This window comes from Bos mutus, chromosome 1 (genome assembly GCF_027580195.1).
Source record: "Bos mutus isolate GX-2022 chromosome 1, NWIPB_WYAK_1.1, whole genome shotgun sequence".
In the NCBI taxonomy this organism is placed as follows: Eukaryota; Metazoa; Chordata; class Mammalia; order Artiodactyla; family Bovidae; genus Bos; species Bos mutus.
The window spans coordinates 21,769,323-22,057,680 of record NC_091617.1 but is presented as its reverse complement, the minus strand read 5'-3'; the positions used below and the strand labels follow the sequence as shown (position 1 = coordinate 22,057,680).

Here is a 288,358-nt window from a genome sequence, read left to right as displayed (position 1 = left end):
GGCTACAGCCACTGCTAAGTTATACATTTACAATGAGAAAACCATGAAATTGATTTGTTTCCATTTGTACCAGCAAAAAACTAAATAGGGAGAGTGCAAAAGGGTGAATTTATTTTATTTCCATAGTACGTCCTTCTGCTGCCATCATGCAGTAGCATTCCTTTCTCTAATTTGGAGTGTTCCATGATCTTAATTTTCTAACTTCTAATCACCTTCCTTGAAGAACAACAAAATAAAATGGATCACATATACTTAAAACAAATTCATTTATATCATGATTAAATTTTGTTTTTATGTATACTACCACCCAGAACACCTGGTTTTCTGCTCAGCTTTCTCATAGAACATTAGCTCTGCATTATTCTTCATAATGTTTGCAAAATACTAGGCAAAAAACATCAAATATGGTCCTTTTATAGTTTTTCTCAGAGCTTTACTATCCACAGCAAATGAGGAAATTCAAAGCAAACTTAAAGTGCACAATTTCCCCTAAATTTATATAGTTTGCTTAGAAAACTGTGCTTGGGCTGAGGAGAGAGGACATACATTAGCTTCAGTTTGGGAACTTTTCTGCTAAGGCAAGTTTGAGGAGAAAGTGGTGGAGAAGCATACCATGAAGCGTGTCCCTTGGCCTTAGTATCTCAAATGAGGGTAAATCATGAATCCAGTTTAGTCCTCTAAGTGGCAGGAATTGAAAGGATGGGTGATTTATGATTAAAGAAGAGACACGCTGCCTGCTCAGTCTTATGTCTCTGCTCTGTATCCTAGAAAATGAAGATACAAGCACTGTCTTATCCATATCAGGGATACAGTACAGATCTAGCTTCAAGACTGTACCAAGCAGTGTTGCCAAAATCTTGGCTCCCTGTCTAATAATGACAAAAATATTGGAGACAGAGTTTGGAGGAAATAGAAAAAGAGTAGCTTTATTATTTTTGCCAGGCAAAAAGGAAACACAGCAGGCTAGTTTCTCAAGAACTGTGATTCCCTTTCTAGGGAATAGGGAGAGCTTTTATATACTCTTGAAGGTCTTGCATTTTTTTTCTCTTGCAAAGTTTCAAAACGGCCACAGCTGGCATCAGACAACTTCTCTATGTCTTGTGCCTCTGAAGTTGTCAGCCCATGACCTTCTTTCTGAAATGTAGAATGTTACAAGAGAGTGTAGGGAGAGAAGTATGCCAGGTGTAGAGTATAATCTACATGGAATCAGAGAGTAATTAGCTTTGTGAAGGACAACCCAAATACAAATGTTTGTTAGTAGTAACAACTAGAGAATAACCAAGATAATTTGACTCTTGTAGGCCTGTTTGGATGGTATGTGCCAAAGGCTGTTCACTCATTTCTGTTTTTGCTGCAACAAAACAGCTGAGAGTGGCAGGGCTGGGAGGCCTGAGCAGCAGAAAACTTATATGCCTCAAATGGAAAGGCTGCAGAAGGAAGTTCAGACATGGGAGATCCACTTATCACCTTTCCCCTCTACCTAGAAGGTACATGGCACATGCTTTCCTCTTGACATGCTTCCTTTATGCTGACTACATGGACAGAAAGGGTGTGAAGTACGTGGGGGAGACAAGTGTATCACAAATTACTTGAGATTAACAAGTCCATGTCAGCAATACAGAAACCATACTAGAGAAACAGCAAAGGAGAAACAAAAATAATAAAAGATACACTTTGCTGAACAAAATATACTACAAAAAAGATTTCTCATCTTTGGTTAATTACACTTTCGTTTAATGACAGTAATGTAAATCAGACTCGAGGTGATTTGCTAACTTTTACAAGGCATTTCATTGCAAAAATAATGACTACATGCCTTGCTTATACTTTTCAGTAATCTGTTCTTGAACTGAAAATAAAAAACAAATAGAATCATAATCTGAGTCATATTTGTTTCTTTTTTTTCATTTTTTAATCTTGTTTGGATGTGAGAGCTTTTAGACTCTATGACTGTTTCAAGGACTCCTGTGTAGTGTTTGCATATTAAGTTATCTGAAATGGTAGAAAGCTTTCTACATTTCTGGGCTTAGAATCTTTCAAAGAAGTAATTGACGTTACACTGAGAGTAAAAAAAAAAGAAGTTCTGCAGAAGAATGATGGAGCACAGGATTTTTAGGGCAGTGAAACAATTACTCGGTACGAAACGATAATGGTGAGTGCATTTGCATACATTTCTCAAATCTATAGAAAGTAAAACACAAACGGTGATCCCTAATGTAAACTATGGACTGTGGTTACTAATAGTGTATCAATATGGGTCACTTGCAATAAAAATCTCACACCAATGCAACAACAACACAGTAAAAATAGGAGAAACTGGGCTGGGAGTACAGGGAAATGGGAACTCTATACTTTTCATTCAGTGCTTTTCTGTCAACCTGAAACTGCTTAAGAAATAGTCTATGAAACAAGTAGAGCAGATTTTTCCACCTAGTCATACAAAATCTGACACAAGTTTGGAAAGTGCCTGACAAGTGTACTTACACTGCTTTTCTAGATTCTTTTTCTTTCAACAATATAATTCATTCTTTATGTTGCAAAAGCATATCTCCAGAGAAATTTATTTCAATAATCATAGTAAAAACATTTTCACCTCCAGCGTCAGAATTTGCTCTTGAGACCCAAATAGCTCATTGTATAGTTGACTTAAATACTGTTTGATACAAAGAGAGACACACTAGGGGCACATTAACTTCACTTTCTCCACAAAACCCCATGTTATGATAGTCTCGTGAGGCACTGCAATTTTGGTTTAAGACCTATTTCTGGGACATGATGGACTTAATGAATCAGATCTTTAAGTATAAGATATTAAAGTCTACCCTTTAATATGCTGTCCTCTGCATATTATTTATTTATCAAAAGATAAATATTTATCTTTTATCATTTATCAAAAGATTGGTTTTTTTTTTTTTTTTTATTTAAAATTTTATTTTATGTTTAAACTTTACAAAATTGTATTAGTTTTGCCAAATATCAAGATGAATCCGCCACAGGTATACATGTGTTCCCCATTCTGAACCCTCCTCCCTCCTCCCTCCCCATACCATCCCTCTAATAATACCTTGCACTTCAACTTAATATGAATATTATCTAACGTTCTTATTTCACTTTGCTTGAAAAAACACAATGCTGAGATTGTACCATTATATTTACTTAAAAAAGTAGCAGCAAAATGTACATAAGGCATGGTAGATATAAAATTGTTTAGGAAAAAAGATTTGGAACTTCTCATTGCATGAAGGTTCAAATTGAAAAGGCCATTGGTGCACCATACATGAGTAGATGCACTAAAAACTTAAGAAAAGTCCTTTAAAGAAGTAGCTTTCAGTAAACAAATGGGACCTAATTAACCGTAAAAGCTTCTGCACATCAAAGGAAACTATGAGCAAGGTGAAAAGACAGCCTTCAGAATGGGAGAAAATAATAGCAAATGAAGCAACTGACAAACAACTAATCTCAAAAATATACAAGCAACTCCTACAGCTCAACTCCAGAAAAATAAATGACCCAATCAAAAAATGGGCCAAAGAACTAAATAGACATTTCTCCAAAGAAGACATACAGATGGCTAACAAACACATGAAAAGATGCTCAACATCACTCATTATCAGAGAAATGCAAATCAAAACCACTATAAGGTACCATTTCACACCAGTCAGAATGGCTGCGATCCAAAAGTCTACAAATAATAAATGCTGGAGAGGGTGTGGAGAAAAGGGAACCCTCTTACACTGTTGGTGGAATGCAAACTAGTACAGCCACTATGGAGAACAGTGTGGAGATTCCTTAAAAAACTGGAAATAGAACTGCCTTATGATCCAGCAATCCCACTGCTGGGCATACACACTGAGGAAACCAGAAGGGAAAGAGACACGTGTACCCCAATGTTCATCGCAGCACTGTTTATAATAGCCAGGACATGGAAGCCAACCTAGATGTCCATCAGCAGGTGAATGGATAAGAAAGCTGTGGTACATATACACAATGGAGTATTACTCAGCCATTAAAAAGAATACATTGAATCAGTTCTAATGAGGTGGATGAAACTGGAGCCTATTATACAGAGTGAAGTAAGCCAGAAGGAAAAACATCAATACAGTATACTAACGCATATATATGGAATTTAGAAAGATGGTAACAATAACCCGGTGTACGAGACAGCAAAAGAGACACTGATGTATAGAACAGTCTTATGGACTCTGTGGGAGAGGGAGAGGGTGGGAAGATTTGGGAGAATGACATTGAAACATGTAAAATATCATGCAAGAAACGAGTTGCCAGTCCAGGTTCGATGCACGATACTGGATGCTTGGGGCTAGTGCACTGGGATGACCCAGAGGGATGGTATGGGGAGGGAGGAGGGTTCAGGATGGGGAACACATGTATACCTGTGGTGGATTCATTTTGATATTTGGCAAAACTAATACAATTATGTAAAGTTTAAAAATAAAATAAAATTGAAAAAAAAAAAGAAGTAGCTTTCATGTATTTCTAGTCTAAGAATGAATGCATAGTGTGTAACTTTTTTCAAAGCAGAGATTTGCTGCCATGGCATTTCTACTGCACTGAAGCTCAAAGCTCACCTAGGCTAATTTGTCTCCGCTATAAGCACCGCTGACTGTAAACATAGTACATTTAAAAAGAAAACAGCACTCTGAAGATGTAAAGGGATCTACAAACTCTGGGCCCACAGACCACAATAAACAATGGTCCATGCTTTACTTTCTATGCCTGAGAGCTAAGAACGGTTTTCAGTTTTACAAAGTTGTGAGAATGAAGAAGAGGAAGATAAGGAAAGAGAGAAAGACTAAATATGGTCAGAAAGCCTAAAATATTACTAATTGTCTAGTCCTTTACAGAAAGAATGTGCCAATCCTAATGAAAACATGTCTTACCAGAGAAGGACTACTCATTTCCAATCATTTCAAAATTAAAAGACATACGTACATTTTCCTCTATTCTGTATGATGTGTCTCCTAATAAGATTTCCCTGAAATATGTTCTTAGTCTACCCACAAAACACATTGGAATAGAACTATATCATAAATAGAATTTAGTTTACATGTATATCTATCTTTCACATAATTAAGATATAATCTCAAACATGTAATACTACATTTTTTTTTCAGCACAGTGAACATGTTCTCTTATGATACGTGCTCTAAATGTACAAACTATATATTAACATGTGGGTATGTGGGGAGTGTGGAAAGAAAAAGAAAGGGATTGGACAGCCTGCAAGAGAAATCTGACCTCTAATTTTTTTTTTAATGAGTTTACTGTTTTGTTTTTTATTTGGCTTTTCTTTGTACAAAGGTAATTATCAATTTTAGGATGAAAGTTTAAATTTGGGGGACAACTCTGAATTCAGTGCCACTATGATTTAGAGACTGTACATCAATTTTGTCAATTTTTTTGTGATGCAGCTACTGGCACTGAATTCTAGCTGACATTTAATGTAACTTTAGCATTAAAATTCTTTCTCAAGGACAAGCCATTTGTTAATAAATGATTTAGCATACAAAAATGATTCATCATAAGAACTAATGCAGTATGCATAAAGTTCAGATTACAAACAAATTAAAGTTAAACACAACTGTAATTTATAATAAATTCAAATAGCTTTCAGAAGAGTCATCTCTGGAGTATGAACAACAAGAAGAATTTATTTTTTCTCTTGATTTGTCTAGCAATGTTTCCTAGCCCAGTGAATGAGTGTTCATATAATACTCTATGTATTCAACATTGACATACAAAGTTGACTGAGAAACCAGCTTTATTCAGAAAGGGACTATTTTCCAAAACACAAAAATTAAATGTTTCTGAATATTTTTAAGATGATGTAAGGCTAAAGGGGAAAAAAGTACAAACTTTCCACTAGCCCATACTTAATGAATATTTCAAACTATGTCAAAGCAAAGTTAGCAGACATCATGTCCTTGAAGCTTTATATTAGGTGATGTGTTAAAGCAGTATTCTTAAAGAGATCTCTGAGGACTTATGGGTAAAGGTACTATGGAATGCTTCTGAGATAAATTCTCAAGCACATCAGAAAGAATATCTATTTATTTGCAAGGAAAGTAAAAATTATTAGAAACCAATAGAACTTCCAAAATGGAAGAATCCTCAGAGTTAAAGCATACCAAAGAAAGATATCTAAGAAATGGATGTTGGGGGCGGGGGTGGTGGTGGTGTACAGAGATAGTGAATGGCACATAAACATATTAAGAAATAAAAGGAGAAGGGGACAACAGAGGATGAGATGGCTGGATGGCATCACTGACTCGATGACCGTGAGTTTGAGCGAACTCCAGGAGTTGGTGATGGACAGGGAGGCCTGGCGTGCTGCGATTCATGGGGTCGAAAAGAGTCGGACACGACTGAGCAACTGAACTGAACTGAACTGAAAGCCCTAGGCTGTTCTTGAATAGTAAATCTGGGAGGAACTTGAGCTGGAAGGTGAATAAATCATGTACCCATTATGACCCCAAAAAAAAGAAAGAAAAGCATTCAAATATAGCATATAATTATTTCAACAAAAATAAGTAAATATGCTCAAACTGAAAAATATGATTTGAAACCAGTTCAGTAGTCAAGTAGAAACATAAACAGGTAACACTTGGCTTTTGCTTTTGATAAGTGGTCTTTTAGATACAAAAATATTATCTTTGTATAAGAATTATACATTTATCATTCTAATCGTCATGGTGCATTATTCCAAAATAAACATTAATCACTTTGAAAACAACAATAAAGGCTATAAATACTATATGGAAAGAAATAACTTTATAGATGTTGACTAGACTTTAACCTTTCGAATTCCCAGGTGGTGCTAGGAGTAAAAAATCCAGTTACCAATGCAGGTTCAATCCCTGGGTTAGAAAGATCCCTTGGAGAAGGGCATGGCAACCCACTCCAGTATCCTTGCCTGGAGAGTCCCATGGACAGAGGAACTTGATGGGCTACAGTCCATGAGGTCACAAAGAGTCGGTCATGACTGAAGTGACTTGGCACACAGACATTAATGTTTATTGTAAGGTTTAGATTTGAACGTGTTTGTAGGCTGCTAAAATCTGTTTCCATAACATAATTCACTCATGTGAAATAGTGGTGTCCAACTCAGTCAGTTGCTCAAAGTCATGTCCAACTCTTTGCAACCCATGGACTGTAGTCTGCCAAGCTCCTCTGTCCATGGAATCTTCCAGGCAAAAATACTTCAGTGGGTTGCCATTTCCTCCTCAGAGGATCTTCCCAATCCAGGGATTGAACTTTTATCCCCTGTGTCTCTTGCACTGGAGGTGGATTCTTCACCACTGAGCCATTGGGAAGCCCACATAACTCACTTGCTAAGCAGCATAATGGAAAAAGGGATATTCAAATTAGATGCTATGGTATATTCAAAAGAGAAGAATTTGCTTAATCAGTTGAGTATAAGTAGGATTACATCTCAGAGGAATAGTATGATTTCAGGACTCATGGAGAGGTTATTTTCAAGTGAGGGTAGTATGGACATTACTATACAATGTGATGATTCTGTTATGAGACTAGCACATCATCTTAGCACTACAGGGCAGATTTGAGCAGGGAGAGCTATACTCCATGAGAGGAACCATGGAAACTGCAGATGGAAGGACATATTTGAGCTGCACTAAATTTAAGCATTTGCATGGGGCTACGGCAAAACTTCCTGTATGTGCAAAAATAACGAAGGTGTAAAAAATATAAAGTGTCAGGAAGTATTTCAGTATCAATAGAGCCATGATTGGCAGTCTCTTCACTAAGAGAGTTTAGAAAAAAATTCTGGCCCTGCTATATACTTATTATATCACAATCTCCAGGGGTTAGATTTACAAATCTAAGTTTCAAAAACAACAACAGCAAGCCAAAAGCTCCTTATTTTGACCATATCTGTATCTTAATACAGTGAGAAGACTACAAAATTTCACTAAACATAATAACTAGGCCCTTATCCCATTCACTCTTAACTGTGCCGTATGGATTTTGTACCAAACCTCCCCTCGCTGAGGCTACCTGGGGTCTTTACTAATACCAATTGGCAATTTTAATTCCTCATCCATATTGACTTCCTTCCATTCTGGCTTCACATGCCGTCAGAGTGACCATCTCCCATCAGATATGATTAGATTTCCTCCCCTTCAGAGTGGGGAAGGGATCTTTCTCTAAAGATCACTCTAAAAAGCTTGAACTATTTTGTAACCCCCCTTCAATCTCCAGCCAGATCTAATGTCATCTTCCTGTGTGCTTTCTTTGTTCAAACCACATTAGCCTTCTCTCTTCTTCAAATGCTCGCTTCCTGCCTAGGCTCCTTGTAAGATAGAAAGAATAGTCTGATGGTGATATCCTTTTACTCCCCAAGTTTCAGTAATCATGTTGATAATTAAAGCATTGTTTTAAAGTTTTAATGTCTATTACTGCTGCTGCTTAGTCGCTTCAGTCGTGTCTGACTCTGTGCGACCCCATAGACGGCAGCCCACCAGGCTCCCCCGTCCCTGGGATTCTCCAGGCAAGAACACTGGAGTGGGTTGCCATTTCCTTCTCCAATGTCTATTACTACTAGGCTTTAATTCTCTACCTTGTACACTACAGTGGACATAATTTTAATTTACACGATTATGCTGCCATCTTCTTTGTCAGAAGAAAGAAGTAAACTATAAACCTCTTATAGTTTCATCTAAACCAAGGGTAAGCAAAATTTTTGGTGAAGAGCCAGACAGTAAATATTGTGAGCTTCATGGCCCAAGGCAAATTTGAGCAATTGTCCCTGTCAAGAGACAGATAAATGCTTTGAACATTTTACATTTTATACTTAAAATGTAAAGAATATACTTCTAGCTCATGGATCACATAAAATCAGGCAGTAGAACATATCTAACCTGATGGGCTATAGCTCACCAATGCCTGACCTAGACACAGTATTTAAATATGATATATAGCCTACGATTTTCAAACCTATACCTCTAGCCAAGTCAGCTTCTTGATGCCTACTTCATATTTCCACTTGAATTCTAACAGGTATCCCAACAGGAAAAAATAAGTTAAATCAACCAACTCAGGTACTTACCTATATCTCTGCCACTTGAGATCTATCCCATGTCATCAAACTTCCCCAATCCAATAAAATATGATAACCCCATGCCCCTAAATCCAAAATGCAATGCTTGATCAATAAATCCTATCAGCTCTACCTTCAAAACAATTTCCAGTCTCAACAAACTTTGTCCAACTTTATTGCTACAATCATAATCCCAACCACAGTCTTTCACCTGGATAGGTATAATCGTAAGCTAAAGGACCCCTCTTCAACCACTGTTTTATCCCTCCCCAATAATACAACCTCCATGTAGATATAAGGAACTGGGCAAGAATAAATCTAACCATATCACATCTATATATTAAACCTTTCAATAGATTTGTTTGGCATCTGAACACTGCCTACAAGATCCTAATTTTTCTGGTCTTTTGTGAGGTCCTATCTTCACATGTCGCCTGTGCCCTTTCTTTATTGCAGCCAAACTAGCCTTCTCAAGAAAATAGCAAGCTAATTTTTATTTCAGAATCTTTTTGTATGTTGTTATTTTTGCTTAGAACACCCTGTATCTTTGAAAGACCTGCCTCGTTCTCTTCATTCCAATCTAAACTGAAACACCATGTCTTCAGAGAGAGAATTTCTTGACCTCTCTATATCTAGCTATAGTGAATGGATATGAAGAGTTTACTACTAGGAAGAAGATTAGGTGTGATAATTTTTTTTTTCTTCCCTCTCTGTACTTATCTCCTTATCCCTCCTCTGGCTTTCTACTCACTTATAAAATGCATATTATTTCATGTCCTTAGAATTTCTTTTTCTAAATTGAGAGTTTAATTTCCCCAAAAACCTTTATTTGAGAGGAAAAGAGGCATAAGGTAAGACAAAATAGAGTAAATGTTTGCTTGGTATAAGGAGTCACGTTTATATGGAAGGATAATTCCACCAGGAAACAAACAAAAACACTGCTGGCAATTCTGAGTTCCCAGATTTGAAGCCAGTGAATTTTCCCATGTTCAAGCACCCTTGACCATAGAGATGAAAGGTGTACACTTAGGGCTATTAGCTCATTATGACTGTCTACAACTTAATATGGTGTTGATGGATGTGATAGTAATTCAAAAGAAGTTCTGTCAACATTTCCCAACAGAACAAATGCCTTTTCTAATTAGCAAATTCAATAAAACACCTAAAGCTGATGAAGAATTTGTTATACATTATGTTAAATTTGCACTGGCTTACCATTCTGGAAAGCTGTCAAATTAATTTATAAAGAGATATTCAGTAATAGAAAACAAATCATTTAAAATAAAATTTAACATTACATTGACATACTAGTTTGTAGTTGACTGCAAGAGCAGTAAAAAGATGTCATTGACTCCTAAGTAGTGACCATTGCGTAATTTGAAAACTCTAAGTGAATTACCAAAAGAGATCCCAACGTCCTTTTATAGTTTCCACTTCACTCCAACAAAAGTCAAACTCATTGCCACTGCAAGTAAGACTCTCACTGGTGTCCGTCCCTTCCTCAGATCAGTTCAGTCGCTCAGTCATGTTCAACTCTTGGCAACCCCATGGACTGCAGCACACCAGGCTTCCCTTATGCCATTTATTACCTCTTCTCCTAATTCCTCACCACATGCATTTTGCTCCAGCCACATTTTTTTTATTGTTGTTGTTCTTACATAACACCAGGCATGACCCTTTTACCCTTGCAAGGAATGTTCTTGCCCCAAATCTGTGTGCTCAGTCTCTCTCTGCCTTGCACTTTCAACTGCTATTTTCTCTGTGAGGTAATTTCTAACTACCCAATAAAAACAGCCTCTCAGAATTATCTGGTCTCCATCACAGCAATATTTTTCACCATCTAACTACCCATACTACTAAGTCACTTCAGTCGTGTCTGACTCGGTGCAACCCCATAGACGGCGGCCCACCAGGCTCCCCCGTCCCTGGGATTCTCCAGGCAAGAACACTGGAGTGGGTTGCCATTTCCTTCTCCAATGCATGACAGTAAAAAGTGAAAGTGAAGTCACCCAGTCATGTCCGACTCCTAGCGACCCCATGGACTGCAGCCTACCAGGCTCCTCCGCCCATGGGATTCTCCAGGCAAGAGTACTGGAGTGTGGTGCCATTGCCTTCTCCCTAACTACCCATACTTCACATATTTACATGGCTCATTGTCTGTCATCTGTCTGTCACATTAGAATTCAAGTTTCATGATTACAGGGCTTTTTGTCAGTTTTCTAAGCTGTTCAAAGTAAATATAAAGCTTTGTTGAGTAGATGAATATGCACTTTGAGATATCAAGGAACTTATACATAAATAAGGAAAGATGCAAATTAACAAGTATAGTGTATATTGAGAAATACTGATCTGCTTGTATATGGGGAGCTTGGTAAATTGCAGGAAGCTATGTCAAAATAATTGAAGAAGGCAATGGCACCCCACTCCAGTACTCTTGCCTGGAGAATCCCAGGGATGGGGGAGCCTGGTGAGCTGCCATTTATGGGGTCGCACAGAGTCGAACACAACTGAAGTGACTTAGCAGCATGTCAAAATAATAATGTAGACTCTGGGAAGAGGCAGAGGAGGTGACATCTGAGTTAAGGGATTTAAGGAAGAAAGACATAAGGAAAAAAGAAAGAAAGAAAGATCTTACAAACGAGCATCAGAAATGACCACAGGAAAAATAAGTAAAAGAAATATCATCATATAGAAAAGTGTAAGATATATTGCATCCCAATTATTATGTTATATACATTTACTATAAAAACTAAACACAGTTTATACTTTGATAAAGCTAAATTGATAAACAGGTCACACTGTGACATGACCAGATATAGATCTGCATTTCTAAATTTTCAGAAAAAGCCTTTTGCCAAGACACATGATGATTTAGGGAGGCAAACTCACTAACGGATGAGGCACATAACCCATAAAATAATACCGAGCTTGTGATCACTGTGTCCAGCCTTCATCATGGAAAGGTGCCAGATTAATTTTAAGTCTCTTGAAATCTAAGTTGGCAACTTTGAAGTTCATGTGTAATTCATGAGTTTTTTAAAGGACACCTCATAAGTGACAGAGAAGTGATTCTCTACACTGAGGTAGGTATGATATTATAGGTTGAAGAGGTAGAAAAAAACAAACAAAAAATTAGAATTAGCAGTATTTTCTGCCAAAGACTGAGATACCCAGTCTCACATACAAGACTATTTTGAATCTCTTGACTTCAATATCTAGGTTCTTTAGTCTGTTTATCCTTAATCAGTACATAAAGAATTTAAGTTGCTTTTAAAGCACAGTCTTAACACTTCATACCACAAGTTGTCTATGAGGATGACTACAAAATAAAGTGGACTAAAGTAAGTGCCTGCTTGGAGAAAGCCACTTTCCTCTGTCTTCTTCCAATTTAATTCCATTTTTTTGTGGCAAAAGTTCTACTTAAAAACTTCATATGCAAATTAGCTTAAGAATTTACATCATATTTTACTATTAATAGCATATGTTAGAATTACATATTTCTAGCTTACATATTTCTCACACCTGCTCCTATCACTTCTCCCTTTTTTCCTGTTTATACCACTTACTTCTACTCCTCTATCTCTTTAGCTATTTATGGTCTCTTTATTCCCAGTCTAAATTCTTTTTTCTCTCCATGGATGTGTCTGGAGAAAGCTAAAGCTAGCATATCACATAGAAGATAATGTCTTGTAAACTTATCTATTCTTCAAGTCAAATTCCATAACAAATTTCAAATGCAACAAAAAGTCAAATGAAATTTAAATTCTAAACCAGGTGCCCACTGTCTTTAAATGTGCAAAAATAAAACATTAAAGTTCCCCTATAAAAAATGCTAAAGGCTCATGGAAAAAATGTTTAAAATAATTTCTCCCTAAATAAATTTATTGTTTTAGAGTTGAAGGGAACCATCATAAAATGAGATTTACCTTGAATAATAAAATAATTAATGAGAATTAAAATATACTTTATTATGTTACACTGTAAAATACTTTTAAAATACTGGGAACAAATGCCATCTGAATGTTGGGTAATGTTTTATAATTTCAGTAAATAGAAGGGCATCAATTAGCATGTTCTTCCCCCATAAAAATGGAATATTTTGCAGCTAGCCTTTTTTGCCCACATGGCAATGACATTTATGATCAAAAGAAGGTAAGAACACTAAAAAAAAATGTACTGGTAAGATTATTCGTAGGATTTTAAATGTTGTTGAGGTGGGCATTTACAGGTTTTTTAATATTTGGATATATGCATTTATATTTTAAGTTTAAAACAAAACTAAAGTGGATATACGTAAGTCTGCATTCATTCATTCATTAGAGTCACTCAGTCGTGTCTGACTCTTTGCAACCCCATGGACTATATAGTCCAGGCAAGAATACTGAAGTGGGTAGCCTTTCCCTTCTTCAGGGGATCTTCCCAACCCAGGGACTGAACCCAGGTCTCCTGCATTACAGGAGGATTCTTTACCAGTTGAGCCAGAAGGGAAGCCCTAAGTCTGCATTGGACTAAATTAAATTCTGACATATGTATTTTTGTATGTATATATACATACACACACCTTAACTAGAACAATGGGAAATTCTTTACATTTGATAAAATAAGACTTCAATTCCATCACTACTTAGCTTAAACTAACTGTGGTGCTGGAAAAGACTCTTGAGAGTCCCTTGGACAGCAAGGAGATCAAACCAGTCAATTAAAAAGGAAATCAACCCTGAATATTCATTGGAAGGACAGATGCTAAAGCTCCAAAACTTTGGCCACATGAAGCTAAGAGCTGAATCATTGGAAAAGATTCTGATGGTGTAAAGACTGAGGGCAGGAGACTAGGGTGAAAGAGGATGAGGTGGTTGGATGGCATCATTGACTCTGTGGCCATGAGTTTAACAAGTTCTGGGAGATAGTGAAGGACAGGGAAACCTGGAGTACCGAAGTCCATCAGGTCACAAAAAGTAGAACACAACTGAGCGACTGAATAACAAATTAAGGTCAGATTTCCTGAGATACACAAATAAACATCTTGCAATGTTCACTGCCAAATGTCTGAGCTTACCTCTCTTAAACAACATCCAATTATAAGATGTAAATATTTTACCCACATAACCCTGAGGAACATAAACCTCAGTGGCATTAAGCTCCTTCAAGGTAATTATTCATCACCAGTAGAGACTCTAAGATGTTATTAAAACTCATGGATCACATCTCTGAGATATTCTAATTAAAAGCTATACTTATAAACCTCAACTCAAAGTTGAATATTACCCTCATTTACTGATAAAATTACATAATCATTGAAATTTATTGAATGAAAGAGAAAATGAGAGAAACAAAATAAACTTTGCACACACTGGGAAAAGATTTCAAGGGAAAAAGAGAAAGATACAAATATAGAGAGACTCTCTAGCTCTCTGTCCATCCATCCTCACAAAGTTTACTCTGATCATTCTAGAGAAAAATATGAACGTGTGATGAATGCAAAACACAAGTGATTAGCTTTGTATAAATATGATGATTCAAAAATAATATACTTTAACAACTTGTAAAATAGGACAGCCAAATAATTTTTTCAAAATAGTGCCTCTTAACTAAAATATTTCATGATGAAGATCATAAAACTAAAGATTATAAATGTTAAATATTTTCAGGTTTTATTTTTCAAGTGCTCAGTATATAACACAAAATCTGGTCATGAAAATGGAAGATAAAATAAATTGATTTGTCTTCAAAAGTAATATTGTTATATGAATGATCTCCACTTACCTCCTCAAAATTTCAAACTCTCTTGTATCTAGCTTTAGGGTGACTACTCGGAATTTTAACATGTATATTTTCATGGAAATCAAACTGATTAAAATTCTAGGTGTACTCAGGATCATATATTAAAAGTTATTACTGTATTTAAACCCTATTTTAGCTACAAAAATAAGAAAAGTAGTGCTAAATCTAAAACTCTTACAAATTTGTTTTTAGAGACAGACTATTTATTCTTCTTTCTATCATTCTTAAGATGTACCAGAAAAATAGCATGCCTTTATTATGTACCTGAATAAACAGAACTCCTTTACTGAAGCCATTAAAAGAGAAATACATTTTTATTATTTACCTAGCAATATTTTGAATGGCTTATTTGTTAAAAGTCAAATAATTTTTTTTTTAATTTTTAACAAGCATTCATATTGCCAAACTGCCTCACATTGCCTTTAAGCTCACTGGCATCTCAGTGACTATTTAAATAAATTACATATAAGTTACACTTTTACCTTTATACACACCTCATTATTATTTGAGCATATTTTTGGGGAAAGAAAGAAAATGTGCTTTTGAGTTTGGAAAAAATGTCTCAGTTCTGATTATAATAACTGTTGCCTACACTTCTTAAAATTCTCTTCCCAGTCAAAATTCCCACAAAATTCCCACCTGTTGAGTTTTGAAAGTACACCATTACATATCAGGTATTATTTAGTTTTATTTTGATTATCCTCAAAGTCAATGTGTAATTTAGTGTTTGGAAATATATATGTATACAAAAATCTTACAATAGTTCCTTTAAAGCCAAAAAATCTGAATGTTTATGTTACTTGCTTTTATTTGCATAGCAGACATATTTTCTTTAAAAATGATGTATATTCTACCTTAACTTAAGGATTGACTTAATTCTCACTTTTTATGCAGCCTGTAATGTGCTATCGCTTAAGCAGCATAGAAATGGGTAGAGTTTAAGTCCAAGAGTGTCAGTCTAAGGATCAGCAAATGTCATGGAAAGATGTCAATTGGATGCTTTTCTTGATAGATTAAAAAAAACTGACCAGGGACACCCACCTGATTCTCACCCACTCTCTCCATTCTCTTCTCCTTATTTGACCTTGATGCCCTGAAGGGGATCATTAGCCAACATTCTTATTTAGAATTCAGAATGCATTTTCTATAACATTCATTGTAAGTGGTGGTTGCATACAGTTGAATTAATATTATGATGTTTCATATACATTCTAGAGTAAGTGGATTTTTGTCTTCTGTCCTCAAACTTAATTACCATTCCTAAAGTGTTTTTTGGGGAAAGAATATCCAGGTTTTCCAATGACTTACAAATGATTAGAATAAAATCTACTAATAAATATGGAGCACTTGTATAAAAAATACAATTTAGCTTGCTTATTATCCCTAAGAAATTTAAATTTACATGAAAATAACTGTATTAATTTTACATGCACATTTGTTACAAAAAATCATACTTCATTGACACTTAACCCAAATTCCAGACTTTGGAGGTCCCAATAATTAAAGTTTAAGAGTGAGCTATAAACGTAACACAGAAGAAATTTTACTACAGATTTTTAATGTATTATTTTCGTATCAATAGTGAAGTACTGAGATTTCTATTTAAAAAGATAGCCAGATTAAAGTTTCAGTTTTAAAATTTTTATTTCAGAATCCTGCATATTTATATGTCCCAAAGTGAAAAAGAAAGTAATATTTGATGAGGCTTACTGATCTAAAGGGTAATATGCTGCTTGGGTTGTACTTCAAATTAAAATTTGCTTATCATGCTTGAGAAATCTGCTTCATTCATTCAAGCCACTGTAAAGGAAGCAAAATTCCCTTAACCATAATATTAAAGCATTCCATTATGCTTTCTATTAAGTTGCTTTGTTCTTTGAATCCTTGCTTATTTTGATTTATACTTTTAAAAGAAATTAAATTACTTACTTGCATTAACCATTAAGCTTCAATATAGCTGAGCATGGTATTGATTTGGGTGCATGGTTTTTACAAATGATGGTCACTATCAAAGGAAAGAATATCCAGGCAATCCATATTGAAGAAAGAATAAAAGAGTTTCAATAAATAAGAGAGATGATACGTATTATTTCTCAAATATTTGAAATATCCAATAAGCTATTAACCAGTGAGGATAAGCCATAATCCCTGGAAATAATGGCCACAGAAAGGTTTTGGTAATCTCTTGTAATACTGAATGCACTGTTGGATCACCACTGCAGAGAGACAGTTGTCCTGCTACATTTTAGTGATCCGACACATTGCCAGAGAAATAAACAACTCTCTTAGCCAACAGAAATGCTGCCTACAGATTCTTGTTTTAGACCTTTGATAAAAAATAAAAAAAAAAGTGTGTTAAGTATGATTTTCTTACACTATTTTTATCAAAAAAGAAAAGCAAAAATGAGAATGTAATTAGATGCTAATATAAACACTTAATGACATAAAAGAAAAAACAAAGTCTATTTCACTATTAAAATTTATATATACCAAATTGTATATAAGACACAAACTTTTTTATTTTTGAAAAACATCTTCCTATTTTATTTCAAAAATTAATGAAATTATATATTATAAGAAAACAATGCTATTTTTGAACAATCTTTTCAGAAGAGTTAATACTCTTACTTGAATATGCACAATATGTTATGGATATTTTGGAAACCACAGGACTAACAGAGGTCAACACCACTATGAACCACTATAAATTTTCAGTTTTATCTAGAGCAACACCCTCATGCATTTCCTGCTCACACATTTCAAGGCTTAACAAATGCAGAAGAAATGACAAAATGGAATCTCCTCCAAGACAAAACAAAATTCATAGGGGTCACTTCTTTTATCATACAAAAAATTCAATTGCTATGTGTATCTGAGTAGGCAACACATCTCCAAAAATAACGCCTATCACAAAACACATTTCATAGACACCAGCTTTGGCATAAACCACTCCATGGAACTATTCATAAAACTGGTATATTAAAAAACCATATTACAAAGTCTATGGTGTTTTTCAACTCTGCAAAGGATATGTTAGGACACAACAGACCTGAAGCTCCTCTCTACCATTAACCTCTTCCATATACACTTGGCAAGGCAATGAGGAATGCCAAATTTTCTACTTAATTTCTGAATAACATTATTCCCTTTAAAGACTAGATTCTTGAAATTTTAAACAATTAAAACATAAAAGTCACTCAAGGAAAGAAATCCAAAAGCTTCACTTCAAAAATATAATACCTTTAACTAATAGATTCTTGTGGAGTCACATAAACACGCACAAATATAGCTATATATATATATAGCATCTATTGTAACACAGCCGGTCTTGAAGCAATGACTTCAAATTTGATAACACCAGCTTACACCAAATTCTAGTTCAATTTAACTGTTTTCAGAACCATTACAGACCACTTTGACAAAAAAAAATTGGGGACAGATTACAAGAAGTCACTTAAAACATCAACCCAAGGTCCATGTAATCTCAATGTGAAACTCACATCCAGTGCTCAGAATATGAAAACATGCTCGCACCTACCTTGGCCTTGTCCATTCCCCTGCTGACTCCAAAAGATCACAGTCATTATCAGCAGTCCTGGAGTCCATGTCCACATTCTTCTAGTAACACTTCCCTGTCTTCTGGCCATTGCATTTTAAATTCTGCATATTGAGAGGCATGGGTAATTAAAAGTATAATAAATTACAGCCTTAGAGAAATGTATTATCATTCTCATTCCATATCTAATATTCACTGTGCATTTACAAATCATCCTGCTTACAAGGAGATAATTTGAAAATCATGCTTCTATTTTGTGTTCTCACTATAATGATTAATATGAAAGTTCATTCATCTTGAACCTCATATTCTCAACACTCACTTGAAAATTTTTCACTATCAGTTTGCAAAACAGGCCATTAAACCTATGAATGCTTAAAAAGGACTTCCAAAATAACTACTTGAGTACAGTCAAGCAAAAAATTATACTTGGACACTATTTATAAGTAGTTATTTAAGTAAATTGATGCATTATAACACTGTACCAGTTCTATGAACATATACAAATATGACTTTTCAATGCATTTATGTAAACATTGCATATATCATTTCTCTGAAGTTCAGAGTAAAATGATACTCTAGTTAGTCATCAACTTTAATGGCATAAAGAGATTCATCATGTACATAAAACTAATACTGCATGCTTAAAATTGAGAGTAAAATTAATTGTGGAAACCACAAAACATTTTCAATTCCAGTTCCGGATATACATACACATATACATATATATATATATATATGTATATACACATATACATATACATATGATGATAAAACACACTGGAGTGTTCATTTTGACACTGTTTTTAGTACTAAAAATGCTTAAATACTCAAAGGGATATTATATGTTCATATAGCTGAATCATATACAGTAGCTAAGAAGAATAGAGTTGTCACTTTTACCAAAATGGATCAATGTCAAAAATACAAATTTAAACAAAAATAGCAAGCTGTGAATTGATAGGTTCAATAATGTATCTTATATATATAAACATATATAAATACAATTTTAATGATTATACATGTTTACATGGTTACATAATAAGCCATAAGGATGATCAACACCTTCTAAAATTAAGAAATTTCAATTTTAAAAGTTATACAGTCCTCAAGAAGAATCTTAAGAGAAGACTATCGTTAAGTTCCAGTGTTTCCACAGTTAACACAATATGAAGTTAAGTGAACTTAATGATTTCCTGAATAAACTCTATATTCAAAATGCTACATAATCATAATTCTAGTAAACTTGGAAGGGAATCTAGGCATGAGGAGCTTTTTCTTCTTCCTTTTTTATACATTAAGAAAAAGGATTTAATTCCTCACTTTGTATTACTTTATTTTAAACTCATAGTGTCAAAGCTAGAGGGAAATTTAGAACCAACTAGTCCATCCTCCTCATTTGAAACAAACAGGCCAAGAAGGTTGGGATGACATTTCCAAATCCACGTGTAACAAGAGAATGATGATGGCGATAATAGTCTCAGTACTAAAACATATTTTTTTGCTGTCCCTAAAGTTAAAAAATAAAATTAAATTAAAAAAAGATAAAGCAATTAAAAAATATATTTTTGTTGTTTTTGTTTTCTTTTTTTTAATTTAAATTTATGTATTTTAGCTAGAGGCTAATTACTTTACAATATTGTATTGGTTTTGCCATACATCAACATGAATCCGCCACGGGTGTACACGTGTTCCCAACCCTGAACCCCCCTCCCACCTCCCTCCCCATACCATCCCTCTGGATCATCCCAGTGCACCAGCCCCAAGCATCCTGTATCACGCATTGAACCTGGACTGGCAATTTGTTTCTTACATGATATTATATATTTTTTGAAAATTTATTTTCCCAGATTTTATTAGTACTCTAATTGCCTCGCAACCTTAGTCCCTTTTCACTCTCGAATAAATTCTATGAAATAATAAATATTTCAATTGTCATTTCATATCTGAGAAAATGAAAGTTTAGAGAAAAGCTACACAATTCCCAAGTCATGTGATTAGTAGCTACTGTGACTTAAGCCACAATAGGATGACTTCCGAACCTATGCTCTCAACTAGTGATCACTATGCAGGAATTTACTTCTAGATCTCCCAACTAGGGTCCAATAATCATTCCAAAGAGGATGCTGAGAAGAAGAAAAGGAAATAGCTTACAAATATAACTTTGTGTACTTATCCCAAATATACACCTTCAAATTGGAAATTATTGAAACACAAGACAATTGAGCTATCACAGTTAAAGAAAAAAGCATCAGTCCTTTCCAGAGCAATGTGGGGTGCCCAGAGCAAATCTCAACACCTTCCCAATACACCTTAGCATTACTAGTAATTTTACACTGAAGAACGAGATGAATAATATTACAAAAGAGCAGTGGTGATGCCTGAGTATTTGTTTAGGAGGCAAGGGTCAGAGTAAGAGGTTTATCAAAAACCAATCTTAATGGTATCCATCTAGAATGCATCTCTCTCTCTCTCTCTCTCTATATATATATACACACACACACACATGTGCACATGTGCAAACACACAAAGACTTATAACCATCATTTGATAGTTCTTTGTCCACTTCTAATATCCTGTAATAATTTTTATCTGGTAGCAATAATGTCAAAATTCACAATTAAATCATCATTTATTCTACACAGAATTGAAGCAGCATGTGAAAAATCTTAAAATACTCCTCACGAAGGACTGGCATATAAAATACCAGTTCCATTATATATTTTAGTAAAATTTTCAAGAACAGATGGCTTTCAAATTGTTATTATAATCAAAAGAAAATGTAACCTTCCTCTCCAATTTGATGTTTATAGAAAACTAATATATCATAAATGCCAAGTTTCTATGATAGATTATCTATATGCTGTTCTTGTTCTATAAATACGAAAAATCATAACTTTCTAAGAAACTTTTATATTAATTAACAACTGTGCTCACATAGGATCAAACCAATCCATCTTTTTAATTCTTTTCAGAGAAAAACAAAGTAACTAGAAAAGAGGTATGCTTGATAAGCCAGAAAATAAAGCTATCATATACCATAAAACATGCAATGGACTTCTCAATCTGTTTTGGAACATCTTTCATGCCCGTGAATAATAACTAACTGAAAAATAGCTACTTTATTTTATGAACATTCCCTTGTAACTGTTACTCTTTAAGGATGTGAATAAGTCCGAAAACATGAATAGTTGTATCCATTATGCTTTTATGCTTTTATTAAATAAATGTGGGATTCAGTGAGCAGAAAAGCAGAGCTTAGGACTTCAGGTCGGTAATGACTATATAAATACACCTTCACTCAGTAGTTTTCATCTTGCTCTATTAACAGGGAAAGTCACCAAAGAAAAAAAAATAGATCTTAAGAATTTATAGTGTATTATATCCTGTCATACATAATAGCAAAATTACTAGGTTGGCCACAAAGTTCCATAAGATGTTATGGAAAAACCCACATGAACTTTGTGGCTAACCCAACAGTTTGGATATGCAAGGATTTGTAGCAAACAGCATTAGGAGACAGTGTCATGGAGTGCTATAGCTCCTTAGACTCTCTCCAGATTGTGCTGTGTCCGATGGAGCACACACTCATATCACCTGGTTTGAGGCTTGCTTTCAGATCTAGAGGTGCTCACTAGGAAGTAGGGACTTGAGTTAACAAGACTGTTCAGCTGTAGAACACCTAACATCAATGCAAGTGGAAGCATCTAGGCATTAGGGTCACTTTTGTTACCACTTTGGTTTATATCTGCATCTAACTACTAAATATTATTATTATATGTATGCCCTCTCCAGTCATTCTACTTCTCATGTGGATCTTTTGATATTTTCTTCTTCCCTAGCCAGCAGACCCAACCAACCAGTCTCGGTTTCATGCATACGTGTCTATTTCTGTAACCAGACAGGTAATGCCTTCAGATTCACTGCTTCATTATGATATATAGAGTGGTTCTAGTCTGCTTCTAGAATAATTTTTCACCAACTCCCTTAAAGAAAATTCTTTATTGGAAAAAGAAGTTTCCTTGAAAGCCCCCATCCTGGCAATAGATTTTTTTTTTTGAATTTTTAAAAATTTATTTATTTTAATTGGAGGCTAATTACTTTACAATATTGTATTGGTTTTCTTTATTGAAGCGATTCAATGAGCACTGAGATGAGCCAATGAGCCTACAGGCTGATTCTTTTTTGCTCAACTTCTCTATTAGAAAGCAACCTCTCTGGTTACCCTTTTAAAACTAAAGCCCAAAGAATCAAATGGGATCAGGAAGTGACCATGGCTCATAGGTCATCAGTTCTCAGCATATTATTGGAACACAATCTAAGCCAGAAAAACAGCAGAGCCCATTACAGATCTCAAGTTCCAGTTATTAACATTGATTTTGTTCAATGGGAAATTTTCATTAGAAGCCAGCACATGACTTACATTCAGTAATAACTTAGAGTAAGACATATATTGAAGCCTCACTTTGACATTGTCCTTGGTCTAAATGCCATGGAGTCATTTTTTAAAAGGGGTCTTTTTGACCTTAGTAAATTCTCAAAGTTAGAAGTTATCTCTGTCCAAACTATACCTAGCATTCAATAGTGGCAAAGTCTTCTATAAGCCCAATAAGTAGTACAATTTATATAAATTATATATATACAGATACAGTCCATGGATACATTTATATTTACTTTGTTTTCCAATAGGATAAAACTTGGGAGCTGAAAATGTTACTCTAGGTCACCATGCTTTAGAATAAAGAGTCCAGACAACGAAAAGACACTGGGTTCCTGACCCCCTTTAATATCTTTGACAAATTAATTAATCTCTTTAAGATTCAGTCTCCATGATATGTGACAAATAAAAATATTTCTAAAATTCCTGTATTCTATAAAGTATGAAAATTTTACTATGTCATTGGTTCAAGGGAAACAGATAAATCACTTGCCAATTGGCATTATAAAAAATCAGACGTATCAAAATGTAACATAGCATGCACTTCTGTGCTGTGGTTCATGAGCACTCTGCTTCAGAATAATCCAGGATGCTGCTAAAATGTGCTTGCATAGGCATCACTGTGGACATGCTGAATCAGAACCCGAGAGGTAAGCCCTCGGAATATGCACTGCAATAAATCTTCCAAGTGGTTATTTTTAATCATAAAATTGGGAATAACTAGTTTATACCATACCCCACTCCAGTACTCCTGCCTGGAAAATCCCATGGATGGAGGAGCCTGGAAGGCTACAGTCCATGGGGTCGCCGAGGGTCGGACACGACTGAGAGACTTCTCTTTCACTTTTCACTTTTACGCATTGGAGAAGGAAATGGCAACCCATTCCAGTGTTCTTGCCTGATGGGCTGCTGTCTATGGGGTCACACAGAGTTGGACACAACTAAAGTGACTTAGCAGCAGCAGCAGCAGCAGTTTATACCATGATACTTTAAAATTAGGGATAAATAGATTTCATAGAAATCTACAGTTTTTTTCTAATCTTAAAGACTGACTTTTCAGTGAAATATTGAATATGAGGAAAAGACCCAAAACAAGTTTAGCAGTAATCACCCTAACATTTGAGAGTCCAAGAGAGTCACATGTGTGCATGCTCAGTCTCTCAGTCATATCTGACTCTATGCAATCCCATGGACTGTAGACTGCCAGGTTCTTCTGTCCATGGGATTTCCTAGGCAAGAATACTGGAGTGGGTTGCCATTCCCTTCTCCAGAGGACCTTCCTGCCCCAGGGATCAAACCTGGGTCTCCTGCATTGTTGGCAGATTCTTTACTATCTGAGCCACTAGGGACATAAAATCTCTCGGATAGGAAGAATGATTCATCTTCCTAACCTCGGTGGAATTACTGAAGCAGAATAAAATCATTCCTGGGTGTCCTGATATCCTCTCAAGTGACTTAAAGAGGAATTATTCCTAGCCCAGATTTCCTGACCCGCATCTCTCATTAAGATAGGGTGAGAAGCCTTTCAGCTTTGGAAACTATAGGAAGCGGTAGGCTGTGGACCCCACTGGATCTAGCTATTCCACTCAACAAATATGTATCAGATATTATACAAGTTACTGAGCTACAATAGCAAACAAGAAAGCCAGGGTCTCTGGGATTTTAGGGCTTGAATTCTAGAGAGGAAGTCAGGGGCAGACATCAAATTAAGCAAAGAGAAAAATCATTGCCAGATATAGTCACATGAAAAATCAAAGAACTGAAAAGCCAACAAGGATGTTGGGGGAACATCAGATAGTTTATTTTAAACACTTCTGTCAGGTAACAATATTTAAGCTTAGACACGAAAATAAGAGCTAGCTTTGCATACAGTGGGAAAGTCTTTCAGGAAGAAAATAAAACAGAATATCTAAGTACCCCAATATGAGGAGAATCTTGATATGTAGAAGGAATGGGGTATATGAATCTTTTTTGATTGGAGTGAAGCCCAAAGAAAGATTGATGAGACATAACTAAAAGATATGATGTGAGATTAGAAAGGCTTTATTTTTAATCTCAGAGAATGTAGGCTTTAGTACAAATACACTGAAAATGTAGGGAGAGGTATGAACCGACAGACATTTTAAGAGATCACTCTGTTTTCTAAGTAGTAGAGGGAGTTAATGCGAAATTAAGTAGACTAATGGTAAGGCTAGGATAATGGAGTAGGTAAGAAAAGATCTGGGTTTCTCCAGTGGCTCAGCAGTAAAGAATCTGCCTGCAATGCAGGAGACACACGCTTGATGCCTGGTCAGGAAGATCCCCTGGAGAAGGAAATGGCAATCCTCCAGTAGTCTTGCCTGGGAAATTCCATGGACAGAGGAGCCTGATGGGCTACAGTCCATGGGGTCACAGAGAGTCAGAAACGACTTAGCTACTAAACAACAACAATAAAAATATCTGGATCTGGCTAGACTGGAAACAAATAAAGTGGAAAAATTCTAGATATATTTGGAACCAAGATATTTTTAATGAATGTTGGATTGAGTATTATAGGAATAAAGGAGGAGGACACAAATGTGACCCATAAGCTCATGGCTTAATTATCTGAATGGTTAGTGGTGACATTTACTAGGACATGTTTCTCTTGAATTATTCATGTGCAATTGTCAAGAGAGGCACATCCTCTCAGAGGAAAGGTCTGGGCCAGACTCAACAACCAGAAATCACTAGCTCTTTAGTATAGAAGTGGTGTGTAGTACTTAGGGAGGTTGTGTATGGAGAGAACAGAGTGATGAGGATGGAGTGAATTCATGTTGATATATGGCAAAACCAATACAATATTGTAAAGTTAAAAAATAAAATAAATAAAAGGAAAAATAAAAATAAACCAGAAAAAAAAAAAGGTTACACGGAGGGATAGAAACAAAAAATACTAGCCTGTCCTATTAATAGTGGGGAAGTTGAGTTCATGATATTTGCAAGAGCATATTGAAAAACAGAGACACTACTTTGCCAACAAAGGTCCATATAGTCAAGGCTATGGTTTTTCCTGTGGTCATGTATGGATGTGAGAGTTGGACTGTGAAGAAGGCTGAGTGCCGAAGAATTGATGCTTTTGAACTGTGGTGTTGGAGAAGACTCTTGAGAGTCCCTTGGACTGCAAGGAGATTCAACCAGTCCATTCTGAAGGAGATCAGCCCTGGGATTTCTTTGGAGGGAATGATGCTGAAGCTGAAACTCCAGTACTTTGGCCACCTCATGCGAAGAGTTGACTCATTGGAAAAGACTCTGATGCTGGGAGGGATTGGGGGCAGGAGGAGAAGCGAACGACAGAGGATGAGATGGCTGGATGGCATCACTGACTCAATGGACGTGAGTCTGAGTGAACTCCAGGAGTTGGTGATGGACAGGGAGGCCTGGCGTACTGCGATTCATGGGGTTGCAAAGAGTCGGACAGGACTGAGCAACTGAACTGAACTGAACTGATGAATCATAACGTCTAAAATTTTTTCCCCACAGTCTTCTTCCTCCAAATATTTTATTATTTTTTTCTTTTACTTTTATTTTTATTATTTTTAATATAAATTAATTTAATTGGAGGCTAATTACTTTACAATATTGTATTTTTAAATGTGGCAATGAAGACAGAGGAGTAGTGACAGATTAGGAGGGAATAGCAAAAGCTGTGGCCTAGGGTGAGTGTCAGTGCAGATAAAGAATTGTAGGAATGATGATAACTGAACAAATGAGTCAGAAGCAGAATGATGTCCAGAAGGTGGGCTACCTGCCATCAAGATCTTGGGGGTACAGTTACTGTTATAGGAATGATCTCAGGTTTGATCATGAGAGGGGTAACTGAAATGGAAATTTAAAAAAGCAATGAAGATAAGGACATCAAGAAACAGAGAAAATGGAGGATTTCAATGGTCCTTCCTTGCAGATGTTGAAGTCACTAAAAATGACAAGATGATTTGACTGAAGAAGATTTCAGTGAGGACCTAACGCCTTACATAAATGACAAGAGTGACCAAGAGGTCTGCTGATGTCAACGATACAAAAAGAGCATGACTTCTATTTCCGAAGCGTTTGCATTTCAAAGGAAGAGTGTGATTTGCAAGAGGCAGATAAAATAGAAATCTGCAAGTCATATTAGGGAGCAAGAATAACTTCTGGTTGAAAGGTATGTGGAGATGAGAAAAGGCTGAGTCTCAACGTATGGAGACTACAGAAAAGTCTTCCCTTGTGTCAATTTTAAGAAAATTAAAAAGGCAGTGTAGAACGTAACAACAGTCATTTTTACAGTTTTCAGGAGCTTAGTAAATACATACGATGTAAAATTTAGATTGAACACAAAGGTGTAGCAAAATCCAGTGGCACCAAATCTTTTTCAAAATCTCCCAAACCAGATACCTCGTTGTTCTTCTACATTTCTTCTTGTACTACAAAATTTACTTCGTCTTATTCAGTGAAAAGTACTAGTCCAGTGAAATGCACGTACACATACACATTCAAGTGTGCATGCAAGTCTTATCCATTTGTAGATCATTTTTGAAGCTATATTCAAAGTAAAGAAATCATTCCATAACCTGCAAGCATTGAGATTTTTGAAAAATTGGCACATATCTTTTATAAAAGAAGTTAGACTAAGTAGAGGACAAAAGATAAAGAGTTCAACTTTGGAGGCAGATTCAGCTGAGTCATACTTGCGCCATTGGTATGGCATCAAAAAGTAACCCAGGGCTGGCAGAGTCTTTTAAAGGTAGTGGGAGTCACCTTTCTGTGAAGCTCAATTCTAGATTTCCTGGCCAAGCCATAGCATCTGGATGAGAGTTCACTGACTCAAATAAAATTTTGTGAAGATGAAGTAGATACTTGTCAAAATAAGAGATCTATTTAGGGAGATACAGGCAGGCATAATTTTTGTACTATTGGATAGGTATATACTTAAATAGCTTGCTGTTTTTTCCTAGAAAGAGCTAACTTAAAAAGAAAAACACACAGAAAAGCTATGACATATATGGCATATATATTTATACATTTTCTATATCATGACTATATAATCATATGATATATATATCATATAACACACACACATATACATATGTCTATATGCACTTATGTGTGTGTGTGTTGGAATTGCTATCGATCTTCAGCCATTCCACTGTCTTAACGACAAACTCCAAACAAGACAAATACATAGTATTTTACTTCAGGGCAAGTTACAATGAGTGGAAAAATTAGGATATGTAAAATCAATGTAGTATGCCCCTTGCTTTCCATTATTTAGACTTTCTAGGGTTTAAAAGTCTTAAGTATTTGATTTCTCAAGTTATATGTAGCCATCATGGCATTTGAGAAACTCCACAAATCATTTTGTTCATGTGGATTTTAAAAAGGAAAGAGAAAACAATTCTTTGTTTTGCTTTGTATTCTACGTGAAACACATATTTTGTTCTTCCTGCTAGTGTTAGCTTGTAATTATCCACAACTGTTTGAGGAAGAGGCAGTTTGATGAACAATAGTATTAAAGTTAAGAAACCTGGTATGCTGAGTTATTAAATATGTAAATGACCTTGCAATAGTTACTTCAGTTCAGTTCAGTTCAGTCACTCAGTCATGTCCGACTCTTTGCGACCCCATGAATTGCAGCACGCCAGGCCTCCCTGTCCATCACCAACTCCCAGAGTTCACCCAAACTATGTGGATGTGAGAGTTGGACCATGAAGAAAGCTGAGTGCTGAAGAATTGATGCTTTTGAACTGTGGTGTTGGAGAAGACTCTTGAGAGTCCCTTGAACTGCAAGGAGATTCAACCAGTCCATTCTAAAGAAGATCGGTCCTGGGTGTTCTTTGGAAGGAATGGTGCTAAAGCTGAAACTCCAGTACTTTGGCTACCTCATGTGAAGAGTTGACTCATTGGAAAAGACTCTGATGCTGGGAGGGATTGGGGGCAGGAGGAGAAGGGGATGACAGAGGGTGAGATGGCTGGATGGCATCACCAACTTGATGGACGTGTAGTAGTTACTTAACCTAACATTAAATCTCTTTAGTGGTAAATCGAAGGAGATGAATTTACCCCACAGGTTACATTTATGTTGATTTTAATAGATTTATCCTACTAAACAATAAATTTAACAGCATAGAACTTTGTGTAAACTTCAGTATTTCACAAGACTCCTATTTTCTTTTTAAATCTCAAGAAATGCAGAGAAATAAAAATGGATGCCCTTCTAATGCAGGGGGAAATATATGAACTAATAAAGTTATTTATAATTCACTAAATTACAACTTATTATAATTTATACTTAATTTATTATAATTTATAAATTAAATTAGTTAATTAATTAAAATTAACACATCAAACCAAGCTGTTCATAAAGTTATAATCTAATTAGAAGGTCTTGATATGGAATGAGGAAGGAGGATGATCCTCTTTCCATTCTTATCTTCCAGCTGCTGCAATGCCTTAAAGTTTTATTTACACTCATAAATAGAATCTTGCTTTTGAAACTTAAATATAAATGAGAAATCAGGACTATTTCTCAATAAAAGTGCTAGAGAATAATAAATGCATTTCTGGTCAAGGCACTGGGATTCTGGAAACAATAATTTTCCTAGTGAGGCACAGGAATTGTTATTAGAAAAAACAGTGTATAATATTTGCCAAGTTCAATTCAGCTTCATTTTAAGGGCATTCTACTATTAGGGCCAAGTATAATGACTCAAATTAATGAACTTAAAAATTGTTTTACAATGTTTCATGGAGACCTTTCAAGCCATACTCTGAGATTTATCACTGAAATTGTTATTGAATCCAATTTACTGCCAAGATTTAATCAGACTAATTGACTACCTTAAACTGTGGAACATACCACTTCTTACAAACACCTTAAAAACTTTTAAATGCCTCAAACCTAGAAGATGAGCTTTTCATAATGTATTAGAGAAAATGAATTTTATTTAACATTTAGAGAAAATTTTAACAAAGACGACTTGGGAACTTAAGGAACACTTGTCAAAAAACTTTTCAGAGGGAATTAAATTACTGAAAAATAATTTCAATTTATGAACTTGACAGAATTGTCAAGAAAATTAGAAGTCATTATAAAACTTTATGGAATTTTTTTGTCATAAAGTTGTATTAATAATTTCAACCATATGCCTTGCCTATTATAGGGATATTATAAGAATTTTATTTCCTAGCTGTCACATCCTCTATTCTCTGGACGAACTCTCCACAGATTTAATGATCAACATACATCAGATTTGTTTTCTAGTTTCCTGTGAGCAGTCTACAAAATATTTTTTAACTCAAGCCCAAATGTACATTATATTTGAAAGTTTTCATCAAAAGAAACATTCTTTGAGTTGTAAGAAAATATGATTTATTTAGTAATCAATTATCCAGTTAGAGATCTTGAGTGAATTCAATCTTTCATATCCTTTAATCCTGCTGCTCTCTAGAACTGTCAGGTATCAACAGTTTTCAACGTTGCCCCTCACTAGAAGCTTCTCTACATGTCATATTTTTCATGTCTCCACCACTAAACTATGTCTGTATTATTTAACATGCTGCTGCTGCTGCTAAGTCACTTCAGTCGTGTCCGACTCTGTGCGTCCCCATAGACGGCAGCCCACCAGGCTCCCCCGTCCCTGGGATTCTCCAGGCAAGAACACTGGAGTGGGTTGCCATTTCCTTCTCCAATGCATGAAAGTGAAAAGTGAAAGTGAAGTCGCTCAGTCATGTCTGACTCTTAGCGACCCCATGGACTGCAGCCCACCAGGCTCCTCCGTCCATGGGATTTTCCAGGCAAGAGTACTGGAGTGGGGTGCCATTGCCAGAAACTACTCATTCTAGTAATAAATTCACCAACCATGTAATGCCCCATAAATAAATGGTTGGTGAATGTATTACTAGAATGAGTGGTTTCTAGTAATAGAAACTGGATTACCAATGGCTATTGCCTTATATCCTGATCTTCAATTCAAATAACTCAAATCTCTTTCACAACCCTAACCCTCTTTGTGAGTACTGGTCCAATGGTCCTGACTCATGGCACTATTAAATTAAAATTATTAATATAGTTCCAGAAAGACTATGGTTCTTCCACTACAACATTTGATGCACCATCTAAGCATTATATAATTGGAGAACACTTTATATTGGTCTTCAGATGACACCTCCTTTTTGGCTCACATGGTATTTACATATATTATCTTTCATAAATAGGATAGTTCATCTCTAAAATTCTCATTACTCTGGTATAAAGGATTTTCTCAAGAAAATTAATTCCTAGATATTTCTTGGAATGTCTAACTCAATTCAGTACACCATTTTGAGCAAAAAAAAAAAAAAAGAAATAAATAAAAAATAAGAAAACTGTGATTCCTAGTTCCTTATTCCTGCTGTAACCAAAAACTCGATGGCTTAAAATGACAACACAAATTTATTTTCTTAAAGTTCTGGTTGTCAGAAGTCCAAAATGGGTCTCACTGGGCTAAAATTAAATCATTCTCAGGACTTTGATTTTTGCTGTTGTTGTTTTTTTCTGGAGTTATTCTAAAGTCAGTTCATTTCTTGGATCCCAACTCCAGCCTCTGTATACAAAATGTATTGATCATTCCAACCTCTGCTTCAGATATTCCATCTCTTTCTCTCAGTCTTCATCTCATAGGACCCCTTGTTCTTACATTAGCTCACACAGATAATTCAGGATAATTGCTCCCATTTTAAAGTCAGATCATTAAATCTCTGTATCATACGGCTGAATCCCTTCACTGTTCACCTGAAACTATCACAACACTGTTAATCAGCTATACTCCAATACAAAATAAAAAGCTTAAAATAAAAAAAATTTTTAAAAAATTCCATGAATTCCATCTTCATTCCATTTCCATTAACTCCTCCTTGCCATGGAACAAGCATCACAGGCAGATTCTTTACCTGCTGAGCCACTGGGAAAGCCCAATATATTTACAGGTTCTAGATATTGGAAGGCTATTATTCTACTGAACATGCTAAGAAATAAGGGAAAGAAATATAAATGAATTCTGGCCATAAAATATAAGAATATATTTTATAAAGATCTCTACACAAGCTATTTTTAAATGTTTTATCTAGTAGATAATTGATTAAATTTGGTATATCAGAGAAGGCAATGGCACCCCACTCCAGTACTCTTGCCTGGAAAATCCATGGATGGAGGAGCCTGGTGGGCTGCAGTCCATGGGGTCGCTAAGAGTCAGACATGACTGAGCGACTTCACTTTCACTTTTCACTTTCATGCATTGGAGAAGGAAATGGCAACCCACTCCAGTGTTCTTGCCTGGAGAATCCCAGGGACGGGGGAGCCTGGTGGGCTGCCGTCTGTGGGGTCGCACAGAGTCGGACACGACTGAAGCGACTTAGCAGCAGCAGCAGAAAACCCAGCTGATAAATGTCTGTGTAGTCAAAGCTATGGTTCTTCCAGCAGTCATGTATGATGTGAGAACTGGACAATAAAGAAGACTGAGTGTCTAAGAATTAGTGCTTTCAAACTGTGGTGCTGGAGAAGACTCTTGAGAGTCCCTTGGACAGCAAGGAGATCAAACCACTCAATCCTAAAGGGAATCAACCCTGAATATTCATTGGAATGACCCATGCTGAGGCTGAAGCTCCAGTACTTTGGCCACCTGATGGAAAGAGCTGACTCACTGGTAAAGACCCTGATGTTCAGAAAGACTGAAGACAGGAGGAGAAGTGGGCAACAGAGGATGAGATGGTTGTATGGCATCTTTGGCTCAAAGGGCATGAGTTTGACCAAACTCAGGAGATAGTGAAGGACAGAGAAATCTGCTGTGCTGCAGTCCATGGGGTCGCAAAGGGGCAGACATGACTTAGTGACTGAACAACAAGAAAAAAATTTAATGTCCTTGATATTAACTCATCACACACAGTAGATGGTCTTTTTTAAATGAAAAGGAATATTCAAGGCTCCCTGGACAATAGAAATGAACTACAGTTACTATGTCTCAAGAGGCCTGATTGCCATAGGTTAGACCCCTGACAGTATGCACACACGCCAAATTCCTTTCCGTCCAGACTGTTTCCCCAAGCTTAGCCACTGCCTTCACTCTCATCACTGTTTGCATTGAGTCTTTTTCAGGTTTACCTTCATTAGTTTCTTTTCCCCAGCCTCTGAACTTGATTTTATTTCTTCTGTATTCCACATGTTCACACCCTTGATTTTACTTTGCTTTAAAACATTCTCTAGCTTTATACATACCATGTCCTCCGCACAGAAGCTGCTTTCTCTGCAGGACTTACCACCCTTAGTACACAATGTTAATATCACCAAATCAGGCTCTGTCTGCAGCCCAGAATTTAGTATTTTCCAATTGCTAGTCTAAATTAAATTTCATAATTAAGTAGAGCCCCCATTTGAGAGAATAGTAGGATTTCTGCCCCTAAAAGTCTGTAATGTGCAGAAACACATTTGGAAACTAATTGACTTTTATGTACTGAAGCCAGCTGCATTTCATGCCTATGTGTGCTTAGGGAAGCAAGTTCATCTCATATATCACAATAAGCATCTGTTCAACTACATCCCACTGCCGGATACTCATCACGCTTAGGCAACAAAATACTTAAGGAAATAAAAGCTCTTTCCAATAAAAAGGTACATCAAAAAGCTTTGTTTAAAAAGAAATCTTCCTTTATCAGTTAAGCCCTGAGTAGGAATTATTAAACACAATAACAAATTATTATTGAAATACAATTTCTGATAAGGAATTTTAGTTCTTATTCTCTATAGAACTTAAAGAAAATGATACGTGAGCTTTCAACAGCAAAGGGTGTGTTCTGAGGTTCGAATATACCTTTGAAAATACAGAAGTTTAAAAGAATAGAAAATAAACTACATGATATGAACCTACAAATAGTTTCACAGATACATATATGTATAACATGAATAAATTCAAACTATAATTTTGTTAAAATATTACATATATCTCTATATAAGTCTTTGTACTTTTTTTTTTACATTTTGTTTATGAACAACAGAGATTCTGATACATTTAGTGTTCCTTCAAACAAGGTTTTTGCTGCTTATTGCCAATACACCTTGCCTTGTTTTCTATTGCACTACTAATCTTTTTTATTGATTTCTTGAAACTATTTATATGTCAAATAAGTCAAATAAATTACAAATACTTTTTACTGATTTGACATTTGCTTTTTATAGCTACTCACAGTGTCTTTGGAGAAGGCAATGGCAACCCACTCCACTACTCTTGCCTGGAGAATCCCATGGACAGAAGAGCCTGGTGGGCTACAGTCCATGGGGTTGCAAAGAGTCAGACACAACTAAGCGACTTCACTTTCACTTTTCACTTTCATGCACTGGAGCAGGAAATGGTAACCCACTCCAGTATTATTCCCTGGTGAATCCCATGGATGGAGAAGCCTGGTGGGCTGCCGTCTTGGGGTCACACAGAGTCGGACATGACTGACATGACTTAGCATCAGCAGCAGCAGAAGCATAGTGTCTTTTGAAATATACAAATTTTCTATTTTGAAGTCCAACCCATCTGGCTGTTTCTGTCTTTGATCAGGGCTATACTTAGGAAACTAAAATTCCCCTTAATATTAGAAATGATATTTGCTTCCAGGGTTTTTTTATTTATATTTTGAGGAGTTTGATACTTACTCTGGAATTAATTTTTGTGAGCAGTGCATTATAAGTTTTTGCCACAAAAAAATACATATAGCTAATTACTTCAACATCATTTCATAATTTTTTAATAATTCTCCCACAGATATAATACACTTTTATCATATATCAGATTTTAAGTTTATTGAGTTAAGTTCAAGCATAACAGACTTAGTTCTCTGCCATTACTCCCCCAAGGATGGATGGAGGAATTGCTAGTTTAAGTGGGTGAATAACATAACATGGTTTAAATAACATCTAAACTGCACACAAACTTTAATTTCTGGTTCTGAACTGTGTTTAGCTTGCCAAATCTTTTGTCCTGCACATTTGCTTTCAAGGGTACAGACTTAATTTTTAATGGCTGTATTTTCACTACTTAAAATTGTATTCTGAGAAGGCAATGGCACCCCACTCCAGTACTCTTGCCTGGAAAACCCCATGGAACGGAGGAGCCTGGTAGGCTGCAGTCCATGGGGTCGCTGAGTCAGACACGACTGAGCGACTTCACTTTTCACTTTTCACTTTCATGCATTGGAGAAGGAAATGGCAACCCACTCCAGTGTTCTTGCCTGGAGAATGTCAGGGATGGGGGAGCCTGGTGGGCTGCCATCTCTGGGGTCACACAGAGTCGGACACGACTGAAGTGACTTAGTAGCAGCAGCAAAATTGTGTTGGGTACTGAACAGGTGCTCAAAAAATTTGGTTAATGGATATCTGATTTTTCATGGCACTGGTGCTACCACACAGTTAATCATTTTAACTGGCTTTTCTCCATCAAGGATAAAACATTCACACAGATTTGCACATGCACACTTTATAGTGGCATGCTGCCACCAAAACATCCAAAAGGATGATATGATATGTGAACCCTAGAGGTCTGATCACAAAGAAAACCATAAATTTGAGGCAGAAAGAGGCAAAATAAGAAAGATCAAACTACCAAATAAAATTTCTCTTTACTTTTAGTTCATTACTAAAAAATGAGAAAAGTAATAGAAATAAAAATGAAAGCTTTCTATATATGTATATACCACATGTACTCATTTTTACGATGAAGACATATATATAGATGAGTATGACTATATATGTTAAATTATACACCATTTTTGTATTTATAATTTACACATATATGTATATAAAAATGATTTGCATAATTTCATTTCTATTAATTTTATAAGCTAAAAATAAAAATTTTTTAACTCAATTATTCATTTGCAAGTGTTTTTAACCATTATTTACTATTTTATGCCCACTTTTTTGGCTTCTTATATTGCCATTGTGTGACTATTTTGCCAAAATTTACATATACTTGAAATAGTCACCTTAAATTCACCCTTTGGCTAAGATATCTAAAATTGACTTTGTGTGCAAACACATACTCAACAAAGAAAGGTCAATTGTAGAAATATATATACACACAACTAAAAGATTAAAAAGAAGTCTGAGTAAAATTAGCTGTATTCTTTTTCTGTCAATGAAACTGATACAGTAGATTTATTGGTAGTAAATATTTACTTTCTGCTTGTTTCCCTCTAAACTTCCACACTGGTATAATACATTGATAATCTGATACTTCACCACCATAAATATAGAATGACCCCCAAAATAAAAAATAAATAAATCAGTGAGTTATAAATTAAAGTTGTCAGTAAGGTACAGCAAGGTGAAAAAGGATGAAAACTTAAATTTTCAAGGCCAGTGAATAACAATACTGATGCTATATTCCATGCATCAATCACCATTACCACAGAGCTTTGATACCTACACTGCCAAATATTTCACAGACAGCCTTAATGGTGATGAATAGATGTGCCATAGCACTGAAACTGAAAGGAGACTCTGTAAACAAGTGATATTCAAAAGCAATTTAAAAACTTATTCTTTCTACATCTGGAAATACTGCTTATCAATATTCCCTAAGCAAATCTTGATTGATTTACCTAATATTTAGCCAATGCAGTTTTACTGAACAATTTTCAGATTTTCCAAATGTAGCATGTGAATAGCTGTGTGCTTATGAGAGATCGGCAACAAATCTGACTGTAAACATTTTCAAGCAATGGTAGCAAAAGTACATTGCAATGTTATCTCGCCCATAATCCTCAGCACTCATAACCACTCATTCTTCCCTTCAGAGACTTGATGTATAATCTCAGTCAAGCTCTGCACACGTACCTTCAGCAAATACCCTTCAGCCTCGTCGTCCTATGAGAATGCAGTAGAAGAGCCCCTGTATGTAGGAGTTTTAGGGCCACCACTGAAAAGTACACACTCGTTGCAGGTATTGAAAGGCCTCGCTTTGCAAATTCAGAACTCAAAATACTGAAAACAAATGAATCCAATGTTCAAAAGTTGTTTTATAGAACACTGTAAACTCTCTGAAATAAGTTACTCTTTGATTACATAACTCTTCATTCCAGCCTATCTGATCATGTTTTCTCATTTTTTCCCCCTCATAGCCAAAACTAAAAACAGATTCATGGCTAAATTTCAGGAATTGATTATTTCACAATAACTTCTCTCAGGATTTCTGATACCCCTGCTATCTTGGTTCTATAAAACTCAAACATTTGAATGAGTTAGTCTTTGAAAAGCACTGACTCTATTCTTGGAAAAGGCATCATTTCTTCTGAAGCTTTGCAATAGCAAATATCCATTAGGTCTGGTACTCAAACTAAAGAGAAAATTCATCATATTATTTTAATATCAATTAATACTATCATCATTTGCTATCCTCAAATCTAATGCTTTGGATAATAAATTTTCTACCCAGTGACAGTTGGTTGCACGAGCATCAAAAGGAAGACAAGCAGCAGTCTATACCCACACCAAGACACGTCCACACACACTTGCTGCCACAGCCAAAGTAATGCCATATGTCCTAAGTGATGTGGGTGGACAAAGTAACAGTTGGCCTGCTAAAGAGGGCCATATGTACAAGGAGCCTATCATGCCATCCTCTCGACTATGGCTGCTGAAGACTGAGTTTAAGTTCTTGCTCAGATGAATACATGGCTGGAGAAGATGCTTCTTCAATAGTAGAAAAAGATTATCGTACAACTACTATATCTCTAGGCGTAGAAACTAAAAATATGCCTGTGCCTTACTCTTCTTCTTAAGGCTTAAACATTAGCAGAGTTCCTTAGTTTAATCTCAACTTCCCTTAATAATGGATTTACATTTCCATTCTAAGGGTAGATGGGTAGCCCCTTATCAAAAATGACCATTCATGATCAACCTTGTGTAATTCCATGTTACATAAACTTGTTTTATTTTTACGTGGGTCTCTATAAAACTATATTGCTTGATATTAAAACTATTAAAGACAACCAGAAAAGCTTAAAAACTTTAGTGTATTTGAGGATGTCTTAGTGGTTCATTGGTTAAGAATCCAGCTGCCAATGCAGAGGACACAGGTTCGACCCCTGGTCTGGGAAGATGCCACATGCTGTAGAGTAACTAGGCCAGTGTTCCACAAGTACTGAAGCCCACACACCCTAGAGCCCATGCTCCACAACAAAAGAAGCCACCGCAAGGAGAAACCCATGCACCGCAACTAGAGAACAGCCCCACTCACCTCAAGTAGAGAAAGCCCATCCAGAGCAACGGGCAAAACACAGCCAAAAATAAATTATTCAATTAAATTTAAATTTAAAAAAGTATTGGAACTAGAGTTTCTGGAATGCAAGGACAGAGAGCGATAAGGCAACAGTACATTCCAGCTACATTACCTTTTACAAGGTAAAAGATCAACATGGATTTTGGATGATTGTAATAGCTAGTTTTGTATTTCAACAAGGGTTTTCTTTGGGATTTCCACAACTGCAAAGACCATTTAGCTATTATACTGATAATACAATTTATAGTTTTAAGGTCATTCTTAATACTGTGATCAGATAAGATAATTTACTTTTTGCTTAATGGCTTCTTTTTGACAAATGAGGGAGCTTTTAGGAAGGACAATGCTCCCTGCACAACAACCAGTAAAGCATGTCACATCCATTTACACATAATTTTAAGAAAAATGAAGGACAAACTTGTGAGGCAGCAGGAATTCATTTGCATTAAATTAATTTAAACAGGGCATTTCAAGTTCCCTTTGGCAACAATGGAATAGGGGGGAAAATGAATCCATCTCATGCAGTAATCCTCTTTCAAGTTATAGAAATATTTGAAAGCTGACATGACCATCATTAAATTTCTCTGAGAAGTCTACAATTAGTGTATATAGCTCATGAGACAAAATATTCACAATGCAAATTTATGAACAGCACCAATTTTTATGAAACCACTGTCTGACATCCCTGAAAATTACATCCTGAAAAGTTTTAAAAGAGAATCAAGCTTTCAGTGGTTTCTTTTGTGGATCTGGCTTTGTAAACAAGAGGTAAACTTCCTAAGAAAGAGCCATCATAGACTCTGCCCTATGTAATTTAAACCTAATTAATCCAGATGTTGTCCTTGATAGATTATGGATTTAATTAATAGCTTTAAACCTAGAAGTACAAATTACTAGAAGTTAGTAATTCCACGTATATTTTACGAATACTAGATTTAATAAATTAAAGGGTGTTTAATTGATTATCATCTTTGTTAGGAAGATTCTGTATCAATATCTCCTAACAGATCTGTTAAAAAATCTCAAATGCACATTGCTCTTCCCATGCGGGAAGCAAGCACATTATTTTCAGGGTCTTCCGCTTGGGTGTTCAGTCATTACAATCGTGTCCGACTCTTTGTGACCCCAGTGGACTGTAGCCCACCAGGCTCCTCTGTCCCTGAAATTCTCCAGGCAAGAATACTGGAATGGGTTCCCATGCCCTCCTCCAGGGGATCTTTCCAATTCAGGGATTGAACCCGTGTGTCCTGCATTGCAGGCAAATTCTTTACCGCTGAGCCACCAGGGAAGCCCTTTGGGGTCTCAGGGCACAAAAATGTCATTACCATTTGTGGTCAGCTGAATAAGAGACCCCAAGATGTCCTCCTAATCCCCAGGCCCTAAGAATGTATTATTTTACATAATCAAAGAGAATTTGTAGATTTGAGTTAAGGATATTGAGAAGAGAAAATTGCCCTGCATCATCAGGTGAACACAACATAATCACAAGAGTTCTTGCAAGTACGATGGAGAGAATTCAGAGCTGAGAGGAAGATGAACTGTAGAGGCAGAAACAAATATAGGGAAAACGTACTTTGAAAATGGAGGAAGGGGTCATAAACCAATGAATTCACTGGAATGAATGCCACTGGAAGCAGAAAAAGGCAAGAAAAGGAAATCTCCCTTCAGAGCCTCTAAAAGGAGCAAGCCCTGCGAACATCTTAACGTTAGTCCAGGGAAACTGATTTTGGATTCCGACCTCCCAACTCTAAGACAATAAATTTGTGTTGCTTTAAGTCATTATATTTGTGGTAATTTCTTAGATCAGCAGAAGGAAACTAACACACCAGTATGATAAGCAAATGAAAGAAAATGAAAGAATGATGAAATGGAGAGATCCTAGAAAAAAATGGGGTACTAAACTCAATAATAGGATTTATCTTGGCAACTTATTATATATTACTTGTCTATATGTTGAGCCACATTACTAACATCATTATCATGACCATCTAATCAATATTAATACACTAGTGTGTCTAATTTAGAGATGAATTTTTCTCCATTTCGGCCTTTCTATAATTCCATGCAGATAGGCCTTGAGCAACACTATATCTGATGATGCTAATAACAAGAATCTTCCTATTTAGCAGACAAGGAACATCTGAAAGTAAATTCTATGAGGCCAAACTAGGGATGATATCTAGAAAATTCAAACATTTTTCAAGAACACTACCTAGGAGTAAGTTTGTGATGCTCTTTGCCAACAAAATCAAAGTTAATTTGAAAGATTTTAGAAACAATATTAAAAATATTGTATCCATTTCTCCCCTTATTAAAAATAAATAATTACCCAAGTCTCCATTATATTTATGCTTACTGGATGAAGTCCAGACATGAACTATGCTACCACAAATAGAAAACCATTTAAATAGAAAAATCTCACTTATTGCTGACAGAATGACAGTACAAAACTGTCAAGGGTGTGAAGAATAAATGCTGTGTGGAATAAATATTTCCCTTTTCTTATCAAAATTGGTCCTGAGACCTAGCATGCTTCTCTTCAAAAGTTTAATCAAAGTAAAAATTATAAAAATGCCTTATTCTACATGTCTAGAGCTTAATGATTACATAACATTAGAAGAGAAGCAGGAGATGGGAATATCATGTGCAAGATGGACACGCAAGTTGAAAAGAAAAATATAAAACTGTAAAAGAATATGTAGAAATATATCCACAGCAATATGTGAGAGGGCAGGAAAATACTTATTGAACATCTACCTGGTGCTAAGTCTCTGACATAAATGATTTTATTCAATCTCTTTAATATACCAATGAAAACTCTACAAAACAGGCATTTCATTCAGTTTATAGATAAAGAAATCAGAATACAGAAAGGAAACTTGATCAGTGTCACACACAGTAAAAGTTAGAAGTATAGTAGGTATCATGACATTAATAAAAGTAGCAGCCTCACCCTTAAGTGGTCCTGAAACTTCACTAAAAAGTAAAACATGGACAAAAATCCTGTTAGTTAGGTACTGGTAATGTCCCATTTTAGAGAAGCAGCAACGGGAGGGAAGAGAGGCTACATTACTTTCAAGCTCACAGAGCTGGCAAGAGATGATTTCAAATCCAGGTGTGTAAGACATTTTATTACTCCAGTATCCTTACACATTATTTTCAGGATTAGCTGAGCTAATTCTTGCTAAGCTTGAGTGTTTGAAACTTCATAAGTGTGCAGAGTACATCATGAGAAACGCTGGGCTGGAAGAAGCACAAGCTGGAATCAAGAATGCCAGGAACAATATCAATAACCTCAGATATGCAGATGATACCACCCTTGTGGCAGAAAGTGAAAAGGAACTAAAAAGCCTCTTGATGAAAGTGAAAGAGTAGAGTGAAAAAGTTGGCTAAAAGCTCATCATTCAGAAAACTAAGATCATGGCATCTGGTCCCGTCACTTCATGGCAAATAGATGGGGAAACAGTGGAAACAGTGTCAGACTTTATTTTTCTGGGCTCCAAAATCATTGCAGATGGTGATTTCAGCCATGAAATTAAAAGACACTTACTCCTTGGAAGGAAAGTTATGACCAACCTAGATAGCATATTCAAAAGCAGAGACATTACTTTGCCAACAAAGGTCCGTCTAGTCAAGGCTATGGTTTTTCGAGTGGTCGTGTATGGATGTGAGAGTTGGACTGTGAAGAAAGCTGAGTGCCGAAGAATTGAAGCTTTTGAACTGTGGTGTTGGAGAAGACTCTTGAGAGTCCCTTGGACTGCAAGGAGATCCAACCAGTCCATGCTAAAAGATATCAGTCCTGGGTGTTATTTGGAAGGACTGATACCAAAGATGGAATTCCAATACTTTGGCCACCTCATACAAACAGTTCACGCATTGGAAAAGACTCTGATGCTGGGAGGGATTGGGGGCAGGAGTAGAAGGGGATGACAGAGGATGAGATAGCTGGATGGTATCACCCACTCGATGGACATGAGTTTGAGTAAACTCCGGGAGTTGGTAATGCACAGGGAGGCCTGGCATGCTGAAGTTCATGGGGTCGCAAAGAGCCAGACATGACTGAGTGACTGAACTGAACTGAAGTGTGCTATAATTTATCCTTATTATTATTTAGTATGAGAATTACTAAGTTAAATATATGAATCCCTTTTGATGGCAATTTTTTTTGGAGCTCAGGTAATACATAGCACATCACACTAAGCTGAGAGTTTAGTTTGGAATTTAAAAAAAGGAAATTCTTCACTCAGTAAAAAATAATTGGCTTGTCTATTCCTATACCTACAATACAGTTCATTAAGTATATATTTGCATAAAACAGCATAATTTTCTATAATTCTTCATATGCTTAAATAATACATTTAAAGATTTGGTTCAACAAATTAGAATAATCCATGAATTACACATGACAAAATTTTTGTTCAGTGACTTCTGCTTTTTCTTTCCTATAATGTCGCCCATTTTAAGAATTAAAAATGTGTGTTAAATTCAATATTCTAAGACCAATCTCTCTACCATCTCTTACCAAGTCATAAATAAAAGATATTTGTCCAAATTTACCTTGACATGTGAAATGATTGCATGAAAACTGTGGTTGCTAACTATGTCCACTGATCATATGTCTTTGTATTTTTCTGCCTTAAACCTCCCAAAATACTCATGCAATCAGTATCATCATAAAGGGGGATCAGAGATGAAGATCATAATGAATATATACACACTAAAATTTAAATTCTAACCATCTCCATAGTATCTCATGGAGATGGTTAAAAAAAACAGCCCCCTGAACTATTCATATTAAAATGAGCAACTAAGTGAACATTGGAGAAGAAAATGGCAACCCAGTCCAGTATTCTTGGCTGGGAACTCTCATGGACAGAGGAGTCTGGTGGGCTACAGTCCATGGGGTCACAAAAGAATCAGACATGACTTAGCAAATGAACAACAAAACAGGTGAACGTGCCCCTTTTAGGAAAGCAAAGTCCAAAAGGCAATTCACACTGTTACAAATTGTTATCCAATTTCTTGACCAAATGAGCATTACATATGTGAAATAAGCACTCACTTTCATCAATGCATGTTCATTATACTCTGATAGCAGAATTTGTGACTATTCTACACACACCTTCTCAGCACTCACTATTCTCATGCACACGGCTCAAACAATATCAGGGAGACAGCCTGTGCTTAAGGTTTTTCAGAAATTCTACAGCATTAATGTCTCCCATGAATGTGGGCAAACTCTGGGAGATAGTGAGGGACAGGAAGGCCTGGCATACTGCAGACCATGGTGTCACAAAGAGTCAGACATGACTTAGCAACTGAACAACAATGTTCCTCAACACTCTTTCTAGATCAGCTCTTAATAATGATTTATTGAAAAAACTGCCCCATTCCCTTGCCCTGTATACAGTCTGTATTGGCTCCCATTGTTCCCCAACAGAATTGAGTCCTATTATTCATCTTATTTCCAACTTCCTATATCGTTCAGAAATGACTAGAAATTGACTATTCTGCTAAAATGTGTATACAAATCTCTCTTGATCAAAAATGTTTGTCGATAACTATTTCTGAATAAGTATGTTCACTTGTACAATGCTCCTAATTTTTTCCTGAGGAATAAAGTTATGTGTGTATATATATATTCTCTTATTCTATCACCATCCTTCCTTGCTCAGCTGTCTATGTGAAATTATTGCAAAGGAAGAGAAATAAGGCGTTGGTTTATACTCTCAAGAGGACCTCTTCTCTCAGAAAGGTTAAAATGAAGAGAAGCCTCACACATACCCTGCTTGGGCTGCTCTATGGGTTCTGAGAGAAGAGGACATCTTGAGATTAAAAAAAAAAAATCATTTAAGCTATCCTTTTTGTGCCAGGACCTAAAGGGAATTGATCAGATGGTCAAGAGCCATAGAATTTATTATCCAGATACATTCAAGAACATCTGAGCAATGAGTGGGCTGGAATTCTGCAAGCAGATATAAAGTTGTGTACCACATCTTTAGTTCCCAAATTCAGCTACGACTGTTATGTGTGTGAAATGGAAAAACAGTTTCAAAGTATATGAGATTTCAAGAAATTTCCTGTAAAGTATTTACTGTTCCTGCTCACTTTCTTCTCATATTCCTTAACTGTCTGCTGAGTGTGCCTATACACACAAACACAACTCCTCCTCGGGGCAAAAAAACAACCCGTTTTGAAACTCAAATGGGCTCTTTAAGGGCCAATGTAGAGCAGATTTTTATCACTGAAGAGTGAAAAGGAAAAAGCTGAATCAAGATTATAGGTTTTTTCACTCCCACAAGTTATAATGAGCTTACTTTGAACTACATCATATCAGACACCAAAGCTCTCATGACATATATTGCACGGGAAACTTTTTATGAATGTGGCCACATATTAAAACATACAGCCATTCAGTTCCTAACCCTCCTCTTCTCATACATCCTACACTAGATATACAATATCTCCCAGTGTGCTCAAAGTATCTTAAAGACTGTTCAATATCAAGTCTGGCAGTTTACTCTGAAAGAAAGTTGTAGCTATAGATTCAAGGTGAGAACTTTGCCGTTTTAAGACGCATTTAAATGTAGACAGTCTTCTATCTTGCTTATAAGACATAAACTCTTCCCCAGAATATTCTTAGTATAATACTGAGATGGCCTTTCAATCCACTCTACTAAGGAGGACACAAAGTCAGCTGTTAGGAGTTTTCATAATTGCTTAAAGGTGAGACTATGAGCACAATTCTGCATGATTAAAGCATCCTTTACATAAAAAGTGAAACCAGTCTTAATAAATAAGAAGTAACAAGATATATTTTAAGATATTTTTACATAAGTAGTATTCATGTATCACTATTGCAATAGTCTCAACTAAAAGCAGCAGTACATTTTTTTTTCAAGAACTGAATTTTTAGTTGAATAGCTGAAGCTTAAATTCACGGTTTACAACACTATTATGTTATAATAATTAGAATAGTTCTATTTTATTCTATATACAATATAGAAATTGTAGAAATTTGGGAAAATCAATTCCACTATATCATGGTTTCTTTACCTGAAAAAATGGAACAAGCATTACTGTCCTATCTAAACTCTAGATGTTATTAGAAATGGAATACATATGAAAGAACCTGGCTTACAGTGGCAGACATCAAAAAGAATATGTTAATTCCAGGCTGATGTTAAGTTAAAACAAGAGCAAAGTAAAATATTATACTTTAATTACTAAAACTTGAGATGTATATGTCTCAATGTGAAAAACCAGTAAGTTCTCATTTAAGTATAAAATGACACTGGCCCTTTTAGAAAATTTAGTAAATATGGGAAGATATTTAAATTTCATCCCCAAACTTCAATTCTTATATTTATTTGCTAAATTTATAATTTGTATAATTCACTACTATCTAAATGCACAGTAGCCCACATGACTAGTTGTATGCATACCAACTCTACTAAAAAGTATCCAGCAAGGCCCATGGAGGAAGTATTGAATCAAAAAACAGAAATAGCTACCCCAACCACCCAAAAGCAAAATGTTTAGAACACTCTTGTGGCCATGGCAAATTATGATTATGCTCCTAGTAAGAATGGAGTAGGAACGGGCAACCCACTCCAGTAGCCTTGCCTGGGAAATCCCAATGGACAGAGGAACCTGGAGGGCTACAGCCCATAAAGTCGCAGAGAGTCAAACATGACTGAGCCTGTATCTAGTTATAAAGTAACTTCTACACCCAATAAACTTATAATACATTTTAGGAGATTTGCTGCTCACACACATACGCACACAAATTATACATATATATATTTTTTTAAGTGAAGCAAATGTGAAAAAAATTAAGTGAGTTCTGTGGGAAATTTTACTAACTTTGTCCCACAATTTCTTCATCACTCGCTTTCACCAAAGCTCCTCCTTGAAAACAAACTTGCTTTCCTCTCAATGTGAACTCATCACTTTCCCATGCATTTGCAGAATGAGAAACATATTACCTGTTCAGTCAGACACTTACAAGTTGTGATCTTAAAGAAATCCAAAGTGTGAATAATTTGCAAACAAAGGATGAAGAAGAGATGAATGAATCACCATGACTATTAAGCTAAATTACCATCAGACTTCAGAGCGCCTCTAGATAGCCTGAAGTTTCTAGCCTTTTAAGAGGCTTAGGGAGGACACGGAGCAAAAGAACCTCCAGTTATTCAGAGGGCTACCCTCTGGTAGATCAGGGAAAAAGAAATCCCACTTTCCACTTAGACGGCAAGGTTGCCCTGTCCCGTTGTGTACCCAGATCCCCTAAATCCACACCTTCCAAATCCTTTGACTTGGCTTGGCGAACAGATCTTGAGCCAAAAACGAGGAGGGTTAGAAGGACAAAATGGGCTGCCAGCAAAACAAATGCCTGTTGAGAAGGCTTACATATAACGTGTGCATTTGGAGACATTTTTAAAGCCCACTCACTTCAGTTGAATTCCTCTAAACCACCCCATCCTTGCCGGGAGGGTCACAACCCCCCACCCCATCCCACCCCTCTGCATTGCCCATCCTCAGCCTGTGCGGCCAACGCTAAGACCAGTCTGTTTGTGACTTTGTGAAATACTGCAAAGCCCCCAGCGCTTGAGAAGCGGCTAAGCCTCGACAATTCGAAACCTCTATTTCAGACCTTTCAGTAGATCTGCCTGCTTAACTCACCTGGAGTCAGGTCTAGACGGCAGCCTCCGCCCAGCGGGACTGGGAAACAACCCGGGGGAGCTCAGCAGCGTCTGCCTGAGTGAGGAAGGCAGTGGAGCTGAGCGTCTACCCCCGGACCTGCTGCTCAGGCTGCTCCCGGTTTTCTTCCACTCCCCACACTGGAGCAGCCGTCCCTCCTCTCCTCTCTGCTCTCCTCCCCCGTCTGCCGCTACTGCACTCCGTCTTCCTGGCGGTGGCGCAGAGCAGAGTCCCGCCGCCTCCCTCCTCCAGACACGCGAGCTGTCCGTGGTGCTAAACAGGAGGTTCCCCGCTCCTCCCTGGCAGATGGTGTGCGGTTAAGTCCCTCCTGCCTGACCCTGGGGTCCTAGGAGCCACAGAGATGTCTTCTGTGGCCACCAGAGAAATGGGCTCGAGGAGGAGACCAGCTGTACCCTCTGGCATCTAACCTTCACTTGTCGGTTTAAATGATCAATAGCCTCAGAATTCTTCCTAAACATATCCAGTAATTCACATGTGCCAAAAAGCAAATGAGTGGTTTGAGGACATATGTGCATTAATATTATTCTCTGTTCAGAGATGGTAAGCATGCCTAGATTCTGGGACTAAAAAGTCCAAAGAGTGGTTATTTTCACACAGGTGGGCTGTGATCGGGGGTTTCTAACCCAAACCAGCAATCCTACAGAGGCAACTAACAATTATTAAATATTGGGTTCTTTATTTAATAACCTCATTTCCATACAAGTTAATCTTTGCCACAATTCTGTGAAGCACTATACACAACTCTGTTTTGTATTTTAAGAATTAAGAGATTGAGTAATTTATCGGCTTAAGGAAGGTCACAGAGACACAGAGAATTCCCTGGTGGTCCAGTGGTTAGGGCCCAGGCCCCAGTTTAATCCACAAGTTGTGAGGCATGGCCAAAAAAGAAAGAATAAAGTCACAGAGATTCTCAGTTTCTGAGTCTAAAATAAAAACTGAAATTTTATTTCCCACAATCCACACCCTGTGTACAAGGTCTTGCAGCATCTTAGATGACATTGTGTGATTGAACCAATAAAGATAATAGAACTATTAATATCAACAAATACACACCAGGCATCTGATGATTTCCAGAATCATGGTGAGATTTGGGAGTAGTCAAGTACTCCAAGCAACAACAGTTTAGATGCATGCAAATCATGATGATTACTTATAAAAGGACACAGTCGGAATTAGGAAAGGGAAATGCTATTCAATATCACTAGAATCAATTTTCAGTCACCTGTGAGTTGAACTTCACATTCGGAAGAAAAAGGTCAGATTATTTGCTCTTCCAAGAAGCCTAAAATGGGTATCACCTTTTTACAATAAAAAGCCTAGTAAAACAGTCCATGGAGTCAGACCCAACTAAGCAATTGAGCACACACACACAAACCAATAACACACTTGTTTCCGATTAAAAGTATGCAATTATTCACTAATATTAAATTTTTAAAAAGCAGAAATCATTCAACTAATCTTATATGAAAAATTCACTATCTATTCAAGCTTCCAGACTATTAAATAGCATTGAAAACTAAATTTACTTTGATCTTCAGGTGGTGCAGTGACAAAGAATCCACCTGCCAATCAGGAGATGCAAGAGATTCAGGTTCAAACCCTGGGTCAGGAAGACAATCTGGAGAAAGAAATGGCAATTTGCTCCAGTATTATTGCCTGGAAAATTACATGGACAGAGAAGCCTGGTGGGCTAGAGTCCATGGGGTCACAAAGAGTTGGATACGTCTGAGCATACACACATACACACACATCAAATATATAATAATATATATTATCGGTGGAAAAAATATTAAGTAAATTAAGGAGAATCAGATTTTCTGTAACTAAATCCAACCTAATTATTCATTCTGTGTTCCACTGTAGAAATTATTCAGGGTGGTCTTTATTTCTCTTTATTTTCAAGACAATTCAGAAATAAAGGGAGATGTAATTGGTTCACAGGAGGTGAAAAATTTTAAAGCACGTACATCAATGCCAATCAGTAATCAACTAATTAAGAATAAATTATGCTTATAATCACAAAAGACTGATCAAGGTATGACTATCTGTATTCTATTTTATTCATATTAATATTACTTCTAATTAAAACAGAGATCAAATTGCCAACATCCACTGGATTATCAAAAAAGCAAGAGAGTTCCAGAAAAATATCTATTTGTGCTTTATTAACTATGCCAAAGCCTTTGATTGTGTGGATCATAATAAACTGTGGAAAATTCTGAAAGAGATGGGAATACCAGACCACCTGACCTGCCTCTTGAGAAACCTGTATGCAGGTAAGGAAGCAATAGTTAGAACTGGACATGGAACAACAGACTGGTTCCAAATAGGAAAATGAGTATTTCAAGGCTGTATATCACCACCCTGCTTATTTAACTTATATGCAGAGTACATCATGAGAAACACTGGGCTGGAGAAAGCACAAGCTGGAACCAAGATTGCCAGGAGAAATATTGATAACTTCAGATATGCAGATGACATCACCCTTATGGCAGAAAGTGAAGAAGAACTAAAAAGCCTCTTGATGAAAGTGAAAGAGTAGAGTGAAAAAGTTGGCTTAAAGCTCAGCGTTCAGAAAACTAAGACCATGGCATACAGTCCCATCACTTCATGGCAAATACATGGGGAAACAGTGGAAACAGTGGCTGACTTTATTTTGAGGGGCTCCAAAATCACTGCAGATTGTGACTACAGCCATGAAATTAAAAGATGCTTACTCCTTAGAAGGAAAGTTATGACCAACCTAGACAGTATATTAAAAAGCAGAGACATTACTTTGCCAACAAAGGTTCGTCTAGTCAAAGCTATGGTTTTTCCTGTAGTCATGTATGGATGTGAGAGTTGGACTATAAAGAAAGCTGAGTGCCAAAGAATTGATGCTTTTGAACTGTGGTATTGGAAAGGACTCTTGAGAGTCCCTCAGACTGAAAGGAGATCCAACTAGTCTATCCGAAAGGAAGTCAGTCCTGAATATTCATTGGAAGGACTGATGTAGAAGCTGATACTCCAATACTTTGGCCACCTGATGCAAAGAGCTGACTCATTGGAAAATACCCTGATGCTATGAAAAATTGAAGGCAGGAGGAGAAGGGGATGCCAGAGGATGAGATGGTTGGATGGCATCACCAACTCAATGGAGATGAGTTTGAGTAAACTCCGGGAGTTGGTGATGGACAGGGAGGTCTGGTGTGCTGCAGTCCATGGGGTCACAAACAGTCGGACACAACTGAGTGACTGAACTAAACTAAACTGAATTAAAACAAAAAGATAATATGTACACTTACATTTTTCTCCTATTTATTTTGGCATAATAATGTCATAACTATCCTTCAATACTCAGTGCACATGTACCCATAAATCTTTCTGATTTGTTTATCCAATATAAATATTTCCCTCCTTTGAATGTTAACAACACTCTATTTCTTCTTTGCAATGCTTATTCTCAACTTTTTATAGTTTATTTCACATATAAACTATTAACCAGCATTGTATAAATAATAGAACTTTTAATAAAATGGTTTAATAGACATAAGATTTAGGTTAAATATTCATATACACACAAAAGCCTAGTTATTCTTCCTCAAAATCTAATGTTCATATATTTAATGTTCAAGTAGACAAAAACTTCTGAAGGAGAGGGATTCTGTCCACAAATTTTGTTTTCCACATAGTATCAATCTAAAATCCTAGACCAGAGCTGAAAGCAAAGCATTTAAACTTAATCATTCTTTAATTTATTAAAAAAATACATATGTATGCTAATGTTGCCTAAACCCTGTGTAAGGTGTGGGGAGTTCAAACTTGATATGGTCTTTGATCTCATGGAATTTACAGTATAGTAACGAAAAGTAATGAACAAATAATAATAAATTTAAACATTCTTGCTGAATAAATGAAAAGTTTATCTGAACTTGTTGGCCAAGGCCATACATGAAAGTAAGAGAGCTGCCTGCCTCACAACACTAAAATCAACTCCCAAGAGGGACTCTCTGTTGAAAGAGTACATCTCTTTATGGAAATAATGAGAAAAATTAGTAAGTGTGCATATGATAGCACACACGCATCTTTGTGTTTCCTGACCTTTTAGCTTGCTCAAAGGAAAAGACCACAAACCTTTCAACACTGCGGGTGGTATTAATCTTAGCATAGAGTACAATTTTTTTTTCACATACCTTTTTCACATGCTTCATTTTGTTTTTCTCTAAAATGGTTTAACTTCAAGCTGAATCTAATGGATTTTCTAGTGAAAATATTTTGACACTGAACAAATGTCTATGAGCCATATTCCCACGTTTTAGCTCATTTCTCTGATGCCTCTCTGCTTACGATGATAAAATTCCTTTTCTGCTTTTATTGGTAACCATCACGTAGTAACACATTCATGCACTTTGGACTGGATAAGAGCTTGTGAGCCTTTACTTCTAAATCAGAAAAGGGATATCAGAGGGAACTAGGGGAAAGATGTTTGGAAGAATATCCAAGGGATTATCACATCATCTAAGGCCAGAATATTTTGTTGGTGGTAGTGTTTTGTTTTGTTTTATTGGGGTACATAATAGTTTCAGGTATACAATAATTCAATATTTATACTTATTGAATATATATATTTATATATATGTAAATGATCACAAAAATCTAGTTCACTTCCACCACCATACACATTTTTTCTTGCAGTGAAGAACTTTTAACATTTACTCTTAGCAACTTTTCAACTATACAATACACTATTACAAACTATGGGGCTTCCCTGGTGGCTCAGTGGTAAAGGACACACCTGCCAATGCAGGAGACACAGGTTCGATCCCTGGGTTGGGAAGATCCCCTGGAGAAGGAAATGGCAACCCACCCCAGTAATCTTGCCCAGGAAATCCCATGCTCAGAGCAGCCTGGCAGTCTACAGTCCATGGAAATGAACACAAGTGAATAAACAACAATAATTATAAACCATAGTCACCATGCTGTGCATTATATCTTTATGGCTTATTTATCTTATAACTGAAAGTTTGTAAATTTTGCCTCCCTTACCCATTTTGCTTTTTGATCTTATTGAAATTTTAAAGAAGGGATTGGCAGCCAGGACCTAGTATGGCTGAGGAATCTCAAACCTGTTATTTAATCTCACACTTCATTATTTATGACCAAAATTGTCTCCTAAAATGGCTTTAATTTTGAAAATATCTTTTCATTTGTGTATAGGTGTTCATAAAGTGGAGTTAAGGAAAGGAGTGTAAACTAGTGAGTAGTTGGGAGAAAAAAATGTTTCACAAAAATAAAAAATGTTCTGAAAGATGTAAAGACTATCTGTTCTGAATGAATTTTTAAAAGCTCATAATTCATAAGTCTATACATTGTCTATAGGCTTAAAGCACAACATAAAAATAAGGATAGCAAAAATAAGGATAAGCAAATCAAGGGTCTCTACTAGATATGATTCTTAGTTTTCCATATCTCTTTATTTTCAATAGAAGTGACATGCATTTGCATCTCAGAAAATAACATGCATTTTTGATAGAAGAAAGAGGAATATACTTCAGTACTATGAAAGTGAGCTATTAGAACATACCATAGTTAAACATCTGCTTCACTTATAGGGTAAAATTTTTATCACTGGAGTCATGCCTTTGAATATACTAAAATCAAATTTATTTGGCAGAAGAATAGATACTTCTTTAGGCTATTAAATAATTTGCTAAAACTTAGCATGCATTTATATACTTATCCATTTATTTTATATGACAAATATGTTTGAGGTCTGCTATCACAAGTTAATGTGGAATCATCTGTTAAAAAAGTTACTTGAAGAAATAAGAGGTAAGCTTTTGTGGGGAGGATGAATAGGGGAGAGCAAAGCAGGAGGGAACTTCTCAGAGAAGAGGCCAGGAGTATTACCATTTGAGAAGGGGTAAACAAGTCTGGATGGCACCCCACTCCAGTACTCTTGCCTGGAAAATCCCATGGATGGAGGAGCCTGGAAGGCTGCAGTCCATGGGGTCACGAAGAGTTGAACACAACTGAGCGACTTCACTTTCATTTTTCACTTTCATGCATTGGAGAAGGAAATGGCAACCCACTCCAGTGTTCTTGCCTGGAGAATCCCAGGGACGGGGGAGCCTGGTGGGCTGCCATCTATGGGGTCGCACAGAGTCGGACATGACTGAAGCGACTTAGCTTCAGCAGCAAACAAGTCTGGTGAGGGCTGAATTTTAGAAACTTGAGCTAATTTAATGACTCTGATTCTCCCTTTCCTCATCTGTGAAATGAGGAAGACAATATATGATTCCGTTATATATTATGTGAGGATTAATTCATCTCTACAAAAAACCCACACAGAATAGTTTGATACATAGTATACATCAAGTATTTGCTATTATATGAAAAAACTGAGAACTTCCAGAAATAGTAAAACACAAAACTTAAAGGCAAGATTCAGTTTGACAATGGCTGAGGGCTGCCTGGAAAAGACAGTCAAATTAATATTACAGGCAGATATTGTTTTAGGATCATTCCCCCCTACACTGACCTTTTCTAGCAGTTTGCTTTGGTGTTTTATTGTGCTTTTCAATATCTGTCTAGAATTATGGTTATTTATGTAAAATCTTCTATATTCCTATAAAAATAAGCTTGTAATGGGGTTCTTAAGGAGCTGTGTCAAAGCCCTCTTTCTATCACCTACAGCAAGTAACCCAGAGGTAGTAATCTAATGTTTACTGAATGAATAAAGAGATTATTTGAATTTTTTCTTTGTTGATTTTTTAGTCTGAATTATACCATTAACTGGGCTTCACTGATGGCTCAGACAGAAAAGAATCTGCCTGAAATGTGGGAGACCTGGCTTCAGTCCCTGGGTCGAGAAGATACCCTGGAAAAGGGAAGGCAACTCACTCCAGTATTCTTGCCTGGAGAATTCTCTGGACAGTGTAGCCTGGCGGGCTACAGTCCATGGGGTCACAAAGAGTCAGACATTACCGAGCAACTAACATTTTCACATACCGTTAAGGTGAGAGATAAATGCTAAATGGTGAAGATATATGGATTGGTATTTATATCCATGATGGTTTAGTTGCTAAGTCGTGTCTGACTCGTGTGACGCCATGGACCGTAGCCCACCAGGCTACTCTGTCCATGGGGATTCTCCAGGCAAGAATACTGAAGTGGGTTGCCATTTCATTCTCCAGGGGATCTTCCTGACCCAGGGATTGAACCCAGGTCTCCTGCACTGCAGGCAGATTCTTTACCAACTAAGCTACCAAGGAATTCCCTGTTTGTATCCATAATTTTGTTTTATGTGAGAAATTGACATGATTGTGACCTTCTATATATGGAGATTTGTTACTGCACAAAGTGTGGTCTGTCTGTGGACCAAAAATTTCAGCAACCCCTGGAGCTTCTCAGAAACAATACCTACTGAACTAAGATTTGCATTTTTGACGAGACCCAAATGATTCATATACACATTTAAACTTCAGAAGCACCGTTTTACAATTCCCTTCATTTTCAAATAGCATTGTCAAGGAAATAATATACCATAATTATGAAAATAATAATGATAATATTAACAGCATAAGTAACGTTTAGTAATCTTATAAATCTTAACAATCTTCTTCCAGACACTAAATGCAGTTTTTTATGTAATACTTGCTATAATTCTAAGAAGCTGCCATTAATAACACTCACTAGACTGATAGTCACAAATTTTAAGTAACTTCCCCAAGGTCACAGAGCTAGCAAATCATGCAAGGTTTTGAAAACTCAAGCTATGTCACTCCAAAACCAAAGCTCTGTTTACCTCATAGTTAATACATTTGCTTCCTCCTTCCATTTCCTGACTGTGGTTTCCCTTCTATTCATTAATTTTATTTATACATGACTGACTTTTTAAGCCTTTCCAATAATTTTTCAAACACCGTTTATAATAGATTAATAAGGGAAATACCAAATACCATCCCTGAGAAATTGTAATGAAGTAGCTCTAAAAATATTCAGGTACTAAAAGGAATCAGTGTAGGATTTTTTTTTCAGTACTTTTTCTCATAGTGTCCAGTTTAAAAGCAAGATAGTTTTTCCAAGTAGAATTTCCAACTTACATTTCTTATATGGAGTAAGATGATTAAAGTGACCAAAAAAAAAAAAAATCCATAAACAACCAAAAAGCTAAGAATGAGAATTGCTATATAAGAAAAAAATGAGCATGAATATGCCATATGAATGACATCTATAAGAATCATGGGAATCCTATTTGGTGTTTAGAGTTTAGTTCTATCCTGCAATGTGATCACAAAGAAGTGTCTGTACGATTTACGGTGCACTACAGGACGATAAGTCACTTCATTAGGCTTGCAGAAATGTAAAGATTTACAGTCTAGGAAAATCTACCAGATATTCTCACTTGTTTCTTAGAGACTGTACCTCCCCCAATATTCCTCATTTCCTACAGGCAGGTGCACACAAAAAGCACTGACTTTAAACCCAGCAATGAGTGGGACTTCTGTGTAGTCAGACATTTGAAAGGGCAGAAGGACTTCTAAAGAGTTAGAGTTGTGACCCTGGTCTCTTTGTTGGAGAGAAGTATACCCCAGCCACTCTGTATTTTTCCCAAAGCCCCCTTGCTTTTCTTTTATTGCTGGCTCATACCATTTGATCTCCTCACCCATTCTATCAGTCAATGTCTGAGGAAACTGCATAAAATCCCTAAAAGAGACTGAGAAAAACACAGAATATTAAAGCGGCATAAGTCCATGTAGCTCGTTAATGTTTTACTGTAAAATTCAATATGCAAATAAAGATACTGTCATTTACCACCCAGAAGAGACCTTTTGGAATCTTAAAAGTCAAAGGCATTAAAAGACCTAACAGCTGGGACTTGTAAAAACTTTCTTATTAGAGATGAAGGAGATGAGGTCAGGGCACACTAAGAAATCGCCTGAGGTCACATAGCTAGCTAGAGTGCAGAGGATTTTTTTGTTTTCTTTCTACAACGTGTATTATTTTTTAAAAATCGTCTCAATAATCTCAATATATTTCTAGTCCATAGTGGGGCTACAATCTCTAATTCAGAAGCCTAATTTTCTCTATGAATCCCTTTATACCTCCAGCTTATGAATACCTTTAGGAGTAGTACATGAAATAATGAGCAGCACCTGGATGAACTTTATGAGTTACACTTGGAAAAATTAAAGCAGTGATTCAGGAACCTCAGAAACTAACAAACACCATATAAGGTCAAATTATATTTAAACTTCCATGTGACATAAACAACCTAGTCTCATTTGTATAGCAGTACTTTTTACTTTTGAAAAAAGAATGTCTGAATACATAAAATGTAAATACATAAAGAGGAATGAAAAGTAGAGATAACCAGGTGGAAAAACAGCACAGCATCATCCTCAGATGATGATAAAAGGATTCTTACCCTGATTAAATAGGAGAGCTTGATCATGGGCAATGTCCTTACCAAGCTACACTGATAATGGTATATTTTAAAAAGGCTTTTAGAGGAGATGGAAATGTTGTATTATGTATTCAGTAAAGTGCTATGGTTGTGTTTCTTAACTATCAGCTATTTTCAAAATTCCCATAATCTTTCTCTAGATGACAAAGTTACATAAATATGGAGGAAGAGGATCAGCCTTACAAAGGTGATAATAGAATTCTGTTTTCAAGTGTGAGATATTTCTAAGCTCACATTTGCTAATCATGTTGATGTGTTTTTAACTTCTTTTTCACTACCCCTGTCAAAGGGGCTAAAGCAATCCTTCATAAGAAGATGGCAGTTTTTTCTTGCAGGCAAAGATTTTTTCACATAATACTCTAACATTTCCAGTTTCTTTTTGCATGAAAAATATATTTATCATATGTAGGGGCTTCCCTGGTGGCTCAGACAGTAAAGAATCTGCCTGCAATGCAGGAGACTGGAGTTTGATCCCTGGATTGGGAAGCCTCCCTGGAGAAGGGAATGGCAACCCACTCCAGTATTCTTGCCTGGAGAATTCCATGGACAGAGAAGTCTGGTGAGCTACAGCCCATGGGGTCACAACGAGTCAGGCATAACTGAGTGACCAACACTTTCACTTTCTCATACAATTACTGGCACTCTGGTTGCATATATAATTCAGTTCAGTTCAGCGGCTCAGTTATGTCTGACTCTTTGCAACCCTATTGACTACAGCACGCCAGGCTTCCCTGTCCATCACCAACTCCCGGAGCTTGCTCAAACTCATGTCCGTTGAGTCAGTGATGCCATCCAACAATTTCATCCTCTGTCATCCTCTTCTCCTCCTGCCTTCAATCTTGCCCAGCAACAGGGTCTTTTCTAATGAGTCAGTTTTTTTACATCAGGTGGCCAAAGGATTGGAGCTTCAACATCAGTCCTTCCAATGAATATTCAGGACTTATTTCCTTTATGATTGACTGGTTTGATTTCCTTGCAGTCCAAGGGACTCTCCAATACCACAGTTCAAAAGCATAAATTCGTCAACGCTCAGCTTTCTTTACGGTCCAGCTCTCGCTCTATGGTACAACTCACACATGACTACTGGAAACACCATAGCTTTGACTATATGAGTGTTTGTCAGCAAAGTAATGTCTCTGTTTTTTAATATGCTGTCTAGGTCCATCATAGCTTTTATTCCAAGGAGCAAGCATCTTTTAATTTTAAGCTGAAGTCACCATCTACAGTGATTTTGGAGTCCAAGAAAATAAAGTCTGTCACTGTTTCCATTGTTTCCATATGTATTTGCCATGAAGTGATGGGACTGGATGCCATGATCTTAGTATTTTGAATGTTGAGTTTTAAGCCAGCTTAAAATTCAGCATACTTAATTAAATGGACTTTATTTCAAATGACATCTATTTGTAAATAGTGTAAACTTTTGAACTTCCAATTAATATTATTTTCAGCATCAAAATTTTTTTCTGTATATTCAGTATTTGGAATACATAGCCTTCGTAAAAATTCAGTAGCTAAATTTATAATTTTTGAATTGGGTTTTACATGAAGTTATGGAAAGTAAGCAAAGTTAAAAATGGAAGCAAATATCTACAACTGTATGATCAAGAAAGTAAATAAAACATCTAAAATAACTGAAACTATTTAAATAAATAATGTATTACCTGGTAAGGAAAACATCCCTTTGGCTTTCTAGATGATTTAGACAGGTTCACAAGTTTATAGTTTCCGAGCTTCAGTCTGCTCATCTCTTTAATCCAACAGTTGGACTGGGTACTACTTTATGTTCTATTCAACTCTGTAAAACTATCTAACAAAATTGCAATTGCACTGTTCTTCTCCACCTTGCTCCATATAAGTGGCCCTGTTTCTGCAGTTCCTGTGCCCTTCCCATGAGCATAGACTCTAACTTTTCCAGACAGTCCTGCTGTCATGGAGTCATCTTATGAATGGTCCTCCCCTGTACCTAGTTTCTCAGCCCCAAACACAAAGAATACTCACTTTTCATCCTTTCTTTACCACCTTCCTACCTGTATACAATTTGTAGTCCTACCATGTCAAACCTGTAACCTGTCTCTCATGAATGGACTCAGCTTTAACTCTACATTAACCACTAGTCCAAACCACTGTCAACCCCTTGGTTCAACTTGACAGTGGGTCCCTAACACATCTGCTTATTTCCACTCCCCTCCCTCATCTACTATCTATATGACAAAGAGAGAAATCATTTTTTTTTTAAGTAACTACATCATATCACTGCCCTGGTTAAATCTTTCAGAAGCTTCCTAATGCTTGTGGGAAAAAAAATCACACTCCACAACAGAGCCCCTAATCCTGGCTACAACCTCATGGCATGCATCCTTCCCTTGTTTATTATGCTCCAGCCATACTGAGCTTCAGTTACCAATACACAGGTATTCTCCTGTCTCAGAGCTGTGGCAGGTGATTTTCCCATTTCCTAGAATTCCCTTGTCATCTTTCTGTCTTTCAGTCTGCAACTTACATGTCATTTTCTCTAAATGGCCTTTCTGGATCCTACTTTATCTTGCTGCATTTTCACTCTCCTTTTTCATCTCTATTACATGTCCCTTCATAGTAGTATTTTGATATGTAAATGTCTTATGTATTTATGTGAATGCTGATCTCATTTAAGAGAGTCTTTTAAATATTTCCATATGTCAGGGCTCTACTCCTTTGTCATCAACACTTAATCAACAGCACTTGGCACAGGATCTGTACACAAATGTTTATTGACTAGGTAATGAGCTTCACAAAGATAAAATCAAGTAAACCATGGGGAACTGTAGACCTATTCTTTTGTACTCATATGCTGAAGCTAAAAATAAGATTCAGGCTATGTGAGAAAAATATACCCAACTGTATTAGTATCAAAAATATTTTTTTCAGTATTATTTCAGCTTTGGTTTATACAGGAAACTGAAATGAAGACTAAGGTCTGGAAGATTATTAAGAAGTCCTTAAGATTAAAACCTATAACCTAAATGTCCATCAACAGAGGAACAGATAAAGAAGATGTGGTACATATACACAATGGAATATTACTCAGTCATAAAAAGAAACAAAATTTGGGACATTTGCAGAGACATGGATGGACTGAGAGAGTATCAAAGAGAATGAAGTGAGTCAGAAAGAGAAAAACAAATATCATATATTAATGCATATATATGGAATCTAGAAAAATAGCATAGATAATCTTATGTGCAAAGCAGAAACAGGAATATGGATATAGAGAACAAATAGATGGATACCAAGGAGAAAGCGGGGTGGGAGGAATTGGGATGGACACACACACACACTCTGGATAAAATTGACACTCTGGATAAAATCAATAGCTAATGAGAACATACTGTCGAGCACAGGAACTCTGCTTAATGCACTGCGGTGACCTGAATGGGACAGGGGTACAAAAGGGAGGCAATACGTGTTTATGTAAGGCTGACTCATTTTGCTGTACAGTAGAAACTAACAACATTGTAAAGCTACTATACTCCAATAAAAAATAATTTAAAAAATTGTAAAGATAAAAACCTGTAGAAGGGAAAAGCAGCAAGCAATACTGGAGAGACAGAGAAATGAAGAGTGATGCAATCTCAACTCAGCCCTCATTCAAACTTGCAGGGAGTTCTAGCGCTGACATGAATCTTCAAAGGTGCCTGACTTGGGTTTAGAAGCATGGGCCTTTATACCCCGTACATAAATCAGTTGTAGGTGAAGGCTGCCCTAAGAAGGGACAGGATCATGGGTGAGTAGTGGCTATTAGCAGCCAAGGAAATTCTAAAAGGTTCTTTATCTACAACACGCCAGGCAAGGGGGAAAATGAATCCTTCATTTATAAAGGGCATCAAATACAAAATATCAGAATCTGGTATAATCATACTATATTTCACATATTTGAGCCATAAATAAACAGAATAGGTACTTCCTTTTGCCTACCAGCTGTATTACCTCAAATATACAGCATCTGAAGGAAACACAGTGGTGAATAAAATTCTGGGTGATGGCAGGAAGACTTTATTTCCAGAATGGACATTAAATATTCAGATAATAAGCGTAATGCATACCTAAATCTCTGGACTATTTGCCCACCTAAAATTTCCACAAACTCAGACAAGTTGTGTAAAGTCCCTTGAAGTTCTAGTTTTCTAAAAGTACAGTTACAGACATATTTTTATTTTCCATAAACTTAGTCAAATTGTTACTGCTCCTTCAAAATATTTTATTGTTTGTAGCTACCCATCAACTGGAGAAGACAATGGCACCCCACTCCAGTACTCTTGCCTGGAAAATCCCATGGACGGAGGAGCCTGGTAGGCTGCAGTCCATGGGGTCGCTAAGAGTCGGACACGACTGAGCGACTTCACTTTCACTTTTCACCTTCATGCATTGGAGAAAGAAATGGCACCCCACTCCAGTATTCTTGCCTGGAGAATCCCATGGACGGAGGAGCCTGGTGGGCTGCCGTCTACGGGGTCGCACAGAGTTGGACACGACTGAAACGACTTAGCAGCAGCAACCCATCAACTACTAAAGGGAGAAAATACAACTCTTAATAATGGTGGTATTTCTTATAGAGCATCTTTCCCTGAGTCATACCAAAAAGAACCAAAATAGTTACCAAATGAAGAAAAAAGAAAACCTTATTTAAACTTCCCAAATTGTGAGAAAACACAATCAACTTGGACAAACCTAAGAGGCAAAGCTGAATGCTAGAAATATTGCTCAATAGTCCTCATTCTCTCTAGATACTTTTAAAAGATTCTTTATTTAATCTTGACATTTAATAAATTTACTAAAATTTTTCATAGAAGCTGTTTCCTGGGTTTTGTTTCAAATTCCTCAATGCCAGAAGGCAAACGAAAAGATGTCTACACAGTTTTACTGTGAGAACAAAAAATTCTATGCTCAGGATGGTTGCCATTTATATATTTTCAGATGATGGGAAAACATTCCTTAATAAAAATAAAAATTTTTTCACACGACCTTCTCCTCTAAAAGCTTAAAGATAAGAACTAGACCAAAATAAGTAATTCACAAACAAAGGTGTTAAGGTAAAAGTATTGACATTAACACTGTATTAATAAATAGAATTGTCTTTTTGTAAAAGGACTACACTTAGGAGGAATAAAACAGGATGTACTTTAATACAGTCAAAAATCTATGATCAAGAGTTCAATATATATTTACCACTAAAGAAGAGGCAAAAAATAGATGAATAAGTATTCTTACTTTTATAAAATGTTGTATTATTCTTCTGCTGAAACTTGAAACATATGTTTAAATATATAATTTACAAGTGGAAACAATCTAAGATTTTTTAACTTATATCTTTTCAAATTACTGGGAAATGGCAAATAATATGGCATAGCAATGGAATGATATGGCTTCAATGGAATCAAAACAGAAAAAAAAAGCATTAAAAATAAAAAATGAACTCATATGCCAGAAGTTTGACAAAACTACCTATCGTAACAAAAATGGGGGTAAATTACTCATGGAAAAACAGACCAAGAATATAGGTTATAAAAACACATAAAGACAAACAAAAACTATATCCTGTGAACAATAAGTATGCCAAAGCAAAAAAATAAGATGATGGACAAAGATATACATAATCTGGAAAATACACAAAAGGAAGCAAAGACTGAAACAACAGTTTCAAAAAAATTAATAATATTGAAAGATAAAATCCATAATAAACATAAAACAATAACCTTTATGTTCCAAGTAAGGCAGTGTTGACATGCATAAAACGAAAGAAATCTAGAAACGAGAAGAAGTAAACAGGACAGTATAAACTTAACTCTCTAACAGATTAAGTAGAAAAATCAGATAGAAATAATCCCTGAATAAAGGCATCACTAGTTAATATTGTAGAAATGGAGTAGCCCTCATAGTCAATAAGAATCCAAAATGCAGTACTTTGGTGCATTCTCAAAAACAACAGAATGATCTCTATTCCCAAGGAAAACCATTCAACATCACAGTAATACAAGTCTATGCCCCAACTACTAATGCTGAAGAAACTGAAATTGAATGGTTCTATGAAGACCTACAAGACATTCTAGAATTAACACCCAGAAAGATGTCATTTTCATCATAGAGGACTGGAATGCAAAAGTAGGAAGTCAAGAGATACCTGGAGTAAAAAGCAATCTTAGCCTTGAAGTACAAAATGAAGCAGGTCAAAGGCTAACAAAGTTTTGCCCAGAGTACACACTGGTCATAGCAAACACCTTCTTCCAACAACACAGGAGACTATGGTACACATGGACATCAGCAGATGGTCAATACCAAAATCAGACATAATATTCTTTGCAGCTAAAGATGGAGAAGCTCTATATAATCAGCAAAAACAAGACCAGGAGCTGACTGTGGCTTAGATTCAAAATTCAAAATGCAAAATTAGTCTTGCAAAATTCAGACTTAAATTGAACAAAGTAGGGAAAACCACTAGGCCATTCAGTTATGGACTAAATCAAATCCCTCATGATTATACAGTTCAGGTGACAAATAGATTCAAGGGATTAGATCTGGTAGACAGAATGCCTGAAGAACTATGGATGGAGGTTCATAACACTGTGCAGGAGGCAGTGAGGAAAACCATCGCCAAGAAAAAGAACAGTCTTTTGGACTCTGTGGGAGAGGGAGAGGGTGGGGGAGAATGGCATTGAAATACATATAATATCATATATGAAATGAGTCGCCAGTCCAGTTCGATGCACTATACTGGATACTAGGGGCTGGTGCACTGGGACGACCCAGAGGGATGGTATGGGGAGGGAGGAGGGAGGAGGGTTCAGGATGGGGAACACATGTATACCTGTGGCGGATTCATTTCAATATTTGGCAAAACCAATACAATATTTTAAAGTTTAAAAATAAAATAAATTTTAAAAAAAAAAGTACCAAAAAAAAAAAAAAAAAATGAAATGCAGGAAGGCAAAGTCATTGTCTGATGAGGCTTTACAAATAGCTGAGAAGTGAAGTGAAAGGCAAAGAAGAAAGGAAAAGGAAACATATATCCAACTGAATACAGAGCTCCAAGAATAGCAAGAAGAGATAAGAAAGGCTTCTTAAGTGAACAAAGCAAAAACAACATAATAGGAAAGACTAAAGATCTCTTTAAGAAAATCAGACATATCAAGGGACATTTCATCCAATGATAGAGATGATAAAAGACAGAAACAGTAAAGACCTAACAGAAGCAGAAAGGATTAAGAAGTGGCAAGAATACACAGAATAACTATTAAAAAAAAAAAGGTCTTCCAGAGGGATGGTATGGGAGGGAGGTGGGAGGAGGGCTCAGGATGGGGAACACATGTATACCTGTGGCGGATTCATTTTGATATTTGGCAAAACTAATACAATTTGTAAAGTTTAAAAATAAAATAAAATTAAAAAAAAAAAGAAAATGCAAACTGAAAAAAAAAAAAAAAAGGTCTTAATGACACAGACAACCATGATGATATGGTCACTCACCTAGAGCCAGACATTTTGGAGTGTAAAGTTAAGTGGGCCTTGGGAAGCATTACTACAAAGCTAGTGAAGGTGATGAATTCCAGCTGAGCTAGTTCAATTCCTAAAAGATGATGCTGTTAAAGTGCTGCACTCAATATGCCAGCAAATTTGGAAAATAGCAAAGGTCACAGGACTGGAAAAGGTCAGTTTTCATTCCAAGTCCAAAGAAAGGTAGTGTCTAAAAATGTCCAAACCAACATAATGTTCATTCTCATTTCACAAGCTAGCAAAGTAATGCTCAAAATCCTTTAAAATAGGCTTCAACAGTATGTGAAATGAGAACTTCCAGATGTACAAGCTATATTTAGAAAAGGCAGAGGAACCAGAGATCAAATTGCCAACATATGTTGGATCATAGAAAAATTAAGGGAATTCCAGAAAAACATCTACTTCTGCTTCATTGACTACATTAGAGCTGTTGAATGTGCAGATCACAACAAACTGTGGAAAATTCTTAAAGAAATGGGAATACCAGATCACCTTACCTGTCTTATAAGAAACCTGTATCAGGAAGCAACAGTTAGAACCAGACAGGGAAAAATGGACTGGCTCAAAATTGAGAAAGGAATTCAAGGTTGTTCATCAATGAGTTAATTATTGTCACCCTGCTTATTTAGCATCTATGCAGAGTACATCATGTGAAATGCCAGGCTGGGTGAATCACAAGTTGGAATCAAGATTCCTAGGAAAAATATCAACAACCTCAGATATGCAGGCGATAGCACTCTAATGGCAGAAAGCAAAGAGGAACTAAACAGCTTCTTGATGAGAGTAAAACAGGAGAGTGAAAAAGTTGGTTTAAAACTCAATATTCAAAAAGCTAAGATCACGGCATCCAGTCCCATAACTTCATGGAAAACAGATGGGGAAAAGTGGAAACAGTTACAGATTTTATCTTCTTGGGCTCCACAATCACTGTGCATGGTGACTGCAGCCATGAAATTAAATGATACTTTCTCCTTTGAAGGAAAGCCATGACAAACCTAGAAAGCATATTAAAAGGCAGAGACATTATTTTGCTGACAAAGGTCCATCTAGTCAAAGCTATGGTTTTTCCAGTAGTCATGTATGGATGTGAGAGTTGGACCCTAAAGAAGCCTGAGTGCCAAAGAATTGATGTTTTTGGACTATGGTTGTATAGCATCAACCATCAATAAACATGAGTTTGAGCAAAGTTGGGGAGATTGTGAAGGATATGGAAGCATGGCATGCTGCAGTCGATGGGGTGGCAAAGAGCTGGACACAACTTGGTGCTGAACAGCAACAAATCAACATTAAACCGTACAGAGGACCTATATTTTCTTTCCACATACTGACTGATAACATAATTATGAAAATTACACTTATTTTGGGCCACAAAGGAGAAACTTCAACAAGTACACTGAATAAGCAAGCATATATTTAGAACATGTAGCACTCTGGTGTGGTCCTTAAGTGCTCACAAATTTACCTAGAAGGAAAGAGCCTCCTGGGGCTGAGACCTTTTATGCCTTTGAGGGTTACAGTTATAACATAGCTGAAGACATAGGCTATGATGCCTGACCAAGACCAAATGGAAGGAAAGGCACCCAGGAGTCCTAGAGAACTCACTGTAACAGGAAAACAATAGTTTAGTAACAGCTTCTCTGCCCCAAAAACTAGACGGAGAGGAAATTCTTTGATATATGCAGAACAACTGACATCACAGTCTCTTCCAGTTCAATCATCCTATTGGCAGGGTTGTGTGTCTGGAAAATGGGTGCCAAGTGAATTCAAAGAGTATAACTAAATTACTTAGCACTGAGAGCTCATCTGTGGCATGGAGACCCCTTAATTAAACATAACACTGGAGGAAGGAACATGTCTCCTCTTCCAGAAACCACTGGACCAAGGTATAAACATGAAGCAACAGTCCGTACAGTTACAAAGCACAGTCGATATGTGTGACCGAGATGTGCCCATCTCTTCTGACTAAAACAGTTTTCTCAGGAGGCAACAATAAGCCTTTTATATGGCTGCTATACCAAGTTCTAAAAATTATGAGTGACTCATTTTTATGGGGAAAAAGTATTTTAAAACCATGCTTATTACTAGGAAAATTGAATCTCATTTTTCAAAATTATACAGCACAACAGAAAATCATTAGTAATCTGTCTTTTATATTTTGTGAAAAGACATTGGAAGAAACTAAGGAAAACAGTCTTTATTGGAACTGAGCGGAAAAATGAATTCTAATGTCTTTAGACATTAATCAAGTGTAAATTGGGAGAGCTCAAATGTTACTGATACTTTTTTAGTTAAATCACAGTGGCTCTGAATATTTACTTCTAACGGAGGAAAGCCAGTACATGAATATAAAAGGAGTTTATTAAACAAATGTCACTTTAATTTGCTTCTAGAATATCTTGATGTGACCTTCTGGTGGTTGACTCATCATTCTTATTTTGTTTTATTCATGCTAAAATTAAGATAAGTTTCATTTTAAAGGGCAGAAAATGTTGGTTTTGGAGAAACTACTGATGTATGAGGGTAGCAAGGAGAAGCCAGAGAGGGATTAAGAAAGAGTATATCAAACAGGCCTTTAACATTTATTTTCAACATTGAAAAACAAAAGTGTTGATAAGACTGACTCACTTTTTAAAAATCATGTTTCATTTAAAACCATCTCCTCAACTAATTTATCATGACCCTTAAACTTTGATCCCAGGTAAATTATCCAGCTCTCTGCTTGGGGCTCTCATTATTATAAATTTTATAGACATCTTACATAGTACTTGGAACAGCATGTATGTCTTTTTTTTCCCAACATGCTCATGTATCCATAAACTATATTATAAACCCCTTAAAAATAATGTCTTATTCATCTTTCTATATACAATGCTTATATAAAAATATGGAGAGAACAAATGCATAAATACTTTACCTAACTTCCTGGATTCCTCTTTCTTCCATTAAAAATATGCACAGATTGTGTATACCTGCAATAACTTAAAATTCTGCAGTTCAGAATTTTATAACTTGATGTATTGCTACATGGATCAATTTTGAACCTCACATGAGTATCTCTTCATCATCAAGACAGTAACCAGAATTTATAATTTTGTCAATGACAGTGGTTCCCTGCCTAAAATGTAGTATTGAAATTTATGAATCACAAGTGGAACCTGGAGAAGAAACAACTATTTAAAATCCATATATTAGTATAATTTCAATTTTGCACGAGGTAGATCCAAAATCAATGTAAATAATTGTGTTCCTTTATTATCTAAAAAGCCTATCATTCTATCCTTTCTTTACATACAAGTGAAACAAATGTGACTCATTACTTTGCAAGAAACTAGAATATTCTGCTTACAAACTTGAGTCAGAAAATCTAGCAATTAAAAGAAATTCAAATTCAATAGCATTTTGAATAAAGCAAATAGCAACTGTTTTAAAGCAAAGCAATAGCAACTGTTTTAACTGAGCTTTGGTTTTGATGATACTGCAGCTTCATTGGGGGAAATGTTTGTTTCCCATATGGGATCAGACATGGTAAACTATGGAGTATGGATCAGTTCAGTTCAGTCATTCAGTCATGTCCAGCTCTTTGCCACCCCAGGTACTGCAGCACGCCAGGCTTCCCGATCCATCACCAACTCCCAGAGCTTGCTCAAACTCATATCCATTGAGTCAGTGATGCCATCCAACCATCTCATCTTCTGTCATCCCCTTCTCCTCCTGCCCTCAATCTTTCCCAGCATGAGAGTCTTTTCCAGAGTTAGTTCTTCACATCAGGTGCCCAAATTACTGGAGTTTCAGCTTCAGCATCAGTCCTTCCAATGATGATTCAGGACTGATTTCCTTCAGGATTGACTGGTTTGATCTCCTTTGCAGTCCAACGGACTCTCAAGAGTTTTCTCCAACACCACAGTTCAAAAGCATCAATTCTTCAGTGCTCAGCTTTCTTTACAGTCCAACTCTCACATCCATACATGATGACTGGAAAAACCATACTTTGACTGGACAGACATTTGTTGGCAAAGTAATGTCTCTACTTTTTAATATGCTGTCTATGTTGGTCATAGCTTTTCTTCCAAGGAGCAAGCATCTTTTAATTTCATGGTTGCTCTCACCATCTGCAGTGATTTTGTTCCCCATCTATTTACCATGAAGTGATGGGACTACTGGAGAAGGCACTGGCGACCCACTCCAGTACTCTTGCCTGGAAACTTCCATGGACAGAGGAGCCTGGTAGGCTGCAGTCCATGGGATCACTGAGAGTCGGACATGACTGAGCGACTTCACTTTCACTTTTCACTTTCGTGCGTTGGAGAAGGAAATGGCAACCCACTCCAGTGTTCTTGCCTGGAGAATCCCAGGGACGGGGGAACCTGGTGGGCTGCCATCTATGGGGTCGCACAGAGTCAGACATGACTGACGTGACTTAGCATCAGATGGGACTAGATGACATGATCTTCATTTTTTGAATGTTGAGTTTTAAGCCAACTTTTTCACTCTCCACTTTCACTTTCATCAAGAGGCTCTTTAGTTCTTCTTCACTTTCTGCCATAATTGTGGCATCATCTGCATATCTGAGGTTATTGATATTTCTCCCAGCAATCTTGATTCCAGCTTCTGCTGCATCCAGCCTGGCATTTCACATGATGTACTCTGCATGTAATTTAAATAAGCAGGGTAACAATATACAGCCTTGACATACTCCTTTCCCAATTTGGAACCAGTCTGTTGTTCCATGTCTGGTTCTAACTGTTGCTTCTTGAACTGCATACAGATTTCTCAGGAGGCAGGTCAGGTGATCTGGTATTCCCATCTCTTTCAGAATTTTCCACAGTTTGTTGTGATCCACACAGTCAAAGGCTTTGGTGTAATCAACAAAGCAGGACTAGATGCTTTTCTGGTATCTTGCTTTTTCAATGATCCAGTGGATGTTGGCAATTTTATCTTTGGTTCCTCTGCCTTTTCTAAATCCAGCTTGAACATCTGGAAGTTCACATTTCATGTACTGTTGAAGCCTGGCTTGGAGACTTTTGAACATTACTTTGCTAGCGTGTGAGATGAGTGCAATTGTTTGATAGTTTGAACATTCTCTGGCATTGACTGTCTTTGGGATTGAAATGAAAACTGACCTTTTCCAGTCCTGTGGCCACTGCTGAGTTTTCCAAATTTGCTGGCATATTAAATGCAGAACTTTAACAGCATCACTTTTAGAATTTGAAATAGCTCGACTGAAATTCCATCACCTCCGCTAGCTTTGTTCATAGGGATGCTTCCTAAGGCCCACTTGACTTTGCATTCCAGGATGTATGGCTCTAAGTAAGTGATCACACCATCGTGGTTATCTCAGTCATGAAGATCTTTTTTGTATAGTTCTTGTGTATTCTTGCCACCTCTACTTAATATCTTCTGCTTCTGTTAGGTCCATACAATGGAGAAACCCTATATGGTCAGTAAAAACAAGACTAGGAGCTGACTGTGGTTCAGATCATGAATTCCTTATTGCAAAATTCAGACTTAAATTGAAGAAAGTAGGGAAAACCACTCGACCATTCAGGTATGACCTAAATCAAATCCCTTATGATTATACAGTGGAAGTGACAAATAGATTCAAGGGATTAGATCCGATAGACAGAGTGCCTGAAGAACTATGGATGGAGGTCCGTGACATTGTACAGGAGGCAGGGATCAAGACTATCTCCAAGTAAAAGAAATACAAAAAGGTAAAATGGTTTTCTGAGGAGGCCTTACAAACAGCTGAGAAAAGAAGCAAAAGGCAAAGGAGAAAAGGAAAGATATACCCATTTGAACGCAGAGTTCCAAACAATAGCAAGGAGAGATAAGAAAGCCTTCTTCTGTGATCAGTGCAAAGAAATAGAGGAAAATAATAGAATGGGAAAGACTACAGATATCTTTAAGAAAATTAGAGATACCAAGGGAACACTTCATGCAAAGATGGGCACAATAAAGGATAGAAATGGTATGGGAGTATGGATGTTAGCTCCTTTCTTTCAGATACAGGCAGAGTCACCTGCAGGAGATAAGAAACCAAGATAAAGGGGGCTACAGGAATGACATGTAACTGATCTTCATTCTCAGATAGACTGTAAGAAAACAAAATCTACTCTGGCAAAATTCAGCGAGGCTTGGACTGCTAATGCCCTAAATATTTTCACTGGATATGTATGACTTCAAGGGTTTGCTCTTCTGCCTATTGGAATACGTACTACAGTGAGTGAAATATGTTGGTGATACAGTAGAGTAAGACTTCTCTTCAAGGCCATTCCTACTTTCTTCTTTAAGTCATCTTAAGAAAAAATAGATCCTCAGGTATGGTGAGGTGAGAATAGGGGAAGACTTAGACTGGAGGAAGAATAGATTTTCAATCTCATTTGGATTCAAGCATTCCTAAGCCCTCTGGTTGGTGGAGTTAACCTGCACCCTGCCAGATTGAGCAGTTTAAGTACAGAGTTTTCTTGTTAAGCAATCTCTGATCTCACTTAACACCTAAAGTCCTCCTGTTAAAATGTTATTCTCACAACCTCCCTCCTAACCTTTGTTCACATTCAGTTTGAATTATTAACATCTGGATCCTCAGTTGTGACTGTAAACAACATGATGACAGGAATTTTTTTTCTGCATTGGATATCATTATATACATAGTGATGGTTATTTAGTGGCCTCTTGATAAATATTTGGAAATTACTTGAAGATGCATTGCCACATAGTCACATCACAGAAAACAATGATTTTGCACACACATTTCAGAGTAAAAATAAAACACTTAATTGCCACAGTTACCTAATTAATGTGCTAATCATTTTAATGTATTTGATGGACTATATTTTCAGGTATAATTGGGCTGGCTAGAAAGTTCTTTGGGGTTTTTAAACATTTTGTAGAAAAACATGAATGGATGCTTTGGCCAACCCAACACTTGTAATTAGTGAAAGGTGTTTAGAAAACTTCATTTTTCAGTAAAAGAATTTCATCTTTCAAGATCTTTCCTCTACAGACCAAACGTTTACTTTTAAAAATAATTGTTTTGCCTATATCTTTTTAGAAGAGCTTCCCCTATAAGATCTCACAATGATGAGATAAAATTAATATGAGTTTTGGCCATGATGAATCTTAGAAGAATGGGTCAGCTTTCCATCCATTAACTGCTTAACCTTACTAGTCCCTATGACTTCCTGAAGCTACTTTTCACCTAAAAGCATCATTAACCTAATAATTTAACAATGATAATATAAATTGTACCAAACCAGTTAAACTGGATTATGCTCTTATTTATCTGACTTTTGGTATCCCAGAGAAAAATATCAACATAAAAAGGCTTCAGTCAACATATTACTACTGTTTCCTTAAGGATGGCAGTATTTTAATGCCAATGTTAACAATAGACATCACCTTACTGCATTTAGCTTCCAAAATTTAAAGATTTTCCCAGTATCTTGCCTTTAAAAAAACAAAATTATAGTAGTTTTGTGAGATCTCTAAGAGACCTATTCTTGCTGTGCAGTTATTTCAAGTTCATTTTGTGGAAATGACTTGTGAATCCTGATTTGTTCTGGATCTCCATTCTATGTTTTCCAGTTGAAGGCATTATCAAATAATATTAATCAAGCACCCTCTCAACTAAGATACTTTACTCATATGAAGTAATGAAAGGAATAAATACCTTCACCTCTTATGATAAATAGCAGAAAACAAGCAAACATTGAGAAAGTCAGTTCTTATGTCAGTTGATAATTCCGGGGTCCCCAAGGAGTATAGAGGGGTCTGAAGTTCCCAAGGAGGCGAAAAGGACAAACTTCTTTTCTACAATGCTTTGTTTTAGTCAATATAACAATGTTTGTTTCTCCTTAACAAGAAGGCTTTCTGACTAGTCTTGTTACCTTAAAACAAGATTATGTCTTGTATCATGTTGTGGGATTAGGTCTGGCAAGATCTTCCTATTGTTAGTTTTAAGCTTGTTAATTTAAGATGTATGCTGTGGGAGTGGGTCTGGTAAAAGTATATAAGGCCTTGCTAAGACTAGTGAGTTGGATGCTCTCTGTACCCTTCTGATGTCTATGTCTCTATCCCTTTTCACACTTTAATAAAACTTCTGCCACACAAGAGCCCTGAGTGGTCAAGCCTGGTCTCTGATCCCAAAGCTAAATCAATCTCTTAGAAAGATTCTCAAGGAATTCTGCCCCTGAATTAATTCAAGTTGGTTAATTTATTCATTCACTAATTCATCATTTCAGGCATGTTGCAAGCAACTACTGAGAGTCAGATATTGGACTAATTGAAATATTAACTCAGAAACTTCCACTCCCTACAGAATATGTTATGCAAAAGTTTTTTTGACTGAAATGATGGAATGTTCATTTCAATCATGTTTGACAATGCCTAAGATATTAAACTTGAGAAACATTAAAATAACAATTAAAAGGGATAGCTCCCTTTCTAGTTTTTATTAACATGATGGGGAAAAAAAATGGCCTTCAGACATGGGCAATCCTGATTTTCTATTTTCCATCCCATCACTTACAAGTAGAGCCATCTAAGTTACTTAAGTTCTCTCAACTCCAGGTTTTCATGTATAAGCAGATTAAAACTACTTGTCTTAGTTTGTGGTAAAGATTAAATGAACTATACATAAAAGTTTAAATGCACTAATTGAATATATGGAATTATGTCAATAATTTATTCATTTGTTTCTGGTTATTGATTGTTGCATAAAACCCTAATCCTAGTGGTATAAAAGAGCAAGCATGTTATGATGTTCATGCTTCTATGGGAAGAAGGGTGACCCAGATACGGAGAAGGCAGCTTATCTCTACCCACTAAGTCTGAAGCCTGAGCTGGGAAGACTCAAGTAGCTGGAATCATCTAGAGACTTGTTCATTCCTTTGTCTGGCACTTGAGTTGGATTTGCTAGAAGACTGGAACTATCACCTGGCACACTTGTATGTGTCCTCTTTGTGGGGCTTAAGCTCCCACAGGATGACAGCCATGTCCCCAGAGGGTACCCTCAAGACAAACCATTGTAAGAGCAAGCATTCCAGGAGAACCAGGTGGAAGCTTCATAGCCTTTTATGACCCAGTCGAAGAAGACATATGCTGTCTCTTCCTTCTGTGAGTACACAAGTCTGCCAAGATTTCCATAAACAGGAAAGTAAATACCACTTATCAAAGGAAAAGTTTCAAAGAACTTGCAGAAGTTAATTTATGCCATAGTTCCCATTCTCTACTGTAGACTGAACAAACTGATTACCGTCAACACTTTCTAGAATCATTGCTCAAAAGTATTCTGCAACTGGTGAGGGTGTCTTAGTCACTCCTATTAGAAGTTTAGCCAAGTTAGTCCTAGAAAATCTGATTTCTGATTTTGAGTCTGTTCGAAGTGAATTCAAGCTGCTTTACAATGTGGCTTGCTTTTACTCTTATTCTTAAAATGTTTTCATTATTTTTAGTTAAGACTTTTTTCTTTGTAACTTTGGGCAGTGAAAATTATGTCTAAGTCACATTAAATAGGGTCTTCCTCAACATTCACCATGTGGACTTTATAATAGGGTCTTGTAATAAATGAAGTACTGCACTCAATTTCACTTCTGGTTTCCTTAGTGTCTACTATGCTAGAATGCCAAATATTATGCTAAAACATGGAATAAATTTCCAAATTTTAACAATTCACTTAGCACAATAAAATTAGGCATTCCATATAACACATGTCAATATTTTTTTTATTTCCTAGAGAAAATATGAAGTTTTCATTTCTTAAAATAGTTACTAAAAATATAGTTGCATAAAGTCCTCACAGTATCTTTTTTTTATAAATGTAATTTGGAATTGCTGATACAAGTCTCATTACCTTTTAGGCATTTTCACTTTTCTTTTATGGCAAACTGAAGGTCTCTTCTGAAATCACACTTGGTGTGATGGGAGGATTTGACTAGCTCCATCTTATCCTCCAGTGATAGGAAGAGGCTCCAAGGCTGAGCATATGGTGGAAGTGTGGCCAACTAGTGAAGAGTGCTCTTGGATGCCTAGGACCATTTTAGATTTGGAACATAAAGCTGTTACCACATGATACAAAGTAGTAGCTAAATAATTCCTTTCTTCTCATGATTTGACTCTTGCTCACTTTTTTAAACCTCTATTTTGCACCATTTAGATTTGTTTCAATTATATCTGAAATTGGGGTAAAACAGCTGTCTTCTTTCCTAAGGACTGCGGTTTTCTGACAATCTATTACTGTAAACAGCATGAGAGCTCCCTGGAGACCTGGGTTCGATCCCTGGGCTGGGAAGATCTCCTGGAGAAGGGAAGAGCTACCCACTCCAGTATTCTTACCTGGATGATTTCAGGGACAAAGGAGCCTGGCAGGCTACATTCCATGGGGTTGCAAAGAGTTGGACACAACTGAGCGACTAAAACACAAACAGCATGAGACTGATGAATTTTCTAACCTGACATAACTAATCAGGGCTTTCCTCTCATCATTAGCTTCTAAGACCACTGCTACTTATTTGGATCCATTAGAATGTCATATTAACACATTGTAATGTCCAGCAGTTAATCACTTTGATGTAGAACTTTGCTGTTGAAGGTGAGTCAGGGAGAAAGGCAGGAGTGTTGAAGGTGACTAGACCTTAATGCACTACTCAAGATATTACAGCCACAAAATAAGTTTTCTTAAATTATTCATTTATTCTGACTCAACCTGCTGCTTGAAAATGGCATCTAATCTGGTGCTTTGTTCCCTGTGTGTTCTCAGACAGAGAATGCAGGAATTGCTTCCATTCAGATTCTGTCTTTTTTTTTACTATTAACACTTCTGCTTTTGCTTATTTGAAAAGCATGGTTTATAGCTCATGTGACAATTGAGAATATAGGTGTCTTTTTCTAAAGGCTAAAACACTAACAGAGGATTTTTAAATAAGCCTTACAATTTCAATTACATGAAATGGGGTTTGATTCTAAACTCGATTTTGCCCCTCCAAACCTCTTGCTGGTAATAAATACCAGAAGGGAACACAGCTTTCCCTGTCAACAGAAAATTGGATTAAACATTTACTGAATATGGCCCCACCCATCAGAACAAGACCCAAATTCCCCCTCAGTCAGTCTCTCCCATCAGGAAGCTGCCATAAGATTCCTATCCTTCTCCATCAGAGGGCAGACAGAATGAAAACCACAATCACAGAAAACTAACCAATTTCATCACATGGACTACAGCCTTCTCTAACTCAATGAAACTATGAGCCATGTAGGCTCATCTGAGCTGTAGGGCCACCCGAGATGGGTGGGTCATGGTGGACAGTTCTGACAAAATGTGGTCCACTGGAGAAGGGAATGGCAAATCACTTCAGTATTCTTGCTTTGAGAACCCTACAAACAGTATGAAAAGGCAAAAAGATAGGACACTGAAAGATGAACCCCCCAGGCTGATAGGTTCCCAATATGCTACTGGAGATAAGTGCAGATATAACTCCAGAAAGAATGAAGAGATGGAGCCAAAGCAAAAACAACACCCAGTTGTGGATGTGACTCGTGATGGAGGTAAAGTCCAATGATGTAAAGAGCATATTGCATAGGAACTGGGAATGTTTGGTCCATAAATCATGGCAAATTGAAATGGTCAAACAGGAGATGGCAAGAGTGAACATCCACATTTAGGAATCAGAGAACTAAAATGGACTGGAATAGGTGTATTAACTCAGATGACCATTATGTATACTACTGTGGGCAAGAATCCTTAGAAGAAGTGGAGTAGCCATCATAGTCAACAGAAGAGTCCAAAATGCAGTACTTGGATTCAATCTCAAAAACAACAGAATGATCTCTGTTCATTTCCAAGGCAAACCATTAAATATCACAGTAAACCAAGTCTATGTCCCAACCAGTAATGCTGAACAAGCTGAAGTTGAACAGTTCTATGAAGACCTACAAGACCTTCTAGAACTAACAGCCAAAAAAAATGTCCTTTTCACTATAGGGGACTGGAATGCAAAAGCAGGAGGTCAAGAGATACCTGGAGTAACAGGCAAATTTGGCCTTGAGTACAAAATGAAGCAGGGCAAACACTAACTGAGTCTTGCCAAAAGAACACACTGGTCACAGCAAACACCCTCTTCCAACAACACAAGAGAAGACTTTACACATGAACATCACCAGATGGTCAATACCAAAATCAGATTCATTATATTATTTCCAGCCAAAGATGGAGAGCTCTATACAGTCAGCAAAGACAAGACTAGGAGCTGACTGTGGCTCAGATCATGAAGTGCTTATGGCCAAATTCAGACTTAAATTGAAGAAAGTAGGGAAAACCACTCAACCATTCAGGTATGACCTAAATCAAATCCCTTACAATTATATAGTGGAAGTGACTAATGGATTCAAGGGATTTGATCTCACAGAGTGCCTGAAGTACTATGGATGGAAGTTGATGACACTGTATGGGAGGCAGGGATCAAGACCATCCACAATAAAAAGAAATGCAAAAAGGCAAAGTGGTTGTCTGAGGAGGCCTTACAAATAACTGAAAAAAGAAGAGAAGCTAAAGGCAAGGGAGAAAAGGAAAGATAAACCCATTTGAATACAGAGTTTCAAAAAATAACAAGGAGAGATAAGAAAGCCTTCTTCAGCAGTCAATGCAAAGAAATAAAGGAAAACAATAGAATGGGAAAGACTATAGATCTCTTCAAGAAAATTAGCAATACCAAGGGAACATTTCATGCAAAAATAGGCACAATAAACGACAGAAACAGTATGAACCTAACAGAAGCAGAAGATATTAAGAAGAGGTGGCAAGAATACACACAAGAACTATGCAAAAAAGATCTTCAAGACCCAGATGAAAATGATGGTGTGATCACCCACCTAGAGCCAGACATCCTGGAATGTGAAGTCAAGTGGGCCTTAGAAAGCATCACTACAAACAAAGCTAGTGGGGGGGATGGAATTCCAGTTGAGCTATTTCAAATCCTAAAAGATGATACTGTGAAAGTGCTGCACTCAATATGCCAGTGAATTTGGAAAACTCAGAAGTGGCCATTGGACTGGAAAATGTCAGTTTTCATTCCAATCCCAAAGAAAAGCAATGCCAAAAGTATACTCAAACTACCACACAACTGCACTAATTTCACACACTAGCAAAGTAATGCTCAAAATTCTCCAAGCCAGGCTTCAAGAGTATGTGAACCGTGAACTTCCAGATGTTCAAGCTGGATTTAGAAAAGGCAGAGGAACCAGATATCAAATTGCCAACATCTGCTGGATCATGGAAAAGGCAAGAAAGTTCCAGAAAAACATCTATTCTGCTTTATTGACTATGCCTGTTTCTTTGACTGTGTGGATCACAACAAACTGTGGAATATTCTTCAAGAGATAGTAATTCCACACCACCTGACCTGCCTCTTGAGAAATCTGGATGCAGGTCAGGAAGCAATAGTTAGAACTGGACATGGAAAAATAGACTGTTTTCCAAATAGGGAAAGGAGTACATCAAGGCTATACATGGTCACCCTGCTTATTTAACTTATATGCAGAGTACACTATGAGAAATGCTGGGCTGGAGGAAGCACAAGCTGGAATCAAGATTGCCAGGAGAAATATCAATAACTTTAGACATGCAGATGACACACCCTTATGGCAGAAAGTGAAGAACTAAAGAACCTCTTGATGAAAGTTAAAGAAGAAAGTAAAAAAGTTGGCTTAAAGCTCAACATTCAGAAAACTAAGATCATGACATCTGGTCCCATCACTTCATGGCAAATAGATGGGAAAACTGAAAACAGTGACAGACTGTTTTTTTTTTTTTTTTTTTTGGGGGTACTCTAAAATCACTGCCCATGGTGACTACAGCCATGAAATTAAAAGACGCTTGCTCCTTGAAAGAAAAGGTATGACCAACCTAGACAGCATATTGAAAAGCAGAGAAATTACTTTGCCAACAAAGGTCTGTCTAGTCAAACTATGGTTTTTCCAGTAGTCATGTGTGGATGAGAAAGTTGGACCAAAAAGAAAGCTGAGTGCTGAAGAATTGATGCTTTTGAACTGTGGTGTTGGAGATGACTCTTCAGATTCCCTTGCACTGCAAGGAAATCCACCCAGTCCTTCCTAAAGGAAATCAGTCCTGAATATTCATTGGAAGGACTGATGTTGAAGCTGAAACTCCAATACTTTGGCCACCTGATGCAACGAACTGACTCACTGGAAAAGACCCTGATCCTGGAAAAGGCTGAAAGCGGGAGGAGAAAGGAATGACAGAGGATCAGATTGTTGGATGGCATCACCGACTCAATGGACATGAGTTGAGAAAACTCTGGGAGTTGGTGATGGACAGGGATGCCTGGCGTGCTGTAGTCCATTGGGTTGCAAAGAGTTGGACACGACTGAGCAACTGAACTGATATAGTTAGTCGTGTTGTTGTTGTTCAGTCGCTAGATTGTCTCTGACTCTTGCGACCCCATGGACTGTAACCGGCTAGTCTCCTCTGTCCATGGGATTCCTCAGGCAAGAATATTGGAGTGGGTTGCCCTTTCTTTCTCCAAGACATCTTCCTGACTGAGGGATTGAACCTATATCTCCTGCATTGGCAGGTGGATGCTTTACTACTGAGTTACCTGGAAGTCAGTCTACTCATTGATAAGTCTAAAACTGAAGATAGATGAATATTGTGTAAATCTCAGGTAAATTTTAAGTTTTTTTTAAGACCAGAGTGAGACAATATCAGATCCGAAACTTAGGAATATTATTTTAGAAGCATTGCATTGTAAGCATTGATGGGAGTTTGGGATGTAGGGATGGGAGCGAATTAAGAGTTTTCTGGAGTAGTCCCAGAATGAAGTGAAGGTGTTAGTCACTCAGTCGTGTCTGACTCTTGTGATCCCATGGACTGTGGCCTGCCAGTCTCCTCTGTCCATGGCATTCTCCAAGCAAAAATGATGGAATGGGTTGCCATTCCCTTCTCCAGGGGATCTTCCAGACCCAGAGATTGAATCTGGGTCTCCTGCATTGCAAGTGGACTCCTTATCATCTGAGCCACCAACTTAGTCCTGGAATGGAGTAATATAAATTACAACCAGGTGTATTGAAGTAGAAATAAAAGGTTGAAATAAAGGCTGTTAATGTCACTGGTAGGATTTGGGGACCAGTTATAGAAGGTAACTCTAAAATATTTGGTGTAAAGGGACCTAGAGTTTGCCAAAAATCAAGTGGCATAGAGTGAAATGGAAAGAGATGCAATTTGGACTCTTAAGATTTGAAATACTGTGTTTTCTAGCTGACCAATTCAGCCGAAAATAAAAGACATTTGGTACCATGGGAAAATATTTGTAACTCTCAAAATATACAGTCTGGAAAGAGATCTGAAAATGCTGATGTTGCACAAAACATGCAACCGGATGGGATGATCCTGAAAAGTGAAGAGAAAGGGAGAGGAGAAACACATTCAGACAGAGGAAATAAGACAACATGGTGGACCTCCTCAGTGGCCCAGTGCTTAAGAATCCATCTTCCAATGCAGGGGATGTGGGTTTGATTTCTGGTCAGAGAATTAAGATACCACATGCTGCAGAAACAGCTAGGCCCACATACTGCAATTACTGAGCCCCTGTACTCCAGAGCCCAAATGTCACAACTAGAGAATCTATGTGCCACAATGCAACATCCTTCATGATGCAATGAAGATCAAAGATCCTACAAGCTGCAACTAAGACCCGATGCAGCCCCCCAAAAAAAGACAACATGAGTCCAAGCGCAAGGACCACAGTACCAGATGGGACTGGTAACTTGTTTCTGTGATCAGCAGATTTGCCTTTATGCCTGTAAGAGGAAGCCACTGACGAATTTTTAAACACCATCCCTTTCAGAGGGTAAACAGATGAAAAGGAAGCTAGCAATGGCACCCCACTCCGGTACTCTTGCCTGGAAAATCCCATGGACGGAGGAGCCTGGTAGGCTCCAGTCCATGGGTTGCTAAGAGTCAGGGACGACTAAGCGACTTCACTTTGACTTTTCACTTTCATGCATTGGAGAAGGAAATGACAACCCGCTCCAGTGTTCTTGCCTGGAGAATCCCAGGGACGGGGGAGCCTGATGGGCTGCCGTCTATGGGGTCACACAGAGTCGGACACGACTGAAGCGACTTAGCAGCAGCAGCAGCAGAGATAGTGAGAGACAGGGAGGCCTGATGTGCGGCAGTCCATGGAGTTACAAAGAGTTGGACACAATTGAGTGACTCAACAACAACAAGAGAGGATACATGCAGAGCTAAGAGACCATGATAAGAATGCTGCTGGGATCCTAAGTGTAAGTTTAAGGAGAAACAGACAAGATATCTATGTTGTAGAAAAAAAAGATTATTACCAGAAAAAGAGAAAATTTACATAAAGATATTTAAGGTATTCTTTTCAAGGGAGACTTCTGGAAATCATTAACTACCTAAAGTTTTCAAAGTTATTTCATAAATTCACAAGGCAAACAACCACACATAATGTACTATCTAACATAAGTAGCTGTACTTAAAAAGTTTACAATTATGGTATATGAAATGTACATAAAGTGATGCCACACAAATTTATTTATTTCTAGTATAAGGAGTAAAATGTATAATGAGATTTTCCTAGGAGGTAGTGTTTTCAAAATGCATATAAACAACTTTGTTTAAAGCTGGAATGAATTCATGGCTATTACTTCGACAGAAACATTTAAATAATATGTTAGTATATGTATAATATTTAAGTCTAGGAAGTTAGCTACATTATCTCATCTTAATTTGCCAAAGGAAACATCATTTCAGTTCATTTCAGTTGCTCATTCCTGTCTGGCTCTTTGCAACCCCATGGACTGCAGCACACTAGGCTTCCGTGTCCATCACCAACTCACAGAGCTTACCCAAACTTATGTCCATTGAGTCGGTGATGCCATCCAACCATCTCATTCTCTGTAATCCCCTTCTCCTCCTGCCTTCAATCTTTCCCAGCATCAGGGTCTCTTCAAATGAGTCAGCTCTTTGCATCAGGTGGCCAAAGTTTTGGAGTTTCAGCTTCAACATCAGTCCTTCCAATGAATATTCAGGACTGATTTCCTTTAGGATGGACTGGTTGGATCTCCTTGCAGTACAAAGGACGCTCAAGAGTCTTCTCCAACATCACAGTTCAAAAGCATCAATTCTTCGGTGCTCAGCTTTCTTTATAGTCCAACTCTCACATCCGTACATGACTACTGGAAAAATGATAGCTTTGACTATATGGACCTTTTTTGGTAAATAATGTCTCTGCTTTTTAATATGCTATCTAGGTTAGTCATAGCTTTTCTTCCAAGGAGCAAGCATCTATTAATAACGTGGCTGCACTCACCATCTGCAGTGATTTTGGAGTCCAAAAAAATAAAGTCTCTCACTGTTTCCATTGTTTCCCCATAATTTGCCATGAAGTGATGGGACCAGATGCCATGATCTTAGTTTTCTGAATGTTGAGCTTTAAGCCAAATTTTTCACCCTCTTCTTTGACTTTCATCAAGAGGTTCTTTAATTCTTCGCTTCCTACCATAACAGCGGTGTCATCTGCATATCTGAGATTATTGATTTCTCCCGGCAAGCTTGATTGCAGCTTGTGCTTCATCCAGCCCAGTATTTCTCATGATTTACTCTGCATATAAGTTAAATAAGCAGGGTGACCATATACACTCTTGATGTACTCCTTTCCCTATCTGGAACCTGTTGTTCCATGGCCAGTTTTAACTGTTGCTTCCTGACCTGCATACATTTTTCTCAAGAGACAGGTCACGTGGTGTGGGATTCCCAGCTCTTGAAGAATATTCCACAGTTTGTTGTGATCCACACAGTCAAAGGCTTTGGCATAGTCAATAAAGCAGAAGTATATGTTTTTCTGGAACTTTCTTGCTTTTTTGATAATGTAACAGATTTTGGCAATTTGATCTCTGGTTCCTCTGCCTTTTCTAAATCCAGCCTGAACATCTGGAAGTTCACAGTTCATGTACTGTTGGAGCCTGACTTGGAGAATTTTGAGCATTACTTTACTAGTGTGTGAGAAGAGTGAAACTGTGCACTATTTGAGCATTCTTGGTATTGCCTTTCTTTCAGATTGGAATGAAAACTGACCTTATCCAGTCTGGTGACCACTGCTGAGTTTTTAAAATTCTCTCGCATATTGAGTGCAGCACTTTCACAGCATCATCTTTTAGGATTTGAAATAGCTTAGCTGGAATTCCATCACCTCCCCTAGCTTTGTTTGTAGCTTCCTAAGGCCCACTTGACTTCACATTCCAGGATGTCTGACTCTAGGTGAGTGATCACATGATCGTGGTTATCCAGGTCATGAAGAGCTTTTTTGTATAGTTCTTCTGTGTATTCTTGCCACCTCTTCTTAATATCTTCTGCTTCTGTTAGGTCCATATGACTTCTGTCTTTTATTGTGCCCATCTTTGCATTAAATGTTTCCTTGGTATCTCTAATTTTCTTGAAGATATCTCTAGTCTTTCCCATTCTATTGTTTTCCTCTATTTCTTTGCATTGATCACTGAGGAGGGCTTTCTTATCTCTCCTTGCTATTCTTTGGAACTCTGCATTCAAATGGGTATATCTTTCCTTTTCTCCTTTGCCTTTTGCCTCTCTTCTTTTCTCAGCTATTTGTAAGGCCTCCTCAGACAATCATTTTGCCTTTTTGCATTTCTTTTTCTTAGGGATGATCTTGATCCCTGCCTTTTGTATAAGGTCATGAACCTCTGTCCATAGTTCTTCAGGCATTCTGTCTGTGAGATCAAATCCCTTGAATCCATTTGTCACTTCCACTGTATAATTGTAAGAGATTTGATTTAGGTCATACCTGAATGGTTGAGTGGTTTTCCCTACTTTCTTCAATTTAAGTCTGAATTTGGCCATAAGGAGTTCATGATCTGAGCCACAGTCAGCTCCCAGTCTTGTTTTTGCCAACTGCAGCAAAAACAAACAAACTCTTTCTGGAGTTATTTCATTCATTATTTCTCCACTGATCTCCACTAGTATATTGGGCACCTACTGACTTGGTGAGTTCATCTTTCAGTGTCTCATCTTTTTGAGTTTTCATACTGTTTATGGGGTTCTCAAGGCAAAAATACTGAAGTGGTTTTCCATTCCCTTCTCCAGTGGACCACGTTTTGTCAGAACTCTCCACTATAACCCGTGTGTCTTGGGTGGCCCTATATGGCATGGCTCATAGTTTTATTGCGTTAGACAAGGCTGTGGTCCATGTGATCAGATTGGTTAGTTTTCTGTGATTGTGGTTTTCACTCTGTCTGCCCTCTGATGGAGAAGGATAAGGGGCTTATGGCAGCTTCCTGATGGGAGAGACTGACTAAGGAGGAAATTGGGTCTTGTTCTGATGGGCAGGGCCATGCTTAGTAAATCTTTAATTCAATTTTCTGTTGATGGGCAGCACTGTTTTCCCTCCCTGTTTTTTGACCTGAGGCCAAACTGTGGTGGAGGTAATGCAGATTATAGTGACCTCCTTCAGAAGGTCCAATGCAGGCACTTCTGCACTCAGTGCCCCTAAAGCACTGCACCAGTCCACCGCGGACCCACACCTCCACCGGGGGCTCCTGAACACTCACGGGCAAGTCTGGATCAGTCTCTTGTGGGGTCACTGCTCCTTTCTCCTGGGTCCTGGTGCACACAAGGTTTTTTGTTTGTGCCCTCCAATAGTTTGTTTCTGCAGTCCTGTGTAAGTTCTGGTGGCTCTCTGGTGGGGTTAATGGCAACCTCCTCCAAGAGGACCAAGCTTAAATTCATGAAAAAAATAAAAAAAGTAATACATACCATTCTATGTGGGTTCATGTCCAGTCGCTTCAGTCTTTTCTGACTCTTTGTGACTCTATGGACTGTGTAGCTCACCAGGCTCCTCTGTCCATGGGATTCTCCTGGGAAGAATACTGGAGTGGGTATTATGCCCTCCTCTAGGGAATCTTCCCAACCCAGGGATCGAACCTTCATCTTCTGTGTCTCCTGCATTGGAAGGCAGGTTCTTTATCACTAATGCCATCTGGAAAGCCCTAACATTCTACATTTCTTGCTGTATATCAGACACTGGTTGAAATATTTCACATATATTAACTTCTTCAACAGAATGAAGAGCATAATCTGTTTCAACATCAGCTGAGTTTTCACAACCAAGCAGCTGATATAGAAATAACTGGCTACAGACAGAACTACTGAGTTTACTCGGAAGTAAATGTTTGCCAGCTATTGGTGTGGTGAAAACATAGCCGTGATATGATGCTTTTATAAAGGAATGAAATGGACTTGCATTTGAAAATATATTAAATATGAAGACATGTTTAACATTCATTGAATTTTCCACTGGCATTATAATTTTTCAAGAATCTGATCATGATGCTATACATGCTGCTTTTTATAAGCTCTCTTCTTGCTATATCATCTTGTTAACAGAAGGAGTGTGGGTGAATCTATCTCCTGCTATCCCATCAATTGAGAAAGATACATCTGGCAACCTACCACAAATAAGAACCATAACAGAAATAAACCTGATTTTCATAGTGAAGTCATTAACAGGTAAGGAATATATGAGTAAATTCCAGTGTCTGTCATAAATAACGACAAAATACTTTGAAATAACTACCACCAGAAAATACAATTAACTTATGACTGGGGTTCTCTAGTCATAATAGTTAAGTTTATGATAATTATTTTTAAGTAGCATAACTTGATAAACCAATTATTTATATAAAAATCAAATAAAATCTGCATTTAAGAAAAATACAATATGATCAGATTTCTATACATAAGCTTAATTTCATATCTAGTCCATTTGTAAATGTAAATAAGGATGCAGGTTTACTGAGCAGCTAAAGTGGTCATGTCATCATGTCAAAAGTTAATTCCATCAATTGACTTATGATAATGTTGAAGATAAAGCTGCCACTGTATGTACATATTTCCAATTATTTATCTCAACTTCAAAGTAAACAGTCTTTACTTTTAATCATAGAATCAACATTATTATAGCATTTTTCATCTGGAAAGCACAAGCTTTGAAAGCATAAATCAATTTATTTGAAATCTTTTAGTGTAAGTTAAATCTGATGTAGAGCATATTAGAGATTAAATATCTCATCACACACTAAGCATAAAGGCATATTATAATAGGACATAAACTATTTAATTCCCAGACCTAAGAATAGTTATAAATGGAGTACTAGTGGACTCGTACTATCTGCTCAATCCCTGGCATCGCAGACCAGCTTTAGTGGCTGAGTAAGAGCTGGCTAAGACACAGGCATCAATCAGTTCTCCTTAACAGCAACCATTGTACATTTCAGGTCTTAATCTAAACCATCTATAAACATGTTTGCTAATGAAACTTTTTTAAAAAGCCAAACAGTGTGCTGCTCAAGTTCATTTACTAGGTCATTAAGAGCTGTGTAATATATACTTGGCTAAGCACATGTATGCAGGAATCAGATGACTGGAGTTTGAATTTGGCCCCACTGCCTATATAAATTACTTAGTCTCTCTATTCTTCTACTTCTCTATCTATAAAATGAGCATGATTCCAGAACTTACTGCCCTGAAATACTGAGATATTACTTAGAATTAAAATTTAATCATTTTTAAGTACTATTACTAAGTTTCCTATTAATGGAATTCATATTAAAATGGTATCTCAACTCTGAATGGTGATAGATTCCCTCAGAATAATTCATTCTAATAAAAAACCATTCAGGTAAAATAGGCCAGAGTTGGAAAAAATATACAGGTTGAGTAGAATCAATAGCTGATTAACTAAAACTCTTACTAGTCAAAGACATTTAATGAAGACATTTCTCAAACATCATTTCCATCTTCAAGCCAAATTTTAAGACACGTTCTTCTCTATTTGTCCTTCTGATCTCCCTTTCTTTCCTCAAACACATAGACAGTCTTTACCACATGACTGTGTTCTGATCTTGGCAAGCATTTCATGCCTCAAGTTTTCATCTAATAATACAGAATAAATTTTAAAATTTTGTACAAATTTTAACTTAGAGTTGAAGATGAGCTATTAATAGCAACATTTGGTTGTTATTTGCTTTTACCTGATTTTTCACTTCTCAAGTGACAGCCTAGAGTTAATCAAGGTCTAAGAAACTCACAGCAAAAAATGTGTATGCAAATTTGGGGAAATATCTTAATAGCAAAATTACTGATCACTATGGGGAAGTATAAGAACCATAACACGTGAGCATTCTCCTCTCTTCTGAGTTATAACTACTTCACTTTGGACAACATACTTTGCCTTGGCCAACATAATGTCAAAGGACAGGAATTTCCATCTTCATTTCTAAATATTCCATCTATTAACCCTTCTAAAAGAAAGAAATAAAAACTTCATGGGATCCTAGCGTTGATTTTAAATTATCCTTTTAGCTATCTAAATGTAAAACTCTATCAAACTGCTCACAATTATATCTCTTAGAGAATTATGAAAAAATTCAAACAGTATATATATAATAAGTTAAAATAGCATAAATTTAATATGATGAATAATGTGCTGAAAGTAATTTGATAATATGTGACTCAGTAATAAACAGATATTCCATAGAGTAGGAAAGACTAGAGATCACTTCAAGAAAATTAGAGATACCAAGGGAACATTTCAGGCAAGTTCAGTTCAGTTCAGTCACTCAGTCGTGTCCAACTCTTTGCGACCCCATGAATCACAGCATGCCAGGCTTCCCTGTCCATCACCACCTCCCGGAGTTCACCCAAACTCATGTCCATCTGATGCCATCCAACATCTCATCCTCTGCCGTCCCCTTCTTCTCCTGCCCCCAATCCCTCCGAGCATCAGGGTCTTTTGGAGTGTCAGCTTTAGCATCATTCCAAAGCCTTATTTCTCTTTCATTGACCAAAGCCTTATTTCTCTTCCTTTGCAATAATTTCAGATAGACAGCTGAGCAAGGAAGGATGGTGATAGAATAAGAGGAGATATATATATATGTATATATATATATATATATGATTTTATTCCTCTGGAAAAAACTAGGAGCATTGTACAAGTGAATATACTTATTCAGAAAGTTATTTACAAACATTTTTGATCAAGAGAGATTTGTATATGCATTTTAGTAGAATATCTAGTCAATTTCTAGTCATTTCTGAATGATATAGGGAGTCGGAAATAAGATGAATAATAGGATGCAATTCTGTTGGGGAACTATGGGAGCCAGTACATACTATATACAGGGCATATACTATATTCAAAGGCTTTGTCATAGTCAATAAAGTAGAAATAGATGTTTTTTCTGGAACTCTCTTGCTTTTTCATGCAAATATGAGCTCAATAAAGGACAGAAATGGTATGGACCTAACAGAAGCAGAAGATATTAAGAAGAGGTGGCAAGAATATGCAGAAGAACAATGCAGAAAAGATCTTCACAACCCAGACAATCATGATGGTGTGATCACTCACCTAGAACCAGACATCCTGGAATGTGAAGTCAAGTGGGCCTTAGGAAGTATGACTACAAACAAAGCTAGTGGAGGTGATGGAATTCCAGTTGAACTATTTTAAATCCTAAAAGATGATGCTGTGAAAGTGTTGCACTCAATACGCCAGCAAATTTGGAAACCTTAGCAGTGGCTACAGGACTGGAAAAGGTCAGTTTTCACTCCAATCCCAAAGAAAGGCAATGCCAAAGAATGCTCAAACTACCGCACAATTGTACTCATCTCACATGCTAGTAAAGTAATGCTCAAAATTCTCCAAGCCAGGCTTCAGCAATGCATGAACTGTGAATTTCCAAATGTTCAAGCTAGTTTTAGAAAAGGCAGAAGAACCAGAAATCAAAATGCCAACATTCCCTGGATCATAAAAAAAGCAAGAGAGTTCCAGAAAAACATCTATTTCTGCTTTATTGACTATGTCAAAGCCTTTGACTGTGTGAATCACAATAAACTGTGGAAAATTCTGAAAGAGATGGGAATACCAGACCACCTGACATGCCTCTTGGGAAACCTATATGCAGGTCAGGAAGCAACAGTTAGAACTGGACATGGAGCAACAGACTGGTTCCAAATAGGAAAAGGAGTACGTCAAGGCTGTATATTGTCACCCTGCTTATTTAACTTATATGCAGAGGACATCATGAGAAACACTGGGCTTGATGAAGCACAAGGTGGAATCAAGATTGCCGGGAGAAATATCAATAACTTCAGACATGCAGATGACACCACCCTTATGGCAGAAAGTGAAGAACTAAAGAGTCTCTTGATGAAAGTGAAAGAGGAGAATGAAAAGTTGGCTTAAAGCTCAACATTCAGAAAACTAAGATCATGGCATCTGGTCCCATCACTTCATGGCAAATAGATGGGGAAACAGTGGAAACAGTGGCTGACTTTATTTTTGGGGCTCCAAAATCACTGCAGATGGTGATTGCAGCCATGATATTAAAAGACGCTTACTCCTTGGAAGGAAAGTTTGACCAACCTAGAACGCATATTAAAAAGCAGAGACATTACTTTGTCAATAAAGGTCCATCTACTCAAGGCTATGTTTTTTCTAGTAGTCATGTATGGATGTGAAAGTAAAGAAAGCTGAGCGCCAAAGAATTGATCCTTTGAACTGTGGTGTTGGAGAAGACTCTTGAGAGTCCCTCAGACTGCAAGGAAGTCCAACCAGTGCATCCTAAAGGAACTCAGTCCTGGGTGTTCATTGGAAGGACTGATGTTGAAGCTGAAACTCTAATATTTTGGCCACCTGATTTGAAGAGCTGACTCATTTGAAAACACCCTGATGTTTGGAAAGACTGAAGGCAGGAGGAGAAGGGAACGACAGAGCATAAGATGGTTAGATGTCATCACCAACTCAATGGACGTGAGTTTGGGTAAACTCCTGGAGTTGGTGATGGACAGGGAGACCTGGTGTGCTGCGGTTCATGGCGTCAAAAAGAGTCAGACACGACTGAGTGACTGAACTGAACTGAATAAACAGATATAGCTATGTATATATATATAATATTTAAAATTTTAAAAGTGAAACACATTGTTTAGAATTTTAAACTAGAAATCAATAATGTCAGTTTGTATAAAATTATTATTAAATGGTCTATTAATGGTATAGAATCAAAGCAAGAGCTTACCAATTTAGCTCCATGATAATGTGTACTATCTGGCTATATTAGGTAGCATGCTATGGGAAAAAGAAAAAAGAGCTATTAAGTTAGACAGACCTGAATTTGAACTTGACCTGTGTCATCTACTGATATCATCTGAGGAATACGAGTATCTCTAAATTTATTTCCCCATCTATAAGTAAGAATTGCTACCTTGAAAAACCTTGAGGCTTATGAAATTTAACTAATGCGTGTAAAACTTCAACATGATCCTGGTATTTACTAGCTACCCAGTAACTATTAGTCACAACCAATTTATTTTCTTTTAAATTAAAAATTATTAAAATGTTTAAAATATGCACCACTGTACAATTACATTTACATAAAATATTTACATTTAATAATTTTGTTTCACCACTTTCGTCTATTTCTAGAATAAGGAAAGATAGCTTTTAGAAAGTATATTAACATAAGTAGCTTCTCTGGATGAATCTTTATGAAATAAATAATAGAATTTATATCTTAAATAACTTTAAATAATATCCATGATCTGACTTTCATTGTTTCAAATAAGCTATTTCATAAATCCACAGTGATTTATTTCTCATGGCACAAACTTTATAATGAAAATACCTTACTCCTGATTTTTTTAAAAACACTTATAGCTCTAAAACTGTTGGCATTGATGAATAATAACTAAAAAATATTGAGTGAGTGCAATAAAGCAAAAAGCATTAGATTGTATAGTCAATTTCATATGAATCAGAGCTTATCCAGGTTTCAAGGAAACAATAATCATGGGACAAAGACAAAACAAAGAATCCCAAGACCATCAAAATAATTATCCAGGTCTTATCATATCAGGATGCACCAGATCAAAATATGTGTAACCCTGTGTACGAGACAGCAAAAGAGACACTGATGTATAGAACAGTCTTATGGACTCTGTGGGAGAGGGTGGGAAGATTTGGGAGAATGTCATTGAAACATGTGAAATGTCATGTATGAAACGAGATGCCAGTCTAGGTTCAGTGCATGATGCTGGATGCTTGGGGCTGGTGCGCTGGGAAGGCCCAGGGGGATGGTATGGGGAGGTTGGGAGGGAGGAGGGTTCAGGATGGGGAGCATGTGATTTTTTTTTTTTAAATAAAAAGAAAAAAAAAAATATGTGATTTTCAGGACATATGTACAGCCATACCAATTACACAGGAACCATTTTTATACATAATTTCACCGTTCTGTATTCAAATAATCCTGCCCAATAAATCCACAGATGCCATTTTATTTTGCTATTGGCAATTCTAACAATTAAGCAATTCTTGCCAAAAGTATTCTTAAGAAAAGAACTCCCACTAGAGAATGCAATCAGTTTGCTAGGATATCTATCAGTAGCATGTTTACAAGTATGTTTGATTGGGTCACTTTCTTTTCCTGCGAACAAATTCCAAGAAGGGAAAAGAATGTAATTCATGCCTGCTGCTTAACTATTTATTTCCTCATTGAATAGTAAGGTAATAACAAAAATTAGCACATAGCAGCCCTTTAAATGAATGAAGAGCTAAGAGTGAACCACATATAGAGACATTCAACCAATGAAGTGGTAGATGAATTGTGATCACCAGAATGGTGTAAAGTTAGGGCCGACACTCAGAGATGGGTGACATAGAAGAGATCAAGACATAGCTGGAGAAAAGGCAAGTATGCAAGCAGGAATGGAGGTTATACCAGAAAGGGAAGATGAGAGGAAGTATATCAAATAAGGCAAAAAATCAGGAAAATGAGAAGGACCCTGGCAGGAGAAAGAAAAACTAAGGATCTAAAGTCAAAGGGTAGATCAAGGTAGAGCTCAGAAACCATTTAAGCCACCTGGGCATCAGTGGTACTGAAAGCAGCAACCTGCTGCTCTTCATTCTGCTAGAGCAGGAGGCCCTAGCAAACCGGTGTGAGAAGACATGCCATCACATCAGCCTTGTACACATAGGAACTATGCTTTCATACTAAAGCAGGAATGGAACCCACACCCCCTGAATTAGAAGCACAAAATCTTAACCACTGGACCGCCAGGGAAGTCCCCATATTTCCTATTCTTATAGGGTTGTTGTTATTTAGTCTCTAAGAGGCGTCCATCCCTTTCGGGACCCCACAGACTATAGCTTGCCAGGCTGCTCTGTCCGTGGGGTTTCCCAGGCAAGAATACTGGAGTGGGTTGCCATTTCCTTCTCCAGGGGATCTTTCCAACCTGGGATTGAACCTGTGTTTCCTGCAATAGCAGGCAAATTCTTTACTGCTGAGACACCAGGGAGGGAAGCCCATACCACACAATCTGCAATCAATAAAAGTGAGTTTGGGGAGCCCAAAACTAGAATTTTCCCTGATTGCTCCTCCTTTATTCCTGTTGCCTATCTTATGTCTGTGTTTAACTGTATACCCCGTTTCATGGTAAGATTTAATCTTACTCATAGCACTTTGCTAATCATGTAATATTTATGATAATTTCAACTTCTCTAGTCTTCCATGTATACAAGTTGACACACAGAAGGCCTGAGTCACACTAGGACTCTGTCCCATCCTACATGACCCCATGAACATGGACTCCAATCTATATTTAATGGATAGAATCTCCTCCCACAGAAATGAGTTTCCCAGCTGCCCTTGAGGAAAAATCTGACTTTGTCCTAGTCTGCCTAGGTAGGCTTTGACAAATCTAATAAAATCATAGTCATATAGTCTTTGTGAGCCCATTCAGAAAACATACCTTCACAGAGAGTCAACTCAACACCAAGTTCTAGGCTACAGCTTTTATGTGCATTATATAGCAACCCATTTTCTTTTTTCTTTTATTTTAAGGAAATAATTTTGTGATATTTCCCTAGCTTATTAAATAAAATTTCTAAGACATCTGCAATTCTGTGTGAATTTTTGATACTGTGGGGAGCCAGGACACGACACTAATTGAATAGATTCCTCAGAGACCTATAAGCTGTAAACTGTATAAAGATTTCTTTTTGTAATGCAACATTTCAGTTCATTGCATACAACATCAAAACCCAAGGATCAGAGAGAATGCAAAATATATTTTAACTGATAGTTAAGAAAAATATATTCAACCTCTGAAAGTGTTTGAAGAAAAGGAAATTATTCAAAATGTTTTTTTATACTCAAACAGTATAGTCCTTGTGGTTAAATATCATTTAAAATAGTGACCTGAGAATTATCATTAACTCTGATGAATATTTTTCCTTTCACTATTATTACACAAAGAAAGCCTAAAAAAGTATAAAGTCACCTATCTCTACAAAAGCATAAAAGAATTGATAGTGTGAACTCAAGGGACTACCTGGAAGAAAATCAGGAACATTCAACACATTTGCATGCATTTGACTATCTAGAGAAGCAGGCCAATTATACAGTTCCCGAAAGGTAGCTCAGTGACAGAAAATTACTTCAAATAGCTTTTTAGTCTATTTAATTGATTATGTATGACCCAGTGATAGTAGTTTGAATTTTATTAATAGTCAAAATCAAAAAGTTTTTTTTTTTTTAAAAAAGGGAAACTCTAAGGTATTCTATTCAAAAGAGTAAGTATACAGAGATCTGTATATGCAATTACATCAGGCTGAAAATTCACTTTTGATCAATCATGAAAAAATTGCTTTATATTTCCATACATTTATTTTAATTTGAGGAACTGAATGACCTTGTGTCAACCTGGAGGAAAGACCAGGTAAATAACATCATTATTTTACGTTGAAACTCAAAGGAATTTGCATGCAGAATGGCTTAACAAAGACAGACTCCTATGCAAAAAAGAGCTAATTCCTTTGATTATTTTAAGTTATAGACTTAGAAGAAAACTCTCGAGAGTTCCTGGATAGTTTTATGCCATTTCTAGCTTTCATTATCTCTCTGCTCTGAAAACTGATTTTGAGCACCAAGATTCTACTTTAGGATTTCATCTGCCAAAGAAACTATCAGGACTCTTTACTTCAACAGGGAAGGGATAGGCTTCCCACTCCAGTATTCTTGGGCTTCCCTTGTGATTCAGCTGATAGAGAATCTGCCTGCAATGCGGGAGACCTGGGTTTGATCCCTGGATTGAGAAGATCCCCTGGAGTAGAAAAAGACTACCCACTCCAGTACTCTGGCCTGGAGAATTTCATGGACTGTATAGTCCATGGGGTCGCAAAGAGTCTGACACGACTGAGCAACTTTCACTTTACCTCACAGGACCCAACCTCAGCACCATTCTAGCCTTATCTTGATTCAACTTCTATGCTTTGTCTTCATTGAAGTTTAAGGAAATAACAACCATTTAAAAAAATAAAAGATAATATACCAAAAATGGAGTCACTTATGCTAACATTTGTAAGAATTAGATCTTTGGATTGAGACTTGTGAGTTTGATTCCAGGGACCTACTGATTGTGGAGGCTTTCTCTCTCTTGAAAGAAAGCGAACATGTTAGTCACTCAGGTGTGTCTTATTCTTTGCAACCCCATGGACTGTAACCCACCAGGCTTCTTTACCCATGAAATTCTCCAAGCAAGAATACTGGAGTAGGTAGCCACTCCCTTTCTCCAGGAGATCTTCCTGACCCAGGGATCAAACCCAGGTCTCCCATATTGCAGCTGAGCCACCAGGGTAGCCCTCTCTCAGGGACAACTATTGCCTTCCTATTCATTTCATGTTCTGGAAATGGGGCTTGGCAACCATCAGGTTGGGGTGGCCCAGAAATATGACCGACACTCTTGATCACTATACCAATTTGCCTTGAATACTGGTCAGGATATAAGAGAGATAGCATACTGTCATCACAATAGGCTGGATAAAAGAAATTTTGGTAAATACTGTCGCTAAAAGGAATATTTTAATTTTGTCTGTAAGGCAAAGTAAAAAAGTACACTATAGAGAAAGGGTTTCAAGTACATATTGGTTTTACCTACTATGATCGCTAATTTGTGTGTCAATTTGATGGGGCTATGGGGTTGCCCAGATTATGTGTGTTGTGTGTGTCTGTGAGAGTGTTTCTGCATGAGAGTAACATTTGCATCTGTGGGCTAAGTGCACTGCCCTCCCCGTTGTGGGTGGGCATCATCTAATCCATTGAAGGACTAAGTAGAAGAAAAGGCAGAGGAAGGAAGGACTCGCTCCCTTTTTGCCTGTCTGACTGGGCTGGAACCCCACTGTTCTCATTCTTTTCCTGCCCTTGGGTGGGGATTTATACTATCAGCTTGCCTGATTCTAAGGTCCTGAGACTCCAGACAGTATATACTCCACTTTCATTTTTCCTGAATCTTCAGCTTGCAGGTAATGCATGGTGGGACTTCTCACCTTCATGATCAAGGGAGTCAAGTCTTCATAATAAACTCTTAACATGTTTTATATATTTTATTGGTTCTGTTTCTCTGGAGAACACAGACTAATGCACCTGCCTTATTGGGAACATATGTCTTAAATCCTTGTGCTTATTCCTTTTTCAGCTTGGAGAGAGGTTTCTAGTAACATCTCAGGATGTCACTTTCCTTTCAACTTTTCTTATTCATTATTGTTATCAATAGAATGTATAAAGCTATGGACAGCAAACATATGTTATGTGGATTATTTAATTGAAGATTCAAAAATAATATGCCTAAGTATATAAAACTAAATTTAGTAGCAACAACCATTCTATATTTAGGTTTAACAAACGTAAGTATTAAAGATACCCAAACTTGAAACACATATCACTGTATTGTATAGGTTTTGGTTCTTTTGTCTTGCTCTCCCTCTATATAGTTACTATAAGGTTTTTATATTTTTCTCAGTATACCTAGCAGCTATAATAAAAATTATTGCCTAGAATTTGTTCAACTATAAATGTTGGATGGATTAATGCATTCATGAATAGATTAATATAGAATGTCAAAGTATTTTATTTTGCAAAGACTACAGTAAATTAGTTCACTATAAGCTAAATTTCTACTAATATACTAAACTTAGTATTAAAAGATGAAATTTTAGTGAGAAAAATAAAAGTATTTTAAAAGAGTGATTAAAAAATTAATACATAGTCAGACCCCAAGTCAAATATTATGACTGGTTTTTGGCCCTCTATCAAGGGATATGCTAATACAATACAGAGAGTGAATATACTTCAAAATATTATGAGTGCTTTGAAATTCATACAAGGTGTACATAACTTTAAGGTATTCTACATTTAATTCAAAGTGAAAAATAAGAAATTGGTCTACACATATGTAAAGGCAATTGGTCTTGGCATATTTCAACCACAAAGCTTTAGAATATTGTAGATCTAAAAGTCAATTAATCTCAAAATATCAAAGTCAATTCATAAATAATATTAGTAGCAATTATATCCACTATTTCAACAAAGTTGCATAGTTGTAATAGAATTCAAACAGACTACCTTTCTCTAATGTCATAGAGGAGATCTGTTTTCTACAAAATGACTTTTAGGGCCTTGCAACTAAAGGAGATCAGTCCTGGGTGTTCATTGGAAGGACTGATGCTGAAGCTGAAACTCCAGTACTTTGGCCACCTCATGAGAAGAGTTGACTCATTGGAAAAGACTCTGATGCTGGGAGGGATTGGGGGCAGGAGGAGAAGGGGACAACAGAGGATGAGATGGCTGGATGGCATCACTGACTCGATGGACGTGAGTCTGAGTGAACTCCGGGAGTTGGTGATGGACAGGGAGGCCTGGCGTGCTGCAATTCATGGGGTCACAAAGAGTTGGACATGACTGAGCAACAACTGAACTGAACTGAATTTCATATTCAAGGTTGTGTTATTTCATGATCTGAATAAGTATAAACATATAGAATCCTAATTAATTCATTCTACAGCCTATGTTAACTTTGGTACTTAAATGTTGTGAGATGAAGACAACAGATTATTTGCTGTACTTCCCAGATGGCGCTAGTAGTAAAGAATCTGACTGCCAATGCAGGAGATGTAAGAGACATGAGTTCGATTCCTGGGTTGGGAAGATCCCCTGGAGGAGGGAATGACAACCCATTCCAGTATTCTTGCCTGGAGGAGCCCATGGACAGAGGAGCCTCTTGGGCTACAGTGCATAGGGTCACAAAGAGTCAGACACAACTGAAGTGATTTAGCACATACGCACACATGTGTGTAAGAGAAGAGAATATGGTTAAATGGCTTTTGGGAAGAGTTTTTAATATAAGAAAAAGTTATGGATAAGAATTATCATGAACCTACAAATAATGATGCAAGGTCAGAGATATGGGTCCTTACACAGAGATGTGAACAAGTTAATAAGTTGGGGAATGCAATATTTTTAAGTGGTAAATGGTAAGATGGTAAAACTATTCTAGTCTGGATGCGCAGGACTAACCAGAAGGAAGGATAAAAGAAGAAAATCAAGCAATATCCATTACTTTTTTAAGATTTTTTTATGTGGACCATTTTTAAAGCATTTACTAAATTTGTTACAATATTGCTTCTGTGTTATGTTGTTGTTTTTTAAATTGGAGGATAATTGCTTTACAATGTTGTGTTGGTTTCTGCCATACAACAACGCAAATTAGTCATAACTACATATATATATATATCCCTCTCTCTAGCGCCTCCCTCCCACCCCACCGCCACCCCTCTAGGCCATCAAAGAGCACCAGGCTGGGCTCCCTATGTTATATAGCAGCTTTCCACTAATTATCTACTTGACATATGGTATTGTACAAAGGTCAATGATACTTTCTCTGTTTGTCCCACTGTCCTATTTCCCTGCTGAGTCCACAAGTCCATTCTCTACATATGCATCCTCATTCCTTCCCTGCAGACAGGTTTATCAGTACCATTTTTCTAGATATCATATGTATGAGTTAATATAAGATATTTGTTTTTCTGACTTCACTCTATATAACAGGCTCTAGTTTCATCTACCTCACTACAACTGACTCACACTTGTTCCTTCTATGGCTGAGTAATAGTCCATTATATATCTATATCTCTTTCTCTATATATATATACATGACCTATAACTTCTTTACCTATTCATCTGTTGATGGACATGTAGGTTGTTTCCATTTCCTGGCTATTGTAAATAGTGTTGCAGTGATCTTTGGAGTAACTGCTAGGCATAGACCCTGAGAAAAACACAATTCAAAAAGAGACATGTATCCCTACCCCAATGTTTTGATTTTTTGGCTGCAAGGCATGTAGGATCTTAGCTCCCTGGCCAGGGATCGAACCTGTACCCCTTGCGTTGAATGGTGAAGTCTTAACCACTAGACCACCAGGGAAGCCACTGTTTTGTGACTGAAAATTTTGAACATGGCACTGGGATAATAGTATACTGCAGTATTACATTGAGATGTACAACCCATGTGGGGAAGGAAGTGCAAACTAGCTGAGATACAATGTGAGATTGAATCTCAAATGATATTATAAAAACTATTTCAATCATTCAGTTCAGTTCAGTCGCTCAGTTGTGTCCAACTCTTTGCGACCCCATGAACTGCAGTAAAATAATCTATGATGAACATAGTGCAAATAAAAATGAGCAAAGAACTTGTTAATCTAATGTATATAATTAAAAGTGAGTCAGAACTCTACTAGATTCAGATTTTAATTATGAAAGTAATTTATTTATTTTTTAATTTTTGAGCACCTACTTTAGGATCAACATCATTCTCAAGAACCTTACATTACAGAGCAGAAGTGAGTGAATGGATGAGCAAGTAACTGAATATAAATAAGACAGTTTAACGTTGTAACATATTCCATGGGGAAAACAGAGCAAGGATAGAGATTAGGTAGAAGGGGCTATTTTTAATAAGGTGGCCAGGGAAGGCTCCTCTGAGAAGATTTCATTTGAACAGAGATGTAAACAATGTGAATGAAGATGAATGAGCCACTAGAATATTTAGGAAAAGCACCTATCAGATTTTGTGAACAGCAAGTGCAAAGACCTTGAGAAAGAATCATGCTCCATATGTATATGATCAATATGCTGTAGGAAGCAGGCGGCACATGTGAAACGTTTTAATGAATTTAATGAAAGAGCTATGACAGACTAATATGGTTTGGTGAGGGACACCAAGGGACTAGCAACCACGGGAAATACTTAATATCTCTACACACAATGGGGAACAAAAGGAGAAACAGGTTCACTGGAATCTGGCAAGAGCCAATGCCTTGGGAGAAGAATTCTTCAAGAGTTTTAGCTATGAAGAAACACATCCACACTAGAGTGAGGTAACGGAGGAAAAGAATGGGGACAAATACCCCAGACTCCCTCCTGTCCAGTCCTCCAGTATCCTGCTCTGGGCTTCTATTTGTTGAACTTAACAGAAAGTCAGAAGGCAAAGGAATCCAGGTGACTAAATCACAAAGTACAGCCTACAGGTGAAAGAAGGGAGAAAACTGTAATGAATGGGAGAGAGGATAGTGGAGCATCTTCAGCAAAAGATGTATGAAGAAGAATCAGAAGTTAGTGTGGCTGCAGCTCAGGGAACAAGGGAAGACCCAAAATAGAACCTTGCCATCTTGATCGGAAATCACTGGAATGTCTCATCATAAAAGATAACTCTGCCACAGTGTCAATAAAATCCTGCAGAACAAGAAACTGAAAGCAGATGACCAGTTAGGAGTCTATATGCACACTAAAAGGGAGCAGGGGAAATAGTAAGACCCCAAGTAAGATCAGATACAGATGTAATACCTGAAAATCAGCTTAAAAATCTTTTAATGAGTATCTATTCCATTCCAGTCAATAGGATACAATGAGGACTTCAGAGAGAAATAAATCACAAACAGGCTTCTTTCTTATAGAGGAGCTCACAGCCCAGCAGAAGAAGAGACATAACAAATACAATAAAGCATGCATTCTTCAATATTTAAAGAGAAGTCAAGGGCATTCTATAGTCTCATTTGGAGCTGTGTTAATATGACTCCCCAGAAGGCAATGGCACCCCACTCCAGTACTTTTGCCTGGAAAATCCCATGGACGGAGGAGCCTGGTGGGCTGCAGTCCATGGGGTCACTAAGAGTTGGACAGGACTGAGTGACTTCACTTTCACTTTTAACTTTCATGCACTGGAGAAGGAAATGGCAACCCACTCCAGTGTTCTTGCCTGGAGAATCCCAAGGATGGGGTCGCACAGAGTCTGACACGACTGAAGCGACTTAGCAGCAGTGGCAGCAGCAGTAGCAGCGGCTGCCAGCTGTTTTGAGTACAGTTTAAGCAGATTCCCTGGTGGCTCAGATGGTAAAGAATCTGCCTGCAGTGCAGGAGACCTGGGTTTGATCCCTGAGTTGGGAAGATCCCCTGGAGAAGATAAGGGCATCCCACTCCAGTATTCTTGTCTGGAGAATCCCATGGACAGAGAAACCTGGCGGGATACAATCCATAGGGTCACAAAGAGTTAGGCACAACTGAACAACTTTCAATTCACTTTTTTAAGCAGGTTACTGAGGAAGAAGGACAAGAAGTGGGTTAAGAAAGAAAGGTGTTTTGGCCAAGTATCAAGTGGGCACTGTCACAGGAGCCTGAGTAAGTGGAGGAGGAGCATGGCGGGCCCCAGGTAAAGGGAGGTAGGTGAGAAAGGTGAAAAGGACTGAATCTGAATTGCTCTGCTTTTTATGCTCATTTGGATCTCTCATGTGTTTTAGAAATACTGGTGCACAGAACCACCCCAAACCAATGAAACCAGAATCTCAAGAAGAGTGGCCTAGGAACCTGTAATTCTTAAAAAAAAATCCAGGTGTTTTGGATGCAAAGCCAAAGCTGCTAGCTGCCAGCTCCAAAACATGAATTTCAGAATAAAAGCCTTGGTTTTATTACAAAGATTTGTAGAAAACTATACATTGTAAAAAATGGTAGATTGTCGAGTTCAGTTCAGTTACTCAGTCATGTCTGACTCTTTGCAACCCCATAGACTGCAGCACGCCAGGCCTCCCTGTCCATCACCAACTCCTGAAGTTTACTTAAACTCATGTCCATTGAGTCGATAATGCCATCCAACCATCTTATCCTCTGTCGTCCCCTTCTCCTCCCGCCTTTAAAATTTCCCAGGATCAGGGTCTTTTCAAAACAGTCAGTTCTTCACATAAGGTGGCCAAAGAGTTTCAGTTTCAGCATCAGTCCTTCCAATGAATATTTAGGACTGATCTCCTTTAGGATGGACTGGTTGAATCTCTGTGCAGTCCAAGGGACTCTCAAGAGTCTTCTCCAAAACCACAGTTCAAAAGCATCAATTCTTCAGCGCTTACCTTTCTTTATAGTCCAACTTTCACATCTATATGTGATGACTGGAAAAACCATAGCTTTGACTAGATGGATCTCTGTTGGCAAACAATGTCTCTACTTTTTAATATGCTGTCTAGGTAGCCTGGTAGGCTGCAGTCCATGGGGTCCCTAGAGTCGGATACGACTGAGCGACTTCACTTTCACTTTTCATTTTCATGCATTGGAGAAGGAAATGGCAACCCACTCCAGTGTTCTTGCCTGGAGAATCCCAAGGACGGGGGAGCCTGGTGGGCTGCTCTCTATGGGGTCGCACAGAGCCAGACACGACTGAAGTGACTTAGCAGCAGCAGTAGCAGGTTGGTCATAACTTTTCTTCCAAGGAGCAACCATCTTTTAATTTCATGGCTGCAGTCACCATCTGCAGTAATTTTGGAGCTCTCCCCAAAATAAAGTATCTTACTGTATCCATTGTTGCCCCATCTATTTGCCATGAAGTGATGGGACCAGATGCCATGATCTTAGTTTTTTGAATACTGAGTTTTAAGCCAACTTTTTCATTCTCCTCTTTCACTTTCATCAAGAGGCTCTTTAGTTCTCCTTCCCTTTCTGCCATAAGTGTGGTGTTATCTGCATATCTGAGGTTATTGATATTTCTCCCAGCAATCTTGATTCCAGCTTGTGCTCCTCCAGCCCAGCGTTTCTCATGATTTACTCTGCATATAAGTTAAATAAGCAGAGTGACCATATACAGCCTTGACATACTCCTTTCCTAATATGGAACAAGTCTGTTATTATTCCATATCCAGTTCTAACTGTTGCTTCCTGACCTGCATACAGATTTCTCAAGAGGAAGGTCAGGTGGTCTGGTATTCCCATCTCTTTAAGAATTTTCCACAGTTTGTTGTGATCCACACAGTCAAAGGCTTTGGCATAGTCAGTAAAGCAGAAGTATATGCTTTTCTGGAACTCTCTCGCTTTTTCGACATTGACAATTTGATCTCTCGTTCCTCTGCCTTTTCTAAATCTAACTTGAACATCTGGAGAGGAGTAAAATTGGATAAAGGAATAAGATCTGTTAGGAGTATATGACAGGGTCCAGGTGAAAGCAGTGAGAGATATACCAATAGCTGGGTAATGAGGACAGAGAGGGTGATAGATCTCACAGGTGAAATCCAGAGCATGTGGTGGTGCATTGAATGCAATGCGGCAGGGAGTGAGACAAACAATAGGAGGTGACCTTGAAGCTGGACTGCCTTATGTTGGTGACCAGGTGTGTGATCTCAGTAGCCAGCCTGAGGAAAGAAGGAAGGGAAGCCAGTTGGATCACAGGGTGTGGAAGCAGGATGTAGATTACCTCACTCAAGGGAAGTACCTGTCACTAAGAGTAAGAAAGGAGTAACCAACCTTGGGCAGCATATGTGGAGGGGGGCTGGGAGAGGAGGGTTCAGGGCATCAGAGATTAAAGACTAGATGAGGGAAGAGAAAGCTAGAAAGAAGACTATTGTGTAAATTTAGAGGCATAAGGAAGCCAAGCCAAAAGGGCATCACAGAAGCTTAAATGTGAGAGAATTTAAATGAGCAGCCAATATCCATTTATTTACTTAACAAAACTTTGAGTTTGTAAACCAATGAAGCCAGGAATCAAGTTTCGCCAACATTTCAAGGCCAGCATTAGGCATCCTGGGAGGGACAATATTCATATCAGTTGACACTGTCTCCTGATTTACCAGGAATAGAGATCAAGCAAACATGTCAAGGATTTTTCAGTTACTCTTTTTTCCTTCCTATTCCCTCAGTGAGCTTCTCTGGTGACTCAGAGGTCAAGAGATCTCTGGGTCTGGAAGATCCCCTGGGGAAGGAACCGGCAACCCACTCCAGTATTCTTGCCTGGGAAGTCCCACAGACAGAGGAACCTTGTGGGCGACAGGCCATGGGGTAGGAAAGGAGTCAGATATGACTTAGCCACTACACAATAACATTCTCTCAATATATACCACAACACCTGACATATGGTGAGTGATTAATACATCTCTGTAACATATTTTTTAGTGGCAGAATGAAATGGCCAAAACCATAGATCCAAAGTGTTGGCCCCATGAGCAGTTAACGTTAGGTTCATTCTTTCATCCTGAGAAATCTTTTTTGGAAATTTCAGCTAGGGAATCACACATTCCTGGTCTTAGGGTTCTGAAGTGATGTGAGATTTACTTGCCTAGAAAGTGACGTGCTTCTGCATGTTTCATGTGACAGAGGGAATAAAGAGAATTGTCTAATTAGAATTTGAATAAGCAATAAGCCTCATATATTTATACAGAAGAAACTTCTCTAAGACTTCTTGGTAAGAATTGAACTCTGATTTCTGGAGCCCACTACAATAAATGAAGAGGACAATTCTTTCACACCAATCATATGAATGACATTTGAAATTCTACCATCTGGTACATTTTCAGAGAAATACAGCATTTATTAAAATGCCATGCTAAGTCTTCTATCTGATGACAGTAATACATTTATTTGTCATATATTTCAGCTATTTAGCAACTCTCCATATTGAAATGTTTGTTTCAATCCATTTTGGTCCTCAAGATATTAAGAATTTCAAAGCATGTTTATAGGTTTGTTTTTGACCAATTAATGATGCTTTTTAGTTTCTTTTAAACTTATTTGTCCCCATATAGCTACCATTTGCATTTCTGGGGAAAAAAAAAAGAGCAGTAAATTCTATACTGTTGTGAGATATATGAGGTGGAAAATGTCTCATGTGCCTTGAATAAAATAGTGCTTAAAATTCAAGGTATAATCTATAACAAAACACTTTTTCCAGATTCAGCTTTATGGCAGGATGCATTTTCACTCATTTATATGTTCTCTGCATTTCCTGTTACAAGATCTTTTCACAATTCTAAAGGAGAACCAAAATAGAACAATAATTACAAAATAAAACAAAAAGAAATTGAGCACAATAACTGAATAACTTAGTCTCAGCAACTAGATTTTTAGGAAACAAAAATGCACAGAAAAATACCGTCAAGTTAAACTAGGCTGAGATCTGAGTATATGCCCTGTGTGTCTGTCATAGAGACAAACAAATTACCTTTGGGGGAACAGAGTGGTTAAATTTCTAAGATTTATTGTATAATCTCAGGAAGACTTTCAGTAACTTTGTAAAAACTGTATACATTTAATGGAAGGCATGCTATATTTCTTATAAGAATTTGTTCCAAGTCTTTGTGTATAATTAATGGCTTGCCTACATATTTTTTCAATAAAACTATCCACAGAGAATTTTAAGTAGGCATTTTCAATAGGAGAATGAATGCATCTTTGTGAAGATCCCATTTTTCTACCATAACATCCAAAGCATAATGAAGAGACTTTGATATACTGCAGATTTAGAAATGACTTGGAAAACAAAGCCCCAAGATACTGTCCTGTCAGCACAAAGTAAATAAATGCATCACAGTAAGTTGAGATTTAAATTCTCAAACTTATCAGCAATGAAATTAAAGTGTTTTCTTTACAAGTTTATTGACTCCAGATTTATATGGTTAATGAGAATTTACTTTCTAATCAATTAACTGATGTATATAAAACTTGAAATGGAGAATTTTGCCTTTTAATTAGATACACTGTAAGCAAAGGACCATTGAAGAGGCATTTGAGAATTACTTTATTCTTTTTAGCTATTCCTTACATGGAAAACATCTAAAATTTACTTTTAGAACAATAGAGCCGAAATTTTCAGATGTTCACTTAATTTAACTTATAATTTTGTACTTTGACAAAATTATCAAAATATGAAAAGAATAACTTGCTTTTCCAATATACCACCAGTTGCTCTCTTAGTCACATTATCTGATAGAAATTAGTCAAAAGGAGTCCCGAAATTGGAAGTACAAAAAGCACATATAATCCTTGAAAGATAATTAATATTTTACATGGTGAGCTTCAGGAAGAATGCTGCTGCTAAGTCGCTTCAGTTGTGTCCAACTCCGTGCAACCCCATAGATGGCAGCCCACCAGGCTCCCCCGTCCCTGGGATTCTCCAGGCAAGAACACTGGAGTGGGTTGCCATTTCCTTCTCCAATGCATGAAAGTGAAAAGTGAAAGTGAAGTCACTCAGTCGTGTCTGACTCTTAGCGACCCCATGGACTGCAGCCTACCAGGCTCCTCCATCCATGGGATTCTTCAAGCAAGAGTACTGGAGTGGGGTGCCATTGCCTTCTCCGTCAGGAAGAATAGGAATATACTATTTGGAGAGGAAGGCCCCTTCTTTTTACAGTTGCTTAGTTTCTCTGCAGAAGTACAGTTGTTCACTGTGCAGTTAAATATCTGGCTCCCAAAATATGAAACGCAAACTGTTGAGATTAAATAGTAAATTATCATTTATAAATCATAATGATTAAACCCTTTAAATTACAAATACACTTAGAAAAGGGACTTTTATACAGAGATTCATTTGTAGAACAAACTTTTGTCAAAATCTGTTTCAGTTCAGTTCAGTTCAGTCACTCAGTCGTGTCCGACTCTTTGCAACCCCATGAATCGCAGCACACCAGGCCTCCCTGTCCATCACCAACTCCTGGAGTTCACTCAGACTCACGTCCATCGAGTCAGTGATATCATCCAGCCATCTCATCCTCTGCCATCCCCTTTTCCTCCTGCCCCCAATCCCTCCCATCATCAGGGTCTTTTCCAATGAGTCAACTCTTTGCATGAGGTGGCCATAGTATTGGAGTTTACAACCATTTTTATTGTTTGAGGGTCACAGACTTCAATGTATGTTCAAAGATATCTGTGCCCTAGTAAAAGTTAATAACGGTTTTGTGTTGGAGCTGGATTGTGCTGGCCTATACCCACTTGTGTCAGCTAATATTAAATTTTCAGAAATTTTGTGAGCTGGTTGTTAAATTGACAATAGTTTCAAATTGGGTGTGATGATAGCATTCACACCACAGAAATGGGCTAGCTCTATGACTTTTCACTTCCTCCTCTCCTGGCCAGTTTGCCAGTACACCATTGATTGCTCTTTATTTCCAGAAGAGAAATGAAGTCTAATATGAAAAAAGTGAAAATATATACTTTCCTTGCTTTTAATGCTTTTCCACATCCCCTTAAGTTCAAAGAAGTTTTAATAATATCTAATTGAATACATTCACAGGTGGATACAACTAATGGCACACATCTTTGTTACTTACTCCCCAAGTGGGAGAATAAAAATATTGCATCAATGGCTGTATTGTACAGTAAAAGTGAGTCAGACAACTCCACAGAAATTTATTTTTTTTAAGAAATTTATGCACAAGGTTTTAACCTATAAGCAAATATCTCACAAAAAGTAAAAAATTTTTTGAATTATAAATAAACTATTCCACTCATCAAGCTGCAGAGACATTTTACTTTCTGGTATTTTAAAATGAAAACAAAATACAAGAATGTGTCAATGAAGCAAGTGAAAATCAAAAGGGTACAGACTTTTGCAAGTTTCAGGAGCTAAAAATAAAATGAAAAAGTTTGAAGTCTTAAAAACAAATCTGTAAGGGAACGAAAAGCCGAGGCAGATATAACGGCAGTATATTACGAAAAGCTAGGGGTAAAAAAAAGGAAGTGACAAACAATAAAGTGAAAATCCCAGAGAAAGCCAAAAAAATCTGGATGGCAGTCAAAAATAAAATGGAAGGGAAAAAAAAAATAAACCTTATAACAAGGCAGAACTATGGAAATGCATCCTCTGGAGAAATATAATAGAGTTGTGAATTAGTGGAGGTGGATGGGCAATGCTGGGTGACTCAAGGCTGTTTTCAGAATTAAAAGGATGGAAAAAATTTTGTAGCTGAAGATAAAAAGCCTGAAATATGATAGAGTAAAATGCATATCATTCCAAGTATATGCACCAATTTAAAGAATTGAAAACACAAAGTAAAAATTTCACTATATAAGGTTCAGATTATCCATTCATTAACCAATATATTTTATAAGTATTTTATTGTAATTAAGAGCCACCAAAACAGAGTAGACATTCAAAGTGTCCAACTTGCATTAATTGTAGATAAATCTAGGTACTTTTTCAGAGTATAACCAAAGTCAGAGCCTATGTGATATTTTAAGAAACTAGAAAAGATTTATTTCTAAAGATTAGACTGCATATGTATTGATTTCTGAGACATTCATTCTGAAATTCAGTTGAGAAGCTGGATTTTAACTGGATTTATCATTATAAAATGAAATAAAAGCAAAAATACCAGCCAACAATGGCATTGTTGTCACCTAGTATGTACATTTATATAGTTATTTATATGCAGAGTTGTCTGACAATATTTGACAGTTTGTGCATTTTAAGGATGAAAGATGTTTTTAAAGATTTTGATAGATACATTTCTCAGAAACAAAGCTTTCTCTTAAGCTAGTGTTAAAAAAGAGCATATATATTATATAAATTATTGCCAAACACATTGACAGATATAAACGACAGTTATTTTCACATGATCAATTGTTCTTGCAGAGATTCAACATTTTCTCAAAAAGATAACATTTTTTTTAGGTTTACTTTCTATATCTTCAAGCTTACCTTTCTGAGCTGTTTTCTTCCAAGGACACAAAATTTTCCCTAACTTCAAGCATTTGAGAAAGTTCTGGGTTCTTTCCACTCTTCCCACTGTTATAGAGTGGAAATGATCAGGGAGCAGATAGTTACTAAGATTGCATTTGACTAATAAAGTAGGTTTTATGTATTTATTTTTCTGGGTGAGCCTGACTTAATCAGGCAGTGCTTTAATATTTTTTCAACTTTTATTGGAGTATAATTGCTTTATAATGTTATGTTAGTTTCTACTGTACAGCAAAGTGAGTCAGCTATTTGTTCACATATATCCCTCTTCTTCGGATAGCCTTCTTATTTAAATCACCGCAGAGCCCTGAGTAGAGGTCCTTGTGCTATACTGTAGGTTCTCTCTAGTTTTACACATAGTATCAATAGTGTATGTCAATCCCATGAAGTGTGTTTTAAATTAAATGTCCTGAAGATGATGTACCTGGTAAGTCTTCTCTTTCTACTTTCTGAGTGATGGTATTTGTTCACTGACCTCGGAAATCTCAAACCCTAGTGAGCTCTCTGGAGTGACTGAATTTGGTCCAGATGAGAACGCTGAAGGTCTATTTCAAGGTATCATAGTAGTGAAAGTGTTTTCTCAGTCGCCAGATTCATCTAGAATTTTTCCACCACTGGTTTTCTAATAGGTCGACCCCTTTCAAATACACTGATTTTGAGCCCCAGCTCTTGAAACATAACACATTTAAGCTGTGTTATAAGAAAATAATTAACTCCATTCTCACTGCTTTTATCTGTAAATTAACGGTCATCAGAGAATGTGCAGGTAAGGGCCATGTAGTTGATGTGTAATAATGAGGAGAAGGCAACTTTAATATAGGTGCAGACACAGTAAAGTAGATATAAATGGTGGCAGGAGTCCATGGAAGTTATTTTCTGCTTGATTCAAAGTTCCTAGGGAAGTAGGAACCAAAAAGAATAATTTCTGGTGAGTGTCACGTGTAAGAAATAGGAAAAGATACAAAACTATTACCTAGGTGAATTAGAGAGGGAATGGATTAGGGCATATCTAGATGATTGAGAAATTAAAAGACACTTGTTCCTTGGAAGAAAAGCTATGAGCAACCTAGGCAGCATATTAAAAAGCAGAGACATTACTTTGCCAAAAAAGGTTCGTCTAGTCAAAGCTATGCTTTTTCCAGTAGTCATGTATGGATGTAAGAGTTGGACCATGAGGAAAGCTGAGCACTGAAGAATTGATGCTCTTGAACTGTGGTGTTGGAGAAGACTCTTGAGAGTGTCTTGGACCGTAAGGAGATCAAATCAGTCAATCCTAAAGGAAGTCAACCGTGAATATTCATTGGAAGGACAGATGCTGAAGCTGAAACTGCAAATCTTTGGTCACCGGATGCGAAGAACTGACTCATTTGTAAAGACCCTGAATATGGAAAGATTAAAGGCAGGAGGAGAAGGGGACGACAGAGGATGATGCTTCCTGTGTCCCCAGGGAAGCCCTTTTGGAAAATAATGGAGAAGTAAGAATTGTGTTTAAACAAGAACTGTACAGTGGGAGAGGGTGTATATTTTTTTCAGGTGTTCATAATGGATACATTACATTTTCAGTGTAATAGTTTGTCAATAAAGTCACTCAATGCAGGTTTTCATCTAAAAATATTATACAAAGTGAATGTAGGCAGTGAGAGGGCATATGGCACCACCTATATTTTACTAGAATGTTTCAGTCATCAAGCTTGAATGTCTATCCCTAAACACGGAATATTTTCTCTAGTTGCCAGGAGTTATCCCAGATTTTGAGGTTGGATCAAGAGCTAATTTGGCATTTGTTCATAATGATAAACTACCTGGCATTTGAATGTCATGTTGAGGTATGGCAAAACCAGTACAATATTGTAAAGTAATTAGCCTCCAATTACAATAAATAAATTAATATTTTAAAAAAATGAATCAGGTTGAACTCAAAAAAAAAAAAGACATCTAGAGTAGTTCAAGGATGCTTGATAATTTCTGCTGTCTCAAAAATGTGTCTCATTTCCAAGATATTTCACAGTGAACTATCTTAAAATCTCAAACAGTAAATTGAGTCTCCAAGGTGGCCTTAGAACTACCTATCTCAATGCAAGCGTCTCCAGAAAAAGAACCGTCTTTCACTCTTTAGATGATATTTGGTAAATTTCTGGTTTAAATATGCATGGCATTCCACATCAGTTTCTCTCTCTAACACATGCCTTTGTGAGTAAAACATGATGGCAGGAATGGTGGCCTGCACGGGGCAAGTGGCTCATTAGATTTTTTAGTATCAAAAGTCCTTTCATTACTAGAATATCTGCATAGTATTATAATAGAGAGTTGGACTATAAAGAAAGCTGAGGGCTGAAGAATTGATGCTTTTGAACTGTGGTGTTGGAGAAGACTCTTGAGAGTCCCTTGGACTGCAAGGAGATCCAACCAGTCCATCTTAAAGGAAATCAGTCCTGAATATTCATTGGAAGGACTGATGATGAAGCTGAATTCCAGTACTTTGGCCACCTGATGCAATGAACTGACTCATTGGAAAAGACCCTGATGCTAGGAAAGATTGAAGGAGGGAGGAGAAGGGGATGACAGAGGATGAGATGGTTGGATGGCATCACCGACTCAATGGACATGAGTTTGAGTAAACTCTGGGAGTTGGTGATGGACAGGGAGGCCTGGCATGCTGCAGTCCATGGGGTTGCAAAGAGTTGGACACAACTGAGCAACTGAACTGAATAATAGTAAACATAATCTGTTGCACACGTGTCTATTTTGATTCCTTTTTGTAAGTTAATTCTAAATGTAGAAGTTTTATGCCCTTGGTTCACACACACGGCTTATTTATAAAATCATGCTTTGAACTGGAGGATCATATGGCAACCCACTCCAGTATTCTTGCCTGGAAAATCCCACGGACAGAGGAGCCTGATGGGCTACAGTCCATTGGGTCCCAAAAAGTCAGACATGACTAAGAGACTAAACTACAACAACATCTTTTTTGAAAATGTAGCTATCAAGCTATTCATGGTTTTTTTGGTCAGAAAAATAATCAAATATATCTCTAGGTCAAGAAATGCTTGATATAACTTTTATTCTTGTGACCCTTTATCAATCTATGTTTATTTCTGAATACTTGTAAATAATAGTTATTTCTACTAGTCAGACACGTGCGTGGTTAACATTTAAAAGTGCATTGTAAATGGAAATATACTTAAGTAGAAACAGTATTCTGCAAATATTGCCCTAATTAGAACTGCTGATTTTCCAAGGATTGGAGATCCTAGGTCTGTTGTTTTCTTTCAATTTTGGATTATAGGAACATTATAATGAGCTAAGGGCCTGCTGGATAATGATAATATTAATGCTTCTGAATAACTGCTTAGGACACAGCTAATTTGGAATAGGATTTTGAAATGAAAATTGTGTATTTCTCTTTAAATAATTGGAGTAAAATATGGACAGTATCCACTTACGCAACTAACTTAAATCTGTCTCTAGAAGAAAGCTTTAATTTTGCAGGTCTAGTCCACAAAACAAAGTGTTAACTAGCTTCATATTTATTCTCATTTTTAATTAACTTATTTTTAATCATAGTACAACGTCACTACCATTTGTATGGAAACAACTTTTCATGGTTCCTTAAGGGAGTAATTTACTTCAGTCATATTCAGTACTTTATAGACAGTAGTGACAGGAATTCATAGCCATTAATTACATTACACAGCCCTTCCTGAAGATGTCTCTAAAATTACATTTTCCTTATTACATAGCTAGTTTTCATGTATTTACAAATGAGGAACACTGTAATTATTAACATAAAAGCATAGTATAAAGTTTAGAGTACAAATAGTTTCAGTTGGACAAAGAACATAGTGAATGAATTATCAGAGCAATTTTATTGGTTCTTAGATTTACCATAGAAGAAATAAAACACCCTTATTAAAATTTCCCAGCACTTAAGTCCATTTAAGGTCTACTTCATATGCCTTTAAGTTCTTCAATTGTTACTGCCAGTAAAAGGAGAGTACCTGATGAAAAAGCCATTCTTCTCTCATAATTTTCTCCTAATGAGTACACAGAATCCTGTCTCCAATCTGATGGGAACACTGCCTCTCTGACTCTTTAGAGTTTGTGTGGATATGAGGAGAAAATATTGGTTAATTTTGCTTCCTATGATGGTCTCAATGGTTGAAGATCAGTAAAAAAACTTTTAGCTTCATACTAATGTCTTAAAATTGCCAACTGGCTTCTATTTAGATGTCATGATATTGTGATTTATTATACATATGTGTGTGTGTGTGTGTGTGTGTGTGTGTAGGCTCACACTCACACTCACACTCCTGGCTCACAACTCCCCCAAACCCTTGGAATTTCCTGAGCAGTAAGAGCATCTTTTATATTTGGTCCCTTATCCTCAGTTCCTGAAATTGCTTCAACTGCACCTGAGTTTGTTAATGAAGTGACTTCTGGAAATCCCCTTAAAGATGCCAGGGGATTTAAAGTTAAATTTAAAGATTAAAGTTACCAGGTGAAATGTCTATTTAGAACTAAACAGACATTTCTCCAAAGAAGACATACAGATGGCTAACAAACACATGAAAAGATGCTCAACATCACTCATTATCAGAGAAATGCAAATCAAAACCACTATGAGGTACCATTTCACACCAGTCAGAATGGCTGCGATCCAAAAGTCTACCAGCAATAAATGCTGGAGAGGGGTGGAGAAAAGGGAACCCTCTTACACTGTTGGTGGGAATGCAAACTAGTACAGCCACTATGGAGAACAGTGTGGAGATTCCTTAAAAAACTGGAGATAGAACTGCCTTATGATCCAGCAATCCCACTGCTGGGCATACACACTGAGGAAACCAGAAGGAAAAGAGACAGGTGTACCCCAATGTTCATCGCAGCACTGTTTATAACAGCCAGGACATGGAAGCAACCTAGATGTCCATCAGCAGATGAATGGATAAGAAAGCTGTGGTACATAAACACAATGGAGTATTACTCAGCCATTAAAAAGAATACATTTGAATCAGTTCTAATGAGGTGGATGAAACTGGAGCCTATTATACAGAGTGAAGTAAGCCAGAAAGAAAAAACACCAATATGGTATACTAACGCATATATATGGAATTTAGAAAGATGGTAACAATAACCTGGTGTACGAGACAGCAAAAGAGACACTGATGTATAGAACAGTCTTTTGGACTCTGTGGGAGAGGGAGAGGGTGGGAAGATTTGGGAGAATGGCATTGAAACATGTATAATATCATGTATGAAACGAGTCGCCAGTCCAGGTTCGATGCACGATACTGGATGCTTGAGGCTGGTGCTCTGGAATGACCCACAGGGATGGTATGGGGGGGGGAGGGAGGAGGGAGGAGGGTTCAGGATGGGGAACACATGTATACCTGTGGCAGATTCATTTCAATATTTGGCAAAACCAATACAATATTGTAAAGTTTAAAAATAAAAAAAATAAAAATAAAATACAAAAAAATAAATAAAACAAAAAAACACAACTAAACTGCATCCATAAATATAATATGTTTAGAAATGTTCATTTATTCAATAAATATTTTTCTTAGGAAAAAAAAAAAAGTTACCAGGAGAACCCAAGCAGGAACCGAAGGTTGAAACTTTCAGCCCCATACCCTGATTTCTGGATTTGATTCAATCACCAAAACTGGCCACTAGAATGTCTATGTAATAAAGCCTTATTTAAAAAAAAAATCAATAAAGGAGAAGGTCAAAGAGATTCTGGGTTGGCAAACACATGGAAGTTTGCAGAGAGCATTGCACTTGGAGAACACGGAAGTTCCAAGCTTTTTCCCATAACTTCTGCATCTCTTCATCTGGCTATTGATCCACATCCTTTGATATTGTTTGTAATAAACCCATTATCTAGTGTTTGGTTTCCTGAGTTTTGTGAGCTTTTCTAGCAAATTAAGTGAAACCAAGGAACGGGTCATGGGAACCTTTGCCTTATAGTGAGTTGGTCAGAAACACAGGTGACAGTGTTCACTTGAAGGTGAAGCTAGGGGATGGTGTTGTGGGACTGAGCCCTGAGCTGGTGAGATGTGAATCTATCTCTGGATAAGCAGTGTCAGATTTGAGTTGAATGGTAGGACACCTAGCTGGTATACGGCTTCCGTGATGGTTCAGTTGGTAAATAATCTGATTGTAACACAGGAGACCCCGGTTTGATGCCTGGATCGGAAAGATCTGCTGGAAAAGGCTACTCACTCCCTATTCTTGGGCTTCCCTTGTGGCTCAGCTGGTAAAGAATCTGCCTACAATGCAAGAGACCTGGGTTCAGTCCCTGGGGTGGGGAGATCCTCTGGAGGTGGGAACGGCTACCCACTCCAGTATTCTGGCCTGGAGAATTCCATGGACTGTATAGTCTATGGGGTTGCAAAGAGTCGGACAGGACTAAGTGACTTTCATTACTACTAGATGATATCAGAATTGCTTGGCCTGAGGGGAAAAGCTCACATTTTAGGGTTGGGCACAGAATCCTTAGAAGTTGAAACATAAAATAAGAAAGCTAAGGCTTCTAAGGACTGACATATATTCCAGAAATTGTATTGATACTATTTCTTTTAATTAATAAACTCTTTTCCAATTAGCATAATTTTTTCTATGCTTTGAAAGGTTCACTAACTAGTTGCAGTTTTCATAGCTCACAAGAGGAAGAAACTGCAGTGAACTCTGTAGAACTCTGGATGTTGGACTTTAAAATTCACTTTTGTATCTCCACTGATCACAGAAGAGAGAAACAACTCTCCTGCAAGTAGAGAACCAAAATTTCCAATCTGAAAAATGGAAATCCTCTTTAAACTCTGAAGATAAAATCTCAGGTCATGACTAGATTGCAAAGTAGTGATATGTGTAGCTGGGCATATGTCTAGAGATGTAGTATCATAAGGTTGGTACGAATACCTGATGAAAATCTCTCTCATGATTCCCAAATCATATGTACAGCTGCATTTAATATTTACATGAATCATTAATATTGGGCTGTCAGGCCCTGAAAGCTGAATTGTCAAAGATTAAGATTTTCAACAACAAAGATCTTGTCTAGATAGTAAGAAACATACATTAATCAGAGAATTCTCCAGGCAATTTGGTTAATAATTCATCTCACTCAATATTATAAAATATGACAACTGAGAAAATTATGAAAGGTCTTCAGAGTTCTCAATGTAGTTGGCCATACTTCCTCTTGCGATTTAAAAGGGCAAATTTTCTGTCAAAGGTTTTTGCTATTTTCTTCCCATTTCTACTTCTGAGGAGATCTGGATTGAGGATGACTTAGATAAAATAGCGATGTAAAATTTAAAGTCAAAATGGAAGCAACTTAAGAAGTTAAAAAAAATCCAAATCCTAAAACCACCGAACCCTGTCAAATCCAATCATCTTTCTCTCATTTATTAACAGTTTTTAATCCTGGCTCAGTGTAACCCTCTCCCACATCAGATCAGATCAGATCAGTCACTCAGTCATGTCCGACTCTTTGCGACCACATGAATTACAGCACGCCAGGCCTCCCTGTTCAACACCAACTCCCGGAGTTCACTCAGACTCACGTTCATCGAGTCAGTGATGCCATCCAGCCATCTCATCCTCTGTCGTCCCCTTCTCCTCCTGCCCCCAATCCCTCCCAGCATCAGAGTCTTTTCCAATGAGTCAACTCTTCGCATGAGGTAGCCAAAGTACTGGAGTTTCAGCTTCAGCATCATTCCCTCCAAAGAAGTCCCAGGGCTGATCTCCTTCAGAATGGAATGGTTGGATCTCCTTGCAGTCCAAGGGACTCTCAAGAGTCTTCTCCAACACCACAGTTCAAAAGCATCAATTCTTTGGTGCTCAGCCTTCTTCACAGTCCAACTCTCACATCCATACATGACCACAGGAAAAACCATAGCCTTGACTAGACGAACCTTTGTTGGCAAAGTAATGTCTCTGCTTTTGAATATGCTATCTAGGTTGGTCATAACTTTCCTTCCAAGGAGTAAGCATCCTCTCCCACATATTCCTGTCTTATTCTAGTTTTATTCATTTTGTCATGGATGACCTCTCAGACTCAGTTCCTCCACCCTGATAACAATGTTGCTACTTACATTTTTCTGATACCGGATACATGCGTTTTTTTTTTTTCTTTTTTTTTCTCACAACAACCAATTCTCTCCTCTCCAGACATCAACAGGATGTCCTCCATTTCAATTCAGTTGCAACTATTTACTTGAGATTTAGTGTCATTTCCAGAAAACTGCCCTCTATTTCAGACACCAATCGTAAGTTTAGAGCCTCTGTACTTCTGGCACACCTGCTAAAGATCAGGGGTTCTTACAACTCCCTCCACGAATTTGATATTGGCCAGTCTTGGTATATTATCAATCCAGAAGCTCTCCAAATTCCATTGTTTAGGGGTTTTCTTAGTTTTCAGTACATAGTTTTGTTTGATTAAATCATTGGCTAAATGTAAATAACTTAATCTCTAGCCCCTCTTCTCTCTCCAGAGGACGGGCCAGGAGAGAAAATTCCATCCGTGTTAAATTGTGCCTTGGCCTTTCTGGTGACTATCACCTATCCTGAAGCCATCTAGAGGCCCCCCAGTTAAACTAGTCATCGCATTAGATGTAAACTTAAATTCATTTACAGTTTGAAACACTCCTCTCACCTCTATCACTCGGGAAGGCACAAGGGTTTAGGGTCTGTGTGCTAGGATCTAAGGACAGAATCCAAAGATATATTTCTTTTATCACACCACCCTATCTTGTTCACTCTCCCTTACAGGACCTACCCTAGACCTGTGGTTCTAATTACTCTGTGTGTGTGTCCCTGAAACTGTGTTGAAATAGAGACTCTTGGACCCTGTGTGTGGACTTTCTGGGTCAGTGGATTTTTTTTTTTTTGGCGGGGGGTTGCCTGAGAATATGCAATTGCAATAAGTTCCCAGATGATGTTGATACCATAGGACCAAAAGTCACACTTTTCAGAATGACTAGCTGAGACACAGCTAGTTGCTAGTTGCCTCAGCAACTCACCATGCTCACAATTTCATGTACCCCATTTCGTAAAGTCTTCCTTTAATCAATTTTTAAAATACTTATTTATTTATTTGGCTGTGTCTGGTCTTAATTGTGGCATGCAGGATCTTCAATGCTGCCTGATGGATCTTTTGCTGTGGCACATGAATTCTCTATTTGTGGTGGGTAAGCTTCAGAGTGTGTGGGCTTCAGAGTAGTCCTGGCAGCTTAGCTGCTCTGCACCTTGTGGGACTCCTGTTCCCTGGTCAGGATCAAATCAGCGTGCCCTGAAATGCAAGTCCTCCTAGCCCACCCCTGCCAAAAAAGCCACACTTTTCAGAATGATTAGCTGAAACATTGTCTCAGTAGTAACTCACCATGCTCACAATTTTATATGCCCCATTCTCTGAGCTCTCCCTTTAATCATTTCTTTTAATACTAACTTTGCCATCTTTCAGTCTCTCTGGGACTTCCAAATTACTTTTAACATCTTACCACAAGACCCTCATTCCTTTGATGTCCTCTCTAGCTTCTTTTCCTGCCTAAATTCCATGATCAATCATTTCTTTGCCTACACCTTCAACTTCCTTGTCTCTTTTTCACTTTGCTGAACCAACTTGGAAAATAATCAATCCTAGTTACATATTTCCAATTAATCTTCATTATCCCTGAGAAACTGGATGCATCGAGTAAAGCATGCTGTCATCTTCCATTTAGATTTATAACTGAGAACCTCAGTGCTGCCTCTCTCAATCATCTCAGTTCAGTTCAGTCTCTCAGTCATGTCTGACTCTTTGCGACGCTATGGACTGCAACACGCCAGGCTTCCCTGTCCATCACCAACTCCCAGAGTTTACTCAAACTCATGTCCATTGAGTCGGTGATGCCATCCAACCATCTCATCCTCTGTCATCCCCTTCTCCTCCTGCCTTCAATCTTTCCCAGCATCACCGTCTTTTCCAATGAGTCAGCTCTTTGCATCAGGTGGCCAAAGTACTAGAGCTTCAGCCTCAGTCCTTCCAATGAATACTGAGGGTTGATTTCCTCTAAGATTGGCTGGTTTGATCTCCTTGCAGTCCAAGGGACTCTCAAGAGTCTTCTCCAACACCACAGTTCAAAAGCATCAATTCTTCGGCGCTCAGCTTTCTTTCTAGTCCAACTCTCTGTTATAAGACTATGCAGATATTCTAGTAATGAAAGGACTTTTGATACTAAAAAATCTAATGAGCCACTTGCCCCTTGCAGGCCACCATTCCTGCATCGTGTTTTACTCACAAAGGCATGTGGTAGAGAGAGAAACTGATGTGGAATGCCATGCATATTTAAACCAGAAATTTACCAAATATCATCTAAAGAGTGAAAGACGGTTCTTTTTCTGGAGACGCTTCCATTGAGATAGGTAGTTCTAAGGCCACCTTGGAGACTCAATTCACTGTTTGAGATTTTAAGATAGTTCACTGTGAAATATCTTGGAAATGAGACACATTTTTGAGACAGCAGAAATTATCAAGCATCCTTGAACTACTCTAGATGTCTTTTTTTTTTTTTTTTGAGTTCAACCTAGTTCATTTTTTTTTAATATAAATTTATTTAATTGGAGGCTAATTACTTTACAATATTGTATTGGTTTTGCCATACCTCAACATGACATTCAAATGCCAGGTAGTTTATCATTAGGAACAAAAACCAAATTAGCTCTTGATCCAACCTCAAAATCTGGGATAACTCCTGGCAACTAGAGAAAATATTCTGTGTTTAGGGATAGACATTCAAGCTTGATGACTGGCACATTCTAGTAAAATATAGGTGGTGCCATATGCCCTCTCACTGCCTACATTCACTTTATATAACATTTTTAGATGAAAACCTGCATTGAGTGACTTTATTGACAAACTATTACACTGAAAATGTAATGTATCCATTATGAACACCTGAAAAAAATATATACCCTCTCCCACTATACGATTCTGGTTTTAAACACAATTCTTACATTACTTCTCCATTATTTTCAAAAAGCCATAGAGGGACACAGGAAGCATCTAGATAAATTGATAAACAGAAAAACATGTATACCTGTGGTGGATTCATTCTGATATTTGGCAAAACTAATATAATTTTGTAAAGTTTAAAAACAGAAAAAAAAGAAAAGAAAAATAAACTCTGGCATGATGAAACAAGCCAGTGTTCCAACTAATAGATGGAAACTTAAACAAGTTTTAAAGTCATATAAACTGAAATGAAAGGATCACTTTCCTGAAAAGGTTAAAGTGCATGAAAATCACCTGGATTGTCCTAAGACCTGCACAGTCTGGAATATTCTATAGCTGTAATTCAAAAAGATAACTTTATACACCATCTGGAATTTATCCTTACATTAAATTGAAGTAAGGAATGTACACTTGTTACTGGAGGAGAATGACAGACTCCCACCTGCATGAATGCCTATTAAAGTATCACTGATGTAGAAATTATTTTTTCAGCCCCAGATGCATGAAAGACAGAAAATTTCAAAGCAGTGTGGCTACTAATTTCCTTCTTTCACAGGACCTTGACTTGAGACAACTTCAGCCATTACTTATCCTTAAATCTCATGTTCCAAACTACACACTATCGTGGCTTTAAGTTAACTAGAAATTTAAAAACAAGTATCTAGATAGGTAGTTACAGTGAAGGACATGAATCTACAAGTTGGCCATGTGACGGATAGGGAGTGAGCCAAACAACAGGCAAGTTACAAGAGCAAGGGAACAGATCACCACAGAGTTCCAGTTGTAATTAGAGCCCAAGTATATGACATGGGATCCCTATTTTTCTGTTAGCACCTAGGATTTTAATGTCTCAGAGCCACAGAGAGCCTTCAATTTTTCTTTTAAATTTAATTCCCCACATGCTTGAGGACTTTGAACTTAATATCCATTTGTTGACTAAATGAATAATTAATGGTGACTAAAACCTGTCCACAGGTCACGTGTAATACTGAGGAGGACTTCAGCTATTAAAGTATCTATTAGTAGTCTTACTTTCTAAAAAGCCTCTAATTAATTATTGATATATATATTGCTGACAAGTTCACTCTCACAAGGTAGAGAAGGCGCTGAGGTTCTCTTGGCCTTCCTCTGCCTTCCACAGCCCTCTCCCCTGGTCCATAAAGGGACAGCTTTGTGGCTCTCAGCTCATTCCCACTCCTGCTAGACCCTCTTTAACATTCTCCAGTATAGCCAGCTTCACTTCTCCCCAACTCCCGGGGTGGGGTGAGGGGAAGCATGAAGAAATCCCACTCTAGATGACAAAGTTTCAGAAAATAAGCACTATTTGGGCCACCATACTGTCTCCTAAGCTTAACCAAGCATTTCAACACTGTTTTTCCATTGAGCCCACATCCCAAATTGGCCCCAAGTTGGACATAGGAATAAAGACTGGAAAATTCCTTACCCAAACTTCCTTTCCTGGTGGCTCAGATGGTCAGGAAATCTGCATGCAATGCAGGAGACCTGGGTTCAATTCATGGGTCAGGAAGATCCCCTGGAGAAGGAAATGGCAACTCACTCGAGTATTCTTTTCTGGAGAATCCCATGGACAGAGGAGCCTGGCAGGCTTCTGTCCGTAGGATTACAGAGTCAGATATGACTGAGTGACAAATGCTTTCACTTTCTAGACAGAGGAATAAAGATTGGAAAACTCTTTACCCAAACGTCCCTAGCCTAACTACCAAGACGAAAAAAGTAAAGTGCTCAACTCACCATCCTTTTTATTTGTCTCACGGTGGTGCCTCATGGTGCTGGAAGCTTGACTTATGACAACCCAGAGTTCAAAATCATTGCCATTTTACCAGGCCTTCTCCTCTTGTCCAGTTACACCTCCAGGCAACCTCCCAGCAGGTCAGTTTCAGGCCCATCTTACCCATCATGCATCCTGCCCGAACTCTCATCACTCAAATGTAATTAGGACCAATCAAGCCCAATCAGAAGGTGGAGTTCCTGACTCCCTGATTTTCTACCATCACAATGGCTAAAACTACAAATTTGGCATCTAGAGAAAGATATGTAGACAATGCCCAATAGAGATTTTTATGTTTCAGATGTATAATATCATCAGGTCTACATACCTGGGGTAAAACCAGTCTCACATTTAAAGAGGCTAAAAATTTTTGAAGACAATAATGGTAACTAATTTTACACAGAAACTTATTTTTTAACTCATTGATCTTCCTGTGATACTGTGAGTTAAATTCTTTTCACCTGCCTGGGCTCAGTGGGTTAAGAATCAGCCTGCAATGTAGGAGACCCAGAAGATGCAGGTTTGATCTCTGGGTCAGGAAGATCCCCTGGAGGAGGAAACGGCAATCCATTCCAGTATTATTGCCTGAAGAATCCCACGGATAGAGGAGCCTGGTGAGCTACAGTCCATGGGGTTACAAAGAATCAGACAGACACGAGTGAGCAACTGAGCACACATCATATGTACACACTAATAAAGGTCATTTTAAGATTTGGATGCCCTCTGAGCCTCACCTAGCTTAAACAATAAGATGTTTACCCAATAATTATTTTTCTGGAACTTGGAGCCAGCTGCATCTAGTTTGAGTGGAGCTGGTTAAAACCAAATAGGACCCCCCCAAACCTTCTATTGCGCATGCGTGAGTGTCCGTTCAGTGACCTCTTGACTTCAGAAGGCCTAGACCTCCACGCATAGGACCCTCTAGCCTAGAGGGCAATTACTGCACTTTTTTTCCAATTAGGCTTTAGCACTCCCCAAACCTCAAACAGCCCTGCTGCTTTTTCATTATCTCCTGAATACTCAGAATCCCTAGCCTTCAGGGAGGCAGTTTTGAGATTTTTCCTCTCTTGGCTGCTTTGCGAATAAGCCCTATCTTTGCTGTAAACGTCAGCGGCTCGCCATTTTGGCTTCCTGTGGGTTGGGCAAATGGAACCTGATTCGGTAACACTTGTGCCTTAAATTTTGTGAGTTGCTGATATGATGTTATCTTTTTTTAAATGAAATATCCTTTTTTAAATAAAAAGAGAATGGAGAATATACTATAGTGTTTATATCATCAAAGCTGTAGGAAGGCTATCTGTATGTTCATAAGGCTCCATCACACACCTGTTGGCCATTTACCCAAGTTAAAATTCAAATACCAAAAAAAAAGAAAAAAAACCCAGTAAGCAAAATTTGTGTTGTCTTGACTTTACAAGCTTCCAAGCCCAAATCTATAAAATAAGAAACTTTCTAATTACTCACACTTGCTCTGTGAAATCAAAACAGATGGATTATAAAGATGATTCCATGATAAACAACTAAATGTGATTACTACCTTCTGTGCTTTCTTGGTTTATGTTTTTACTGTTTTTTTCCCCCCTTTTAAGAAGATAATGCTTTTCTGTAGCCGTGTAAAATTTGCAGCTGCATTGGAAATGCCAGTATATTTTTTTCTTTACTGTAGGTGTCTTTTCAAAAGGTATAGAAGACAAATGGGAAAGTCTGGTGTTGGAAAGGATAAAGAAAAACAAAACTTGAAAAAAAGGAAAATTAGTCATTTGAAAACAAAAGTTCTTGAGATAGGGGAGCTAATTACTTAGATTAATGTTCTGTTCCTGTTTTCACTGCTTGCTCCTCTCAGGAGATTTTTCTCTTTTTAAACCTTTCTTTTTTGTCTGCTATCAATAATTGTCTCTTAGGAGAGACAAGGTTTAAAAAGAAAATACCAGGGTGTAATGAGATTGGTAATTTCATAAACATGTTGCAAAAGATGCACTTTTTCTAACAGTACTCAGTGTAATATTACATACATGTACAATGTAGAGAAGAGTTCACACACATTGTTGGATGGGTAATCAGAATCATAAGATTCCATAATCTTAATATCAAAAGCTGAAAATTCAGAAGAGGTTGAATATATTCATGCATATAATCTTTGTAAAATGAAAAATCAATAGCCAGATAAATGTATTTTGTTTCACAATCGATACTTAAGAACATCATAGATTTAAACTATGTATAGCTAATATAATCCAATATTGGGTGTATAACGTGACATATAAAACGTTTTATAAACATGCAAAGTGATTGTTAAAGCTATTGTCATGGTAATTTTGCAGGTAAAAGGGAAGGTGTGGGAAGATAGGAGAAGATGCACCACAGTAGTATAACTCTGACTTTTACTCACAGCAGAGTATCCTGGGGAAGAAGCCACCTTGAGACAGAAAGGGAACAGGACCTTCATAGCAGACACAGATTGGCCAAGGAGACCTAGCAGGCAGAGAGCTTATGGATAACCCCTGACCATTCTCTCTTCCTTCTCACTGATGTCTTGAACACATATAAAAGTCAAAGAGCAAGGGAGCTCACTGATATATTCAATACAGGTCATTCTACTTGGATGGAAATGGAGTAGAGTGTGAAGTACAACTCAGAATAAGGAGCACATAGAATATCTCACAGGTACCAGTCCAGATCAGTCATGTCAAAAATACAGATGGAAATTTCGGTTTTTGAGTTCTCCAGTGAAACTTAGATGCATCACTATATTGTATTGCATTCACAGGGATTCCAGATATGGGTATAGGCCGAAGACTGCCCATTGAAGCACATGGTGTCCAAATCTTATACAAAATAGGAATTCTATTAACCAGAGGAATAGAGAATGTCTCTTATGAAAGTAACAAGTATATCCTTAAAGGGCCTCCCCTTGGTGGCTCAGACTGTAAAGAATCTGCCTACAATGCAGGAGACCTGGGTTCAGTCCTGGGTCAGGAAGATCCCCTGAAGAAGGGAATGGCTACCCATTCCAGTATACTTGCCTGGAGAATCCTCAGGGACAGAGGAGCCTGGTGGGCTACAGTCCATGGGGTCACAAAGAGTCAGACATGACTGAGCGATTAAGCAAAGCACAGCCGGTATTCTTGGGCTTCCCTGGTAGCTCAGACGGTAATGAATCTGCCTGCACTATGGGAGATCCTGGTTCAATCCCTAGGTCAGGAAGATCCCCTGGAGAAGGGAATGACTATCCACATCAGTATTCTTACCTGGAGAATTCCATGGACAGTCCATGGGATCACAGAGTCAGAGAAGACTGACAGCTAATACTTTCACTTTCATCCTCTATGACTTATCACCTATGCATGTCTAATAACCAAATAATTAAAAGTTAGAGCCTCATAACATGAAAGACATTTAATAAGTACTTTGAAACAAAAAATATAGTCTGTGTTTTGAAGTAATTGGCAGTCTGATTGCTGAAGCAAAATAACAGATCTCTTGACAAACAGTAATCAGAAGAGAATGTAAGAAAATCTTCTCTGTTTGTCTGCCATCTGAACTTTTTTTGCTTCCTGTTAAGGCACATTTATATGATCTATAACAGCATAGAACAGCTTCAAGTTTATTATTGTATTTATTTGCCTACCAACATAGATTTCTAGATCAAAAAAGTCAACTATTCTTTCCTCAGAAATCAGCTCTAGAGAAGCTATGGACAGGGGCAGAAGGCAATTGCAGCCTGTCTAACTTAACTTTACTCTGAAAATATTCAGGCTGTCAATATCTAAAGTCTACCTTTTTCTATCAGTCAGGTAGTGATGTAAATGAGGTAAGCTTGGCGTGACTCACTCTTAGTGAATCTCTGCTGCCAGCTTTTTATCATAAGTGCTCGCAAAACACCTATTTAATGGACCTTCCTGAAATTGCACTCACAATCAATATGAAGTTTACTGATAGAGCATTTTTGGAATTCACCATTTGCTTCTTCATTAAACCTGGGATACTTAACATATCTTCAGGGTTCTAATAGCCTAAACCCTCTCCTTGAGTCTCTCAAAATCGCCAACACTTTTTCCAGTATGATTCTTAGAAGATGTCTTGATAATGTATTTATCTTCTATTTGAATTATTTTATAGCAAGGAAGATAGAACACTATCTTTCCCCAACCTAAATTCACAATTACACAGTTTGTATCATCATTGAGGACCTATCCTAAATACCAGAGATCTTGTCTTAGCTCAGCTAGTAAACAATCTGCTTGCAATGCCTGATACCCCCGTTCAATCACCTGGAGAAGGGACAGGCTACCCACTCCACTATTCACAGGCTTCCCTGGTGGCTCAGATTGTAAAAAATCTGCCTGAAGTATGGGAGACCTGGATTTGATTCCTGGGTGGGGAAGATCCCCTGGAAGAGGGCATGGCAACCCACTCCAGTATTCTTGCCTGGAGAATCCCCACGGATGGAGAAGCCAGGTGGGCTACAGTCCATGGGGTCGAAAAGAGTCAGACACAACTGAATGACTAAGTACAGAACTTCTTTTATAAAATTTAGTCTTGTAAATAATTTCTGGCTTCTCTATGAATTTAATCAAAATCCTTTACCTTTACTTGTATTCTGCTATTACGAGAATTATATATATATATTATATGTCAAAGACTAAAACCTGCCAAATCTTCTGATTTGATTAATTTGAGAATAGAATTTTTTTTTTCTTTTCTCGTAACTAGCCGAAGATCCTGATTTTTCATGCAAAAATCCAGGCATACTCAATCATTCAAGATCCTAAGAAACTTGCTGCAACAAGTTGGCTTTGAGTAGTTCTAGTTTCTAAAGTATGTTGTTGTGGTTTAGTTGCTAAGTCATGTCTGGCTCTTGTGACCCCATGGACTGTAGCCCACCAGGCTCCTCTGTTGCATGAGATTCCCCAGGCAAGAATACTAGAATGGGTTGTCATTTCCTGCTCCAGGGGATAGTCCTGACCCAGGAATAGAATCTAGGTCTCCTGCATTGCTAGCAGATTCTTTACCAACTGAGCTATGAGGAAAGCTCATTTCTAAATTATAACATGGGCATATAAACATAAAGAGGAAAATCAACGGATTATTTTGTAAACTTCCTGATATCCAAGGGAAACTATGTGTCCATGTGCTTGGGCTCACAAAGCAAGAGATTTCTTTAGCTAGGATGTCACTAATGAAGTTTTTTTTTGTAACTATTCATAGGATTTGAATACATTTAAGCTATCTTAGGCTTCACCTGTGGCTCAAACCTTAAAGAATCTACCTACAATGTGGGAGACCTGGATTCAGTCCTTAGGTTGGAAGATCCCCTAGAGAAGAGAATGGCTACTCACTCAAGTATGCTTGCCTGGAGAATCCCATGGACAGAGGCTACAGTCCATGGGGTTTCAAAGAGTTGGACATGACTGAGCAAGAAACACAAGCCATCTTGAAAGTAGGACCCTGGGGAAAAGAACATATGGAAAGCTAATTGTTCTTTGATTTGGCATTTCTCTGGATTAATTTAGCACTTTCTTCTAAACTCTCTTCCTTTGCAGGTGATGTGTAATAAACTTTCTACCTGTACAAGCAGAGCTACTTCCATAGGAAGGAATGGAAAACCCAGTATCAAACAGGGATAATTTGCTTGATACAGCCAAGCTAGAGCAATCTCTAAAGATGTGTCCAAACAATGTTCTTTCAGATTCATTTATTCATCCAAGCACACCCTGAAAATCCTGTTTATAAAGCTAAACTAAGAGGTTACAAGTGTAACATTCACAGACTTCAGCATCTAACAAAAAATAATTCTACCCAGTTCAGATATTATTTTTTTCTTGTCTGTTTTATGCTTCTGCACACAGTCATAATGCTGTTTTGCTAACTGCCCTCTGGAAACAAATTCATACCAGCCACAAATAGAGACCCTAAAAGAGAGATGTTTATTACTCTGCTATGAATTCTATCTCCTATTATGCTTTAAGAATGCTACAAACTTGAGCCATTACTTTGTAGATGACATTTCTAGCAAGTCCCCAAATAATGTTTTATGAGATTTCAAATGTCATGATTATGAGACAGTAAAAGATTTAAGGAAATAAAGGAAAGCACAGTATATATATATATATATATATATATATATATATATATATATAATTTATATATACATTTGCAGTTATAAAAACATATAATAAGTAGTAAGCTTTATTTTAAACACCAATTAAATCAGAACCACCCCACAGGTAATAAAAGTGAATATTAAACCACTGTGCCAACAGTAACAAAACTTTCTCCTACGTGATGGAATTTAGCATTTACTAAGGAAAGTCTAAAATTAGATTATCTAAGAATTCGTCTATCAAACTTAAGAATTGCATAGCCTGGAAAATAAGTAAATAAAAAGAAATAGAAAATAAGTATTAGTCAACAACTAATTACATTTATTACCTTTATGTTAATAATATGTTAGCATTACTAAGCATTAACATTTCATTCTCTGAGCCAAAACATATGTAACACCAGCCATACACAACAGTAATATACTATTGAGAAAACAAAAGATTACCATCTTCCAGCTCCTTCTAAATCTTGTACATATTATTTCAGGCAATAAATTACAATAAAGCTATGAGGTATACACCGACTTTATACAGAGTACATTGTAATGACGTCCAGATAACCAGTGGCATAGTTGAGGCCTGAAGTCTTAGGAAAGAAATACAAATGATGGATAAAAGTGTGGGTTCTGGATTCAAATTCTAGACCATCTCCCTTAGTATCTGTGTGATTTGGGGGAAAGTTCCCTTACCTCTCTCTGTCTTAGCTTTACATACACATTGTTTGTGCCTCTCCTGTGAGCTGGTGGGTATTATACTAGCTGATGCTTACAGGACACTCAGAGCCGTGCCTGGCTCTTGATAAAGATTAACCACTTGTACCATTTTCTTTACCTTGAATAGTTTATGGCCTGATAGAAATCAATGTCAATATGGATAAATGCTTATAAAGGCAACAGGAGGAAATATAAAACCATATAAACAACTACATTTTACTGGAAAGGCTATTGAAAGCTTGTTAAATTGAGAAGGGGAAGGGAAAGCCTCTAAGGATGAGATCACAGTTGGGAATCAGTGACTGGAAACTGACCAGGCTTGTCTGGAATAATCTCTTAGAGACCCTGAGACTTAAAAGTTTTGACAGAGGAAAAAAGATGATTGAACAGTGTTGGGAAAGGACATTTCTGAAGTCAGCAGATATGACAGTTCAATAACAAGACAAATGCAGTAAAGGGAAACAAGTAATAACATACTTGAAGTGCTTTCTAAAGGGTAACGTGTGCAAAACCTGTTACATGTAAGTTATTATGATTATAGGATCATTTCCTGGCTGATACAGCTACAGCTATGTCACCTAGCCACGTGAGATCAACTGCCTATGCCTCAGAATACCAGTAACATCTAATCAGAGGTATTAGTAATATCTGTCCAGGGCTGAGGAGATCCTTACAGCTAAGGTGAAATCGTCTTTAAATGCCACTTTTAAGATTTAAAAATCTGTTGTCAGTGAGTAAAGTGGGGATTACCACCAACACCTTTACCTTAAGTGGGTTCTCAAGTCATGTGCATGCTAAGTTGCTTCAGTCTTGTCCAGCTCTTTGAAACCCTATGAAATGTAGCCTGCCAGGTTTCTTTGTCCATGGAATTCTCCAGGCAAGAATACTAGAGAGGGTTGCTCTGCCCTCCTCCAGGGGATCTTTCTGACGAGGGATGGAACCCACATCTCTTAAGTATCCTGCATTGGCAGGGGGGTTCTTTACCACTAGCACCACCTGGAAAGAGCGCTCAGATCACATTACAGTGCATAACAGTGTAACTGTTTGTCTTCTGTCGTGTTCCAGACATTCTTTCTTCCTGTGCAAAACGTCTTCTGTGAAGATCGTGGCATCTCTACACCTTTTAGGTCTGTCATCACAGACCATCAGCCTCTTGCTTGGTCTTCTGTTTAACCCTGAATTCTGTTTGTCCTGTGTCGGTCCTCTCCCCCAAAGCATGTTCTTGACTGTATTTCTCGTAGTGACTGCGGTTACTTGGTTATGTTTCCCATTCCATTTCCTGAGCTATGTCTTTAAGTATTTCTCTCTGAACTTGACCTCTAAGCCCCTAGAATCAATTTCTTGCTTTCTGACTGTACTTTCTTTCCCAGTGTTCCACATATCACCTATTATCTCTTTTACTCCTGCTTTTTACAAATGCAAAATTTATTGACCCTCTAACTTATCACATTTTTTTATTTACTCCAAGCCATGTGTCCCTACAATGTGTACATGTCCCCAGGAATTATGGCCCCACAATGTATTTATGACAATAGACCCTATATTAGGCATTATAAAGTAAGAATAAATCCTAGCCTCTGCCTATAAGCAGCTAGTTTCCAGTCTAAAATACTGACAAGAAATGAAAATGCAAAATGGTAAGTCTCCAGAAGCTGACGAGCATGTACCCAGTTGAGACTGAGAATATTAAGGAAAAATTCTCAAAAGTGATGATAATGCACTGTGACCAGAATAACAATAAAGACAGAAGTAAATGGAAATAGAGGATTATATGGACATGAGTGTAGGGAAAGGACATCCATGTAGGCCAAAGGATCTTGGAGATGAGACAGGTGTGAGAGCATATAGGAAAGTTCATTAGCATAATATGGCTGGAGAAAAGCTTGTGAAAGGAAAACCACGAGAGGAGGATATACAGATAATTAAATTTTATGACAACAGGGTTTACATAAAATACCAAGCTGTTTGGACTTCTTTATGGCTGTAAGAAGACCTAGGAGAACTTGATATACAAGAAAGCCAAGCTTAGACATGTGTCTTAGAGCACTCACACAGCAGTGTGGAAGATGCTGAGGAAGGAGGAAAAACTTCCAATGATTTGAGATTCTAAAATCAGGTACCCTCAGAGGAGATGGAAAAAACAGGTCATAGAAGCTAAAGAGTTGAAAGAGATGGGCTATGGAGAAAGTGCATAGGAGAAGAGGAAAAAATGCTGAGTATGACCGATGGTTAGAGGTGGATAACTGAGTGTCTAGTAGTAACTTTCACAAAAGATAGAGAGGTAACAGCCAGAGAAGTAAGGAGAAAATTATTGGAGTGTTATATTTCCTTTTTAGTGGAAATCTAAGTAAAACTTTTATGTTTTAAAAAGGCCAAATACTTGATCTTTTAACTGATCTTTGCTTATATAGCTTCTGAATTAACATACATTTCAGTCTGAAAAACTTAACAATTTTGGCTAGCAAGTTTGCTATTATATCCACATATACCAGCTGAAATGTAGGTTTGCCAAGGATGCCTAACTTGTTCTCTAATATATGCAGTATTTTCTCTTGTCATTGTATGTAGAGATGTATTTAAATATTATGAACAGCAATAACATGAGTATAAATTTAGTTGTAAATACTGTAAAGGTTAAATTGATATTTTTTAAATGGCTGTCACACCTTAGACACTGAGTTTTGAGTATGTGTTTCTAATAAATAGAATGATTACACAAACCATCTGATTTATGACTGTCTATAAGGGAGAGACTCTTGCCTGGAAAATCCAATGGACGGAGGAGCCTGATAGGCTGTAGTCCATGGGGTCGCTAGGAGTCAGACACGACTGAGTGACTTCACTCTCATTTTTCACTTTCATACATTGGAGAAGGAAATGGGAACCCACTCCAGTATTCTTGCCTGGAGAATCTCAGGGATGGGGGAGCCTGGTAGGCTGACATCTATGGCGTCGCACAGAGTCGGACACGGCTGAAGCGACTTAGCAGCAGCAGCAGCAGCAGCAGCAGCAGCATAGGGGAGAGACTTAATATTGCTCTGAAACTTAGGAAACAAAGGACCAGAAAATGAGTAAATGGTGATTAAGAGCCTGTACAACCTTAGCATAAAACACAGTTCACCTAAGTCAAACATTATTGCCTTAGGGATTTACACTCTTTAGTCAGTTCCCAAAATTTACAGTTTCAAAAATTGGACATTGGTCTGGGAAAATTACCATTGTATATATGAAAAGGTGTAGAAATCTTCCTGAACATAGAAATTCTAATTATTTCCTTCATCAGTTGTTTCCAAATGTAAGCCCATGGAAAACATACATAAAGGTTATTTGGAAAGATGTAAAAGAAATACACATCCCCAGCTCCCCAACCCAGAAATCTAGGAGAAAGGCTAAAACCCTGCCCAATCATAGATAGAGATCTCTATGCTATAGTGTTGCTAGTAAAGGCCTCTAACCATGCCTCTTGGTTACACCAAATTTAACAATTAAAATGACTGAAAGACTCTCACAAATGGTACTTAACTATCCACATGATATATTAAAACAACATTCCTCAAATCAAGCATTGTCTTTCATGATAAATAGCCACAAAGTCATGACCCAAGCTTAGTTCCTAATGACTGCCAAAACACTCAAGAGAGATCAATGCCTCCTCTGTTTAGAGATTAAAAAGAAAGTGCACACTCTTAAAATGCAAAATTTTATCTTATTTGACAACAGGTAACCATTAGGCAGCAATAGAGAATTCTAGAATGTGTGAGATTCCAGTTTCTCAGGAAGCTGACATTTCAAGAGGAAGCAATGAAGGAAGAAAGAAAGTCAATTCTCATTTCAGGTAATCAGAACTTAGCAAGCACCCTTCCTTTGTTGAATTTGCAATGGGCACTTCAGTGCTATCATTAATTATTTCATTATAAGATAATATTATGGGAACTTTATGGGAAATGGTCACTAGAGGTCCATCACAAATAGAAACAAGGTCTTGTTTATGAGAAGAATCCCCATAAAAGCACAGTTGTAAGATCATATCTCCCAGATATTTCACTTATTACCTCTACTGATAATGAATTGTCTGATCAGCTTTCCCGTATGTTCACCTGTTCACATTTAATTCCATCATTCTGTGAGTTGTTATATAAGCTTCTTACATTAGTGTCCTAACTACTGATTCATGTAATGTCACCATGCCATCTTGAGCAACAAAAAATGGGTCTCACTCACTGATGTGATGCAGGCACTGGCCAGTGAACTCTTGCTTATATATGACACCATATTCTACCAACGCCAAAGGCAGCCATACCTACAACCACCTAGAGAACACTGAAATGGGAGAGTCCATAGATAAAACGCAATAATAAAGGGTTCAGTTCACTTCAGTTCAGTAGCTCAGTCATGTCTGACTCCTTGCAACCCCATGAATCACAGCACCCCAGGCCTCCCTGTCCATCACCAACTCCCAGAGTTCACTCAAACTCATGTCCATCGAGTCAGTGATGGCATCCAGCCATCTCATCCTCTGCCATCCCCTTCTCCTCCTGCCCCCACTCCCTCCCAGCATCAGGGTCTTTTCCAATGAGTCAACTCTTCACATGAAGTGGCCAAAGTATTGGAGTTTCAGCTTTAGCATCAGTCCTTCCAATGAACACCTAGGACTGATCTCCTTTAGAATGGACTGGTTGGATCTCCTTGCAGTCCAAGGGACTCTCAAGAGTCTTCTCCAACACCACAGTTCAAAAGCATCAATTCTTCAGCACTCAGCTTTCTTCACAGTCCAGCTCCCACAGCCATACATGACCACTGGAAAAACCATAGCCTTGACTAGATGGACCTTTGTTGGCAAAGTAATGTCTCTGCTTTTGAATATGCTATCTAGGTTGGTCATAACTTTCCTTCCAAGGAGTAAGCGTCTTTTAATTTCATGGCTGCAATCACCATCTGCAGTGATTTTGGAGCCCAAAAAAACAAAGTCTAACACTGTTCAGTGCAGGATAAATAGGCTACCTGGCCTTCTGCTTAATCCAAAGCTAAATAGATGCAAAGTGCTATTGTTATTTATGCCTCGTCAACAGTTCCAGATATATCTGGGCTAAACTTTCCGCTGCTAAAGTTACTAAGTGTAGAGAAAATACTACTGAATTTTGATAACCTCATTCTGTACTTTTGACTGCCCTATCTATAGTTGTGTGTTCCAATTATCTAATTTAGGTTTAAACCCTAACTTTACTTGCCTTGATAAGGAACAGTTGTTAAGATTCTGCTTATTTATTGATTCTTGTTAGATCAATACTTGATTTACTGAATTCAATACTGAGAATAATACATTTCTTTTGTAACAAATAAATGCGTCTTGTAAGCTGGGCACATCTTAACCAGGCATATTCCTTGGTCTTGCTTTGTACAGAAGTGTGCAGAGATAGATAGCCTGCATTGTTGTATTTGTTGCCTATGAGATCGAAATGCTGGCTACAGAGGTTTGCTTATGCAAGGCACATTTCCCACCAGCAATTTGGAGAGTTTTTACCCACAGTGCATATATCTTTTGATATGTGAATTACTTCTAAGGAAGAAAAACTCTGAACACAAGATCAACTTTACATAGAGCTGGACCTGTCCCAAAGCTTTTGCATAAATTTGCTTATTAAACAACTGTTGTACATGGGCACATTCACACCATCAGACTTCAAAACAAGAGACCAAAATGTATATTTTGTGTTTTATAAAATTTGGTAAAAATATTTTTAAGCTTTGTGGTTGTTGTTCAGTTGCTAAGTTGTGTCCACCTCTTGAGACCCCGTGGACTACAGCATGCCAGGCTTCCCTGTCCTTCACTGTCTCCTGTGGTTTGCTCAAATGCATTCATTTTTAAGTTTATACTCTTACAAATGCTGTTATTAGATTTTTATGGCATATTAGGATATGTCAATTGGGAGATTACTTTCAATTTAATTTAACCAGTCCCTGGAGGTGGGCTAGTTAGTATACATCACAGTTATATTGCTGGCCATGGGTCTCACAAAAAGGTCTCATAAATGTTGCTCCACCTACAAGACCATGAATGAATAGACTTAGGAAAATTAATAATTACAAAGGAAGAATTTTTGTAACCTAGATTTTCACTTGTAAGATCCAATTAAATTTGCCCCTTAATACTTTATTCTGGTAGGCATTCCTCTTAAAAACCTGTAAGAATAGTAGAACTTGAAACTTGCTGAAAATCCAACTATAAGTGTGATATACACTTTGACAGAGGTAGCTGTTTCGAGTTGAGCTTTTGCAAATTAGATATCCCTCGAAAATCTGTTGGGGATATTTTCAGGAGGTCATCACACCACCTATAAATCAAGGTTACTGATTTTAACATAAATATAAATATAACCTAAATATATATTTAACATAAATATAAACATAACTTCATTCACTATCAACCACTTTGAAGAGTCCAATAAACAGTGCTTATTGCTTGTTGCACTGGCATGATCTACATAAAAAGACGAGCCATCTTCTGTGGTATATTCAGAAAGCCCTACCTGGTAAAGTCATATTGAAGTTACCTTTCCTCTGATAATTTTTTATAAGAACATATCCACTTGGAGGCCTATTTCTGTTTTTCCTCATTTTCACCTCCACCACATCTTTTGCCTCCTGCCTTTACCTCATGATCTGTGCCTTACAGCCTTAAATATTCTGCAAACCCTTCAACATAAACATATTAGATATAGGGAAAAAAGCACTTTATTAAACTCTGTTTTATTCATGGATGTCTGGACATGATCACCTATAGATAACTATTTAGAGATTCCATATGCTGTTTATATGCATTTTGGAAGAATTTCCTTTAACATCAAAAGTTTTACAAAATTTAAATTGCCTGCTGTTGTTACTATACAGTGCTTCCACTTGTACTTCAAAGTTTAGAAATTGAAGGACTCAGTGTCCAGTTGCATAGGATTTATAATATAGGCACGAAGGTTGCTACAGAAAGCCATCTTCCATATACATGTGCCTAATGACTGTTTACATAATTTCATATACACCAGTAACTCTGGAGGCCTGGACTAGTCAATAATTATATTAAACAAAAGAAAGAAAGATTGCTCAAATTTCAACGACCAGCCAAACTGAAAAGCTTATCCCTTTGACTAAAAATGCTAGACAGCCTTTAAAATTAAATATTTTAACTATTTTAAGAAACTATATAACCATCAGAGGATGAGGGGAAAAAATGAAGTAATCTACTTTAACTTTTTAAATTTCATTAACCAGAGAGTGCTTATACCCTAACTACATTAGTGTCCTTTAGAGTTAAAAATAAAACTTGTTTTTGAAAATTCACACAAATAAATTAATGTTGGCATTCATTTGAGGACTGTTTAACCTCTCAGACATCATTTTGAGAACTCATTAGCCAAATACCACCATAATGCAAGCAAGTAATACATGGAAATAATGATTTCATTGTAAAGTTTAAATCAATGCTAGTATGATCAGGAAATTTCATTAACCCAGAATTCTTAATTAGCTCTAGAGGTGAAAAGAAAGATAAAAATCACTTCACATATTAGTAAAAAAAACAAATTAGAATATAACTTTATAAACTACTGCTGTTCCTTTGCTATTAAGAATCAATGAAATCTATAATTAGGGACCATTATGAAAAGGTTAAAGATGAGAATACATGCAGTCTATCTACAGGAAATCTAAACTATTTAGGTTAATGAAATGTCTGTAAAAGTCATACTAATTAGCAAGTTCATGGGAACCTAACTTTAATTTTACAAATGCCATGATGGGAAGTATTATGGCTCCATGCACACCTGTGTCCCAACTAGATTACTGCACAGTGCTACCTCTTTCAAATTTCTCTTCATTTCCCCCTCAGTGATCTGGATGCTACTAAGTATAACACCACATTTCTGAAAATTCTCCATGATTTAATGATATAGATTTTAAGATGATGAGAAACAGAAACTTTCTATTTTTTAGATAAGAGGATTGTTGAATTTTCAATGTGGCACTAACATAATAAGATGACATATTTCCTTATTTTCTTTTATTATTTCTAATGTCAACCAAAACCATTTTTTTCAAAAGTGAAAAGTTTGCCCATAAATATCTAGTGTAAACTGGGAAACAAAAAGCTAGAATTGAATCATATGTGAGGGATTGATTATATAATAAGTAGCAGGGATACAAAAAAGAAAAAAACAGAATGTTACCAAAATCAATCATTACCACAAAAACAATTTCAATTCTGTACCATGAAGTTAACCTCTTGTTCACAGTCACTGAAGACAGAATTCTTGGGTGAAAGTTGGTTATTGTTGTCATTCCAGGTATCAAGTAAAACATTATCTATGAACAATATCTTTTATCACTTTTCTTACTTTCAAATGTATGGGCATATCTGATTAGCTGAGCCTAAGTTTCATGTGCACATCTGCCTCCAAGGGATGTTGGTAATTCAAACCTTGATTATATTTACAGAAGGATTGACAACTTGGAAACTTTTTTAAATTTTAGAAAAATTGTTCAAAATGTTCAAATGTTTAAATTACAATGATGTGGTAGTAGCTCATATCTGACTAACTCAAATGCAGATAAAAAATGATAAACTCTGATCAAACCATTTAAAAAACACATTTGATGCAACAGAATGAAAAAGAAAATAGGTAGAGATCAGTTTAGTCAGTTCAGTTCAGTCACTCAGTCATGTCCAACTCTTTGCAACCCCATGGACTGCAGCATGACAAACCTCTCTGTCCATTACCAATTCCTGGAGTTCACTCAAACTCATGTCCATTGAGTCGGTGATGCCAACCAACCATCTCATCCTCATTGTCCCCTTCTCCTCTTGCCTTCAATCTTTCCCAGCATGAGTCTTTTCGAATGAGTCAGCTCATCATACCAGGTGGCCGAGTACTGAAGTTTCAGCTTCAACATCAGCCCTTCCAATGAATATTGAGTACTGATTTCCTTTAGGATGGACTAGTTGGCTCTCCTTGCATTCCAAGGGACTCTCAAGAGTCTTCTCCAACACCACAGTTCAAAAGCATCAATTCTTCGGTGCTCAGCTTTCTTTATAGTCCAATTCTCACATCTATACATGACTACTGGAAAAACCATAACCCTGACTAGATGGACCTTTGCTGGCAAAGTAATGTCTCTGCTTTTTAATACGCTGTCTAGTTTGGTCATAGCTTTTCTTCCAAGGAGTAAGCGTCTTTTAATTTCCTGGCTGCAGTCACCATCTACAGTGATTTTTTAGCTCAAAAAAATAAAGTCTGCCACTGTTTCCACTGTTTGCCCATTGATTTGCTATGAAGTGACGGGACCAGATGCCATGATCTTAGTTTTCTGAATGTTGAGTTTTAAGCCAACTTTTTCACTATCCTCTTTCACTTTCATCAAGAGGCTCGTTAGTTCTTTTTCACTTTCTGCCATAAGGGTGGTGTCATCTGCACATCTGAGGCTATTGATATTTCTCCCGGCAATCTTGATTTCAGCTTGTGCTTCATCCAGCCCAGCATTTGTCATGATGTACTCTGCATATAAGTTAAATAAACAGGGTGACAATATACAGCCTTGATGTACTCCTTTTCCTATTTGGAACCAGTCTGCTGTTCCATGTCCAGTTCTAACTGTTGCTTCCTGACCTGCATACAGATTTCTCAAGAGGCAGGTCAGGTGGTCTGGTATTCCACCTCTCTAAGAAATTTCACAGCTTTGGCATAGTCAATAAAGAGAAACATGTTTTTATGGAACTCTCTTGCTTTTTTGATGATCAAAGAGATGTTGGCAATTTGATCTCGGCTCCTCTGCCTTTTCTAAATCCAGCTTGAACATCTGGAAGTTCACGGTCCACGTATCATTGAAGCCTGGATTGGAGAATTTTGAGCATTACTTTACTAGCATGTAAGATGAGTGCAACTGTGCAGTAGTTAGGGAATTCTTTGTCATTGCCTTTCTTAGGGATTGGAATGAAAACTGACATATTTGAGTCCTGTGGCCACTGTTGAGTTTTCCAAATTTGCTGGCATATTGAGTGCAGCACTTTCACAGCATCATCTTTTAGGATTTGAAATAGCTCAAGTGGAATTCCATCACCTCCACTAGCTTTGTTTGTAGTGATGCTTCCTAAGGCCCACTTGACTTCACATTCCAGGATGTCTGGCTCTAGGTGAGTGATCACACCATCGTGATTATCTTGGTCGTGAAGATCTTTTTTGTACGTTCTGTGTATTCTTGCCACCTCTTCTTAACATCTTCTGCTTCTGTTAGGTCCATACCATTTTTGTCATTTATTGTGCCCATCTTCACATGAAATGCTCCTTTGGTATCTCTAATTTTCTTGAAGAGATCTCTAGTCTTTCCCATTCTATTGTTTTCCTCTATTTCTTTGCATTGATCGCTGAGGAAGGCTTCTTATCTCTCCTTGCTATTCTTTGGAACTCCGCATTCACTTCTCTTCTTTTCACAGCTATTTGTAAGGCCTCCTCAGACAGCCATTTTGCTTTTTTGCATTTCTTTTTCTTAGGGGTGGTCTTTATCCCTGTCTCCTCTACAATGTCACGAACCTTAGTCTACAGTTCATCAGGCACTCTGTCTATCAGATCTAATCCCTTAAATCTATTTCTCACTTCCACTGTATAATCATAAGGGATTTGATTTAGGTCATACCTGAATGGTCTGATTTGACCATATTTTCTTCAATTTAAGTCTGAATTTGGCAATAAGGGGTTCATGATCTGAACCACAGTCAGCCTCCGGTCTTGTTTTTGCTGACTGTATAGAACTCCTCAGAGTACAAAGGGAGATAACTGTGTTGGATAAGTTTGCATTAATTCAGTTTTATCATCTAATGATGCTCTGTAATCTGTGGAGAACTGAATGACTATTTGAAGCAGCAGTGTTTTTCCAGTTTGAGGAATAAGTACATAGTTCCAGATTAAAGAACAGAAGAGCTGGGAAATTGAATGGGGTGGGAGAGGATACCATGCAAATGAAAGTCACAAAGGAGAATGAAGATTTGAACTATGTATCTAAGCACCATTCAAATTATGAGTAACTTATAAATTGCACATCCATAGAGGAAATGCCATTAGACCCCAGCAGAAACCAATAGCTCAGAAATTAGAGCAGAGACTCCAATATTACCCACTACAGAGGAACGAAATCTGATGTTTGAATACAGATAGATGGATAATACTAGAAAAGGATCACTCTTCAAGGAAAATAACAGAACCCAGAGTCTCTACAATATATAAGCCCCAAAATCTAGTATATTACTTAAAATAACCAAATGTAAAAGAAATTGGAAAATATATTTTAACAAAAGCAGACAGTAGAAAGAGACATTGAGATGGTGTACATGTTGGAATTTGAACACAAGAACTTTAAATTAACTATTATAAGTATGTTCAAAATTAAAGGAATGTGTTGTCATACATATACATATATAGGGAATTTCAGGCAAGAAATAAAAACTGTGGAGAAATAAGGAAATATAAGTTCTAAAACTGAGGAATACAATATCTGATATGAAAATTTTACTTGATGGGCTTACCAGAGATATCAGAAGAAAATATCAGTAAACTTGAAGACAAATCAAGAGCAATTTCCAATATGAAGAATACAGAGGAAAAAATACTAATTAAATTCTACACTTTCTAAGTAATGGAATGTAATTTCTTAAGTCGACTGGAATGTTCATTGTCATATCATTTGCAACTCTCTTCACTTAAAATCCAGTGCTTTTCAAACCACAGCAGATTTGCTTGAAAATTTTAATATATCTGTAAGAACTGAATTAGTCTCTTGGAGGGTAACACCCAGGCTTCTAAATTTTTGTTGTTGTCAGTTCCCCAGTGATTCTACTATGCCGTCTAGCTCTGCCTTATTCAAGCACATGCACCTTATTAATTTTTTCCAAATTCAATTTTCTTTTCTACATGAAATTCTGTTTCGACCATAAACTTGACCATTTAGTTACTTTGCAACTACAGTACATCCATTTATTCAACCAATATGGACAACTGACTATATTTTCAGTTATATGCTAGACCCAGAAATGTAGTTGAAAATTATCTAAGTTATTTTGTCTTGGTTTAAAGAGACAAAGAGAAGTATACTCAATTATCAAAAAGAAATGTAAAGTTCCAAGAATAGAACTACATTATTCCACGAAATTCCCAACTGCTTTTATAATATGGGCTGAAGTTCTGCTAATATACAAGATTATGACTACACCATGTCACATAGAAATGGTTTAACTTTTAGGTAAATAATCTTCAAGCTTTAAAAAATTTCTATCAATGCCTTTAAAAGATATTTTATTTATAAATCCTTTTTTTGGAGTTTGCTTGTCTAAAAATCCTTCAATCATAAGTTGATAAATGATTATCTAATTTCAAGTTGTGAAATGCTGCTTAAAGGGGCACAGGCTTGGATTATAAAATAGAGATTTTTAAAAATTAATCAAATTCATAACATACATGATATATACATATTTAAAATTATTATCATTAATAATTCTCTTCTGCTTTAGTCAAATTTGTTCTAGTTTGAGGCCAAAGTTGACTGTAGTGATTAGATTAAATGCTTTACATATTTCACAGATATACTATCCAAGATCCCTCATAAATTATATTTTAACTTTCACTTTTACTTCTTCCAGAATTTAATGAGTTTTCCCCCTAATACAAAATAAGTTTAATGAAGCTCAAAATGCATTGAAATATTTATATTTTTGATTGAAAATTGATGAGTTACTATGATTTTTATCATCAGGAGATAAAATGTAGATTTTTAAATCTTACTCGTTTAAATAAGTTCCGCTCTATCTCACATAAAGATTAGCTGTGTACATGGCGTCAATCTTTAGAAGTAAAAAACATCCTGTGCTCTATGCTTACATCTGCCTTGACGAGTATGTAAAGTTTCCCATCATTTTTAAATTTATAAAGGTGAGGGTCACATTATACTCAGAAAGTTATTTTCTCCTGGTGACAAGGCTGAGAATTGCTGTAAATTGCCACCAAATGGTGACAGTGGCTGATGCAAGTACAGTCACGTGCACATAGGAAAATTCATCAATTCGTGTTCTCCTTCACCCTCTCCCCAGAATGGAACATAGATTCCAAGGACCGTGGAAGGTGTTTTCTATATTGTTGAGATTTTGCAGTGGGTGGGAAGTAGTACAAACTGTTAACCTTCGTACTTATTAAGAGATAGACCTATTCTTACTGGGTTTTCAGTCATTAGTCCATGAAGATCACTGCTGTGTCCACTTTGTTCCAAACGCAACCATAAGACCTCTTCAGACCTGCCAGGTCAGTGGAACACGCATTTCTGAGATCAGGTCCACGGGCTCCTGATGAAGCCCCCTTGTCATTCCACCGACTGCAGCAAGTGCACCAATTTGACTGAGATGCCTCACTTTTTCTTGAGAGCCAGTGTCCAGAATAAGGGCACAAAGTGTCCTCAGGCCAATCTGATTCCACCACATGGCAGATATGTCTCCTGCTCATATAACAGCTGATACAGGGGAACTTAAGGAAGTTTCTGAATTCTCCAAGTCCGTTTCCAACAATCACTCCTGAATACCAGTTTCAATCTGAACTGAAGAGAGTTTCTCACCATCCATTTCTAAGCTATCTTAGAAACTGCTTTCTATGTGGCTTCTCTTCCATCTTTTCTCTTCCTTACCCACAACCTAACTCAGGGAATCAAGGGGAAGACATCTATCACACCAAAATACTTGAGTCCTGACCCAGGTTTTAAAACCCAACAGCCTGACAAAAACTTGACTATTGTATTTTTCCCTCTTTGTGCTCTATGCAGTGTCATCCATATTCAAATTATATAACATTTGCCTTCACAGTTATGCCACATCACCAAACAATTGGTGTTTGTAGTGTATTTCTGTCTCCTATTTTGGAAAAAGTCTGTGCCTTGTATTAGTCGCTCAGTCCTATCTGACTCTGTGACTCCATGGGCTGTAACCTTCTAGGCTCCTCTGTCAATGGGATTCTCCAGGCAAGAATATTGGAGTGGGTAGCCATTCCCTTCTCCAGGGGATCTTCCCAACCCAGGGGTCAAACCCTGGTCTTCTGCATTGCAGGCAGATTCTTTACTGCCTGAGTATAAATGGTGATAATATTTAGTTTCCTCTCAAGGAATGGATATTTTTTCTGAAATCCTAGAGTAATACTCAAATTCTTTCAAACTGGCTTAGTTGGTATCAAGGTCATCTACAATTTCCACTTGCAATCCAAAAAAGGAACATTAAGAGGAAGAATAGTTCTTCACTAATTAAAGGAAAAAAGAAAAAAAGCTTTCAAAACTCACAAGCCAGTGAGTATAGTTGAGCAATTAAAGATCTATCAGGAAAGAAAAAAATAATTCTTTCCCTCTCCTTTACACTACAATTCCATATATAAGGCAGGCTTATTTCAGTTTGTATTAACCCCAGGAACTATGCAGACTCATGAGCATTATTTTGGAATTTTGTAGGACAGATCTAGTTACTGGGAGACAAGCTAGATAAGGAGGGAAAGGCCTTGCTCTCACGTAAAGTCCACACAAGGAGTAGGTTACATGCTATTACATAGACACGTCCCCTCCCCCACCAATCCTCCCCACTTTCAGAGTTGGATTCCCAGGGGACACAGTGGTAAAGAATCTGTTTGCCAATGCAGGAGATATAAGGGACTTGAGTTCGATCCCTGGGTCAGGAAGATCCCCCTAGAGGAGAAAATGACAACCTACTCCAGTATTCTTGCCTGCAGAATTCCATGAACAGAGGAGCCTGGTGGGCTACAGTCCATAGGGTCGCAAAGAGTCGGACACAATTGAGTGACTCAGCATATACACTCTCAGGGTTTGGGAAAGAAGGTCCTCTCTACTGGAAAATGATACAGAGTAAACTAATGAATTACATCCAAGAAAAGTGGATTAGCAACAGTGTCTCAGATGAAAAAGTCTATCTCCCACAAAAGGACATTTAAAGTGACTAATACTTGAAATTCAGAAAGAGTTTAGACCTTTAGGTTGAGTGAAACATGCAGGAAAAAAGCAGAGATCCAGCTTTATAATAAAAGCTAATAAAATTTAAAAAAATAAAATTAGACCCTACGAAGATGTATAATTCAAAAATTTAGAAGCAGCCAAGGCAGAAGGCTTTCTGTTGGGCTTCCAGGCAGTGAGAATGACTGGAATACCAAGCCAATTACCAAAACAGGAGTGCAGAAATATAGATTCTTTGGAGACAGAAACTTACTTGCCAAATTATTCAGATAATTATAATTATAAGGTATAAAGTGGTAGAGAGGAAGAGAAGAAGACTGGAAATAAATGGGGCAGCCTAAGAACATCACTGGAAAACTCCATAACTGTCAGAAGTGATGCAGAAATAAAATCCCTGGATTGGTCCTAGAGACAGGGAAAGAGAGAAAACCTATGGACAAGTGTGTATTAGCAGCAGAGACCAGGCTATGGATACATTCAGTTCAGCAGCTCAATCGTGTCTGACTCTCTGTGACCCCATGAACTGCAGCACACCAGGCTTCCCTGTTCATCACCAACTCCTGGAGCTTGCTCAAACTCGTGTCCATCAAGTCGGTGATGCCATCCAACCGTCTCATTCCCTGTTGTCCCCTTCTCCTCCTGCCTTCAATCTTTCCCAGCATCAGGGTCTTTTCCAATGAGTCAGTTCTTTGCAACGGGTGGCCAAAGTACTGGAACTTTCACTTCAGCATCAGTCCTTCCAAAGAATATTCAGGACTGATCTCCTTTAGGATTGATTGGTTTGATCTCCTTACAGTCCAAGAGACTCTCAAGAGTCTTCTCCAACACCACAATTCAAAAGATTCAGTCCTTCAGCAAAGAATTTGCCAAAGAATTGAGGCTAAGGATAAGAGAAAAGTATTAAGGCTAAAAACTCATGCAGTCTTTAAACCCCACGGGGCTATACGGTCTTTGTTGCTGTCTGCCAGCAGCTTCCAGTAGTTCTCAATCAGAGTTACCTCGAGGGCTTGTGAAACCACAGTTGGCTGGGAGAGTTTCCAGTTCTGTAAGAAGCCCAAATTGGAGCAAGTTGGGGCAAGATGGACATTTATAGCACTGTGGGCTGCTCTTGAAAAGAACACTGACTTTGAGAGAAGTAACTGGTCAGCCTCAGACAGGGTCAGACAGCCTGGGAGAGATGTGACACTGCTGATCTGAGGGTGCCCTCTCTGTGTCTTACAGACAAGACCAGCCATCTACCAAGAAAATGTACTTGTTATCAATATGTCCAAATAGCCCTGTGTCTTTATGCAGTTTCTAAGTTAAAAATTAGAAACATACATCCACTGACATTCATTTGCCCGTGGGTAACATATCAGTCTGGATCCTTCCAGCTTGCCCTTTCTTGGTTAGAATTTTGGGTAGCTCAGAGGAGAATTTCACATTTGATCATGAGATTTTGGTGCATTCAACCCAGCCACTGACCTTCAGTTGATATTTAAAAGATACAACCTATATAAACCCTTATTTCTACATGAAACAATTCAGTTCTTATTTTCCTTGTCAATTTTAAATATTTTTATTAGTAATAATACAAAAAACATGCAGAATGCAAAATATCTGCTTGAATATTTTGTATTGTTTTATCATTATTTGGTTACGTGGATTAAAGTAACTGTCTTAAGTTACCAAGGAATGGCTTCAGGTTGAGGAACAATCCATGTTAAAAGGCTGCCCTCTTGTGACAATGTGTTTTATGTTTTATTGGTAAAACTGACCTTATACCCTTTAGAAATCAACTCATAATAGTATTAAAAAGAATGAGGTGGATGAAACTGGAGCCTATTATACAGAGTGAAGTAAGCTAGAAAGAAAAACACCAATACAGTATACTAACGCATATATATGGAATTTAAAAAGATGGTAACAATAACCCTGTGTACGAGACAGCAAAAGAGACACTGATGTATAGAACAGTCTTTTGGACTCTGTGGGAGAGGGAGAGGGTGGGATGATTTGGGAGAATGGCATTGAAATACGTATAATATCATATATGGAACGAGTCGCCAGTCCAGGTTCGATGCATGATACTGGACGATTGGGGCTGGTGCACTGGGACGACCCAGAGGGATGGTACGGGGAGGGAGGAGGGAGGAAGGTTCAGGATGGGCAGATTCATGTTGATATATGGCAAAACCAATACAATATTGTAAAGTTTAAAAATAAAATAAAATTTAAAAAAAATTAAACTTGATTGTATTTGGGGATATTTTAAAAATATTTGTTTATATGGAAATTTTGGATAATGGATAGTTCTGATTACATAGATGTTCCAGGGAACTAAAGGTTTAAACTTCTCTCATTATTTAACTTAATGAATGGATATATGAAAGTGAAAGAGGAGAGTGAAAAAGTTGGCTTAAAGCTCAACATTCAGAAAATGAAGATCATGGCATCTGGTCCCATCACTTCATGGCAAATAGATGGGGAAACAGCGGAAGCAGTGTCAGACTCTATTTTTCTGGGCTCCAAAATCACTGCAGATGGTGACTGCAGCCATGAAATGAAAAGACGCTTACTCCTTGGAAGGAAAGTTATGACCAATCTAGATAGCATATTCAAAAACAGAGACATTACTTTGCCAACAAAGGTCCATCTAGTCAAGGCTATGGCTTTCCCAGTAGTCATGTATGGATGTGAGATTTGGACTGTGAAGAAAGCTGAATGCCAAAGAACTGATGCTTTTGAACTGTGGTGTTGGAGAAGACTCTTGAGAGTCCCTTGGACTGCAAGGAGATCCAACCAGTCCATTCTAAAGGAGATCAGCCCTGGGATTTCTTTGGAAGGAATGATGCTAAAGCTGAAACTCCAGTACTTTGGCCACCTCATGCAAAGAGTTGACTCATTGGAAAAGACTCTGATGCTGAGAGGGATTGGGGGCAGGAGAAGAAGGGGATGACAGAAGATGAGATGGTTGGATGGCATCACCGAGTCGATGGACGTGAGTTTGAGTGAACTCCAGGAGTCAGTGATGGACAGGGAGGCCTGGCGTGCTGCAATTCATGGGGTTGCAAAGAGTCGGACAGGACTGAGCGACTGAACTGAACTGAATGGATATATTTCTAACATTGGTAAACCACTCTTCTATTTAAAAATAAATAAATAAATTTCATTCTAGATCATGTATCAGTGGCACACATCATATAATTTAATAACTTATCATCTATTTTACTGTAACTGTAAATGTCACCTCCAGATTAAAAAATCAGTTAATCAGTAAACATCACTAATGGAATGGTGAATGGTACCTATCTCCTGGCATAGGTCTTCTTCCCCAGTTCTAGAAGCAAAACTATTTTGGGCTCACTGATTTAGACAAATAGCAAAGAAGGAAGAATTTCATGGAAAGAAATAAAAGCCTGCAACTCTGTCTTTTGACATCTTGAAGCCTAAGCCTTAAGGAGAATGTAGAAGCATCAAGAAACTGGTGGAGATAAGTATTTTGCTGAGTGAGAAAGACTTGTATAAATGTGGAAGGAGAAAGATTGTCCCCAGATTAGGAAAAAAACTCAGTTTCCATATCTCTATATTCTCTCCCCATAGTTCAGATGAGGGAAAACAGAGGGGCCTCTTGATGGACCATAGAGATCTAAGAGTAGCTCTCTAGAAATATCCTAGGATATGTAAAGGTCCCAGAAAAAAAAAAAAAAAAAAAGACAGCAATAAGGTTGAAGGGGTAGGTAGAAGAGGCCATGGGGTGACTCATGGAAGACTTTTGCACTCCAAGTATGATAAACTGAGCTGGTTGTCCTAAATGTCTTGTGCAGGAATGGACAAAGGAAGGCCATCAGACTGTGAGGACAGATGGCCAAGCACTAAATGCCTACCCACCACCCATCTGTTCCCCAAGGCTATGTATGCTCTGCCACCTCATGCCAGCTTCAGGACTAGGGCACCATTCTTCTGGCTCCTGGGAGTGTTGACACCTGACTCCTTGCAATAATACCCCCAGATAAATAAAACGATCTCATCTAAGTTCACAGCCCCTTGCCATGGACCGCCCATAGCCAAGGACTGGTCACGTGGGCCTAAAAGATGTGACTTATTTACCCTGATTTGGAAGAAATTTTTGGCCCCCTCAGAGTCAAAAGAGGAGTAAATTAATTTTACCAAAGACTTGATAATTAATCCTAATAGTGTAAATCAAAATTGCAGTTTAACATGGCACTTCATGATTATTGAAATGATTAGCTTTAACTCCAGATACAAGATAGCTTGATATATAAGAAATTGGTAATAGTTTTGTCTCTGGAGCAAGGAATTGTAAATATATGTCCCTTTAGTGCACTTTTATTCTTCATCATATTGAGAGAGAAACCCTTAAATGAGCAATGCAAAATTCCCTACAACATTTCATATAGGTTCCAAAAGTTCTGCAGCTCAGATGACTTAGATAAGACAGAAAAACCATGGCCTAGAGAACCCTGTTAGGTAACGTTAAAGAGGGCCTAATTGATTTAAAAGATATATTTATATAAAAAATGCATGTGAAGAGCTTGGGTAAATTGTTCATAAAATGTGAGAATTTTTAAATCAGCATGTCATTCTACATAATGTATATAATTCATAGATCTTAGATATTAAACTTTTCTGTACAGTGTAACTTCTATATTCAATTTACATATTCAATATTGTTCACATGAAAAACCAGATTTTCTCAGTGGGAAACTTTGGGAGATCTCTAATGCCTCTAATACCCTCCCTTTCCCCACACAGGGACATAAGTGTGTGTGTATGTGTGTGTGTGTGATTTTTTAATAGGAAGAAAGAGAAAATAAAAATAACACTTAAAAAACTAGTATAGCCACTATGGAGAACAGTGTGGAGATGCCTTAAAAAACTGGAAATAGAACTGCCTTATGACCCAGCAATCCCACTGCTGGGCATACACACTGAGGAAACCAGAATTGAAAGAGACACGTGTACCCCAATGTTCATCACAGCACTGTTTATAATAGCCAGGACATGGAAACAACCTAGATGTCCATCAGCAGATGAATGGATAAGAAAGCTGTGGTACATATACACAATGGAGTATTACTCAGCCATTAAAAAGAATACATTTGAATCGGTTCTATTGAGGTGGATGAAACTGGAGCCTATTTTAAAGAGTGAAGTAAGCCAGAAAGAAAAACACCAATACAGTATACTAACACATATATATGGAATTTAGAAAGATGGTAATGACAACCCTGTATGCGAGACAGCAAAAGAGACACTGATGTATAGAACAGTCTTTTGGACTCTGTGGTGGTGGCAGGGGGTGATGATTTGGGAGAATGGCATTAAAACATGTATAATATCATATAAGAAATGAATTGCCAGTCCAGGTTCGATGCAGGCTACAGGAAGCTTGGGGCTGGTGCACTGGCATGACCCAGAGGGACGGTATGGGGGGGAAGTGGGAGGGGGTTCAGGATGGGGAACACGTGTACACCTGTGGCAGATGCACGTTGATGTATGGCAAAACCAATACAATATTGTAAAAAAAAAAATAATAATAATAATAATTTTTAATTAAAAAAAAAAAACTTATCAGGATTTCTTTAAAAAACTGAGCAAACAAAAGTTACCCTGTTCTGGAGAAGGAATTGCAGAGATATGATGCAATTTTGACCTAGAGAGTATAGATCTAACTCCTTTGGGATCTCCATGTTGGGCATGTGCTGGGAGCCAGCACGGGAGTTCCCACCCATGACAAAGGTCATGTGGAGAGGACCTGACATGCAAAGGCAAGTCAGGACTCAAGGGGCCCCCTGGATCTGCTTAAGCATCTACCCTAAAACCAGAATCTGTCTGTTTTACTATTTTAAGACTTTCACCAACTCCTCTGACATTAACAGAGGGATATCCCCGACCACCTTTCTCTGAAGGAAATCAACTTAGAGCTCTAGTTAATAAGCCTCCTGGGCATAATAGGAGTATTTCAATCCAAACCCCTCAGATGGCTCTCTAACTTGCCTGACAGGTTTATCTGGACTCCTACAGCTATGCATGTGACTGTTCACAGCCTCCCAACCACAAGAGGCACGGAAAGCTTAAGATATTCTAACAATGCAGGGCTTCTTGGGGAGTTAAAATTATTAGGATAGAACTAGTAGAAGATTTCATTGTTGAGCTAATGCTTGCTGCCAAGTTTCCATATCCCTTACCCACTGTGTCCCTGGGAGTATATTAATTAATATAGTTGGTATATAGAAAAAATAACTAGTGGCCTTGGTGTTAACAACTTTAGACCCTTGAGGTAGTAAATTCTTTCCTTGCTACAGCCCACTGCACCTTTGCCCTATAGGAATGTAACTTTAGTGCTTTTGGAGCGTGGCACCAAACTTTAGAAAAATTACTTTTAGAGAAAATAAGTTTTCTGGTTAACTAACCTTTATCAAAACAAAGAGTCATAAAATGTTAATAGACCTCCTGGCCAGAAGATGATGTAAATCACCTAAAGCATTTGTATACAGAAAAGAAAGCCTGGTCTCGATAAGGGTCAAGGACTGCTGACTTTGCATGACTCTGCAACCCCTATTATCCTCTATGTACAACTTAAGGTATAAAAACTCCTTTTGAAAATAAAGCTATGGGCCTTGCTCATCAGTCTTGGTCTCCCCATGTCGTTCTTGTTTCCTTTTCTCTCCTTTTCTTCTCTGTTCTTCCTTCAGGAGGACTAATTTGGAGAGTGGGGGCCCTCTGAGACCACTTACCTGCCCAGGCTTCTAAGACCCACTTGAGAAGGTGCCTAAGGTGGGGCACCTTCAGCTATTCGAGAGGGTGCCTGTGGCCTCCGTGGTCAGAGCAAGTTTGGTGTCACAAATTTTATTGGCTTTCTGGGTAAACCAGTTAGATCAAGCCTCTGTTCTCTCCCCTTTTATCTATCCTCTTTTCATCAATGCCGTCCTCCTGAGGGAATCCCTGGATCCAACCAGAGCTGGACCCCGGTAGGCAGGCATGGATTTTCAAACCACTGCTATTAGTAGCCCTTCAAATAGTAGGTCCCATCCAGACTTTATTATGTAAGTCAACTCAATCTGCCATGTTCCTCAAGTCCCTGCTATTGTCAGGAAAAAAAAAGAAAAAAGCCTATGTGCTCTTTCAGATTAAAACCCATACAATTTTCAAGTGGCTGGTATACAGCAATCCTTAATCGTTTCTTTTGTTTTTACTCATTACATTTGAGGACATTTAATAGAATTCCCTGGTGGCTCAGACGGTAAAGCGTCTGCCTACAATGCGGGAGACCCGGGTTCAATCCCTGGGTCAGGAAGATTCTCTGGAAAAGGAAATGGAAACCCACTCCAGTACTCTTGCCTGGAAAATCCCATGGACGGAGGAGCCAGGTAGGCTACAGTCCATGGGGTCGTAAAGAGTTGGACACAACTGAGTGACTTCACTATACACTATCACTGTAATAGAACTCCTACTAGGTTTTCCCTTTGGAGCTCAAAATGGGGGTCTCAATATGTTTTAGAGAAGGGATGAATAAAATTATGTCACATTAAAGGGACGCGTCTACACAACATATGAACTTTTCCTTTGTTTTTGCCCGGCTGTTGTAGCAAAACTCAAGTGCATCTCTGTGCTGAGTCTCTCCATCTTATTTCACTTGTTTATCTAGTGTCTCCTTTTATTATCCTGCCTTGGTATGCTCAGGACACCAGCAGAAGGGTTGGTAACATCCTCTCCAATTAGGCATTTGAGAGATATCTCTTTTTAAAAACACAAGTATGCTCATGCCCTGTTTTCACTTGGTAATCTTAAATAGCTCCTGACTAGAATAACTCCTTTCCACGACATACACAACTTCATATAATTTGACCTACATGTGTCACGTCTGTCTGTTCTCCCTTCTTCCTCATACTCAACATCTATAAAAAGCTACATTCTCCTCTCTAGCTCCCTCTTTACATGAGCTACTCCCTAAACATCCATCCAGAACCAATATCATCTTTATCCAGTCAAACCTTCACACATCTCCACTGCAGCTGATACTCAGCCTCTGTTCCATACCAGCCCTCAGAATCATCATAATTTCTGCAATAATCATGAGGTATAACAATATGTGTTCAACCAGGTAGCTTTCCTAATAGAATATAACTTCGTTGAGTCTAAGAATTCAAATTATTCTCTTTTCTATGTTCCACATACCTGTCCTACTTGAGCAAGGCTCATTGTCAAATACACATTAATCTCATTCCTTTTGGACAGGTACATGATGAACACATGAGTGTTTACAAATATTTTAAAGCTGAAAATATAAGTCTTAAGGGGTATACTCTCTCAAACCTGTTTCAAGGAATAGCTAGCACAATACTGAAGGAAATGGACAGCATTGGAGAACTGACTGCTCTACTCTCAGACTTACTATCAAAGTGTGAAGTGAAATTCACTCAGTCGTGTCTGACTCTTTGCGGCCCATGGACTATATAGTCCATGGAATTCTCCAGGCCAGAATACTGGAGTGGGTAGCCTTTCCCTTCTCCAGGGGATCTTCCCAACCCCGGGATTGAACCCAGGTCTCCCACATTGCAGGTGGATTCTTTACCAGCTGAGCCACAAGGGAAGCAAAGACTTTTACTATAAATCGACAGTAATCAAGAGGGTGAAGTGAAAGGATGGGCAACTAGATTGATGGAATAGGATAGACATCCCAGAAACAGACCCACTTAAATATAGTCTACAGATGTTTGTCAGAGGAGCAAAGGCAATACAATGAGCAAAGGTCAGTTTTTTCAACAACAGTGCTGGGACATTTGGACATCAACATACAAAAGAATTAATTTAGACAAAGACCTTACCCTTCACAAAAATTAACTCAAAATGGATCACAGACCTAGATGTAAAATGCAAAGCTATTAAACTCCTCCAAGATACATAGAAGAAAACCTAGATGACCTTTTTCATGTCCATTACTCCGAAGGTATGATCCATGAAAGAAGTCATTGGTAAGCTGGACTTCGTTAAAATTAAAAACTCTGCTCATCAAAAGACAATGCCAAGAGAATTAGAAAATAAACCACAGACTGGGAGAAAATACTTACAAAAGACACATCTGATAAAAGACTTATCCAAAATACACAGAGAACTCTTGAAACTCAACAATAAGAAAATATGGGGAAAAGGACGTTGACATCTCACCAAAGAAGATACAAGGATGACAAATAAGGGTACTGAAAATGCTCAACATCATATGTCATCAGAAAAATTTAAATTGAAACCATGATGAGATTTTACTACACATCTACAAGAATGGCCCAAATCCAGAACACGGACAACACCAAATGCTGGTAAGATATGTAGCAACAGGAACTCTCATTCATCACTGGTAGCAGTGCAAACTGGTACAGCCACGTCAGAAGGCAGTTTTATGGTTTTCTTACAAAACTAAACACATTCTTACCATATGATCCGGCAATTGTGCTCCTTGATATTTACTCCAAAGAACAGAAAACTTATGTCTGCACAAAAACCTACACGTGGATGTTTATAACAGTTTTATTCATAGTTGCCAAAACTTGGAAGCAACCAAGATGTCCCTCAGTAGGTGAATGGATAAATAAACTGTGATATATTCAGACAATATAATATATTTTTGGCACTAAAAGGAAATGAGCTACCAAGCTATGAAAACACATAGAGGAAACATAAATGCATATAACTGAGGGGAAAAGCCAATCCGAAAAGGCTCCATACTGTGTGATTCCAACTGTATAGCATTCTGGAAAAAGTACAGCTATGGAATTTTCCCAAACATAGAATGTACAATGCTAAGATTGAACCACAATGCAAACTACAGGGTTTTGGTGTTTATGACGTGTCAATGTCATAGACTCATCAACTGTAGCAAATGTTCCACTCTGGTGGGGCGTGTTGATAATGCCGTTGGCTCTGTGAGTACATGAGCAGGGAGCATGTGGAAAATCTCCATACCTTCCTCTCAGTTTTACTGTGAAGCTTGAACTGCTTTTAAAATTTTAAGTCTTAATAAAATTTTCAGGTAATATTCAAATTGAGACCACCCCACTTATGACGAAGCCAAACGACCAGCTTTCAGTGATGTCTGAGCACAATCTCACCCTGACATATATTGACCACTACTCCATAGCTCCTGCAGTAGCTGATACCAATGACCAAAGTCCTGCTTCTGGTCTCTGCTGTGCATACAGGTAACAGTTGTAATAGTTACAATATTTATGTGAATTCTGTCACTCTGTTCTAGATGTTATACTTATTTAATCCTCACACCAACCCTGTGAAGAAAGTATAATTAATACCACCACTTCTCAGTTAAGGAAACTAAGACACAGGGGACTTAAGTAGTCAGGTGAAAAGCACCCAGATGGCAAATGGTAGATCCAAGATGTGAACTCAGGAAGACTATTGCCCAGGCTTGTATTTGAAACCACTCTTGAGCACCACATCCCTGTTGCAGGAACCATCTTCCAACAAAGTCAGATACTCTGGTTCTGCGAAATGCATTCAGAACTGCTCAAGACATGAAGGTCCTGAAGGATGCCCAACATCTTTCTGTAGCTTATTTTGTAAGATGAGATTTCAGGGGAGAAAACAGTGACAATGAGAGAGGCACTGCATTGTTTTCTCCCATACATTTGTTCATCACAAGGTTTTATGGCTAAACACGTATTTGCAGGTTAATTCCATAGACATTTTCCTAATTAAACATCTCTCCTACCCAGTGTTAAAAATAAACATAACATTAAATATTAAAGAATTTAAAAAATGCTTTGAAAACTGATGACAAGTTCCATTGACAAAGTTTCAGTGATTTCAGAATCTATGCCTGTGGTAGACTTTATTTTTTTAATCTTCAAATTGTTTATTTTCCCAGAGAATTATTAAGGAAAAGCCTGAAATTTATAATTCATCTGTGTTTAGAATGTTAACATTTTAATACTTTAACAATATATGTAAAAGAAGTTTCAAATTTTATTATAAATGCAAATTATTCTTCAGTACTATATCTGTCTTGACTAAAATCATCTAATATTAAAATCATATCTGGTTTTACTACATTCTTAGAAAATAATGTAAGACAAAGAAAATCTTAAATTTGCTGTACTGTGAGAGCTCTCTGATCTCAAACCAGAACCACCTGAAACATTTTGTTCTTCTAAATAGCCAGCAATCACTGGTATCTGCCCACCCTTCCCCAGCTAAGCCAAAAAAGAGGCTGCTTAATTTTTTAAAATTTGCATTTATCATTCAACAAATGTTTTTGGAGCCCCTGGAATAGTCCAAGCATTAGCTAGACCCTGAAAATACAAAAAAAAAAAATGTATATAATACAAAATTTCTTACTTTCAAGGAGATTATGTTTTAGTGGTGGATACAAACAAGTAAGCAAAGTGCCTTAACAGAGACATGAAATATTATCTTTAAGAAGCAGAGGAGGAGCAAAAGCAAAGTGAGGAATGAGTTTGGGAGAGATAAGTTAACAACAGAAAAGGCCAAGAAAGGGCCGAAGTGGGAAGGAAGTTGGGAGGGCAAACCTGAGTTAAGAACTGTAAGGCGCTGCCAGGGATCCATAGGAAATCTGGAAGAATATTCAATAGAGTCCTGGTGAATCTGGGTGAGTGATCTGTTGCTTTGAATATTCAAACACTTCCTGCAATGTTACGTTCCAGTGAAAGCACTTTAATCATGACTGCTAGTCTACATGCAAACACATTCATCCATGTCCCTGTGAGATACATAATCCTACCCCTAGCCAAGAGACCTACATTCCAGAAACTTAAGTCATGGTACAGAAATCCAAATTCAACTCATCAACACCATCTGCATAACCAGCTGTTCACCTCCCATATTTCCTTCTTTTTTCATGTAACACATGTTCATGGGGAAAAAAGAAATCATGAATGAAAATGTTATCTGTGCTTCGAAGTCCTACATTTCATAATGCCAACGTCATCCCCAAATGTTCTCTGACAATGTTGCTTATGCCACCTGAAGAGGCAGGGTATATTATCTTGGGGAAATTTTCAGGTATTTGGTAACTGTTAGCAGTGTCTTCATCCTCAGATCCTGCCAGCGCAGAACAGAAAACCAGCACATGTGTCTGAGGACTTGCCAGGATGTTTCCAGGTTACTGCTCCAAGGCTATTGGCAGGCATTCACTAACCACATTACGGTTTCTCAGGGCCAGGGTCTGCCTTTTGTCCTGTGCTTTTTATCCAGAGGAATTGATTTCCTGTTCACCCATCCATCCCTTGATTTATTCGCAAGCATTTGCAGAATGCCTAATATATATCCAATAGATAACTATCAAAACACAACAAACATATCTTTCAGGTATTGAAAGAAATAGTCTGACAGATTTTCTTCTCCACTTCTCCCCTCTGTCACAGAAGGTGGAAAAGCTACATACCTGATGAGGCATTTTTAAGGACTAAATGAAATTTGAAAGTATTGAAAGTCAAAGACTTAAAACACAGATTGGCACATCGTAATTACTCGTTATGTATTTGTTGTTACTGTTATCATTATTATATGAAAAAGCAGGATTAAGGCCATAGATGTTATGACCCACAACAACACTTACATGATTATAGCTGATTATAAGCATTACAACATAATTGTGCCTCTCTGCAGCTTTCTGTATCTGACCCAGAGTTTCTTCAAAATAGCCTGGTGTAACCCATTTTGTGCGTAATGGCTATCTGTTCATTCTGTTGTCGTACATGATTGCTATAAAATATCTGTGCTTCATCAGTCCTCCAGAAACTGCACTTTTCCCTCTCACTATTATTTTTGATCTATAATTTCTACAAATTTGGAAAAAATGTGATTAAAAACATTGTTTGAAAACTATGAACTTGTGAGTCAGAGGAGTTTACTTCCTCTCATCCTCAAGACAAGTTCCAAAGTCTTCCTTTCATTGTTCATCATGAAAAAAAAAAAATTAGAGGGAATTAGGACACTGGAGAAGATATTGCAGTATTGTTGTCGTTGTTGAGTTGCTAAGCCGTGTCTGACTTTTTACGACTTCATGAATTGCAGCACACCAGGCTTCTCTGTCCTTCACTATCTCCTGTCGTTTGCTCAAACTTATATCCATTGAGTCAATGATGCCATCCAATCATCTCATCCTCTGCTGTCCCCCTTCTCCTCCTGCCCTCAATCTTTCCCAGCATCAGGGTCTTTTCCAATGAGTCAGCTCTTCCCATTAGGTGGCCAAAGTATTGGAGCCTCAGCTTCAGCATCAGTCCTTCTAATGAATATTCAGTATTGACTTCCTTTAGGATTGACTGGTTTGACCCTTGCAGTCCAAGGACTCTCAAGAGTCTTCTCAGTACCACAGTTCCAAAGCATCAATTCTTCAGTGCTCAGCCTTCTTTGTGGCCCAACCCTCACATCTGTAATGACTGCTAGAAAACCACAGCTTTAACTATATGGACCTTTGTTGGCAAAATGATGTCTCTGCTTTTTAAAACGCTGTTTAGGTTTGACATAGCTTTTCTTAAAAGCAGTGTATTTTAATTTCATGGCTGCAGTCACCATCCACGTTGATTTTGGAGCGAAAGAAAATGAAATCTGACACTGTTTCCACATTTTCCCCATCTGATTGCCCTGAAGTGATAGGACCAGATGCCTTTATCTTAGTTTTTTGAATGTTGAGTTTTAAGCCAGCTTTTTCACTCCCCTCTTTCATCTTCATCAAGAGGCTCATTAATTCCTCTTAACTTTCTGCCATTAAAGTGGTATCATCTGCATATCTGAGGCTGTTGATATTTCTCCCAGATATTGTAGTATGGAAACCTATAAACATTTCATAAGTTTATATCTCCAAGTTATCCTTGAAGGATCCCATCACCTACGACAAGGAAATTTTGTTATGAGAGTTATGGGGTCCTTTAATAAGCTATGAGATGGGTCGGGTACTGTTTCTCTGTTATCCAAAGTCCCTGCTGCTGCTACTGCTAAGTCACTTCAGTCGTCCGACTCTGTTCGACCCCATGGACTGCAGCCTACCAGGCTTCTCCGTCCATGGGATTCTCCAGGTAAGAACACTGGAGTGGGTTGCCATTTCCTTCTCCAATGCATGAAAGTGGAAAGTGAAAGTGAAGTTGCTCAGTTGTGTCTGACTCTTAGTGACCCCATGGACTGCAGCCTACCAGGCTCCTACATCCATGGGATTTTCCGGGCAACAGTACTGGAGTGGGGTGCCATTGCCTTCTCCCTCCAAAGTCCCTAAGCAGTCTCAAATACTGGAATAGGAATTCTCCCTCTAGGAAGATACCTCTAATGCACTTTATTTAATTTTAAATGTCATTAATATCACAAACTAAGATTCAGAATTTCTGGAGCTATCTGGAAAACTAATTGAGGGGTGTTGGAAAAGTGAAATTACAAAAGGGTTTCTAGTTTTGTTTTACAATATGGGAAGTTTGTGAGCAAATGCCTAAGTGACAGAAAGGACAGCAAATGTGTTTCTACTGATTGGAGTCAGAGGCCTATGGACCAAACAGCTGAAGCAGACACTGAAGAAGGAATGTCCGACAGTAGAGATGCAGGGAGACTGCTAAAATCCCTAAGCAAAATGTGGAAAGCCTTCTACAAGTTTCTGCCTGGAACACATATCTAACATATCGAGTCTTCACGTATCAGTTTTTCAGGTAGGTATCAATAAGGGCCCCAGTTCACCTTCAAATGTCACATTAGGCAAAGACTATCATTCCAGTCTTTCATACAGTTCATGACGTTCTCACGGCAAGTATACTGGGGTGGTTTGCCATTTCCTTCTCCAGTGTATCATATTTTGTCAGAACTCTCTGCTATGACCCGTCCATCTTGGGTGGCCCTGCATGGCATGGCTCTTAGCTTCATTGAGTTATGCAAGCCCCTTTGCCATGACAATGCAGTGATCCATGAAGGGGATAAATGCTGAAGAGATCAAGAAGAGACAGAATACATGGAAGGTGAAGGTGAAGTCACTCAGTCATGTCCAACTCTTTGCGACCCCATGGACTGTAGCCCACCAGGCTCCTCCATCCATGGAATTTTCCAGGCAAGAGTGCTGGAGTTGGTTGCCATTTCCTTCTCCAAGAATACATGAAAGAACTGTATAAAAAGACCTTAATGAACCAGACTACTACGATGGTGTGGTTAGTCACCCGGAGCCAGACATTCTGGACTATGAAGTCAAGTGGGCCTTAAGAAGCACAGCAGTTCATAAAGCTAATGGATGTGAAGAAATTCCAGCAGAACTATTCAAATCCCTAAAGGAGGATGCCATCAAGATTTTGCATTCATTATGTCAACAAATGTGGACGACCCAGCAGTGGCCACAGGACTGGAAAAGGCCAATCCTCATCCCAATTCCCAAGAAGGATAATACTAAAGAATATGCTAACCATCAGACAATTGCATTCATCTCCCAGGCTAGTAAGGTTATGCTTAAAATCTTGCAAGTTGGCTTCAGCATTATGCAAAACAAGAACTTCCAGATGTCCAAACTGGGTTTAGAAAAGGAAGAGGAACTAGAAATCAAATTGCCAACATTCACTGGATTATAGAGAAAGCAAGGGATGTCAGAAAAACATCTATCTCAGTTTCATTGACTATGCTAACACCTTTGTAGATCATGAAAAACTGTGGAAAACTTTTAGAGAGATGGGAGTACCAGACCATCTTACCTGTCTCCTGAGAAACCCGTATGCAGGTCAAGAAGCAACAGTTAGAACCCTGTATGGAACAACTGATTGGTTCAAAATTGAGAAAAAAGTACAACAAGGCTGTCTGCTGTCACTGTGTTTGTTTAACCTATACCCTGAGCACATCATGAGGAATGCCAGGCTGGATGAGTTACAAGCTGGAATCAAGATAGGTGGGAGAAACATCAACAACCTCAGATATGCAGATGATACCACTCTAATAGCAGAAAGTGAAGAAGGACACAACATCTTCTTGATTATGGTGAAGGAGAATGAAAGAGCCAGTTTAAGACTAAATATTAAAAAACCTAAGATCATGGCATTCAGCCCCATTCAATTCAGTTCAGTTCAGTTGCTCAGTCATGTCCGACTCTTTGCAACCCCACGAATCGCAGCACGCCAGGCCTCCCTGTCCATCACCAACTCCCAGAGTTCACTCAAACTCACATGCATCGAGTCAGTGATGCCATCTCATCCTCTGTGGTCCCCTTTTCTTCCTGACCCCAATCCCTTCCAGCATCAGAGTCTTTTCCAATGAGTCAACTCTTCACATGAGGTGGCCAAAGTATTGGAGTTTCAGCTTTAGCATCATTCCTTCCAAAGAACACCCAGGGCTGATCTCCTTTAGAATGGACTGGTTGGATCTCCTTGCAGTCCAAGGGACTCTCAAGAATCTTCTCCAACACCACAGTTCAAAAGCATCAATTCTTCGGTGCTCAGCTTTCTTCACTGTCCAACTCTCACATCCATACATGACCACAGGAAAAACCATAGCCTTGACTAGACGAACCTTTGTTGGCAAAGTACTGTCTCTGCTTTTGAATATGCTATCTAGGTTGGTCATAACCTTCCTTCCAAGGAGTAAGCGTCTTTTAATTTCATGGCTGCAGTCACCATCTGCAGTGATTTTGGAGCCCAAAAAAATAAAGTCTGACACTGTTTCCACATCTATTTCTCATGAAGTGATGGGACCAGATGCCATGATCTTTGTTTTCTGAATGTTGAGCTTTAAGCCAACTTTTTCACTCTCCTCTTTCACTTTCATCAAGAGGCTTTTTAGTTCCTCTTCACTGTCTGCCATAAGGGTGTTGTCATATACATATCTGAGGTTATTGATATTTCTCCCAGCAATTTTGATTCCAGCTTGTGCTTCTTCCAGCCCAGCATTTCTCATTACTTCATGGCAAATAGAAGGGGAAAAGGTGGAAGTAGTGACATAGTTCTTTCTCTTGGACTCCAAAATCACTGCATATGGTGACTGCAGGCACGAAATCAGAAGACGATTGCTTCTTGGCAGGAAAGTGATGACAAACCTAGACAGTGTGTTGAAAAGCAGAGACGTTACTCTGCCAACAAAGGTCCATATAGTCAAGTCTTCCCAGTGGTCATGTACTGTTGTGGAGAGCTGGACCTTAAAGAGGGCAGAACACCAAAGAATTGATGCCTTTGAACTGTGGTGCTAGAGAAGACTCCTGAAGTCTCTTGGACAGCAAGGAGGTCAAACCAGTCAAACTTAAGGGACATCAACCTGAATATTCACTGGAAGGACTGATCCTGAAGTCGAAGCTCCAGCATTTTGGTCATCTGTTGCTCACAGATGATTCATTGGAAAAGTCCCTGATGCTGGAAAAGATCGAGGGCAGAAGGAGAACAGGGCATCAGATGATGAGCTGGCTGGACGGCATCACTGATGCAATGAACATGAACTAGGGAAAACTCCTCCAGGAGATGGTGAGGGACAGGAAGGGCCAGCCATGCTGCAGTCTGTGGGGTCACAAAGAGTTGGACACAGCTGGGCAACTGAACAACAGCAACAATCATTGTGGTGCTAATGAGTTATGGACAGTATTATGAGATGAATTCCCAGTACCTCAGTATGTGACTTTATTTAGAGACAGGGTCTTTAAAGAAGTTATTAAATTAAAATGAGCTCATTAGAGTAGGCTGTAATCTCATAAGGACACCTGCTGCTGCTAAGTCACTTCAGTCGTGTCCGACTCTGTGCGACCCCATAGACAGCAGCCCACCAGGCTCCTCTGTCCCTGGGATTCTCCAGGCAAGAACACTGGAGTGGGTTGCCATTTCCTTCTCCAATGCATGAAAGTGAAAAATGAAAGGGAAGTTGCTCAGTCACGTCCGACTCTTTGTGACCCCGTGGACTGCAGCCTACCAGCCCCCTCCGTCCATGGGATTTTCCAGGCAAGAGTACTGGAGTGGGGTGCCATCGCCTTCTCCGCATAAGGACACCAGTCAATTCTAATTTTGTATGAAATCCTGGGTACGTTAAGTCAGCATTTCTATGGCCTCCATTTCTGTATCAGTGGAGATGAAAAGGCTAATCTCATAGGATTTTTATAGGGGATTAAATGAATTGATATATGATAATTTATATATGATAATTGATATATACATATATATATATACACACATCAATAAATATATATGTATATATACATATAAATTATTAAACTGTAGCAAGAATACAGTGTTATATGTAAGTGATATTATTAATCCTTATAAGAAGAGGAAATCAAGACACACAAAAGAGACACCAAGCACAGAGAAAAGACCATGTTAGGACACAGCAAGGAAGTGGCCATCTGCAACTAAAGAGAGAGGTCTCAGATAAACCAGACCTGCCAACACCTTGACCTTGGACTTCTAGCCTCCAGAACTGTAAGAAAATAAATTGTGTTGTTTAAGCCATCCTATCAGTGATTTTTTAATGAAAGTTCCAGCAAACTAATATAGCAGGAAATCAAAAGCATAGAGACTGTGACTGTAGTTGACAGATTAGTTTAGAAACACATAAAATAAATCTTGGGACCTTTCAGACACAAGTGAGAGGGAGCTGAGGACCAGGAATTCCTGGACTGAATGGGTAAATGGGAGAATGCCAAGGACATTTAGATTATTACCATTGACTCTTGAGCAACATAGGTTTGAACTGCATGGGTTCCACTTACAAAGGGTTTTTTCTCCCAATATATACTATAGCACTATGTAATCTGTGCTTGGTTGAATCCATGCATGTGGAACCACAGATAATGAGAAGCAACTATGGGATGTGAGCATCAGTGGATTTTGGTGTTTGTGGTGGGTCCTGGAACCAATCCCCCAAGGATAACTAGGGATGACTGTATTTTGAAAGTGATCATTTATTAATATCACAATTAACATGTATTGAACTTTGGAGAAACATGTGAAAGTCACTCAGTCATGTCTGACTCTTTGTGACCCCAAGGACTGTAGCCCACCAGGCTCTATCCATGGGAATTCTCCAGGCAATAATACTGAAGTAGCTTGCCATGCCCTCCTCCAGGGTATCTTCCCAACTCAGGGATTGAATCCAGGTCTCCCGCATTTCAGGCAGATTCTTTACCAACTGATCCACCAGGGAAGCCTGGAGAAACATGAATAGGGATTCAAAGCCACAGACTCAAGAGACTTAGGTTTCAATTTCGGTTTTGTACACAATCCTGGGTAAGTTAGTTAACATTCCTATGTCTCAGTTTATTCATCAGTGGAGATAACAAGGCCAATCTCAGAAGGTTTCTGTAGGGATTAAATTGGCCCAGTATTAAACTGGGCCAAGAATACAGTGATGCATGTGTTAGCTGTTATTATTTTTATTATCATTATGGGAAGACACTAGTTGAAGTGTAGAATCAATATTCACAGAACTTTTAGGTGCCTGATATATGGTGAGGTAAAAGTTGTTATTCATGATCACACCATTAGTAAGTGAATAAGTGGTAGACCCTGGATCTGACATTAACGATTATGGGCCCATAGATTATTGTGCTCCATGAAACAAAGCCTTTATTTACAAAGCATTATAAAATGCCAAATGGATCACTAAACAGGTATGTTTGTTTGCGGGATTTACATGAATCCAAGGAACTTCTCAAAATTTACACAGCTTTAAAAAATTCATTTATTTCATTACTGCATTCTGAGTGCAGAACGATACTATTTGGACAGTGTGTTGAAGCAATAAGCTTCTTTTTTTCTAAAGACTTTTTTTGTTAATAATAAGTAAAAAAGGGAAACATTCAAAGAGAAACATTTGATCAAGGTAAACAGAAATAAACAGCTTTAAAATATATTCAGAATGCTTTACCATATGCATCTTAAAATATTCTATATTTTGATTCTTAAAAACTTATACAAGAAGAAGAAATATACAAATTTCAGATTGAACAATGCAGTCTAAATGAAATACTAATTGCATTGTTTCCATTTACAAGTTTTTCAATTCACAACAAGCTGTTACATTTGATGGATGAAGGCATTTTATATTTCATGTGGTTTGCATGTGCTTGGAGTGAGAAATAGTTCCTTGTTTTCTTTAAGTACAAAATTATAGATGCATAGTGGTGGTCTGTGAAGGAGAAAAAGAGAGAAAAAATAACTGTTAGTAAAACAGCAAAGTTTATTTTCTTCTCACAAATATTAGAATATCCTATGCCTATAACTGGCTCAGATGGTAAAGAATCTGCCTGCAATGCATTATTGATCCCTGTGTTCGATCCCTGGGTTGAGAAGATCCCCTGGAGGAGGGCAGGGAAAACCACTCCAGTATTCTTACCTAGAGAATCCCCATGGACAGAGGAGCCTGGCAGGCTACAGTCCATAGGATCACAAAGAGTAGGACATGGACTAAGCATAGCACATGCCTATAACTAACGAGTTCTCTAAAAGCAGGGAGTTGAAAAAAACCTATAGGATCATTTCTGCTCCATCTCATTTGTCTATGTAAAGATGAATAGACATAGTATTTGTGAGAAAGAAAAAATTCTCTGTACTTCAACATCCTCTCTCCTTGCTGCTTCACTGGAATACTTACACTAAATGGGAAATATTTTGGGATACTGAAACAGCTAAAAACTGAACTCAACTCTTAGTGGCTAGGCCACTTCTATCATGATAGCCACCATGGAAGAGTTGGACTGAATTCACAGACAATTTTGCAAAAATGTTTAATCAATTCTCTGTCACCTGCTAAAATGGAAATAATAACATTTAAATCATTCTATGTCTTGGAGAAATTGTGTATTCAGTATTTCAAGATTTCTGAGAATTCAAGTCACAGTAGTGAATCATGTTCAGTATTTTATCTTCTTGTTAATCTCTTGAAACCCTCAAAGTGAAAATGTCCCCATCTTTTAATTATTGAGACATATTGGTAAACACATTTAAAATATTCAACAAGATTGTTATTTTAAATCACTGTAACAGGCTCAAACAAATCTTTTTTTATTTGAAAAGTAATAAAATATTTTATTTTTATCTTTAACTATATTGTGTATCAGCCATATCAAATTTTTTCTTGATAAATGCATTTGAAAATTTAATAGTATAGAAGTGTGAAATATCAGTACTTCAATCTTATTCCATGTCCCTTTGGGTAAATTGTCAGAGACCAGAATGTAACTGAAAAATCAGACATAATCCTTTCTCCATTAACCTGGAACAATACTTTTAACAAACATGTTTTTTAATTTCCATTCAAATCCCAAATCTTTCACATCAAATGTCCATAACTCATGTCCATTTGAGTTGTGAAAATGGCATCATAGGTGGATTTTATTATCATCTCATATTCTGTCATAATTCTAAAATGTTTATCTTTTCATCATCCAATTTTAAATTTACATCAAAATTTTGGGCCCATTTCATTTTTTCATCTTTTTTCTGATTCTTTCACATTTTTCATATTGTTCAGTTCTTCTTCCAATGAACACCCACTGATCTCCATTATTAAGGCCATGACTTGTGATCTATTGTATTGAAAGAGTCTGCCCAACACCACAGTTTCTTTCCCTTAGTGTTCCTCAGTGTATTTATGCCCAACACCTGGGGTTGCTAAAGACTTGGAAAAATCAGCCTTTATTATCAGGTGAAAATGTATTATTGGTTATAATTATAAATCTCTGCTGGTGAAAATGTATGTGGATTCAGACTGTTTGCATTTTAATCAGTGTAACATTGTTCCAAATCTTCTTTTTTTTGACAATTTTATTTTAGATTTTAAAATATTTAACAATATTGTTTGTTAAATTCATCCATTTTAAATCAACTTGGAAAGCATTCCCTGTCTCCATACCATGGTGTGATTGTTTCAATAAAATATGTAACATTTATCATTTTAACTTGGAAAAGTTTAGTTCTTTGGCCATTTATTTTTGATTTCTCCCAAATTTATAATAAAGTGCCTTCATAAGACTTTTGAAGCATTTTGTATATTTTGAGATTATTGTTAATATGAAAGAATCAATATTAAACCATTCTGTATTTATGTTTTCCTCCTTCAGCTTTTCTCAAATTGTCTTTTCAGACTCAGAAATGTAACTGGAAAATAGCATAAGTCCTTACTTGGCACCACACCACCAAACAGTTATTTAAATGAATATTTTTTATTTTTTTTAATTTGCTTGGTGCTAAATTAAAGACTTTCTTTCACATTGTCATTCACTCCAGTATTGATCCTTCCATGTGAGGTTCACCTCAGTTTCAGTTTTTTAGTGAGTTTCTGGTCTTACCAGATCTTTAATCCGATTTGTACTTTAATGTTTTTTTTATTGTTAGAATATGGTCCAAGCATTTCAGACTGTGAATTTTTGTTTCAGCACCACTGGTTAAAGGCTTGTCTTTAATTTTGATATTAGCCCTGAAAATAGGTGGTGTTCATGTGTTTGGCCACTGGTCTTTTTTTTATTCCAATGATATTTTGTTTTTGAGCCAGTACCATACTGTCTTGATAAGCTGTGGGTTTTTGTATATTTTGAGAGAAAGCTTCATTTCAGGTAGGTCACCCATAATCAGGTGTCTTTTTTTCTTCTAATAGTAAAGTTATCTGCAGAACACTTTTTTATTTGTTTTTGCTCAAAGAAATTCAAAGGTCTAGCTCTGTGAAGAATACTTTTGGTGCTAGGATAGGTTTCTGGTCTTGCGCTTGAATCTTAAATCCATTTTGAGTTTATTTTTTATTTCAGTTCTTTCCACAGGTGAAATGAGTATATTTCCCAGCACCACTTGTAGCATATTATTGTATTGTCTTTAATCCATTGTATATTTTTCTTGAATTTGGGTCTTAACCCAGTTCCTTCATTTGAAGATTTTTAGGTCAGATATATTCTTCCAGTTGACCACTGCTATTTTGCCGTTGTCAGTGCTTCTCATCCACTGGCTGAGCAGACTTCTCACATGTAATGCTTTAAGGGATTGAGATGGAATTGTTTCAGAGTTAATATTCATGACCACCAAACAGACCATTTCTGTTTTCACTGGCTTAAAAGTGCTGAATTCTTCTTGGTCTAAACACTGAGCTGATAGTCACTGGTTGTCATATAAAATCCACTTTTCATTGCATGTCAAAATCTGACTAAGAAATGGTTCATTATTGCATAGAAGGGTTTTCACACTTCAAAGGACGATTTTTTCATTGCAAATCAGCAAAAGTTTTATTTCTTCTTTTCCATTTTCTTTCTTCCAAATGGCCATTTCTGCTCCAGTTCTTAAAAAAAAAAAACTGTTATTTGCAGATAGCTTTGGTGAAATGGGTTGTTGAGGGTTGCCACTGGTCTCAGAAGTTAAACCAAATCTTTCTCATCCTCAACCCAGTTGTCCAAAAATGTTGTTTGTTTCTGGTTGGTCAGGTATTTCACCCATCTTCTTGATTTCTTTTCCCAGATCAGGATCTTTTCCAGTGAGTCATCCATTAGGGGTTATTTAAACTTGTATTCTTCCAAAGTTCAGGATTGGCTTTTGCACCATCCTAATAAAGTATCCAGGAGCTTCAGCTTTCAGCCTCAGTCCCTTCCAATGAATATTCAGAGTTGATTTCCTTTAGGATTTCACTGGCTGGATCTCCTTGCAGTCCAAGGGATATATGTGGGTTGAAATATTGTGGTCTCCAGCACTGTTGAAGCAAGAGACAGTGTTTTTAAATAAAGAAAAGAGTCTTTTTCCAACACCACAGTTCAAAAGCATCAATTTGTCATTGCTCAGCTTTCTTTATGGTCCAACTCTCACATCCATACATGACTACTGCAAAAACCATAGCTTTGACTATATGAACCTTTGTCGATGAAGTAATATCTCTGCTTTGTAATATGCTGTCTAGGTTTGTCATAGTTTTTCTTCCAAGATGCAAGCGTCTTTTAATTTCATGGCTGCAGTCAACATCTGCAGTGATTTTGGAGCCCAAGAAAATAAAGTCTGTCACTGTTTCTGTTGTTTCCCCTTCTATTTGCCATGAAGTGATAGGACCTGATGCCATGATCTCAAATTTTTGGATGCTGCCTTTTAAGGCAACTTTTTCACTCTCCTTTTTCACTTTCATCAAGAGGCTCTTTAATTCCTCTTTGCTTTCTGCCACAAGGGTGATATCATCTGCATACCTGAGGTTATTGATATTTCCCCCAGCAATCTTGAAAAAAATATATTCAAACATATCTTTTATTTTAAATATTCCATACCATTTTTTACAAAGGCGGTGCAAAATATATTAGGAAACATCCAGCCTGGCATTTTGCATGATGTATTCTGCATATATGTTAAACAAGCAGAGTGAATATCTCTAAAATTCAAATATAATTAGTTTTTAATTTTTTTATCCAGCAGAAATACAAAAAAATTCTAAAATATTGAAAAATCCAACCTGCCTTGATATCAGTTCAGTTCAGTCACTCAGTCATGTCCAACTCTTTGTGACCCAATGGACTGCAGCACGCCAGATTTCCCTGTCCATCACCAACTCCCTGAGTTTACTCAACTCATGTCCATTGAGTCAGTGATGCCATCTAACCACCTCATCCTGTGTCATCCCCTTCTCTTCCTGCCTTAAATCTTTCCCAGCATCAGGTCTTTTCCAGTGATTGAGTTTTGCACATCAGGTGGCCAAAGTATTGGAGTTTCAGCTTCAACATCAGTCCTTCCAATGAAACATTCAGGTCTGATCTCCTTTAGGATTGACTGGTTGGATCTCCTTGCAGTCCAAGGGACTCAAAAGAGTCTTCTCCAACACCACAGTTCAAAAGCATCAATTCTTTGATGCTCAGCTTTCTTTATAGTCCAACTCTCACATCCATACATGACTACTGGAAAAACCATAGCCTTGACTAGATGGACCTTTGTTGGCAAAGTAATATTTCTGCTTTTTAATATGCTGTCTAGTTTGGTCATAACTTGTCTTCCAAGTAAGCGTTTTTTTATTTCATGGCTGCAGTCACCATCTGCAGTGATTTTAGAGCCCAAGAAAATAAAGTCTGCAACTGTTTCCACTGTTTCCCCATCTATTTGCCATGAAGTGATGGGACTGGATGCCATGATCTTAGTTTTCTGAATGTTGAGATTTAAGCCAACTTTTTTTTCACTTTTATCAAGAGGCTCTTTAGTTCCTCTTCACTTTCTGCCATAAGGGTGGTGTCATCTGCATATCTGAGGTTATTGATATTTCTCCCAGCAGTCTTGATTCCAGCTTGTGCTTCCTCCAGCCCAGCATTTCTCACGATCTACTCCGCATATAAGTTAAATAAGCAGGGTGACAATATACAGCCTTGATGTACTCCTTTCCCTATTTGGAACCAGTCTGTTGTTCCATGTCCAGTTCTAACTGTTGCTTCCTGACCTGCATACAGATTTCTCAATATGCAGATCAGTTGGTCTGGCATTCCCATCTCTTTCAGAATTTTCCACAGATTATTGTGATCCACACAAAGGCTTTGGCATAGTCAATAAAGCAGAAATAGATGTTTTTCTGGAACTCTCTTGCTTTTTTGATGATCCAGTGGATGTTGGCAATTTGATCTCTGGTTCCTCTGACTTTTCTAAAACCAGCTTGGACATCTGGAAGTTCACAGTTCATATACTGCTGAAGCCTGGCTTGGAGAATTTTGAGCATTACTTTGCTAGCATGTGAGATGAGTGCAGTAGTTTAAGCATTCTTTGGCATTGCCTTTCTTAGGGCTTGGGATGAAAACTGACCTTTTTGAGTCCTGTGGCCACTGTTGAGTATTCCAAATTTGCTGGCATATTAAGTGAAGCACTTTCACAGTATCATCTTTTAGGATTTGAAATAGCTCAACTGGAATTCCATCCCTTCCACTAGTTTGTTCGTAGTGATGCTTCCTAAGGCCCACTTGACTTCACATTCCAGGATGACTGGAGTCGGAAATGCAGTATTTGGATGCAATCTCAAAAATGACAGAATGATCTCTGTTCGTTTCTGTGGCAAACCATTCAGTACCATGGTAATCCAAGTCTATACCCCGATGAGTAATGCTGAAGGAGCTGAAGTTGAACAGTTCTATCAAGACCTACAAGATCTTCTAGAACTAACACCCAAAAAAGATGTCCTTTACATTACAGGCAACTGGAATGTAAAAGTAAGAAGTCAAGAAACACCTGGAGTAACAGGCAATTTTGGCCTTGGAGTACAGAATGAAGCAGGGCAAAGGCTAATAGAGTTCTGCCAAGAGAATGCACTGGTCATAGCAAACATTCTCTTCCAACAACACAAGACTCTACACATGGACATCACCAGATGGTCAACAGCAAAATCTGATTATATTCTTTTCATCCTTGACATACTCCTTTACCAATTTGGAAGCAGTCTGTTTTTCCAAATCCAGTTCAAACTCTTGCTTTTTGATTTGCATACAGGTTTCACAGAAGGGTAAGGTGGTCTGGTATTCCCATCTCTTTAAGAATTTTCCAGTTTGTTGTGATCTACACAGTCAAAGGCTTTAGCATAGTCAATGAAGCAGAAGTACATGTTTTTCTAGAATTCTCTTGCTTTTTTTATGATCCAACAGATGGCAATTCCCTGGTGGCTCTGATGGTAAAGGTATTGAAAGAGTTACTATAATTATATTTCATGTGTTCAAATAGGTAAGTAGAGACATGAAACATACTCAAAGATTAAAACGAAACATCCATGGGTGAAAAGTACAATATCTGAGATGAAAAATGCCCTATAATGGTTAAATAGCAGCTTAGACATGGCAGAAGGAAAGAATAATGAACTTGAAGACAAAGCAAGAGAAACATTAAAAATGAAATGCAGGGAGAAAATTAAATTTAAAAATTCACAGAGCATCAGTTAATAGTGGGACACCTTCAAATAACCTAATAAATTCGAAATTAGAGTCCTCAAAGAGATACTAGAGAGTAGGGACACAGCAAGAGATATTTCAAAATAAGTGAAAAGGTTAGATAAAATCTGATGAAATCTACAAACCCATGGATCCAAAAAAAGTCAACAAACACTAATCACAAGAGGTATGTAAAAAATTTCAAAAAGTCACATAAAATTAAACTGCTTAAAATCTGTGATAAGGAGAAAATCTTAAAACCAGTCACAGAAAAGAGTTTTAGTTTGTTCATAGCAACAAAGGAAGGATAGTAATAAATTTCTCATTAAACTCAATGCATGGTTTAGGACAGCACAGTAACATCCCTAAAGTACTGAAAGTAAAAGAACAACTGTCAAACTAGAATTCTATACCCAGAGAAATTCTCTTTAAAAATAAAGACATCATAAAAATGAACAAAAGTTGAAAGCACTCACAACTGTCAGATCTTACAAAAAAATCTTAAAGGAGCTCCTTTTGTCTTAAGGTAAATTGTACCAAATGAAAATATGCATCTAATAAGGGTTAGAAGTACACCAGAAACGGTAAATGTATGGGGAAAATATGTAAGACTTTCTAATTATTCATGTATTTTAATAGAAATATCTCTTTAAAGAAAAGTGATGCACTTTATAGAGATTTTAGCACATGTATAATTAAAATACATGCCAAGAACAGCACAAGAGAGAAATGGAAGTATACTACTGTAAGGTCCTCATGTTATATGTGAAGTGGTAAAATTCACTTGAGGTAGACTGTGATTGCAGGCTTCTCTGGTAGCTCAGACGGTAAAGCATCTGCCTGCAATGCGGGAGACCCGGGTTCCATCACTGGGTCGGGAAGATCCCCTGGAGAAGGAAATGGCACCCCACTCCAGTACTCTTGCCTGGAAAATCCCATGGACAGAAGAGCCTGGTAGGTTACAGTCCATGGGGTCGCAAAGAGTTGGACATGACTGAGCGACTTCACTTTCACTTTAAGACTGTGATAAAATGAAGATTATAATATAACTCCATAGAAACAACTAATAATCAACTTCCGTTGATAAAGAAGCTTAAATGGAATCATAAGCAGGCATGCTAAGTTGCTTCTGTCATGTCTGACTCTGAGTAACCCTGTGGACTATAGTCTGCCAGGCTCCTCTGTCCTTGGGATTCTCCAGGCAAGAATATTATAGTGGGTTGCCATGTCCTCCTCTGGATGGAATCATAGATTCCTCAATTTATCCAAAAGGCAGACAATGAGAAAATGGGAACAAAGAAAAGATGGGACAAACAGAAAATAAAATAGCAAGATGGCAGATTTAAACCCAACTGGAGAAGGCAATGGCACCCCACTCCAGTACTCTTGCCTGGAAAATCCCATGGATGGAGGAGCCTGGTAGGCTGCACTCCATGGGGTGGCTAAGAGTCGGACACGACTGAGCAACTTGACTTTTACTTTTCATTTTCATGCACTGGAGAAGGAAATGGCAACCCACTCCAGTGTTCTTGCCTGGAGAATCCCAGAGACGGGGGAGCCTGGTGGGCTGCCGTCTCTGGAGTCGCACAGAGTCGGACATGACTGAAGCGACTTAGCAGCAGCAGCAGCAATACCTACAATTACATTAAATTTAAAGATGCAGATACCCTCAATTAAATGGCAGAAGTCATCAATATCATTTGTCGTTTGAGAAATACAAGTTAAAAGCATAGTGAACAGAAGTGTTTTTGTTTTCTACACAAGTATTAGAATAGCAAAAACAACAACAAAAAACTGGTGAAGTTGCAGTTTTGGGTGTAAGAGAGCAATGGAACTCTGGTAAGTGCCAGTGGGGATGCAAAATGTACAGTTATTTTGGAAAACAGCCTGGCAGTTGCTTATAAGGTTAAACATACACTCACAATGAAAGTGAAAAGTGAATATGTTAGTCGCTCCGTCATGTCTGGCTCTTTGTTACCTCATGGACTGTAGCCCACCAGGCTTCTTTTCCATGGAATTCTCCAGGTAAGAATACTGGAGTGGGTAGCCATTCCCTTCTCCAGGAGATCTTCCCAACCCGAGGATCAAACCTGGGTCTCCTGCATTGCTGGCAGATTCTTACCATCTGAGCCACCAGGGAAGCCCTGACATTCACAATATGACCTTACAATCTCTAGGAACTTAAGATAAATGAAAACTTAGGTTCACATAAAAAGCTGTAGGTAAATATTTATTTTGGCTTTATCCTGGACAGATATAAAAAATTATGAACAAATTATATTTTTGCTCCAACTAGGATAAAGAATGGAGAAGGCAATGGCACCCCACTCCAGTACTCTTGCCTGGAAAATCCCATGGGCGGAGGAGCCTGGTAGGCTGCCGTCCATGGGGTCGCTAAGAGTCGAACACGACTGAGCGACTTCACTTTGACTTTTCCCTTTCATGCATTGGAGAAGGAAATGGCAACCCACTCCAGTGTTCTTTCCTGGAGAATCCCAGGGACGGGGGAGCCTGGTGGGCTGCCGTCTATGGGGTAGCACAGAGTCGAACACGACTGAAGTGACTTAGCAGCAGCAGGATAAAGGAACTGTGGTATATACATACAATGAAATACTATGTATCAATAACATTCCATTGATATAAGCAACAACATGGGTGAGTTTTAAATGTCTAAAGGTAAGTGAAATAAGTGATATTTAAAAGGCAATATACCACATGATTCCATTTATATAAAGTTCTGGAAAAGGCAAATCTAGGTGCAGAGGTTGCCAGAGAGTAGGTGTGGGTGGTTGGAAATAAAGGGACAGCACAAGGCAGTTTTTGTGATTGATGGAGATGTTCTGTATATTAATTGTGGTGGTGGTTACATGACTCTATGTGCTTACTGACACTCATAGAACTATATGCCGAAAAAAGTACATTTTACTTATTAAGGAAACATTTTTAAAGTAGATTTAATTCAACTTTTCTCAAGAAGTCACCCAGGTACCTCCACTACAAATATTCCTCTCAGTCCCTACGTTTGAATGGCTAGTCTACTGGAAATGCTCAGAAGAACTATATTGTTTGTGTAGTCTCCATCATTGTTTGTTACAGACAGCTAATTATTGACTGAGTTAGATACACAGTTTATTCTGGACCATAAGGCATCACATTTTTATCACTCACACTCCCAATAGTTTGGCAGTGCTAATTCTCATTAATTGCACATTATCTGTATGGACAGATCTAAACAGGAAAAGCAACTAAATGGTTACTGCAATTATCTAGGTAATTTAACTTAAAGCATGAATTTCATTCAAGCATCTGTTAGCATCCACAGCCAACAGGGAATGTTAAGAGTTCTGTTAACCACCCACAAAATGTATTTTAGTTTTTTCCCTGAGTACAAGTAACTGCATCTAAATTTTATAAATTTAACAAATTTTCATAGTCTATCTATTTAGATAGATTTTACATAAAAATTCTGCTTAGATTTTACATAAAAATTAAAATGACACACATGCTTATTTTTTTCCTCTGTGGCATATCCTAATGACTTTCTGTTTAGAATTTACATAAAACTTAAAACGACACTATTTAGAGTGTGGATTTTAGATTTTACATAAAAATTAAAATTATTTATATTTTACATAAAAATTAAATTTTTATGTAAAAAAATAGATTAGATCTTTCCATGAAAATTAAAATGACACATATGCTTATTTTTTCCTCTATGGCATATCCTAATGACTTTACCCTATTTCTACTTAACCAGCAATGGAGTTGTATCTAACACTTGTCTATGTAAAACACGATTAAGAAGACAGTGAATCAAATAATTAAATTCATGATTCCACTGTAGCATGTGTGATTATATGTAAACATGACAAAATATTAACGGTGTTATCTCTTAGTTACAGGACTACATGTGAATTAATTTCCCAAATGCCCCACAATGAGAATAACTGACTATATTAATTAGTGAAAAACTTTATTCCTATAAAAATAGCAGCAACTAAAAATAAAGGAAACAACAAATGAATAAAACCAAGAAAAGTCTGGCTTCCTGTCATGACGAAGGCAATTCTCAGCTAAGAGACCTTAGACATGTTATTTTAAACCTCTGAGTTTCTCTTTCTTTACTAACAAAACAAAGAAAATACTTAACTCCTAGAGTTGTTGCAAAGATTGTAAAAATAGCATTTGAGATGTAGTAGATGCTAAATAAATTTAAAGAAGACTGAACGCTGAAGAATTAATGCTTTGAAGTATGGTGTTGGAGAAGACTCTTGAGAGTCTGTGGACTGCAAGGAGATCCAACCAGTCCATCCTAAAGGAAATCAACTCTGAATATTCCTTAGAAGGACTGATGCTGAAGCTGAAGCTCTCATTCTTTGGCCACCTGAAGGGAAGAGCTGACTCACTGACCCTGATGCTGGGAAAGACTGAAGGCTGGAGGAGAAGGGGACAACAGAGGCAAGATGGTTGGATGGCATCACTGACTCAATGGACATGAGTTTGAGCAAGCTCTGGGAGATGATGAAAGACAGGGAAGCCTGGCATGCTGCAGTCCATGGGGTCACAAGGACTGAGAGACTGAACAACAACCAAAAATAAATTTAACCACTATTATACTAAGAATTTCTTATAAACTTCTTATAAGAAGTTCACTAATAGTAAAACAAGCCAAACTTCTCTGGTATTCCCTTTAATGCCTAAATCTTGAATTAAGTCATCAATCCTTTACATACAATAATTTTTCCTTAAATCATATACATCATCCAAAAAATACACCTTGGTGAAAAAAATTAAAAATCTTCCTTAGTTCAGTTCAGTTGCTCAGTCATGTCCGACTCTTTTCGACTCCATGGACTGCAGCACACCAGGCATCCCTGTCCATCACCAACTCCCGGAGCTTGCTGAAAGTCATGTCCATCAAGTTGGTGATGCCATCCAACCATCTTGTCCTCTGTTGTCTCCTTCTCCCCCTGAATTCAGTCTTTCCCAGCATCAGGGTCTCCAAGGACTCAGTTTTTCGCATCAGGTGGCCAAAATATTGGAGTTTCAGCTTCAGCATCAGTCCTTCCAATGAATATTCAGGACTAATTTCCTTTAGGATTGACTGATTTGATCTCTTTGCAGTTCAAGGGACTGTCAAGTGTCTTGTCCAACACTTTTTAAAATATTCATTCCCTAAAAGAGAAGCTTGAATTGAATTTAGGGCAAATAACTCACAAGATAAATTCCATTTTATCAGCTAAATTTGCAACCAATGCAGATTTCTTTTTCTGAAGTTCTTAACTCTGCTCAGAGTCTTCCTATATCCCCAACAACTCTGATGGATGAGGATTATTCTGATCACTAAATTAAAAGAGTGAGAAGTGTGGTAGAAGTGAATATAGTGTTTGGATAAGAAGTTTACAAATTAGCAATGAATGAAACTTTTACAAGAAGGTAGAGGTGTTTATCGGAGAAGGCAATGGCACCCCACTCCAGTACTCTTGCCTGGAAAATCCCATGGACAGAGGAGCCTGGTGCTGCAGTCCCTGGGGTCCCTGGGAGTCGAACACAATTGAGCGGCTTAGCTTTCCCTTTTCACTTTCATCGTTGGAGAAGGAAATGGCACACTCCAATGTTCTTGCCTGGAGAATCCCAGGGACAGGGGAGCCTGGTGGGCTGCCGTTTATGGGGTCGCACAGAGTCAGACATGACTGAAGTGACTTAGCAGAGGTGTTTATGAGGTTGCAGAATGAGACATAGCTTCACAGAATTTGGGGGAACAAAGCATTTTATTGATGAATTATTTTGGCAAAACAGACCAATATTTTTCATATAATTATTGACTTGTCCAGTCTGTTGCTTGAAAAATATGTGTATAGATAAAATGAGTATAAGAAAAGTTAAATTGGGGACCAACAAGATAAGGGAATGAAAATGAAAAGAAAGGACTGCTATAAATTGAGCATCTGTGCATGAATGCTAAGTCACTTCGGTTGTGTCCGACTCTTTGCAACCCTATGGATGTAGCCCACAGGGCTCCTCTGTCCACGGGATTCTCCAGGCAAGAATACTGAATTCCCCATGCCTTCTTACAGGGCTCTTCCCAACCCAGGGATCGAACCTGCATCTCTCCTGCATTGCCAGGCGGATTCTTTACCACTAGCACCACCCGGGAAGCCCCTAGTCGAGCATCTGCTAGGAGTCAAATATATATTTTACAAATGACGCTGAAAAGCTATGGAACATATTACAAGGCAAAAATATAAAGAAAAGCAACTATTTTATGAATGAGGATTGATTGTAAAATACATTTATATTTAGTTACTATTTTATTTATATATTTATATAATGTACTTTTAATCAAATTTTGTTAAGATGTGTATTGATTATTTGGTATTTATATAATTGCATCTTACAGCATTGCATTCTTAGTTGCTCAGTTGTGTCTGACTCTTTGCTACCCTTTGGATTATAGTCCACTAGGCTCCTCTGTCCATGGGATTTTTCAAGCAAGAATACTGCAGTGGGTTGCCATTCCCTCTTCCAGGGGATCTTCCTGACTCAGGGACTGAACCTGTGTCACCCAGGTTTCCTATACTGCAAGTGGATTCTTTACCTACTGAGCCATTGGGTAAGCATAGTTATTGAAAATATATGTGCTGTAGTTTTTAGAATTTTAACCTGAAACTTCCTGCTTACATTGTCCAATTATACAATTATCAGGTAAAATTATGTGATAATTTTAGACAATTTAAAAATATAATCACTTATCCTAATTATCAAACTTTTTCAAAAATCGTACACAACTGCAACAAAACTTTAACCTAAAACAATTTTAGACGTAGAAAATAATATCTTGTCCCTTAATATGGTAATTAAAATACTGGATTTCTAAAAACATTTAGGTATAATAACCTTCATGTTCAATACTCTAATGGTATGTAAAAAAAGTCATATCCAGTCATCCTGCTGCTGCTGCTGCTGCTAAGTCGCATCAGTCATGTCCAACTCTGTGCGACCCCATGGACTGCAGCCCACCAGGCTCCCCCGTCCCTGGGATTCTCCAGGCAAGAACACTGGAGTGGGTTGCCATTGCCTTCTCCTAGCCATCCTAAAACCACATAATTCATATATGAGGCACAGCTTACGTTGCGTATATAAACAGAAACACACAGTGACTGTTCACACTGTTGACATTGTTTATAGAGTTCTTAATCTGTATCACCTGTCGACATTACACTGACCTAGAACATCATTTGAGGATCCAGAAGAAAATGGGGTGTGGATAGTGAAGACGGTGGACAAGTCTCAGAATGAATGAACAAACTTTGTTAAAAATGTAAAATAGTTTTGCCAAAATCGCTTCCTTTAAACACCCTTCAGAATTCTAGAGTTTCAATTCCCACATTCTCCCAGGGTACCTTGGACTTTTAATTGGGAAGTTTAAAAGACAAAATGAAGCATTAATGACTTCAGCACAAATAGCATAACTGTGAATTGGTTTTCTGTGGTTACTCTCTAAAGATAGTTTTTGGATCTTCTTAGCCAAATACTGAACCTCATTAAATCTAAGCTTCATTTATAATGTTTTCAATATTATAAATTCAATATTTTTATATTTTTCAAAAGAACCTTGAAAATATTTAATGAAACCAATACTGAATTAACAAGAGAAGTTATCCTAAAGTAAGTAAAACATAGAGGCCAAAGCTACAAAATTAGAGATTTAAATGTTTAATTAATTTGAAAAAAGAAAAATGTCTAAATTTGTATATAAACCCTCTGTGTCACTGGAGTAAATTATTTGAGGAGTTACTTCAATGTTTATTCTTACCTGTCTTATCAGTCAAAATATTAAATTATAGCCATGCAGGAACATAAACATACCTATTTAAGAAACCTAACCCCCAACTGTTTGAAGTACCCAGATCTTAAATGATCTTAATTTGCATTCTCTAGCTTAACTATTCATTTATTGCTTTCATTCACAAGTTAACTGTGTCAGCCAGTCAAATAATGGTTTATAGTAAAATCAATATTTAACTTTAGTAGGATATATTGGGCTTCCCTCGTGGCTCAGATGATAAAGAACCTGCCTGCAATACAGGAGACCTCAGTTTGATCCCTGGGTTGGGAAGATCCCTGGAGAAAGGAATGGTAACCCACTACAGTATTCTTGCCTGGAAAATCCAATGGACAGAGGAGCCTGGTGGGCTATAGTCCATGAGGTTGCAGAGTCAGACACGGCTAAGTGACTAACACACACACAGGATATATTACAAGGAGGACAATCTATGTTTAATTAATGTTTTGCCTGATATCAAAATATTTTCAGTCTCTCTGTAGTGGCCTGTGATTTTTGTCACCAACCATCTATCCCTTTCATGTAATAATACCCTCATCTTTCTTTACTCTACCCTCAGTCTATAAACTTTGGATAAATTTGATCCCATCTTGTCTCAAAGTTAAGCATAAATCAATGAAGAAACTTATTTCCCTGGACAATCAGAAGAATCGAATTCCCTGAACACAGTGTGAGGTTCAGAGATATGAATTTGCCCAATGAAAACCAGTGAGATGCAGTGGGATCTTTAAATTTTATTTCATTTCCTGTGGGAGTTGAACTTGGAATCAAGTAGGTATGGGCAACTGACTTAATACCATGAAGACTGAGAATGAAGCAATGTTAATGCTTGAGCCAAGAGATACCACGCAAAAATCCTTCATGCTTTGAATGCAGCCAAGCCAGAAGCCACATCTTCCATGGAATTTCAATTACAACTGGCTACATAGCCCGCTGGGCTTCCCAGGTAGCCCCAGTGATAAAGAACTCATCTGCCAATGCAGGAGACAAAAGAGATGCAGGTTTGATCCGTGGGTCAGGAAGATTCCCTGGAGAAGAAAACTGCAACACACTCCAGTGTTCTTGCCTAGAGAATCCCATGAACAGAGGAGCCTAGCTGGCTACAGTCCACTGGGTCACAGAATCAGACATGACTGAAGCAACTTAGCATGCACATATCTCCTTTATCTTTAGGAATTTGTGGTTGGATTTTCTGTCTTTTGTAAGTTTTTTCTTTTTATTTTCTTTTCTTGAACCTCACCCCCTGCAGTGGAAGTGCAGTCTTTTTTTTTTTAAAAATCGTATTTACTAATGTCTGTGCTGGGTCTTTGTTGCTGCACATGATTTTCTCTAGTTGTGGCGAACAAGGGCTACTCTCTAGTTGCCCTATGCAGGCTTTTCATTGCAGTGGCATCTCTTGTTGCAGAGCATGGATTCTAGGGCTTCAGTAGTTGCATGGGCTCAGTAGTTGTGGCTCCTAAGCTCTAGGGCACAGGCTCAGTATTTGTGGCATACAGACTTAGTTGCTCCAGGCATGTGGAATCCCATGGGATCAGGGATCAGGGATCAGGGATTGAACCTATGTCTCCTGCACTGGTAGGCAGATTCTTTACTACCAAGCTACCAGGAAAGCCCTGTAAGAGGTTTTTGTTTGCTTGTTTTTGCCTGCTGTAAACCTTGTGACTATTATAAACACTATTGTGCACTTAAAACTTTGCCAAGAAAGTAGATCTCACTTTAAGTTTTCTTACCACGATGACAACAATGAATAAGTTAGTTAGACAAAGGGGGCAGAGGGAGGGAGCTGGCCTCTTGCTTTACATTTGAAGAGTGGGAGATCCTTAATGATCAAGTTATTTGGTGAAATCTGTACAGTGGGGGTGTATTGATACCATTTAAGTGCCAGAAACAGAGCATGTAAAATTACAACAACCACACTTCTTTATTTATATTTACCATCCTGAGGCTCAGAGAGGTATTAATGGAGGAGACCAGGGGAATATGATGGTGCAATAAACTTGACCTCTCTAGGATCTATTTTTTGAGCACTACAAATATAGTTCCTACTCTTATATTTAGTATAGACTTTACATAGTTAAAATAATAGATATAGAGATCAGTTGAAGGTTAAAAATCTTGCAGCTCTAGTCCTTTATATATGACTGCCCTCCCCGCCACCAAAGTTTCTTTCTGTCTCTGATATACTTGTCGGGCAATGGTGTTGCTAATATTCCTAACTGATGATGCCCATATATTTGATATTTTTGTAAGTATTTTAGTCAATGGCAAAAGTAAAATTACCCTTTGACTTTTTTCCATTACAATAACTTTTCATTCATTAACTTTTGAATGACTAAATATTCTCATGCCAAAAGCTTACAAAATAATTTATAAATTATTTCAAAGAATTTTCCAGCCCCTCTCTGTGAATATATACCTCATCTAAATGAATATTCTTACCACTTACCATTTTTATTCTCCAAAATTTCTTATTTACTATGTTCAACATTCACAAAAAGGTAATTGGGAAATCAAGTATATAAATACAAGAACATAAAGAGGAATAAAGATAAAGCGTTGCAGTCAACAAAGGAAGAGACATTTTTAGCAATCCAGAACGCTATTGAAATAACTGTTAAAATTCTAAGGCAGACATTTATTTAATTTTTTCATGTTTACTGTATCTCATGAAGTAATTATATATCTTTTTTCTCTGCTTGGGTAATATGATTCCAAAATAAATCTCATTTAAGCCAAAAAATTTTATATACCTTTTAGATTGTCTACTGTTTTTATAAATATAATCTAAAATATACAATAAACATTTGAGTACATGAATTTTTAAACCACTCCTTAGCAAAGGAATATTTTCAAGTTAAAAGATACCATTGGAATTAGAATTTAGTTTTCTTACCTTTCTGGATATGTAAGTGATTTTAGCTTGAGAAGCTGAATAGTGTATTTGCACATGGAACATTGTTGATTTGAGCTTTGAAAATATGCCAAACCGATGCTTGAAATATTTGCAACATCATTTAAAAATTGACCAAGAATCTTGAATTCTTGAAGTTTATAAAATATTTTGTGCCTCCTAAATATAAAATTTGACATCTCATCATATTAGTAATTTGAAATGTAATACAACTTTAAAATCAATATAACCGTATCAACGTTAGGTAGAAATATCAATCTTACAGTGAAAAGGCCAAACAATAAAATATGTGACATTTATTAAAATAGTATAAACTAATTAAAAACAAGATAAAGTAAAAAGATATGTAACTCCCACACTCAAATATTTGGGGAAAATATTTTGGAGAAAAATTGGGACATCTTGTCTTTCCACCTCAGTGTCTAGATTCTACACTTGTCTAAGATTAGAGAATCCATATTTTGCTACTTTTTATAAGCCCCTGAACAGCTATCACCATTCTGTGAATAGACTGGACCCACAAATAATAATCCTTTCCTGTTCTGTGCCACTTTATCATATCATGGGTCTGCCTGCCTCTAAAGGAAAGAAAAAGGGAGGAGGAGGAAAAATAAGAAGAAAGAGGAGAAGGAAAGAAAGGGAAGGAGGAGGGGAGAGAAGATGGGTGGGAGATGAAGGAAGAAGGAAGGAATGAAGGAAGAAGAGAAGAGAAGGAAAAGGAGGGGAAGGGAAGGGAAAGGAAAAGTAGAGGACAAGAAATTTTTTAAAAAATGTGTTAAATAATTTCTTTGTTTGAGGCACCTGTCACACACAGAATGGCTGAAAAGCAACCTGCGGAACACCCAGCACTTGTGCCATCTTATATTTGGCCTGTTCCCTTCTCCTTTGGATTCTCCAAAGCATCTAGACCCCAAAGAGGTTGTTATCACTCCCCTCAAAACCCATCCCTGTCAGAGTGACTACCTCCTCTTTCACAGAACATAATGTCATTGGTCACATCTCTAACTTCTGTCCAAGAACTTATCTAGATTTCTCAGAGATACTTCAAAGTCAGCGTATCCAGATGGAAACATTGTTGTCTTCCCCACAAAACTCATATCTACTCCATTCATTCCAAATACCGACTGTTTGCTCCTGATCACCATGTCTCTACCTCCAGATGAGCCCTGTCTAATGAGACCCAGACAACTGTTATTCACCATGTCTACTTGGATATCTCAAGAATGCCTAAAGCTCAGTAAGTTCAAATTTAATGACATGTTCCCCAACACTCACCTCTCACCAAAAGCCCTGTAGCTCAGAAACTTCCTTATAATTTTACATGGAATCACAATGCACTGTCCAAACCAGACAACTAGACTTCACCCTTCAGATCATCCTCTCTTTCAACTCCTACATCTAATCTATGCTATGTGCCTACACTCTTTGGGATATCTTGAATCTTCTTTGCATCCATCCTCATCCTCATTTTTTCATTCCACTGAAAACACCTTATCTCAGGGCACCATTGTTCTGTGCCTTTATTCTTACTCTCCAATCCACTCTGGTCAAACTGTTTTTCCAAAACAAAACCCCAGTCCTGGCTCTATCCAGACTGCCCCAAAGCAAATACTTTGTTGGTTTTCACTTGCTCAGTGACTAAAATAAAAACCCTTGAACATGTCCTACAAATTCTAATTCCTACAAAATCTAGGTGCTTTCTACCTGTCTCATCATTCTCTTCCTTCCCCTGACTCTGTTCTCAGACATATTAAAGTTCCTTCAGCTCCTGAAATGGACTACACTTCCTCCTGCTTCAGGAGTTTTGCCTTTGTTGGCCCCTCTACCTGGAATCAGCAGAGCAGATTAACTTCTGCTCCTCAGTTTTGTCTCAACAAATATAAAAAGTCCTTAGAAAAAGCTTTAGTGACTCCACTATTTTATGTTCCCATATGTTCTATGGTTTGCCTCTAGACATTTTTCACAGACAGGTCTTATTTACATAATTTTATCACTACTCATTTATTTTATATCCTTTATTAGACTATACATTTAATGAGGGTAGTATCATGTTTTTCTCATCCTAGTATATTCAGCTCCTAGTACAGTGCCTAGCTCAATATGGTGGTGGTGGTTTAGTCACTAAGTCATGTCTAATTCTTGTGACCCCATGGACTGTAGCCACCAGGCTCCTCGGTCCATGGGATTCTCCAGGGAAGAATACTGGTGTGCATTGCCCTTTCCTTCTCCAGAGCTCAATATAGATATTAAAAGTTGCTTGGGGAAAAAAAAGTTGCTTGGAAACAGAAATAGCGAATATCATTATTTTATTTGTATTATGCACAGGAAGTTCCCCACATACAAATCTTCAAGTTGTGAAGTTTCAAAGATGTGAACATGTGTTCTCATGTCCAGTCACATGTTAGTCCTTGTGTCTGGTGTACACTACGACATGCATTAATCTTCTACAAGTAGCTGCGCACAGTAAAGTACACAAAAGCACTGTGTAGAGTACAGTAGCACGGCTTCGCTATCTCAAGCAGGATGTCCGAAAGCAAGTGGACAAGCAGCAGAGACATAGCTGGTACTACGGTACTTTTCAAAGTACCGTACTGTAAGATTGAAAATGTCTTCTTTATTTTTTTTGTCTGTTTGCGTTTTATGTATTATTTGTGTTAAAAGTATTATAAACCTTACAGTACAGTCCTAGGTAGCCAATTCCAATTGTGTTAGTTGGGTACTTAGGCTAACTTTGTTGGACTTATGAACACACTCTCAGAACTCATCCGTACATAGGGAACTTACTGTGTTTGTAAACTCTATCTGCTCACTAGACTAAAAGTATGAAGGAACAGAAATCTAATTTTCCCTAAATTTGTCCTTAATTTCTAGTACAGTTCAAGACATGTTATTGAATGGTTAAATTGGTTCCTCTCTTTGTATCTCCTAGCTCAGTGAATAACACCATAATTCAAATAGGCACCAAATTTAAAGCTCAAAGTCACTCCTAGTCACTTTTCCCTTCACTTTCACATTTAATTAATCACAAAAACAAATCTATTCTAAATCCTAAAATCCCACTTCCACTGACTTGATGCAAGCCCCCATTATCTTTCATATAAATTATCATGATAGCCACCACTGCACCTGTTTCACACTAATCTCCCCATTACTCATCATGTGAGGAGTCATTCTATCCTGAATACACAATATTGACACTCGGTTTTAAATCCTATATTGGCATATCAATATATTTGGCATCATATTACAATGTGTAAGTGATTTTTAGTGACATAGTACAAAAAAAACACAAAACGCTATAGCATTCAGTATAAACATCAGAAAGCAGAACACATTTGCAAAAATATCCTAATTTTGCTAAGTGAAAAAATAACACATGCGTGCACAGGGGCATGTATAAGAGAAAGAAAGAGGAGGAAGAGGAAGAGGTGGGGGTGGAAGGGAAGGAGAAATAGGAGGAGGAGGAGGAGAAGGAGAAAGAGGGATGGTTATAAACTAACGTAAATGGGAATATCCCTGCATGATGTAATTATAGATTATTCTCACTTTCTACTGTATAGCACATTTTCTCCAGCAAGAAAATAGTCCTATTTTAATTTTGAAAAGGGAAATAAAAGATCACTTAGAAGTCTCTCACTCCCATGGCATCTAAAACAGTTAATATCCCAAAGCATGACTAAATTCATTAGCAAAGAATTATTAATAGAAAAACATGAAGGCCATCGGCCAGACTTAGATGGACAGATTTACCTTGTATATGGGTTTCATATTTTTACATTTTTCATGAAAAATGTACTCATCAGGTATTTGAATAAAATGCATCAGTATTTAAAATAGTATTCTGCACAGAACATGATTCTTTGAAATCAAGACTCATAATTTGTTTGCCTTCTGAACAAGCTTGAAACAACTGCTCTAGGACCACAGTCTGTGTGCTATTACTGAACTCAGCCACTTTCTATCTCCATGCCTTTGAAAGCACCCTCATCCATTCCCTGATGATAATACCATCCTTTTGAACATTTCCTTTCTTCTCTTTCTGGAGTCCCATAGTTCATGAGTGTTTTGTTTCTCTAAGACTTATTACTCAAACGTGTAATTATGCATTAGTCTCCTCCAGTACTCTGTGACCTCCTCGAGAATGGTAACATTGCTATTTTAGTTTGGATCCCCATTATTTAGTGAAACACCTGAATACATTTGGTTGTGCTAAATAACACTTGAATAAGTAAATTTAAAAGCTAACAAAGCATGTGTCTGATAAGAATAAGTAATGAATCACAAATATATGTGTGCATGGGTATATACATTTATACACAATTTTAAGCAGTTTAAAGTAATAAACTATTGGGTTGGTCAAAAAAGTTCATTTGGGTTTTTCCACAAGATGTTACAGAAAAATGTGGAAGAACTTTTTTGGCCAAATCAATATTATGGAATAATATCAACAGTTATTATAACAAATCCTAGGAGTGCTCAAAATTAGGTGGAAAGTTTTTTTCTTTTAACTCTTGCAGTAGCTAGATGTATAACATCAACAAATTATTTAGTTATATGACAATCAGAGATCCATTTAATATTTAACAATTTAAGACTCACTGCATAGAAAATTTATACTGTTTGGATTATCTTGAAAAGTGGATGCTTGAGAAAATATATCTTACGAAAGAAAGAGACACTAAATTATACTTACTCATAGAGCCTTGGCTCTTCAACGATTCCAAGTTGGTTTAATAATTTAAATGTAACATAGCCATCCTTCATATTTTTATCCAGAACAATTATACTGAGAACAAAATAATAGGCTACAAAACAAAAATGTGGAATGCAATTCATGTTATTTTTAAACTTTATTTTGGTGCAAATATGCATGTAAATATATATTTATGTAATCTAGGCACATACTATATCTGCAAATAATATTGAGAGGCACTCATTTGGTACACAGGTAATAGATTTTCCCTTTTGTTAAATTTTCACTAGTCTTGAAAAAATGAAAGCTTGCCAGTCAGTCATGAGTATGCTGAAAAGTTGGTCAAATAATTAGTAAATACTAACTGGTCTCAAAACCAAAAAATAGCAGAATTTAGGTTAATTAATTTTTCTCCATCAGTACATCTAAGGTAAATATTATAAGGTTCCTTAATTATATGATTAATAGTCCTACCTATATTTGCTTGACAAATATAATTCCCAATTTCACTGGCTATTTAGGAATGACAGTTATTTAGTCACTAAGTCATGTCCAGTTCTTTTGTGACTCCATGGACCATGGCCTGCCAGGCTCCTCTGTCCATGGGATTTTCCAAGCAAGAAGACTGGAGTGGGTTGCCATTTCATTCTCCAGGGAATCTTCCCAAGCCAGGGATGGAACCCTCATCTCCTGCACTGACAGATGGATTCTTTACCACTGAGCCACCAGGGAAGCCAGACAATAAAATTAGACAATCCTATATAGAGTGAGATCATAGTATCTCTTTTTCAAAATGTCATTACAAAAATTGATATAACTTTCAGAGGAAAAGATACTGAACTCATCCCTTTACCCATTATTGCCTGGGCTACACAGAAATTTCCTACTCTCTGTGAATATTCCCAAGTATTATGCAAAACTCTTGGAAGACAATGTATAGAAACAGAATGTGGAATAGATGAACTTTTATTCTGAGATACACATGTAGAAAAATTGAGCATGTTAGCTGTTAAATGTTTCTGTTAAACAGCTAAGAGTACTTAGATCCTTAGGACACCTCAAAGTAACTGGCCCTTATCAATTGATAGCACAAAAGACATAAAGGAACACTTTTTACTTTGCAGTGACTACCCAGCATTAGATAAAATATCTTCGTCCCCTCACCCAAAAAAGTGGGTGCTCATATTGCTCAGATGATTTCTGGAAGTATGATATATTGAGATGTTACATAATTACCCTGACTCCTGGTATAACTACATAGAAATTCTGGGTTAAAATTCATAAATTAGGTATATAACCAAGCACAGATGAAGAAAGACCAAATACTAGGAGGCAGCAATGAAGAGAAATTAAAGGCAAGTCTTAAGAACTGAAGCCCTGGGTCTCTAAAGGACATGAGAACTGGTTGTAGCATGCAGACAGAGACTGAAGTGTCAACTTCCATGCAGCACTGAGTGATGGAGCCAAAATGAAAAACCCTGCACAGAGTCAGGGACCTTAGCGCTCTGCTTTGTCATTGAAAGAGAAACTTGGAAAATTCTTCCTAGTGGTTGTGTATTAGTCTTAAGTGGAAAAAAAAAAAAAAATTCCCTGAGACTAAAATAAACTCCAGGTAACACAGAATTTAAATTTACAAGTCCCTATTGGTTAAGGACCTCCATAAATTTACATGAAATATCCTCCAGGGTTATGGTACATAAATTCTGGAAAAAACAAAATCCACCTTGTTCTGAAGGGAGAATTTTGAAGAGCAGAGTGACGACAGTTTTCTATGATAAAATGTGGCATGAATATTTATTTTGAAATAACAAACATTTTTAATTTAACTTTAATAGAGACTTGGATTGAACATTGAGACTAGAAAATGATAACAATAAATCATGACTAAATTATTAGATGAATAAATAAATATATATACACATATATGTTTAACCAGAAGAAAACAATAGATTATTTAAATTAACAGATTAATAAATAAATGCATATATACATATATAAGTTTAACAAGAATAAAACTATAGATTATCTCCATTAGATTACTAATAAATGAAAATATAAATTTATATTAAAACAAGAGAATTAATATCTTTTAAGTACTCAATGAAAATGACTCTCAGTGTAGAATTCTATTCTGGAGTAAAATTGCACTCCAGAGTAAGAAAACGATAAGGATATTTTCAGGGAAACAAACTGAGAGACATTACTTAGTGAAAAGTTATTAAGGATCTATTTTAGCAAGATAAAGATTAAGTCCAAAAGGAAGGAGATGAGGAGGGAAAAAAGGACAAGTTAAAATGTAGAAAACTGAAACTGGTAAATATAAGTGAGCATCTGATTAATGATAATATTCATAATAATTATTCATTGTTAAATAAGTGAAAATAATACAGAATATAATATTAAAGATAGAAAAAAAGGCACAAGATTTAAAGGCTCTATGAAATAAATTGTTGTTGTGTCAGAATCTGATAAATGTCTGTGAGGCAAAAAATGATGCATTTCTAATTATGAAGCAAAAAAAAAAGCAAGTCACCAGGAAAATATGAAAATCCTGAAACTATATAGCTAAAACTCACAGCTTCAGAATACATAAAGCTAAAACCTAAACAATATAACTCCTGCTAAAATAAAAGATTTAAACAGCATTTGAATTGTCACATAGAGAAAATGTCCAAGATGTGACTGAAAATTATCTGTTATACCAAGAACAAAGAAAATCACAACTCTGGTGAGAAAAGACAATCAACTAATGCCAGCACTGAGATGAATTAGATGCTGGGAAAATCCGACAAGGATTTTAAAGGAACCATCATAAAAATGCTTCAGAGTCAGAGGCTGTTGAAAAAAGATGAAGAAGTAGAAAAGTCTCAGCCAAGAAATAGACACTATAAAAGGAAATAAAGTAGACCTTACATAAATGACAACTACCATAATGGACACAGAACTTATGGGATAGTCTCAGTAGTAGAGTGGAAATAATAGAGGACAGAAACCAGTGAACTGGATGACAGATCAATCTGCCACTCAATCTGAAAACAGAGAAAAAACAGACAGAAAAAAAATGGACAGAACCCCAGGGACCTGTCAGACTATAGCAAAAAAAAATTATAATCGAGCTTCAGAACACTAAAAGAAAAATATCCTGAAAGCGGCCAAAGAGAAATGATGTGTTAGCTACAGGAGAACAACCAATTGAGTTACAATGAATCTGAAACCACAGAGGCCAAAAGGAAGTAAGTGATAACAACACTTTTTAAGTGCGAAAAGAAAGAACTCAACTCTATTTCTTATACACAGAAAAACTATACTTTGAGAATAACGGAGGAATAGAGACATTTTCAAAGAAAACAAAGAATTTCTCTTTAGCAGACTCATTCTTACATGTTGTAAGAAGGAACACAGAGGAATTGATGAAGTAAATAATTCTGGAGTATTCAGAAATAAAATGGAGAAGACAGTGGCACCCCACTCCAGTACTCTTGCCTGGAAAATCCCATGGATGGAGGAGTCTGGTGGGCTGCAGTCCATGGGGTCGCTAAAAGTTGGATACGACTGGTCAACTTCACTTTCACTTTTCACTTTCCTGCATTGGAGAAGGAAATGGCAACCCACTCCAGTGTTCTTGCCTGGAAAATCCCAGGGATGGGAGAGCCTGGTGGCTGCCGTCTATGGGGTTGCACAGAGTTGGACACGACTGAAGCGATGCAGCAGCAGCAGAATAAAAAGGGGAAATGGGAAAAGAAAAAAATATGGCTACACACAATAAAGTGGGCTTCCCTGTTGGCTCAGACGGTAAAGAATCTGCGTGCAATGAGGGAGGCCTGGGTTCGATCCCTGGATTGGGAAGATCCCCTGAAGAAGGGAATGGCAGCCCACTTATTCTTGCCTGGAGAATTCCATGAACAGAGGAGCCTGGCAGGCTACAGACCATGGGGTCACAGAGAACTGAGTGACTAACACTTTCACAATAAATTATCCTTACCCTTGTGAATTGATAAATCATATTTGATAATTGAAATAAAATTATCACATAATCTGATATTTGAGACAGTAATATTAAAAAGTGGAGAACGTAAAGTAACCTAAATGGAAGTGAAGTTCTCACATTTCACTTGAAGTGGTAAATACTGATACCAGTAGACTGTGAAAACTCACATGTGTATATTTAACTGTAGCAGACCTCCCCAAATATGTCCATGTCCTAATCTCCGGAACTTGTGAATATGTTACCTGAAATGGCAAAGAATAATTAAGAATTCAAATGTAATTAAGGTTGCTAATAAGCTGCCCTTAGAAGAGAGAGGTTGTCTTGAATTACTCACGTGGGCATAATACAGTTCCAAAGATTGTAATCACAAAGCCGTAAAGGTGAAAGAGGAGGACGGAAGAAGAGAATCAGAAAAAAAGTTGCAATGCAGAAGGAGGTCAAAGTGATTGTTTCTTCTTTATTCTTTGTAATAATTATTTTAGATATTCTAAGATATGTGCTTTTCAATATAAATTTGAAACAAGATTGTGTATGTTTAAAGGAACACATATAATTATAAAACTGTTAGAAAAAAATTTGAATGGAAATCTTCAGGACTGAGGGCTCATCAAAGAGTTCTTAGATATCAAAAGAATGTTCCTTGAAAAGAAAAAGCGATAAATTAGACTTCATCAAAAGTAAACCCTTTTGCCCTTGTGAAAGCCCTTGTGAGGAAGACGAAAAGACTCAAGTTTCAAACTAGGAAAAAATATTTGCAGACCAAATCTTCAACAAGGAAAGAAGGACTACCAATAAAAATATATGAAGAACCCTCAAAAGCCAATAGTTTAAAAAATCCAATTGGAAAATGAGCAAAAGACACAAACACACAGTTCACCATACAGAGAAGATATGCAAACTCATAAGCCATTAGGGTGACAAAAATTAAAACCTTAACAAGATATCATTATATACTATCAGGAAGGATAATTTTTTAAAAAAAATAATGACCAACACCAAATGCTAGTAAGAAATCACTCATTAGATCACTCATACTTTGCTGTGGGTAATATAAGATGGTCAGCCACGCTAAAAATTTCTCAATTTCTTATAAGGCTAAATGTGAAATTAACTTCTGATTCTGTATTTATATTCCTGAGACTTTATACCAGAGAAATGATAAGTTCACATGAAAACATGTATACAAATATCCAAAGCAGCTTTAATATAACAGCCCAATCTAAAAACATCCCTAATGTTCTACAACATATGAATGATTAAACAAACTTTAGTGCATACATACCATGGAATACTATTCAGCAATAAAACGAATGAATTATTGATACATGCTGCTGCTGCTGCTGCTAAGTCACTTCAGTCGTGTCCGACTCTGTGCAACCCCATAGACGGCAGCCCACCAGGCTCCCCCGTCCCTGGGATTCTCCAAGCAAGAACACTGGAGTGGGTTGCCGTTTCCTTCTCCAATGCGTGAAGTGAAAAGTGAAAGTAAAGTCACTCAGTTGTGTCCGACTCTTCGCGACCCCATGGACTGCAGCCTACCAGGCTCCTCCGTCCATGGGATTTTCCAGGCAACAGTACTGAAGTGGGTTGCCATTGCCTTCTCCAAACATAGTGAATAATTCCCTTTATATAAAATTTTTCAAAATTACAAATTTTTAGGAATATATTAATGGATGTTAAGAATTAGAAACAGCAGGATATGAAGGTGGTATTAATATATATAGCTATAAAAGTGCCACCCAAGAGGTCTGATAGTGATGGAACAGTTCAATATATTCACTGGGGTGATAGATACAGAGCTCTATATATGATGATTAAGTTATAGAGAACTAGACACACACACACACCAGTGAGGAAATATAAATAAGATGGATTGATTGTAGCAATATCGTGTAATATTCGGACACGACTGAGTGACTGAACTGAGTGATATTATATTTATTCTATAGTGTTACAAAATTTTACCACTGAATAAAGTGCACACTGGATCCCTCTGCATTGGTTCTTACATCTGCATGTGAATCTAAATTTAATTCAATAAAAATTTTAATGAAAAAATGGATGAGCCCAATTCTGAATTCTGAAAGAGCCTCTTGAGGAGGGCGGAAAAGGAAAGTGAAAAAGCTGTCCTAAATTTCATCATTCAGAAAAACTAAGATCATGGCATTTGGTCCCATCACTTTATGGCATATAAATGGGGGAAAAGTGGAAATAGTGGCAGATTTTATATTCTTGGGCTCCAAAATCACTGTTGACAGTAACTGCAGCTACAAAATTAAAAGACACTTGCTCTTTGGAAGAAAAGCTATGACAAACCTAACAATGTATCAAAAAGCAAAGACCACTTTGATGACAAAGCTCCACATAGTCAAAGCTATGGTTTTCCCAGTAGTCATGTCTGGATGAGAAAGCTGCACCATAAAGAAGGCTGGTCACTGAAGAACTGATACTTTTGAACTCTAGTGTTGGAGAAGACTCTTGAGCGGCCCTTGGATAGCAAGGATATCAAACCAGTCAATCCTAACAAAGAGCAACCCTAAATATTCATAGAAGGACTGATGATGAAGATGAAGCTTCAGTACTTTGGCCACCTGATGGGAAGAGCCAACTCATTGGAAAAAATCCTGATGCTGGGAAAGATCAAGGGTAGGAGGAGAAAGGGGCGACAAAGGATGAGATAGTTGGATGGCATCACTGATTCAATGCACATGAGTTTGAGCAAACTCCAGGATATAGTGAAGGACAGGGAAGCCTGGTATGCTGCAGCCCATGGGGTTGCAGAGTCAGACACGACTTAGCGACTGAACAATTCTGAATGACAGGACACCTCACAAACATTTAAAGAATATCTTAAAAATTGGTAACAACTTTGACTGCAAAATATCTACACTAACTGACCAAAAATATCTTATTGGGTCTATTTCAAATATGTATTCCTCAGGAACCAGAATCAATGGCAAACTTATGGAAATGTATTTCATAATATTTTCATATAATAGGATTTGCTTTATTTAAACCACTTTAAGCTCCTGATCACTAAACAGAATAATTTTACTTTTTTTAATACTTCCTCATAAATCTAATTCGTTAATAAGTTTCTGAGATTTTCTCCTGTTCTCCAAATTTTCTCTTCTTGTTTAACTCTAAATAAATTGGCAAGATTATTATTTACTTGCGCATTTTGTATTTATATAATTTAGCTTGTTTCCAAAGGGGTGCTAATAGTGTAGATAGATGTCTTAAACTCTGTGAGTTGTTATATGCTGACATAACACTAAACATGGGAGAATAATCATGGAAATTGAGGGGGAAAACAAAAGACATCAATTGTTTTTTGGAAGAATATTACCCAAAGCATATGCTCATTTTATTTGAATTTGTACAACTGACCCTCTAGCAAATTTTAAAGTTCCTTGAAAGCACATAATGAAATTTGAATTTTGGATAAAAATTGAATTAGTATATAAAACTAATAATTAGTTCATTTGTTAACAAATATTAACTTACTACAGAATGGATTTGTTCCAACAGTATCCAAAAATACAGTCGTCCTGAGAGTTGTGTTTTCTATCCTTTCTTTTAAAATATCTTTCCATAGCTCAGTTTGATAACCTGAGATTTGAGAAATAGAATATTAGTCATTGAACTTGCATCAAATAGCATACAAAAATACCTAATTACTGAAAAGAACTAAAGGATTGATGTACTATAATAATAATTACAATTTATGGATTTTTATAACTTAAAATCACTTTTCAAATAATTTCACATCCTATTTATTTCAACTATAACAACTCTTCCATTGAAGATTCACAAATAAATCTACACTGTGGAAATCATATCAGATCGTTGCATACTCCATATGGTTAAAGTCCATTTGCCAAAGTCTTTATTTATAAATTGGTAATTTTACTTGAAACTCCTTTTACTGAATTCAGCAAAATAAACTAATTAGATAAAACTTGAACATAAAATTTAACTCCATGAGCACAGCCTCCAATTCTCTTATATACATATTCATGCTGATACAGCATGTATATGTGCACATTATACACACAAGGTATATAGTATAATATCACCTCTATTATATATGAAATAAATATATAATCTCTGCTATATATATATATATACACAATACTATATACTGTATGTATAATATATATTTCAGATATAAACCTTTTTGTACATATAGAATATGTAATATACACACACATATCTAAGATGCTTCCTACTTCATGTATGTGTCTATTTCTACTTTGTTACCTCCAAATTTGAAATCTGAATGCAGTAGACAGAATATTAAATTGAAAATTCAGAGATTTAACTCTAGTTTTCACTTGTGCCCTTAAGCAATCCACATGTTCACACTGGGTCACAATTGACTTTGGAAAAGCAACAGAACCAGAAAAGCAATCCCCAACATGAGGGCTGAAGAAAACCAATCCCACTAAGATATATTATATAAACTAAAATATATTCTAGACAGAGGGGTCTATGAGGAAATAAGTCTAGCAAAGCCTGCAGATTGCTTGCCTCTTCTAGTGATTCTCTACATATGTTAGTATATACCGCCTATGAAAGAAAATCACAGGAGGCTGTTTAATTCAGACTTTGTCATTGCTACCCATTTAATTGAAGCTACTTGGCTTTGGAAACATTTCTAGTAGACCTGTCATGATACGATTAGATGTCTACATGCTCATGACATACTTGGGGTCTGGTATTGTCTTTGGCAAACACTGAACAAGCAGCCTCTGAGATTCATTTCCAGCTTTAAAATTCTATTTTTATGTGGATTCTTTTTTCTCTATAATTTCCCACCGTCAGATTTCAGTTAATCAAAAGTTGCAATATTTAACTGTTCTTACCAAGTTTATTGATTTAGAAAGTATAAACCATGTGTGATTCATATCTACTTGCTAATAATAAATGCAAAGCTAACCATGGCTCATACCTCTTCACTTCTTAAGACTTCCCTTAAAAATACAAACTAACAGCAAAGAAAACCCTTAATATCACTAAAAATGAATAAGTTTCTTTCTTTAGTGGAAATATAGATGGATGATAGATCCTTCTGTGTATTAAGAACAAGGATCATCAAGAGGCCTCCACATGCATATACTACATGCAGCATGGAAAAGAGGTTGACCAAGTTCCTCTCACTAAGAACCTTAAAAACATTTACTAGGAAATGAATTATTTTCCCTGTCCCACAGAAGACTTTTCCCAAAAGTGTTAGTATATTAACAAGTAAACATGAAAGCTTGCAGCAGAAAATAATAACACAATTATGTTGTTCACTTTCCGCAAAGAATTAGAGTAATCATAACAATCTCTCTTACCTAGTTTGGGACATGATTTTCCCTTAAAGTCAGCACAATCCGCACATAGACCAGTCTTATAATCTTTGTATGAACGACAAGAAAATGAAATAAAATTGCATCTCGTTTCCAAAGCTGCCATGAATAAGTAAACTGCTCTCTGGTGGTCGCATTTAATAAATTCAAGTCCTTAAGTGTTAAAAATCAAGCAGTTAGATGTATTAAGCCAAGTTCAAGTAAATTAGAAAAAAAATTTAAAGATTAAATTCTACCTAATGCTGTGTACTTTATGAATATCACAGTGCTGACTACAATGCAGTTTTATCTCAGGCAACTTAATAAACGGTACCTTTGGAAGCTTAAATATAGTATGCCTTTTACATGAGATATAGAAGAAATTTTTCTAAAGTAATAAAGTAGCAAAAATGTTTAATTTCAGTACTTTGACAAATTACACACACAGTGCTACCATATTTAATTATTAGTGTACACATAACTCCCTTCTAAACTCTCACCCCTAACATTCCTACTCAATGCCAAAGATACCTGTGCAAACAGGTGACATTAAAGATTTATCATGTCCCTTTCCTTTCCTAACTTCTCACATTCCTGTCCCTTTGATTAAACTACTCTAGTTTTTTGTGGCCTTTGAAGATGTGGTTCTTGACCAGTTCCCACTGTAGATCTCAGGACATTTCTCACCGTGGCTCTAAAGTAAGCCAAATTCCACACAGAGAGCAGTTGTTTAGCTCTTTATGCACAGAATGACCAAGTGCAAGAGTTCATAATCTGTGAATAACACACAATAATACTGCAGTAATGGTTGGAGAAGAAAACGGCAACCCACTCCAGTATTTTTGCCTGGGAAACCCCATGGACAGAGGAGCCTGGTGGGCTATAGTCTATGGAGTCACAAAATAGTCAGTCACAACTTAGCAACTAAACAACAACAACAATGGTAAAAATTAAATCCTGAAACCAAACTTGTGTTATATGATACTTCGGCTACACATGCTTCTTCACTGACATAACTTCTGTTTAAACTTATAAACTAAAAATGATAAACCTATAAGATAATAGATTTCATCCATAATCAAATGAGATGTCTACTTCTGTTTAAACTTCTGTTTAAACTGATAAACTAAAAATGATAAACCTATAGGATAGTAGGTTTCATCCATAATCAAATGAGATATCTACTGGTAACATTTATGAACTCAGAAGGATCAAATTAGATCATTTCCACCAATAACTCCTGAATGATCAGCAGTGGTGAAAAAACTGTTGACCACATATTAAAAAAAAAAAACTGATTTTCTTTCATTCTTTTGAAGCATGCACAATTTATTCTAAAATATTTTTTGTATACCTGAAAAAATTGATTTGGGACAGCCAGGTTGCTTTTTCCCTCCATTTGGATAAAAATCAATATGTCCCAAGGGTTGTTTAATGCCTAGACCTGAGAAGAAAAGACCCAAGAATCACAAAGTATATATAATCAGTTCAGCAACACATATAAAACAAAGTTTCCTATAAAATTCATGGACAGTAATTCAAAATGTGAATTGAAAAAAAAATTCTCTTTTTCAAAAGAGAATTTTTGGGGTATTATTTCCTCAATTTAACTTCTCATGCAAATTACATTTCATTAATTTAATACATTTACATGTGATCAGTGTATTATGGGCCCATAACAGTTATTTGTGCTATGAATATATCAATACAATTGAAAAGGAAGAGCAAAAAATCCTCATTGTAGTGGAAATTACATCCTAGTGGAAGAGAGACATCATAAACAAGTAAAAATGCAGTATGTCAGATAATAAGTGCTGCAGAGAAAAATTAAGCAGAATAAGGGACAGTGAATGTGGTAGGCTGGACTTTTAAATAGTTTGGGAAATTTTTTACTGAGGAGGTGAGAATTGAACAAAGATGTGAAGTGTGAAGGATGTGAGTGAGGCAGAATCAAGCAGGTATCTGTGTGCATACAGGCTATTTAAAGAATCCAGTTTATCTGGTATAACATGTGAGAGAGAGAGCACTGGAGGAAATGAAGCTAAGTCATTTAGGACTTTTTAGGTGTGATCATTCACTCTCATTCTGGATAATAATGAATAGCATTTGATGACTCACTAACTGGAAAAATCAAAAGATGCTACTTCAACTGGAACAAGTTGGGCCAGAGTGACATGAAACATGTAGCTATGATTTAAAAACTTCTGTATACACTCATTCATTGGCATCCATGGGGTATTGGTTCCAGGAACTCCCCTCCAACTCCCACTCTCCCACAGAGACATGAAAATCTGAGGATGCTCAAGTCCGTTATATAAAATGGCACAGCACAGTCATCGCCCCTTGCCCACAAGTTCCACATTCATGGATATGGACAGCCAACTGTATCTGTAGAACCTTGGGACATTAGGGGAGGCGCAATTTCTAGGTACATTAACCAATATGGGGTCTGTAACCTAGGGGAGCCATAGAAATTGAAAAAAAAAAAAGGTAGCAAGCTCAGAATATTTGGGACTGTGATCTCACTGCCAAGTAAGATAACAATGCTTTGGCTTGGGTTTCAAGAAATTTCTTACAACATAATGAACTCTTGAGAGAGATCAGCAATAGATTGAGCACAGCAAAGATAAGTACCTGAGTCTGACAGTAAGGATCAAGATGCAGCTACTTGATTTAGTTCCAGTTAGTATCAGAACAAGGTAACAGCTGGTGAGGCATTACCAGGGCATGGGGACACTGGGCATGAGGATTACAGGGAAGGGGGTACAGGGTATAAGGAGAGACAAAAGGCAACTTGGGTGACTTCCTCAGAATTCCCTGGAATCCAGGGAAGTGCATATAGGATTTGATTGTGTCAGTGGTAAGGATAAACTAACCAACTCCTCCTTCCATTCCACCCCCCACTTAGCTTGTGGAATTTTAGTAAGGATGAACAGTCTTCTAAATATAACCCCCATGAAGCCCAATAATTTTGGAGATCTTTAAAAATTCCTCATATTTGAACTCATCATAAGAGTTCTAAAACTAGGGAGTTTCAGGTTTAGAGCCATCATTTTCTCCAATCTGCATCTGAAGTAGAATCAAAACTAAGAAGACTGCTCAGGAATCAGGAAGAAGCAAAAGATATTTATTATTAACTTACAAGTAGCCCTTGATTCAGGCATGTCATTTCCCTTTTATCAGATGGAAGGGGCAGGGCAGTTGAGTCTGCTTGGGCCATTCATTCTCTTGGTTTCAAGAAGGGTGGGGAGAGCAGATATTTTTTTTTTTAATTTTCTTTTTATTGTAAAATATAACACATCCATGCAGAAAAGAACATAAGACATAAAACTAAAGATTAATTAATGAATATAAAGCAAGCAGCCACTTAGCTACCAAACCAATGTCAGGAAATAACCCAATAACCAGCACCTTACTTTTCTATAAAAATAAAAACCACTTTTTCTTGAAAAAGAAGCTTCCAAAACAATATATATTGTTTTAGCTCATTGTGGAAATACATATAAATTGACTCATATTTCAAGCATGCTTTTGTGTCTGGCTTCTTTCAATTATCAGTATATTTGTGATATTAGACCACATTGTCAGGTATAAATGTAGTCACTCATTTGTAATCATTCATTGTTATACACTATTTCATTGACACACATACCACAACTTATTTATCCATTCTTCTGTTGATGGACATATGTTGTTTCAAATTTAAGGTTAATATGTGTTAATACTATGAACATCCTTGAACACACACATTAATGCATATTTGAAAGCACATGTGTTGGTCACATACCTAGGAATAGAATTGCTGGTTATAGAATATGAGTATATTCAATTTAATAAATGATCCTAAATAAATTGCCAAAGAGGTTGTACCAATTTATACCACTACCAAACAACATACAAGTATCTCTGCTGTTTTACATATCCTCCAATAGATGGTCTTATTAGGCTTTTTAATTTTAGTCATTCTGGTAGGCATGTGGTATTACATGAGGTTTTAATTTAAATGTTTCTGCTTACTGAAGATTTTAAGAACTTTCCAGTGCCTAGTTAGAATTTCCCTTTTGTAAAATGTCTGATCAAGTCTTGATTTAATTAAGTTCCATTTTTCTTTATTACTGATGTACACGACTTACTTACCAGTTTTCCTGTTTTGGCTTGCTGTTAGCTTTCATGAAGGGTTCTTTAATGAGTTCTTAATTTTAATACAATCAGACATCTTAATGTTTCAATTTGGGTTATGGATTTTCATGCACACTTTAGAAAAATGTTATGTTATGAATATTTTTAAAATAATAGTTCATAATATGTTTATTGCTTTTCCTTTCACTATTGGAAAAGAATTTTCCTATATATTTCCGATATTTTCCTATTTTGTGTTTTATGGGCATTAGAGACGTATTATTTCATTTAGAGTTTTCAGTTGACTGACTCAAAACCACTGACCAAAAAGTCTATAAATAACAAATGCTGGAGATGACATTAAGAAAAGGGAACCCTCATACACTATTGTAGGGAATATAAATTGGTGCAGCCGCTATGGAAAACAGCATGAAAGTTCCTTAAAAAAAACTAAAAACAGAACTACCATTGATCCAGCAGTTCCACTCCTGGGTATATATCTGGAGTAAATTAAAACACTAATTTAAAAAGATACATGCTCCCCTGTGTTCATGATAGTACTATGTACAAGAGCCATGACAGGAAGCAACTAAAGTGCCCACCAACAGATTACTGGATTAAGAAGTGAATAAAGTGAAATATTGCCATTTGCAGCAACGTGGATAGAGCTAGAGAATATGCATAGTGAAATAAGTCCAAGAAAAAACAAATACTATATGATATTACTTATAGGTGCAATCTAAAATATAATTCAAATAAATGTATATAAAAAACAGAAACAGAGTCACAGATATAGAAAACAAAACTACCAAAGGGGCTAGCTACCAAAGGGGAGAAAATAGGGGGAGGGACAACTAGGAGCATGGGATTAATACATTAAACAGACAAGCAACAAGGCTTTACTGCATAGCATGGGGAATGATACCCAATATCTTATAATAACCTATTGTGGAATATAATCTATAAAACAAACAAACAGAAACACTATGATGTGTATCTGAAACTTACACAATATTGTAAATCAACTATTCTTCAATTTAAAAAATGAAACCCAGAAAAAATGAGAATCATTTTCATACTGTCCAGCAGTATCAAAATCATAATAAATCTAATAAGTTTCATAACTCTGTATTTTACTTTACTGACTTTTTTGTCTACCCTTACGCTAATATGCTTTTGAACTGTGGTGTTGGAGAAGACTCTTGAGAGTCCCTTGGACTGCAAGGAGATCCAACCAGTCCATTCTGAAGGAGATCAGTCCTGGGTGTTCATTGGAAGGACTGATGCTAAAGCTGAAACTCCAGTACTTTGGCCACCTCATGCGAAGAGTTGACTCATTGGAAAGGACTCTGATGCTGGGAGGGATTGGGGGCAGGAGTAGAAGGGGACAACAGAGGATGAGATGGCTGGATGGCATCACTGACTCAGTGGACAGAAGTTTGAGTGAACTCCGGGAGTTGGTGATGGACAGGGAGGCCTGGCATGTTGTGATTCATGGGGTCGCAAAGAGTCGGACACGACTGAGCGACTGAACTGACTGAACTGAACTGAACACTAATATGACACTGTCTTCATTACTACCATAAGATTTAATAACTAGAAGGACAAGTCTTTGTGCTTTTTTCTTCAAGAATACTTCAATGGTACTTGACCCTTTTCATTTCACATTAATCTTATAATTAGCTTGTGAGGTTATTTTTTTTTAATGATTGGCTTTTAATAAAGATTGCACTAGGGCTGCAAGTTAGCTTGCAAAAAATTGACATGTATATAATATTCATGTTTGTATATGTGGTTTACTATCTTTTGATCAGTATTTTGGTCTGCAATGTTTAGCGCTTTTCTGCATAATGTGTTTATGCAATATTAGGACATCAGCCCTGGGATTTCTTTGGAAGGAATGATGCTAAAGCTGAAACTCCAGTACTTTGGCCACCTCATGCGAAGAGTTGTTTCATTGGAAAAGACCCTGATGCTGGGACAGATTGGGGGCAGGAGGAGAAGGGGACGACAGAGGATGAGATGGCTGGATGGCATCACTGACTCGATGGACGTGAGTCTGAGTGAACTCCGGGAGTTGGTGATGGACAGGGAGGCCCGGCGTGCTGTGATTCATGGGGTCGCAAAGAGTTGGACACAACTGAGCGACTGATCTGATCTGATCTGATCTGATGCTATATTACAACGGCATAATTCTAGAATTTTATTTGCTAAGTCCTATAGCTGGTTTCATGGAGAAGGCAATGGCACCCCACTCCAGTACTCTTGCCTGGGAAATCCCATGGACAGAGGAGCCTGGTAGGCTGCAGTCCATGGGGTCGCTAGGAGTCGGACACGACTGAGCGACTTCACTTTCACTTTTCACTTTCATGCATTGAGAAGGAAATGGCAACCCACTCCAGTGTTCTTGCCTGGAGAATCCCAGGGACGGGGGAGCCTGGTGGGCTGCTGTCTATGGGGTCGCACAGAGTCGGACATGACTGAAGCGACTTAGCAGCAGCAGCAGCATAGCTGGTTTCTAGAAAGAATTGAATTTTGTATATATAACTTATATTCAACAACTTTGCTAATTTTTCCTGTGAATTCTAATTAATTATCTAGAGATTCTTTGGGGTTATCTATTTATGCAAAATATCATCTGGAAATGATTTTATATTCATATCTTTTAATACATTTCTCCCCTTACTGCACTGAAGACATACAATTAAATGTTGCTGCAGAATGACAAGGATGGTATCCTTGTCCAGTCCCCAGTCTCAAAAAGAAAGTCGTCCATATTCCATTGGCAATATGACATTTTCTATTGATTTTTGGATAGATATGCTTTACCAGATTGTGGACTTTTACTTTTGTTTCCAATTTGTCAATTTTTCCCATACATAAATCCTCCCTAGAGCTTTTTCTGCATTTACATGAGATCACTAAATGAATTTTCTCTTCTTTTGATGAGATGAATTAAGAAGTTGATTTTTGAATGGTAAACTAAATTAACTTCTTAATAATAAATCCAAGTTGGATGTGATTTGATACCAACTTTATATGTTGCTGGTTTACTAGTGTGATACTTGATACAGAATTTTTGCATCTTTGTTTTTAACAGAGAATGTCCAGCAAACTATCTTTTCTTCAGTGTCTTTCTTTTGATGTTAAGTTTGTGATGGCCTTCTCAAACATTTACAAACCATTTCCTATTTATTTTTTATTACCTGAAAGTGTGTGTAAAAGTGGTCTTATTTATCACTTATTTATTTAGTAGAAAACAAAAATTTGCCTGAGTATTTAGTTGGAAGGATTTAAACTGAAGTGTCTCATCAATAATTATAAAACTCTTCAAATTTTCCCTTTTCATTTGTCAGAAAATGCTTTTGCTTTTTCATAAGAATTTTTCTACTTTATATATCATAGCATATGGTAATATATTTTCATATTTATCTTAAATGTCACTCATTATATTGTATTACAATGATTTTAATACCTATAGTATCTATAACACTATTTCCTTTACTTGTATTGATACTGTTTTCTCCCCTCGTCCTATTTTTTCTCTACAAGGACCACTTAATCTGGAAGTAAAGTACAAATTTTTGGCTTTTTGAATCATTTCTAATTGACTTTTTATTCCATTTTTATACATTTTTATTAGTTTCTTTCTCAATATCTATAGGTGTGCTTTTTGATTAATTCTTAATTTCTGAAGATAGATGCTTTTTGTTGTTGTTGTTCAGTCTTTAAGTCATGACCAACTCTGCAACCCCATGGACTGCAGCATGCCAGGCTTCCCTGTCCTTCACTGTCTCCCAGAGTTGCTCAGATTCATGTCCATTGAGTCAGTGATGCTATCTAAACATCTGTTGTCCCCTTCTCCTTTTGCCTTTAATCTTTCTCAGCATCAGGGTCTTTTTCAATGAGTCAACTCTTCCCATCAGGTGGCCAAAGTATTGAAGCTCCAGCTTCAGGATTAGTCCTTCCAATGCATATTAAGGCTTGATTTCCTTTAGGATCCACTAGTCTGATCTCCTTGCTGTTCAAAGAACTCTTAAGAGTCTTCTCCAGCACCACCATTGGAAAGCATCAATTCTTGGGGACTCAGCCTTCTTTATGGTCCAACTCTCACATCCATATATGACTACTGGACAAACTATAGCTTTGACTATATGGGCCTTTGTCACCAAAGTGATGTCTCTGCTTTTTACCACACTGTCTAGGTTTGATAGATGCTTAGATTATTGATTTTTTTAGTCTTTTAAAATATCTGTATTAAAAGCTGGACATTTACTTCTAGTCATGATTCCAACAAATTTTAATATGTAGTAACTTTAATATCATTGAATTAAAATATTTTGTATTTCCATTATTTATTCTTCCCTCATTAGTTATCTAAAACTATGTTTGTTCTATAAATATATGGATTATCAACTTATATTTTTCTTATCTATTTATAGTTTAATTTATTTGATTATAGAGAATATTACTCTTTATGCTTCCAGCTCTATGAAATACTTACATTTAATGGTATAGCTCAGTTTAGTGTTCCCATTATTTACTTTTATTTACTTGCCTGCTTTATATGATTCTTTCTCTCCTTGCCTTCTTTTGGACTTAAACACAACTGTTTCACTTTTGTCCTCCATTAGCATGGAAGTCATGTATCCTTATATACTTTTTTATCTTTTTAAATACCTAGAGATTTAACAGAAAGCCTTGATTTATGAACACCAAATGTTGACAATTACTTTTAAACTTTCTTACATATAATTAAGGAACAAAGAATGCTTGAACTTCATTTAACAGCCCTAACAATATACTATTTTTGTATTTTAATTCTCTATACATTCCAAATTCTATAAAACAATGACAATGTTTTATGCCATCAATATTCATTTAAACTGAAGTATGTTTTACCATTTTCAGTGCTCTTCCTTCCTGAATAGCCCTAAAAGGATAATTTTCCTTCTTTTGATGATAATTTATCTCAGTGTATACTTGTCTGAAACTGTATAGTTTCATTTTTTTCCTGAAACACACTGCAATACTAGGAAGCTATTTTCTTTCAACATATTGAAAATATAACTCTACTCTTTTTAACTTTCATTGTTTCTCTTGAGAAATTAGTTGTAATTTAGATCTTTATTGATTTAATATTTTTAAATTTAAATTTATTTATTTTAACAGAGGCTAATTACTTTACAATATTGTATTGGTTTTGCCATACATCAACATGAATCTGCCACGGGTGTACATATTCATTTAATTTTATGTTATATGCTTTGATGTGGTCTTTTCTGTAAATTTATCATCATATGTCTCAATGAGTTTGTCTATTTATTCACACTGGAATTAACTATGCATTTCAATTTTGTGATTGATTATAATTCCTGAGTTTTTAGAAATTCTGAGATATTATCCTTAAACATCACTTCTGTTGCATTTTTCTCTCTTTTTATTTGGAATCTGAATGAAATATGATTGACCTTCTTGCTATTTATCCTATGAACCTCTTACCTCTCTGTATTGTCTATTTTATTTGCTTTTTGCTCTGTATTCGATCTTTTTTCTTCATTCTAGAAATAGACTTATCACCAATTTTCCAAGTCACATGCTTTATCTTTGTACCTGATTCAAATTTTTTGTTAAACCCACTCAAAAATTGTCAATTAACTTACTTCTTAGGTTAAAAACTATTATTATTTTTATCAAATAGAACAGGTCATATTTATACTTAAATATCATTCTCTGCTGATATTTCCAATCTTATCTATCTCTTTGAAAATAATAAGCACATTTTAGCCAGTGTAGAATTATTCCAATAGTCAGATACCTATGAGTCTGTTTCTATTAACTATTGTTTTTTTCTATTAACTATTGCTTCTTGGTTCTCATATGTGTTTCTTGCTTCAAGTGTACCTTGCTATCTCCAATGGATGCTGGACATTTTAAAATATATTTATAAAAATAATTTGAGACCACAGATGACATGATCCTTGTACATAAAGGACTATCATTTGCTTCTATCAGATACCTAGAAGGTCTGATAATGTAAGAACTCCTTAAACACAACTTAATATGTGAGGTTTTTCTGGATAACATTGAATTACTAAAAGCTTGCTATATAAACCAGACTATAAAAAGTCTGGTTTGTTTCAAGCTTATTGTTACTTCTATAGTGCTACCACGGAGAAGGCAATGGCACCCCACTCCAGTACTCTTGGCTGGAAAATCCCATGGACGGAAGAGCCTGGTGGGCTGCAGTCCATGGGGTCGTGGAGAGTTGGACACAACTGAGCAACTTCACTTTCACTTTTCACTTTCATGCATTGGAGAAGGAAATGGCAACCCACTCCAGCGTTCTTGCCTGGAGAATACCAGGGACGGGGGAGCCTGGTGGGCTGCCGTCTATGGGGTCGCACAGAGTCAGACACGACTGAAGCGACTTAGCAGCAGCAGCATAGTCCTACCCTTTGGGGTCTAAAAAGATAGCATAAGATGTTTTACAACATCTTATGAGGGTTTCAAAAACACTTTTCATACTCTCTACATCAGAAAAACTATCCATGAGACAAGTGACTCCAAATGACCAGTTCACCTCCCTGGAGTGTTGTTGTTTTTTTTAATGTTCTGGATATTGAACTCATAATTTTTTTCCTGATATCCCAGAAAGAATATTTATTCAGATTATCTAATCAACAATTATTAAAGGCAACATAGCTTCTTTAACATAAACATCTGAATAAAGACAAGAATTACTGGCAAGTAGAAAATGCACTCGTGGGTTAGTATTTCAGGAAAGAGAAATCTGTCAGGTTATGTGCTGACCTCAAGTATCTTATTCAGGGATTCCTTGAAACCAGTGAATATGTAGTATCAAAAATTTGTGTTCCTCACTGGTGATAGCCATAAAAAGACCAATTAAAGGTGCCAATTTATGGCACCTAGTGGCAAGTCATATTTGATGAACTGAGTCATCAAAAGATATTAAGAATATGCTATGCTGTGCTAAGTCACTTCAGTCGTGTCCGACTCTGTGCGACCCCATAGACCGCAGGCCACCAGGCTTCCTGGTCCCTGGGATTCTCCAGGCAAGAACACTGGAGTGGGTTGCCATTTCCTTCTCCAATGCATGAAAGTGAAAAGTGAAAGTGAAGTCGCTCAGTCGTGTCCAACTCTTCGCAACCCCATGGACTGCAGCCTACCAGGCTCCTCCCTCCATGGGATTTTCCAGGCAAGAGTACTGGAGTGGGGTGCCATTGCCTTCTCCGATTATAAGACAATCCAAAAATTTTATTAAGAAAACTAAAAATGCAAACGGGAGGCAGAGGAGCGGGCCGGCGGAAAATGCCGCCGCCGAAACGTCCGCCGCGCCCCTCCCCGCCGGCCCCCCTAAGCAGCCCGCCTGGCGCTGCTCGGTTAAAAAAAATAAATAAATAAATAAAAATAAAAAATGCAAACAAAAAGCAATAAAATGTATGAAACATTAATTCAAAAGGCCATAAGCAGAACTGAAGCTGGAATTTCAAAAGAACTGCAGAGTACCTGGTGCTGTCGTGTGTGGAAATGTTAAGGTGATATCAAGGGCTCAAGATTAGGAAGACATAAAAGGCTGAGGGTGTCATATTAGAATTACGAAACTTTAGACAATGACCCTGTATGATGTAGATGAACTTACATTCCAAATAAAGAGCATAATTGTTTGGTTATAGGCTCAGCACACTGGCATGTAGACATAGAAGTTGAAAACTTGTCACCTATTGCATTAATGGTATTTATATCTCACAAAATCACTGATATCGATTCTCCCAGAGTAAACTCAGGATAATATAGGAGCAAATAAATTACCTGGGTCAAAGAGAAAACAGACCTGAAGAAACAGCGAATTGGGAACCATCTTTGGGTTACTTTCTCCTGTCTGTATCATGGCACTATGTCTTTCCCATGCCACCAACCATAACACATGTAAATTACTAGTTAATCTGAGCAACATACTGGTGAAGTGAAGATACCGGAATCAAAAGACACTATTTCAAATTGTAACTCTGCCTCTTACTGACTTTGTCACTTTGACCCAAGCCTCTCCGTCAGCAAAAAGGTGATGAAAATGTTTACTTATTTCATGGGGATTTAGGAGCATTCCAAAATTAATCCACATAAGTAATTTAAAGAGATTAGTATATACGAAGTACTCAATATCAGTTTCAATACAGGAAGGAGATCAGGGCCATCTAAAATATTTCCGGAAAGTGTTTGTCCAAGGTACTCTGGCCAAAACTGTCAATATTGAGTTAGACATTTAGAGGAAAATAATTTAAAATCTTTAGGGAAAATTATTCTTTCTCTGTGCTTCAATATATGCGCTCAGTTTGAGTTGATATACAACAAAGTGATAAAATGAGAAGAGAGAAGAGTAACCTAAATATATCAGGAACATTAAGCATGGGGGAAATTGTGATCAAATCAATAAAACTGTTAATAGAATGAAAGGATGAAGTATAATTTTTTTATCAAATTTCTGTTTTTTAGGATGATGTGACAGTTCCTAAAAACTAAGTGCAGGGTGTCATTTTACACCACAGAATAAACTAACTCTAAGAAATGTTGCTTGTGGGAAATATAATAATCATATAATTTCAGACTTAACACTTCATCCACTACTGTTTCCTTTTCCTCTTCCCCAGTGTCCATGTCTCTTTTTGCATTTTCAAATAAGTAAGAAGTAAATCCTGCATTGTTACCATTGGTATCAGTATGGATGACATCCACAAAATCTGCATCAGTGTAATCTAATCTGCCAGTTGATGGTTTTCCAGAGAACTGTGGCCCAGCAGGATCAAGACCTGAAATTCAAGAAATTATTAATATATTAAACAAGTTATATTACAGAGTTATTATCACACGCTTGCATTATTATTAATTATAAACATAACAAGTTTAAACCTGTACAAAAATATATCTAAAGATAAATTAAATTAGATGAATAGCAAGTTATCTGTTTTATTTGAATAACATTATTCCCAATCTTGAGTTTATCAATGATGCAATGTCAAGCCACACTACACATACCTTGACAAAATATTGTGGCTTTCTTTAGGACATTCATTTAACAAGTAATTACGAATATGCTGGTAGTAAAATTCTATTTAATAGAAAGTAACTACTCCTCCTCCTGAGGGTGGAAAATAATAAATATTATCCTGGTCCTATCTTCAACCTCATTCCATACCAGCTCATCCTGGGTATATTGAAAGGTCTAAAATGATTTTAAGTGCAATTTGAGCTGTGGAATAAAACATATTTATTATTAGCTTATCATTCATTTCTCAGAAAAGTTTACTGCACACAAAAAAGAAAAAATATATTAAAAATGTTATAAAAGATAATAATATTTCTAGTGTATTCAGAATTCTGAATAAAATTCTAAGCTCATGATCTACTGCAGAGTATCAAAAAATGCTGAGGAAGAGATGAAATGAAATGTGTTGAGAACATCTATTCAATAGGGCAATAATTATCTTAAAAAGATATTTTAAAAATAAAATATAATGTTGCTTATCTCAGTCTTCTATTAACCCTAGTTTATTTGGCCCACATGACTGAATAGTTGTTGCTCAGTCACTCAGTCATGTCCAACTCTATGTGACAAAATGGATTGCAGCACAGCAGGCATCCCTGTCCTTCACCATCTCTGGGAGCTTGCTCAAACTCATGTTCATTGAGTATGTGATACAATCCAACCATCTCGTCCTCTGTCATCCCCTTATCCTCCTGCCTTCAATCTTTTCCAGCATCAGAATCTTTTCTAGTGAGTCAGCTCTTCATATCTTGTGGCCAAAGTATTGAAGCTTCAGCTTCAGCATCAGTCCTTCCAATGAATATTGAGGGCTGATTTCCTTCAGGAAATCACAAAATAAAGTCTCTGTTCCCATTGTTTCCCCATCTATTTGCCATGAAGTAATGGGACCGGATCACAACAAGTGATGGGAAACAATGGAAACAGTGAGAGATTTTATTTTGGGGTGGGGGGGGCTCCAAAATCATTGCAGATGGGGACTGCAGCCATGAAATTAAGACGCTTATTCCTTGAAAGAAAAGCTATGACCAACCTAAACAGGCTTTTAAAAAGCAGAGACATTACTTTGCTGACCAAGGTCTCTAGTCAAAGCTATAGTTTTTCTACTAGTCATGTATGGATGTGAGAGTTGGACTATAAAGAAAGCTGAGTGTTGAAGAATTGATGCTTTTGAACTGTGGTGTTGGAGGGTCCCTTGGACTACAAGGAGATCAAAGCTGTCAATCCTAAAGGAAACCAACCTTCAATATTCATTGGAAGGACTGATGCTGAAGCTGAAACTCCAATACTCTGGCCACCTGATGTGAAGAACTGACTCATTGGAAAAAACCCTGATACTGGGAAAGACTGAAGGCAGGAGGAGAAGGGGATGACAGCTGATGAGATGGTTGGATGGTATCACCAACTTGATGGGCATGAGTTGAGCAAACTTGGAAGTTGGTGATGGACAGGGAGCCCTGGTGTGCTTCAGTCCATGGGGTCACAAAGAGTCAGACATAACTGAGCAACTAAACTGAACTGAAATGATGGGACCAGATGCCATAATCTTAGTTTTTTGAATGTTGAGTTTTGTTTTTTTTTTTTTATTATTTTATTTTATTTTTAAACTTTACATAATTGTATTAGTTTTGCCAAATATCAAAATGAATCCGCCACAGGTATACATGTGTTCCCCATCCTGAACCCTCCTCCCTCCTCCCTCCCCATACCATCCCTCTGGGTGGTCCCAGTGCACTAGCCCCAAGCATCCAATATTGTGCATCGAACCTGGACTGGCAACTCATTTCCTACATGATATTTTATATGTTTCAATGTCATTCTCCCAAATCTTCCCACCCTCTCCCTCTCCCACAGAGTCCATAAGACTGTTCTATACATCAGTGTCTCTTTTGCTGTCTCGTACACAGGGTTATTGTTACCATCTTTATAAATTCCATATATATGCGTTAGTATACTGTATTGATGTTTTTCCTTCTGGCTTACTTCACTCTGTATAATAGGCTCCAGTTTCATCCACCTCATTAGAACTGATTCAAATGTATTCTTTTTAATGGCTGAGTAATACTCCATTGTGTATATGTACCACTGCTTTCTTATCCATTCATCTGCTGATGGACATTTAGGTTGCTTCCATGTCCTGGCTATTATAAACAGTGCTGCGATGAACATTGGGGTACACGTGTCTCTTTCTCTTCTGGTTTCCTCAGTGTGTATGCCCAGCAGTGGGATTGCTGGATCATAAGGCAGTTCTATTTCCAGTTTTTAAGGAATCTCACACTGTTCTCCATAGTGGCTGTACTAGTTTGCATTCCCACCAACAGTGTAAGAGAGCTCCCTTTTCTCCACACCCTCTCCAGCATTTATTATTTGTAGAGACTTTTGGATCGCAGCCATTCTGACTGGTGTGAAATGGTACCTCATAGTGGTTTTGATTTGCATTTCTCTGATAATGAGTGATGTTGAGCATCTTTTCATGTGTTTGTTAGCCATCTGTATGTCTTCTTTGGAGAAATGTCTATTTAGTTCTTTGGCCCATTTTTTGATTGGGTCGTTTATTTTTCTGGAGTTGAGCTGTAGGAGTTGCTTGTATATTTTTGAGATTAGTTGTTTGTCGGTTGCTTCATTTGCTATTATTTTCTCCCATTCTGAAGGCTGTCTTTTCACCTTGCTAATAGTTTCCTTTGATGTGCAGAAGCTTTTAAGGTTAATTAGGTCCCATTTGTTTTATTTTGTTTTTATTTCCAATATTCTGGGAGGTGGGTCATAGAGGATCCTGCTGTGATGTATGTCAGAGAGTGTTTTGCCTATGTTCTCCTCTAGGAGTTTTATAGTTTCTGGTCTTACGTTGAGATCTTTAATCCATTTTGAGTTTATTTTTGTGTATGGTGTTAGAAAGTGGTCTAGTTTCATTCTTTTACAAGTGGTTGACCAGATTTCCCAGCACCACTTGTTAAAGAGATTGTCTTTAATCCATTGTATATTTTTGCCTCCTTTGTCAAAGATAAGGTGTCCATATGTGCGTGGATTTATCTCTGGGCTTTCTATTTTATTCCATTGATCAATATTTCTGTCTTTGTGCCAGTACCATACTGTCTTGATAACTGTGGCTTTGTAGTAGAGCCTGAAGTCAGGTAGGTTGATTCCTCCAGTTCCATTCTTCTTTCTCAAGGTCACTTTGGCTATTCGAGGTTTTTTGTCTTTCCATACAAATTGTGAAATTATTTGTTCTAGCTCTGTGAAGAATACTGTTGGTAGCTTGATAGGGATTGCGTTGAATCTATAAATTGCTTTGGGTAGTATACTCATTTTCACTATATTTATTCTTCCAATCCATGAACATGGTATATTTCTCCATCTATTAGTGTCCTCTTTGATTTCTTTCACCAGTGTTTTATAGTTTTTTCTATATATAGGTCTTTAGTTTCTTTAGGTAGATATATTCCTAAGTATTTTATTCTTTCCATTGCAATGGTGAATGGAATTGTTTCCTTAATTTCTCTTTCTGTTTTCTCATTAATAGTGTATAGGAATGCAAGGGATTTCTGTGTGTTGATTTTATATCCTGCAACTTTACTATAGTCATTGATTATTTCTAGTAATTTTCTGGTGGACTCTTTAGGGTTTTCTATGTAGAGGATCATGTCATCTGCAAATAGTGAGAGTTTTACTTCTTCTTTTCCAATTTGGATTCCTTTTATTTCTTTTTCTGCTCTGATTGCTGTGGCCAAAACTTCCAAAACTATGTTGAATAGTAATGGTGAAAGTGGGCACCCTTGTCTTGTTCCTGACTTTAGAGGAAATGCTTTCAATTTTCACCATTGAGGATAATGTTTGCTGTGGGTTTGTCATATATAGTTTTTTATTATGTTGAGGTATGTTCCTTCTATTCCTGCTTTCTGGAGAGTTTTTATCATAAATGGATGTTGAATTTTGTCAAAGGCTTTCTCTGCATCTATTGAGGTAATCATATGGTTTTTATTTTCAATTTGTTAATGTGGTGTATTACATTGATTGATTTGCAGATATTGAAGAATCCTTGCATCCCTGGGATAAAGCCCACTTGATCATGGTGTATGATCTTTTTAATGTGTTGTTGGATTCTGTTTGCTAGAATTTTGTTAAGGATTTTTGCATTATGTTCATCAGTGATATTGGCCTGTAGTTTTCTTTTTTTGTGGGATCTTTGTCAGGTTTTGGTATTAGGGTGATGGTGGCCTCATAGAATGAGTTTGGAAGTTTACCTTCCTCTGCAATTTTGGAAGAGTTTGAGCAGGATAGGTGTTAGCTCTTCTCTAAATTTTTGGTAGAATTCAGCTGTGAAGCCGTCTGGACCTGGGCTTTTGTTTGCTGGAAGATTTTTGATTACAGTTTCAATTTCCGTGCTTGTGATGGGTCTGTTAAGATTTTCTATTTCTTCCTGGTCGAGTTTTGGAAAGTTGTACTTTTCTAAGAATTTGTCCATTTCTTCCACGTTGTCCATTTTATTGGCATATAATTGTTGATAGTAGTCTCTTATGATCCTTTGTATTTCTGTGTTGTCTGTTGTGATCTCTCCATTTTCATTTCTAATTTTGTTGATTTGATTTTTCTCCATTTGTTTCTTGATGAGTCTGGCTAATGGTTTGTCAATTTTATTTATCCTTTCAAAGAACCAGCTTTTGGTTTTGTTGATTTTTGCTATGATCTCTTTTGTTTCTTTTGCATTTATTTCTGCCCTAATTTTTAAGATTTCTTTCCTTCTACTAACCCTGGGATTCTTCATTTCTTCCTTTTCTAGTTGCTTTAGGTGTAGAGTTAGGTTATTTATTTGACTTTTTTCTTGTTTCTTGAAGTGTGCCTGTATTGCTATGAACTTTCCCCTTAGGACTGCTTTTACTGTGTCCCACAGGTTTTGGGTTGTTGTGTTTTCATTTTCATTCGTTTCTATGCAAATTTTGATTTCTTTTTTGATTTCTTCTGTGATTTGTTGGTTATTCAGCAGCGTGTTGTTCAGCCTCCATATGTTGGAATTTTTAATAGTTTTTCTCCTGTAATTGAGAATCAATCTTACTGCATTATGGTCAGAAAAGATGCTTGGAATGATTTCTATTTTTTTGAATTTACCAAGGCTAGCTTTATGGCCCAGGATGTGATCTATCCTGGAGAAGGTTCCATGTGTGCTTGAGAAAAAGGTGAAATTCATTGTTTTGGGATGAAATGTCCTATAGATATAAATTAGGTCTAACTGGTCTATTGTATTGTTTAAAGTTTGTGTTTCCTTGTTAATTTTCTGTTTAGTTGATCTATCCATAGGTGTAAGTGGGGTATTAAAGTCTCCCACTATTATTGTGTTATTTTTAATTTCTCCTTTCATACTTGTTAGCATTTGTCTTATGTACTGTGGTGCTCCCGTGTTGGGTGCATATATATTTATAATTGTTATATCTTCTTCTTGGATTGATCCTTTGATCATTATGTAGTGACCTTCTTTGTCTCTTTTCACAGCCTTTGTTTTAAAGTCTATTTTATCTGATATGAGTATTGCTACTCCTGCTTTCTTTTGGTCCCTATTTGCATGGAAAATCTTTTTCCAGCCCTTCACTTTCAGTCTGTATGTGTCCCCTGTTTTGAGGTGGGTCTCTTGTAGACAACATATGTAGGGGTCTTGTTTTTGTATCCATTCAGCCAGTCTTTGTCTTTTGGTTGGGGCATTCAACCCATTTATATTTAAGGTAATTACTGATAAGTATGATCCTGTTGCCATTTACTTTATTGTTTTGGGTTCGAGTTTATACACTGTTTTTGTGTTTCCTGTCTAGAGAGTATCCTTTAGTATTTGTTGGAGAGCTGGTTTGGTGGTGCAGAATTCTCTCAGCTTTTGCTTGTCTGAAAAGCTTTTGATTTCTCCTTCATACTTGAATGAGATCCTTGCTGGGTACAATAATCTGGGCTGTAGGTTATTTTCTTTCATCATTTTAAGTATGTCTTGCCATTCCCTCCTGGCTTGAAGAGTTTCTATTGAAAGATCAGCTGTTATCCTTATGGGAATTCCCTTGTGTGTTATTTGTTGTTTTTCCCTTGCTGCTTTTAATATTTGTTCTTTGTGTTTGATCTTTGTTAATTTGATTAATATGTGTCTTGGGGTGTTTCTCCTTGGGTTTATCCTGTTTGGGACTCTCTGGGTTTCTTGGACTTGGGTGATTATTTCCTTCCCCATTTTAGGGAAGTTTTCCACTATTATCTCCTCAAGTATTTTCTCATGGTCTTTCTTTTTGTCTTCTTCTTCTGGAACCCCTATGATTCGAATGTTGTAGCGTTTAATATTGTCCTGGAGGTCTCTGAGATTGTCCTCATTTCTTTTAATTCATTTTTCTTTTATCCTCTCTGATTCATTTATTTCTACCATTCTATCTTCTAATTCACTAATCCTATCTTCTGCCTCTGTTATTCTACTATTTGTTGCCTCCAGAGTGTTTTTAATTTCATTTATTGCATTATTCATTATATATTGACTCTTTTTTATTTCTTCTAGGTCCTTGTTAAACCTTTCTTGCATCTTCTCAATCCTTGTCTCCAGGCTATTTATCTGTGATTCCATTTTAGTTTCAAGATTTTGGATCAATTTCACTATTCTTTATCAGGTAGATTCCCTATCTCTTCCTCTTTTGTTTGGTTTGGTGGGCATTTATCCTGTTCCTTTATCTGCTGAGTATTCCTCTGTCTCTTCATCTTGTTTAAATTGCTGAGTTTGGGGTGTCCTTTCTGTATTCTGGCAGTTTGTGGAGTTCTCTTTATTGTGGCATTTCCTCACTGTGTGTGGGTTTGTACAGGTGGCTTGTCAAGGTTTCCTGGTTAGGGAAGCTTGTGTCGGTGTTCTGGTGGGTGGAGCTGTATTTCTTCTCTCTCCTTTCGAAGAGTTGGGTTGCTTTTCTGGGTGCCTGGTGTCCTCTGCCGGCATTCAGAAGTTGTTTTGTGGAATTTACTCAACGTTTAAATGCTCTTTTGATGAATTTGTGGAGGAGAAAGTGTTCTCCCCGTCCTACTCCTCCGCCATGTTGAGTTTTAAGCCAGCTTTTCCACTCTCCTCTTTCACTTTTATCAAGTGGCTCTTTACTTCCTCTGTGCTTTCTGCCATAAGGGTGGTGTCATCTGTATATCTGAGGTTGCTGATATTTCTCATGGAAATCTTGATTCCACCTTGTGATTCATCCAGCCCAGCATTTCACATGATGTACTCTACATATAAGTTAAATAAGCAGGATGACCATATGCAGCCTTCACATTCTCCTTTCCCAATTTTGAACCAGTCTGTTGTTCCATGTCTGGTTTTAACTGCTGCTTCTTGACTTGCATACAGGTTTCACAAGAGGCAGGCAAGGTGGTCTGGTATTCCCATCTCTTTAAGAATTTTCCACAGTTTGTTGTGATCCATCCAGACAAAAGCTTTTGCATATTCAGTGAAGCAGAAGTAGATGTTTTTCTGGAATTCTCTTGCTTTTTCTATGATCCAGTGGTTGTTAGATCCAACATAACTGAATGAAGCAGAAATTTCTCTCTTCCTGTAAATTGCCCTGATGTAGATCCAACATGTTTGCTGGCTTTTAAACTCTGATGATTGCTTGGCATGTGGAGCCATTCTAACTAGTCTAATATGTGAATAAACACACCTTAAAATAAAGTAGGCTGATCAACAGTTCAAACTGAGCTAGTATGGTGGTTGAAAGAGAATAGGCTTTGGATGCCAGAGATCTTTGTATAAATCCTGGCTTAGATGTTACTAAATTTTTGACCCTCCTGAATTTATTCAGTTATCCTCAATTTTCACATCCTTTATAAGGAAGATAAAATTAAGACTGATCAAAGAAAGTAAGGTATACTTAAGGTCTTTAAAGACTCTAAATATCTATAAACAATTTATTCACTTCTCCCTTCCCCCTTTGCTTAAGACTCTAGTATTAACATTTTAAATAATTATAATTCTTCTTGGAATAGATCTCAATAATTCTAGAAAGTTAAATTAACTGGGAAAAGATACTATCCTTCTAGTTTTAAAATCACTGCCATTCCTAAAGGGAGGCCTGAAAATCCATGTCAGCATTATTTGGTTACTAAGCTTTATGAAGGCAGTAACTTTGTTAAGGAAATACAATGAGAACTGGGGTCCAGAATCTCCCAGGTATAAATACCAACTCCTGTTTCTCTCTTCACGTGTTCAATTAAAAATTTCAAAATAATTAAATTACATTAAAGTTTCTAAAAATTAAATATATGATAACAGGTTATATTATTGGTTAATACATGAAAAAAGTTTTGCATGTGTAAAAATTCTAATGGGTAAAACTTTCCTCAGGATTGTTACAATAAGGTCTCCTTAAAATTCACATGCACAATTAATTCACATGCAAAAATAAATCATTCCCCTTCCATTTCTGTATGGGTCACTTAAGTTTGGTTAAGGAATAAGTAAGACTTCAGAGTCTAACTAAAACAAAGACCAGTCTTTGAATATAATATAGAAAAATGATGAACGTTTGTGCATTGTTTCCATTGCTTAAATATTGCCCCTGTTAACTAAAGTAACAATTTCTGAAACTTAAAAGTATATAAACCATTAATTTTATCAAAAACACTTAAAATAAATAAATATAATTTAAAAATATTTTACCTGTTATTCTTCCAACTCGACCATGAAATATCTTTCCAACAAATCCACTAATATGAGCCCCTAAGCTCACACCTATGAAATGAAAATTATCAAGAGATGCTCCATGCTTCTGCAATTCAAAATGCAGTGTTACAATTTTCATTTCAGAAAGTCATAAATTATGCCTTGTTGCATCAGTGTTCTAAAAATCATTATTTTTTCTGGTTTAGTCCACTTCTGGGAGACAGGGAATACAATTTTATAATTTTAAACAACTATATCTTCGTTCAACTTTTTAAATAAAATATCTGATTTTTTATTTACATATTAATACCATTAAATTTTTATCTAGAAAAGCATATGTAAAATAATATATTTAATTTTTTTTGTAATAAAAATAAAACATATTTGGATACTTTGTGCTAGTGACCTTGATAAGTGCTATATAAATCTCATATTTAATATTCACAAAGTCCTATGAGCTATTTATTTTTATCCATTGCCTAAAACTTTCCCTAGCACCTATTAAATGCTTAATAAATATGGTTTTAGAGTGAATTGCCCAAAGTCATATATACTTATTACTATAAGGGAAAAAGATAGATTTCAAGTCCAGGTCTGTTTAACTTCAAAATATAACCTAACCTGCCTCCTTGTTTTATCTGTAAATTGTGTCCAAACTTGAGGAAGACTGAACAATGTGAATATCCACCCTTACTTTAGAGATGATAAAATGAGATGCAGGGATTTTAAGTGACTTCTCCTGATTACAAGCTGGAGAGCTGCTGCTGCTACTAAGTTGCTTCAGTCGTGTCCAACTCTGTGCGACCCCATAGACTCTGTGCAGCCCACCTGCCTCCTCCCTCCTGCTGGAGAGCAATGGAGTCAAATTTTCAAAGCCCAAGTTTTGATCACGGGCATGGTAACATTAGGAGCTTAAACAAGGGAGAATTTCTCTTATTATATTCTCTTACACTCTCAGGAAGCAGGTCATGGTCCAGTCTACACAGTCACACATCTGATGGCTGATAGAAAGATGTGGAACATTTATTCTAAGGAGAAACTAGATTCTGATTTCCCAGGCATGGGGTGATAATTTTCTTCAAAATTTCTCAGACCAGTACCTGCAACCTCCAGGGAGTATCACTCTCAACTATAGTGCTACTGAATTTTTCATCCTTTATTATTAATATGGAGCCATTGCAAGGAAAAGCACTGTTAGAAATTTATCTAACATTAGACTTTTCCTAAACTTCTGTATTTAATATTCACAAGTTCCACACTTTGACGTACATATGTATTAAGTATAAAAAGACCACTGCAAAAAGGAAAAATTACTTATGCAATTTTCAGGCTATCAATAAGAACAAGTGAATCAATAGCCCTCTGTTTCCAGAGGGATGGTTTGGTTTTGTCCAAATTTGTGGATGTAAAAATAATAATGATAGCTGATTTCATTCAATGGTTATTACATAACAAACACTGGTTAAGAATTAATTTCCTATAACACTTAAATAAAATATTGTTATAAAGTTTTGTTATCCCAAATGAATAGACAGAAACGAGGCAGAATGGTTAAGCTATTGCTCAGACTCACACTGATGGTGTGGATTTGGTGGTCTTTCAATCCCTCTAGTCTGACTTCTAACAACTACGTACAACTGTTTCTTGGATCTATGATGCTTGCTGAATTTCAGCAGAGGCTTGGAAGTTCAGCATAACACAACTCGAAGGTGGATTTCAAGCTCAAGAATGACCCCAAGTCTTTTATCACCTTTCTTTCTCTCGAGCACCATTACTACGACCTCTCTCTAGAAAAGACATAGATCTCTAGATCTCTATATACACTGACTTAAAGATCATTTGAAACACAGGTGGACCTAGAACTGGCCTGAAATTATTTAACCGGACTTCATTTAAACTGGATAAGCCTAAAAGGAACTAAGACTTGCTTCCAAGGTGGCAAAAGTATGCTACTCTTCAAGTTGTTTCTCACTTTGACCAATGTACACTTTGTCATTTTAGACATATCTTAGAAAATATATCGAAAAAGTCTAATGATTAAATAGTTTATTTCCTCTCTCCACATAAAATCACCCACTAATCCTGAAGTCAGCATAGGCAGAATTTAAAAAAACAAAAATCTTGAAATATTTTAAGATAAAATATGATAATTGAGTCTTTAAGATAACTTTAAAAAATAAGATAGGCCATGTCTAGGTATAGAATTATCCATTAACACAAAAGAATCATGGCTGCATATGTGAAGCACATCAACACAGTAATTCTTCACACTTGTGCAGTAATTCTTGATTAACAAAGTCTTAAAGGAAATAGTATTTACTTTATCACCTTTTTGTAGTATTATAAAACCACCATTTATTATATAACATATACAACCCATAAAATTCCAGACTTACCAAAAGATTCTGAATGTACCTACTCAAACTGACAGCAACTTTCCTGGTATTTTTAACTGCCCTAACGTAAAGAAAAGTTGTAGCTCCTCGGTTCCAGTCTACTACAATTATATTCATATCATCTTGGTTCAACAAAATCCTGACAAAGTTCTGAAGCCATGAAGGAGTGGAGCCCAGTGGTCTGTACCCATGAATCAGCCAGACTGCTTTCTTGCTTGTGTTGAAATTAATGTTAAGTGAGTCATTCTTCTCAAACAGTGATTCAGCACAAGTCGGGTTCTTCCTTGTATACAACATCAAAGATATCTCCATTTGGGGATTAAACAGATCTCTGAAGGAATCCTTTAAACTTAGATGAGAGAATTCAAGGCATGGTGCCTTATTCTCTGAAATTAAAAAAAAAAAAAAAAAAGTCAGTCAAGCTAAGTATTGGGATAGTATTTATTTGATTCTATTCTTGTCACTGCTGCAAAGGAAATACTTGAACTTGGAGGGTGTGGAGGATTTTATTTTATTAGCAGTTTAACATAATATACTGAGCAACTGCAATGTTGAAAGTAATTCATTGATTACTTAAGTAGACTTTTTGAACTAGATGTATTCAAAATTTACAATAAAATATAGAAATAAATGTGGCTGGTTAAAAATTAAGAATTAGTTTTATCAGTACAAAATAGCAATGATGTGATTGAAATCATTAATATTGTTAATAAGGAAAGTGTTATACACAGCAATAAAAGTCCACAAGTTGATATGAACTTTAACAATTTTGCAGAAGAATATCAAGATATAGATAATAAGCATTAGGAAAAAATATATTTTATCTGACTAGTGATCAAATAAAAACAAAAATATATCAATTTCTTCCTATCAAATTAAACACAATGAAAAATAATTTTAATATGTAATACTTATAAGGGTAAATGTAACAAAGATTCATATATATGGATGCTCACAGCAAAAGTTGATACTTCATTTTGAAATTGTATATGTGTGTATGTGTATACCACACATACAAAATATTAAAAATATTTAGTCTTCTTGATTTTCTTGCCTAGAGTTACACTAATGAAATGAGCACTGTGTTAAATATAAATATATTAATTATAGGGTTATGCATAATCACACAAAAATTTAAAACACCTTAGTTATCATCATATGTAATTTCATCAATGTGTGCATCCTATCTATCTATCTATCATCTATATACCTACATATCTACCCAGCCATCCATCCTAGATGAAAGCAGAGCAGAAAATGAAATATCTAAGCCAAACCAAAGCAATGGTCATTACTAGGCAGTGAAACATGGCTGTTTTTTCTTTTCATAGTTTTTAAGAACTGTAATTTTTTTAAAATGAGGATACAATCTCAAAATATTTTTTAATGACATCATATGCTTGTACTACTTCTGAAAATTTAACTTGGTAAGAAGAGTTGGGAAAAAATTTGTCAATACATAGCAAAAATCACAAAAGTGTTAGTAAAGTTTATGCAGTAATTACACTTCTAAGAATTTACACCAAGAAAATAGTCTGAAAACACATAAAAAATGAATATACATTATTTGAATATTGGAGAAATAGAGGTAATTTAAAGGCCCAGAAATAATGTGCTCAAGTCATTACATACATTTATATGTATTTGATAAATATAAGTATCTATTTAACATATATAAACACACATTTAAAACTATACATCTATTTATATGCAAATATATTCAGAAAATACATAATAATATGCACTAGTTGCAATCATTCTAGTTGGGAAATTATATATGTGATATTATAATTATTCAGAAGGAGACAAAGGAAGGAAGGAAGTGAAATTGAATTCCCAGATTAACAGCTGAGAGACACTTGGACAAGTGAAAAACTTTGATACTTCATTTGTTCTAAGTACAAAGGAATGAGGAAGTGGAGAGGAGGAATAAATTAAACCTCAAGGCAATATCAATGCTTAACAGAGTACAAATAGGGTAGACAATTGTGCTTATCCACCTTCCCACCAGCTGGAACTCTGAGAAGTCAAAATGCAATTGATATATCCAAACTGCTGGCCCACTAAAAGCCAAGGTAGATTTTACCTGGCCCTGGAATGAGAAATGAATAAACACAATCCCTGTGATGAAATAAGGGAAAGAAATCACCTATAACAAACAACAGAAAAGTCTATTGTCTATTACCAAATGCAGAAGTAATTGCAGGAAGCTCTTTAGAACTCCATTAGAATGCAAGGAAAAAACACATCTCAAAAACAGGAGGGTATTAAGAGAAAATTTATTGAGTCAAAAACAATAGCTTAAGGTTAAAATGGAATAAAAATATACTCCAATTCACAAAAAGGAAAAATGCAATTGCAGAATAAAAATTCATTTTACAGATGCAAAAACATGAAAATCTTACCTTATATATAGTAAGAAATGAAGGAGAAAAGATATTTAAATTATGAAGGTAAACATAGATATGGGATAGAAAATAAAGATTCAAATTAAAAATCATTATTCCCTTGGCAGGTAGGGAGGAAATGAGGAGAGAGGGGGTAGCAGTTAAAACAATTAAAGAAATAACTTCACACCAGGGTATACAAACTGAAAAAGGTTCACCAGTATCTGGAGAAATTCAGTTCATCAGACTCACTAAGAGACCTCCTAGAATCAGTTTTGGTTTCAATGAAAAGTAAAAATATCCTAAAGATATTAAGGCAGAAAATCCAGGTTGCAGATAGAAGAATGAATTTATGATGACTTCATATTTGTCTTCCAAAATAATACATCAGACATATAAAAGTGTAATAAATGAAGACTATAAGTACAAAAGTTTGTGGCCCAATAATTTTATATTTTTCCTAAAGTACACCACCCAAAGTTGACTAAGTAAAGTTCCTGACATCATCACTATTAAATAAGTGAGAGCTTTATTGAAGACAAAATCCACAGAAACTCACAGTAAAAAAAAAAAAAAAAAGTGAGCATAGAAACAAGTTAGATACCAATGTAAGTGTAAACAGTGTAAAACTGAGTAAAACATAAATGCAATATCAGAAATTATTCTTATTCAAATGTTTAACAAGAATGTTTAGTATAAGTCAATATATACTAATAAGATGGTTCCTTTTTCCATGGAATTCTGTAGGCAAGAAAATTGGAGTAGGAAGCCTTCTCTTGAGGGGATCTTCTTGACCCAGGGACTGAATGTGGGTCTCCTGCAATGCAGGAAAATTCTTTACTGTGTGAGCCCCAGGGAAGCCTCAATGTATACTAATATAAGATGGAAATTTAGGTTAAAAGGGGTATAGATAAAGTGGTACGAAAATTCCTTAACTGGGGGATTCAGAATATGTCAATTTAAAAAATGTTAATAAATAGATAAGTATGGGTTTTAAAAAATATCGATTACCTTAACAGTTAACCATTATACTATGTAAAACAATAGACATAACTCTCTACACACTAAAACATATGAAACGTGTATATATACAAAAGATACAAAGAAAATGAAAAATATAGAAAGTAGAAAGCACAAAATGATAAACTTACACAAAACAAAGTATTGTAACTGTAATAAAGTCTTCCTGTTAAAAAAAAAATCAGCTTCATAAAAAAGAAACTTAGCTACAAAATAAAGAAGTGCACTGCTGCTGCTGCTGCTGCTGCTAAGTCGCTTCAGTCGTGTTCTGACTCTGTGTGACCCCATAGACGGCAGCCCACCAGGCTCCCCCGTCCCTGGGATTCTCCAGGCAAGAACACTGGAGTGGGTTGCCATTTCCTTCTCCAATGCATCAAAGTGAAAAGTGAAAGTGAAGTTGCTCAGTCATGTCTGACCCTCAGGGACCCCATGGACTGCAGCCTACCAGGCTCCTCCATCCATGGGATTTTCCAGGCAAGAGTACTGGAGTGGGGTGCCATTGCCTTCTCCAAAGAAGTGCACAGGAAATTTTAAATAAATGGATAGGTAGGTATATTCTACACAAGTAAAATAAAGACAAACTAGGTTGATATATTAGATGCAATCATGGCTCCAATACCTCACTGTTTCCTGAATCTATGCCATTCAGCTTGTAACTCTGAGGTATTCTCCCATCATAAGTGGGATGACTTGCCCCAATTTTTGATATGGGTACAAGTATTACAGCTTGTAATATTGGAAAATAGGGCCTTGGTGATGTAATGCAAACAGATGCTGAAGTGGGCTTGCACGTTAGAGCTGGGCATCCCACATTTCTGCCATCACAGTGAGAATATCCCAGGTCTGGCCTGCTAGAAAAGGAGAGACAGGTGTAAAAGAGCTAAGTTGTATTAGTCTCCCTAGTTGATTGACACCCAATTAAAAGCCAAACACGCCAGCAAACCCAACAAAGAAGAGCACTGCCTATACAATTCCCACCTGAATCCATAAATGTAGCAGCTACATTACATTAACCACCACCGAGGGTCTGTGTTTTTCGTTTTGTTTTGTTTAGCTTTTTTGTGACATTGTATAGTCAATTTGGGGCTTCCCAGGTGGTGCTAGTGGTAAAGAACCTGCTTGCCGATGCAGGAGACATAAGACAGGCTGGTTCAATCCCTGGGTTGGTAAGATCCAAGGGAGGAGGGCATGGCAACCACTCCAGTATTCTTGCCTGGAGAATTCCATGGACAGAGGGCCTGGCGGGCTACCGTCCATAAGGTTGTAAGAGCCAGAAACAACTGAAGCAACTCAACGTGTAAGCACACATAGTCAATTTCATTCATAATATTAATATCAGATAAAGTAAAACAAAACTTTTCAAATGATACAAAAAAGTCAAACTAGTGTACTGTAAAGCTCTTAAAGAATATCAAACTGACTCAACTCTGGTAGATTATAGAAAAAGAAAAAAATAATAAAGTTCTAGAAATCAAATACTTAACAGTTCAGTTCAGTTGCTCAGTCGTGTCTGACTCTTTGCGACCCCATGGACTGCAGCACGCCAGGCTTCCCTGTCTATCACCAATTCCTGGAGCTTGCTTAAACTCATGTCCATGGAGTCATTGATACCATCCAACCATCTCATCCTCTGTCATCCCCTTCTCCTGCCTTCAGTCTTTCCCAGCATCAGGGTCTTTTCCAGTGAGTCAGTTCTTCACATCAGGTGGCCAAAGTATTGGAGTTTCGGCTTCAGTGTCCTGTTCCATGGACAGAGGAGCCTTGGTGGGCTACCGCCCATGGGGTTGCAAAGAGTCAGACACGACTGAGCGACTAACACATTTTGTGTGTGAATGAGACAAACAAGAGCTGAGAAAATTCATTAACACTATAACTGCTCTACATGAAGTGCAAATGGGAGCCCTTCAAGTTGAAATGAAAGAGTGTTATACAATAACTTGAAATCATATAAAATGTAAAATTTTCTGGTAAAGGTGAATTATGAACAAATATAAAAAATACTATTGAAATTTTGATTTGTAACTCCACTTTTTATTTTCCATAGGATTTAAAAGACAAATGCATAGAAATAATTACAAATCTATGTCAATGGGTATGCAATATGTAAAGATATAACTGTGTCATCAATAACATAAAATGAGTGAAGTAGAGCTTAATGGAGTAGAGTATTTTAACTGAGAGTTTTTACTGAAGTCTTTATTACCATTATTGGAGCTAAATTAGTATCAATTTAAGATAGACTGTCATAACTTCAGATGTTATACATAATCCCTGTGATAAATACAATATATAGAATATACAGCAAAAAAAGATAAAGAGATCAAAATGTGTCAGCACAAAACAATCAACTAAAAACAAAGGAAGACATGATACTTCAAACCCATTTGGATGGCTACTATTAAAAAAGAAAAACAGGAAATAATTGTTGACAAGAATGTAGAGAAATTGGAACTTGTGTGCACTGCTGAAAGCTGCAGCTGCTGTGTTCATTGCAGCATTATTCACAAAAGCCCAAAGGTGGAAGCAACCCAAGTGTCCAGTAAAGGGGAATGGATAAACAAAACCTGGGGTATATATCCAGTGGAATATTATGCAGCCTTTAAAAGGAAGGAAAATCTTATACATGAAACAACATGGAATAACTTTAAATATGTTATATTACATGAAATAAGATAGTCACAAAAATATTAATATAAATGCTATATGATTCATTAAAATGAGGTACCTAAGGAGTCAAATTTATCAAGGCATAAAGTAGAACAAGGGTTGCCAAGGGCTGGGAAAAAAGTGGTAAATGTGGAGTTGATGGGGTGCAGATTTTCAGTTTGGGAAGATGAAAATGTTCTAGAGATGGGTGATGGTGATGGTGGCACAACAGTGTGAACGCACTTAATAACACTGAACTATACACTTAAAATGGGAATTTTTAATATATGTCTTACCAAAATAGAAAAGGCTTCCCTGGTATCTCAGATAGTAAAGAATCTGTCTCCAATGTAGGAGACCTGGGTTTGACCCCTAGGTTGGGAAGATTCCCTGGAGAAGGAAATGGCAACCCATTCCAGTATTCTTGCCTGGGAAATACCATAGACAGAGGAGCCTGGAGGGCTACATTGGGGTCAATGAAGCCCAATAGGGTCACAGTGAGTGACCTACCATGGGGTTATAATGAGCTGGACATGACTATGTGACCATACACACACACACACACACACAACAATAAAACAAAAAAACATCTTACAGAATCCAATTCCCATCATTATATTATGGATATCTGATTCCACACTTACTTTACCTCTGTAAACAGCTAGAACACTTGACAAAATATATGAAGAAAAAGTTTACACATTGGACAACAAAAAGCACACAGCTATGGTATCTTTACAAAGGTAAACAAATGATTTGAACCCTATATCTAATACCTTTCTACCTGGAGGCAGTTTCCAGACTTCAGTGCAGGAGGGTTGAACCCAACAAAACATGGCGGTTTTGCCAAGTTGGGGACAAAGACTGAAGTTTGAAAAAGTTGAATCTACTAGAATTTGTATCACAGCGTACCACAAAGGAGGGAGCTATGCAGCGGCAGAGCTCCAAACTCTGAGAGGAGTCCCTTCGAATCCACTGCTGAAGACAAACTGGTGCCTGCGTAGGGTGAAACTCCAAAAGAGCTGTCAGCTCAGCAACCTCGAAGGCCACGGCCTGCTGGGAGGCACTGCAGTTCTGACCAGCCAGGGTAGAGAAAACTCAATGAACGTCACAGGCATTCAAGAGAGACTCTAGAAGGGTCAGACTTTACGGCAATGGAGCTAAACTAGCTCTAGAGTGAAAAAGAACTAAGGCCCATCCTTTCTCCTCATTCTCTCAGCTCTGCTTGCTTTGATTTGGCTTCATTCTCTGGCAGACAACACGTGTGAAATATTGAGAGACAATATTAACAATCTTGAGGTAAGCAAAGATTTTTCAGATATGATACAGTAAGCACAAAACATAAAGATAATAAATTGGAAACTGCCATAGTGAAAAATGTCTGCTCCTAAAAAGACACTGATAAGAATCTGAATGTTCAGGTTTGCAAAATGTACATATGAAAAAGTACCATATCCCAAATACATATGTGTATGTATGTGTGTGTGTATATATATATATATATATAATATAATATATATATTATGTGTATATGTTTTATGTGTGTATACACACATGTGCTGTGTATGCTCAGTCACTCAGTCATATTGGACTTTTTGCAACCCCATGATCTGTAGCTTGCCAGGCTCCTCTGTCCATGGAATTTTCCAGGCAGGAATCCTGAAGTGGGTTGCCATTTTCTACTCTAGGGGATCTTCCCTACCCAAGGATCGAAACTGCACCTCTTATGTCTCCTGCATTGGCAGGCAGATTCTTTACCACTGCACTGCCGAGGAAGCCCTGTATACACATATACAGTCATGTCCAACTCTTTGCGACCGCATGGACTGTAGCCCACCAGGCTCCTCCATCCATGGGATCTTCCAGGCAAGAATAATGGAGTGGGTTGGCATTTCCTTCTCCAGTACACTTATACATATATGTAAAATTAAAAAGTTACTTTCAAAAAAATGACAAAAGAATTGAAGGCACTTCACAAGAGAGTTGTCTAATGGCCACTAGGCTCAAAACTGATGGTCAACATCATTAGTTGTCAAAGGTAATGGGTTTTTAAATATAATAATTACTACAATAATTATTTGATTTGAGTTAGATAAAAACATTCCGTTTAAAAGTAAAATTATGTGAACTAGAAGAAGAATACAATTAATGTATACATATACCATCTCAGATCGAGGAGTGACTTTTTAGCATTAAAAAAAGGAAGAAACCATAAAGTATCAGACCAACAGATTTCACAGCAGGTGAATTTAAAACTTCTGTACATAAACACTAAGGGTTTCCCTGGTGATTCAGTGGTAAAGAATCCACCTGCCAATGTAGGAGATTCACGTTTGATCCCTGGGTCGGGAAGATCCCCTGGAGAAGAAAATGGCAACCCACTGCAGTATTCTTGCCTGGAAAACCCCAGGCTATAGTTTGTGGGGTCACAAAAGAGTTGGACATGACTTAGCAACTAAACAACAACAACAACACAAACACTATAAACTAGCCAAATGACAAAAAAAAAAACTTAGGACAATATTTTCAATACAAAGTAGAAGAGGAATTAATATACCTAAAGAACTATTAATGAAGAAAAAGAATGCCCCAAGTGAACACCAAGTGATGACTATAAAGACATTTTACAAAATTAAATATTCAAACATAAATGTATCAAAATGTGCTCAATATTCTTAATAACTAGTAAAGATTAATTAAAATAATATCATTGTATCATTTTTACCATTATACCATGACCATTAACACTGATACATATCACATCATTTTTAAAGTGGTTATTTAGGAATAAACTAAATACATGGCAGAGTCTATAAATTATGATGTATCGATAGTAATGCAGCAAGTAAGAAATCTATATAGTCTATAAATATACACATATAGTCCTAATTTTAGCTATAATACATAGTATATATGCAGTAAACTCTAACTCATATTTGTTCACATACACACATATTTACTGTATTAGAACTGGTAGGAAATAGACCACTATCATAATTGTAGTTTGTGGTGATGGTAATATTCGATATTTTTGTCTATCTTTTTATATTTTCTCTGTGTTTCTCCCTCCTGAATTTTAATATTTTCTCAATGTTTTAAATCTAACATACTTTTTGTTATAAGGAGTGTTATAAGGAGGAGAAATGGTTTAAATAGACTTGAATTGATTTAAAAAAATGATAACAAATAATGTTATTGGCTGAAAGATAAAGATATTTAGAACAGAAAAATAAGTATTGATGTTGTTTGAAAATTTAACAAATTGAGGTTCTTGGGACTGGTCTAAATTACTCTGATTAGAAATTCAGTAGCAAGAGCACAATACTGGATTTCATTATCAAATATGTAGAAAGATAATGACTCTAGCAATAATCTCAACAGAGCAGTGCACTGAGAAAGAAGTGTGAAAATCTTCCTAGATTTAAAATTATACAAGCAGTAAACTTTTAAAAAAAATCAAAGACATATGACATCAGGAACAATGATTCTAGGCTGCTCAGCTCTAACTGAAGTATATTTCCATTATAGTTGCAATGGTTGTGAAGAAGAGAACAAGGAGATCCAAACCAACAAGAGTTCAGAGGTGTGAACAGCACCTTGGACATGGATGACTGAGACCCAAATGTCTTTAATTTCTTTCAAACTTCTCTTGTGAATTTGAGCAAATGTTTTTCTGCTCTCATTTCTAGGCCTTGGTTTCTTTAAATGGAAGGAGTTGAAATAAATGGTCCCCTATGACTTCTATTATTCTAATATTCTTTGATTTCAAACCCACTTACACACAAATTAGTCTGTCTTGCTACTTTAAGCACTGACAAAAGGAATAACAGAGAGTCCTCAAAATCCAGTCATAAAAAATTACCAATCCTAACACACTCTATAAAGATTTACTTCTTCCTCTGATAATCCTCTGAAATCCACATTCATCCCAAAGAGCCTGCATGAAAACCTCCTTCCTTCCCTTTCTTCATTTCTAAAAGAAAAATGTACTTCCTTCTCTTTCTTCATTTCTAAAAGCAAAATTGTATTTGTTAACAGCAATAACATCAATAATATTAATGATGGTTTATGGTTATTTAGCAATCACTCCCGGAGAAGGCAATGGCATCCCACTCCAGTACTCTTGCCTGGAAAATCCCATGGATGGAGGAGCCTGGAAGGCTGCACTCCATGGGGTCACAGACAGTTGGACACTGAGTGACTTCACTTTCACTTTTCACTTTGATGCATTGGAGAAGGAAATGGCAACCCACTCCAGTGTTCTTGCCTGGAGAATCCCAGGGACGGGGGAGCCTGGTGGGCTGCCGTCTATGGGGTCGCACAGAGTCAGACATGACTGAAGTGACTTCACTTAGCAATCACTCCATGCCAGGCACTGTACTGTTTTATATTTGCTACCTTTTTCCTCAAGAAAGTGAAATTTTAAAAGATTAAATAACCTGAAAATACATTTATTTAGCATGTAATAAGAAATCAAGATATTCAATCAGTAACTTTTCAACTGTGCAAATATTTGAAAAGCTGTTGAAAATACACTGACAGTTGACCAAACAAGCAAAATATAGTAAGTGACTGATAAGACTTTGATCAGGAATTCTTCGTTTAAAAAAAAAAAAAAAGGAATTCTTAAGCATGAGTTTAAAAATGGGTATAAAAAATGACAAGGAGAGTTTATTCAAATGTGGTTTCTTGAGCCATGCCCAGAGATTCTGATTGGAAGGTACATCTACATTTTTAAAGGCACAACTCAGGGAATTCTGATATACGTAGTACATACAAGTCTACCATAATGTACATGGGTAGATACAGAGTGAGGTCCTATAGCTGGAAATCAATCTTAGAGAATTAAAGAGAAAATGCACCTGGAAGAAAACAGTGGATTACTCTAACCTAATTTATATTGCTTTAGAATTGACCAAATCACTCATTTATGTTATCTCCTTTGAGCCTGAAAATGCACTGAAATGGTATTATAAATTTTACTTCAAAAAAAAAAAAAATTTTTACTTCCACTTAAAAATGAAGAAACTGATGCTCAGGGAGGTTAAATGATTTGGCCTGGGAGAACAGACACCAGACTTGAATCTGCATCTTTTAACTGTAAATCCCAGCTTCTTTCATAACACCCTTAAAGAAACTTTGGTACAATAAATTACAAAGTTGTTTGTGGACATTTGATGTTAGTAAATCAATAGAAATAGATTACTAGTCACATCAGAAAGATTTTTATAAAGTTTAGAGAAAAATAATGATGACTTTGTTGAGTCTGTGGGCTCAGAATTCCATGGCTTTTGGAATGACTATTGCCCTATAGATAGTCCACTCAGTAAGGTTCTACAAATATACTCTTACTACTAAAAGTGTGGTCTGCATACATATGAGCATCAACTGGGAGTGAATTAAAATTGCAGAATCTTGGGCTTCACCCTCCATCCTGTGAAGAAGAATCTGCATTTTAAACACAATGCCCAGGAGTCCAGAAGTCCAGGGCTGTAAGCTCTATCACCTTAACAAAAATGACTCCATCTCTCCAAATCTCATTTTCCTCACCTGTGAAATGAGAAAGATGAACTAATCTATCTTTAACATCTCTTCTATTAGTTACTTACTGGAGCATAGGAGTTGACAAACTATGGCCTGTGGGCTAAATCTGACCAGCAAGCTAAGAATGATTTTACAATTTTAAAAAATTAAAAAAAAAAGAATATTTTGTGACATGAAAATTTTGGTAATTCAGCTTTTAGTGTCCATTGTGCATATGTGCTCAGTCACTTCAGTCGTGTTCAACTCTTTGTGACCCCATGGACTATAGCCTGCCAGACTCCTCTGTCCATGGGATTCTCCAGGCAAGAATACTGGAGTGGGTTGCCATGCTCTCCTCCCAGGGGATCTTCCCAACCCAGGGATCAAAACTGTGCCTTCTGCCTCTCCTGCATTGCAGGCAAATTCTTTGCCCACTGAGCCACTTGGGAAGCCCTTAGTGTCCATCAATACATTTAAATTAGAACACAGCCAGACTCATTGGTTTATGAACTGTCTATGGCTATTTTCATGCCATGATAGCAGAGTTGAAAGGATGTAATCAAGACTGTAGGGCCCTCAAAGCCTAAAACATTCACTCTCTGGCCCTTTACAGAAATATTTGCTGACACTTGCTATATTAATAATGGTAACAGCCACAACCACCATTTCAGCAGATATTAGGACTCAAAAGTATACTAAGAACACATATGCATATAATTTAAATATATATGCATATACATATATATTTGTATATACAGTAGTTTGTTCAGCTACTTCTCTACTTCTATTGATTCTATTTAAAAGTTTTGAAATGATCTGACTAATCCCAGTTTTTCAGGATGTTTTTCCATTTCTGAAGGCAGATGTAATTATTCTCATGTTGAGTGTAAGAAATGCTTCTGAAAAATATATTTCAGAACCTCTAGTGGAGAAGGGAAGAGCATGTATAATTTTAATAAAAACATATTTATCTGAAATAAATTACTGAAATTTCAACAAAATACCCTAGGTAGGCAAGAACTTATGTAAAATGAGAGAACACTTGCATGGGTTAAGTATGATTCTAATACTCAGCCAATCTTTTAATTTTTCTTATTTTTTATTTATTGTTATTAATATCTAAAACGTCTGATATCTTATTTCTGTCAACGGAGCCAGAAACACACTTTATAATCATATCTGTGTTTTATCAATTGAGAACAACTTCCTATCTACTAATCAAAGCAACAAATTGAGAAAGTCTACCATAATATTGATGTAGAATGATGTCAACTATGATATAACACAAAGGATAGGAGTCTATACTTTAGAATTCTTTCAAATTAAGGTACCACTACTGTACATTGTGGCTCAGCTGGCTCTCCTGCAATTAGGGAGACCTGGGTTCGATCCCTGGGTAGGGAAGATCCCCTGAGGAAGGGAAAGATTACCCACTCCAGTATTCTGGCCTAGAGAATTCCACGGACTGTATAGTCCACGAGGTCACAAAGACTCGGACATGAGTGACTTTCACTTTCACATTCACTGTACATTACAAAACCATAAAATACCTATCAAAAGAATTCCAAGTAAGTAAAATATAAATGATGAACTGTATATTATTACCATTCAAAGTCTGTATTTGAATATAGAACAAACATTTCCAGAATTTATTTTTAAGCTCACATATACAATTGAAAAGAAACAAGAAATAATTTGAATTTTTAGTTGATATTTTAAGGTTATTCAAGTATGCATTCAAGAAATTTTTAAAAAGATTTTAAAACAAAGGAAATGGCCTTCTTTTGGAAAATCTCTACAGAAAACTATTCATTATGATTGTAAAATTGCTACTTATTATCATAAAGTAGAACAAGAAGTTCTACTGAACTATTTATCACCATAAAGTAGTAAATGATATTACTTAAATTAGTAAATTTTATTACCGTAAGCCAGTAAACCAGGACAATTTCAATATTATTATCATAAACTTGTTCTGGTTTCTGTTTTGTTGTAAAGTGATAGGACAAAGCAAAACATTGTAGAATATGTTTCTATTGTTTCTTTTGCAACTGACAATTTACCTATGAAAAAGTTGTCCTCAAAAGTAGGGTTATTTAAACAAACAAACAAAAAAAAACCCAAGATGTTTATTAAGCCATGATTTCCAATACTGAAGAAAATTCCCTAGCACTAAATTATTCTAAATTTCTCGTGAATATTTGTATTTGTTCTATTTATATCTCCTTGAAAAAAAAATTTCTAGTAAATAAAATAAAATACAGAACATACAATGTACCAAACACACACACACACAAATGTTCATAATAATCTGTTTGCACATGAATACCCATAATTACAGTATATTTTTATACCATAATGTTATATCATTCTTTATCCAAGAATTCAAACCATACTGAATATTTAATACATATTTTAATATAAATCATATTATCAGTTCTTACCAGATCTTGCCCAGCACATCAAACAGAGAAAAATGTATACTCTCATTTGGAATCTGATAAAAGTAAAAGAAGCACTCAGATTCACCAAAAAAGAAATTCTAAAATTCATTATGGTTTCTCTTTGGTAGGACTGTCACAGTCTGGTAGGTTTTAATGTTAAAGGTTTTATCCTTGGCTTTTGCTCCTCCCTGTTTGTTGAAAAGGTGAGGCAGTTCGTTTTCTCCCATTTAGCTTGTACTTGTGAGAAGGTTTTATAAGTTAAACACTGTAATAAGTCACAAACATTCAGCTACACGAGGTGAATTTAAGGGAAAGAAAAAGATAATTATATCTTTCTTTATTCCTCTTAACCTCAGGATTTCAGAAATGGTTGGGAAGAAGATGTTTGTTGAAACCTTAAAGCAAATGTGATGTTAGAAAACGCTAGAAATAAAGAGAGTCAGAAAAAGTTGTGGTTTATGTTCATTCTGATTACAAACTAAGTTGTCTTTATAACCATGAAATCAATAATAAAATTCATATCCACCAAGATTCCTTTTTATATATATGTCATTTTGCAACCCAAACTCAGTGGCTATTTTAAAATTGAAAATGCTAGCCTGTCTCTTGAGATCTACTATTTGAAGATTTTAAAAATATTTTTGTTTTTAACATAGCAGACATTTTAAAATTATTACAAGATTTCAACTATGTACTTCATTTTTCCCTTATTTTCCTTCTAACAATGGATGTTGTAGGCAAGGAAAAGAGAGAATCGCTATTCTCTATGTACGTGCATTGTAAGTTCAAAAATTAAATTTGTTTGGAAATACAAGTCTCTGTAAACTTCAAAAGATACTTTAAGAACAGACCTGTTTAATTCACATCAGTCAGTACAAACTATGCTGAGGTCTGGGGAGGTGCTTCAGAGGAACCACAAACAAAATGAGGTATTCATTTAAAAATCATGAAAAATGTAACTGCTGCTGAGATGTCATCATTATTTTGACCTATTCGGTCTCTGGGAATTTTATGTGAGACTTCAGTTTTAAAAGGGTGCCAACATGATAATTTGGAGACCAACAAATAATCATTTAGCTGTAACAAGTGTACCTTTCTAACAAAGATATAAGCAAACTACATGTTTTCAGAATGTGGGAAGAAAGATAAATGTCATACATTTAAGAGAAACTCTAAACAAGTTTAGAGTCAAATTAACAGATAAGTCTTTCTTCACATATCGTTTTCCTTTTGCTCTGTGCTTTTGCTGTCACACTTAAATATGAATCCTGCACATTATTTTCATCTTAACCATCCTAAAGAGCTCATATTGAAAATACCAAGTTGGCATTTAGGACAAAACAATTCATGGAAAAATTTCAAAATATAAAATTGTGCTTCATTTTCATACATTTCACTTACTGTAAATTGTGAGAAAGTTGAGACCATTAATGTCCACTGCATCAAATAGCAAAACTAGTGGGAAGATAAAATATTATATAAAAGGAGTATATTTTACTAAGATAATATATATGTACTAATTAGTCTCCTTGTATTTAAAAGAATGATTTTAAGATCTGCCAGACATGTATACAGTATAAATAATACTATAAGAGTGAAAATGAGGATGATGATGAAGAAGATAAAAAATTGATGAAGCCCTATACACCAAGTAAGTTTCTAGGCATGTTATAGTTAGTTATAGAAGGAAGATAGTTGAGTAGACTTATTGAGATGAAGGAGTCATTTTTTTGTCAGAATATATTTTGGGACAAAAAGTTGTGTAATTTAGCAATATGTGTCAAAATGCTTAATGTCCTCACCCTTTGGTTCTATAATTAAATATCCCAGATACTTTGCCAAAGAAGTACAATCATACCCATGCACAAAGATATATGAGCCAGGAAGTTCATCTCAGCATATTTATAATAGCCAAAAAAAGTGGAAACAACACAAATGCTGACCAGTAGAGGATTCATCTAATTATATATATTGTGTTGCTGTTTGTTTAGTTGCTAAATTGTGTGGACTCTTTGTAATCCCATAAACTGTAACCCACCAGGATCCTCTGTCCATGGGATTTCCCAGGCAAGAATACTGAAGTGGGTTGCCACTTCCTTCCCCAGGGTATCTTCCCAACCCAGGGAGAGAACCTATGTCTCCTGCATTGGCAGGTGGGTTCTTTATTGCTGAGCTACTTTTATATATTAATACATACTGTGAATTAAAATTAATGATGCAGAGAAATCAATATTTATTGGTGTAGAAAGCTTTCATTACATGGTTTTGGGGTGATCAGTTCAGTCACTCAGTCATGTCCAACTCTTTGCAACCCCATAGAATACGGCAAAAAAGGCTTCCCTGTCCATCACCAACCCTTGGAGATTGCTCATACTGATGTCCATCGAGTCAATGATGCCATCCAACCATCTCATCCTCTGTCATCCCCTTCTCCTCCTGCCTTCCATCTTTCCCAGCATCAAGGTCTTTTCCAAAGAGTCAGTTCTTCAAGTCAGGTGGCCAAAGTGTTGGAGCTTCAGCATCAATCCTTCCCATGAATATTCAGGACTGATTTCTTTAGGATTGACTGGTTGGATCTTCTTGCTGTCCAAGTGACTCTCAAGAGTCTTCTCCAACACCACAGTTCAAAAGCATCAGTTCTTCAGTGCTCAGCTTTCTTTATGGTTAAACATTTCCCTCATAGCTCAGTTGGTAAACAATCTGCCTGCAATGCAGGAGACCCTGGTTCAATTCCTGGGTTGGGAAGATCTGCTGAAGAAGGGATAGACTACCCACTCCAGTATTTTTGGGCTTCCCTTGTGGCTCAGCTGGTAAAGAATCCACCTGCAATGTGGAAGACCTGGGTTCGATCCCTGGATTGGAAAGATCCCTTGGAGAAGGGGAAGGCTACCTACTCCAGTATTCTGGCCTGGAGAATTCCATGGACTGTATAGTCCATGGGGTCACAAAGAGTTGGACACGACTGAGTGACTTTCACTTTCACTCACATCCATACATGACTACTGCAAAAACCATAGCCTTGACTATATGGACCTCTGTCAGCAAAGTAATGTCTCTGCTTTTAAATATGCTGTCTAGGCTTGTCAGCCTTTCTCCAAGGAGCAAGCGTCTTTTAATTTCATGGCTGCAGTCACCATCTGCAGTGATTTGGAGCCCAAGAAAATAAAGTTGGTCACTGTTTCCATTGTTTCCCCATCTATTTGCTATGAAGTGATGGGATCGCATGCCATGATCTTAGTTTCCTGAATGTTGAGTTTAAAGCCAGCTTTTTCCCTCTCCTCTTTTACTTTCATCAAGAGGCTCTTTAGTTCCTCTTCACTTTCTGCCATAAGGGTAGTGTCATCTGCATATGTGAGGTCATTGATATTTCTCCCACCAATCTTGATTACAGCTTTTGCTTCATCAAGCATGGCATTTTGCACGATGTACTCTGCATATAAGTTAAACAAGCAAGGTGACAATATAGACTTGACATACTCCTTTCCCAATTTAGAACCAGTCCACTGTTCCATGTCTGGTTCTAACTATTGCTTCTTGACCTGCATACAGATTTCTCAGGAGGCAGGTAAGGTAGTCTCATATTCTCATGTCTTTAAGAATTTTCCACAGTTTTTTGTGACCCATACAGTCAAAGGCTTTAGAATAGTCAATGAAGCAGAAATAGATGTTTTTTAAATAGATGTTTTTTTTCTGGAATTCTCTTGCTTTTTCTATGATCCAACAGATGTTGGCATTTTGATAAAAGGCAAGCTAAAGATAAAATGTATAGTAAGGTACATAGTAAGATACACATGTATTTTCCTAAAATATGTTTTATGTTATGTATATGCTAAGTCACTTCAGTAGTGTCCGATTCTTTTTGACCCTATGGACCATAACTTGCCAAGATCCTCTGTCCACAGGATTCTCCAGGAAAAAATACTGGAGTGGGTTATCATTTCCTCCTCTAGGGGATCTTCCCATCCGAAGAATCAAACACATGTCTCTTATATCTCCTGCATTGGCAGGTGGGCTCTTTACCACTAGCACCCTGGGAAGCTCTCTAAAATCACAGAACTATCTACAAAAGCAGGCTTCTTGTCAGAACACTCTTGGCTGCAGAAGCAGACACACACACAGGCATGCCAGCTCTGCACACCGCTCTACCACCACACATGTGTGGGCACTCAATCCCTGCTCCAAGGAGGACCAGCCTGACCAGCTCATGGGAAGACCTGGTGAACATTGCAGGAGTGGGGTCTCCTAACATAAGAAAACCTTCCTTACATATATACAAGTCAGGATGCATGTCCTGGGGAAAGGACATGCACCCTGACTTGTATATATGTATGTTAGGAAGGTTTTCCTCCAGAATATTTATATCTGCATGGTAGACTCCTTGATGAATTCACTGTCTTAGTTATCTCTTTAATATTACAAATATTTCTTTTAATAAATATCTAATGCAAGTAAAACAACACAACAAGTTATATTTACTTGGGACAAATATGATTAAGGAAATCAAAACAAAGAAAAACTGAGAGTAAGAAAAATAATGAAGACAGGTGAGGTTAATTTTTCAAAGATATTCAGTGCACACCCTTAACATTAATTCCATAAGTTTCTCCATTCACTCATTCATGTGTTCATTCATTTATGCAACTTTTATTAAGCATCTACTGATTTCCAGGTTTAACTTGGTTGCTGAACATTAAAATAGAGACATTCATTTAGTCAAACTGTATTATTTCAGCAACTATTTATGATATATCTACAGAGGTATCAGGGATTGTTCTAGATATCGAAATATATTACCTTATAGTATTTCACAGAGAAGAGGGATTGGAAAAGATATGTCTAGAAAACTATGGAACCAGACAGGTGGAGCAACCAGCTAATCTACAGTACTGAATGGCAAGCCTTGCAAGAAATGCTATTTGGGCTGAACTACAAAAGAGAATAAGTCATCTGGACAAAGAAGGGGAGAAAGGAACTCTGGAGCTCTAGTTATAGATATACATATATGGGCTTCCCTGGTGGCTCAGCAGGAAGGAACCTGCCTGTCAATGCAGGAGACATGGGTTCAATCCCTAGGTTGGGAAGATCTCTTGGGAAAGGAAATGGCAACCCACTCCAGTATTCTTGCCTAGGAAGTCCCACGGACAGAGGAGCCTGGCAGGCTACAGTCCATGAGGTCTCAGGAGTTGGACACAACTTAGCAACTAAACCACCATCACCATATATATGTGAGCATGTGTGCATGCTTAGTCACTTCATTGTGTCGGACTCTGTGTGACCCTATGGACTATATAGCCCATCAGGCTCCTCAGTCCATGGGATTCTCCAGGCAAGAAAACAGAGGTGGGCTGCCTGTACCCTCCTCCAGATGATCTTCCCGACCCAGGGATCAAACTCGCATCTCCTTCATTGCAGGCAGATTCTTTACTGCTGAGCCATCAGGGAAGTGCATGCGTGCACACACATGTGCACGTGCGCACGCGCACACACACACACACACACACACACATTTTTGATGTCTTTATGCAGTTATGGGTATAAGGCATCCTGATATGAGTGAGAAAAGACTAATTATTTATCCATGCATCTAACCCATTAGATCTTATATGTGATTATATGTGACTGATGGTGCAAGAAATGGTGAGAATAAAAGGGATTCTTTTTAAGCTACCACTAGGTTTATCACCATTCATTCACTCAGTATCAATTAGGAAATACAAAGAGAGGCCAAATTCTGAGCAAACAGCTAACTGCTTTGAGCTGACTTTCAAACCTTAAAACATTAAATAATTATTCTAGAGGTACACATGCCATAAACTTATGTACTTTCAAAATAAAAGATGTGATAAGAACACCAAAATCATACACACCATAGACAAAAAAAAATGATGCAAATTTCAGTCCAGCAAGAAAACATGATGACTTATATGCACTACATATTTTACAGTCAAACCTGAAGTTACAGCTCCCAGATAAGCAATGTCTGAGGAGTTAAAGAGAAAATATCTTGGTTTGGATAAAAATTTGGACGTAAATGAATTTAAAAATCAATAGATCTACTCATAATAGAGACCTGCAAGTATCCACTTATTTGATCAACATGTATTTGCTATCTGCTTGTAATGTGCAGAGTTTCCCTTGCAGCTCAGACAGTAAAAAACATGCCTGCGATGTGAGAGACCTGGGTTCTGTCCCTGGGTTGGGAAGATCCTCTGGAGGAGGTAATGGCAACCCACTTCGGTATTCTTGCTGGAGAGTTCCCATGGACAGAGGAGCCTTGAGGGCTATACAGTTCATGGGGCTGCAGAGTCGGACATGACTGAGCGACTGAGCACACACACAGTGTGCATGTTTTCACAACCCCCTCCCACTATGCTACAATACTGATGAAAGTAGAAAGAAGAAATGGAGACAGGACTTAAAAGACTTATGACATACCGACTGAAGGTAACTACTGAAGTCACTGACACATAATTTTCTATTTACATGTTCAAGAAATCTGCTTCTCCCATTAACACTCTAAGGTGATTTAGAAGGGCATATCTTTATAGGCACCTTTGTTTTCCAAGGATTAAAAATAGCGCCTGGCACATAGTGAGCACTCAGAAAATATCTATTAAATGAGGTAATTATATTAGTCCAATAGAATCCTTAAGAAATAGATCTTGAATTCTAAAAAGTGAAATTACTTAAAGTTATAAAATTAAGTAATGTCAGAATTCAGTTAGAAATCTGGATTCCAAAGATGTGTCCTTTCCATCAAAAAAGATGATTTCTTTGGTCCAGTGACCACGTAAAAGAAAACTTTTCTTTGGTCCATGTAAAAGAATACTTTTTCAACTCAAATGAACTATCACCACATTTCTATGCAGACATATGGTATCAGAAAGGAAGCCAAGTTAACAGTTGACAATATTTTGTTTAATATATCAAAATATTGAGATTCTGAGTAAGTTTTCTTCCTCCTTTCAGGAATTTTTTTTTTTTTCAATCCTCCTCAAGTAAGGATTAATTTTTCACCTTGGTCCATAGTTTACAAAGTACAGCCCTGGAGCCTATTATACAGAGTGAAGTAAGCCAGAAAGAAAAACACCAATACAGTATACTAACGCATATATATGGAATTTAGAAAGATGGTAACAACCCTGTATGCGAGATAGCAAGAGACACGGATGTATAGAACAGTCTTTTGGACTCTGTGGGAGAGGGAGGGGGATGATTTGGAAGAATGGCATTAAAACATGTATAATATCATATAAGAAACGAATCGCCAGTCCAGGTTCAATGCAGGATACAGGAAGCTTGGGGCTGGTGCACTGGGATGACCCAGAGGGATGGTATGGGGAGGGCGGTGGGAGGGGGGTTCAGGATGGGGAACACATGTACACCCGTGGTGGATGCATGTTGATGTATGGCAAAACCAATACAATATTGTAAAGTAAAAAAAAAGAAAAAACAAAGTACAGCCCTGATGTAAAATACAAACACGAGATCCTACTACAGTCACCCAGCATGCCTGTGTGCTCAGTCACTTCAGTTCTATCGGAGTCTCTGCGACACTATGGACGTAACCCACCAGTTTCCTCTATTCATGGGATTCTCCAAGCAAGAATACTCCAGTGGGTTGCCACGCCCTCCTCCAAGGGATCCTCCCAAACCAGGGACCCAACTCCTGTCTCCTGTGTCTCCTGCATTACAAGCAGATACTTTACCCACTGAGCCAGGTGGGAAGCCCACAGTCACCCAGCAGCCATCCTCAAAAGTTCTGTCTTCAGTAACAAAACTTGCTATAGTCTTTCCAGTATTCTTTGGTATAGTCTATTTTCTCAAGTGCAAATGCCTTCTGCAGTCTACCTAAAACCTGTGTCCATTTTCAAAGACTTCAACTAGGTAACACTTCCTGGCTAAATTAATTCTAGTACTCCATCCACATCCATGCACGTATGCACTCATTCCTTCAAAACGAGTTTTATGAAAAACACCAATTTTAAACCCCAATTATTTATTCGTTTACTCTTTGGAAACAAAAAAATTAGTCTTCCCCCATTAGCCTGTGAGCTTCGGTAATGAAGTTAGTATGTCTTATATCTCATCTCTATGGAGAAGGCGATGGCACCCCACTCCAGTACTCTTGCCTGGAAAATCCCATGGAGGGAGGAGCCTGGTAGGCTGCAGTCCCTGGGGTCGCTAAGAGTCGGACACGACTGAGCGACTTCACTTTCACTTTTCACTTTCATGTATTGGAGAAGGCAATGGCAACCCACTCCAGTGTTCTTGCTTGGAGAATCCCAAGGACGGGGGAGCCTGGTGGGCTGCCATCTATGGGGTCGCACAGAGTCGGACACGATTGAAGCGACTTAGCTTAGCTTAGCTTATATCTCATCCCTATAGTCATTTTATTTAAAATGTTTGTTGAACACATCCAAAATGAATTAATAATGTCGTGCCCTGAAGAAATGAACGGATCTCCACAAGCAAGATGTCAAGACCCCTTGCAGACTAATCTTAATTTCACTCACTCTCCCATGGTCCTGGTCGGATACGGGACATGGCGAAGGTGCGGTGGGCGGTTACCACGAGGTGCTGGGGGCGTGGCCCCGCAGCATCGCTCCGCCCCTGCCGCTCTTACTCTCTTCGTCGGCTCCGCCAGCAAGGAGAGAGGGCGTGGTCTCGGAGCCTCCTCCATTCTGGATCGAGCCGGAGGGATGTTGCCTGCTCAGGAGGAAGCCGACAGGACGGTGTTTGTGGGAAATTTAGAGGCTCGAGTGCGGGAAGAAATTCTTTACGAGCTGTTCCTTCAGGTACAGTCGGCAGGGAAGGGGTATCAGAGGGGCGGAGCGCGTCGAGCCGGAAGCGCAGCAGGAGGGGCGGGGCGCACCTGAATCACCCGGAGTCCGGCTCCCTTTCCCTCCGCATCCTTTGCTCTGGTTTTAATTTAGTTCCGCTTTGGCTCAGCTGTCTCCAGGTTAGCAAGTGGGTAGTCCGGTGTTCTTGCCTGGAGAATCCCAGGGACGGGGGAGCCTGGTGGGCAGCCGTCTATGGGGTTGCACAGAGTCGGACACGACTGAAGCGACTTAGCAGCAGCAGTGAAGTGACAAAAAGTGCGCCTCATTCCCTGCCCTTCCCCTTCCCATCCCCACTGCAGAGTCCTGGGGTGTGCAGTGACGAGGATACCCCCAACCCCCAACCCTGAGTCAGAGCTTTGCAGAGGCTGCCTGGGCCTTGGTGTGCTCAGGCAAAACAGAAAACAGCTCTGTCACTGTCTTCCTTCAGATAATAAGCACCCTGACGCCCTACATCCCGCGAAATGAGAAGAATATATTTTAAAATGCTTCCCGTATACGTTACTTACTCTCCCAAGCCCTTTTATACAAGAGATGATTTTACTCCAGAATAAATGAGATTTCCGCATAATTTGGGCAGCCAAATCATGACTGAGACCGATTGATACCCTGACTGCTGCTGCTGCTGCTAAGTCGCTTCAGTCGTGTCCGACTCTGTGGGACCCCATAGATGGCAGCCCACCAGGCTCCCCCGTCCCTGGGATTCTCCAGGCAAGAACACTGGAGTGGGTTGCCATTTCCTTCTCCAGTACCCTGACTAGTTCCCTTTATTTCATACCAAGAGGGTCTTAGGAAAACTTTTTCAGACCTGATAACTTATGTCTCCTGTATACACCTACTGTATACACATAGATCTTACATGCTAAAGAGATATCCACATTCAGCCGTTCATTTAACCGTTTAATGATCAATAATTACAATGACAGTAAGTAAGGTGCTAGGCATACACATTTGAGACAGTCCTTGGCCTTTCTAAAAGGAGAAATTTAAAATTAATTATCATGTTTTAAAATAATGTGCAAAAAGAGGGACATTTAGTACAGCAAAGTTGTTTCAAGTGTGAATTCTGATATCTGCAGTGTGATTTTGGCCAAGAACATAAATAGCTCAGCACCACAGTTTCCTCAAATGTCAGTGGGAGTCATAGTAGCTACAGTATGATGTGGTGTGAAGATTGAGTAAACTCATCCAGATCAGACAGAACTGAACCTGGTACTTCCTAAGTGTTTGCTGCTGCTGCTACTGCTGAACAATACTACTATTACTATTAATAATAGTACTGATGCTTATATCAAGAGAAATCAAAAGTGACTTTCCTCTATCAGAATAAGAGCAAGTTCCAAGGGAGACAATAGCAAAACTAAATTCTAAGGGCTAAGCATGAGTATCAGAGGTGAAAGGGGTTCTTTATGTAGTTTCTGAAAGGCTCTTCATTTGTGTTTGAACTAAATTGCCCCTCTATTAATTATGAAGTGGAAGTGTTAGTTGCTCAGTCCTGTCCGACTCTTTGCAGCACCATAGAGGGTAGCCCGAGAGGCTCCTCTGTCCATAGGATTCTCCAGGCAAGAAAACTGGAGTGGGTTGACATTTCCTTCTCCAGGGGATCTTCCCAACCCAGGGATCAAACCTGGGTCTCTTGCATTGCAGACAGACTCTACCATCTGAGCCACCAACAGATGCACACAATTTGATAGAATTTTCTGCAGGAACACACTTTCATTTCCTGGACATAAAACATTACTTGAAAAATATTGTGGATTTTAAGGCTTTAATGCTTATTCTTCTAACTTGCCATCCTTTTAAACCTGCCATTTTTAATCTACTCTAATACTTGTCTTTTCCTGCAGTTATTTTTCATCCTAGTATTATTTGGAATTTATCATTCTAACTTAAAAAAAAAAAAAAGAAGGAAAGAAGAAGAGGAGGGATGGAGGGAGGTAGAAAGAAAATTTATAGTTCTTTTTCTCCAGAAAGCTTCTCTCATGTTGAGCCAACAAAAAAGAGGGGGGCGGGAATGATGAGGTCATGGGATGGATAGACCTGTATGCCCCCATGCACATATGTTATTTCTAGTCAATAGAAACTGGATCTGTACCAGTTGTATGTGAAACTACAAGATACATTAGATAGATTGATAGTCTCATTTTTTTTAATAATTTCTAGCTAAATATTCATCTGTATTAGATCATGCAGCAAAGCATTTGTTTTTATTTTTGCCTATGCTCTCCTGTATTCTGGGAGGATTTACTAAAGTGAGGTGTCTTTTAGAAAGGCTTCAACCCAGAAAAACTTAGCAAATCTTTGACAACTGGCAGCACTATTTATGTGTTTGACTCTGGTTTAAAAGTACTGAAAACTTATGATGTGGTTTTTACTACCAGCAAGTCTTCTTGTTAAATATCATCTTTTAAAATGCATGGGTATATTTTTGAATTTGTAAAATTCAAAGCATATAAGCATATTTTGTCCATTTGTGATTTCATATATTTAATATCACTTGTGGAGAAACACTGATTAAAATTGATTTGTTTTATTACTATTTGGTTCTCCTTGTTACTGCTGCTGCTGCTGCTAAGTCTCTTCAGTCATGTCCAACTCTGTGCAACCCCATGGACTGCAGCCTACCAGGCTTTTCTGTCCATGGGATTCTCCAGGCAAGAACACTGGAGTGGGTTGCCATTTCCTTCTCCAATGCATGAAAGTGGAAAGTGAAAGGGAAGTCGCTCAGTCGTGTCTGACTCTTAGCGACCCCATGAACTGCAGCATACCAGGCTCCTCCATCCATGGGATTTTCCAGGCAACAGTACTGGAGTGGGGTGCCATTGCCTTCTCCACTCCTTGTTACTAGTTTCTTTCAAATTTCTGATGATCCTTGGAAGAGTGAAAATCAGGTTTAGTATCTTTGTACTTTTAACCAAGAAATCTGGGCCATGAAGATCCAGAGAAGAAAATAGCAACCCACTCCAGTATTCTTGCCTGAAAAATCCCATGGACAGAGGAGCCTGGTGGACTATAATCCAAAGGATCACAGTCTCACAACTGAGAGACGAATCACAGCACAGTACAGAGATCTCAAGGGGAAAGATAATGAATTTAGGTTCAAATGTGTTGAGTTTGAAGTATAATCACATGGAGCTCTCAAGGAGACTGTCTGCATGAAGGAGGCATGAGTGGGAAAAAAATAGATTCGTTGATAAGGTGGTTCTTGAAGCCAGAAGGGAGGATGAGCTATTCCCTGGAAAAGTAGAGAATAAAGAAAGAAAGATTGAATCTTAAATACAGTATCATTTTAAAGATGGTAATTAACATTTTTCTTTAGATTAAAAACAATTCCTTAATATACTTATCCAACTCAACAGAGAAAAGCAATCAGTCATTAAAGAGCAATGAATAAGTATGAGCCATCTACCTTTAAATCTATATGAGGCTTGGTAAGTACTTCCTGTAATCATGGTCATGATGGAAATGTGACATTTGAGGGTGTAATTAGCACTCTTTTACAATATTTGACTCTGATTTTGTACTCTGTATTGCTAATTACAGGTTTTAATCACAATAAAATCTGAATATTTTCAATTTTATTTTATCTTATTTTAATAATATACCATGGAATAATATTCCCCAGTTGTTAGACTTAGACCTTTACTAATTTTTCATTCTTACAGATAGTGTACCTAATTAAAAGTCTTAAACATATTAAAACACTTTTCCCTTTGAGAATATTTACCAAATGGGCTTACCATATTAAAATACAGTTTCTGTATAAATCAGAAATTTAATTTCTCTTGTGAAAATGTTTTAATCTTGTCAGAAAAAAAAAAAATAGGCTTTGATGTGATGTTACCAGTTTCTTTCAGTTCAGTTCAGTCACTCAGTCGTGTCCGACTCTTTGTGACTCCATGAATTGCAGCACGCCAGGCCTCCCCGTCCATCACCAACTCCAAGATTTCACTCAAACTCACGTCCATCGAGTCGGTGATGCCATCCAGCCATCTCATCATCTGTCGTCCCCTTCTCCTCCTGCCCCCAATCCCTCCCAGCATCAGAGTCTTTTCCAATAAGTCAACTCTTCACAGGAGGTGGCCAAAGTACTGGAGTTGCTTTATGGTAACATAAACCCAACATCTCAAGGAATGCTGGGTTTATCATTTCAATTATTTTTGAGTTAAACATGGTCTATATGTGTGGAGGCAAAGTAGTATTTTAATCTTAGATTTAAATGCACTCTAAATTGTTTTGTTAGGCCTATCTTTCAAGATTTGGAACTATTACCTAAAATTTCCTGACCTTAACAACATAAGTGTTTTTTGATGAGCCAGAAAATGCCAAGAAAGTGTGATGAAGTATGATATTTATTGTTAGGAAAATACATGATCAAAAGAACTATGTAAAGCTGTTATTGCTAACAGATTTGGAATTTTAGCCTAAATTGAATATAGTTGATTTTCTGTGTGTAAAAAAATCTTTAGATTTATGACAAAATAATTTTTAAGTTTCTTGCAGGCTGGGCCATTAACCAAAGTGACTATATGCAAAGACAGAGAAGGAAAGCCGAAATCTTTTGGATTTGTCTGCTTTAAACACCCAGAATCGGTGTCTTATGCCATAGCTTTGCTGAATGGAATTCGTTTATATGGAAGACCAATTAATGTGCAGTATCGATTTGGTAGGTTGTCTCACTGATGAAATCTTCAAAGTGTGTTTTGTTTGTGGTGTTGTTCCCAGAGGTGTAAACTTTTTTTTTTCTCCTATGTTTTTTATGTTATAGCCTAAGACCAAAAAAGTGCTCCTGCAGCCTCTTAAAATTTCTCAGAACACATTCATAATGTTATGTAATTAGTTAATACAACCAATGACATTGCCAAATCCATAGCATCATTTCTATATTAAAATTTAAAGTGGTCTCTTTTAATGTCAGCCAGAAAATAGCCATGATGGTTGCTATTGGCTGTTAAAAATTAAACAAATCTAAGTGAACTGGGGATACCCAACTCTAGCTTTTATGAACCAAGGCTATTTGCTGATCTTCCTGTCAATGGTATCAAATATCTACCATTTGGAAGACAGGGTGGGTGCCTTAGTCTTTGTCCTGGGTTTACCATGTTATACATATCACCCTGGATCTGAGCCCTGTAAAAGCAGCTGGCCAAAGGCTGAGCCTTCATAGCCACAGAGAAAAGCTTCCTAACATGAATGGCCTCAAACAACTTCTCCTGTGTTCTTCGTCTCAAACAACACATCAACACTGTTCATCATTGATTAGATGTCCAGAGAACATGGCACTATTACTCTAGCCCTTTTATAGTTTGAGGGACTCATAGAGGCAGTGCTTATACTTATGTTGTGGTGCTTATGGTACTTATGTTCCTTCCCTCCTCAATGATTCAGGTTTATGAATGTACCCCTTGTTTGGTTCTTATGCTTCTCGCTGTACTAAAAAAGACATAAGAATAAGAAAACACTGTTGTCTTGTTGCAAAAGAAAAGGGCCACTTCACATTTCATTTGATTTTGTCTTAACAAAGATAATTAGTTGGCTGCATCATGCTCTCAAGTACCATCCGATTAACTCATACCGACAGTAAAACAGGCCAGGCCGTGTCGTGTCCTGACACGTCCCCAGCCAGCTGCTCAGTGGCCTCTGTCAGGTTACTTTTACATTTGTCAGTGCAGTTTAGAGAACTCATGCCTTCCACACAGAAGGCGAATAACACTGATCATTTGCCATCTTTAGTTTACAGGTATGTATTAGCAAGCAGCATTATATACTTTGTATGGCCCCATGTCAGCCTAATTCTTTTTTCTACAGTCATTGCTTTGGACAAAGCTTGGTTATAATTCACGCTCTTATACGTGATATAAACAACCCTGTAAGTAGTACTTGGGAGGTCAGAAACATCTTGTGTATTTTATATGGAGTTTTTGAAAATGGCTTAATGTGAGAACTCCAAAAAGATGTACCTTGAAATAATCTGTTATTCTTTTTCTTTTGAAGGGAGCTCTCACTCTTGTGAACCTGCTAACCAAAGTTTTGAAAGCTGTGTTAAGATAAATTCACACAGCTACAGGTAATTAAAAATATTTCTTTTTTCATAACGGTAAGGCAAATAAATATGGTCTTAATACCAGGAAGGGTTTTCATATATTCTATAAAACATTTCTATTTAGACATAGGTTAATATTAAAGAGTTCATTTTTCCTGAAGGCATGAAAAGTGACAAAGTATTTTCATTTAAAATTCAGTCAGAGATGCGGAAGTGCAGGAGGTGCCTGGAGTCGGTTCAGTTACAGGATTTCTGGCCTAGCCAGGCGAAATTAAAAAAAAAAAAAATAAAAAAATAAATAAATAAAATTCAGTCAATATTTTCTGCAGTAGGTGGGAGAGATTTATATTTGTAGCATTGTTTATAGATTACCGTGTACTTTTCATTACTGTGAAATCACTTAAGTGTGCAAAGTCTCACTGTGATGGATCATAGAAATACTGTTATCCATATTTTATACTTGAATAAATATAGAGATGCAAAAGTTAACTAATTGCCAAGGGCACAAAGATGAAAAGGTGATAGTTTCTAGGCTTGAAATTAAGCATTTGAACATTAAGTCACTCTACTATTTATTTTACTAATTTTTAGAATTTCTCTATGGTAATTTTCAAAATATTCTCATATTTGATGTAGGCTTATTTCTTGATGCAACCATAGCCTGCAGGGATGCTCTCAGTTTAGCTATACCAAAGGTCATGGGACAGAAAGTCTCCCAAACCAGACTAAGGTGCTCAAATCACAGCATTTATTAAACCAATTTAAAAGATACAGTGAAAAGCAAAAGGAAAGCTTTGGGTATTGGATAATTTAACATTTGGACGCAAGGGACCCTACTAGCCGAGTTCTGGTTACACTGATATTCATACAACCTGTTTCTCTCTCTATTGCATCAGCCTTCTCCACTGATTGTGTGGTTATTAGCCCTAGAGTGGGCTTCCCAGGTGGCTCTAGTGGTAAAGAACCATCTCCCAGTGCAGGAGACTTAGGAGAGGCAGGTTCCATCCCTAGGTCAGGAAGATCCCCTGGAGAAGGCATGGCAACCCACTCCAATATTCTTGCCTGGAGAATCTCTGGACAGTCTACAAGCCTGGCAGGCTATAGTCCATCAGATCAGATCAGATCAGTCACTCAGTTGTGTCTGACTTTTTGCGACCCCATGAATCGCAGCATGCCAGGCCTCCCTGTCCATCACCAACTCCCGGAGTTCACTCAGACTCACGTCCATCGAGTCAGTGATGCCATCCAGCCATCTCATCCTCTGTCGTCCCCTTCTCCTCTTGCCCCCAATCCCTCCCAGCATCAGAGTCTTTTCCAATGAGTCAACTCTTCACATGAGGTGGCCAAAGTACTGGAGTTTCAGCTTTAGCATCATTCCTTCCAAAGAAATCCCAGGGCTGATCTCCTTCAGAATGGACTGGTTGGATCTCCTTGCAGTCCAAGGGACTCTCAAGAGTCTTCTCCAACACCACAGTTCAAAAGCATCAATTCTTCGGCGCTCAGCCTTCTTCACAGTCCAACTCTCACATCCATACATGACTACAGGAAAAACCATAGCCTTGACTAGATGAACCTTTGTTGGCAAAGTAATGTCTCTGCTTTTGAATATGCTCTCTAGGTTGGTCATAACTTTGCTTCCAAGGAGTAAGCATCTTTTAATTTCATGGCTGCAGTCACCATCTGCAGTGATTTTGGAGCCCCGAAAAATAAAGTCTGACACTGTTTCCACTGTTTCCCCATCTATTTCCCATGAAGTATTGGGACCAGATGCCATGATCTTTGTTTTCTGAATGTTGAGCTTTAAGCCAACTTTTTCACTCTCCAATTTCACTTTCATCAAGAGGCTTTTTAGTTCCTCTTCACTTTCTGCCGTAAGGGTGGTGTCATCTGCATATCTGAGGTTATTGATATTTCTCCCAGCAATCTAGATTCCAGCTTGTGTTTCTTCCAGTCCAGCGTTTCTCATGATGTACTCTGCGTATAAGTTAAATAAGCAGGGTGACAATATACAGCCTTGACGTACTCCTTTTCCTATTTGGAACCAGAAGGGTCACACAGAATCAGACACACCTGAAGCAACTTAGCAAGCATGCACGCACGAGCACTAGAGCTGAGGTTAGAGTAAGAGATTCCATTCAGATAGAAAGTTCCTAGAGCTAATCTCACTTACTTGCTTTCTCAAAGAGACAGAGGGGCAAATATACCTGGCCACAGAAGGAGCTACATACTCACAAGGTCTACCTGAGTTTCTTAGGCAGAGCAGACATAAGAACAGCATAACTTAGCCCAGTGGCACCATGATAATGACTTGGTCTTTCCTTCCCTTTCTACCCATGACTAACAGTCTTATTTGTTCCATCATATTTTCACTGAATCTATCCATGGCATCTCTTAACACATGCTAAATTATTTATTTTGAATATTTAATATATGTTGTGAATTCTGCCTATGTCTTCCAAGTCACTTGCTTGTTCTAATTACAGTATCATCACTATCTCATAAATCTGTATTAGCTGAGTTCTACTAATGTTCATAGCCCCTGTTTCTCTCTGCTGCTGCATCAGATCCATCAGTGTATCTTTCATAAAGGCTACCATATTCTTTTCTTCTGAGTTTTATCCATGCTGGTTGTTTTCTTGTTTTCTGTAGCAGAACTGAATGTTCTCAAGTAAACTAACAGCATTGAACCTCCCATGCCTGCTAATTATATCTACCCTCCTAAGCATAGAAGAGTGACCTCTTAGGACTGGCAGTTACCCAGACTCATCTTTTGAAGAAGTACTGCGCCCCACGCATAACACAGTGTGCTCCACGTCCTCATTGTCCCCCACATTTCTAAATCAATGAAATCGGGACAAAGTAGGTCCTGAAATCAGACTATCTGAATCTGAATCCTGCCTCTGTCACTATATTAACAGTATAACCCTGGACAAATGATCACACTGTACCTCATATCTACAATGAGGACAATTATTGTCAAAGAGTCAAATTTTATAGTTTCAGGGTATTTAAAATGGCATATAGCAAGTATCCAGTGAGTACTTTCAGCAAATGTTGGCAGGAGGTGGTGGTGATTCACTTCCTTGGTATGAAAGGAACTGTGGACTCATGAATTGAGCCATTTAGGTTACATAAAAACTTCCCTTATTCTTCTAATGGGAAAAGATACCTCTTTTTCCTTATGAGTTTAGACAGAAACAAGGTATTGCTAGGTGTGGGGCAGAAGAGGACTAGATAAACAAGTAGAAGACAGCAGTAACTCATACATGTTCTACTTCTATTTGATATGCACTTCATTATCACAAATTCTAGGCTAAAAGATCAGAGACAGGTATATATTCCATACTACTCCACCTCACTGGTGATACCTTCTTCTTCTAGTGTGTGCTGCATTATAAAGGAAGGATGAGAAAAGGTCATAGTGTCCTAGAAGTGTTGTGCAGAGAATGCTGCTCTTCTCATACCCTCGTCTTTCACTAGTGTTCCTTGGAAATGTGTTTTTGTGCTTGTTATTACCTCTTATACTTTCTGCTTTTAGTAAATAGTTCCTGTATTAGTGTGCTTGTGTTAGTCACTCAGTTGTGTCGGACTCTTTGCAACCCCATGGACTATAGCCCTCCAGGCTTCCCTGTCCATGGGATTCTTCAGGAAAAAATACTGGAATGTGTTGCTATTCCCTTCTCCAGGAGATCTTTGCAACCCAAGAATCAAAACCTGGTCTCCAGCCTTGCAAGCAGATTCTTTACCGTCTCACCACCAGTGCTAGTTCAGTTCAGTTCAGTTCAGGTGCTCAGTCGTGTGCGATTCTTTGCAAGCCCATGGACTGAAGCACGCCAGGCTTCCCTGTCCATCACCAACTTCCGGAGCTTGCTCAAACTCATGTCCATCAAGTCAGTGATGCCTTCCAACCATCTCATCCTCTGTCGTCCCCTTCTCCTCCTGCCTTCAATCTTTCCCAGCATCAGGATCTTTTCCAATGAGTCAGTTCTTTGCATCAGGTAGCCAAAGTTTCAGCTTCAGCATCAGTCCTTCCAATGAATATTCAGGACTGATTTCCTTTAGGATGGACTGGTTCGATCTCCTTGCAGTCCAAGGGACACTCAAGAGTCTTCTCCAACACCACAGTTCAAAAGCATCAATTCTTCAGTGCTCAGCTTTCTTTATAGTCCAACTCTCACATCCATACATGACTACTGGAAAAACCATAGCTTTGACTATATGGACCTCTGTTGGCAAAGTAATGTCTCTACTTTTTAATATGCTATCTAGGTTGGTTATAGCTTTTCTTCCAAGGAGCAAGTGTCTTTTAATTTCATGGCTGCAGTCACCATCTGCAGTGATTTTTGAGTCCCAGAAAATAAAGTCAGTCACTGTTAACATTGTTTCCCCATCTGTTTCCCATGAAGTGATGGGACCAGAAGCCATGGTCTTAGATTTCTGAATGTTTAGTTTTAAACCAACTTTCTCTCTCTCCTCTTTCACTTTCATCCAGAGGCTTTTTAGTTGTTCTTCACTTTCTGCCATAAGGGTGGTGTCATCTGCATGTCTGAGGTTATTGATATTTCTCCTGGCAATTTGACTCCAGCTTGTGCTTCATCCAGCCCAGCATTTGTCATGATGTATTCTGCATATAAGTTAAATAAGCAGAATGACAATATACAGCCTTGACATACACCTTTCCCGATTAGGAGCCAGCCTGTTGTCCATGTACAGTTCTAACTGTTGCTTCTTGACCTACATATAGATTTCTCAGGAGGCAAGTAAGGTGGTCTGGTATTCCCATCTCTTTCAGAATTTTCCACAGTTTGTTGTGATCCAAACAGTCAAAGGCTTTGGCATAGTCAATAAAGCAGAAGTAGATGTTTTTCTGGAACTCTCTTGCTTTTTTGATAATCCAACAGATGTTGGCAACTTGATCTCTGGTTCCTCTGCCTTTTCTAAAACCAGCTTGAACATCTGGAAGTTCACTATTCATGTACTGTTGAATCCTGGATTGGAGAATTTTGGGCATTACTTTGCTAGCGTGTGAGATGAGTGCAATTGTATGGTAGTTTGAATATTCTTTGGTATTGCCTTTCTTACGGATTGGAATAAAAACTGACCTTTTCCAGTTCAATGGCCACTGCTGAGTTTTCCAAATTTGCTGGCATATTGAGTGCAGCGCTTTCACAGCAGATTTGAAATAGGTCAACTAGAATTCCATCACCTCCACTAGCTTTGTCTGTAGTGATGCTTCCTAAGGCCCACTTGACTTTGCATTCCAGGATGTCTGGCTGTAGGTAAGTGATCACACCATCGTGATTATCTGGGTCATGCAGATCTTTTTTGCATAGTTCTTATGTGTATTCTTGCCACCTCTTAATATCTTCTGCTTCTGCTAGGTCCATTTGACTTCTGTCATTTATTGTGCCCATCTTTGCATGAAATGTTCCCTTGGTATCTCTAACTTTCTTGAAGAGATCTCTAGTCTTTCCCATTCTATTATTCTCCTCTATTTCTTTGATCACTGATCACTGAGGAAGGCTTTCTCATCTCCCCTTGCTATTCTTTGGAACTCCACATTCGAATGGGTATATCTTTCCTTTTCTCCTTTGCCTTTAGCTTCTCAGTGCTAAAGCCACCATAAAAAGTATCACAAACGAAATTAAACACAGAAATGTATTGTCTCACAGCTCAAAATCCAAAATCAAGGTGTCTGCTAGAGTTCCTTTTGAGGGCGATGAGAAAGAATCTGTTCTGTGCCTCTGTCGTATATGCTGTGCTGTACTCGGTTGCTCAGTCATGTTTGACTCTGTGCAACCCCATAGACTGTAGCCCGCCAGGCTCCTCTGTCCATGGGATTCTCCAGGCAAGGACACTAGAGTGGGTTGCCATGTCCTCCTCCAGGGGATCTTCCCAACCCAGGGATTGAAACCAGTTCTCCCACATTACAGGTGGATTCTTTACCATTTGAACCACCAGGAAATCCAGTGCCTCTCTCATAGCTTCTTCCGCTCATTTGTTGGCAATCATTGATATTCCTTGACATGTACAAGCATCACCCAATTCTCTGCCTTCATCTCCATATGATTTTCTCCCTGTGTGCATCTGTCTCCACAAGTTTCCCCTTTGACTATAATAAGGAAGGATGCCTGTTTAGCACCTCCTACTCCAGTATGACCTCCTCTTAGCTAATTACATCTGCAGCAACCTTATTTCCAAATAAGGTCACAGTTCAGTTCAGTTGCTCAGTCATGCCTGACTCTCTGCGACCCCATGGACTGCAGCACACCAGGCTTCCCTGTTGGGCCATCACCAGTAGGAGCTTGCTCAAACTCATGTCTGTTGAGTCAGTGATGCCATCCAACCATCTCATCCTCTGTCGTCCCCTTCTCCTCCTGCCTTCTATCTTTCCAGCATCAGGGTCTTTTCCAATGAGTCAGTTCTTCACATCAGGTGGCCAAAGTATTGGAGTTTCAACTTCAGCATCAGTACTTCCAATGAATATTCAGGACTGATTTTCTTTAGGATGGACTGGTTGGATCTCCTTGCAGTCCAAGGGACTCTCAAGAGTCTTCTCCAACACCACAGTTCAAAAGCATCAATTCTTTGGTGCTCAGCTTTCTTTTTAGCCTAACTCTCACATATAAGGTCACATTCTGAACTATTTGGTGTTAGGACTACAACATATAACTTTTGAGTTGACACAGTTCAACTTGTGACTTCCCAATTTACATGTGACTCCGCTATGGAGAAACATATGCACGCCCTGAAATTCTCATGGGAAAGATAGTGGTTTTAGAAATTTTGCAGCTATTTTTATAATGATGCTAATCTTACCACCTCTGCTACTGGGTCACATCTTCCCCAGTCTGTAACCTCACTGTGCTTTTTATCTTGTTTCTTTACTATCACTTACTGCAAATACATGTTCACGTCTCCTTGAACTTTGTCTCCAAATCAGTCTATTATATTTTCCCCTTGTTCTCACTGAAAAATTATCCTTCACATCTTTACTTCCTATTCACTTCTTAACCCCACTGTTGTTTGGAAGCTGTTCTTTGAACAGTTTGTTGTCAGGAATCTTCTGATCAATGATAGAGTAGCTCTAATGCTTATCCAGTTTACTCTAACAACCAACACTAAGTATTTCCTCGCTGAAACCCACTTCTCCACTGGCTTCTGTGATCCTGCTCTCACCATGAACCAACACCTATCCGTCTGACAGCTTCTTGTTGTTCTCCTGCCCTTGTCTTTGCCTCCATCTGCCTGTTTTAATTCACCCTTCCCACAGTAAACTTCCTGTCCTAAGATTAGCAGTATTAGTGTTAAAATTGTGGCATACTGTGGAGCAAGTAGAATGAAGACTAGCTATAATGAGGACTAGCTGAGAATCCAGCCAGTACATATAACATTGGGATTTACTAGAGATCTCCATAGATGCAAACATTACATATATAAATGAAATTTTTGGACACTTCTGATGTTAATCAGGGATTGTGCATGTGTGCAAAATCACTTCAGTCGTGTCTGTCTCTTTGCAACCCTGTGAACCACAACCCCCCAGGCTCCTCTGTCCATGGAATTCTCCAGGCAAGAATACTGAAGTGGGTTGCCATACCCTCCTCCGGGGGTTTTCCCAACCCAGAAATCAAACCCGAGTCTCTCACATCTTCTGCATTGGCAGGCAGGTTCTTTACCACTATCACCGTGTGGAAGAAATCAGCAAATATGTGTTCATGCTAATATCAGCAGCTTGTTTAACAAAGAGCATAATTTTTTTAGTTTAACAGTGAAAGTACCTTCAAAAATGAATTGAAAAAATTCCTATTTTTTCACCTATATTATTTGTAGAAGATTGAGTGTATGCTTGGTGATTATTATTGACTTACTTTGCTTTCTTCATATCTGAGTGTTCTATGCCTTTATACAACTATAACATTGATTAACATTTTCCTATCAGAAAGCCAAATGTGACTCTAAATATTAAGATTTCAGTATGTGGTAATTAATAAGACTTGAGATACTGCTATGTCACTACATTATCAGTGTAATATGTTTAAAGTTAATTTATCTTAATTGAGCTTTTAGAGAAGTTCTTTAATTATGAAGCTGTCTCTTTTTTTTTTTTTTCTAAGACTAGAGTACCTCTGTCCATAGGAATTTTAACTTCATATTACTTCTTCTTTTACCTCCCTCAAGAAATGAAGAAGCCATGGGCAGATCTTCCTTTTCCATGCAGTTCTCTCCAATTAATAATGCATCTTTATCTCAAGAATATTTTCTCTTTCAGAAGATGGTAAGTTTAATATGCCTTTGGTTGAAAATATAACATGATAATACAAACTATAAAGGATATGAAAACTGCTTGGAACTTAAGCTCAACTCTAAGCCTAGAGTGAAGGCAGAATATGCCTTGAGCACTGTGCCCCAGTGGCGATCTGCTCTTTTATCTGAAATTGATCATCTGAAATCCCATACATGTTATGTCCACAAACAGCCAGTGTATGAATGAAAAATGGCAGATGCAAGTGATAATGCACTGTGGTAAAATAAAATTTGAATCACTTGAATGACTATATTTTTAAAATTTAAAAGGTATGTTTCTAAAATTGAATACTGTTTAATGAAGCATTTTGATAGAATGTAGTCATCAGTCACCATATACTGCTTTTGTACATAGATTTTTATTTTAACTAAACACAAAGTTTCTCAATTGGTAGAGTAAACTACCTTATTTCCAAAGACTCTCAAAAATGTGGTTCTGGCCTAGAAATCACAGTGGTGGACTATATTGTTAAAGGGGAACTTAGGAAATGTTTTCTTCTAACTTCTCATTTTATACATAATAAAACTGAGGTTCAGAGATTAATCAGCAAGCCCAAGATTATACAATTTGTTAATGACAGCTGTGGGACTATAACACAGGTATTCTGATTAACACGAGATTTCTTACAAACATCCAACATACATATGATCTTCAGATTTTTCAAATAGCCATTTTCACTTTGTAAACATAATGAAAGTTGATAATTTTTGGAAAAAACTTCTTGGTCATACAGTCTGTGCTTAGTTGTTTCTGACTTGTTTATGACCCTGTGGACTGTAGCCCACCAGGCTTCCCTGTCCATGGGATTTCCCAGGCAAGAATACTGGAGTAGGTAGCCATTTCCTTCTCCAGAGGATCTTCCCAACCCAGGGATCAAACCCAAGTCTCCTGCATTACAGGCAGAATCTTTACCCACTGAGCCGTCAGGAAAGCCCTTTCCTTGTTTATGGTGAGAGAGTAATAAACAGCCAGTTCTCATCTAAAACCATCAATATCTTCTTTGTGGCATTATTTTTCTCTTTGATGAGATGAGCCATACATACATACACATACGCACACACGAGAGCTTGTTTTCCCTATTAATCTTTTTTAATGGAAGTAAATAACTTTATGATCACGTTGTCCACAGTCTACTATTTATACTTCCATTCAAAAATATTAATAAGTATTAATGTTTCCCCATTCCGCATTACTGGTTACTAATTTTATTTTTTATTTTTAACTGGAGGAAAATTGCTTAAAAATGTTGTGTTGGTTTCTGCTACACAACAACGTGATCAGTCCTAAGTCTACACATACACCCTCCCTCTTGAGCCTCTCTCCTGCCCACCGAATCCTGAGCCCTCTAGGTCATCACAGAGCACTGAGGTGAACTCAGCTCCCTGTGTTTTGTAGCAGCTTCCCTCTAGCTGTCTGTTTGACACATGGTAATGTATTTTTTTCTATTATTACTCTCTCAATGCTACTCTCTCAATTTGTCCCACCCTCTCCTTCTTCTCCCATGTCCACAAGTCTGCCCTCTGTGTCTGTGTCTCTATTCCTGCCCTGCAAATAGGTCCTTAATCTACTTTAAATAGCTAGAAATTTGAGTTAATCTATCTTAAGAATTGACTGCGGTGCTGCAAAATATGGTGACTATCAGCCATCCATAAGGAGTGATTATTTTCATTTTACTTAATTTTAATTTAAGTTTAGGAACAGAAACTTGATGCAATTATTGCAAAACTTTGAAGTATGTTTGCAAAAAAAAAAATTGGGGTATGTATAGCTACTATTTCAACTAAATTTTATATAATCTAAATTCTGATTAAATATTTTCAATGAAAATTTAGTATCCAAATTGAATATGCTTTTGAATATAAGTATAAATATGTAAATATATAGGGCTTCCCTGGTAGCTCCCTTGGAGAAGGAAATGGCAACTCACTCCAGTATTCTTGCCTGGAAAACCCCATGGATGGAGGAGACTAGTAGGCTACACAGTCCCTGGGGTCGCAAAGAATCAGGCACGACTGAGCGACTTCACTTTCTTTCTTTCTTTCCCTGGTAGCTCAGTCAGTAAAGAATCTACCTGTAGTGCAGGAGACCTGGATTCAACCCCTGGGTTGGGAAGATCCCCTGGAAAAGGAAATTGCAGCCCACTCCAGTATTTTTGCCTGGGAAATCCTATGGACAGAGGAGCCTGGTGGGCTACCGTCCATGGGGTCACAAAAGTCAGACACAACTTAGCTACTAAACCACATCCATAAGTATAAAAGGCACAGCAGATTTTAAAGACTTAGTATAAAAAAGTAAAATATCTCATGAGTAATTTTTATATTGGTTACATGTTGAAATGACAATATTTTGGATATTTGGGAATAAAATATATTAGGGCTTTCCAAGTGACTCAGTGATAAATAATCCACCTGCCAATGCAGGAGACACAGGAGATATGGGTTCAATCCCTGAGTCAGGAAGAGCCCCTGGAGTAGGAAATGGCAACTCACTCCAGTATTCTTGCCTGGGAAATTCCATGGACAGAGAAGCCTGGTGGGCTACAGTCCATGGGATGGCAAAGAATCAGACACAACTGAGCAAATGAGCACACGCACAATATATATTATTTAAATTGCACCTGTTTCATTGTTATTTTCGTCCTGTGACTATTAGAAGATTTAAAACTACCCATGTGGCTTACATTATATTTCTTTAGGACAGCACTGATCTGTACTGTAGTACGCTATACACCAGCTGGAATCTTTGTTAATCGTTTAAAGAAACTACTGCATCCCTGTCCTTCTTACTGACACATGGTTTGGTTTGCTCATAGTTACTTGTATAATAAATGTAAACTCTTAACTTTGTCTTTTTTTTTCCTTTGTGGGCTTGCTTTGGTAGGTGAATATGTGTGGGTTTTTCCCACAGCAGTGGCCTACATATTACCCAGCACTGCAGCTTCCTTACTACGAGATGACAGCACCACTTCCTAACAGCACTTCTGCATCTTCCTCACTGAATCATGTTTCAGATCTGGAGGCTGGACCCAGCTCTTATGAATGGACTCAGCAGCAACCAAGTGACTCAGACCTTTATCAGACAAATAAACGAAAGAGGCAGAAACAAAGCAGTGATAGCGACAGTAGCACAGAAAACAGCAGAGGAAATGAATATAACCCAAAGTTCCAAAAGTGTAAGAAAAAACGATACTAGTATGTACATTCAAATGAAATGTATCTCTACTAGTCTTCATTCTGTTAAAAGAAAAATCTGTATTCTACTAAAGGACCAATTCCATGGCTTTCTTGTCTTCTTTGAAGTATATAGCAATATGCTGATTTGTATTTAATTTTTGTCTTGAATGACAAAAATCTTAAAAACAATATAATGTGCTTTTTGTATTTGTAATGGTGTTGTTAACAAGAAATACACTCTTGAGTTGTTATGTTTTAGTATCAGTGATGAACTTACACTAAACCATTAATCAAAAGTCACTGAGCACTCATGGAGAATGCACCATGATCGCCTATATTGTTGCCTGTAACCCGCAGCTGAAGTCAGAAGTGGAATGGTCAGTTTTCTGAATGAAACTAACACAAATCTTTGAGTTGTATGTTTTTCCTAAGAAGAAAGAATAAGCAGAGTTTAGTTTCCTTTATTACTAATACTTTTTTATGTCTAAATATCTTGTCTCAGCCTTACTCTCATACATATATACTTCATATACAAGGATACACAACAGTGATACCAAAGGAAAGATGATTATCGTGTGGCTAGCTTTTGGTTCCTTCCCTTTTCATATGATTATATATAATTAGGAATACATGGCTCTTGACTTCTATTTATTAATTGTATTTTATAAAAATTAGTTGGCTATGTCAGTATTCATTGTCCACCTCTTTCGCCATCCAGGTTGGAAAGCATATATCAGACACATTTAGATCTTGATAATGAACAATAATTTCGGTAGAAAATTTCACTATTGTATGGTACTTAATGTTTATCGTAAAATCAGCTTTCCTACTTCTGGACCATTTATTTGCAGGGATAAACAGACTACATGTAAAATTAATGATTTATGTGGACAATCTTGTTAACTTTGTAGCTCATCATAAACTAGAATGCTGAAAATATTTATTTATTGAATCCAGTTGAAAGGATCACACACCTTCATTAGGAGCTAACCATCCAATTTTAACCATTCTTTGATATTTCTTTTGTGTATTGCATAGCACCTTATAGATATTTATTATTATTTAAAATAATAAAATATTTTTAGCAAAATTAGTAGCTGAATTTAACTTCTGGTTATGATTATACAATGCAATCATGTTTTAAATGTAAATATTAGTCTGTTTTGATCTGACAAATGTGAAAATGTAAATTCTGCTTAATGTAGCTTGATCTATAAAACTTCATATTGCTGAATATTCAAACTAAAAATGCTGACCTTTTTTTAAATTAACATTTTTGCAATTTAGAATCATACCAAAGGGAAAATATCTTTCTATGTAAATAGGAAGTGATATATATCTAAAACACATTAACTTCACCTCTGCACTTTCGTCAATTCTTAGACCTTGCAAATTTCCTAAGCCCCAGATTATTTCATTGTAATTGGCATTAAAGGAAATATATACACATAAGAAATATCTTAACAAGTACCAGATTAAGAAAATTATCTTGAAATATTGTTACATGAGTTAAAATCTTTGAACTGCAAGGAATTCTTGAAATTTCTTTCATCACAGGCTGGAATTATCTGGATATCAATTTTACCAAGTCAACCAACCAAAAGGCAAATTCACCTGTTTACACTGGTGTCTTCGTGACATAGCTCAGTTGGTAAAGAATCTGCCTGCAATGCAGGAGACCCCTATTTCCTGGTTGACAACAGTCATATGAACGACGACTACCTTATGTTTTAAAGTCAGTTTTTTAAAATCCTCTCATAATTATTGTAAAGAAAGGGAAGTTAAAGCAGGTGGTTAGGTGGTCAAGAGATTTTCTGGGGAAGCCATAGAAGTTTGAGAGATTAAAAGAATTGGTTGAGGAAATGGAGCTGGATTCAGAGAAGGTGGATCTAAAAGATATTCTGGGGAGTCAGGAATAAGGAGCTGGAGGTAAAAGTGAGTATAAGAAGGAGGCAGAGGAGAATTTATAGTAAATCAAATTTTTGGTCTAAGTCTGACTTCTGCTCTTGAATTTTCTTAAGGAGATATTTTCTTTTTGTTTAGTCACTCGGTCGCTCAGTTGTGTCTGACTCTTTTGCAGCCCCATGAACTGTACCCCACCAAGCTCCTCTGTCCTTGAGATTTCCCCAGGCAAGAATACTGGAGTGAGTTGCCATTTCTTTATCCAGAAGATCTTGCCAACCCAGGGATCAAAGTATCCCCTGCAGGCAGATTCTTTACCAGCTGGGAAACCCAAGGGAACATTTTAGGCCAGTTTTAATATGTTTTGTGCCCTTCTTGCTATCTGATCGTCCCAGAGTACCAAGAGGGTATTTGTGTAGGATGAGAGCATTCTATAAGTCCCTTAAATATAAAAGCTTTTATAAATTTTATGATCCATTGTCTGTCCTTTCACAGTTAGGATCTGCATGAGTATATATATTCAAATGTAACACAAACTACTGTCTCTTTTGGGGAAGACCTGGAGGTAAACTTCCAGGCTTAGAATATAATTTAACTATGTGCATGAGACGTGTCCCTGAACAGGACACAGAAAATGCAGCCTCCATAATCCAAAGGAACTCCCAAAGATAGCTGAAAAGAAGGAGAACAAGTTGCCACAGGCAGTGAGGATGGTACTCCACTCTCCCACAAATCCATCTGACCTATCTCCCATCTAATCCATGATTCCTGGTGGACAATACTAAGAAAGGAATTCTCAACACTACAAAGATAGTGAGATAGGAAGGGTTGTGGATTAGACAGTCACCTGAGAGCCAATAATGGTTCTTCGTGTCTCAGAACCTTGACCTGACAGCCAGCCTCATCCAGGCACAGACCCTATGATCTGCACCCCCAGTAGGCACAAAACGGGAGATGATGCTCTTTCTGCAGCTAAGCCAAGCTCTCAGAACCCAAAATCAAGATGGTTGTCTTTTCACCATGTTTATAGTTTATTTTGCTGTGCAAAAGCTTTAAGTTGAATTAGGTCCCATTTGCTTATTTTTGTTTTTATTTCCATTACTCTAGGAGGTGGGTCATAAAGGATCTTGCTGTGATTTATGCCATAGAGTGTTCTGCCTAAATTCTAAGAGTTTTATAGTTTCTGGCCTTACTTTTAGGTCTTTAATCCATTTTGAGTTTATCTTTATGTATGGTGTTAGGAGGAGTTCAGCAGCATTCTCAGAAAGAGAAAAACAGAAATCACATATTAATGCATGTATATGGAAGCTAGGAAGATGGTACTGATGAACCTATTTGCAGGACAGCAGTGGAGACACAGACACAGTTCATTTCAGTTGCTCAGTCGTGTCCAACTCTGTGACCCCATGAACTGCAGCACGCCAGGCCTCCCTGTCCATCACCAACTCCTGGAGCCTACCCAAACCCATGTCCAGTGAGTCAGTGATGCCATCCAACCATCTCATCCTCTGTCGTCCCCTTCTCCTCCTGCCTTCTATTTTTCCCAGCATTAGGGTCTTTTCCAGTGAGTCACCTCTTCACATCAGGTGGCCAAAGTATTGGAGTTTCAACTTCAGCATCAGTCCTTCCAATGAATATTCAGGACTGATTTTCTTTAGGATGGACTGGTTTGATCTCCTTGCAGTCCAAGGGACTCTCAAGAGTCTTCTCCAACATCACAGTTCAAAAGCATCAATTCTTCGGTGCTCAGCTTTCTTTATAGTCCAACTCTCACATCCGTACATGACCACTGGAAAAATCATAGCCTTGACTAGATGGACCTTTGTTGGCAAACTAGTGTCTCTGCTTTTTAATATGCTATCTAGGTTGGTCATCGCTTTTCTTCCAAGGAGCAAGTGTCTTTTAATGTCATGGCTGCAGTTACCATCTGCAGTGATTATGGAGCCCCCCAAAAATAAAATCTCTCACTGTTTCCATTGTTTCCCCCATCTATTTGCCATGAAGTGGTGAGTCTGGACAGACATAGAGAACAGACTTATAGACAGTGGAGGAAGGAGAGGGTGGGATGAATGAAGAGAGTAGCATGGAAACATACATTAGCATATGTAAAATAGTGGGAATTTTCTCTGTGACACAGGAACTGAAACAGGTGTTCTGTGACAACCTAGAGGGGTGGGATAGGGTGGGATGTGGGAGAAGTTCAAGAGGGAGGGGATATAGGTATGCTTACAGCTGATTCATGTTGATATATGACAGACACCAATGCAATATTGTACAGCAATTATCAATTAAAAATACAAAAAAAATTCAAAATACAATTAAAAATTTTAAAAACCAATTTAAAAAATCAAGATGAATGAAGCACCTCATTCAGTTTTATAGGTGACTCACAAAAAGTTTGTTCAAGTGAACAGCAGTCCAGTGAGAATCTCAAATTCACTGGTCTCTGAGGCCAATTCAAACAACAGATATATAGAACCCATGCCTGTATATTCTGTCTACCCTATGATTCTCATTCTTATCAAAAACACTTATAGACAGCACAATACAAAACAATAACACAAAAGACAAGGATAAATGGACACAATGACCATCTCTGGAAAAGTGAAGGTGTTAGGTACACAGTCATGTTCAAATCTTTGTCTAGAGGAACTAAAAAGCCTCTTGATGAAAGTGAAAGAGGAGAGTGAAAAAGTTGGCTTAAAGCTCAACATTCAGAAAACAAAGATCATGGCATTTTGTCCCATCAGTTCATGGGAAATAGAAGGGGAAACAGTGGAAACAGTGTCAGACTTTATTTTGGGGGGCTCCAAAATTACTACAGCCATGGTGCAGCAGGTTTCATGGTGACTGCAGCCATGAAATGAAAAAGATGCTTACTCCTTGGAAGGAAAGTTATGACCAGCCTAGATAGCATACTGAAAAGCAGAGACATTACTTTGCCAACAAAGGTTCATCTAGTCAAGGCTATGGTTTTTCCTGTGGTCATGTATGGATGTGAGAGTTGGACTGTGAAGAAAGCTGAGCACGGAAGAATTGATGTTTTTAAACTGTGGTGTTGGAGAAGACTCTTGAGAGTCCCTTGGACTGCAAGGAGATCCAACCAGTCCACTCTAAAGGAGATTAGTCCTGGGTGTTCTTTGGAAGGAATGATGCTAAAGCTGAAACTCCAGTACTTTGGCCACCTCATGAGAAGAGTTGACTCATTGGAAAAGACTCTGATGCTGGGAGGGATTGGGGGCAAGAGGAGAAGGGGATGACAGAGGATGAGATGGCTGGATGGCATCACTGACTCGATGGACGTGAGTCTGAGTGAATTCCAGGAGTTGATGATGGACAGGGAGGCCTGGTGTGCTGCGATTCATGGGGTCGCAAAGAGTCGGACACGACTGAGCGACTGGACTGAACTGACCTGAGGCTCCTTTCAGTGATGGATTTTCCAGGCAAGAGTACTGGAGTGGGTCACCATTCCCTTCTCCAGAGAATCTTCCTGAATAAGGGTTCAAACCTGGGTCTCCTACATTGCAGGTAGATTCTTTACCATCTGATCCACTAGGAAAATCTGTTACCTCTGGGAAGGACTAATTTAAACCAAGAATCACAATACCTAGAGAACTAGTTCTAACCCAAAATTTTTTCTTGTATATCTAAACTATGAGTGTTTCCATTTTTAAAAAGGGAAATTTCTTATCACCCTCATTTAATTGAACATGTGGCAGAGACCCAAGACTCAGACTGGTAAGAAAGTTGACTTTTTCTGGCATTGTTGCAGGTTTCAAAATCACTGTACCCTCCAGAGTGAGTGGGGAGTCCTGAATACCCCATCCTCATTATCAAAACTCTTGGGAGGAAAACTTTTCCTCAATCAACTTGTATCCAAGTGGCTGGAGACCTGTGAACTAATTAACAACATGCAGATCAACAAGATGTATTAGAGTTCTCTGGAGAAGCAGAAGCAACAGAATTGGTTGACTAATTAATAGATTGATTGTCAGGAATTTTCTCACATGATATGGAGACTGACAAGATCTGCAGTAAGCAAGCTGGAAACCCAGGGGATCCAGGGATGCAGTTCCAGTCCATCTCTGAATGCCTGAGAATCAGGAGAGTCAGGGGTATGTTTCCAGTCTGAAGGACATTCAAAACCCAGTGTCCCAACTTGAAAGCAACCACGCAGGAAAGTTTCCACTTCTCCAGGGGGAAGTCAACCTTTTGTTCCACTCAGGACTGTGGTCCTCAGATTGCTTGAGGATAACCAACATTAGGGAAAGCAGTCTGCTTTACTAAGGAGTCATCGATTTAAGTATCAGACTAATCCAGAAACACCCAGAAGAATGTTTGACAAAATGTCTGGGCACTCTGCAGTCCAGTCGAGTTGACATAAAATTAACCATCACATAGGAAAATAATCCACATGCATGTGAGAAGGAAGGGCTCCCCAGATTGCTAAAGACCATGGTTTCGAGATGTGCTTAACAAAAGGAGGAGCAGTTGGAGCTTCAGTGGGAAGTATAGAAGGTTCTATCAGGTTTGTTTACACAACTGTCCATCCAGGTGCTAGGGATGGTGCTTTTCTGGGATGGTTGCTGGTTGTTCAGTCACTAATTGTGTCTGAATCTTTGCAACCCCATGAACGGCAGCATGCCAGGTTTCCCTGTCCTTCACCATCTCCTGGAGTTTGTTCAGACTCATGTCCTTTGAGTCATTGATGCCATCTCATCCTCCGTCACTTTTCTCCCGCCCTCAGTTTTTCCCAGTCTTTTCCAACGTGATAGAAAGTTCCCCTAAAGGACAGTTTAAGGCAGCTGAACTCTCACATCCCAGGACTAAGAACCAGTCTCCTCCTGGACAGAAAACTCCATCCAGGGGGTTATTACAGCTCTTAAATCAGTAAAGGAAGTTGAGGTAAGGTTTCTTTCCAAGGCTGCTGTTCATTCAGATGTTTTTTTTGTTTGTTTGTTTGTTTGTTTTTTGGAATTCTCAAATTAAACTTTATTAGTAATAAAATTTTAATGTATTTTAAAATAAAAAATATGTTCATATATCAATAAACAGCATATGCATATGCATAATTTTATTAATTCTTCACAGTGACCTTATGAAGTAATACTATCACCTTGTAGAAATAAAATTGGGAGTACTATATGCTTAATTTCTCTAAAGTTAGAGTTCAAATGTTTAAATAAGTGGCAATCCCAAAGTTTTAAGCCAAAAATGTTTGACTAAAGCCACATGTTTTCATACAATCAGTCATGTGACTTCTTTTTTTTTTTTGACTTTATTTTATTTTTTTAAACTTTACATAATTGTATTAGTTTTGCCAAATATCAAAATGAATCCACCACAGGTATACATGTGTTCCCCATCCTGAACCCTCCCCCCTCCCCCCTCCCCATACCATCCCTCTGGGTCATCCCAGTGCACTAGCCCCAAGCATCCAGTATCGTGCATCGAACCTGGAAATGAGATGCCAGTCATTCAGATGTTTTTAAAGTAATCCTTTTATCATTCTGGTGGGTGATTGGTCCCTTCAATAGAAAATTCACTTGTCTGTTTATATTCAGGTAAGGAACCTGATGCTAAAATTTGAAAAAAAAATTAGTCTTTATTAAGTGGTAAAATTCAGTAACACTTCAATTCTGTTTATTATGAGCTAAGGCATATTGAGTTCAACTAACATAAGCCTCTCTATGAATGGCCAGGCATTTTTTTTTAATTGAGTGTCTCTGCAACACCTGGTCATTTTTATTTAATCAGAGATTCTTAAGTGAGTGATTATATTGCTTTAAAATTCACATAAAATTGCCTAAACTTAAAACAGCATCCCTCAGTAGTAGCACAGCTCAGGCCCCAAAGCCAGATTTTGGATGGCAGATCAGATCAGCCATCAACCCAACTTGCCCTAACTCAGAATATGAGCACAAAAATAGAATCTGATTAAAATAAACATCATACTCAAAAAACAAGAAGATAAGAAGCTCCAAATGTCAACCTGTGGGTTGTATGTGAAAATTGGAGAGAGGCAGTTACAAGTCATTACTTTGATGAAAATCTCACGTCTATCTTTATCACAAATTGGTACCACCCCCACATTCTACCCACAGATTATCCAGCTGCCCATAAGGCAGCTTCTTTCCTCCCTGTCCCCCATCAAAGAAGGACTGAGATAATCATTCTGTTCCACTGTACCCCAGAAGTACTTGGGAACTTCATGAAAGAATTGTGCAGTTTACCATAATGTACTTTTCTGAAGAACACTGAAGATGAATTCACTGAACTGCTTCAAAGAATTAAATCTTCAGGCAATAGCAGAAGAAAACATTAATCAGATGTCCTTTGTTTACTGTAGAAGATGTCCTTACTTGATTTGGAGAGTAGGAATGAATGAATGGATGGACAAATTGGTGAAGAAATAAGGGACTGAAGCTTTAAGAAGCTAATAACCCAAATAACTATTACTTATTCAGGCAGCTGCATGCCACACATTTGTCATGAGAAACACACCCTATAAATGAGGAAACTGAAGTTTAATTGCCCAAAACTACACATCTTTCAGCAGAGAAAACCTAGGTTAAAAGTGTCATGAGACCTGTTTCAGTGCTCTAAATATACTACCACACTCTTGATACTAAAGATTTGCTTGCAGGATCTGTAATAAATGGATGGTGCTTTTATGGAAATTTGTTAACAGCTAGCATAATTACCTCGCATCCCTGGTGTCTCAGCTGGTAAGGATCCGCCTGCAATGCAGGAGACCTCGGCTATATCCCTGGGTTGGGAAGATCCCCTGGAGAAGGGAATGGCTACCCACTACAGTATTCTGGCCTGGATAACTCCGTGGATCGCAGAGAGTTGGACACGACTGAGAGACTTTCACTCACTCGGGGTTGATTTCATCGTCACTTTTCCTAGACATAAACCTGTGCCTTATGGTCAGTATGACTAAAAATGAGGTTCTGGGTAAAGACTGTGCCTAAACTTAGTACAAATTTCAAATTTATTAAGGTTACTTTGGGTAAACTCAGTTCAGTTCAGTTCAGTCGCTCAGTCATGTCCAGCTCCTTGCAACCCCAGGGACTGTAGCATGCCAGGCGTCCCTGTCCATCACCGGCTCCTGGAGTTTGCTAAAACCCATGTCCATTGAGTCACTGATGCCATCCAACCATCTCATCCTCTGTTGTCCCCTTCTTCTCCTGCCTTCAATCTTTCCTAGCATCACAGTCTTTTCAAATGAGTCACTTCTTCACAACAGTTGACCAAAAAATTGGAGTTTGAGCTTCAGAATGAGTCCTTCCAATGAATATTCAGGACTGATCTCCTCTAGAATTGACTGGATGGATATCTCCTTGCAGTCCAAGGAACTCTCAACAGTCTTCTCCAACATCACAGTTCTAAAACATCAATTCTTTGGCGCTCAGCTTTCTTTACAGTCCAACTCTCACAACCATACATGACTATTGGAAAAACCATAGCTTGACTAGATGGACCTTTATTGGCAAAGTAATGTCTCTGCTTTTTAATATGCTGTCTAGGATAGTCATAACTTTTCTTCCAAGGAACAAGTGTCTTTTAATGTCATGGCTGCAGTTACCATCTGCAGTGATTTTGGAGCCCCAGAAAATAAAGTTTCTCACTGTTTCCATTGTTTCCCCATCTATTTTCCAGGAAGTGATGGGACCAGAAGCCATGATCTTAGATTTCTGAATGTTGAGTTTTAAGCCAGCTTTCTCTCCTCTTTCACTTTCATCAAGAGGCTCTTTAGTTCTTCTTGGCTTTCTGTCCTAAGGGTGGTGTCATCTGCATATCTAAGGTTATTGATATTTCTCCCAGAAATCTTGATTCCAGCTTGTGTTTCATCCAGCCCAGCATTTCTCATGATGTACTCTGCAAAAAAGTTAAATAAGCAGGGTGACAATATATAGCCTTAACATACGACTTTCCCTATTTGGAACCAGTCTTTTGTTCCATGTCCAGTTCTAACTGTTGCTTCCTGACCTGCATACAGATTTCTCAGGAGACAGGTCAGGTGGTCTGGTATTCCCATCTCTTGAAGAATTTTCCACATTTTTGTTGTGATCAACACAGTCAAAGGCTTTGGCACAGTCAATAAAGCAGACGTAGATGTTTTTCTGGAACTCTCTTGCTTTTTTGATGATCCAATGGATGTTGACAATTTAATCTTTGGTTCCTCTGCCTTTTCTAAAACCAGCTTGGACATCTGGAAGTTCACGGTTCACATAATGTTGAAGCCAGGCTTTGAGAATTTTGAGCATTACTTTATTAGCTTGTTAAATGAGTGCAATTGTGTAGTAGTTTGAGCATTCTTTGGCATTGCCTTTCTTAGGGATTGGGATGAAAACTGACCTTTTCCAGTTCTGTGGCCATTGTTGAGTTTTCCAAATTTGCTGGCATATTAAGAGCAGCACTTTCATAGCATCATCTTTTAGGATTTGAAATAGCTCAACTGGAATTTCATCAGCTCCACTAGCTTTGTTCATAGTGATGTTTCCTAAGGCCCACTTGACTTCACTTTCTGGGATGTCTGGCTCTAGGTGAGTGATCACACCATCGTGATTATCTGGGTCATGAAGATCTTTTTTGAATAGTTCTTCTGTGTATTCGTGCCACCTCTTCTTAATATCTTCTGCTTCTGTTAGTTCCATACCATTTCTGTCATTTATTGAACCCATATTTGCATGAAATATTCCCTTGGTATCTCTAATTTTCTTGAAAAGATCTCTAGTCTTTTCCATTCTATTGTTTTCCTCTATTTCTTTGCACTGATCACCGAGGAAGGCTTTCTTATCTCTCCTTGCTATTCTTTGGAACTCTGCATTCAAATGGGTATAGCTTTCCTTTTCTCCTTTGAATTTTTCTTTCTTCCTTTCACAGCTATTTGTCAGGACTCCTCAGTCAACCATTTTGCCTTTTTGCATTTCTTCTTCTTGGTGATGGTCTTGCTCCCTGTCTCCTGTACAATGTCATGAACCTCTGTCCATAGTTTTTCAGGCACTCTGTCAGATTGAATCCCTTGAGTCTATTTCTCACTTCCGTTGTATAATTGTAAGGGATTTGATTTAGGTCATGTCTGAATGGTCTACTGGTTTTCCTGACTTTCTTCAATTTAAGTATGAATTTGGCTATAAGGAGTTCATGATCTGACCATAGACATCTCCCGGTCTTGTTTTTGCTGACTGTATTGAGCTTCCCCATCTTTGACTGCAAAGAATATAATCAATCTGATTTTGGTGTTTGCCACCTGGTGATGTCCATGTGTAGAGTCTTCTCTTGTGTTTTTGGAAGAGGGTGTTTGCTATGACCAGTGCATTCTCTTGGCAAAACTCTATTAGCCATTGCCCCGCTTCATTCTGCATTCCAAGGCCAAATTTACCTGTTATTCCAGGTATTTATTGACTTCCTACTTTTGCATTTCAGTCGCCTATAAAGAAAAGGACAACTTTTTTGGGTATTAGTTCTAGAAGATCTTGTAGATCTTCATAGAACCATTCGACTTCAGCTTCTTAAGCATTACTGGTCGAGCATAGACTTGGAATACCATGATATTGAATGGTTTGGCTTGGAAATGAACAGAGATCATTCTGTTGTTTTTAAGGTTGCAGCCAAGTACTGCATTTCAGACTCTTTTGTTGACTATGATGGCTACTCCATTTCTTCTAAGGGATTCTTGCCCACAGTAGTAGATATAATGGTCATCTGAGTTAAATTCACCCATTCCAGTCCATTTTAGTTGGCTGATTCCTAAAATGTTGACGTTCACTCTTGCCATCTCCTGTTGGACCACTTCCAACTTGCCTTGATTCATAGACCTAACATTCCAGGTTCCTATACAATATTGCTGTTTACAGCACTGGACTTTGCTTCTATAACCAGTCACATCCACAGCTGGGTATTGTTTTTGCTTTGGCTCCATCCCTTCATTCTTTCTGGAGTTATTTCTCCACTTATCTCCAGTAGCATATTGGGCGCCTAGACAGCATCTTTCAGTGTCCTATATTTTTTCCTTTTCATGCTTTCATGGGTTTCTCAAGGCCAGAATACTAGTTTGCCTTTCCCTTCTCCACTGGACCATGTTTTGTCAGAACTCTCCACCATGACCCATCTATTTTGGGTGGCCCTGCATGGCATGGCTCATAGTTTCATTGAGTTAGACAAGGCTGTGGTTCATGTGATCACACTGGCATGACCCCATCTTGTCCTAATTACTTCCCAAAGGTCCCATGTCCTAATACCGTGACACTGGGGATAAGGTTTCAACATATGAGCTCGAAGGGAACCAAGCCTTCATCCATAACAATATAAGATACCTAGATAGCTCATTTCCCAACAATCTTAGCCTCCTAGATATTTAATTTCTTTTAAGATTGCCAATCACTAATGTAATAAGCCAAGGTATGTGATTTTGTTGTTTTTGTTGTTCAGTGGCTAAGTTGTGTCCTACTCTTTGTGACCCCATGGACTGCAGCATGCCAGGGAAAAGAGGGTGAGTGTTTTACTTTAATTATTCATCATTTCCTGCTCTATGTAAGTTAAGTTCTTTGTCCATTTTTTTCCTTGGGGACTCACAATTTTTTAATCATTTTTAAGTCCTTATACGAAAGGAATACAAACCATTGCATACACAGTTGCTGCAAATGTACTTTCCCTACTTGTCAAGTTTTGCTTGGGGATCTTTGAAATGAAAAACTTGCAATTTGTACTCAAGACTGTCATCTTCTCCTTTGTGGTGCCTCTTTTGGGTGGCATTCTTCAGAAGGCCTTTTCATCATTAAACTATATGAATTTTTTCAGCTTTCCCTCTGGCATGTTATTTCATATTAAGCATTCAAATATATAATCAATATAGAACTAATATTATTGCATGGTGTAAGTTAAAGATCTAACCTTATTTATTCTTCAAATGGTTAATTAAAATGATTTCTCTGTTATATAATAAATTCTTACTTATTTGTGTTTTCATGCTTTTTATTACACTCCACTGAAGTATCTGGCTTTACAAAAATACTGCATTGTTTTAATATACAACAAAGAACATAAGAATATATGATGCTATTTCTTGCATCTCCATAAAACATTTAAATCAGCACAATTTTATTTCAGTTAAATTGGTTTTTCTGCTTATTTTATTTTATTGATGTAAATAGTTTAAATTCAAGAACTACTTACCAATAATTAAATAAAGAACCTGGCAAAAAAATCACCTTGAAGGGCTAATTTTGCTTAGGATACGTTTTACTTCTTTTCTAATGTGTCAAAATATCTAGAATTTTTGAAGTTCTGGCAATTTATTTCAAAAATATATATGAGAACCCTGTCCTCTTGTGTCAGTGTAATTTACATTCTATCAATCATTCCAGTTTTAAGTAGTCCTTAATCAGGGTGTAAAGGATAAAATAAAATCAAAGTTTTTGAACATTTATATGAATGTGTCATTAGAAATAAATAGTAAGGGAAAGTGAACACTCTACTATTGCTCTCTTTTTTCTTTTGACTCTTGTCTTATTTGTTCAATTGGTAGCTCTTGTAACATGAAAGTTATTTTCCTTCAAATTATTTTCTAGTTATAAAAATGTGTTGACTTTTTTTCCAGTGATCTTTGCACATAACACCTTAAAAGGACTAAACATCCCCTATTGCCTGCATATATCTATGTTATATCTATTTTAGACAAGTGTTTCCTTATGGAAACACAGTTCACGTATTGCTGAAGCCTGGACTGGAAGAAGCACAAGCTGGAATCTAGATTGCCGGGAGAAATATCAATAACCTCAGATATGCAGATGACACCACCCTTATGGCAGAAAGTGAAGAGGAACTAAAAAGCCTCTTGATGAAAGTGAAAGTGGAGAGTGAAAAAGTTGGCTTAAAGCTCAACATTCAGAAAACGAAGATCATGGCATCCTGTTCCATCACTTCATGGGAAACAGATGAAGAAACAGTGGAAACAGTGTCAGACTTTATTTTTTGGGGCTCCAAAATCACTATAGATGTTGACTGCAGCCATGACATTAAAAGACGCTTACTCCTTGGAAGGAAAGTTATGACCAACCTAGATAGTATATTGAAAAGCAGAGACATTACTTTGCCAACAAAGGTCCGTCTAGTCAAGGATATGGTTTTTCCTGTGGTCATGTATGGATGTGAGAGTTGGACTGTGAAGAAAGCTGAGCACCGAAGAATTGATGCTTTTGAACTGTGGTGTTGGAGAAGACTCTTGAGAGTCCCTTGGACTGCAAGGAGAGGCAACCAGTCCATTCTGAAGGAGATCAGCCCTGGGATTTCTTTGGAAGGAATGATGCTAAAGCTGAAACTCCAGTACTTTGGCCACCTCATGTGAAGAGTTGACTCATTGGAAAAGACTCTGATGCTGGGAGGGATTAGGGGCAGGAGGAGAAGGGGACGACAGAGGATGAGATGGCTGGATGGCATCACTGACTCGATGGACTTGAGTCTGAGTGAACTCTGGGAGTTGGTGATGGACAGGGAGGCCTGGTGTGCTGCGATTCATGGGGTCTCAAAGAGTTGGACATGACTGAGTGACTGAACTGAACTGAACTTCCTTATGGAGAGACTTTCAGTGGTATGGCCCTTTAGCATCCAGAAACCAGGAAGAGTCTAATCTGGAATTCATGTAACCTGACCTCCAGTTTAAGAGCAGGAAGCACTGGTGTTATTGGAAATAATCAGGATGGTTAGAGCTATTATAGGTGGGCATGCAAACATTAACTGTCTTAAATGAACATGTACATGAATGTTATGGAATTCAGAAGTGGAGGAGATGCTGACAGAGTTATCTATTCTTTCTGGGTGGTTAGTTAGATGGACACCAGAAACATCAACAGCAGCTTCAGCTGGGAAACCTATGGAGGACGTTTTCTCCAGCTGAAACAAATGTGAAAGCAGGAAGATTTTGTGGGTCTAAGCAGGTCTACAGCTGAAAGGTGAAAACAACAGGGCTAAAAATACCTTCCCACAGGTGGAGCCCATGTTAACTGACAAAGCTCTGCTTTAACCAGCAGTGAAGAGTCAGGAAGTGAAAACGAAGAGGATTTTCCAGATTTCAAAGAAAAGCTTCCAAATTTGTGAACATCCACACTTTTCTTAGACATTAACAATGATTTGATTGCCACTTCAGAAGAAAAAAAAGTATATCTTTGCAGATTTTCCCCAGAAATATGGTAAATACTTGTATCAAAATAATCCTCCTACAGGAATGAGTTGAACTTTACAATTTATGTATCTATACCATGAGCATTGACTATCTGGTATTAAATGGATAGCACTAGTATTCGGTCAGAGCTGAAACCAGAATATCTTATCCATCATTGCATCCACCGATCACTGTACTCATTTAAAACTAAGTCTCTTGCAACAGACTTTGGCAATGCTAAATACCGAGTTCCAGAATAATAGCCCTGATGGCTAGGAAATGGCTTTTTTTTCTAAATTTGCTGAGCGCTGGGATATTTATAAGTTTCCTATTAACTCTTGGACTCTTTAAAAGTTGAGGTACCTCAGACTCTTGAGAAAATGGACTCACCTCAAAGGACTTATTTCCATTTTCAGTGAATTTGCAGAGTAGCAATTTAGCTGAACTGGAACTACATTTCCCAGAATTCTTATCTCTGTAATTTCAGGTCAGAGTAGGCATAGTGAAAATCATATTTGGAAGGAAACATGGAAGCAGCAACAGCTAGGCTTTGCAGGTGCATGAAGGACGTCAGAAGCTGTTGCAGTTCACTGCCACATGGTGACTGATCTGCAGGCTCCTGTACAGGGCAACGTTCAAGCCCACCGCCCTTCCTTATCCCTGGGATCTCCTTGTTCAGTTTTTGTGAGTCCTGGGGCAGGCATGTGCATAGTTCTGTGTGAAGGAATCAGCTGCTTCTGCAGTCACCCACATCATCCTCATTGGAGATTCTGAGAAACAGACATGGTTCCAGTTTGTCCTTGATCACCCACTTTCACACCCACTTTTCTTTTCTCTGCTTCTCACCATAATAGCCTGTAGCAACTTCAGGCTGGCTACTGGATGCAGAGATAACACTCTTCCAAGAGTTGTGCACCAGGTTCCATGACTGTGCAAGGTTTAATCCTTAACATAAAGCCCCATCCCTTATCACTCATAGTACTTCTTCCTGGGCTGCATCCTACAAAATTTGGTGCCTGGAATCAAGGTGCTGTCATAACAAAAACCTAAATCAGTTGACATTGGTTTGAGTACAGCATGGCAGGAAGAAGATAGAAGGCAGAGACTGGAAGGGTCTGATTAAAGTTGATGAAATCACAGAAGACAGTGAAAATTTGAAAAACAGTGAGAAAATTGTTATTGGAAAGTTTGGTAACATAGCTCTTAGTCATAACGTAGAAAATAAATAAGGTATTTAATGAACTTGTTGAAGAAATTTATGGACAGAATGTGGAAAATTCCTACAGGCTTCTTCCTATGATTAAATGCAAAATGTAAAAAAAAAAAAAAAAAGGTAGGAAATGAAAGAGAAACAAAAGAAAGAATTGTACCATTTTCACTTAGCCTTTAAAAATTTAGAGAAAATACAAAGGATCCAGGGATTGTTGGGCTTGAAAACTGTTTTTCTTACCTAATCATTCTCCAAAAATTCTCGAAGAAAGAAATAGCCTTAACAAATATAAAATCTGATGCACCTAAAAGAAACTCACAGTAAAGATTGTAAATGTGTGGCTGGTATATATCCCCTTGTTGAGACCTCAACAAATGTAAGACTTTGACTCCTAAGGCTCTAAAGGATCCTATAGATGCTTCCCCATAGCATCATTACTCTTAGCCCTAGGTAGAAAGGGCCTATCTGGTTAAAAAAGAAAGAAAGGAAGACAGACAGAAAAAGATAAAAGGAAAGTTGTGACCTATCCTGCTCAAACTCTTCCAGAAAATTGCAGAGGAAGGTAAACTTCCAAACTCATTCTATGAGGCCACCATCACCCTAATACCAAAACCTGACAAAGATCCCACAAAAAAAGAAAACTACAGGCCAATATCACTGATGAACATAGATGCAAAAATCCTTAACAAAATTCTAGCAATCAGAATCCAACAACACATTAAAAAGATCATACACCATGATCAAGTGGGTTTTATCCCAGGGATGCAAGGATTCTTCAATATCCGCAAATCAATCAATGTAATACACCACATTAACAAATTGAAAAATAAAAACCATATGATTACCTCAATAGATACAGAGAAAGCCTTTGACAAAATTCAATACCCATTTATGATAAAAACTCTCCAGAAAGCAGGAATAGAAGGAACATACCTCAACATAATAAAAGCTATATATGACAAACCCACAGCAAACATTATCCTCAATGGTGAAAAATTGAAAGCATTTCCTCTAAAGTCAGGAACAAGACAAGGGTGCCCACTTTCACCGTTACTATTCAACATAGTTTTGGAAGTTTTGGCTACAGCAATCAGAGCAGAAAAAGAAATAAAAGGAATCCAAATTGGAAAAGAAGAAGTAAAACTCTCACTATTTGCAAATGACATGATCCTCTACATAGAAAACCCTAAAGACTCCACTAGAAAATTACTAGAACTAATCAATGACTATAGTAAAGTTGCAGGATATAAAATCAACACACAGAAATCCCTTGCATTCCTATACACTAATAATGAGAAAACAGAAAGAGAAATTAAGGAAACAATTCCATTCACCATTGCAATGGAAAGAATAAAATACTTAGGAATATATCTACCTAAAGAGACTAAAGACCTATATATAGAAAACTATAAAACACTGGTGAAAGAAATCAAAGAGGACACTAATAGATGGAGAAATATACCATGTTCATGGATTGGAAGAATCAATATAGTGAAAATGAGTATACTACCCAAAGCAATTTATAGATTCAATGCAATCCCTATCAAGCTACCAACAGTATTCTTCACAGAGCTAGAACAAATAATTTCACAATTTGTATGGAAAGACAAAAAACCTCGAATAGCCAAAGCGATCTTGAGAAAGAAGAATGGAACTGGAGGAATCAACCTACCTGACTTCAGGCTCTACTACAAAGCCACAGTTATCAAGACAGTATGGTACTGGCACAAAGACAGAAATATTGATCAATGGAACAAAATAGAAAGCCCAGAGATAAATCCACGCACATACAGACACCTTATCTTTGACAAAGGAGGCAAGAATATACAATGGAGAAAAGACAATCTCTTTAACAAGTGGTGCTGGGAAAACTGGTCAACCACTTGTAAAAGAATGAAACTAGAACACTTACTAACACCATACACAAAAATAAACTCAAAATGGATTAAAGATCTCAACGTAAGACCAGAAACTATAAAACTCCTAGAGGAGAACATAGGCAAAACACTCTCCAACATACATCACAGCAGGATCCTCTATGACCCACCTCCCAGAATATTGGAAATAAAAGCAAAAATAAACAAATGGGACCTAATTAACCTTAAAAGCTTCTGCACAACAAAGGAAACTATTAGCAAGGTGAAAAGGCAGCCTTCAGAATGGGAGAAAATAATAGCAAATGAAGCAACTGACAAACAACTAATCTCAAAAATATACAAGCAACTCCTACAGCTCAACTCCAGAAAAATAAATAACCCAATCAAAAAATGGGCCAAACAACTAAATAGACATTTCTCCAAAGAAGACATACAGATGGCTAACAAACACATGAAAAGATGCTCAACATCACTCATTATCAGAGAAATGCAAATCAAAACCACTATGAGGTACCATTTCATGCCAGTCAGAATGGCTGCGATCCAAAAGTCTATAAGCAATAAATGCTGGAGAGGGTGTAGAGAAAAGGGAACCCTCTTACACTGTTGGTGGGAATGCAAACTAGTACAGCCACTATGGAGAACAGTGTGAAGAATCCTTAAAAAACTGGAAATAGTACTGCCTTATGATCCAGCAATCCCACTGCTGGGCATACACACTGAGGAAACCAGAAGGGAAAGAGACACGTGTACCCCAATGTTCATCGCAGCACTGTTTATAATAGCCAGGACATGGAAGCAACCTAGATGTCCATCAGCAGATGAATGGATAAGAAAGCCGTGGTACATATACACAATGGAGTATTACTCAGCCATTAAAAAGAAAACATTTGAATCAGTTCTAATGAGGTGGATGAAACTGGATCCTATTATACAGAGTGAAGTAAGCCAGAAGGAAAAACATCAATACAGTATACTAATGCATATATATGGAATTTAGAAAGATGGTAACAATAACCCTGTGTACGAGACAGCAAAAGAGACACTGATGTATATAGAACAGTCTTATGGGCTCTATGGGAGAGGGAGAGGGTGGGAAGATTTGGGAGAATGGCATTGAAACATGTAAAATATCATGTATGAAACGAGATGCCAGTCCAGGTTCGATGCACGATACTGGATGCTTGGGGCTAGTGCACTGGGACGACCCAGAGGGATGGTATGGGGAGGCAGGAGGGAGGAGGGTTCAGGATGGGGACACATGTATACCTGTGGCGGATTCATTTTGATATTTGGCAAAACTAATACAATTATGTAAAGTTTAAAAATAAAATTAAAAAAAAGAGGAAAAAAAAGATAAAAGGAAAGTTGTGAATGGTTTATGCTAATGGAATGGATTTTAAAAGTACAAAATACAAAGAAGTCTTTGGACCGCTCTAACCTACTGTGGGCAGGAAGCAGGCTATTGAGGTCACCTTGTTGTAAAAAAAAAAAAAAAAAAATCCATCAGTAAATATAAAGAAGGATCTAAAAAGCAGAACCAAGAGCTAGAAAGCAATGCCAAGAGTAGAGGGGAATCATTCCAAGGGAATAAAATTATCCCCAATCCCTGATTTCAATGGGCTTCCCCAGTATCTCAGACGATAAAGAATCTGCCTGCAATGCAAAAGACCTGGGTCCGATCCCTGGGTCGGGAAGATCCCCTGGAGAAGGGAATGGCAACCCACTCCAGTATTCTTGCCTGGAGAATCCCAGAGAAACCCATGAACAGAGAAGCCTGGCGGACTACAGTCCATGGGCTCATAAAGAGTCAGACACGACTGAGCAACTAACACTTTCATACTTTCTAGATTTTAAGAAACACTCTGCCTCTAATTCCCTCCTTATTCAAACTGGATTTTCTACCACTCTTATTTTGTCTCAGCACTGTGTGGTAGTGGAAAAACTTGTGTCTTTAGTTCATAGCTTATCAGATAGAAATCAAGCCCCAAAAGTGAAGGTGCCTCATTCATACCTGGTACCTGGCCTGAGTGTGGTGCTGTGGTGCGAGGAAAATGCAGGAGTCGTGGGAGGGGCTGAATGTATCTTCTGGGAAGTCAGAGGACAGGCAAACTATAACACAGTAAAAATGACATAAATTCCTTGGCAGTCCTCTCATGGACTTATGGAGTGTCTGTGCCCGTTCCCCACCCCCAGCCCTGCTGTTTGAATCTGAGGGCCCTTTGACTGCTTTGAAAATAGGATGTGACGAAAATGATGAGGTGCCAGATTCTGGGCCCAAGTCTTCAGTCAGTCAGTTAGTTCAGTCGCTCAGTTGTGTCCGACTCTTTGCAACCCCATGAATCGCAGCACGCCAGGCCTCCCTGTCCATCACCAACTCCCAGAGTTCACTCAGACTCACGTCCATCGAGTCAGTGATGCCATCCAGCCATCTCATCCTCTGTCATCCCCTTCTCCTCCTGCCCCTAATCCCTCCCAGCATCAGAGTCTTTTCCAATGAGTCAACTCTTCTCATGAGGTGGCCAAAGTACTGGAGTTTCAGCTTTAGCATCATTCCTTCCAAAGAAACCCCAGGGCTGATCTCCTTCAGAATGGACTGGTTGGATCTCCTTGCAGTCCAAGGGACTCTCGGGTCTTCTCCAACACCAAAGTTCAAAAGCATCAATTCTTAAGAGACTAATATTTCTATTTCCTGAATCTTAAATACTCACCTTTAGAGTCTTGAGTCTCCATGTAAGAAGTTCAGCTGGTGGAAACATGTGGGGAAGTCCTGAGACTACATGGAGAGGGAGAAGAAAACAGTTGAACCTAACTTTCCAGCAGTCTCTGCTGAGGCAAATGAATCCCTTTTGTATTTCTCAGTCAGCCCATCAGCCCAATGTCCCCAAATGACCCCAATCAATACCACATGGAACAGAAGAATTTACAGCTGAACCCTGTTTGGATTTCTGACCCACAGAATCATAAAATACAATAAAACATTTTATTTTTAGCCACTTAATTTGGGGGCAATGTATTACACTACCATGGATAACAGGAAAGACATTTCAGTGTGAGACATCTCGTATGCAACTGCTGGGATATAGAAAAAAAATTCCCATCATTTTAAAATGGAAACAAAGAAGTGCTGCTCTTTCACTTTTTCTTAGCTGTGAGTTGGCCTCAAGGTGTATTAACTCTCTGTTTCTCATATCATAGATGATATCATCACAATCCTCAGTAAATTTTGAATGTTGGACTTCAATAATTGGAGACCATTTGAATCTGTTATGCCACTACATATTTCCCCCACAAGCTTTATTAATAAAAATTGCTATGTTTTGACCTCCATCTGCCAGTCCTTTATTTTCACATGTCTTTGGAATTCAGGCAGAGATGTGGGGGGATATCTTCTCATTCCTCTTTGAGGTATTTCTGCCAAACCCAACTTTCAGAATTTTAATGCAATCAGATTGGTTTTATTTGCTTTTAAATACCAGTGAGATGAAAAAGAAAGAACATCATTTTTTGTGATGTTCCATTAACCAATGCAAATAACTTTCCATATGCTCACTGAACAATTTAAATGCATTTCTGCAAGTCAATCTGCCTTTTAATCTTTTTGCAATATATCTCTTAACTGGAAAGTTTAGGTCTACTGGAAAGTTTATATCTACTCTCCCTCCTTATGGTTAGAGATGAGTAAAATTATAGAGATTTAATCCTGAGAGTTACTCTATAAAATTTTTTACTGCTTATTTAATTTTAACCATAAAAAATCCCATTTAATCATATGCTATATCCATAAACAGATATGTTTAAAACCTGGTCTTAAAAAGTATTGGGAAATAACTTGCATTAAAACTATCCTAAGAATTTGCATATTCTGCTTAGTTTTGGCTTTTAGTTTCCTTTCTGAGCTGGCCAACTATGTAGCTATCTCTTGGACTTCCTTTGTCACATCTGAACTCTGGCTACCACAAAGCCACATAACCTAGAAAACTTCAAACCGACTTTAACTTCAGGTCAAGTAGATTACAAAAGTGCTATTTATCTAACTAAATACCTTTCGTTTCTTTACATTTCATTCAAGGAGACAAAATGGTCTCTTCTTATTTTCTTTCCAAATCCACCCTGTTTCGTCACAGTGATTCTCATGCAGATCCAGCCTTGTCATTCTCAGGCTTCCTAACTCCAAACATTAAAGTGTTAATTTAGCCTTCCTCCGCAATATTTTCTAAAACATTGTAGTTCATTCACTAAGTCGTGTCCAACTCTCTGGGACCTTGTGGACTGCAGCACACCAGGCTTCCCTGACCTTCACTACTTCCCGGAGTTTGCTCAGATTCATATCCACTGAGTTGGTGATACCATCCAACCATCTCAACATTAGTTGAGAGTGGCTATCTCTGCTCAGAGGAGTTATGGTGAATATTGAGAGATGCAAGAGACTTATTTTTTTCTTTATACCTCTATATTGTTTGAGTTTTCAAATAAGAACCAACATTTAAGGTCAGTTATGAAACTGAAATCTTAGTTTTAAAAATAGTAAATAATATTAACTGTTGTTGTTGCTCAGTCATTAAGTCATGTCTGACTCTCTGTGTCCCCAGGGACTGTAGCCCTCTAGGCTCCCTTGTCCATGGGGTTTTTCAGGCAAGAATACTGGAGTGGGTTGCCATTTCTTTCTTCACAGGATCTTCTTGGGCCAGGAATTGAACCCAGGTCTCCTGCATTGGCAGGCAAATTGTTTCCCACTGAGGGACCAGGGAAGCCCAAATAATGTTAACTATTGGAGAAGGAAATGGCACCCACTCCAGTGTTCTTGCCTGGAGAATCCCAGGGACAGGGGAGCCTGGTCGGCTGCTGTCTATGGGGTCGCACAGAGTCGGACATGACTGAAGCGACTTAGCAGCAGTTGCAGCAGCAGTGATTCACAAAAGAAGAAAAGCAAATTGCCAATGAGTACGTGAAAAAAATATTCCAAAGGTAAATGCTGAGACTAGTATGAATATCATGTCATAGCATCATGAGAATTTCCGGGCTGGATGAAGCACAAGCTGGAATCCAGATTGCCGGAAGAAATATCAATAACCTCAGATATGCAGATGATACCACCCTATGGCAGAAAGCAAAGAAAAACGAGCCTCTTGTTGAAAGTGAAAGAGGAGAGTGAAAAAGTTGCTTTAAAGCTTAACATTCAGAAAACTAAGATCGTGGCATCTGGTCCCATTACTTCATAGCAAATAGATGGGAAACAGTGGAAACAGTGAGAGACTTTATTTTGGGGGCCTCCAAAATCACTGCAGATGGTGACTGCAGCCATGAAATTAAAAGGCACTTTCTTCTTGGAAGAAAAGTTGTGACCAAATTAGATGGCATATTAAAAAGCAGAGACATTACTAGCCAAAAAAGGTCCATCTGGTCAAAGCTATGGTTTTTCCAGTAGTCATATATGGATGTGAGAGTTGGACTATAAAAAAAACTGACCACAGAAGAATTGATGCTTTTGGAGAAGACTCTTGAGAGTTCCTTGAACTGCAAGGAGATCCAACCAGTCCATCCTAAAGGCAATCAGTCCTGAATATTCATTGGAAGGACTGATGTTAAAACTGAAATTCCAATACTTTGGCCACCTGATGTGAAGAGCTGACTCATCTGAAAAGACCCTGATGCTGGGAAAGATTGAAGGTGGGAGGAGAAGGAGACAACACAGGATGAGATGGTTGGGTGGCAGCAACAACTCAATGGACATGCGTTTGAGTAAACTCTAGGAGTTGGTGATGGACAGGGAGGCCTGGCGTGCTGCAGTCCATGGGGTTGCAAAGAGTCAGACATGACTGAGTGACTGAACTGAACTGAACTGAGTATGAATATTCTTTTATTCTTGTAAGCAACTTGGTTATTCAGCCTTGATACTTGTAGGATTTTTCTCTTTACCATTCTGTTTTTTTTTTTTTTTTTAATTTGAATGTATATTCAAGGTGTTAATTTCTTTTCATTCACAGGATATTTAAAGGTGTGAATTTATTATCATAGACTTTACCTGGAATGCTGTACTCTCCTTCCAGTTTGGCATTTTTCCTTTAAGGAATACATAAAGTCTTTATTTTCCTCACCCATTTCCTTTTTATCATATCTATTCACCTTCATCAGAGAAGGCAATGGCAACCCACTCCAGTATTCTCGCCTGGAAAATCCCATGGACGGAGGAGCCTGGTAGGCTGCAGTCCATAGGGTCGCTAAGAGTGACTTCACTTTCACTTTTCACTTTCATGCATTGGAGAAGGAAATGGCAACCCACTCCAGTGTTCTTGTCTGGAGAATCCCAGGGACGGGGGAGCCTGGTGGGCTGCCGTCTGTGGGGTTGCACAGAGTCGGACACGACTGAAGCGACATAGTAGTAGTAGTATTCACCTTCATGCCAACCTGCTCTTTCTTTGTGGTCTTCTGCAATTCGTAATTAACATGGAAACACCTTGTGTCCTGAGGAGAATTAACATACTCATAATTGTATTTCTTTAAATAACTTTTGAAGTCTTCTCGTTCCCTGAAATTTCACAGACTTCTTTGCTGTTGCTTTATCATGTATTTTAATCTATCATACATTTTAATTTCCCTCTTTAAAAATTGTGTGTGTGTGCGCTCAGTCTTGTCTGACTCTTTGTGACCCCATGGACTGTAGCCCGCCAAGCTCCTCTGTCCATGAGATTTCCCAAGCAAGAATACTGGAGTGGGTTTCCATTTCCTACTCCAGGGGATCAAACCCAGGTCTCCCACATTGCAGGCAGATTCTTTACCATTTGAACCACCAGGGAAGCTCATTTCTAAATAAGGAGAACTCTCCCCAGACACAGTGATTACTACATTACAAGGACCAAGGAATAGATTTGTGTTGATTGTGAGCCAACCTGGATGCAAGTCCTAATCTTTCATGGGGATTTAAGCCAGAACAATGTTTCAGAAGCATTTACTGAATTCATATGCTCTTTCATTAATTAAAATGTTTTTATCTATGTGGGTCCTGTAAGAATGAGATGTGCCCTTTCTATATTCACCACCTGGGTTTTTAATGTTTGAAATGAATGCTGTACGTGGACTTGTAGAATGCTCTCTGTGTACCATGACTGGACGGCTTCCTGACCCCATCTTTCTTTCTAATGATTTATTTGTGCATATTACATCTTGCTTAAGATAGTAAGCTGCCACTATCTGTCTCAATTATATGTGGGCCCTGATGCTATCCCACTAATATTACAAAAGTTTTGGGGTTTCTAATTAGATGTAGAAAATTTGAGTTGGGTTGTAGATGTTAACATCACAAAGTAGCATCTAAGAAGTAGAAGCATGGCTGTCAATTTTTCTATTTTATTAAAGTGTTCAGGTTCTGAAACTGGAAGAAAATGGCAGAGGATGGAGACAGAATGGCTTATTTCTCATCACTGAATGTATTGACTTCTCCCCTCTATCATCCTGGCGTTTTGTAGAACATGTTTCCAGATGCCCTTAAGTTTACCACCATGGCTGTTGAGAGTTTTTATTTTCTTCTGTGTCTAGAATCGTTTATGTGAGTCAAGTCAGATGCTGAGCGAAGCAAATTCATTACAGCCATTTTCTCAAAAGATAAGAGATCATTAACTAGAAGTTTTCTTTTTTTTTTTTTTTTTGCTGTCTCGTATACAGGGTTATCATTACCATCTTTCTAAATTCCATATATATGCGTTAGTATACTGTATTTATGTTTTTCCTTCTGGCTTACTTCACTCTGTATAATAGGCTCCAGTTTCATCCACCTCATTAGAACTGATTCAAATGTATTCTTTTTAATGGCTGAGTAATACTCCATTGTGTATATGTACCACAGCTTTCTTATCCATTCATTCATGAGATATAAAAAGGAAACCAAAGCAAAGTCGGGAAAACACTGTATAAAAGATTGATTTTGTTTCCAAATTATCCAGAAAGAAAATTTCTGGATAGTTTCTGTTGTTTATCTTCTACTAAGAAAAGCTTTTAAATCCATGCTAGGGGCACTATTAACTTAAACAGGAAGAGTAAATATCATTTAAAAAATCACATTAGTCCTGATTACTTCTCTAAAAGGCAGTCATATCATGAAACCAAGTTTATCTGTTCTTTCATCATAATTTCTGAAGGAGTAATTAGTACCTTTAAATCAAGTGGACTGTGCATTGATTCTTCTTAGCGCTCATCTGAAGATATCATTGTTTACTAGTCTTAATACTCAAGCCAAAGTGCAATGAAAAATAGTTTCATTGCTGGAAAATACTTATTTAAATGACATACTGTTATTTTAGAACATTTTCCTCGATTACCATATTCTAGTTGTCCTAAGTTCTCTAAAGAGAAGATCATTTTTTTCCAGAAATTGGATACCTGAAATGCATACCCAATCCAGATCAAATATAGAAACATGCACCAACAAAACTTTGTACAATTTCTATTCTCAGTTTATTCATGCACAAAGTGGTGAATGATGATCTTTTCCACTTGTTAAGGATAAAGCAACCAAGAATGTCCTAGATACCTGATACGTGTTTAATATACATTATTTTTCCTCTGGACCACAAAAATTCTAAAATGCCACACTCAATTTAAGAATTCAGCTTGTAACCATGAGAAGGTGCATGGAAATGGACTAATGTTTTCTCAGTCCTTAAAAGCAAAAGCAAACTTCTATTGTGCAACAATGAGAAAACACTCAACACAGCAGCACAGTTTTGTAACTTTCTTATTTTTAAGTTTGTTTTTTTTAATGGACCATTTTGAAAGTCTTTATTGAATTTGCTACAATATTGCTTCTATTTTATGTTTTGGGTTTTGGACATGAGTCATGTGGGATCTTAGCTCCCCAACCAGAGATCGAATGCACAGCCCCTGCATTGGAGGGGGAAGTCTTAGCAACAAGACCACTAGGGAAGTTCCTAGTAGTTTTGAATATTAATTCAAAGATATACTATAACTGGGACTTCCCCAGTGGTTCATGCCTTTCCCTGGAGGAGGGCATGGCAAGCCACTCCAGTATTCTTGCCTGGAGAATCCCATGGATAGAGGAGCCTGGAGGGCTACAGTCCATGTGGTTGCAGAGAGTTGGACAGGATTGTAGTGACTGAGCACTCATGCATACTATAACTGGGCTTCCCTGGTGGCTCAGAAGGTAAAGAATCTGCCTGCAATGCAGGAAACCTGGGTTCGATCCCTGGGTCGAGAAGATCCGCTGGAGAAGGGAGTGGTAACCCACTACAGTATGCTTGCCTGAGAAATCCCATGGACAGTGAAGCCTGGCAGGCTAGAGTCTATGGGATCACAAAGAGTTGGACATGACTGAGGGACTAACACTTAACTATAACTATGTTCAGTTTTCCATATTTCTCTGTCTGTGCTTATCCACTGAGACAGGTCATTGATACAGTTTCCAAATTCAAGTATCTGTGCAAGGATAAATTTCAATATTTTTCATCATAAAAGACATGATCAGGAGAAATGTATCTCATTTCCTTAAATTGTTTGCCCATTATCTAACTAGCATATTCAGATTGTTGCAATGTGACACAGCAAGAATAGTAAAGTAAAACTCTTTTTAGCATAATCTAAAGCAACCATCTGGATATCCCAGAGTGCCACGATGATATAGGAACATGTCTAGATCATTCAAGCATTTAAGAGTCCCACTAACTTTATTCTCTAATTTTCTCTATGAAAGGAAAACATTAATGTTTTGATTCATCAACCTCTTTACTACCATGGATATAACATCATCTAAAATCACTCACAAAATTCATTTTTTGGAATGAGAAATAGAAAAGAGAAAAATCACAATTTACACAATTTAAGACTTGTAATATAATCATATAGCTTCCTAAAAAGATAGATAACAGCCATGAATATAGAATCATTGTACAGAATCACAGATTTTCACAGCAGATGTCAAAGGAAGGTTAAGAAAATCATATCAGTCCTAAGAATAAGGGCAAACTAAAAACTACTTTCAGAGAATAGGATTCCTCATCTTGTGTTCTCACCATTGCCACATCCTTGGGGTTCTGTAAATAAACCTAAAGATATAGTTTGACTATTAATCCCACTAATCCTGTGTGGAGGATTTTTTTTTTAAGCCTGAATTATCAAATCCAGTAAAGCACAGCAAGTAGTCAACTAAACGTTAGGCAAAGTCAAAGTTCACTCCAAGAGCCTCAACCTAAGAAGTTTTTAAACATTAAACTTTTAGCAAAAGACCCAGAGTCAAGCGCACTCAATATACCTTGTATGCGTGCTCAGTTGCTCAGCTGTGTCTGACTCTTTCGACTTTATGGACTGTAGCCCACCAGGCCCCTCTGTCCATGGGATTCTCCGGGAAAGAATACTGGGGTGGGTTGCCAATGCCCTCTTCCAGGAGATCTTCCCAACCGGGAATCGAACCTGCATCTCTTATGTTTCCTGCATTGGCAGACATGCTCTTTACCATTAGCACCACCTAGAAAGACCCAATAGTGAAAATGTTAGTCACTCAGCTGTGTGACTCTTTGTGACCCCATGGACTGTAGCCCATCAGGCTCCTCTGTCCATGGAATTCTCCAGGCAAAAATACTGGAGTGGGTAGCCATTTCCTTTTTCAGAGTATCTTCCTGTCCCAAAGATCCAATCCAGGTCTCCTGCATTGCAGGCAGATTCTTTATTGTCTGAGCCATCACGGAGGTCCCAGTAAACCTTAGGACTGATCAGTAACTCTCCTTGACCATTTGCTCTTCTCTCACTATCCCCTTTGTCAAAAATATCTCATCCATGCTCTCTGTGACTCAAACCTGAGTTCATATCCCATCTCTGAGCTCATGTCTGAAAACTGATCTCTTGTTCACAAGTGCCTACAATGTGCCTGAACTGCAGATACATGACATAACTCATTGACAACCAGACTGAGAAAAGTTGATGTTATAGCTCTGCTCCAAGAAATAAGGAGTCCTCCGCCTTCTCTCTTATACAGGAAGCCCTCCTGAGTTGTATCGTAAGACAGTGAACAATGTGACAAGGGATGGCTTTCTTTGAAAAGATACTTTTAATCACACAAGTGTCTATATAGATATTTGACTGAAAAAAAAACAGATATTTGACTGAGATCTGATCATTGAGAATAAATCATATTATTTTGGCCCATGGAATTTTATGAATGGGTAGTAAAATCCAGTTGCCACTATCATTAAACAAAACAATAAAAACATCAATATAGTTCATTTAAACCTTCTAATTTTCATTATTTCTTCTGTTACACAAAATAACACGAAGTTCTATGAAATGCGGCCAAGTGAATCACCCTATTAGAATGTCTTTGTTATTTTTCATGGCAGATCACTTGTTTTAAGAGATGTCATGTTTTTGCAATACATGTGGAAGTATACTTAATGTTTTCTTAATTATTACTCAATACTCTAAATGAATCACAAAATAAAATTATATAAAGATTGTGCTGAACACCGATTTAGTCTAGTGCAAGTGAAATGTTTTAAAATGAGTTGATCTGAACAGCTGACACCTGAGTTCTTTTTAGGCGGGTCTGTGTTTAGGAACGGAGAAGGCAATGGCACCCTACTCCAGTACTCTTGCCTGGCAAATCCCATGGAGGGAGGAGCCTGGTAGGCTTCAGTCCATGGGGTCGCTAAGAGTCGGACACGACTGAGGGACTTCACTTTCACTTTTCACTTTCATGCATTGGAAAAGAAAATGGCAACCCACTCCAGTGTTCTTGCCTAGAGAATCCCAGGGACGGGGGAGCCTGGTGGGCCGCCTTCTATGGGGTCGCACAGAGTCTGACACGACTGAAGCGACTTAGCAGCAGCAGCAGCAGTGTTTAGGAAAATACCTTGAGAAGCCACTAGAGGGCAGTGGGAAATTGGGAAAATGTGTCAGAACTGTGTTAATGTAAAAGAAAATACACAATAAAAAATACAAAATAAAATGTATCAGAATACAATGGTGTGAAAATGAGCTGAATAAAATTCTAAGCCAGGACCCTTTTTTGGTGGAAAACACTATGAAATAGTGTTTAATGTTCAATTTCAAATTATTAATTTGCAGCCTAGGTTAACCTAGGTCATCTGTCCAGAACATAGGTAAAGTCAGTTATGCTAGAAAAGGCCTTCAGTAAAGTGTGTGTATATTTGTGCGTGTGTGTCGAAAAAAAGGAAAATTCTTTCTGTTTTGTAAGTTCCTTTGTATTGTTTATTTATAGATTCCACTTATAAGGAATGTCATGAAATATTTCTCCTTCTCTGTCTGACTTACTTCACTCAATATGACACTCACAAAACAGAAAGAGACTCACAGACTTAGAGAATGAACTTATGGTTGCTGAGGGAAAGAATGGAGGGAAGAGGTTAGAGAGTTTGGGATAGACAGGTACACAGTGCTATATTTAAAATGGATGACCAACAAGGACCTATTGTATAGCAAAGAGAACTCTGCTCGGTGTCATGTGACAGCCTGGATGGGAGGGAAGTTTGGGGGAGAACGGATACAAGTATATGTATGGCTGAGTCCCTCTGCCATTCACCTGAAATTATCACATTATTTGTTAATCAGCTATACCCCAACACAAAATAAAAATTAAAAAAAAAAAAAAGAAGAAGAAAAGAAAGAAAACTCTG

At 37.5% G+C, this 288,358-nt stretch overlaps 2 protein-coding genes across 2 annotated transcripts; one reads left to right on the top strand and one right to left on the bottom strand.

The window, feature by feature from the left end:
- Positions 1 to 161,181: 161,181 nt before the first annotated feature.
- LIPI (lipase I) lies at positions 161,182 to 239,836 on the bottom strand. The gene is made up of 10 exons (XM_070367735.1): positions 239,716 to 239,836; positions 217,180 to 217,565; positions 214,781 to 214,889; positions 205,802 to 205,903; positions 194,311 to 194,400; positions 192,963 to 193,130; positions 191,128 to 191,232; positions 183,633 to 183,744; positions 178,922 to 179,098; positions 161,182 to 161,467 (listed from the first exon to the last, which is right to left on the bottom strand). The coding sequence occupies exons 1-10, from the start codon at positions 239,744 to 239,746 to the stop codon at positions 161,380 to 161,382; spliced, it is 1,368 nt and encodes a 455-aa protein (XP_070223836.1). The 5' UTR covers positions 239,747 to 239,836; the 3' UTR covers positions 161,182 to 161,379.
- On the top strand, positions 239,722 to 259,897 carry RBM11 (RNA binding motif protein 11). The gene is made up of 5 exons (XM_005909416.3): positions 239,722 to 239,997; positions 244,543 to 244,705; positions 246,034 to 246,106; positions 254,264 to 254,360; positions 257,271 to 259,897. The coding sequence occupies exons 1-5, from the start codon at positions 239,722 to 239,724 to the stop codon at positions 257,580 to 257,582; spliced, it is 921 nt and encodes a 306-aa protein (XP_005909478.2). The 3' UTR covers positions 257,583 to 259,897.
- The last annotated feature ends 28,461 nt before the right edge of the window (positions 259,898 to 288,358 follow it).

Coding starts and splice junctions, on each gene's coding strand:
- RBM11 (XM_005909416.3), top strand. CDS start 239,722: ATGGTCCTGGTCGGATACGGGACATGGCGAAGGTGCGGTGGGCGGTTA. Junction 246,107..254,263: donor ATAAATTCACACAGCTACAG/GTAATTAAAAAT, acceptor ACCTCCCTCAAG/AAATGAAGAAGCCATGGGCA. Junction 254,361..257,270: donor ATTTTCTCTTTCAGAAGATG/GTAAGTTTAATA, acceptor TTGCTTTGGTAG/GTGAATATGTGTGGGTTTTT.
- LIPI (XM_070367735.1), bottom strand. CDS start 239,746: ATGTCCCGTATCCGACCAGGACCATGGGAGA. Junction 214,890..217,179: donor GGTACATTCAGAATCTTTTG/GTAAGTCTGGAA, acceptor TTTGAATTGCAG/AAGCATGGAGCATCTCTTGA. Junction 179,099..183,632: donor GAAGAGCCAAGGCTCTATGA/GTAAGTATAATT, acceptor TTTTATATTTAG/GAGGCACAAAATATTTTATA.